Here is a 281538-nt window from a genome sequence, read left to right as displayed (position 1 = left end):
ACCCGATTTGGCAGGTAATTCTATTACGAGATAAGAGTACTAGTGTTGCTTCTATATATACGCACTATACCCTAATATATCTATCTATCTATCTATATATATACTTATTCCCCCTAAGTTTAATTTTAGACCTAAGGGTGCTTATAGGCCTAAGGGTAGCGTATGCGAGGAATAAGTATGGCTACCACTAAAACTACTACCCGATTTAGAAACGAACGCTCGTCTTTATATTTAGGAGACTAGCAAAGTCTAACTTTATATAGGCCCTGCACATGCATTACTAAAACCACCACTTAGTTATATTGCTAGCTTATACACGTATACACTTCGCATATATAAACCCCCATTGTCTTTAACTAACTATAGGTTAACGCGTGCTTATGCTAGGCGTATACTAATAAGAGAGAAATAGCGCATTGGCCCGTCTACTCCCTCCACTGGCTTAAAACGCAGGGTTAGTATTTTACCTATATATATTTAGCATACGCTAACCATATACATAGCGCGGCCCGACCCCGCCAGGCAACCGCAAGGAGTCCCCCTCGCCGTCCACCCGCCGCTAAAGGGGTAAGCTTATCTTACATATACCCTACATATATATAGCTAATGTTTAGCACCAGTAAGCAAAAAGCCAACAGCCCGTTATAGTAGAGGTAAGAGCTCTAGTAAGTTTGGTTCCTTCTATTGCGTATATTATGCTTATACTCTATATAAGCCGTAGGCGGAACCCACTACTTGACTTGCCTTTACCGCGTAAGTCCTAAGCTATAAGTCCTAGCATATATTAGGCCTGCACGCTACGCATATAGTATATAGTATACATTATACATGGTCGGAGTTTTATTGGGGTTTATTCGGTAGGTAGGCTAGGCATATACCCAACATAGGGCATAGGGCGATAGGCCTATATTAATTAATTCTTTATTCGTTATAGAACTCTATATAATACTTTCTATGCATATACTATACATATGCGCCCTATATACTAACATCATGCTCCTATGCCCACTTCTTAAGCTCTGCTAGTTCTTTTGCTTTATTATATACGTCTTTAGCTTATTTTAATTCGTTAATTCGTTACTCTATATTTTCCATACGTAGTGTATATGCCTCCTTTTCTAGCTCCTCCGTAGATAGGTAAGACCTATACCTCTTACCCGTAGTCCGGGGTGTTTGACTTCGCAACGGTAGTAGTAACATCTCCGCTGCATATGCGGTGGATACGCGCGACGTATCCAATACTAATACAATATTATTATTTACTGTACTTATCTATAAGATAATCTGGCCACTAGATATAGTAGGCTTAGGGGTATTAAATAGATTCCAAGGATTCTAAGGAAGATTTAGGCTAGGATTTCTAGCTCGCCGCTTAGCTGATTTCTGCTATTTCTACGCTGCTTAAGCTTAGTATATGCTTTATATATGCTTTATATATACATACATTGTTTCTATAGCTGTACTGCTATCCGCTTTAAGTTACTCTAATTTTTCCATATATTATCTATTCCCGTCTCTTTATATAGCTCTTATAGATCAAACATTTCTTATATACAAAGTTTAAGCCTATACTAAAATATTAGAATATACAGAGCATATGTAGAGCATATACCGTTACCGTAGTACTGCGGCAAGCACGCATAACTTTCGACTGGTAAAGTTATTATCTTAAAAGTGACTACTTTTACCAATTCCAGTATGCTTCCGTGCATACGCCTACTACTCGTAAGAAACCTTTAACTTTTCCTTTATAAGCCTAGCTAGTATCCATAGTTTCTTCTTATTGTTTATCCAAGACGTAAGCTCCGGATGTAGTGTGCATATGCTTTATATACGCGCTATTAGTTTCTACTCTGTCTCCGCTTCCTATATCTGCTCTATAATATATCTTACTTTATAAGTTTAAAAGCGCTTTATAAAGTTTCGTTTAACGTATACTAGGCAAAATACAAGCATATACTAAAGGTGTTCGTCCTATTCACGGGATAGGTTAATTATATATAGGTAATCTCCAAAGCCTATATATTGTAAATATATGCTTAGTATATATAAAGTATATACAGAGCGTATACTCACCGCCAGCTTATTTCTTATATATATTAACTATAGCAGTGCGAAGTCCAGTTCCGTGAATATGTGCAAATTATATAGATAATTAAGCAGTATTACCTAATACCTTAAATACTAGCTGAAATATCTTTATGTACGCAGCACGTGTTTCTAGGTTAAGAAAGGCGTATACCCACACCTTAATTCCTATAAGTGTTTAGCTTATATATAGCATATATATAGTATAGGGTATGCATACGTTTAGAATTCTCATCCTATCCTATAATTGAGAATAGATTCATTTTACCTTAAACTATCTTAAATAATAGGTCCATTTCGATATATATTACGCGTTAAAATGCTTTAGCTTGCGTATACGTATAATATATGATAAGGAAATGCTCGTTATTGAAGTTATAAATTACCCGAATCCATTGCTTGGTGTTCTCTTTATATTAATTAATAGAGAACTCGCGTAGTACACCTGCTACGCTTAGCCTCTGTATATACTTGGCGTGTGTCTAACCTATACTTACCTGCATATGCCGTCCCCTCTGGGAATTATAGCATCCTTTCCTTCCGAATTAGAGCAGTAATTCGATCCTTAATATTAAGACTACTATATACGGCACGTAGTGTCTACGTTCCATACTTCCTACATAAAATATAGTACTGCGGCGATAGGATAAATCGACCTATATAATGGTAAGTAGTTTCATTCGCATATACTATATATATACGGAGCATACGTATAGTAAGGCTTAGGATATCCACCTGCTTTATTGCTTTAACTACATTATTAGTAAGGTCGATTGGTAGCTTTATTGGATATGGTAGATAATATATATAAGAATTTCGTGTAATAAGGCAAATATAAGGATACCGTGCCATATTAATAGGAATATAGCAGTCTAACTATGCACCGTATATTCGGCCCACTACCCTACCTTGGCCTTGCGGGTGGTCGAATCCTACGTCGGCTCAGTATATGTATAGCGCATACACGATATATATATTATATACTATAATATTTTCGCTTTAACGTTGCATGTCCAATATAGGTACATTCTCGTTTAACTTCCTAAACTTTATATTTAACAAGTAACCAAAGGTATTAAATATCTACCCAGGCAGTTATTAATAATAAAGGCTAGGCAGTATACTATAGTTCAGTATTACTGCTGCTAGAACAACCGATAAACTCTACCTATATATAATAAGCATATATTACGCATACGCCGGATATATGCGTACTCTATGCCAAAAAAACATTGTTAGTCTGCTTTTACTATATACACGTTCTTGTGTACTAGGGTAGATATACTGCCGCCATAATTATAGAACACCATAGTAGTAGCTGTATATTATAAGTATATACCTAATATATATAGATAATACTTACTTCTCTATGCTTTGCTTAAGCATTTTATTAATCTCTACTGCCTGGTATAGATAACTACTACGCTTTCAGAGGTCGTTAATTAATTTAAGCTTAACCCTATTATATGCTAAGCATATGCGGAGCATATCCTTATAGGCGTACTTACAATGTCTAATGCCGCTGCATTTAAACGCTTAGTGGAATGCTTTTTTACTCTCCCAATTGTTTTCACCAAGAAGCTATAGTTGTGTAATCCTAGGGCTACTAGTTTAATGGAATAAGAATTAAATCTGCCAGATGTATAAATACAGCATATGCTTTATATGTGTATTGCTTACCTTTAACATATACCAATTAATAACCTCACGTACTGTTTTTTTATCTACATCTATAGATAGCAGAGGTATTGCTTTATAGATAAAGTGTGCAATTCCTTCTTTCCTAGTTACTGGATATTCTAGCATTACAATATAGTCTATTGCCTCTTGGACAATAACTTAATACTTACCATTAGAGCTAATAAGTGCTCTATAGTCTTAGAGTGTTCCCTAGCTATTCTAAGTATATATATAGCTTATGCATAAAGTCGGATATAGTTTACCTTAGAGAGACCCATATAAAATAGAAGCCGCTATTGCATACTATCTTAACCCTCGCCCTCCTTATCCTCCTCCTCACCTTCTTTATCTTTAATACCCTCTCCGCCGATTATATCATCTTAAGAACTATCGTCTTCGTGTTTAATGTTAGGTAAGCTCTGGAATGCCTATATATACTTAGCATATACGTAGTATATGGTTATACATACTAACTAGTAGGCCGTTTAACCATCCTACTATACTCTCGTTTGCTTTAGTATAGTTTTCACTTGTCATTTATATACTGTGATACGCGTAAATATATATATATATATATATATATATATATATGTATATGTGTATGTCCTATATGCCTGCGTATACATAGCATATGCCCTAGATATTTTGGTTTGTGCGGTCGCTTAAGTTAAATGTGGCTACCAATGCGTGTTCTATATGGGTAAAAGTGTGACCCTGCCGACCTTTTTCCGGCGCTCCATCGGTGACCCCGTTCAGCTTTCGCCGACCCCCATCGGTGACCCTGTTTAACTTTTCCGTGACCCTGCTCAGCTGCACCCCGTAAAAGCTAAACGGGGTCACCGATGGAGCGCCGGGAAAAGGTTGGCGGGGCCACACTTTTAGCCATACAGAACGCGCATCAGCAGCCACAATTTACTGTAGTGACTAATACATTAAATATACAATGCATATGCTTAGCATATATATACACCCTATGAAAATATTTAAATGGCTTATTAGTGATATATTGGCGGTATCTACTAAGTATATATTAAGTATATACTTAGTATAAGCTTAGCATATACTAAGTAAATGCTATTAAACAGCCTACCTTATATAGAATATAAAGGTAATACTTTAAAAGGTAGTATATAAGGGAGTAAAATCTTAAAATAAAGATAAATTTAATATAGTGTGTAGACTTAGCATATACTACGCATATATTAAGTCTATATACTGCATTTATAGGGATATTTTAATAACTTAAATTATTAATTTTATTATGGCATATGCCCCACATATACCACGTATAACTTATAATTTTTATTTATTAAATACTTTAAATTCTATAAAATAAATAAAAATGTTTTATATATGCACTGCATATGCATAAAGCTTAGTAGGGTTAGAAGTTAAGCGTAGTCTAAAAGGTTTTAACCCCGTTTAACTTTGTGACCTTGCTAAGGTTTTCCGTAACCTTGCTAAGCTGTAAGCCTAACCTTTCCGACTACGCTTAACTTCTAACTACGCTGAGCTTTATGTATATATAGCGCATATACAAACCAAAATATTTATTTTAATAGAATTTAAAGTATTTAATAAATAAAAATTAAAAGTTGTTGGTTTTATAGGGGGGTGGCCTATTAAGAGTATACTCTTGTTCTGATGGTGTTATAAATAGGTATTGAAAGCAGAGGATCGTAAGGATTATAGTGCTTAAGTAGGGGGCTGATGAGTCACCATAAGGGTGACTAATTAGCGACACGTGACTACGTAACCTCTGTCCAGATATTCTGATATATACATTCCAATACTAGCAGTTCTTTCTTTATACAAAGGCATGTCCAGGCAAAGCTACGACATCTATTTATATGCAAAATCCTTATATAACCTATACTCCCCTATATCTTAGGCACTGCCAAGTATTATCTCCTCCTATCGTGATATTTGGCTCATTTGTAGTCGTTATCGCTATAATTATTGCTATAGTTATCGTCATCCCAATCCTCGCCTTCTGATTGGCTATTATTCTTGTTGTTAACTTTATAGCTAAAATCAGGCTGTTCGCAGCTCTTAGAAGTCTCTTGTTACTCTTATTTATTTAAGGGCCAAGACTAGTTATTATCGTCGTCGTATTAAACTAATTGTTAAGAGGCTTAAGGCTGAACTCGAGGCTAAACTTAAGGCTGAATTTAAGGCTGAACTTAAGGCTAAATAAAGGGAGGTTAAATCGAGTATTAAGATTACGGGGAAACTCAATATTGCGGTTAAAGTTTTGAGTATTAAGGTTGTTGCAAAGGTCGGCCGTATACGTCTATATTTGGAGGTCGCAGAGAAGGTGGGACAGGCAGACCTATACGCATCTAATCTTCTAGCGTTCCTAGAGGATTTGGGGGTTAAGGCCGTGGCTAAACGTATTAAGGTTGTAGGGAAGCTTAATACTGCGATTGGGGTTGCGAGAAAGCTTGATTTGGAGGCTGAGGCTTTAGAGGTAAGGTAAGTTCCTCTGGCAGTTTCTTCTCTAGGTAAGCTTGTAAAGCGTCTGCGCAAGAGAGACCTCTCCTTAGTATATTAACAGGTACTCTATAGCTAACTAGAAGGTTGCGGAGATCTTATAGAGTAACTTAGTAAGCTAACTTAAACGTATTAATAGTATATCCCTTAAATCCTTCTTAAAATCTCTTCTAAATATTATCTTATAAAGCACCCTTAAGCGCTTATATCTGCCGCTTAATATAATTGTCGACTTCGGAGGCTTGTATCTTATGTAAGGTTTATAGATTATAGGGAAGGGGGGGGTATATGTAACGGAACCTTGTAGTAAGAACTACAATAGGTTTATTAATAGGCTAGGTATATAGAAAATGCAAGTACAAAAGTCAACAATGTAATAATAACTGGTGGAGTGGTTGCCTAACAGATTAACTCTAATTATATTCTAAGAATTACTATAAGGAAGGAACTATCTAGGTAGGGACTAAGGGTCCTTAAATACACAACCGTACTCCTATAAAATCCTTCTTATATATAATATACGTCTTATATATAAGGTACGTAAGTTCCTCTTATTCCTCTTGTTTAATATATAGCACATTATATGACCTTAGTTACCATTCCTTGTTATATAGTTCCACGGGTTCCATCCTGGTCCGTGCCTATATTAACTAACTAGCTTCTTTTAACTCCTCTCTAAGTAGTCGTAATATTGTACTTAAAGCGTCCGTAACACTATCTCCCTCCTCTTTATCTTTGTCCTTAAAGATTTAAAATATCTCTAAGTCGTTTACTAAAGGTGTAATGTCTATCTAATTAATTTAGTTAATATTATTGCTTATTATACCTAAAGCAATTTCTTCTTTATACGCCCAACGTCGTGCTTGCACTGTTACTGTAATATTGTCTCTTAGTAAGATTATACCGTCTCCGTATTCTCGTTGTTTAAAAAAGGGGTTAGTTTATGTTGCGTTAGTAAACCCATCTTCGCGATAACCGTCCTCTTGCTCGCACTGTACTAAAGCGAATATTCGTTTATCCTATAACGTTCGCTTTACTTCTAATGCTAAATATACGCGACCTATTACTCTTAATAGTCGTCTAGTTCCCTAATTAATTTGTCTTAGGGTCTTATGTTTAATCTGCTACTGCGCGGCTAGATAGTAAACTGTCGCAAGCCCTTGCTAAGTTAAAACGTTCCTATAACGCGGAACAGAAGGCTCTAAATACTTAAATTACGGCGTTTGCTCGTCTGCTTCGTCTTAAAAAGGTTTATAAGAAGGTTTGTTTAAAGGAGTAGAAACTTATAAAATAAGGTTTGTAGGAACTTAGTAATAAAAGAACGGATTCTCTTCTAATAGAGAAGGAAATAGATCTAAGTAGTTCGGCAACTGCTCTTCTTAGGTCCCCCTTAGGTGACTTATTCTTTAGCGATCCTTCTTTATTAATACTGCCTAACCTAATTTCTTCTAATACTTCTGTACCTTTCCTATAGCGTTCTTTAAATTCTCTAGTAGCTTCTAAGTAGTCTTAGTATAGCCTATCCACTTAACCTTATACCATATTTCGTCGTTAATGTTCTTATAATTAACAATCTTTAAAACTTGCTATTTGTCTTCTTCTTATCCTCTATATATGTCTGCTTTATAAACTAGTAGCTTAACATTCCTATATACTAGCTCTAGCATTACAATGTGCTGTATAGGGTAGATCTTTATTTTAGCTGGTAGGTTTAACTTAAACGTAACCGGTGAAATCCTTTATATAATTTTAAAAGGTCCTAGTCTAACATAGTCTAATTTCTTGCTTAGTCGTTAACTCTTGAAATTTTTATATAGTAGCCACACTTTATCTCCCTCCTTAAGATCTGGTCCCTTAGATCTCTTAGCATTATAGTACTTTTTTATTCTCTCTTATACTTTCTTTACTAATTCTATAAGGTCTACATAAAGATTTATTAACGTCTTTATTCTTTTTTTAGCTGTACTACTCGTTTTCTTTACTTACTGTAGTAATAACGATGTTCTTGGCTTATATCCGTAATTTGCCTTAAATAGTAATATGCCCATTCCTTCTTAAGGTGTTATATTATATATAAACTATATAACTAGTAATAGCAATACCCAATTATTCTGTGCATAATTAATATAATGCCTTAGATACTGCTCTAGCGTCTAATTTAATCTTTCTATTTAACCGTCTGTCTGCGAATAATATACGGTGAAAATTACTGCTTAAACTCCTTACTCCGCTAAGAACACTTCCTAGAATACTACTATAAATCTTAGGTCTCTATCTAATATAATCTTACTTAGTGCTCTATGTCTTATAAACACTTCTTTAACGTAGATTCTAGCGATATCTTCCGCTGAGATTTCTTCTATATATGCTATAAAGTATCCCCACTTTATAAGCTTATCTACTATTACTAAGATCGCGTTATAATCTTGTCCAGTAATAGGATCTTTTAATTTTGGCAACTTAATAATAAAGTCCCATAATATAACCTCCCATAGTCTCTCTAGTATTTTAATAGGTTGTAGCCCTCCATATGGCTTATACCTTATCGGTTTATTTCTTTAGTAATCTAGATATTCCTTTATAACCTTTCTAGCTATCCTCTAGATTCCGTCAATAATATACTCCTCCTAGAGTCTTAACACTAAGCTCGTAGCTCTATTATATTCTTGGGTTAGTCCCTTATAAAAGTCCTCTATAAACTACTTTGCTATACTTCTTAGGATATACTTCGCTTTCTGATTTTCGTATATATCCGTCTATAGATCTTCTAGCTGTGCTTTTAGAATTCTTTATACCTAAAAGCTTTCTAGTATCTCGTAGACTTTCTCTGGTTTATCGTCTTTTTAAGTTGCTGTAATTTTCGGATAATTGTACCTAATTAATCCGTCTATATCTTTTCGCAATAAAGCCCCCGATAGCTTTTCCTTATTTTATAGTTTAGCTTTACGACTTAGAGCATTTGCCTGCGTATTGTCTGTACCTTTAGTATACTAAATCTTAAAATAGTATTCCGTAAGCATCTCTACCTATCTAACCTATCTTTAGTTAAGTTCCTTCGTTATTAGAAATCCTATTAGGTTCTTATAATCCGTCTTAACTATAAATAGTTTCTCTATGCCTTGTAAGAATGCTCTCTATTTCTTTAATGCTATAACTATACCTAATAACTCCTTGTTATAGATGTTATAGTTTAACTCCAGTAGTGTTATCTTCCAACTATAGTATGCTACTGGGTGCCATCTATTTTAATACCTTTATATAAAGTACGCCCCTAGTATATAGTCTAATGCATCTGTTTCTACAACCATCTCTAGTTCTAGTTAATAGATCTTAAGAACTAGCTCCTAGGTAAATAACTCTTTAACTTTCTTAAAGAGTTCCCTTTACTCCTTCCCCTATGCCTATGGTTCTTCTTTCTTTATTAACCGTATAAATGGTTTAATGTCCTTTAACTACTACGCTATAAACCTTCTACAGTAATTACAAACCCCTAAAAACGATTTTAACTATATAACGTTCTCTAGTTTCTGCTAATTCACTATAGCCTCGATCTTCTTTAGATCTATGCTTAGTTGGCCTAGTTTAATAATAAATCTAATAAAATCGGTCTTCCTAGTGAAGAACTCGCATTTCTTAATTGCTACTAGCATCTGTTCTTCTTATAGTCTCTTTAAGACCTATTTAACGTATTCCCCGTATTCTTCCTTAGTTATTAAGTAGATAATAATATTATTAAGATATGCTATAACAAATTTATCTAAGTGTTCTCCTAATATATTATTAATACGCTTTTAGAACGTTGCTAGTGCGTTTATAAGCCTAAATTGCATAACTAATAGTTTATATAGTCCTTCCTTTAACCTAAAGGCTGCCTTCTATTTGTCGCCTTCCTTAATTCTAATCTAATGGTACGCCTATCTTAGATCTATCTTTATAAAGATTTGCGTATTACCTATCCTGTCTTAGATTTCGCTAATTAAGGGTAAAGGATACCTATCCTTTATGGTAATGCTGTTTAACTATCTATAGTTAATATACAGCCTTAGTTTACTATTTTTCTTTAGTATAAATAGTACTAGATAACCCGCTAATAACTATGATAGTCTAATATATCCCTTTTATAGATTTTCCTAGATAAACTCTTTTAATGCTCTACCTTCTTCTTCGGTAAGCTTATAGATTGGAAAGAACTTTAGACTTATTCCTAGTTCTAACTCTATTTTATAGTCCTATGCTATATATTCTAATAGCTTCTTACTTTCCGGTAACTATAGTTTCTTGCCGTACTTATAGTATCTCTTTAGTATATAACTTAGTCCTTTTTCTATTTCTTTATAGGTTGCTCCTACTTAGTACTATACTAACTTAGCTTATTATTGCATTTTATGGTATTAAGTATCTCTAATATTAACCTGACCTATAATCCAATTAATCCTTAGATTGTATTTCTATAACTAAGGCATGCCTAATACTGCCTCGTCCTATCCCAATAGTAGGATATTAAAAGACATCTCGATTTGTCTTCCTTTAATAGTTATCTAAATAGGTCCTATTTTAAGATTAATAATCCCTCCTCTATAGGTTATTAGATCTCCTAAAATTGTAACTAATAGGTAAGGTTGCTCCTTTTGTCTATAAGGTAGTCTTATTCTCTTAACTACTACTAGTAAGATATGGTTTCGCGTTGCTCCACTATCTATTAGCGCTTCGAACTGCTGATTTTACTAATTAACTCGTAAATTTAGGTGTTATCCTTGAATTCCTTTAAGGGTCTAAGGCTCTACTACTGGCTCCCTCTGGTCCCATAGGCCTCTACTTTTCCCAACTATTAGCCGCTTAATCTTAGTATACTTAGCTTACTCTTTAGCTAATGCCTAGTTCGCTTTTTATCTTTAATATACTATAAATACGTGTTTTCTAGGCATTCCCACCACTATTATCCGTCTAAGCATTCTTCCGTAAGGAATCTTCCTAATTAAAGTACTAAACTTCCTTCCTCTTGGACCTCTGCTGGATGCCATCTATGTATATATTTGGCATTCCTATACTATTACTTATCCGTTATCCAGTACATCCTTATAGGGTATTTCCGATTCTTTTCCTTTAGATTCTTATGCATTTCGCATATATTGTCTATATATACAATCTATAATAACGTGTAGTGCACTAGGTGCTTTGGGTTAACTCTTAGCTCGTCTTCGTCCTTAAGTTTAAACCTTTATTATGCTAATCTAAACGTTATAATTTTATTTGTAGGTACTAAGATACGTCTCTTACTTCTCTAGTCCTCTAAACGTTCCTCTAGATCCTTTAACGTTATAATTAAGGCTCCTTTAATATACGTTATAGCCTTCTCTATAATTGGGTGGTTTTGGATAACTTTTTTATCTAACTATATATAGAAATCTTTCCACTTATTATTATGCCTTTGCCTATACCACTTTTAGTATAGCTGCTAGAGTGTATACGGTCTATCCGTAAGAAAATATCTTCTTATTACTATATTATAATAGCCCTTTATATATCATTCTTCAAACCTAGTTAGAATCCCTAGATCCTCTTTATCTTCTAGTTTAGTAAGCCACTTGGCTCTTAGTATGCCTACTCTTAGCCTATTAGTAATTCTTTGTACTAGTGCTCTATCCTTTATACGTCCTAATATGCTAGATCTCTTATCTAGTTTCTGTTCTTGCCATATAATAATTCTTTGCCTAAACTCTTCTATAGTTTCTTTTAGTTTGCGCCTTACGCTCTAATCCTTAAAGTCGTCTTACTTCTTAATCCTGGTATTAACTTTTCAATCTTTAGTCTAAACACTTTGTTTAATTGGTAAATCCTCTAAGTTTATATATTCGTCTCCTAGTCTAATTACTGTTTATGCCGCAGATTCTCTAATCTGTAAAGAAGCTCCTTACCTCTTATCTATGGGTATCCTAATTTATACTCCGAATTCTTAACCCCTTAGGTTCTTTAATCCTAAGCTCGCTTCTAACTTAAGCTTAGCTCCTACCTTAGTCTAACTAGGCTTACTTAATATTCTTATCTCGTCTTAAGAGTCTTAAATCTCACTTATCTCGTCTTAAGAATCTTGTACCTATAGGAACTTCTATCCCAAGCTTATTCGTATATTTTTAAACTAAGCTACTACTCTGCTCCATTGGTTATTATTTATTATAGGTCCTTAAGCTTGCCTTATCTCGTCTTAAGAGTCTTAGTCATCTCTTATCTCGCTATAAGAATCTTAAGCCTTTGGCCTTTTGCCTTTATCGAGTGCCGAAGTAGTTCGCTATCTTACTTCTCTTACGTCTCGTAAAGCGATAGACATCGTATCTAGTGGGGTTTCAATCCCTACTAATATTCCCTATTCTGTAGTGGAATTATCCTCTGCCTTTAATATAATATCTTTAAGGTTTACTCGCTCCTAGTAAGCGGCCCTTATTACCTTATCGTTACGGAATATTTCGCCTAGGTTAAATTTATTGTCCTTAATATCTAATCTGCAAACTGGTTTGTTAGTTCCTTTATATCCTATAGGTGCTGGCTCTTATAGCTAATAGCTTGCGCTATACTTAGCGTCCTTATAAATTTAGTATACGTTATTATAACAAAACGCAAAACTTCTAATTAAACATTCTTTTATTCCTCGCAGTATATTATCGTCCCTCTATACGTGTATATCGTCTATTAGTCTCGTGCCCTTTACTATATAGTAACTCTGCCCACTTCTATAGTCTCTAATATAATAACCCTGTTTTCCGCAATTTATATAAGCTCCTTTTTTAAACTATTTCTCTTATTATGGAGTCCGCCTAAATATCTTCTACTATTAAGATCCCTGATTTAGCCTCTGCTCCTTAGACCTTTAATTACTTAATCCTTATCCTCTAGGTTTCTATAGTTTGCTCTATTTCTTATAGGCTTCTTTAGTACTACTTAGGTCTATTAGCTCTACGCCATACTATATTTTCTAACTTAGCTTTTATCATTGCGTGCTCTACGCCTTATATAACTATAGAACTCTATTCTAGCCTTTCTTAGCCTATTCCCTTTAGTAGATCTAATTATTAATCTTAATTACCTAATCTATTAGTTCCCTTAGGGTGTCCACATCTTCTATTAGGATAATTACGTCCTAGACTTTAGCCTTAAGTCCCTATTTATACTATGCCATAAGCGCCCTATTATTCCACTCTACTTATATTACTAGTATCTGGAACTATATTATATACTTAATTACTAAAGTTTATTGCATGAGGTTCTAGAGTTTTCTTTCCACTATAGTTGTTTCTTCTAGATCTCTAAATATCTGCGTAAGTCGTTCTGCGAATCCTTCCTAACTTAAGAACATAAATCGCACATCTTAGTTAGTGGTCGTTATTCCGTTTACCTATATCTCCATAAGGTAAGGTTTAAACCACTTAAGTGCTTTTCCTAATAAGAATAGTCCTGCGTAGGCTATCCGATCCACAGATATAGGTAACTTTACTCCCTCCTATAAGACCTTAAAGTATATCTGCGTAAGGAATCCTTTAAGCTTTAACCTCTCTTCTATAAATCTCTTAATTGATAGTAGCTTAATCTTTGCTACTTCTATCCCGTTAAGTCTTTCTTCTAACACTATATTATTAGCTGTTAGCTAGTTAACTATTTCCTATAGCTGTCCGACCGTCACAGGTTGCTATAAGTCAGTATCTGCTATACTAGTATTACCTCCTATCCTTAAAGTAGTTGCTGCCATCGATGGCGTTATAGTGGCTGCTTTTAGTAGCATGTTGTTTAACTTCTTATATTAATACTATAACTAGGTAGTAATTGTGTAACGGAACCTTATAGTAAGAACTACGATAGGTTCGTTAATGGGCTAGGTGTATAGGAAATGCAAGTATAAAAGTTAACAACGTAATAACAACTGGTGGAGTGGTTGCCTAACAGATTAACTCTAATTATATTCTAAGAATTACTACAAGGAAGGAACTATCTAGGTAGGGACTAAGGGTCCTTAAATACACAACCGTACTCCTATGAAATCCTTCTTATACGTGATATACGTCTTATACGTAAGGTATGTAAGTTCCTCTTATTCCTCTCGTTTAATACGTAGCACATTATATGACCTTAGTTACTATTCCTTGTCACATAGTTCCACGGGTTCTATCCTAGTCCGTGCCTATATTAACTAACTAGCTTCTTCTGACTCCTCTCTAAGTAGTTATAATATCGTACTTAAAGCGTCCGTAACAGTACGCTGGCGTTTGGGGCGCGCTATTGACGTAGTTTTCGATGTGGCAGAGCCGTTAGGATTGTGGCAGAGTGTTAAGTATATAGGAATAGCGTGCTAACAGAACTTTAAGAGTCTCTAGCAGAGCTAATATTGTCGTAAAATAGGGACGCGCTAGTAACTGCTGTAGATACTGACGGAGGAGTAAGGGGCTAGAGAGCGCGTTATTGACGTGATTTTGATAGGTTTAGTAAAGAAGTCGAAGTTTAACGTTGCGTAAGAGTAGGAGGTAGTTGCGCAGGAAGCTGAGGGGGAGTTAGGGAACGCGTGGTCTTCTTCGTGTTCGTATAAGGAAGAGAAGGTGGTAAGCTTACGGTGAGCGTAATAGACGTAGAATTAAGGGCAGGTAAGGCTGTTAATTCCTTAAATATCTTTTAGATTCTTTGCTCGTATAAGGAGGAAAGAAAATATCTAATATTCCTTAGTATAAGGTAGTTCCGTGAGTTCGTATAAGGAAGTCGTAGAGGCCTTATCTCTTCTAAAAAGACCTTATCAATCTATAGTGTAACCTATAAGGTTAACTATTGATCAATGTCGGTTTTATAGGGGGGTGGCCTATTAAGAGTATACTCTTGTTCTAATGGTGTTGTAAATAGGTATTAAAAGCAGAGGATCGTAAGGATCGTAGTGCTTAAGTAGGGGGCTAATGAGTTACCATAAGGGTGACTAATCAGCGACACGTGACCACGTAACCTCTGTCTAGACATTCTAATATATACATTCCAACAAAAGTTATATGCCAGGTATATACGGGGCATATGCAATAATAAAATTAATAAACCAAGTTATTAAAATATCCTGTATATATAATATATAGTCTTAGCATATATAGAGCATATGCTTACTCTATCCCTTACAACGTCAAAATGGGTCCTTAGGTTATCAATAAGAACCAACCAATTATATTAGCTGAATTCGGTACCCGTGCTCAGAAATATGGTGGTCCCAATTGGAGAGGTTCGAATTTGGGCAACGGTAGGGCTTATAAAGAGCTGTTTCGCAGTCTTATTTAGGGGGGCATCGCATTAAGTCTTCTAAACAAGGTCTATATTAATTCTAGCACAATTGGAAGGCATAGTGGTGGTGTAATTGATGATTGAATTCTACATAGATACACGCGTTGATTTGGAAACGATGTTCCCGTACGGACCACCTACTCTAAGGACCCTGACGTTGCAAGGGATACACTTTACCTATTATATCTTTATATTAAAGAGATCTTACTCCCTATATACTATCCTCTAAAGTATTGCCTTTATGTTCTATATATGCTAGGCATATATATAGAATATGTGATGTATATGCTTAGCATATGCATCACATATTTAGTGTATACGGTAAATTGTGGCTACCGATACGTATTCTGTATGGGCAAAAGTGTAACCACGCCGACCTTTTGCCGGCGGTTCCATCGGTGACCACGCTCAACTTTCGCCGACCCCATCGGTGGCCACGCTTAACTTTCGCCGACCCTATCGGTGACCACGTTTAACTTTTCCGTGACTACGCTCAGCTGCACCCCGGGTTTTGACCGATTTAAAGTTTTACTAGTTATTTGTCGGCGAGTCGGCGTTTTAACGAACTTTAATTTTCAAATCGGTTAAAACCTAGGGATCGGTCAAAACCCCGTTACCTACGTTACCTACGTTACCTACGTTAGATTAAAGTATATTTTTAATAATAATTTATACAAAAAAAAGATATAAAGAAGAGCCCTTTTACTATTTGCTTTTAAAAATACCAACCTTATTATCTTACCTTTTATCTTATATTATTACCTATATTACACTTATTATAAAGGCTTCTATTATTCTTTCTTATCTTGTGGCATCTACTATAGTAATATGGTGTGATTACGGAATCCCAATAAGGGTTACTTGTGATAATCCGGTTTGTCTCTATCCGGATTATAATTTCTAATTTATATCTAATGCTAACTTTTATATATATAGCGATATACCTTTTATATAAGTCTTATTTAGCCCTATTAAAGCTTAGTATTAATATAATCTATAGTGCGATGAACAAACTGGATCACCAGAAGTGTTTCCAATCTGGCGAGGCGATTGCGTTCACCCATCCCTAACGCTAGAGGAAACGCCAACGTCATTAATAGAGGAAATTATACCTTATAAAACCTCAGGGGTACGTCGCTATCTTATTAGAGAGGATAGGATACTAATATTTATCTCGCAATTAGCACGTTTACTGTGTAACTTATCTCTAAGACTTATTTATAGACAAAATAGTTACTAATATATTTAGTGTAAATGAGTTTTGTTATAAAGGCAAGGTCGTATACCAAGACTGCGGTTTTTCTTTAGATTACGACGATACTGGGCGAATTCCACTTAATGACACAGCGCTGGTACCCGCTAAGGCTACACTGGCTTATGGAGAAAGGTTTAGCCGGCTCTATGTATATAATCGCGTCACGTCTCTCCCTTAGGGGTTTCCTTTCTTCTCCTTAGCTTGATATTCTCGTATAGGACCAATACAATTGTACAGGTTACGTGCTTGCGAGCTATTCCGTGCCTTGATTACTGAGTTCGTCACACTTAAAAGGATATCTATTTCAACAATTAGAAGGCTAGATTTATTTAGTGTTCCTAAGGCTTTCGCACGGGCCATATCCTCGTAGGACGCTACTGGGTCAAGGGATATCTAACAGTAATCAAAGTGATTTGGCACTCGATGTCGCAACCACAAGCAGGGAGGGTGGCCGACCCGCACGGGCCAGACCCTTGTTTTCGTGGTGTTTCCCAGACATTAGCGGTTAAAGCTCCGGCACAATCATTACGTGGGGTGTTATCCATTTAACCAAAGCCTCTTTCCTTAGCCAAAGAAAGGTGGCCGCTGTACGGAGGTGCGTTTCAAAAGTCTTTGCCGCCAAGAAATTGACCGCCTTAGCTCACCGCCTTCTAAATCTAGGTATATCCAGAAGGTTATTGAGCTTGAAGGAGGTAACGAGTATAGGGAGGGTGCTACAGAGGCACTAAGACGCTTAAAAGCACCTAAAGCGGGAGATGATGAATGGGAGGATATCTATCACATATCAAAGTGGTTTAGCACTGCATGTCGCCCTCCCTGCTAGCGCAGGCGAGGTGAAAGAATCTTACTCGCGGCGCAAGGCCGCGATGTGCTGCGCCGCAGGTTTAATTTACACGTGACTTAGCGGGGGTGGCAGTGCCAGAAGCCGTGCACTTGACCGCAGACATTACACTGCCCATCAGGGCTATCAAATCTAGACAAGTTCAAGTTTCTGGGTACGATGTCTTGTGCCGTATCTCAGTACTGTTATTCTCCGCTTTCGCAGATGTCTGGTAACATTCGCTTGCTTCGCCTAATACCAAACAAAAATGACACGGCAAATATACAATGCGATCTCTTTGAGTACGCTCTATAAGAATCGGATAAAGCGACTCGCCCGTACGAAGCATTATCTTATATATAGGGCCGTTTGGACAAGCGTTAATATATTTTTATAGACAATTAATACTTGGCCGTTACGCTAAACCTTTACGCTGCGCTATTGCGTCTTCGAGATGGCGGTATTGCACGAATTATCTAGGTAGATGCTGTTTATATTAACCAAGCAGATAAACAAGAAAAAGAACACCAGATCCAGTCTATGGCGAAGACCTATGGTAAAGCAAGCCGTGTAATTGTTTGGCTTAGAGAGACGGCAGATAATAGTGACGAAGCGCTTAAAGCAATACGTGTTGCAGGTAAGAAGTTCACGAATTCTTTAAATAAAGAAAAGATCCAGCAAGCAATTCCCCTACTGCTTTAACGACCGTGGTTTCGGCGTATCTGGGTAAGGCAGCAGATATTTAACAACATCCGTACGAATTACTAAAATGTCGATCCAGGTACTGCAGGAAGTAGCCGCAGCTTAGCATGTCCGGTCTCGTGTGGTTCCGCGGAGATTAATAGATACACATTTTGCTTAGGTTTAGAGTCGTTAAAGAGTTTCCATAGCCTAAACTTGTAAGGCCTAATCCATTCAGTAACCTACCTAATAAGGAAAGCAGTATTCCGGCCTAAATACGCATTAAGTAGGTCTGGGAGGGTTTCTCTAAACATATGCCCTCTAGGCGAGCTGATAGATATATACTATACCTACGAGGCTACGAAGCGCCACGATAAAGTATATACCTTACCCGGCATAAGCTTAGATAATCTTAGGGCAGCTAGCTTATTGCCTAACTACAGAGTTTTATAGAAGGTACTCTTATAATAACTTATTAAGTTCCTTTTCGGCAAATAGGTATCTATTAAGGTTTAGGATAATAGGGAGATAGTAATTAATAGCAGAGGCTGTGTTCTTAGTTAAGTAACCCTAGTAAAGAGTAATTAGGATAATAGATAGAATGTAAATATTAACTTTAAAAATATATTGCAATACCTAAGATATACTAAAGAATATAGGGCTTATTAGAACCTTTAGGCTTTAGCGAAATCCGTCTAAAATAATAATATTGTCTGCCTTTTACAAGGAGCTCTAAAGTCTATAATTACCCGACCGTATAAGGATTATTTTGCCGTTATTGTAATAGTAGCTACATTTTTAGAGGCTATAGGAATGAAGAGTAATAGTAATAAATTGCTAGACTTTTTATATAACTTTCTGCTTATCTAAAAGTAGAAAAAGGCCTTAAGTAAGTTATAAGATTAAAAAGAATATAAAATTTTAATAGAAGTAAATGGACAAGCCCTAGAGCGCTCTCTAAAAAAGTTAAAGGATTATATAAGAAAAGAGATAAAACTATATAGTGTCGCGCTAATATTAGAGGATTTAGAAGAGTATAAAGAGGCTAAAAAGAGGCTTTAAGAAGCAATAGAGGGCTATAAAAAGGTGCTTAAAAAAGAGGATCTACACATATTAGAACTTATAGATAAACTCGCGATAATATATAAGAAAAACCAGTAATAGAAGGAGGTAGAGGAATTGCTTTTATAAGTAATATAGATAAGAAAGTATATATAAGAGACTATAAGGGCTCGTCCCGGAAGGGGTTCGGAGAGATGTTGGAGAGGTGTTAATATGCCGCTGTATATTATCTATCTATCTAACCCCTGCTTTAAACTCCTAAAAAACCTTAATAAGGGAAAAACATGACTAGAGAAAAGACGTAAGGATTGCTAGAAACCTATTAAAAGCCTACTAAAAGCCTACCGGTAACTACCTAGGCTAACTTAAAGATTTTTATATAACTTTATATCTAAGTATTACGGACGCTTTAAGTACGATGTTATAACTACTTGGGGAAGAGACGGAAGAAGCTAGTTGGTTAATTTAGGTATGGTCTAGAATGGAGCCGATAGAACTATGTAACGAGGAATGGTAGCTAAGGTCACGTAGGGTAATCTGTATAATCTATATAATCTATAGGATCTGTAATAGAGTAGACAGAGTATACGTATATCGCGTACAAGAAGGATTTTATAGGAGTACGGTTATGTATTTAAGGACCCTTAGTTCCTACCTAGATAGTTCCTTCCTTGTAGTAATTCTTAGAATATAATTAGAGTTAATCTATTAGGCAACCACTCCACCAGTTATTATTACGTTATTAACTTTTGTACTTGCATTTCCTATACACCTAGCCCAATAATAAGCCTACCGTAGTTCTTACTATAAGGTTCCGTTACACAATTACTACCTAGTTACGGTATTAAATATAGAAAGTTAAATAACATGCCACTAAAAGCAGCCACCATAACGCTATTAATGGCGGTAACTACTTCGAGGTTAGGTAACGACACTAGTATAGCAGATACTAACTTATAGTAACCTATAACAGTTGGACAACTATAAGAGATAGTTAACTAGCTAATAGAAAATAATGCGACGTTAGAAAATAGGATTAATGGGATAGGTGTAGTAAAGGTTAAGTTACCATCAATTAAAAGATACTTAGGAGAGAGATTAAAGCTCAAAGAATTCCTTATATAAATGCACTTTAAGGTAGTATAGGAAGGAGTAAAGCTAGTAATACCTATGGATTAAATAGCCTACGCAGGACTATTCTTAACAGGAAGAGCATTTAAATAGTTTAAGCCTTACCTTATAGAGATATAAGTAAACGGTATAACAACTACTAACTAAGAGGTACGGTTTATATTCTTAAGCTGGAATAGATTTATAGAACAACTTATATAAATGTTTAGAGACCTAAAGGCAACGACTACGGCGGAAAGAAAACTCTAAGACATTATATAATAAACCTTAGTAATTAAGTATATAACGTAGTTCCAGACGTTAATAATATAAGTAGAGTGGAATAATAGGGCGCTTATAGCATAGTATAAATAAGGACTTAAGGCTAAAGTCTAGGACGTAATTATCCTAATAGAAAATGCGGACACCCTAAGGGAACTAATAGATTAGGTAATTAAGATTAATAATTAGATCTACTAAAGGGAGTAGGCTAAGAAAGGTTAGGATAGAGTTCTATAGTTATATAAGGCATAAGGCACGTAATAATAAAAGCTAAGTTAGAAACTATAGTATGGCGCAGAGCTAATAAACCTAAGTGGTACTAAAGAAGCCTATAAGAGATAGAGTAAGAAACCATAAAAACCTAGAGGATAAGGATTAAGTAATTAAAGATCTAAGGAGCAAAGGCTAAATTAAGGATCTTAGTAGCAGAAGACGTTTAGGCGAACTCTATAGTAAGAAAAATGGTTTAAAGAGGGAGCTTGCATAAATTACGGAAAACAGGGTTATTATATTAGAGACTATAGAAGTGGGTAGAGTTACTATATAGTAAGAGGTATAAGACTAGCAGACGATATATATATATAGAGGGACGATAATATGCTATAAGGAATAAAAGAATATTTAATTAAAAGTTTTGCGTTCTGTTATAACAACGTATACCAAATTTATAAGAACGCTAAGTACGGCGTAAGCTATTAGCTATAAGAGCTAGCACCTATAGGATATAGAGGAACTAACGAACTAGTTTATAGATTGGATATTAAGGACAATAACTTTAACGCAGGCGAAATATTTTATAACGATAAGGTAATAAAGGCCGTTTACTAGGAACGAGTAGACCTTAGAGATATTATACTAAAAGTAGAGGATAATTCCACTATAGAATAGGGAACATTAGTAGGGATTAAAACCCCACTAGACACGGTGTCTATCGCTTCGCGAGATATAAGAGAAGTAGGGTAGTAAACCACTTTAGCACTTAATAAAGGCAAAAGGCTAAAGGCTTAAGATTTTTATAATAAGATGCGAGACGACTAAGATTCTTAAAACAAGATAAGGCAAGCTTAAGGACCTATAATAGACGATAACTAATGGAGTAGAGTAATAGCTTAGTTTAGTAATATACAAATAAGCTTAGGACGAAGTTTCCTATAGGTATAAGATTCTCAAGACAAAATAAGTGAGATTTAAGACTCTTAAGATGAGATAAGAACACTAAGTAAGCCTAGTTAGACTAAGGCTAGAGTAAAGCTTAAGATAAAAGTAAGCTTAGGATTAAGAATTTAAAGAGGTTAAGAATTTAGGGTATAAATTAGGGCACCTATAAGCAAGAAGTAAGGAGCTTCCTTATAGATTAGGGAATCTGTAGTATAAATAGCAATTAGACTAGGAGATAAATATATAGACCTAGAAGATTTACTAGTAGAATACAGTATTCGGACTGAAGATTGAAATATTAATACTAAGATTAAGAAGTAAGAGAACTTTAAGGATTAGAGCGTAAGATATAAACTAAAGGAAACTATAGAGAAGTTTAGATAAAGAATTATTATATAGCAAGAATAGAAACTAGATAAAAGATTTAGTATATTAGGACGTATAAAGGACAGAGTACTAGTATAAAGAATTACTAATAGGCCTAGGGTAGGCATACTAAGAGCTAAGTAGCTTACTAAACTAGAAGATAAAGAGGATCTAGGGATCCCTACTAGGTTTAAAGAACGATATATAAAAGGCTGTTATAACGTAGCAATAAAAAGATACTTTCTTATAGACAAGCCGTATACACTCCAGTAGCTATACTAAAGGTAGTATAGGCAAAGGTATAATAATAAGTGGAAAGATTTCTATATATAGTTAGATGAAAAAGTTATTTAAGACTACCTAATTATAGAGAAGGCTATAACGCATATTAAAGGAGCCTTAATTATAATGTTAAAGGATCTAAAGGAATAATTAGAGGACTGGAGAAGCGAGAGACATATCTTAGTACCTGTAAATAAAGTTATAACGTTTAGATTAATATAATAAAGGTTTAAACTTAAGGATAAAGATAAGTTAAGAGTTAACCTAAAGCACCTAGCATACTATACGTTATTATGGATTGCGTGCGTAGACAATATATATAAAATGTATAAGAATCCAAAGGAAAAAAATCGGAAATACTCTATAAGGATATATTGGATAATAGATAAATAATAATATAAGAATGCTAAATATATGTATAGATGGCATCTAGTAGAGGTTTAAGAGGAAGGAAGTTTAGTACTTTAACCAGGAAGATTCCTTATAGAAGAATGCTTAGACGGATAACAGTAGTGGGAATGCCTAGAAAGCACGTGTTTATGGTATATCGAAGATAAGAAATGAACTAGGTATTAGCTAAGGAATAAGCTAAGTATAATAGGATTAAGTAGCTAATAGTTGGGAAAAGTAGAGGCCTATAGGACTAAAGGGAGCTAGTAGTAGAGCCTTAGACCCTTAAAGGAATTTAAGAACAACACCTAAATTTATAAGTTAAATGGTAAGATTAGCAGTTTAAAGCGCTAATAGATAGTGGAGCAATAAGGAACTATATCTTATTAGTAGCGGTTAAAAGAATAGGACTACCTTATAGATAGAAGGAGCAACCTTACCTATTAGTTACGATTTTAGGAGATCTAATAGCCTATAGAGGAGGGATTATTAATCTTAAAACAGGACCTATTTAGATAACTATTAAAGGGAGATAAATTAAGATATCTTTTAATATCCTACTATTAGGACGGGATAAGGTAGTATTAGGCATNCCTTAGTTATAGGAATACAATCTAAAGATTAATTGGATTATAGGTTAAGTCGATATTAGGGATACTTAACGCCGCAAAATGCGATAATAAGCTAAGTTGGTATAGTACTAAGTAGGAGTAACCTATAAAAAAACAGAGAAAGGATTGAATTATATACTAAAGAGATACTATAAGTACGGCAAGAAACTATAGTCACTAGAAAGTAAAAAGCTGTTAAAGTATATAGCATAGGACTATAAGATAGAATTAGAGCTAGAAATAAGTCTAAAGTTTTTTCTAATCTATAAGCTTACCGAAGAAGAAGGTAGAGCATTAAAAGAGTTTGTCTAGGAAAACCTATAAAAGGGATACATTAGACCATCGCAGTTATTAGCGGGATATCTAGTACTATTTGTACTAAAAAAGAATAGTAAACTAAGGCTGTGTATCGACTATAGATAGTTAAACAGCATTATTAGAAAGAATAGGTATTCTTTACCCTTAATTAGCGAAATCTAAGATAGGATAGGCAATGCGCAAATCTTTACGAAGATAGATTTAAGATAGGCGTACTATTAGATTAGAATTAAGGAAGGTAATAAATAGAAAGCAGCCTTTAGGTTAAAGGAAGAACTATATAAGCTATTAGTTATACAGTTTAGGCTTATAAATATACTAACAATGTTTTAGAAGCGTATTAATAATGTATTAAGAGAATATTTAGATAAATTTGTTATAGTATACCTTAACGATATTATTATCTACTTAATAATTAAGGAAGAATATGGGGAATATGTTAAATAGGTCTTAAAAAGACTACAGGAAGAATAGATGCTAGTAGTAATTAAGAAATGCGAGTTCTTTACTAGGAAGACCAATTTCGTTAGATTTATTATTAAACTAGGCTAACTTAGTATAGATCTAAAGAAGATTAAGGCTATAGTGAATTGGTAAGAACTAGAGAATATTACGCAGTTAAAATTGTTTTTAGGGTTTTGCAATTACTATAGAAGGTTTATAGTGCAGTAGTTAAAAGATATCGAACCACTTACGCGATTAATAAAGAAAGAAGAACTATAGGCATAGGGAGAGGAATAGAAGGAACTCTTTAAGAAAGTTAAAGAGTTGTTTACCTAAGAGCTAGTTCTTAAGATCTATCAACTAGGACTAGAAATGGTTGTAGAAATAGATATATTAGACTATATACTAGGGGCGTGCTTTATATAAAAATATTAAAATGGATAGCACCTAGTAGCATATTATAGTCGGAAAATGACACTACTGGAGTTAAACTATAATATCTATAACAAGGAGTTGCTAAGTATAGTTATAGCATTAAAGGAATAGAGAGCATTCTTATAAGGCACGGAAAAACTATTTATAGTTAAGACGGATTATAAGAACCTAATGGGATTCCTAATAATAAAGGAACCTAACTAAAGATAGGTTAGATGGGTAGAGATACTTACGGAATACTATTTTAAGATTTAGTATACTAAGGGTATAGACAATACGCGAGCAGACGCTCTAAGTTAAAAGGCTGAACTATAAAATGACGAAAAGCTATTAGGGGCTTTACTGCAAAAAGATATAGACGGATTAATTAGGTATAATTATCCAAAAATTATAGCAACTTAAGAAGAACTGGATAGGGTTTACGAGATACTAGAAAGCTTTTAGGTATAAAGAATTTTAGAAGTATAACTAGAAGATCTATAAATGGATATATACGAAAATTGAGAAGTAAAGTATATCCTAAGAAGCATAGCAGAGCAATTTATGGAAGAATTCTATAGGAGATTAACTTAAGGATATAATGGAGCTATAAACTTAGTATTAAGACTCTAAGAGGAGTATATCATTAATGGAATCTAGAGAATAGCTAGGAAGGTTATAAAAGAATATTTAGATTGCTAAAGGAATAAACTAATAAGGCATAAGCTATATAGAGGGCTATAACCTATTAAGATACTAGAGAGACTATAGGAGGTTATATTATAGGACTTTATTATTAAGTTGCTAAAGTTAAGAGATCCTATTACCGGATAAGATTATAATACAATCTTAGTAATAGTGGATAAGCTTATAAAGTGGGGATACTTTATAGCATGCATAGAAGAAATCTTAGCAGAAGATGTCGCTAGAATCTATATTAAAGAAGTGTTTATAAGATATAAAGCACTAAGCAAAATTATATTGGATAGAGATTTAAGATTTATAGTAGTATTCTAGGAGGTATTTTTAGCGGAGTAAGGAGTTTAAGCAGCAACTTCTACCGCGTATTATCTATAGATAGACGGTTAAACGGAAAGATTAAACTAGACACTAGAATAGTATCTAAGGCACTATATTAATTACGTATAGAATAATTAGGTATTACTATTACTAGTTATATAATTTGCATATAATGCAACACCTTAAGAGGGAATAGGTATATTACTATTTAAGGCAAATTACGGGTATAAGCTAAGAATATTGTTATTACTATAGTAAGCGAAGAAAATAAGTAGTATAGCTAAAGAAAGAATAAAGATGTTAATGAATCTTTATACGGACCTTATAGAATTAGTAAAGAAAGTATAAGAGAGAATAAAAAGGTACTATAATGCTAGGAGATCTAAGGGACTAGATCTTAAGGAGGGAGATAAAGTGTAGCTACTATACAAAAATTTTAAGAGTTAATAACTAAGTAAGAAGTTAGACTACGTTAGACTAGGACCTTTTAAAATTATATAAAGGATTTTACCGGTTACGTTTAAGTTAAACCTACCAGCTAAGATAAAAATCTACCCTATACAGTATATTGTAATACTAGAGCCAGTATATAGAAATGTTAAGCTATTAACCTATAAAGCAGACACGTATAGAGGGTAGGAAGAAGACAAATAGTAAGTTTTAAGGATTATTAGTTACGAGGACATTAACGATAAAATATAGTATAAAGTTAAGTGGATAGGCTATACTAAGACTACCTAGGAACTACTAGAAAATTTAAAGAACGCTATGGGAAAGGTATAGGAGTATTAGAAGAAATTAGGTTAGGTAGTATTAAAAAAAAAGAATTACTAAAGAATAAGTCACCTAAGGGGGACCTAGGAAGAGTAGTTGCCGAACTACTTAGATCTATTTCTTTCTCTATTAAAAGAGAATCCGTTCTTTTATTACTAAGTTCCTATAAGCCTTATTTTATAAGTTTCTACTCTTTAAAACAAACCTTCTTACGAACCTTCTTAAGACGGATTAACTAAGCGGATACCGCGAGACGAGATTTAAGGGCCCGTTGTTAAGTATTGGCAGCCTCTTGTTTAGTATTATAAGAATAATATAGTTCCGCTAGAGCAATAGATAGTTTATTATTTAGCCGCGTAGTAGTAGATTAAATACGAGACCCTAAGATAAATTAATTAGGGAACTAGACAACTATTAAGAGTAATAGGTCGCGTATATTTAGTATTAGAGACGGAGCGGACGTCACAGAACGAATAAATATTCGCTTTAGTGCACTCTAAATAAGAGGACGGTTATTGCGAAGATAGGTTTACTAACGTAATATAAACTAACCCCTTTTTTAAATAGTAAGAATATAGAGATGGTATAATCTTACTAAGAGATAATATCGCAGTAATAGTGCGAATGCGACGAGCAGTCAAAGACGAAGAAATTGCTTTAGGTATAATAAGCAATAATATTAACTAAATTAATTAGACGGATATTATACCTCTAGTAAACGACTTAGAGATATTTTAAATCTTTAAGGACGAAGATAAAGAGGAGGGAGATGGTGTTACGGACGCTTTAAGTACAATGTTATAACTACTTGGGGAAGAGACGGAAGAAGCTAGTTAGTTAATTTAGGCATGGTTTAGAATGGAGCCGATAGAACTATATAACGAGAAATGGTAGCCAAGGTTATATAGGGTGATTTGTATAATCTGTATAATCTATAAGATCTATAATAAAGTAGATAGAGTATACGTATATCGCGTATAAGAAGGATTTTATAGGAGTACGGTTATATATTTAAGGACCCTTAGTCCCTACCTAGATAGTTCCTTCCTTATAGTGATTCTTAGAATATAATTAGAGTTAATCTATTAGGCAACCACTCCACTAGTTGTTATTACGTTGTTGACTTTTGTACTTATATTTCCTATATACCTAGCCTAATAACGAGCCTACCGTAGTTCTTGCTATAAGGTTCCGTTACACTAAGCCCTTATACTAGTCTATAATTAATTATAAGTATTATAGGTAATTTGGTGTTCCTAATATAGTTCTATAAAGCTATTTAGTATATAGCTTACTATTATCTTTTAACTATTAAAATGTAATCCGTAATCGTTTTATATAATCCTCTACGTTACTTATATATTATTCCCGCATTTGCCCTTAGGCTATTAGATGCGGTTAAGGTATTAATTAGTTAATTAAGAAGACTTATCTCCTAAGATTTAGTATATATACTTTTAAATCTAGTGGTCCTATGCTGTATATTTGGCGTAGCTCTACTGCCTAGTAAATATGGATATTTTATAATAGCAATTATAGCTATTATACGATTGTTAAGAACATCTATAACGTTAATCTTTAATACTATAGTATTATTTTAGGTATAATTTAACCTATATGTATCTTTAATTAACGTCTTAGTTGCCTTTCCCTGGCTATATACTTAGTTTTTATAAGGAAGTAATAGTTAGATAATATATACTTATATTTCCTTCCTTTTAAATAACGCTATTATAACAGAGTTATATTAGCAAGGTTGCGGCTATTTATTAAAAGGGTATTAGACGGTAAAGTATAAGGATACCTTTGCTTATTAAGCTGCTCCTTTTCCTTAATACCTTACTTTCCCATTATTAACCTTTATCTAATTTGGACGTATCTTTAATATATTATTAAGATTTTCTTCTTTTTTATTATTAATTTAATATACCTCTTTATTCTTCTGCTGACTGCTCTTTTAAGTAGATTTTATAGTATATCCTAGCCTTACCTTTATATATAGAACCCTAACCTCCGCTAACTTATAACTAGTACTAGTCCTACCTAAATAATTTAACCTATATGTCTTTAAAAGACTAGAAATCTAATAATAGGATTTTAGAGGCTTATAATAAGACGTACTATATTAGATTTAATACCTTTAGTCCTTATAATTAATGCATATATACTAAGAGCGGCAGTTATATTAAGGTAAGCTTTTCTATTACTAACTTTAATAGCTTAGGCCTAAGTGGCGACGTTCCTTTAATGTCCTTAACTACTATATTGCCCGGGCTCTCTTTTATTTAAGCGCTAATGCTAAATATCTAGGTCGTATTTAAGACTATACTATAGCTATCTACACCGTTTATAATTCTTAGTAAGCTAGCTAGTAACGCCTAATATAAGAGTAAGGTTAGTATATTAAGGATAAGGTACAGAATAGGGGTAATAAGAAGAAGGTTGCTATCTACTATAGAAAGGAGTTTGCGTATATATATTAAGTTTTAAAAGAGTATAATATAATATAGTATTAAGTAGGTTACCCTTTAGGTACCTAGCAGATAGGTAACTAATAGTTACTATAGTAAGGTCTTAGTGGTTCTAGACTATACTAGCCAGCTAACATCTTTATTTATTCTAGGCTTAAGCGTATCTTTATTAACTATAAGCTTACGCTATAAGAGCTTTATTAGTATTGGTTTAGACCTAATATTAATATTAAGTGTTTAAGAGTCTCTACTCTAGCTACACCTTATTATCCTACCCCTATTTTTATACCTACTTATACCCCTACTAAGGGGCCTAGATCCCATTCTTATTAGCTATTACTTAGTAGCCTAATAGATACTAATCCTGCTCCTAAGGGTAAGGCATAGTAGCTTTTTAAATTAGGCATTTAGGATTTAGACTTTTAGGATTTATTCTTATATATAGTAGCAATTAAGGACCTTAATTAAATGCTTAAAAAGGCCTCGCAAGGCTTTTAAAAAGGGCTTAAAAGCCCTAAAAATAATATTCCTAGTATAGATTAATGAATGGGAATGTAATTCTAGCAAAATGCCCTATTAACTTTATGCTATATATATAAAAAGGCTAAGGACCAATTCTACCTTAGACTATAGCCCTAATTTTTATAGTTTCCGGAGCTTATCTATTCTATATCCAATTTAACTTATTTACTTTTTTCGCGAGCTTTCTTTATAGGTCGCGATAACACTATAGTATTAAAGCGCTTTCTGCGATTTATAGATTATAGACCTTAGTCCTAATATTCTTTTAAAATATCTTTATAATAATTAAGGTAATTCTTTAGTTCCTATATAAAGTCCTTAGTAGGCTAGCCTAGCTATTTAACTTTAAATTAAAGCTTATTGTTATGCGATGCGCTACCTATACCTACGGTATGGGCTAGAGAGCTTATAAGGCATTCCAACCGGCAGCCCGTCCAGTCGCGAGACACTGCTGCTACCTTTTTAGTGGTTTGTATGGTCGAGTGGGTTGGGCTTAGGCATAACAATGTGTCTCGCGACTACCCGGAGGTTAGTGTTCGATCCGGTGCAGGGTTAAATATTCACGAGTACGGGACAGCCTAAGCGACTACACTCTCTGCAGTCAGTGCGGGGTATCGCACGTGCTTGCCAGTCTTGCGGTCGATACCCGATACCTCCGTATCCCGATACGGCCTAGTATCCGATACGTATCGCCGATACTCGTACAAAGGCTTGGCATTTACACAAACACCCAAAATTTTACTCGTACGAAGCTGTAATGGCTAATTAGAATTCTATTCTTTTATCTAATGACTCCAAAACTCTTAATTCTCTTAATAGAAATACCGATACTATTCTCTTTAGTAGTGATACTGATACTGTATCAGCCTCAGTATCTCGTACGACACCTAAACTTACTTCCTCAATCCATAAACATGCTCGTCTTGCAGATAACGATGAACGTCGTACAAAGAAGGGTTACTATTTCTGTAAATACTGCGAGCCTTCAGATCCTAAAGGGTATTATCCTTTAACGCGTGGCCTTAAACTACACCTTAAAAGGGAGCACGATATTAACTGGACAACAGCTGAGAATAAGTCTCATACGACATTACGAGATCATGCAAAGGATTTAGTTCAATAATTATATAAAAGCTTTCTAGAAAAGGGGGGAATTAAGGGGCTTAAGGGTGAAGTTCTTCGTCATACGGTGGAGAAAGACTTAATTAAGCAAACGCTAGTTAATCTAATTGTTGTATAACGGCTCCCTTTTTTATGCGTTAAATGGCCAGAATTTTATGCTTTTGTTAAAGCACTTAATTGAGAAGCTAATTAACCTACTATTATCCCAACACATCACTTAACAATTACAGAATGAATTTAACGTCATTATATCGACAATTAGGATATCGTATGACGAGTACTTCAATCTATAAAGACACCTATTTATCTTATAGTTAATATCTAGACGTGTCCTAATCATACTCTTCTTCTTGGCATCTATGCTAGCTTTCTTGATATTAATAATCACTATTGTAATATCTTAATTGGCCTTCGTACGGTACAGAGTCAAAGTAGTAAGGATTAATGGGAAGCACTTTAACCTGTTCTTAAGTCGTATGGTATTTAAATAAAGATTAGAGCACTCGTTGGCGATAATACGGGATTAAATAATGTTCTATGTTGTACGATATCTAAATGGCTTATCCTTAGGCATAAGATTTCCTGGAACGCGTTACACCAAAGGATTTGTTACTAGGGACACGTCATTAATCTAATTGTTTAAGCTTTCCTCTTTCCCTTAAAGAAGGATCAGAAGCTTATGGAGTTGTACAACTAAGAAGATAAAGTAGAGCAGGAAGGAGATAAAGAAGACGATGACAATAAGGAGGAAGAGAATAAAGAAGATAAAGAAGTTGTACGATAGCCAGCTCCTATAAAGACACCACGAGGAAGAGGAAAGGGGAAAAGGAAGACGTAAGAAGTTAAGCTAGAAAGTATTGTACGACAAGCAAATCAATCAACAAAGGCAGCTTAATTAGCTGAACGAGGTCGAAATATATGAGCGATTTTAGGCCTATTAGGAAAGCTTCATAACCTTATTATTTATATTCGTTCCTCTGTAAATCGTACAACATGGTTTATAAGTAAAGCTAAACGTATAATTCCTCTTAATAATCGTACGAGATGGAATAGCTGGTGGAAGATGATATCAGTGGCTCTTAATCCTAAAATTAGGACTGGATTGAGCCTTTATATTAAGGAATATCAAAAAAATATTCCTAAAGAAGATCTCTTATTAATAGAGGATTGGATACAGCTTCGTACGATATATAACTTCCTTAAAGCCTTCTATAATGCAACCCTTTTTATTAAAGGGAGTCGTCTAACACTTGAAAGAGTTCTAGAATCAATTGCTATTCTTAAACGTACTATTTAGAAATTACAGGTATATCGTACAATACCCTATTCTTCTCTTTTACTAATAATCTTAGAATAAATTTAAGGATGAGTTTATTCTTTTAGGGGTCGTATAAGCCTTAGCAAAGCTTAAGAAGTATTAAAAGGAGCTTACTAAGTCTCTATACTATCTAGCTACACGAGTTCTAAACCAGGGCTCCTAACGATAACGTTATTTATAAGCTTATCGCGATAATATTAATAATAATAAGCGATATGAATATAATATTTGCTTGTGAATATTTATAAGCTTATAAATATATATAGATATTTTAAAGCTTTAGTAGCAGTGTAAAAGAGTGGCTTATAGTAAAGGATTCGCTAAGAACTATAGATACTCCGCGCGTTCTAATATATATCTATACATAGGTATATAGGGTGGGTGGTAATTTAGAAGAATTCTAAGTAATTTAATACTTTGCTAAGACTGGTTGTATAGCTTACATAAGATACTAATTATCGCGATATTATCGCGATAATGAATATCTTAGGGCTCTTAATGATATGAATACAATAAGTGGTATGAATATACATTCATTTATCATTGGGAGCCCTGTTCTAAACCCTAAGGCTTATACGACATTTATAAGGAATTAACAAGGTAATCTTACTTTTAAAGGAAAACAGCAACTCTATATCGTACGAAAGCTTTAGGAGAGATTTCTTTATAAGGCACCACCACTAGATCCTAAGCCATCGTATAACGCCTAAAGAGGAAGAGAAGATATTCCTAAAGAAGAGCTCTCTAAGTTTGAAAAGGCTTATCGTGATATACTTTAAGAGGCTATAGAAGCAGATAAAGTTGATAAGTTTAAGGCATATATCCGTAAGAAAGTAATATTACTTCCAAAGAGTCGTATAAAGGCTATTAACTGGTAGTATCTTCTAGCTCAGCGTATCCGCTTTCCACGGCTCTTACGACTAGCAATTGAGGTTCTCTTAATACCTGGAATAAGTAATAAGCCAGAAAGGGTATTTTTAGGTGCTCAACGTCAAGTTTTATAGGATCGTACGAAGACTAGTATAAAAATACTTAAGGCAGTAGAATGCTCAAAGGATTAGGTAGCTAAGGAGATTCTAAGTATTCCGCTTTAGATTCTATATCGTATAAAGTAAAAATCTACTTTTCTACCTCCTTAGCTTACTAGAGAATCCTTAAGAGCCTAGAATTAGCTCCCGTAGTAGCTGTTACGGAGTGAGCATAATAAGTGCACGGGGCAGAAGTCGCGGATATTTCGGATATTATAGATATTGCGAGCGGATATCGTAAATATTGCGAATATTGCGGATATTGCAGTATTATAATTAGTCTTTAATTACTAGGTCGGTAGAAACAGGTAGACGTATATAAGGTATTACGGGGGTGTCCCGTAACAGTGGCGTAAAATACTGTAGTATCGGATACGTATCGGGGTATCGGCGATAGTATCGGCCGATACTCGGGTATCCTAATACCGGGTATCGGAGGTATTGACCGCAAGACTGGTGCTTGCTAGAGGTCACCTTATTGAGCTTAACGCTAGCTAGGGTGCTAGCGGACGCCTTGCGTTACAGCTAGGGTGCTGCGGGCAGCTCGCGCGCTGCGTGGCCAAGGCCACCTGGCGAAAGGCCAGCCATTTGTCGCAATTCAGGCGCCTAAGGACATACGCCCTAGGAGGGGGTGCAGTTGTCATGCGATGCGCTACCCATACCTGCGGTATAGGCTGAAGAGCTTATAAGGCATTCCAACCGGCAGCCCGTCCAGTCGCGAGACACTGCTGCTACCTTTTTGGTGGTTTGTATGGTCGAGTGGGTTAGGCTTAGGTATAACACTTATTCTTAATAGACTTATAGCATAGTATAGCTTTAACCTTATACCGCTCGCTTACTACCTTAGGGTATTTAATTAGGCCTAGATAAAAGTTCTTTTCTGGTAATAGTCTATACTATAGCTCTAGTAGGTTTATATAAAACACTAAATATATATAGGCTATAGATAGGGGTAGCTAGAGATAGTAGGCTAACTTACTATCGGAACGTTAATTATATAACGTGGTTACGGGACTACGTAGCGAGGTTAGCTAACCTAACCTTGGAGCAACCCCTTACCTCTAGTAAAAACAATTAACTACTAACTTTAACACCGCATACGTACCACTATAAGTGATATTCGTGCACGTTAATAAAGCGAGTATACTAACACTAATTAGTAGACGTATAGATTAGGAAATACGCAATAGCAAAGCTTAAAACTATATATTAGCTTAACTGCTAACGCGTTAGATTACAGAGCTATCACCCTATTTTAGTTAAAGGAGAAAGCTACGTTACCCTTAAAGCTCAAGACCATGTATTAGCTTGCTAACGCGTAAAATCGCCTAAAGAATCGTATCTTTACTTAGAGAGAGCTACGTTACCCCTCAAAGCTCGAGACCACGCATTAACTTAACTATTAATGCGTTAAATCGCCTAGAGGACCTTAAAGCTTAAGACTACGTATTAACTTAACTACTAACGCGTAAGATCGCCTAGAGGACCATATATTTGCTAAGAATTATCTTTAGTCTTTAGTCTTTAAAAACTATAGATTTGTTAAGGGGACACGTACACACCCTTACACCCTTACCTTTACACCCCCAACCTTAACCTTAACTTTAACCTTAACCTTAACCTTAACTTCTAAATAATAACTACCCTTATATACAAAGACACGATAATATAGAAATTAACTAGAAGAAAAGAATTGCTAAATACGGCTACGGAATTAACTTAGAGACGGCTATAGATGATAATCTAGCGGAGTATATAAAGACTAAGATGCACCTATATACACAGCACAACCTTATAGACTTTTCACTGTGGATAGTATATTAGGAAGACTTTAAAGACTTTATACTAGAGCTCTTTAAACAAGTATAATTTAAAACTAAAGCGGGAATCCGTAACTACCTAGTTAAAAGAGGAGTATACGTTGTTAAGTAAGATAAGAGGCACACCCTTGGCAAGGTGCTGATGGACATTACCTATAAAGAAGAGTTTTATAAATCGACGGACGAGGAGCTTATTACGGCCCTTATAGAGGTAAAGCTAATAATTATAATAACTCTGTAAGACTAACTTAATTCGACCTTAGACAAGCTTACTATACCTCCAGCCCCACTACTAGGTACTCCACTAACTCCACCAGCTATTCCAGCCGCTATACTACTAGCTACTCCAGTTACTGCACCGCCAGCTACCCTAATTGCAGCACCGCCAGCTACCCCGGTCGCTGCCCCTGCTACCCCTACTACCCCCCCTAGATCTACTCCAATTGCTGCACCGCCAGCTACTCCAATTGCTACCCCTACTAACCTCGCTACCCCTCCTAGTCCTTAATCCTCTAATTATAACCAAATCTACGCTCTTATTAACCAACTGCTATAGCTAAGAGAGCAGCAACTACAGCAGCTATAGTAACCGTAGTAGCTATATATATATATACTACCCAAACTAGCTATGCTTAGCGTAGAGTAAGGACCTAAGTAAGGATCTAGATATAGTAAGGAGGTGGCTATAATTATAAAGATCTATATAGACGACCAAAAGTATAATAGAGTTAACGACAGCTTTAACTTTAAGCTGACTATCTTTTATAATATCTGTAAGAGATCTAGCTTACCACCAAAAGGCTACATAGTGGCATTCCCTAGCATGCTGAAAGGGCTTGCTTAGGACCACTACTATAATAGTAACCTCGAGTTAAGACCTTTTACTAAAGCCTATAACCATATACAACAGTTCTTTAAAGGGCTAGAATACTATTATAAGAATCTTACGAAGTGGAACAGTATAACCCTCTAAGGAGTTATAGATAAGAACCCTAATAAGTTAATCTATTAGAACTTCTAACTACTTATAGATAAGCTGCTAAAGTAACGCTACGGACTATACCTAGACTTCCGTATAAACCGTATTCTTATAAATAAGCTAGTTACTGCTTACTAGGGAGTACTAGTATACCATATTACTGTCTCTAACCCTTTAGAAGACCTCTCTTAATTAATTAGCAAGCTACAATCCTTTATTATTACGTGGGAAAAAGAACACCCCCTATAGGCCTTAATAAGATCGTCTTATTAAGCCTTCTTTACGGATTAACGCTATTACTAAAATAACCAGAATTAAGACCAAAACACCAATCGCTACGGCAGTAATCGCCCCTATAGAACTAACGGTAGACTAAAGGCTAAGTGCTACGTCTATAAGAAAAAGGACTGCTATTTATGGAAACATATAGAGGAGGAGCGTAATTAGTCCAAAGACGACTATAAGAGACGTTTTATTAATATTAAGGGCCGTAATAAGGGCAACTTTAACAACTACTTTAAACAATACGTCGCCGTCTGCGAAAGAGATAAAGAGGATAACTTAGACTTTAAAGCCTATATACACAACGCTAATAACTCTAAAAGTAATGCCGGAGAACCTAATAATAGTTTTACCTATATTACTACCTTTAGAATACTTACTATAGAGGAAGCAACCTCTATAAGCGTAGAACTAGCTAATAAGGCTTATATACACCTGCTTACGGCTTTAAAACTTACTATAGAGTCTACTATAGAACCTTACACGGAGACCAACCCATTTGCCTACAGTACGGCTATAGCCACAGCGTCATAATATACCTTAACGGTCTTTATGGGAATTATAATCGATATGGGTGCTTCACATAAGTCTATAGCTAGCTACGGTTAATTCTAAGCTCTATAGGCCGTAGATAAGTCCGTAAGTCTTAACATATTAACTAAGGGCTAACTAACTATCTAATTCGGGATTAGAGCCTCTACATCTATCGGAACCATAGACGTTAACAGCCCTATAGGTAAGGTACAATTCCATATTGTTAAAGCAGATACTCCCTTCCTACTTTGCTTAGCAGATATAGATAGACTCTATATTAAATACAATAACCTAAAGAACGTCATTATCACTCGTACTAAAAGGGTGCCAGTAGTTAGACGATTTAGCTACCTATTTCTCTTATAAAGCTTCTCCTTATAGTCTTATTTGGTTAAGTCTTTTAATATAAACCCTTACTACTTAACTAATATAGAACTACGACGTCTATACCGTTAATTTGGTTACCCGTTAGTTAATAAACTACAAAAGCTTCTTAACAAGGCTGGCTACGGCTATAACACTAATAGATCCGCTATTGAAGAGCTAACTAGACTCTGCCACTATTACCAGAAGTATAGCAGATCTTTAGGTAGATTTCGCTTCACCCTACAAGATAACGTTAATTTTAATTATAATATCATCGTCGACATTATGTATATTAGCGGCTCCCCCCTACTATACGTAGTTAATAAAGCAACTCGATTTTAAGCTGGTAGATAGCTATAAGATATTAGCGCCAAGCATACTTAGGACATTCTATAGATATACTAGATTAATAGCTACTTAGGACCACTAGACCTAATCACCATAGACGCTAAAAAGAACTTTGTTAGTAAGGAGTTTAAGCACTACGCTGCTACTATAGGAGTAACTATAAAGTTAGTTCTAGTCAAATCACACAATTCCATTAGAATGGTAGAGCGCTACTACGGTCCGCTACGACGAGCCTACCAAATTATTACGACTAAAATCCCTGAAATTAGCAAGGAGATGGCCCTATAAATAGCCTTTAAAGCTATTAATAACACGGCTGGCCTAGAAGGCCTAGTCCCTATACTCCTAGTCTTTAGAGCCTACCCCCAAATGGTTAAATTAGACGCGCTATTACCTTCAATTACATAGCGAGCTACGGCTATTAAGAAAGCAATGGTGGAAATCTAGAAGCTATAAGCTGAACGATAGATTATTAATGCTCTTAATATACAAAACAGACCACAAACTGACGCTATTTACGGCCTCCCACCTAGTTCGCCTGTCTTAGTTTAGAGAGAAGGCAATACTAGCCAGAGTGGTTATTGGGATAGGCTACACACGCTACTTACCGTTAATAGTAAAACCTGTACTGTGAAGCTACTAAATAGGCCTACGACCTTCCGCTCTATGGTTGTAAAACCTTACCTACTGGACCTATAAGACCCAGTTAAACCACGAGAGCCTATTAAATCAGCTAAACTAGTACCTTCACCAGCTAAACCTTAATTGTTACCTAAAGCCGAACTATAGCTACTGCTAAAGTAAGGCAGAGGTCGCCCCCGTAAATACCTATTACTTACGGCTATCGCAGATACGGCTACTATAGACGCTACGATAGATATAGGTGCTTTTATAGGTAATATTATAGATATCGCTAATATCGCTATCTACTTACAGAATGATAATAACACCTAATTTAGCGCTTTACGATAAAAGGAGGTCATAGGCCTACTTAAGAAAGGCGTCTTTAAGATTATTAAGCTACGCGATATGCTAAAGGGGGTNAGACTCTTTAACTTACAGTTTATTNATNAGATTAAGAATAAGGGAACNNATAGAGCCTTTAAGAAATNACGACTTNTTATATAGGCCTATAATAATTTAGAGAAAGAGCTAGTTCTCACTTAGTCACTAACAATTTAACGGGTTAGCCAGCGGCTAATTCTCTATATCGCTGCTATGCTACCATAGACATAACTCTACCTCTAAGATATCTCATAAGCCTATATCTAGTCCACTACGAACCTAAACCGCGAGTTCTATATATAACCACCACACGAGCTAAATAAACAATTAGGAATTAATACGGACTCCGTTCTAAAGGTCGTAAAGCCATTTTACGGAGTACCTAAAGCTGGAAACTACTAGTTTAAGACCTACTATTTACACTACGTTAATTAGCTGCGAATGGACCAGTCCACGTACGACCCTTGCTTGCTCTACAGCGATAAGCCTTTTGGAATTATTAGCCTACAGACTAATGATATACTGTTCCTTATAGATAATACCTTTATAGAGGCTAAACAAAGCGAACTATATAAGGCTAAATTTATGGCTAAGGAGCAAGAGTAATTAACTGCTAATATACCAATTAAGTTTAACGGAGGACTTATTTAATTAATATAAGATAGAAGTATCACGCTAACGTAAAAGCGCTAGTGTGAGAACCTTAGTGTGGTTAACACTACGCTAGTAGACAGCACTAGCTCTAGAGGAGTTACACGTGGCCTGCTTACGCTAAAGGACTAGTATATTACTTAACGCGCCAGAGGAGCTTATATTACCTTAGTCTATTAGCTAAAGGCCTTATTTAACCTATCCTTTACTACCTAGGTAATTAACCCAGTTAAAGATAATATAAAGAGTCTTAATAAGCAATTAAGCTGGTAGATTGAGAACGTAAATAGAGGCCTAAAGTTCATTAAGCTAGACGTCAACACCTTATAACTCCTAGTATTTACGGACGCTTTCTTCGCCAACAATAAGGACTTATCTTCGCAAATTGGCTACGTATTTATACTAGCAGACGCCTTAAATAAGGCAAATATTGTTTACTAGTTCTTAGTTAAGTACAAAAGAGTTACTAGGAGTGTATTAGCCTTAGAGTTATACGGCATAGCGTATAGTTTTAACATAGGCGCTGCAATTAAATCCACGCTAGATAAGGTCTTATAGGTCAACTTACTACTTATTCTCTATACTGATTTAAAGTCTTTATATAACTGTCTTGTCTAACTAGGAACTACGCAAGAGAAACGCTTAATAATTAATGTAATGTACCTTTGCTAAGCTTATAAACAAAGACAGATTACTAAAGTTAAGTAGATTAATGGAGATACTAACCCTACGGACGCTATAATAAAGGGTAAGCCCTATACGGCACTATTATAGCTTATTAACACGAATTAAGTTGAATTATGGGCTGTAGGGTAGGTTAAGCGAACGGATTCGACTTTAGTTTAGTGTTGGCGCTAGTACTAAGCGAGCTAATAGCGATTTTCTATCCCGGGGATGGAAAATCCTAATTAGTTGGCAGAAGTTAGGTTCAGCAGAATTTGGCAGAATTTGGCAGAATTCGGTATTATAGCAGAATTCGGCAGAATTCGGTAACATGTCAGAATTTGGCAGAATTTAGTAATATGGCAGAATTTGGTAAAAAGTTGCTATTGCGTATATACTACGAATAGCCTAAAAGTAGACTTAACTTTAAAGTATAGATTAGTCTTCTTTTTAGAGTTGCTTTAGTGTCAGAACGTTAATTATATAACGTGGTTACGGGACTATATAGCGAGGTTAGCTAACCTAACCTTGGAGCAACCCCTTACCTCTAGTAAAAACAATCAACTACTAACTTCAACACCGCATACGTACCACTACAAGTGATATTCGTGCACGTTGATAAAGCGAGTATACCGACACTTACTAATTTATTTCTTAATTTAGAAGGGACCTAGGTATCTTATATTAAGCTTCTTTAATAGTTAACGGGTTTTAATATTTATTAAACGTAATAGAACCTTATCGCGTACTCTAAAATGCTTATTTTAGCACTTATAGTTATACTAAAGTCTCTACTGCTCTTAGGTATTTTATAGGCTTTACTTTATATACTTCTATTACTTCTTCTATTCCTAAAGGTATCCTTATACTCTTTAGTAGATATCCTTAAACTTCCTAGTAGGATTTTATAACTAATTATACGGCCTTAGCTAGTAATTATTAGGTATACTATTAAACCTAAATAGTTAGACACTATATATAATCTAAATAAGTGCGTACTTATATAATACGTATTACTTTAAATTATAAGCGTACTCTATATACAGAAGTAGCTTATACTAGTTATCTTACTAGTAGTTTAAATATATTTATAGGTAAAACTCTAGTTTTTAGTTCTAGCGTTTTATTTACCCGTCCATTTATAAATAGAAAGCTATACTATAATAGCAGTCTATCTTTAAATAGAAGTATAGGTCTAACTAGTACTAGCTTATAAAGACGCTACCTATAAGGGGATCTTATAGATAGGGGGCTATAAGGACACGATTAAAATAGGATAAATTAGTAAGAGAGACAAATCCTTAAGGAGGTAAGGCCTCTATAATTGTGGAGACTATATACTACGGGCACGTGCCTTTAGTATATAACTAGCAACCATTTAAGGGGCGTCTGGGGGTTGTCCTAAGGGCAACCTAAGGTATCCGCAATAATATCCCTTATATTACCCCCCCCCCTTCTTACGGTTAGCCCCTAATCGCCATTACCTTATAATAGGGAGATTATAAGGGCTCGTCCTAGAAGAGGTTTAAAGAGATATTAGAGAAGTATCGGTATACCACTATATATTATCTATCTATCTAACCCCTACTTTAAACTCCTAAAAAACCTTAATAAGGAAAAAACATAACTAGAGAAAAGATATAAGAATTACTAAAAGACCTATTAAAAGCCTACTAGAAGTATGCTAGTGACTACCTAAGCTAATATAGGGATTTTTATACAACTCTACTTCTAAGCCTTTATGCCAGTCTGTAATTAATTATAAGTATTATAAGCAATTTAGTGTTCCAGTATAGTTCTATAGAACCTTTTAGTATAGGATTTAACGTATAGAGCCTTAGCTTACCATTATCTTTAACTATTAAGATATAATCTATAATCGTTTTATATAATCCTCTATATTACTAACGTATTATTCCCGCATCTGCCCTTAGGCTATTAGATGCGGTTAAGGTATTAATTAGTTAATTAAGAAGACTTATCTCCTAAGATTTAGTGTATATGCTTTTAAATCTAATAGTCCTATACTGTATATTTGGCGTAGCTCTACTACCTAGTAAATAGGAGGGACTCTTCGCAATAGCACCTGTAGCTATTATACGATTATTAAAAACGTCTATAACGTTATTCTTTAATACTATAGTATCGTTTTAGGTATAATTTAACCTATATACGTCTTTAATTGACGTTTTAATTGCCTTCCCCTAGCCGCGTACTTTATTTTTTATAAGGAAGTAATAGTTAGATAATATATACTCGTATTTCCTTCCTTTTAAATAACGCTATTATAACGGAGTTATATTAGCAAGGTTGCGGCTATTTACTAGAAGGGTATTAGAAGGTAAAGTATAAAGATACCTTACTTATTAAGCTGCTCCTTTTCTTAAATACCTTACTTCTCGCCATTAACCGTCGTCTAATTTTAGGCGTATCTTTAATATATCATTAAGGTTTTCTTCTTTTTCATTAATAATTTAATATACCTCTTTATTCTCCTACTAACTACTCTTCTAAGCAGATTCTATAGCGTATTCTAGCCTTACCTTTATATATAGAACCCTAACCTCCGCTAACTCGTAACTAGTGCTAGTCCTACCTAAATAATTTTGCCTATACGTCTTTAAAAAAACTAGAAATCTAATAATAGGATTTTAGAGGCTTGTAATAAGACGTACTGCGTTAGATCTAATACCTTTAGTCCTTATAATTAATATATACGTACTAAGAGCAGTAGTTATATTAAGGTAAGCTTTTCTATTCTTTAATAGATTTCCATTATTAACTTTAAGCTTTAATAGCCTGGGCCTAAGTAGCGACGTTCCTTTAATGTCCTTAACTACTATATTGCCTAGGCTCTCTTTTATTCTAGCGTAAATATTAAACGACTTAACCAAATTTAAGACTATACTACGGCTATCTACACTGCCTATAATTCTTAGTAAGCTAGCTAGTAACGCCTAATATAAAAGTAAGGTTAGTATACTAAGGATAGGGTGTAGGATAGGGGTAATAAGAAGAGGGTTGCCGTCTACTATAGAAAGGAGTTCGCGTATACGCGTTAAGTTTTAAAAGAGTATAATATAATATAGTATTAGGTAGGTTACCCTTCGGGTACTTAGCGGATAGGTAACTAACAGTTACTATAGTAAGGTCTTAGTAGTTCTGGACTATACTAGCTAGCTAACGTCTCTATTTATTCTAGGCTTAAGCGTATCTTTATTAACTATAAGCTTACTCCCTAAGAGCTTTATTAGTATTAGTTTGGACCTAATATTAGTGTTAAGCGTTTAAGAGTCTCTACTCTAGCTATACCTTATCGTCCTACCCCTGTTTTTATACCTACCTATACCCCTACTAAGGGTTCTAAATCTCATTCTTATTAGCCATCCCTTAGAGGGCCAATAGATACTAATCCTACTCCTAAGGATAAGGCATAGTGGCTTTTTAGATTAGGTATTTAGGATTTGTTCTTATATATAGTAGTAATTAAGGACCTTAATTAGGTGCTTAGGAAGGCCTTAAAAGGCTTTTAAGAAGGGCTTAGAAGCCCTAGGAATAATATTCCTAGTATAGATTAATAAATAGAAATACAATTCTAGTAAAATGCCCTATTAACTCTATACTATATACGTAAAAAGGCTAAGGACCCGTCCTGCCTTAGGTTATAGCCCTATCCCTATAGTTTCTGGAGCTTATTTATTCTATATCCAATTTAACCTATTTACTCTTTTTACGAGCTTTCTTTATAGGTCGCAATAATACTATAGTATTAGAGCGCTTTCTACGATTTGTAGATTATAGACCTTAGCCCCAATATTCTTTTAAAATATCTTTATAATAATTAAGGTAATCCTCCAGTTTCTATATAGAGTCCTTAATGGGCTAGCCTAGCTATTTAACTTTATATTAAAGCTTGTTCTTAATAGACTTATAGTATAGTATAGCTTTAACCTTATACCACTCGCCTACTACCTTAGGGTGTTTAATTAGGCCTAGGCGGAAATTCTTTTCTAATAGTAGTCTGCGCTATAGCTCTAGTAGGTTTATATAAAATACTAAATATATATAGGCCATAGATAGGGGTAGCTAGAGATAGTAGGCTAGCTTACTAATTCGTTCCTTAATTTAGAAGGGACCTAGGTATCTTATATTAAGCTTCTTTAATACTTAATAGGTTTTAATATTTGTTAAATATAATAAAACCTTATTATTTACTCTAAAATACTTATCCTAGTACTTACGGTTATACTAAAGTCTCTACTACTCTTAGGCATCTTGTATGCTCTACTTTATATACTTCTATTACTCCTCCTATTTTTAGAGGTATCCTTATACTCTTTAATAGATATTCTTAGACTTCCTAGTAGGATCCTATAACTAATTATACGGCCTTAGCTAGTAATTAATAGGTATACTATTAAACCCTAATAGTTAAACGCTATAGGTAATCTAGATTGGTGCAAACTAATATAATAAATATTGCTTTAAATTGTAAGCGTACTCCGCGTACGGAAGTAGCTTATACTAATTATCTTACTAGTAGTTTAAATACATTTATAGGTAAGACTCTAGTTCCTAGTTCTAGCGTTCTATTTATCTATCCATCTATAAATAAAAAGCCGTACTATAACGGTGGTCTATCTTTAAATAGAAGCATAGGTCCGACCAGTATTAGCTTATAAAAACGCTGCCCCTATTAGTAATAATAGAGTATAGCTAATCTACTTTAAGAAAGCATTTCTCCTTAATTAGGTTGGTAAGCTCTAGTACGTTAATTATCTTATTAACGGGAAGGTATTAAACGTACTTTAAAAACCTATTAATAAGTATAAGGACCAAATCGTATATTTATCCTTAGCTATCTTTAAATAGCGGGAGATCTGTAATAAAGTCTATAGCGTAATATCGCTATAGCTTACTAGTGGGGGGAACTAATTTAAGTAGACCCTATGGCTTATGCCTATAGATCTTATATACTTAACACTTCTCGCAATAGCTAATATACTCCTTTACTTCCTAATTAAGCCTTAACCAATAGTATTTACGCTAAAGTAATTCTACTATCTTTGCTTAACTATAGTAGCCGCCTAGGGGATTATCGTAATTCTTTATAAGAATCTTCTATTATAGATTTACTTCTTATAGCACCTAAACCTTGCTACCTTTATATAGTAGGCCTATCGGGTCTAGTTCCTAATAGTAGCGCCTAGTAGCTTTCTTTCCGTTACGTTTCTGATCTACTTCCGCATTAAGAATAGCATAGAAAGTGCCCCTCTGTTATACCTTATGGATAAAATCTATTAACCCTTTAGATAATTCCTAGGTAAAAGCTGTTTTGTTCTATACTACTCTAAGTATAAAACTAAATAGTACTATAGATCTTATAACTCTTTAATATATATACGTTAAAAAGGCCGCTATAAGGTTAAAGTCCTTTAGTTATTATAGGGCTCTAAGTTCTGATTACTCTATAGCTTTACTATTAGTTTAAGGGGATAGCTTAGTAATTAGGGATAGTATATTACTAGGTTCTAAGAATATATTAGGGACGTCCTATTTAGGTATATTTAGACCCTTATTAGTAACGGACTAGGTACTAGCTAGAATATTAGTAGAAACTAATAGGGCTTATACCGCCTAAGACTTAGTATATAGAGCTATAAATACTTAAGCATCCTATACCTAAAGCTTATTCTATAATATAGGGAGTAAGATATCTATTATCTATTTTCCTTCTCCCGTTTTAAAGCCTTTAGTATAGTCTAGCCGTCATAACGGTCTATTAGCAGGGTTATTTTCCCCTAGCTTATATTTAATCTTAAAATTAAATCGCGTAAGCTCCTCTACTTATCTAGCTTATTAAGGTATAAGCTCCTTTATAGTTATAAAGTAGCGTAAATTATAGTAATCTAAGAGTACATAAGTGGTATAGCTCGCGTGCTTAAGGTAGTGTTACTACTATTTAAAGTAGTCGATTATAGCCAGCAGTTCCTTATTATGAGTATAATACCTAACTTTAGGTCCCTAGAATTTTCTATTATAAAATATTACTGGTCTTTAATAGAGCTGGGTAGCGTTTAGATACCTATTAGGTTATAGTAAAATACTAATAAAGGTAAAATTTAATATATTAGTGATTATTATTAATAGCTAATCTAGGTTAAAATGCCGTAGCAATAAAGCTTTTATAAACTTTACGCGAAGTTCCTAAAAGGCCTCCTAAACCTTTTTAGGCTATAACTATAGCTTATACCATTTAGTTAGTCCCTTTTTAGTTTTCTTCCTTACCGCCTTTAAGCTTTTTACTCCTTAGGTTAGGTCTTAGAAAGCTTTCGCAATATAATTAAATAGGTATTAGGCGACGTCTAAGTAGTTATAGATAAAGCGCCTATAGAAATTGGCAAAGCCTAAAAACACTTAAATATCTTAGTAGCTCTCTAGCTCCGGCCACTCCTAGATCGTCTACACCTATATTAAGTCTATAACTATACCTATAGGCATTATAATATAACCTAGGAACTCGACCTACTTAGTATTAAAGATATACTTTAACGCCTTAGCGTAGAGGCCCTAATTATCTAAACATTCTAGTACTTCGCGGATGTATTACTTGTATTAATCCTCGTCTTCTAAGTAGATTAAGATATTATTTAAATAGACGACGTATATACGGTTAACTAGTCCCCCTAAGGCTCTGTAAATATATAATTAGAATGTCATAGGCGTATTAGCTAGTCTAAAAGGCATTACTAGATACTTAAAGTGGCCGTATTAGGTCTTAAAAGCAGTCTTTTATTTATCCCCTTCTTTAATACAGAGCCTATAATAGGCGTCTTATAAATCTAGCTTTATAAAGATCTTCGCCCTAAATAGTTAATCTAGCATTTCACTAACTAGTAGTAGTAGGTAACGGTTCTTAATTATAATCTTATTAAGACCGCGATAGTCTACGTATAGCCTTATAGTCCTATCTGGTTTTAAGATAAAGAGAATTAGCGCATCTACCGGCGACTTACTAGGCTAGATTTATCCCTTTTCTAGTAAGCTATTAAGGTACTCCTGTAGGATCTTAAGCTCTTTATATAAGAGGTTATAAATAGAAAGGTTTAGTAGTTGTTTACCTTCTTTTAGATTAATTATATAATTGTACTCTAAGTTTTATAGTAGGACTTTAGCTCTCCTACCTAAAAATACCCTTAATAGGTCTCTTAGGCCCGCTAAAATATTTAACAAATTGGGGTCGCGTTTATCCTCTATATTATTATTGGGTAGGTCCTAAAGCTCCCTTAGAATACTTATAGGCAGCGTTGTGCGCTATAGTGGTTACTTATACATAGTTACCACTATACATTAAACCGTTACATATAGTAGCCAGTAGAGGGTAGGAAATTATTTAATATAATGTTTAAGATATTAAAGCATACTCTCTACGTATTACTTAAGCTAGAGTAACCTATAGCGGTTAAAGTATCTTATAAGATCTTTAAAATTACCGCCTCTTTATAATATCTCCGCGATTTATCTAGTAGTTCCCTATAGGGTCTTTATTATAGAGGGGTTATTACCTATACTAGGCTTTATACCCATTTTATTATTAAATAAGGGTTAGATCTAATACTCCTTTAGGTATAAAGCGTATACTATTTCGCCTAGGGCTATATTCTCTAGAATATCCTTTAGGCTTATTAGTAATATACGCCCTTCCAAATCTTTATTATTCTACTATTTAAAGGCTCCTATTTTAAAGCGTATTTTAAGATCTACTTCTATAAGCTAAAGGTATTTAAGGATAAGGTTATAACCTATAAAGTTAGCCGCCTAAAAGGGTTATAGGCTAACCACCTTAATGCGGTTATATATATCGGCCGCTAATACTATAAGCTTATAAGTACTATATAGTTTAATTTAATACTTATCTAGGAAGCCTATAATAGGTTTCCGCCACCTTTACAATAGGATAAGTTTATACTCTTTTATCAAATTATATTGTATAAGATTAATTTCAGCGCCGCTATTGTATAGTACTTAGAACTATTATACCTTACCTATAGAGAGTGTTATTTTTAGCTTAATAGTAATATAGAGAGTCTCTCCTTTTATATCTTGCCCTAGTTATAGCTAGAAAAGATCTATAACTAGGGCTTTCTTTTAGTTATTAGTATAATTATTACCCTATTAATTTTTCTAATAAAATCTACCTCTAGAGTTTTCTCTTAACTTTTTAAAGTATTCCTGTAAAGGTGCCAGATAGGTATTAGGTTGGCCATAGGAGTCTTTTCCGTTATTTAAGGTTCCTAACTTTAACCTTTTTAAAATTCTCTTTAAGAACGGCTTCTTTAAAGGTTAGGTTTGCTCTATATTACTACTAAAGTGCCTACGCTTTTAGTAACCCCCTAGCTTCCTACTAGAAGAGGTCTAGTTCCTTACTATATCTTTAACGTTTAAAACTACTTATTTAAAATCTGTATATATAATAATCTGTAATAGGGCTCCTACGTACTTTATTTTGTTATAAATTACTAACTTAATTTTAGCCCAAATAAACCCAATCTTCTCCTTTTTATAAATGCTACTGTCCTTATTTTTAAAGGGCTTTAGATTTATCTACTAAGCATAAGTTTCTATAAAATTTATAAACTAGCGGAAGTTATGGCGGTCTAGCTATATCCCATTCTAGAATAGCTCTATATTATTATATTATATAATATACGGATCTTAAGTCTATTTCTTTAGAAAGGTTTATAGCTATAGCTATATAGTAATTTACTCTTTATTAAGCTAATTAAGTGCGATCTAGTTTAGTAATTAGTCTTTAATCTTACTAATAATCCAGTATATACGCTCTTTGGTATTATCTTATATTATTAGCATTGTAAAGAAGTTATCTACCTTATAAACCCAATTGTCTAACTGCTAGGCGTTAGGTCTATAGCAGAGTTCTAAACTACTAAAGGCCTTAGCCAGTTAGTCTATATCCTTTTTCTATTTATAGTGTAGATAACTCTCTAAGTCTTCTATACCTTTTTAAGTAGGTACTAGGTAGCTCCTAGAAAGCCCTTAGCCTTAACTAGGTTATAAAAGAATTTACCTAGCTTAGATTAAACCCTACTAGATTTAAATTTACCCTTAAAGGGTTCTAATATATTTATTAGTAGCTTCCTCCTATATAGCTTCTAAGAGCCTTATAACAGCTTCCCAATATCTATCTTAAAGGAGATTAGTATAGGGCTCTTAACCTTCTAAACTTAGGCTTAAGGAGGCTCTTACTATAGAGATAGTATTAGTACTAGTAGCTAATATAGGCTTAGGTCTTAAGTTAGTAATTAGCTTAGATTACCTAAAGGGGTAGGCCTACTTAGCTTATAAGCAGTCTATATACCGCTACTATACTAATTATAGGCCAGTGGTCTTCCGGAAGGGTTCTAGTTAGTTCCCTAGTTAGACGTATTAATATATTTCTCTAGCATTTCTAGCTTAAGGGAAGATCTTTATAACGGAATCCCCTGGGAGATATATATCTAATAAGACGGTAGGAGGTTTTATCTATATCCTATCTATATTCCAGAAGACATAGTTAAATAGGTTAGAGGTAAAAGGTTTTACTAGCGTTTTAAAAGAAATATATAGGAAGCTAGTTCCCCTCTAGAGAAGAACTAGCAATTAGTCTCTAAATAGATATAATGGCGCTGGGGCACCGCCCTATGCGACATCTACATGCAGCCTAGTTAGGGGCTCGCTTGGAGACTTGGCTTGTATATATAGACGTATCCTTTTCTTAACCTTCTTCTGCTCCTTAGCTTAGTATCTTTATAATACAGTATTCTATAAGCTTCGGTTTAGAGGCATTTGTACAAGCCGTAACATTATACTAAGCTTACCCACCTAGGGGGGACTTCATTTATTTAGAGCTCCCTCTTTACCTCGCCTGGAAAGGCCTGGATAATCTCCTACCCCCATTCCACGTGTTCTAAGGGGACACGCGTTAAACACCCCTAGCTACGCATCGTTAACGCGTTAAGTTACTATCATTAATACTAGGAGCCGGTATTTAAGCAGCTAGAAGGTCTCCTATAGATAAGGACAACTACCTAGGAAGGTAAGAATATCTTACCCCCCTAACCTTTTTAACTAATATAGAGTTATACGAGCTATAGAGACGACCTCGGTTAAGACTTAGCCTAGTACTGCGGAGAATAATATAGTAATCCTGTTACTAAGCCTAGTACTAATCCCGCAGTATTGGCTAAGATAAGCTAAGATATAACCCGAGCTGTGCTATTAGGCGGTAGGTATATATTATCCGCGAAGTCCTCTAGTATGCATTAGGTTCAGGCCAACGGCTAAAATAAGCTAACTTATAACCCGCGCCGTGCCATTAGGCGGTAGGTATATATTGTCCGCGAAGTCCTCTAGAACAAATCCTACCTATATCCTCTAGCATAGACTACGCTATAATAACTACCCTAATTAATACTAAGCTGTATAAGGAGAGACAAAATTAATTAGGAAGAACTTGTTAGTACTATACTGCTACCCTAAAACCCTAAACCTAATAACCTATTGCGCTAATATACCTACAACACGACTCTCTAACTTATCTATAAACGCCCTTATAGACACCTATTAAGTTCTTATTAATAACCACCATATGTGATTAACCTAAACCTTACTATTGACCTAAGTAGTCCCTTAATCTTACGGCTAAATATATCTGCATTTTATATATAGGGGTACTAGGAACCTAGGGGAGAATTTAAGTAATTTATAGCACTCTTAATTAGGAGAACAGATTAGGAGAATTATTTTAATTTATGGCACTCTCTAACAGCTCTATAGATGAGCCTATTTATCTCTATAACCTCTTATAAACTATTAACACGTTTCTCTTAATAGCCTTTTATACAACCTTCTATAAACGAGACAGCCTACTATTACAAAAGTATATCTTGCCAATCGTTAATAAGAATTAAAATATTAACACGTACGCCTTAGTACATACGCTCTTAATACCATTTATTAACTACCCTTAAACTACCTACTACTTAACAGTAGTCCTCCTTAAATAATAATATGCGAATCTGCTCTCTAATAGCATCTCATTAAATTAAACGCTATATAATAGCTTACCCTTATATAACTATACTTAAATATTAAAGCGCACTTTTTCTTTAATACCTTTAACCCTCTAATAAGAATCGAAATATTAACACGTACCCTCTTAATACCTCTTTTGATACCTCTAACAACAATTTAATATACTAAGTTATAATAGCATTCCTACAAGTTCTTAATCGATCCTAGATATCTGCTACTTACAGCAATATCCTTAATTAAATCTAAGTATTCGAATACGCCTATTAACTCTATAGCGTACCTTTAAATAACTAATAACATCTCGAACTACCTACCAATTGACAGTAGACCTCGAGAAACCAACAGACGGATTATGCCGTTACGCCTGCGATCTAAATGCGATTTAAATGCGACCCGAACGCGATTCGAATGCGAACCCGACCAACCGTCGTGCCGATATGCCTGCGACACGAACTACGACTTTAACAACGACCGTATAAGTTCGTCAACAATCGACTACCTCCCTAATCGATTTAATCGTCTTCTTCTCCACCTACAGTAATCCTTTTTAACTAATACTAAGCTACGCATACTAAGAAATAACTACGGTTAATACTAAGTTATATAAGCTTTACCTTAAGTATTTATATACTCTAATAATAAGGTTAATACTAAGCTGTATAAGCTTTAATAACAAAATTAATTTAGACGAACTAGATAATAATTGCGCTATTACGCCTATAATCCAAATGTAATTTAAACGCGATTTAAATATAAACCGATTAACTAATTGTGCCGTTATGCCTATAATTAATTAACCAATAATAGCGCTGATACGCCTACTATTTACTATTAGACGCTAGTACTATACTACTACTAAATAGATAAGAGCTCGTGCTAATACGTATATAAGCTATATTTCTTTTTTCTATAGCTTAGGGCGCGCCATATTAAAAGAGGGGGTAGTAGAGCTAAGGAGGTACTAAAGTTTTAAGAGGAATAACGACTATAGAGGGCTCCTAGCGATATACACCCCTCACAGCAGTAGAACGGCTATATGCCCTACGCCAACCTAACAATAACTGTGCCTCTACGCCTACAGTCTAACGACCAAACGATTGCGCTAATACGCCCGTGATCTACGAACGAGACAATTATACCGATATAACTACTATCGTATACTACTACGACAATGATCGCGCCGTTACGCCTATAATCTATTAACCAATAATTATGCTACTACGCCTATAATCTATCAACCAGCTAATAAACTAAGCTCCAAATATTTGACTGATTATTACTACTTAACGCTTATACCATACTGCTATTATAATAGACCACCTACTACTCTACCTATAGTAACCTAATTAACCTTCTGCTGCTCTACCTATAGCATTACTATTAACACCTACTACTCCGCCTATAGCTAACTAACACCTTGCTGCCTTACTCGCAGTACTATAATTAACTCTAGCTGCTCTACCTACAGCTAATACTAATTTAACCTCCGCTGTTCCGCCTATAGCAAACTATCTTCTACTGCCTCGCTTATAGCACTATAATAGACTATTACTGCTCTGCCTATAGTCTATAACCAACTTCTACTACCCTACCTATAGTAATAACTGTATATAAGGGAGAGCTTTGCCCCTTAGAATACGACCCCGCCGCTAGCACCATACTACTACCTAAATTGATAAGCTTCGCGCCAATACGCCTATGGAACTACAACCTATTAATAGACGAGCTCTATGCTTAACCTACTATTACTACCTAACGCTGGCACTGTACTGCCATAAGAACCGACACCTTGCTGCTCTGCCTACAGCTAACTAATTAAATAATTGCGCCGATATGCCTGCGATCCGAATGCGATTTAAATGCGACCTAAATGTAATTTAAATGTATACCTGACCGACTGATCGTGCCGATATGCCTGCAATTCACTGGCTAACTAATAGATTAAGCTCTAAATGTTTAACCTACTATTACTACCTAATGCTGGTACCGTACTACTACCCAACTAGATAATACCTTGCTGCTCTACCTATAGCTAACTAACTAGACAACGATAACGCTAATACGCCTGCTATTACGACCTGATAATGACTGTGCTGCTACGCCTATAGTCTAACCGACAGACCGATCGTGCCGTTATGCCTACGATCCGCCTGCAACCCGAATACGATTCAAATAATACCCAAACGTAATTTAAATACAAACCCGACTAAATAATAGCGCCGATATGCCTGCTATTATAATAGACCCTTGCTACTCTACCTGTAGCTAACTAACCCTTACTACTTTATTAGTAGCTAGCCAACCCTTACTGCTCTACCTATAGCCGACTGACTTTTACTGCTCTGCCTACGGTAATACCTATATATAAGGTAGAGCTTTACTTCCTAAAATACGGCCCGTTACTAGTACTATACTACTACAATCCTAATAAGTTACCGCGCTAATACGCCTGTAAACCACCACTAATAAGACACCGTGCTAATATGCTTACGGAACTATACCCTAATAACCCGTCGTGCTAATACGCCTACAACCCAAATATAACTAGGTAGAGCTTTGCTCCCTAGAATACGACCCCGTTGCTAGCATTATACTACTACCTAAATGACCTGTTATTAGTACCGTACTGCTACCAAACAGATAAGAACTCGTGCTGATATGCATGCAAGTAACTCCCTAACCCTCCCACCCTTATTAAACCTTTACGCCTACTTTTCTAAGAGGGGGACTAGGGGGGCTTTTTTTATGGCTTAGGGCGCGCTATAATAAAAGGGGGGAGAGTATAGCTAGGAGGTACCGGAGTTCTAGGAGGAGGGAGAAGGAATAACAACTAACGGAGGGCTTCTAGCAATAGACCCCTCGCTACAGCAGGAGCTATAGGACGACTACCTGCCCTATGTTAACTAGGTATAGTAATATACCTCGCAGCAGTAGGAGCTGTAGGACTGCTGTAAGTCCTATATTAACTAGCATCGCGATTAAGCGCCAGATATAAGATTTTTTTTCTTTTCTCTTTCTTCTCTACGAGGGGCTAAAGCCTGAGGGCAGGCTTTTTTAGAAGAGGGGGGTAATGTAACGGCGCTGGGGCACCGCCCTATGCGACGTTTACATGCAGCCTAGTTAGGGGCTCGCTTGGAGACTTGGCTCGTGTATATAGACGTATCCTTTCCTCAACCTTCTTCTGCTCCTTAGCTTAGTATCTTCGTAATACAGCATTCTACAAGCTTTGGTTTAGAGGTATTTGTACAAGCCGTAATAATAGAAGTGGTTAGAAGTATTTATCCTTTAATATATAAAACTTATTTTACCTTTTACTTACCTTTAACTTACCTTCTACTTACCGGTAACACTATTAATTAGATAATTATACGTTTTGGTTAAACTAGCCTCTTATAATTCTAATTGCTCTTAATCCTTTATAGAAGGAACATATAGCTATTAATCAACAATAACAGGCTATACCTCCTTACCCCCTAAAACAACGCCCCTACTACAAGAGGCTTAAAGAGTCTCCCTAGAGGAGCGCATTCCCTCTTCCTATAAGAAGCTATAGCTAGTCCGTCTAACCTTATGAGACCCTTAGGAACAATTACCGCTGGGGAGTTATTAGAGCGGTCGCTATATAAGACCCTATAAAAAACAAAGGAGTTAGAGATATAATTAAGATAAGTATATTAAGACTATTAAGAATAATTATAAGGACAATTAGGGGAAGTATAGACACCCTAGATACGAAGCGGACTTAAAGGGGTAACACTATACTACGCTATAACGTTAGAAAAACCTAAATTCCGCATAAAGGAACCTAATAAGTACTATAGTAATAGTCTTCGGAACTATAATTATTTTATCCATTAATATAAAACTAAGTTTCGGCTAGATCTAAAACGTTACTCTAATAAGTATAATTAGATACTAATTACTTTTACCTTTTTATGTAGCACCATTAAGAGTTTATAAACACGCTATAAGAAGAAACTTACTACACCCCTTAAATTTAGCGAACTTAGGACCTAGTTGGTCAATTAGGTCCAAGACCCTACTAATTAAGGGATAGACTATAACCAGCAATACCACAACGCCAGACAGCGGGATAGTTAGACTGTAGTCTAGTTTATAAACTACTTAAAAGAACTAGAAGATAATATACCCTATTTAGATCTATAGGATAACGCTATATAACTTTACTAGCTACTTACTAAGCTATAACCTAAGATTTAACAGGCCATATAAGAGAAGGGTGAAATTCCTACCTCTTAAGAAAAGCTTATCTCTAAAGCTACTTAGATTAAAAATGCTAAAAGAGACTATCTAGGCAAGTAAAAGAAACGAGACGCTAATAATAAAGAGCGTAGGACTAGACTTAGCTTTAATAATAGGGGCAGATTCCGACCTAACCGCTCTACAAAAGGATAACGCGAGTAGGCCTCGCAGCCCTAGAGCAATACTAGTTAACCCTAAAATAATAATAGGTAGAGACCTAATCCGTAGAAGGGGAACTAGGAGATACGCACCTATTATAACTACGGTAAGAAGGGCTATATAAGCCGCTTCTGCTAATAAAAGAAGTAAAAGTCAGCCTAATTAGGAAAAGAGATAGCCTAGTAAATCTTTACTCCCTTATACTAGGCTAGTAAGAGAAGGAGGGAGTAAACTGCCGCATGGTTATTCCTGTCTCTATTTAAGTTAATAATAAATAGGTAACGCGAGACTGCCTTATAGACAGTGGTGCGAGTATAGGGTTTATTTCTTAATTACTAGTAAAAGAATTAGATTTGGACCTTAGCGGCTTATAGGTACGCACTATTTAAAGTATTAGAGGCCACTAAATTCCATACTATAGGGAATAAACGTTTCCTATTACTAGCTAGGACCGTAACGGTTTATAGGATATGTAGGAGATACACTTTTACACCGCAGAAATTAAGGGGTATAACCTTATTTTAGGATACCTATAGCTTTACTAAGTTAACCCAGATATTAATTAGCCTTTAGCCTTATATTAACACCGGAAGTCTTAATTACATATTATAGTTAAGGATTAAGAGACTTTCCTAAGCTATATATAAGAAAAAGGGTGGGTATATACTATATATACTACTTTTAACCCCAAGAATAAAGATATAGGGTATTCATTTTCGGATATCTAGCTATACACAGTTAAAGAACTAGAGATTCCGTAAAAATATATAGACCTAAAAGAGGTTTCTAATAAAGAGGCTGCATAAACCTTACCTAACTTTATATTAGTTAAGTATAAGATAGATATAGGGGACAAGCAACCTCCTTTTAGACTACTATATAACTTATTAGAAAACAAGCTAGCCGTATTATATTAGTATATAGTAGACAATCTTTAAAAAGGATAGATTTAGCCCTCTATAAGCCTAGTAGGGGTACTAATTATATTTATACTAAAGAAGGACAGGACCCTTTACCTCTATATTAACTATTAGGCGCTTAATAGGATTACTATAAAGAATTACTACCTGCTACCCTTAATAGGGGAGCTTATTAATAGGCTATTAGGCGTAAAGATATTTATAAAACTAGATCTAAAAGATATATACTATTAAATCCGGATTAAAGCCGGTAATAAGTGGAAAACGGCGTTTTAAATATAATACGGCCACTTTAAGTACCTAGTAATGCCATTTAGGCTTACCAACGCACCAGTAATATTTTAGGCCTATATTAATAAGGCATTATTGGGCCTATTAGATATAATATATATAGTCTACCTTAATAACATTATAGTTTACTCTAATAACTACAAAGCATATACGCACTACGTGCGAATAATACTAAAAAGACTGCGGGAATATAAGCTCTATATAAACCTAAAAAAATGCTTTTTTTATATTACTAGCATTAATTTTCTAGGCTTTATTATTAGCGTTAATAGAGTGTTAATAGAGAAAAGCCGGGTAAACGCCATTAAGGAATGGCATACCCTATAACATTTAGAGAAGTATAGGTTTTCTTAGGCATAGCGAACTTCTACTAAAGGTTTATTATTTACTATTTATAAATAATACTCCTAATTACTAATTTATTAAAAGGATTTAAGAATAGCAAGAAGTTAGGACCCTTTATATTTAGGGAAGCTGCTAAGTAGGCAATAGACCGGTTAAAGAATTTATTTATATTAGCGCCTATCCTAATATACTTTTACTAGAAGCTATATATATACCTTAAAACGGATACATCTAGCTTTACCCTAGGGGCAATTATATCTTAATTAAAAGACAGAGAATAGCATTCTATAGCGTTTTAGTTAAGGAAAATAACCCCTATAGAGTAGCGTTATATAACGCACAACTAGGAGCTGCTTGTAATAATTATAGCAATAAAGCACTGGCGACATTATTATATAGAAAGCAATTATCCCATTAAAGTCCTTACAGACTATAATAACCTAGAATACTTTATAACTATAAAGGTATTAAGCGGTTAATAAGTAAGATAGGTAAAGGCACTATTATAGTATAACTTTAAAATTACGTACCGCCTAGGAAAGATAAATCCTACTAATAGGTTATTAAGACGTCTAGATTATAAGATAGGGAGGATCTAGGATAGTATAGGGGAAATAATCCCTATATTATAAAATTTACTTAGGAAGAAAAAAGATTCTTTCCCTAGAACTATAGAATTTCGTAGTAAGGTAGAGGTTTTAGTAATATAGCTGCGAAGCGATACAATTATAAAGCTGTAGGATATAGTTATAGACTAGGTTATAGACTAAGTAGATATTATAAAGTTAGCGTACCCTATAATTAGCAAGAATTCTATGGGATATACTAGAGGTATCGCGGCACCTTTAACTTAACGGCGTATTAGCTGCAAGTTTTCGGATCTAAAGGGGATAGGTAAGATGCCTATTTGTAGCGTGGCATACTATATAATAGTAGGAGAATCTACTAGCACTAATAGTTTGAAACGTCTCGTACTACGCCTTAAGTTTATAATAGCGGTAGGTAAAATAGAAGTAAGTAATCTATATAAAACCTTTTTAGATCTTCTTCTTTAAGCTTAATAATAATAATAATAATTCATTGCTTAACGTCCGATTTGGATCCCTATTGGGCCCACGCGGACTACTCCTTATATACATATAGGGAGAAAACTCTATTTAAGAAAACCCCGTAATCTATCTCCCCGCCTTTTAGGACTCGCCTATAGGGCGCCTACAAGGCGCCTGCGAGTCATCTGTGGTACTCCTACTACCTTACTTTTTAACCTTTTTGGGAACTATTGCTGCCGTAACAAGCCTACGGACGCGCTAGTATTGTAAACTTTACTCTACTGCTATAGAGTCATTAGGGGGCACCCGTTGCTCGCCCCCCTACCTTTTATTGCCATTTCCTTTATAACCTAGAACTGGTTTAGTATATTTTAGCTAATAAGCCACTAGGTAACCGCCTTAAGGCCTTTTTATATTAAGAGCAGTGTCTTATAGTTCTCTATGCTAGCTACTAAGAGTATTACTTCTTAGTTGGTACGTAAGGGGCATAGTAGTATTACGTACTTTGGTGTCTGTCTTAGCCAGCTATATTTACATCTTAGGCTACCTACTAGGACACTTACCTAGTAGAGCCAGTCTTTTAGTCCTATTACTCCTATTCTTAAGAGTGTTACCATTATATTTTCTGCCTTTATTAGGCCTTCTTAGAGCCCTAAAGTGTTTACCCCCTATAGCGTTAACCATGCTATAGCTTAGGTTCTTTTTGCCTTAGTTAACCTCTATACCTTTAACTCCCATACGCCTCTCTAGCGTTGGTCCAGCTAGTATTATATTACGGTAGTTAGTTTCCCGGCGTTCTTTTATGCTTTACTTTAGCTCTTTTTTCTCTCTTACTATTGTCCTTACTGGCCTCTTGCGCGTCTCCCTTTCTCCTCTATATAGGCTTAGGCCCTAAAGCAGCACTATTCTTCTTCTACTTTCTTTACCTGTTTCTCTAATATATCTTTCCTACTTTAGGGTTATTAGTTTATTCTCCTATAAGGCGCCCTAGAGTCCCTTCATAGTTTATTTAGGCGTGTCTTAATATACTTTATAATATTAGAGTTACGTTCCTTTTGCGCCCTTTATATTGCAGCGGCTTTAATATATAGTTATAGGGGGGGAATATTAGCTTCCTTCTTAAGCAGTGCTGTAGCCGTTCGCTTATATCCNCCTATTATACTNTANAGGNAGGCTATTTAGACCTTTTNGAGTNGTTTAAGGAGCGANTTAGGGGGGCCTTTNTTAGATTCTCTAATGGCCCAAATACTAGACCTATATGTTATGGTTAGCCGGACAACTGCTATATATAGTAGGCGTGACCTCTAGAAGCATGGGCCCTATATAGAATTAATAATCCTAGATAATGCGATGTATTATACTTGGCCCTTACGGGCCGCTTAGGCCGCATATACGCTCTACCAGAGCTTATTGTCTACCTATACTCCTAATACTCTTAGGCCCTAAACTGGCTGACCCCTAAAGCCTTAGATGCGAATTATATGCTAAAGATCTGCAGATTGGTTGCGTTTTCTTATAAAATAGATTAGCTGGTACTTCTCTAGTAAGAATTGGACTCTATATTGTCTTGCCTATTCTATATAGGTATTATAAGCTTTCTCTAGCGTTCTGCAATTCTCTACGGCTATTAGCCCGTATATAATTAGGTTTATATCGTTAATAAAGCCTATCCCCTAGGTCGCCCCTTCCTTAAAGGAGTTAAGTAGGTTGCTTATAAAGAAAAGGAAAAGTATAGGCGAGAGGGGTAATCTTTATAGTATTCCTATTGCAACTATAATAGGGGGGCTTTGGTATCCGCTAAAGACCAGTAATGTTTCTTTTTGGCCTATAAACCCTTAAACAAATTATATAATCTATTCTAGGAAGCCTTTTACTCTAAGGATGTATAGAAGACGCTTATAGGGTATGTTATTATAGGCGCCACTAATATTTAGGCTGAGCATTAATACTATAAAGTCCCTTCGCATCGCCTATACTGATTTAATGGTGGTAGCGAGTAGCGTAAGTGCTAATAGTGTTAAGCGGTTCTTTCTTGCCCCTATTTAGCTTTATAGTAGTAGGGCGTGTTCCTCTACCATATCTACTATATGGTCCACTATTACCCTTTCTAAGATCTTGCTAAGGGTATTCTCTAAGGCAATAGGGCGGTAGCTCCCTGGAAATAAGTAGTCTGCTTTACCTTCTTTACGTAGGATAAACGTTATTATAGCTCTTTTAAGTCTTGGGTAGTAGCCTATTATAAAGTATACTCTAGCTATATCCGCAAGCTAAAGTGCTATTAGTGGTCCGTAGGTCTTTAGGGCTTTATTTAGGATCCCATCTAGTCCTAGTGCTATATTATTTAAAAGGCGGCTAATAGTTCTGGCCATTTCTTCGGTTGTTATATCACTGTTAACCCTTAGGCGAGTTACCAGTGCTTCGCCCGTAATATTGCTAAGGTCTACTAAAGCTGGTTAGGGGAAAAATCTTTCTATAAGGATTTTTGCCTTCTTATTATTATTGCTTATAGCCAGTGATTTACCTAGTCTTCGTAGGGGCGGAAGGTATAGGTCTTCTACTAGACGTCCTACCTTTCTTTTTACCTATTTTGCTATTCTCTAAAGACCTTTATTATAGGGGAGGCTCGGGTTAGTAGTATACTTATTTATAAACCGTCTCTAGCTATTCCTTACTTCTTTTTTCAGGGTATTCTTTAGCTGGTTTCTTATGTCTTTATAATGTCTCTCGTCTTTAGGATTGTGGCTGCTTATATATTTTCTTCTTGCTTGTTATTAGCTGGCGATAAAAACCGCGCATTATGCGGACTATGCGTGTCGCGCGTAGGGGCCCGCTTTTGAGACTAGGTAGTACTCTTTTAACCTATTTTTAATTGCTGCCTAGATCCTTTCTAGTCTTTAGTTGATTTCCTTAGGGGTAGCCACTAAGCCTCACTTATTTGATATTGGGTGGATTTCTTTTAGGTCTTAAAGTTATTGTTTAACTATATTAAGGAAGCTGTTTATCTTAAGCTTTCTTATTACGTATCTTTTGCTATTTAATTATGCCTTAATATCTAGATCTAGCTATATTTGGATAGGGATATGGTTTAAAGCGAGTGCCTATTCTTCTTTGGGGTTATACCTTTTAAGTCTTTGGTATAGGCCTTCGTCTATAAATATAAGGTTAATTATACTTCTAGTAGTGCCTTATTGCTATATAATTGCTCCTAGGGGGGTAGTTAGCTTAAGGCCCTAGGTGTTTATAGCTTTTAATAGGCACTCTACCTGTCGTTCGGCAGCAATATAGATACCCCCCTACCGCGGGTAGTGGAGGTTTATGTCTCCTAATAGGATAGACTCTATGTCTTCGGTTTCTAGTAAGCTTATTACTAATATAATTGTCGGGAATAAGGCAATTTGCTATCACGTACGGCAAACTGCCGTCACGTGATGGCAAGTTGCCATCACGTGTCGCCGCGGCACTAGCGTGGCGAGGAGCCTTAGGCTCCTCGCCCTTCCTTATTCCAATTAAAAAGCTTTATTAACTAACATTACTATAACCTACTCGAGTAGTTATTATTGGTGAGTTACCCTATGTAACTAATACTAATTAGTGGTTAAATACACAGTTAACCACAAAGCAGCTAGGTTTTTGAATAGAAGAGACAGTCTTATATAGGGGTGCTATATACGCTTATATAGAATGGATCCCGGCGATACTGTGCTACCTTAGACTTGCGAAAAACTAGTAATAGAAGTATTACTAAGTACTAGGAGATACTAAGTTGCGTCTATTACGTAGAACAACCGCATTTACAAAGATTTGGTTAAGTACTTTAGGTTAGAAGTATTACTAAACCTAAGGTCCTAAGTTAACGTCTAAAACGTGTTAAACAACATCTTAAATTGCCTACCTCTTAATAGCAAACCTATGAGATCCTATAAAACTAAAAATCCTACCTACCTTTAACGTACGACACCCTGTCGATTTTATACCTACTATGGCGTTAACCTATCTAAAGAAGTATAAGAAAGATATTAACCTAAAGATATAAAATAAAGCTATAATTAACCTTGCAAACGCTAATAAATAAGACTTAAATGGATTTTTATTATACCGTATAGCATATTATAAGGACAGTAAATATAACGATACCGCGCTATAGGAATATATAAAGGAGGACTTTATTAGATAGATAAAAGAAATATAGGCCCCCGTAAACAAGGATATCGTATAGGACTTCCGTAACTTCCTTTAGGAGAATAGAGTATTTATCCCTAAGGATAGGGGTATTATTAGAGATAACATTTAGGAGTAGGTTCTTAATGTAAAAGAAAAGCACGAATAGACTATATAAGAGATTAAGCACCAACTACGTACTATAAGGAAGCTCAACTTATAATAGAATCTAAGTAATATACTATAAGAGACGCGTTCTAATTCTATTGCTCTAGGTATAAGTTCTTCCGTTCTATATCCATCGCCTCTACCTCTATCTTTAGTTCCCCAGAATCCACTAATTTAACCCGTAACTTTAACTACTGCCTCTTAATATAAGTAAGTACAAGATCCCCTTACTTTGTAATCTACTAACCTTTAGACTCTACCGACTAGACCTATATCCCTACTGTAGCCTATAATATAACTCCTACTTCCTCTATCTTAATCTTAAATTAGAGGTAGTTTAAAATTGCTTATAAAGCTTGCGAAGCTCTATTTGGATTAAGAGAAGAAGTTTAGCAGGGAATTATATGATATTCTTAATTCGAAACTACGTATCTTCTATAACTATTACTAGAAGGTAGGAATAGAGTCTAATTAATACTATAACGCCTATTCTATTATGCTTAAGGGCCGAGCTAATACCTTCTATTATAATCGTTTGGTAGGAAAAGGATATAATTTTAACCACATAATATATAAGTTAAGATACCACTTTAAAATAGAAGAGAATAAGTAGCAGTATATGTTAGAATGGAAAGAGACTACCTTTCTAAGGATTATTGCTACAAACCTAGGTGTCCCTCGGCTTAATTATCTTTAAAAGCTCTTTAATTAACTTTAGACAATTTAGCATAGTTTATCCGAATTATATTAAGAGGACTTCAGCCTATATAATTAAGTTATTAGCGTATATTAAGGTGTTAAAGAATATAACCTTACTCTCTTTAATCCTGTAAATACTTATAAAGGAGTATATACTTAATTAAGATCTTCTATTAGCACCGCTCTACGCTCTTAAAAAGTACAGCAATTTAACGCCTAACTCTAACCTACTTTAATTAACCCGCCTAACTAATATAATTATAACTGGACTAATCAAATATATAGTGGCCGGGGTAGGTAATACGGTAAAGGGTATAATTAATAACTATAAGGTAAAGGTAGAGGTCCTTATAGAGGTTTATTTTAAAGTAATCGCTAGAAAAAGTGCTACGTTTATAAGAAACCGAATTACTAGTTAACTAGGCATTCTCTTAATAAACAAAAGGAGGTATATAATAAGTTCTGCCAGAGTATAAGAAATATCAGAAATTGTAAGGTTACTACGGCCTACTTCTAAAGCTTCCTAGTTTAATATAAAGGCGTAGAAGATCTTAAGGGTAAGGTTAATAAGGCTAAATAGCTCCTTATAGATATAGAAATTAAGGAGTACTTACCTAACTAATACTTTACTAAGTATAGTAAGGTAGATAGTATATAAACTATTACTATTCTTAATAACTAATCTACGCTCTATTTTACTATAAAGTTAGATATCTTTAACAAGCTAAGGGAGAGTTCCGCGTTCTCCTTTAATAACAGATACTCGGCGAATATCTTCTATAGTATTATGCCAGATACTAGAGCCGCAGGAGTATTTATAGCAGGAGAACCTTAAGTTTGAGCCCTTTAGTAGCTTAATAGCTCTGTTTAGATTAACCATTTAACGGCAGGCTAATATATAATTTGTTTTAGCAAGGGTACTATAATCTCTATTAGCACAATTAGGGTCCAAACCCCCTTAGGGTATATTACCTTTTACGTCGTTCCTATAAACACCCCGTTTCTATTTTATATTAGAGATATAGATAAATTAGGCGTTAAGCTTAATAACCTTAAAAATATACTTATTTAGGGAAATAATTAGGTGCCCGTTATACGCAAGTAGGGTTACCCCTAGTTACTCCTTTATTAACTAGAAAAGAGTATTGCTTAGAGCCATTTAACTAAGTTAAAGTTACGTTAACTATACCGTTGTTTTGGCCACCTATCCGTTCACTAATTACTTAGGGTTCTTTAGCGGGTAGGCTATAAAGTTAAGGTTAAGGCAATTAAGCATCTTATAAAGTACTACTATTAATGCTAAATAAACTAGAAGTCCCTTAGCCGATTTAAGTTTACCCTTAAAAATAACTACAACTTTAACTTCTATATTATCGTTAACGTTATATATCTTAGCGGTAAGCCAGTACTCTAAGTTATTAACTTCTTAACCTCCTTTTAAGCCGCACGATTTTTAAAGGATATGTTAGCTAGGAACGCATAAGATACCCTTTAATTATGCTGGATTAATGTCTACCTAGGACCCCCTAATTAAATCGTCTATAACGTAAGAAAGAACTTCTTATTTATAGAGTTTTAATAATAGATAAAGGCAATGGCAATTAAGGTTAAGGAAGTCCCTATTAAGGCATATAATAGTATTAGAAAAGTAGAATAATATTACGCGCTATTACGCCGCGTATATAAGATTATTTCTTTAGAACTAGAGGACGCTAGCGAAGAACTTACCTTATAAATGGCTATTAAAGCTATTAACAATTCCGCTAGCCTAGATAGACTTGTACCTACGTTACTAGTCTTTAGCGCCTACCCTTAAATAACTAACAATTCTCTACTATCTCCCTTCGTTGTATAACGAGCTAAGGCTATTCGCAAGGCAATGAAGGAGGTATAACGTCTCTACGCTATACGCTAGGTCAATAACGCACTAGGAATAAGAAATGGCCTAAATACCTTAACTACACTTGATCTGCCACTTTAGTCTAAGGTACGCATATGGCGTAAAAAGGGAGGATAGTTAGGCCCATATTAACTTATTATAATTAATAGTTAAACTTATACTATTTAGATGCCTTACAAACCCACTTAATTCCGTTTAACTGTTATTAAGCCTTACTATAAAGATAACAGTTCCGAGCCTTTATAGGATACTATAAAAGATACCCTAGAGGAGAGCTATAATTAACGTGCTCTAGAAGGCAACTATAATCCTAATATAATTATAGTAGATACGCCGCAACTATGACGCGGTAGAGGTCGCCTAAAGGGATTACGAAATTGCTAACATCTTATTAATTTTAAAGAGTAATTTATTGCCGCCATTAAGAATAGAGTTAAGCTATTAATGGCCTTTATAACAGCTAAGGAGAAGGCTAACTTTAAACTTGTAAAATAGCTCTAAAAGGAAGGTCGCATTATAACTCTAGGAGCTCCTTTTCAAGCATCCGACAAGTAGGAGATCAATAGTCTCATTATAAGAGGGGTCTTTAAATTTAAAAAGTATAACCCTACTAAGTTCAATAAAGTTCGCATCTTTAAGTTAAGAATAGTTAATGAGATTAAAGGTAAAGCTACTAACGCCCTATTTAAGAAATCAAGGCTTGTTATCTAAGGCTATAATAATAATAGTAAGGAGGTAATTCTTATATAATCTCCCACGATTTAACAAGCTAGTTAGTAAGTTATTATTATACTAGCTCCCTCCCTAATAAAGAATAGAATGGCAGTCTATCTATAAGATATTACTTAGGCCTACACCTAATTAGAGACGCACCTTTAGCGCTTAATATTAGCATACCTTCTAGAGTAAATTCGCCACCAATACTCTGAAGATATAATTATAGTTATACTTAAGCCATTATATAGAATCGCAGAGGCAGAAACTCACTAGTGGGCTACCTATAGTAAGCACTATAAAGAGAAGCTTTTAATAACTACTTCTATATTTAATCTATGCTTCCTTATTATAACTATAGGAACTCTATTTAGAATTGTCGGTATATAAACTAATGATATAATTATCTTAGGAGATAACCAATTCTTAGCTCTTAAAGAAGACGAGCTAGTAAAGGCAAATCTTATAGCAAAGCTAAAGGAAAAGCTTAATTTAATAACACTATTACTCTTTAATGGACGTGTCTTCTCCCTAAATAAGGATTCCATTGCTTTATGCCAGAAGGGTTAAGGTAAGAAGATTAACATTATTAACGTTAATTCTCTAAAACAAGGATATATAGAGTAACGCGCTTATAGAGCTTATATCGCTTCTATCTATTAACCTAAGGCTTTATTTAATCTCTCTATTGCCGCTTAACACCAGGAACTAACTAAGAATGACGTCCTTACCCTAAATAAGCGTCTCTTTTAGTAAATGAACTATTTTAACCGGGGACTACTTTATATGCCTATTAATCTTCCCACCGCTAAGCTCTTTATATTTGTTAATAGATCGTTTATAAACAATAAAGATTTTAGCTCCTAGCTAGGATATAAGATTATTATCGCAAATAAATCTACTAGAGAGAATAACTTTATGATCTATAGTAATCTTATCTATTAGAGCTTAACTAAGAGTAAGTGCGTTACTTAAAGCGTTCTAGCGTTAGAGATATATAGAATGGTTAGCGGAGTTAATATAGCAATTGCAATTGGAACTACCCTAAAGATAATTATAGATCAACTCGAACTTCCTGTTATCCCTATAATCGTATATACTAACTTATACTCCCTCTATAAGTGCTTAGTTAAGCTTAGTACTATAAAGGAGAAGCGCCTTATAATTAATATTATGGCACTTTATTAATCCTATAAACGGTAAAAACTCTTTAAGATTTAATAGATTAATGGTTAAGATAACCTAGTAAATTGTCACGGAACCCTACCACAGGGGCCTCCATAGGAGAGCCCCGTGCTCTCGCGTACACCTCGCGTATAGCTTATATCAGCTACGCGTAGGTATATCACCTCCTTACGCCCTCGACCCTTACGATCGATCGCGTAACGTCTTATAGACTCCTCAAATACATACGTCTTATAGCCACTGCCCCGTCCCGTGACATTACGTTGCGCCTTTTTACTACCAATACCTAGCCTATAACCAATTCTACGTCTTTGCAATACTATAGGCGCTGCCAGAAATAGCGTGCCTATAAGTTACCTTACTTTATACTTCCAAGGAACCCATAATAGTAAGACGATATTTCTTACTAGCTACTATGTTAAACCCAAAGAACAATCTAATACCTACACTTAACCTACGACGCCAATTAATCCCAGGAGAATTTGATTTATTAGCCCTAGCCTTAACCCCTAAGGAGATGGACACTAATAATATCTTATCTTTTATTAACTATATAACTACGGATAAGCAAGCGGAAGGGCTACTACCTATTAAAATCGAAATATGAGACGCTAAGACGTTCGTAAAAATGGTAGCATGAGAACCTGATAAATACTACCGCCTTCTATAGAACTACTACCTAAAGCTTACATAAGCTAAGATGCGTACTGCCTAAGATTGTGATATCATCTAAGACCTATAAGCTTATAAGGCGCTCGCTAATAACACGCGTTAAGAAACCAAAGACGACCTTTATATGTCTAAACACAACGTCCAATAGTTAAAGAAGGCTAAGATTGCACTTATTGCTATAGTTACTAAAAGAGAAGGCATAATTAAATACCTATAATCTTAGCTTAATAAGTATATTCGTAATAACGCTAAATACCTCTCTACTGCATATAACGCCACTTAAGTCTCTATGCCCCCGGCAACTTTACCTACTTAACGCTTAACGGAGGGTTAGTACTAAGCAGCCTTACCTAACGGAAACCCCTACTAAAGTGATAATAAAAGCTATAATAACTAAACCTAAGCTGCTACCATAGGGTCTAATGCATGTTACCTTAATCCCCTAGTTTTTTAGGGAGACCGTAAAGAATACAGCTACTAGAAGATGTAAATCCGTAAGAAACTAACTTAGAGCGCCTGCCTTTTTCCTACGGAAGATACTAAGATTGGCTATATTATTAGGCGAATAAAGGGTATACTATTTAATAGACTCTTCGCTTAATGGGAGACTAATAGCCCCTAGAAGTGGCAGTCCCACTAAAAAGTCCTTAATAATTTTAACTTAATATACCGCGACTATAACCTACTGGCTACTAACTAAGCTAAACTATATACCCTAAAAATAAGCCCTACTGAATTATTCGACGAGTTCTATATTAAATTCTAGGAATACACCGGAGCCCTCGCCTAAGACGATACTAAAGACTAAGAAGATCTCCTTAAAAAAGTTACTTATCGCCTTAGTTACGCAGCCGCCAGCCACAACTACAATAATGTTTATAATATGGTAGCAGCTATACGGAAGATTAAATAACGACTAAATTAGATTGCTATTGTAAACCCCTACCCAAAGACCTCCCTATAGAAGCCCTCCGGACCTACTAAACTACTAACGCCTACTACCCTAAGTAATACTACTAGTCCTAATATCGACCTTTCTATACTAACCTTCCCGCAGAAGCTACTAGATGGAGAATGCGAGCTACTCCGAAAGCTAAAGCGTTGCTATAGATGTTGTTAAGAAGGCTATTATAGCTATAGCCTAAACTGCCTAATAGCTAGGTTTAGTAGCTGCTGCCTAATACCTAACCTAGTACCTCGAATACTAAATATGTTGCTATATATTACTACCGTATAAGACAAAGACGCAGTAATAGCAGTAGAGTTAGATACGGAAACGGAAAACGCCAAGTCCTAGCCCTAAGTCGCAGGTTAGGACGCCCTAACAATAAGGGGATCTATATATCGGCCTACTTAATAGATAACTTAGTAAAGATAAATAGACAGAAATAGATAGTTTTACCTATAATAGGAACTACTGCTAAAAAATAATATAAAAGCCGTTTTATAATTAATTGCGGAGCTACTAATAAATTTATAGATACCTAATTTATGTGCACTTATAACCTACCTACCTTACCCCTTACTAAAGCCCGCGCCCTATAACTCGCCGATGGTAGTTATACCGTATAGAAGATTACCTATATAGTATAACTCTATCTAGACATAAATAGGCACCAGGAAGAACTCTGGGCCTATATTATACTACTTGCTAACTACCCTATTATCCTTAAAATAAACTAGCTCGAATAATATAACCCCGCCATTAACTGGAAAAAGAGAGAAGTAACCTTTAACTCTAAATACTATAGAGAGACCTGCCTAGGATATAGCCTAGCCGCCTCTATCTACTCCCTAGGATACCAACCTAAGGAACCCCTTATTACCCTACCTACGACTAACTACCACTATATAAGTGCCGCGGCCTTTTACCGTATAGCACGTAGGAAAGGCTAAACCGTTACCGTAGCCTCCCGATCACGACTATATAAGCTTAATAAAGAATAGGACTACGTCCTCTATAGTAATAGGATAGATATAGTCGACCTCTTAGAAAACGATGCCCCCGCAAAACTCTATGGACTTTTACCTTTAGACTTTAAGAAGTTTATAAAGCTTAAAAAAGGACTTACTAATAAGGAACTCTATAAGCTCCTCCCTAAGAGGTACTATAACTTTATTAACGTGTGCTTATAAAAGAGCGTAGATATACTCCCCCTATATTAACCTAATGACTATGCTATTAATATTAAACAAGGAAAAACGCTACCCTATAAGAGACCCTACCTAATATTAAAAGATGAACTTCTAGTTGTTAAAAAGTATATTAACGAACACCTTAATAAAGGGTTTATTCGCCCTAGTATGTCCCTAGCAGCCGCCCCTATCCTCCTTGCTAAGAAGCTAGGAGGAGGTATTTAATTCTGCGTTAACTATAGAGGATTTAACGCTATTACGATTAAGAACTAATACCCTATACCACTTATACGTGAGACTCTTAAGCGGCTTAGCTAAGCTAAAATCTATATTAAGCTCAATATTATTGCTGCCTTTAACCGCCTCCGAATACAAGAAGGTGATGAATGGAAAACCGCATTTGTATTGCGCTTTGGCCAATTCGAATATACTATTATACCCTTTAGCGTATGTAACGGCCCAGGCAGCTTCTAAAGCTATATTAATAACGCCTTATGGGACTACCTTAATAACTTCTGCTCTGCGTACCTGGATGATATACTTATTTATAGTAATAACCCTTCTAAGTATACCGAGCACGTTTGAAAGGTCCTATAGCGCCTTAGGGATATAGGACTTTATATTAATTTAAAGAAGTGCGAATTCTTAGTTATAAAAGTAAAATACCTTAGACTAATCGTTACTACTAAGGGTGTCCGTATGGACCCTAAGAAGGTACGTATAATTACCGAATAGTAAACCCTTAACTGCATTAAAGACGTACAAGCTTTCCTTGGTTTTGCTAACTTCTATTAAAAATTTATATATAACTTCTTGGGTATTATAGTACTATTTATAGCAATAATGCGAACGAAGGGCCTTTCCGTGAAAGGAAGAAAAATATATTTACGTTTTATCTGGATGCCTAAATGCGAGAAGGCGTTCTAAGACCTTAAAGATGCTTTTACTAAAGTACCTATCCTAGCTTACTTTATACTAGGACGATAACTCTATCTTAAGACTAACTCCTTAGACTACGTTAACGCAGGCGTTCTCTCCTAGATAGGTGACGACAGTCTCCTCCACTTAGTCGTATTTTATTTATCTAAGCTTATACTATAAGAATATAACTACGAGATCTATAATAAGGAACTTCTCGCGATTGTATAAGCGTTTGAGGAATTCTGACTAGAACTCTCCTTAGTAAAACCTAACTAGCTAACTAAAGTCCTTACGGATTATCGCAATTTTAAGTACTTTATAACTATAAAACAGCTAAACTGACGCTAAGCACGCTAGAACGAGTTCCTCTCTAGTTTTAACTTTAAAATTGTATATAGGCTAGGAGTATAAGGTACTAAGCCTAATAGCCTAACACGCCGCTTATAAGATCTTCCTTAGTCTAAAGATAACCCCTGTAACCAGTTCCAACAATAAACGATCCTAAAAGTACGGAATTTGGCCCTAGGTATGCTACCTATAATAGAGCCAACTATACCTTAGCTCCACACTATAGAACTAGAATTACCTCTCGAAATTAACGAGCTTATTACTACGGTATATAATACCTCTATTGACCTATTACTATATTAACTTATTGCCGTAAAGACCGCTAGCGCCCGTACGCTACCGACTAAACTCTAAAGCTTAGGCTAGATTAATATAGCAGCCTTAAAAGTAAAAGAGAATAGGCTCTATTATAAAGGCCGTCTATTTATCCCTAACTTAAAAAATCTATAACGGCAACTAATCTAAATGGCCCATGACCTCCGATTAAGCGGCTACCCAGGCAGAAAAGGAACCTATAAGCTTCTTAGCTAATACTACTTCTGGCCTAAAATAATAGACTTAGTTAAACGCTTTATAGGCGCCTGTTATAGTTATAAGCGCGCTAAGGCCTTTAATATAAAGTACCAAGGACTACTGCACCCTCTACTAGTACCTATACGACAATGGGTAGATATTGCTATAGATTTTATTGTTAACCTACTACCCTATAAGCAATATGGCCGTACCTATAAGAACATCCTTATAATAATATACCGACTTATAAAAGAGCGCCACTACGTCCTAACCGAAGGCGTAGCCGTTAGTAACGTCACTGACGCCTTCCTTTGCGAAATTTACCAATTACATGGGTTACCTAACTCGATTATGTCCGACTGAGGTATATAGTTCGGCTTTAATATATAGAGATAAATCTGCTAATGCCTTAGTATCTCTGTTAAGATATCTATATCCTTCTACTACGAAACTACTAGGTAACTGGAAAACGCTAATGCTAGTATAAAAGCGTACCTACGATAAATAGTCGCCTATAGTTAAGATGACTGGGTGGATTACCTCCTACTAGGTAAATTTACAGCGAATAACTACGTCTTAACTACTATAGGACTTACCCCGTTCTTCGCGAATAAGGGATATTACCCCTAATCCGGCATAGAACTACTAGAACCTATTAATAAGAAACTGCTATATGGAAAACGCCTTAAGATGCTACTTACTGACTAGTATGTAGACCGTATAAAAAATCTACTTAACTACTGCAAGGGAGAAATGGCCTGGGCTTAAGTAAAGCAGGCCTACTTTGCTGACCGTTATAGAACACCACCACCGGAGATGCGTGTTGGCGACTAGGTATAGCTAGATATACGCAATATCTCTACGCAGAGGCCTATAAAGTCACTCGATTATAAGAACCTCGGCCTCTACCTAATTAAACGAGTTATTAATAGGGGAGCCGTATATAAGCTAGAGCTCCTACCTACCCTAGCCACCCGCGGGATATAGCCTGTATTTTACCTATAGCTACTATACCTTTACTAGCCTAACCCCTTACCAGGGCAGATACAGCCTAAACCCCTACTAGTACTAATCCGAGACGAGAACGAAGACGAGAACCATGAGGAGTGGACCATTAAACGAATTATCGACTCTAAATACTTTAGCAAAGGCAGAGGACAACGGCTCTACTATAGAGCTATATACATAGGATTCGACATAGATTAGCCAGAATGGCAACTATAGGAAGACTTCGAAAATGTAAAGGATTTAATTAGCGACTTTTATTACGCGAACCTACAGAAACTGGGCCTAAGTAGAGATTTTATACCTAATCCTCTATAGGAGCCCTTATAGAGTTAAACCGTTATATATTACCACGTAGGGGCAAATTACTATTAGATTGCCGTTAGATTATAGTAAAGTGCGATCACGTGACCGGAATATCGTTAAGATGTCTAGGAACTTTAACCGGCGGTCAAAGTTGTCTAATTGGTTGGATTCTCAGATGCCAAGCCTTATTACATAACGTTGTTTTAAGCCTTTAGCAATACCCCCCTTTCTTCTTTTTTATACCCTAAGTGTCCCTTTTATATATATATAGTAACCACAGCGTTACCGGAGCTCCGCCTCTATAGGAGGGGGGGTAGTGTTACGGAACCCCACCGCAGGGGCCTCCATAGGAGAGCCCCGTGCTCTCGCGTATACCTCGCGTACAGCTTATGTCAGCTACGCGTAGGTATATCACCTCCTTACGCCCTCGACCCTTACGATTGATCGCGCAACGTCTTGTAGACTCCTCAAATACATACGTCTTGTAGCCACTACCCCGTCCCGTGACATAAATATAATAATAAAGGTAAACCTAAATAAGGCTCTAGAAACGTTTGTTAATATAAATACTTTACGCATATAAGTTAAAGGTTAGGTTAAAAGGAAGTAAGAGCATAATACTTTATAGACCCTAATTTTAACTAGCTAATTAGGATTTTCCATACCCAGTATAGAAAATCGCTATTAGCTCGCTTATAGCTAGCGCCTTAGCGGCCCTAACGGCCCTAATACAATATCTACCCACGACTCCTTAGTAAGAAAGCACTACGTGCTAAAAGGCAAATTTTAGAACAGCGAGACTTATATTATAATGGCAATAGTAAGTAAGGAGGATCTATATTTGTTATAATAGTTAAGCAGTATTTATATATAGAGGGCAACTACAAAAGAAGAGTTGCCAGTGTTGGGAATAAGGCAATTTGCCGTCACGTACGGCAAACTGCCGTCACGTGATGGCAAGTTGCCATTACGTGTTGCCGCGGCACTAGCGTGGCGAGGAGCCTTAGGCTCCTCGCCCTTCCTTATTCTAATTAAAAAGCTTTATTAACCAACATCACTATAACCTACTTGAGTAGTCGTTATTGGTAAGTCACCCTGTGTGACTAATAATAATATTCTCTATTTATAGGACCCCTTTAACCCTAGGGTTATATACATTAATAATCTAAACCGGTCCCCTATATATCTAAATTGTTATAACTATAATATCTAGGTTAACTGCCTGCTATAACTATAAGGATAGGCTAATAGCCTTGCTAATTATAAAGCATACGTATATGGCTGCTTTTGGTTTATATAGGAGCTGGAATCCTTAGGGGTAGTATATTAATTATATATAGGCATTGTAATATAGCTCTTATATAGCAAGGATATAGTATTTCTTTAGGTCTAAGCTGTCTAGCAAGGGCCTTGCAAGACGGTGGTTTGTGTTACCGCAGTTGTACTGTATAATGGATAGGTGGCGGACCCCCGGCGGGGGTCCTTCGCCTCTCCTTTATTTCTTACTTCCTCTATTTCTACTTTCTCTAGGATATTTAGAGCTTTTATCTCTTATATCTACATCCTAGTTACTACTTATTTTATATAGAGCTTTCTATTCCCGTGTTTTGTATTCCTAATAGCGCTTCTATATCTAAATCTATTATTATCTTTAGTTCCTCCCCTATTCTTACTAGTTGGCTATATGCCCTTTAAGAGTCGGCTGTAAATATTATATTTGCCGCGTTAAGTCTAATTCTTAATTATCCTGGTCTTGAGCTTACTATAGCTGTCTATAATGGTCTTCCTATAGGGCGTCCTCTCCCTTATATCCCCTATGACCCTTATATCCCTATATAGTCTAGTAATATTACGCGGCAACGTTTCTAGCCCGTTAAGGCTTAGGATAGCTGGCCTAGCCCCCTAGTATTAAAGGTAGGAAATACTAAAAAGGCACCTACGCCCCCCTAGCTTATTGCCTGTTATTTCTATTTATATAACCTAGCGTGCAGTTATTCCCGTAGCTATTAAGCCCTTACCTTCCATCTCCTATATTTAATGCAGTCTCCTCTCTCCCACGCCTTATATATGCTTTAGTGGCAGTTTACGCATTTTATTTAGTCTTAATTTAAGCAGTTTCTTATATTATAGGGGCCTGCACAGTAGCCGCAGCACACCTGTACTGCGTATGTAGATTAGGTATATCCCCATTATATACAGCGGTAGCATTATTTTAGGTAAAGTTTATAGTTATAAAGCCTTGCGTCGTATATAAGGCTATTTATAATAATACCTTTTTAGATAAAAAGTTTTTGCATTCCTAGTATATGTATGCTAACAATAAGGGAGCTATGCGTTTAACCGGTATCTCCCTAGCGAGTCTCTAGCAACCCTTATATTTTTTTATTGTTCTTATTATATACTTAGTTTATATTTTCCTATTAAAGCCATTAGATTTAGGTGATCTTAAGTCCTAGTATAAGGCGTTCCGTTTATTTTACTATTTTATATATAATTGCCGTATCATCCACCTAGCGTCCCTTTTCTACCCTAAGGCTTAGGGGAACCGCTAGGACTTTAACTGGGTAATCTTTACAGAGCACTTTTATGCCAATACGTTCTCCTAGCCTATCCCCTGCCCTTATAGCTCATTCCTTTACCTATTAGTCCCTTAGGGTGACTCTAATATCTCCGCTCCTAAGGTATTGGACTATAACGGCGTTATAGACCTCTTTATAAATTTCTATAAGGACTTCTGTTTCTAATTGTCCCCTAAGCCCCTCTGCTTTCTCTATATTTGGTTATATTATAATTATATATCCGGATATTATCTTTAGGGGGGTAGGCTCCCTATGCTATAGAGGCGCAGCTACGGCGGCCTAGGTGCGGTTTGCCGGTAGAAAGGGGTTTTATTTATTTTTAATTTTACTTAGCCGTTGGAGGATTTAGTTAAGGGTTTGCTAGAGGGGCGCCTAAGGTACGCTAGATTAGCGGAGCCATTCTACTAGCTATATTAGTTTGTTATAGCTAATAGTTACTTCCCTATAACTACGGATACTAGACGCGTCTAATAGGCTTTATATTTTATTAGATACCTTCTTAATAGAGGTCTTTCCGTTTTGTGGTGTAGTATTTGCCCGTTCTTGTTGTGGAGGGCTATTGCTAGGTGTGGTTCTAGTGGGCGCGCGCGAGTGCGAACCACCGTCGTTTGACGTGTGTCTCCCCTACGATGCATGCATCTCGGGGGGATTCTCTGGGTGTTTTTTAGGGTTCTTTTGGTTGTTTTTGGTCTTTTTGGGCTGGGTGCAGCAAGAGCTCCTAGGTATGTTATTTAGTATTTTAAGCTTAATAAAGGGACGCCTTTACCTTTAGGGAGAGGTAGAAAGATATAGTAGAGACTAACTTAGCCGGAGTTACTAAGAAGCTATAGTAGTAAGACTAAAAGGGTTTATTACGCTTTAAGGGTGCTATATATATCCCAAAGGACTAAGTAATTTAAGATGAAATTCTAAAGGTCTTCTATAATAACCCTTTTAGGGGTTACTATGGTGCTAATAAAACCCTTAAGGCTGTTTAAAGGAAATACTTTTAGGACGGAATATCTAAAGAGGTTAAGGACTATATATTAAGGTGTAATACGTGCTAAAGGATATAGATATCCAGGCATCGCCTATATGGCGAGTTATTAGTACTTCCTATTCCGCAGGGACCTATATTAGAATTAATAATAGATTTTATTATAGGCTTACCCCCTACTAAGATAAGAACTAAAGAGGTTGCTAACGCTATTCTAGTAATCGTTAATAGGTATATAAAGTTTTTAGGATACTTTACTATTATAATAATAATTACGGTAGCAGAACTAGCAGACCTGTTTTTAAAATAGTGGCTCCTATTTAGCACGCTAAGGGAAATCGTGTCTAATAAAGGTACCATATTTAATAGTACATTTTGGTCTTTATTCTATCTCTTATTAAAAATACGGTAAAGAATAAGCACTACCTTTTACCTATAAATAGACGGGCTAACAAAGCGTCTAAATACGTTATTGGAACACTACCTCCGCTACTATATCAATTATTAATAGGATAATTAAACATTGTAGTTAGCTCTAGCGTAGCACGTATATAATATAAGCATCTATAACAGCACAAAAATGACCCCTTATAAAGTATTGTTTAGGGTAAAAGCAAATAACCCCTAAAATGTTAAGAACATCGTTCCTAAAAGAGAGGCACTAATAGCGTCTAAAAGAATTAAGTAAATAAGAATTCGCAAAGAGGAACTTAAAAAGCACTTACTAGACGCCTAGGCCGTGTAAAAAAGGTACTATAATAAAAAAGAATTTGAGATAGAAGACGAAGTCTTACTATTTATAAAAAATATCTAAATAAAACGCATTAAGAAGAAGCTAGATTACCAGTAGCTTAGACCCTTTAAAATAGTTAGGAAAACTAAAGGAAACTAAGCCTATAAATTAGAATTACCGAAATCTTATCTAATATATCCTATATTTTATATTTCCTTACTAGAGCTATATTAGAGAAGAGATAGTACGGAACCGCCCCTACCTAGCAAAATTAATAGGGAACTAGAATAGAATGTAGAAGATATTCTAGATCAAAGATAGCGCTAAAAAAAGCGCAAATTTTTAGTTTATTAGGAAGGATACTTTTAAATATATAATAGTTAGGAACCTAAGGAGTACCTTTAGCTAGGATATAACACTGTAATTAAAACCTTCCTAAGAACTAAAGGTAAAGATTTAGAAATAGCTCTAGATATACTATAGGTAAAGTAATAGGGAAGACCCTATAAATTAAAACTATAGAATTAAGCATAGGCATTAAGAACGGAAACGCTTTACTATTATAATAGAGATCCTAAAATCCTATAAGAGGAAGCTCATAGGGATTTATAGGAGAACTACTAGGGATACTATTTAAAGAAGACGCTGTTTGAGAAGGAGTAGTAGTACTATAAGAAGTGGCCTTAGGGATTTAGAAAGATCCCCTAGGGATAAAAAGAGAGTATCTAGCCTAGCACTAGAGATATATAATAGAGTTAATAGTATAAAGAGGAGCAAAAGGATAGCCTATAAAGAATTAGAAATTTTAAGGAATTATAAGGCACCTATAGAAATACTACCCGTTTATTACATATAGGGATTATAGTAGTGCACTGCGTTTATATAGATTATTACCAAAGCTTAAAATAAAGGCATCCCTAAAGTATAAAGTTAATTCCTAATAATAGGGCATCCTAGAGGCACCTAAGAGGCACTATATAAAGCTATTTTATAAGGAGAAGAAAAGAGCTAGGTAATAACTTAAACACTAGTAGTAGTAACAGGAGCCTCCTCTTCCATCTCAACATTATTATTAATAGTATTATCGGCTCCTCCATCCCCAGAAGCATTAGCACTTCCACTAATATTCTTCTTAAAATAACGGGTACTAAAAGAACTAGCATAGGCGGAAGACTGGCGAGGAGAACGTTTATCTTAACCTTTATTGCTATCCTTAGTATTCCTAGGTTTTAAATCGGCGTCTAAATAGGGATTAAAGAAACGTTAGCTAAAGGAGTTAGTATAGTTCCTAAGTAAGTTACTAGAAAAATTTACCTAGCTAAAATAGCCTATATAAGGGTACGAATGTTATTATTAATAAGGACAAGCTATTCGTATATACGCTCCTAGATACTATATATCTAAGATTATTACGTCTCTATAGTAGTAGAAACCCTTATTAAATTAAAGAGTCTATAAGTAAGGGAAGACACCTTCTATCCCTACCTATTACTATTAGGATATTAGTAGAAATCTTAAATAGCGCGTTAGAGCCTATAAGTCTTATGCGTATAAATAGTAGGGATCTAGTATAATTAGCGAAATCTAAAATAGGATAGAATGGGAAATACTAGGATATAAATCTTTCTCCTACTGCGACAATAGAAGTACTTAGATTTATTTTCGCTAGAGCGAGGCATCTTATAGACGTAGGAAGGATCCTGCATAAGAGCATAAACGTAGCAATAATAGCATTTTAGGGAAACTGCTATAGGAGTAATAGACACTATCTAGGGCGTCACTAGGAGATAAATAATACTACCGCCGGTTTAGGGACGCGTAGAAGAACTATAAGCCATTATAAAAGAATACTTTAAGAAGTTAGTATCGTTATAAGAGATAAGGTGGGAATTCTATTACTTATAAACGCGTTAAAAAAAGATAATAAAGTAGTAATAGAAGTACGGCTAGAGATATAAAAGCTAAAGGGCGAGATATAATAAAAACAGCCTATTTAAAAACAAGATAAATAGTGTTATTAATGGAAGGATAAGTAAGAGACAACAATTATAAACAAAAAGAAATTAAAATAAAAGACGTTATTATTAAAGCCTATTTAGGTAAATAGGGATAGTAGTTAATTAACGCGTTACACCGGATAACCTCTAGATCTATTTATAACAAATTCCTAAAATTAGAGAGGTGAATCCCACTAAATTTTTATTACTATTATTAAAATCCTATTATAAAAGCATTATAAGAAGCTAGGGTAGGAGAAAAGCAGAGAAATAAAAGATAAAGTAAAGTTCCGCGCTAGTAAAGAGCTGGCGATAAGTCGTATTATAGAGTACCTTTCTACTAAGGGTTTCCCTAGTAGTTTTAGCCAGAACTTTATAAAAGCTTAGTAGAGGCGAAGTCTTAGAGGACTAAGACCTTAGAAAGGAAGGCAATTATAATAGAATCCCCTGGGAGGTATATATCCGATAAAACGGTAGAAGGTTTTATCTATATCCTATCTATATTCTAGAAGATATAGTTAAATAGGTTAGGGGTAAAAGGTTTTACTAGTGTTTTAGAAGAAATATATAGGAAGCTAATTCCCCTCTAGAGAAGAACTAGCAATTAGTCTCTAAATAAAAGTAGTTAAAAGCATTTATCCTTTAATACATAAAACTTATTTTACCTTCTACTTACCTTTGACTTACCTTCTACTTATCAGTGACACTGTTAATTAAATAATCATACGTTCCAGTCAGGCTAGCCTCTTATAATCTTAAAGTTACCTCTAGCGCTTAATCTTTTAATTAGCCTAGGTAGGGCTGGAGAGGTTCTAGCTACTTTTTAGCAGTGTTATAACTATTATAGAGGGTATTTATATTTTCCTTAGCGTTGCTAGTAACTATAGGTATATAAGAGTCTTTAAGCTCCTAGAGCATCTAGGTATTAGGGCTTATTTAGCTATCTTACCTAAAGGGTTATATTGTCGCAATCTCTCGCTATTAGAGGGACCTTTCTGCCTTTACGCGACGGCTTTCTATAAGGTATCTGTGGAGTTTCTATTTAGGTTATTATGAGATTTTAAGGGAGAATAGTAGTTATAAATAAAAGATATAAATAAATAATTTAGTCCTTAAAGCTAACTGCCCTTCTAAAAAGAGTAGAAAGGGTTTAAATATAAGGGGATCTTATAGATAGGGGGCTATAAGGACATGATTAGAATAGGATAGATTAGTAAGAGAGACAAATCCTTAAGGAGGTAAGGCCTTTAGGATTATAGAGACTATATACTACGGGTATATACCTCTAGTATATAACCGGCGACTATTTAAGGGGCGTTCGGGGGTTGTCCTAAGGGTAACCTAAGGTATCCGTAATAATATCCCTTATACTACCCCTATTAGTAATAATAGAGTGCGGCTAATCTACTTTAAGAAAGCATTTCTCCTTAATTAGGTTAGTAAACGCTTATATATTAATTATTTTATTAATAGAAAGGTATTAGATGTACTTTAAAAACCTATTAATAAGTATAAGGACCGAATTATATATTTATCCTTAGCCATCTTTAAATAGCGGAAGATCCGTAATAAAGTTTATAGTATAATATTGCTATAGCTTACTAGCAGGGGGAACTAATTTAAGTAGACCCTATAGCTTATACCTATAAATCTTATATACTTAATACTTCTTATAAAAGCTAATATACTCCTTTACTTCTTATTTAAGCCTTAGCTAGTAGTATTTACGCTAAAGTAATTTTACTATCTTAGCTTAACCATAATAGCCACCTAGAGGATTATTATAATTCTTTATAAGAATCTTCTATTATAGATTTACTTCTTATAGTACCTAAACCTTACTACCTTTATATAGTAGGCCTATTGGGTTTAGTTTCTAATAGTAGTACCTAGTAGCTTCTTTTTCGTTACGTTTCTAGTCTACTTTTATATTAAAGATAGTATAGGAAGTATCTCTCTATTATACCTTATAGATAAGATCTATTAACCTTTTAAATAGTTTTTAAGTAAAAGCTATTTTATACTGCTCTAAGTATAAGACTAGATAGTACTATAGATCTTATAACTCTTTAATGCGTATATATTAGGAAGGCCGCTATAATATTAAAGTTCTTTAGTTATTATAGGGCTCTGAGTTCTAATTGCTCTATAGCTTTACTATTAATTTAAGGGGATAGCTTAGTAATTAGGGATAGTGTATTACTAGGTTCTAAGAATATATTAGGGACGTCCTATTTAAGTATATTTAGACCCTTATTAGTAATAGACCAGGTACTAGCTAAAATATTAGTAGAAATTAATAGGGCTTATACTACTTAAGACTTAGTATATAGAGCTATAGGTACTTAAGCGTCTTATACCTAGAGCTTATTCTATAATATAGGGAGTAAAATATCTATTATCTATTTTCCTTCTCTTGTTTTAAAGCCTTTAGTATAATCTAGCTATTATAACGGTCTATTAGTAAGGTTATTTTCCCCTAGCTTATATTTAATCTTAAAATTAAATTACGTAAGCTCCTCTACTTATTTAGCTTATTAAGGTGTAAGCTCCTTTATAGTTATTAAGTAGCGTAAATTATAATAATCTAAGAGTATATAAGTAGTATAGCTTACGTACTTAAGGTAATATCGCTACTATTTAAAGCAGTTAACTATAGCTAGCAGTTCCTTATTATGGGTATAATACCTAATTTTAGGCCCCTAGAATTTTCTACTATAGAATACTACTAGTCTTTAGTAGAGCTAGGTAGCATCTAAATGCCTATTAGGTTAAAGTAGGATACTAATAAGGGCAAAATTTAATATATTAGTAATTATTATTAATAGCTAATCTAGGTTAAAATACCGCAGTAATAAAGCTTCTATAAACTTTATATAAAGTTTTTAAAAGGCCTCCTAAACCTTTCTAGGCTATAACTATAGTTTATACTATTTAGTTAGTCCCTTCTTAGTTTTCTTCCTTACCGCCTTTAAGCTTTTTACTCCTTAGGTTAGGTCTTAAGAAGCTTCCATAATATAGTTAAATAGGTATTAGGTAATATCTAAGTAGTTATAAATAAAGCGCTTATAGAAATTAGTAAAGCCTAGGAACACTTAAATATCTTAGTAGCTCTTTAGCTTTAGCTACTTCTAAATTATCTATACCTATAGGCGTTATAATATAACCCAGGAACTTAACCTGCTTAGTATTAAAGATATACTTTAACGCCTTAGCGTAGAGGCCCTAATTATCTAAGTGTTTTAGCACTTTGTGGATATATTACTTATATTAATCCTTATCTTCTAAGTAGATTAAGATATTATCTAAATAGATAATATATATATGGTTAACTAGTCCTCCTAAGGCTTTATAAATATATAATTAGAATATTATAGGCGCATTAGCTAGCCTAAAAGGTATTACTAAATATTTAAAGTAGCCGTATTAAGTCTTAAAAGCGGGTTTTTACTTATTCCCTTCTCTAATATAGAGCCTATAATAGGCGTCTTATAAATCTAGCTTTGTAAAGATCTTTACCCTAAATAGTTAATCTAGTATTTTACTAACTAGTAGTAGTAGGTAACGGTTCTTAATTATAATCTTATTAAGACCGCGATAGTCTATATATAGCCTTATAATCCTATCTAGTTTTAGAATAAAGAGAATTAGCGCGCTTATTAGCGACTTACTAAGCCAAATCTACCCCTTTTCTAGTAAACTATTAAGGTACTTCTATAGGATCTTAAGCTCTTTATAAGAGAGGTTATAGATAGGAAGATTTAGCGGCTATTTACCTTCTTTTAGATTAATTATATAATCGTACTCTAAGTTCTATAGTAGGACTTTAGCTCTCCTACCTAAAAATACCCTTAGTAAGTCCCTTAGGCCTACTAGAACATTTAATAAATTAGGGTTACGTTCGTCCTCTATATTATTATTAGGTAGGTCCTAAAGCTCCCTTAAAATACTTATAGGTAGCGTTATACGCTATAGTTGTTGCTTATATATATAGTTGCTACTATATATTATACTGTTTTATACAGTAGCTAGTAAATGGTAAGGAAATCCTTAACGCAGCGCTTAAGATACTATAGTATACTCTCCGCATATTACTTAAGCTAGAGTAACCTATAATGGTTAAAGTATCTTATAAGATCCTTAAAATCGCTACCTCCCTATAATATCTCCGCGACCTATTTAGTAGTTCCCTATAGGGTCTTTATTATAGAGGGGTTATTACCTATACTAGGCTCTATATTTATTTTATTATTAAATAGGGGTTAAATCTAATACTCCTTTAGGTATAAAGCGTACACTATTTTACCTAGAGCTATATTCTTTAGAATGTCCTTTAGGCTTATTAGTAATATACGCCCTTTTAAATCTTTATTATTCTACTATTTAAAGGCTCCTATTTTAAAGCGTATTTTAAGATCTACTTCTATAAGCTAAGGGTATCTAAGGATAAGGTTATAACCTATAAAGTTAGCTACCTAAAAGGGTTACGGGCTAACTACCTTAGTGCGGTTATATATATCGGCCACTAATACTATAAGCTTATAGGTACTATATAGTTTAATCTAATACTTATCTAGGAAGCCTATAATAGGTTTCCGCCACCTTTATAATAGGATAAGTTTATACTCTTTTACTAAATTATATTATATAAGATTAATTTTAGTGCTATTATTATATAGTGCTTAGAACCAACGCACCTTACCTATAGGGAGTGTTATTTCCAGCTTAATAGCAATATAGAAAGTCTCTCCTTTTATATCTTACCCTAGTTATAGCTAAGAGAAGTCTATAACTAGGGCTTTTCTTTTTTTAGATTATTAGTGCGGTTATTACCCTATTAATTTTTCTAATAAAATCTACCTCTAGAGTTTTCTCTTAACTTTTTAAAGTATTCCTATAAAGGTGCTAAATAGGTATTAGGTTAGCCCTAAAAGTCTTTCCCGTTATTTAAGGCTTCTAACTTTAACCCTTTTAAAGTTCTCTTTAAGAATAGCTTCTTTAAAGGTTGGGTCTGCCCTATATTACTACTAAAGTACCTACGCTTTTAATAACCCCCTAGCTTTCTATTAAAAGAGGTCTAGTTCCTTACTATATCTTTAGCGTTTAGAACTACTTATTTAAAATCCGTATATATAGTAATCTGCGATAGGGCTCCTACGCGCTTTATTTTATTATAAATCGCTAGCTTAATTCTAGCCTAGATAAACCTAATCTTCTCCTTTTTATAAATACTAACGTCCTTATTTTAAAGGGCTTTAGATTTATTTATTAAATATAAGTTTCTATAAAGTTTATAAACTAGCAGAAGTTATAGCAGTTAAGCTATATCCTATTCTAGAATAGCTCTATATTATTATATTATATAATATACGGATCTTAAGTCTATTTCTTTAGGAAGGTTTATAGCTATAACTATATAGTAATTTACTCNTTATTAAGCTAATTAAGTNNNATCTANTTTAGNNATTANTCTTTAATNTTNCTAATAATCTANTANNTACGCTCTTTAGTATTATCTTATATTATTAGTATCTTAAAGAAGTTATCTACCTTATAAACCTAATTATTTAACTATTAGGCGTTAGGTCTATAACGAAGTTCTAAATTATTAAAGGCCTTGGCTAGTCGGTCTATATCCTTTTTTTATTTATAGCGTAGATAACTCTTTAAGTCTTTTATACCTCCTTAGGTAGATACTAGGTAGCTCCTAGAAAGCCCTTAGCCTTAACTAGGTTATAAAAGATTTTATTTAGCCTAGATTAAGCTCTACTAGATTTAAACCTACCCCTAAAGGTTTCTAATATATTTATTAGTAGCTTCTTCCCATATAGCTTCTAAAAGCCTTATAGTAGCTTCCTAATATCTATTTTAAAGAACATTAGTTTAGGGCTCTTAACTTTCTAACCTTAGCTTTAGGGAAGCTCTGGTTATAGAGGTAGTATTAGTACTAGTAGCTAGTATAGATTTCCCTATAAGGCTTAAGTCTTAAGTTAGTAGTTAGTTTAGATTACCTAAAGGGGTAGGCCCGCTTAGTTTATAAGCAATCTATATACTACTACTATACTAATTATAAGTTGGTAGTCTTTTAAGAGGGTTTTAATTAGTTCCCTAGTTAAATATATTAATATATTTCTTTAGCATTTCTAGCTTAGGGGAAGATCTTAAAGTTACCTCTAGCGCTTAATCTTCTAATTAGCCTAGGTAAGGCTAAAGGGGTTCTAGCTACTTTTTAATAGTGTTATAACTATTATAAAGGGTATTTATATTTTCCTTAGCGTTACTAGTAACTTTAGGTATATAAGAGTTTTTAAGCTTCTAGAGCATCTAGGTATTAGGGCTTATTTAACCATCTTACCTAGAGGGTTATATTATTGCAATCTCTCGCTATTAGAGGGACCTTCCTATCTTAGCGTAACGGCTTTCTATAAGGTATATGTGGAGTTTCCATTTAGGTTATTACGAGATTTTAAGGGAAAATAGTGGTTATAAATAAAAGATATAAATAAATAATCTAGTCCTTAAGCTAACTACCCTTCTAAAAAGAAGTAGGAAGAATTTAAATATAAGGGGATCTTGTAGATAGGGGGCTATAAGGACACAATTATAGAATAGGATAGATTGGTGAGAGAGATAAATCCTTAAGGAGGTAAGGCCTCTAGGATCGTAAAGACTATATACTACGGGCACGTGCCTCCGGCACGTGACCGGCGACTATTTAAGGGGCAACCCAAGGTAACCGCAATAATATCCCTTATAGATTGTTAAAAGTATGTTTAAAAGGCATAGTTAATAAAAATCTATTAATTAAATCTATAAACAATATACGTGTATTTTTAAGTTTGGTGTTCCGCACGGACTACCTACTTTGTAGACGCTGGCGTTACAAGAGATACCTTATAAAACGCTCTCTATTTCTTAAGTACTATAACTATTTCTAATAACTCTTTATTATAAATATCGAAATTTAACTCTAATAGTATTATCCTTTAACTATAGTACGCTGCTAGGTGCTATATATCCTTATACTTCTATATTAGGCATACTCCTATCGCGAAGTCTAATACGTCCGTCTTAACTCGTTCTCGCCATGCTCACGTTCGTCCCAGTGTGGCCAAAAATTATGCGTTTTAAAACGATTACGATATCGTAAAATCCGATAAAATATCCGAATAAAATCCGATATCGGTTTTTTTTTAGTATATAGGTATTTAACTATTCCTAGCCCCTTTTAGAAAGAACTTCTAAGGATATTACTCCTAATCCAATCCTCTATACGAAGCTCTATACGAAGCTCTGTACGAAGCTTTACACGAAGCTCTGCGTAAAGCTCTGCGCGAAGCTCTGCGTAAAGCTCTTGCGAAGCTCTACGCGAAGCTCTACACGAGGCTCTACGCGAAGTTCTGCACGAAGCTTTATATAAAGCTCTGCGCGAAACTTTGTATAAAGCTCTATGGAAGCTCTATATAAAGCTCTACACAAAGCCCTATGCGAAACTCTGCACGAAGCTCTACGCGAAGCTCTGCACGAAGCTTTACACGAGGCTCTGCGCGAAACTCTGCACAAAGCTCTACGGAAGCTCTACGCGAAGCTCTGCACAAAGCTCTATACAAAGCTCTATACAAAGCTCTATACAAAGCTCTATACAAAGCTCTGCGCAAAGCTCTGTACGAAGCTCTACGGAAGCTCTGCACGAAGCTTTACACGAAGCTCTGCGCGAAACTCTGCACGAAGCTCTACGCGAAGCTCTACACAAAGCTCTACACAAACTCTGCACGACGCTCTGCACGAAGCTCTGCGCGAAGCTCTGCGCGAAGCTCTGCGTGAAGCTCTGCACGAAGCTCCGCACAAAGCTCTGCGTACGGAGGCTCTGCACGAAGCTCTGCACGAAGCTCTGCCCGAAGCTCTACCCGAAGCCCGAAGCTCTACCCGAAGCCCGAAGCTCTGCCCGAAGCTCTGCCTGAAGCTCTACCCAAAGCTCTACCCGAAGCTCTACACGAAGCTCTGCGCGAAGCTCTGCACGAAGCTCCGCATAAAGCTCTGCGTACGGAGGCTCTGCGCGAAGCTCTGCATAAGGCTCTACACGAGGCTCTGCACGAAGCTCTGCATAAAGCTCTACGCAAAACTCTGCGCGAAACTTTATAGGAAAGTTTTGCAAGGTATTAATTTTTAGTGTTCTATAGATATACGCACGTATAATATACGTATATTTTATAACTAATAAGAACGTAAGGTTGCGCGCACGATAGACTAACTAAGCTAATAGCAGCTATATAATATCTACTTCCTGCTTTAATATCCTACTAGGGGGTAGAGGGTTAGAAGGGAAGACTTAAGATTAGTCTCTAAAGCTATAGTTACTAGAAGAATCTATTATATAGTAGAGATTTTAAGTTAAAGTGTGCGATCTAATATATATTACGATAAGCGAATTAAAATAAATCGATATCGGATATCGGATTATCGGATATCGATTTATTTCAATTCGCTTATCGTAATTTTTGGCCACACTGGTTCGTCCCGTGACACCTACGCACGTACCACAACACCCCCTATATCTTAATCACGTTTTCCTAAACCTATTCTGTTTCTTTGTCAAACGTCTTGGAATTAATCACGCATTAATATACTTAGCACGGTTAATAGCTAGCAATTAATCTTATTCGCAACTGCTTAGTCGATCCCGTAACACTACGTTTAACCCCTACCTACCGGTATTATAGAGTAGACCGGTCGCGGGCCGCAGTGCTACGGCCGCATTACAATGGCTGCATAGCGGGTAGCTATACTGCCGCTAGCTGCGAGGCTAGAAAGCAATACTGGTACTGTCCGCCGTATACGATTGGAAGGGTACGCGGGCATCTGCCCTCCGGTTTAACCTTATAGCTCGCACCCTACTATATAACGACCCCAACGCTAGCATCGTACTACTATTCTACCGGAGCTTACACCCTACAACCAACAAGACTTCGCGCCGTTACACCTACGAACCGACCCCGCCGCTAGCACCGTACTACTACCCCGAACCGACAAACCTCGTGCCGATATGCCTACGAGCCGACCCTATCGCTGGCACCGTACTACTACACGAACCGATAAGCTCCGTGCCGATACGCCTACGGAATACCAACCCCGCGCTAGCACTGCACTACCACACAACACGACTATAAGTACCGCACTATACTGCACTATACCGCCCTATACTGCCCTAAAAGCCAATAAATACCACCTAAAACACCTATTCTAGACCGGAAATTTAGAATAATATTTTAGGGGACCTGGTATAGATACGATAGGAAGCCGTAGAGCTACTGGAAGCGAGGAAAGGAACATGCGAGCTTTAGCATAAGCGTTTCCTAGCAGCGAGGATAGTAGCGAAGCTGGCGACAGAGGCCAGGCTATACTTAGGGCCCGACGAGTCAGTAGCCCAACGATCAAGCAAGGAGGACCGAACCGCCGGAGCCACGTAGACGGAGGACACAGAGGCGCTAGGGTAAGGCTAATATATCTTTGCCTACCCACCCTCCCCTTTCCTATCTATATGCATCTTACCTCGAGTTTAAGAGGGGGTACTACCATGGGACTCACCCGTTCTCACCGTGCTTACGTTCTTCCCGTGACACCTACGCACGTATGTACCACGACACCCCCCATATCTTAACCACGTTTTCCTAAACCTATTCTGTTTCTTTGTCAAACGTCTTAGAATCAATCACGCATCAATGTACTTAGCACGGTCAATAGCTAGCAATTAAACTTATCCGCAACTGCTCAGTCGATCCCCTGACAATTAGTAACTTTAATTAATAGATCTTCAGAATCGATTGTTAGAAGAAGGCGTAAAACCTAAAATATGGATCTGGGATGACAGACTAGAGGAAGATTTGTTTTCTCCTTCGTACGAAGTGTTAGCATACGAACCATACATTGAGGCATCTAAGTTCCTGGAATAAATTATTCCCAGCCAATCAATGCGCGATAAAACAGCTTTCCCAGAATGTATCGCTATGCTACGCTATGCTAAATGCACATCATCCGCATCCACCGCCACAACAACCACCATATTTCAAACCCAGGTTTACAGAAGTGTTATCGTCAACCGTCCTGATCCTTCTTGGCCGGCCCCCAGTGCCTTCTGCACGATACCCGCCGGGCCGTGGCATCGGCTGCGTAGGGCGCCTGCCGGGAAGAAACTCGCTGTTGCTAACTCTGTAGGGTGATCCTCTGGCAGCTGCATATGAGTCCAGCTATAGAGGGTTAGAGCTAGAGCCAAGAATTTGACGGTTTTGCGATAAGGTGTTACGTACCGAGAAGAGGGTCGTTATATATAGCATCACGAATATGAAAACATATTCGAAGAACTTTCGTATGCTGACCGCAAGAGGTGGGCTGCAACGCGTTTGTCAGTGTGAGTATAGTTAGGGGAGAGGAATGAGTTACCTTGGGAGAACTTCGCCATCAGCAACATAGTTTTCTTGCTCTGCAGACATAGTGGGCAGTAATAGAGGCTAGTAGTTCGAACACGCCTGGGATTGAGGTGATGTGAATAGGTATAGAGTTGATCTGTTCGACCGTGGGTTGTTGTTGCGGGGTCTGCGGCGTCGGCGGCGCAGCTCTTTCGACAGGGATGGTCGTTCACGGGAGGAGCGCTACGGCAGCGTGCTGCATAGTTCACATAGAAGAGACTTCATGTGAACCTCCATTTCGATAAATACTGCTTTATAATGTCCTCCAACTTAAAAGTATGTCTCCAAATAACTAAACTGGATAGTGTGGCTTCATCTAACATGAATCTAGAAAAGGAAACGCAATGTTGTTCTCCACCAAGCTGCTGCTACGCTTGCTTCGGTCGACACATCAAAGCCAACTGCGGTCTTCCAGCCTACAACAGGCCGCTCATACACTTTGAGCATAGCCTTACCTGGCAGTGTCATTGCAAAGTACTACAAATCCCAAAAAATTACTTCCTACCTACAGTCCTTGGCTTTCACAATGTCTCCAAACTGACCTCGTGACCTAGTGCCCAAACCTATGACCTTAAAATCGCACTTGCAGGCCAAATTGCTCGAGCTGCCTCTGTCTTTTGCGTAGATGAAATTGTCATATTTGACGATGGCCAGAGCCGGAAAGCGTTCCACCGCCCAACTCATTCCTACTCTCAAAACTACCTTTCGAAAAATGCAGGCTTCGACCAATCTAACTACGCAGACCAGTCTGAGCCCGACCAATTTCTCTATCACGTTTTATCTTACTTAGAGACTCCGCCACACCTACGGCGGACTCTGTTTCCGATGCACCCAGATCTGAAAGGCGCGGGGATGCTGCCAAGTCTGGACATGCCCCATCACCTCAGGCCAAACGAATGGTGCCAGTATCGCGAAGGAGTGACCGTTGATCCTAGTGTAAATCCGCACACTACCTCTGGAGACCACTCTTCACCGATGAAAAGGCAGAAGAAAAGCCCCAAAAACGCATCAGTCTCAGCTAACGAAAATGCTGCTCCCACATTCGTGGACTGCGGTCTCTCATCCCCGATCCCACTCAGCCTTCCAATTCCCCCAGCCACCCGCGTTACGCTCAAATTCTCAACGCCCACCGCTCCCCCGTCTTTCCCCATGCTATCGGAGGCTGATATTGATTCCCTGGGTGCTGAAGCGGTCGACCCCTCCGCTCCGCGCGAGGAGGCTGGATACTACTGGGGCTACACGACGCGGCGCTGTTCTTCGCTCTCCGCTGTGTTCACCGAATGCCCGTTCGACGGCGGCTACGACTACAGTATCGGCACTTCAGAGCGTGGCATCGCTGTCTCATCTCTTACTGCCATTCCACCCGTAACCGCAAACGGCAACGGCTCAAGCGCACCTGCTGCTGCAGCCCCTCTCTCGAAATTCCAGCACCTGATACTGGTATTTGGCGGGGTTGCAGGTCTTGAAGCGGCTGTTGCTTTCGACACCGAATTCGAAGCTCGAGGAATCACGAAGGATAAAGCGAACGAAGTGTTTGATGCTTGGGTTAATCTGGTTCCTGGGCAGGGCAGCAGAACCATTAGGACTGAGGAAGCGGTTTGGGTGGGTTTGATGGGGCTGAGGGAGCTTGTTGTGCAGAATGGGTCTGATGGGGTGTTGTACGGAAAAACCAGCGGAATTAGGCTTCTGGGGAAGCAAAAGTAGCCGTCGGTATCATGGAAGTTGTTTGAATTCCTTATGTTCACAATGGCATGGTTTGTGTTGATATTTTATTGTTCCGTAAATACAGCCACCACCCGCAAACTCTCAAAGGCACCATTTTCTAAGGATAAATAACCTTCTACTCTTCTAACATCGTCTCATCACTCACGGACCAAAACTAAATTATCAGTTCCAATTTTCCATTTTCACTATCATGAGTTCAATCAGATCCAGTAATCAGCCATCTCTATCCAGGCTATTCGCACCATTGGCATAGACAAGTCCCCCATGCTTTCATCAGTACTTGCTGATTTCTATCTCCCTAACACAATTACGCTCGCACACTAAAAAAAATTAAGCCACGCTACCAATCACTAAAGCCGCGACACCCTCCTCCTCAGCCCGAACTTCAATCTTCATAGTAACACCATTCTTTGCCGAGAACGCCATCCGTACCATCGCAGCCACCTTGCCACCGGTGACTGTCTTGCCGTACAGCTTGAGCGTGTGTGTCGAGGTGGACAGCGCGACCTCAGTACCTTCCAGGGGTTGCAGGGAGAGGGTCTTTGTGAGTTGCTCCGTAGCATCTGCGCAAAATGGAAAGTTAGCCACTGTGATATACTTACAAGTGAAGATCCAAAGTGATAAATTGGGTTATTTCGGAGAGGCAAGTTAATTGAAAGTTTGGAGAGAATGGACGTACCGGCAATGCTCTTTGTGTTGCTCAATTGCAGAGTCTCTGTCGCCTCTTCTCCTGCACCTGCCTGTTCCCACACATTGTCGAAGCTACCCGCATACACTGGGACAACGTAATCCGCGCCGGTCAGCTCCAGGTCTTCGACTTGGTACTCATCGTCATAGCCATCGCCCTCTTCTGGTTCACCAGTTGTTGGGTCGATCTCTTTGCTGGTGAATTTGAGCACATTGGTGAAGGTGGTCGCAACGAACTGTGACTCGGTTTCTAGACGCTTGAAGGAGACGTAGACGGTTCCAGGTTCGTTTGTAATGAGTTTTGGTGCTGGGATAATGAAATCTTCCTCTAGTTGGACGTCACCATCCTCGTCTGCGGGGGTGGATACGACGGACACGTCGGTGAGGACGGTCTCGGGAAGGGTATTCTTGATCTGGAATTCGAGTACCACATGATCCTCGAAAAGATGCTTGACCGCACTAACAACATACTCCGTCTCAGACTCAGTCATTTCAACCACAGAGCTGGACTTGAGTACACCGCCGTAGGAAGCCAGCTCGGGGATTGCCTGTAATTGTGCTGCATACTTCTGGGCAGCAGCAGTAGCGGAAGCGGCAGTCTCTGCTCCACCTCTTGATGCTGGTTTCGGGCCGGTGCTCGGGGCTTTGAGAGTGGGAGTAGCGGTAGTGAGCTTCTTCGTTCGGTCTTCAGCGTCAGCCTGTTCCCTTGTGACGATGGGAACTTTAGAAAGATCGAATGGCCGTTCGAATGTATCACGTCCATCTGCTGTGACGTACATAACAAGCTGGTGCTCAAGCACTGGAAGAGAAAACATAGAATCTAGCCTAGTCAGCGATTTAATTTGATAAAATTGGTCTTCGCCCATGCTCACCATTTCGGATAAATCGAGTCGCCATGTCGTCATCTTGATCCATCAGTCTCAAGTTCAAAGCTGCTCTATCTCTTATTTCGTCGTCGGTATCGTCAAGACACCGAGTAAGCAAGACGTGGACAGATTTCTTGACATCGGGATCTTTTTGCCCGACCCCAAATTTCGCCAATGCGGTGACAGCAGCAGCTCTGACAATAGCATTTTCAAGGACAACCCGGTTGTAAATGTAGCGGATGTATTTCGTCGGATGAGGAGTGCTGGGACCTTCCCTGCCTAGGAGGTGCAATATTCTCACGGCCAGTTTTGTGAACTCGCAGTCTTCAATCTGTTCGATCTGTTAGTTGCAGGCTGCCGCATGGCTGTTACAAACCTGGTACAACGCACAAATTCGCAGAGTGTGGCAAGTGAGTCCTCTTTCGCCTCGGGCACAAAGCGAATAAGATCAAATATAGCCTCTACTACTGCTTTCTTGAAGTCGTATCCACCTTCATCCCGGAGAATGCCACTCAAAAACGAAAGCACACCACCTTGTTTAGCTGGGAACTTCAAAGCTAAAGTTCTTACTGCCTAGAAAAATAGTTAGAAAGAGTTGTGTAGAAAGAAGATGAATGCGAATGAGACGATTATGCATCGCTAATAGAAGTAGCGCGCGGCCCACAACAAGAAAGACGGTAGAAAGAATAGGATCCAGCGCGAAAACTAGGATTTTGATGCATAATGATTGCCTACCTCAACAATGGTAACCTTAAATTCGTCTAATAAGAGAAACTAAATTAGCCTTAGTCTCCAAAATGGGTTCGAAAAAGATAGACTACCAGTGATTTCGGCCATGAAGCCGGTAATTTGCTAATTTCCATATTAGCTTTGTACCACTTTCGATATGACGATTTATAATATACCTTCATTAGCCTGTCTACACTTGACTCGTTTCCAGTCTTTAGCAGAGTGGTAATGGCGAAGGTAGCAATGGATCTATTGCTGTTGGTGATTAAAGTTTCCATGTCAGGATTACACGAGCGAACTGCATCAGGCTTGAATGAAGCGAATTGGGAGAGAATTCGCAATGCTGCGAACTTGGTCACTGCTCTAGGCTGTTGGACAGTCAATTGGTACTGCATGGACAAGGAGAAAGGTGACAGAAACACATACGGAGGTTAAGCTGGAATTTTCAGCTATCAGCAAGTCATTAGCAAATAGTTCTTGAACAGGTACTTACAAAAGCTGTAGGACATGAATCGATTGAACCACTTCGGCATCTGTTACGTCCCTATAATTGGAAAGCCTTCAGCATAATAGTCACCGAAACGGCAAAATCTGGAACGAACCTCATATCGCAGATGGCCTTGGCAGCTTCAAAATTCACCTGCTTGAGCATTAGATTTGTGATTCTTAATATATCTTGAATGGAAATGGGGAGATGTCCAAACCATTTCTGATTTGTGCCTATATTGAATGTCAGTATTGTACAAAATTATATAAAATCAGTCGAATATCATACCTTAACCATCCGTCGAGAAGCTGCATCATAGCTAAACACCAAAACGGTTGTTAGCGTAAATTTAATTAAAATAAACCATAAAGAAATAAGACCATCCTCGGAGGGTGAACGTACGCTTCCGCAAGCCTGGATCTTCTTCTGCAAGCTTAGCGGCAAGCCGAACCTTCATTTGTCAGAGAAATTAATACTAAGGCGGTTCTTCGAGCAAGCCTTACGAGGATAACTGTAGCTGCCGGTGACTTGACAACTCCCGCAGCAGAGTACTGCTGCACCATTTTCACTAACGACATTCTATCTGTCGAGCGCATTTGATAAAGGAGACCTATTGGACATATGAATGAGACCTGGAAATAGATTTGTCTTGCGCGATTCTACTAACCGATTGCGTGGTACTGTGTCATATAATTTGTTGAAGCTTGAAGGGCGCTGTGGCTGCTACCGCCAAAGCCAAGGCTAAACCCTCCTGATGATTTGGAGGTAGATGCGGCCTCCTGCGTTTCGCTTTGCCATCCTTTTAGTAGAATTAGTAGGTGTACCACACTACAGAAAGAAGACTATGCTCACTCCGGACGACATCGCGGGCGACGGGAAGCAGATGATAGGAGGAGACCAAAGCAGCAGAAGATACGGAGGGTGTCTTATCGACAATTGCAGTTTTGATCAGGCGCTCAATTGCTTGGACAGTGCTAGCCTATGGGAAAATTAGTACTGCAGTGCTAGGGCTGTCATACGGACATACATCAATTACGCGACATAACGCCCGGATGGCATTCGGCCTATAGATAGCATCACTTCCAGTTGTATCCTTCATAATACTTGAAGTGACCATTATCACATCATCTGACGAATTTGCGAGCTCTTTGATGATTAGATACATCATTTGGCGCAGGCTAGGGTCTTTCGATTGAAATAGCTTCGAAATGCCGAAAAATAACGTTGTCGATTCATTTTTAGCGAATGTCTCGCCCGTGAAGAGAAGTAGCGCAAGCTTTGTTAAGATAACACGGCATCGTCGAGGCGATATTGGACTCTATAATTTGGGTAAGCAATTGAAGCTTGCTCTGCAATAATCCACGGTACCTGATTGAACACTCGAGCTTCCTGAAAGACCGATGTCTTGTCTACCGACATTATCTGCCCGCTATCCTCATCCTTCTTATTGTAACTCATGTTGGAGGCGAAAAGAGCCCCGGGGAGAGCCCAGGATGGGTATTAAAGGTAGAGTAGAATCGCGGGGGGGTTTCAACGTGGCCTATTCGGAGGAGGTTCTTGGGGCGCGGAGAGGCGTTTCTAGGCAGTACGTATCGTACTAACTAGAGCAAAGAAATTGGGCAGCGTGACCGCTAGAAATTCGGAAGGGAGGTGGTTGTGGTGAATATTTTGTGGTGGGTTGACGATCATGGTATGGCGAATCCGGAGTTGCACTACGAAATCTTGGCGGTGAGCCGCATTCTCAGAAAACACCGTCGTCAGCTCCACCAAGGCAACAATCACCATAAAACCTAGGATTTCTACACTCCGCAGGACATCTTTCACCTATTCAAATTTTCTATCGTTCTATTGACACCGGCTTCCTTTCCCGCAAATCTCGCTGTGCAGACGTCCTCCTGCCTGTCCACAAATTACTTGGAGGGGCAATCCACAAACCGCCCAAGATGGACATGCCAGTCAATGTTCCGGTTGATGATCCAAATGCAGACACTGAATGGTAGTAATTATGGAATATTCTCGATAATAATGATATTTGCTAACCACCCCGCCGCACTGCAGGAATGATATTCTTCGAAAGCATGGAGTGATACCCGAGAAGCCACCGTCTCCGACTCCCATGATACAAGAGGCTCTGGAGGAAGCTAGACGATTAGCGCACGAAGATAGGTTAGAAGGCAAAGACTTAGACGAGCTAGCAGAGCTAGAAGATGAGGAAGATGAAGATTTCTTGGAGCAATACCGGTATGTGGGGTCTATTTCTTGGTCAAACAGGGTTATTAGAGATATGAAGAATGTCTTACAAGAGTCTAGGAAGAAACGCTTCGCAGAATTATCGACAATCACAGCGGCATCCGTATATAACCAAGTATACCACCTTCAAAAGCCAGACTACTCGAAGGAAGTGACTGAAGTGTCCAACAAGTCTTATGTATTCGTGCTCCTCACTTCATCGCAGGGCACAAATGTCGAATCAAGATTGTTGATTGAGATATGGAGAGCATTGGCTCAGCGATTCGGAGATGTAAAGTTCTGCCAAATACGCGCAGACCTCTGTATCGAAGGATACCCTGAGAAGAACACGCCTACGGTCCTAGTCTACAAGAATGGAGATATCCAGCGACAGATCGTAACATTGCGGGAACTGCGAGGCAGCCATACTGTGGCAAAAGGTATGTTAAACTTTTCTATGTCGAATACTTGTTTAGTGTATAAGTCCAGGGGTGAGTAGTCAAAGACGGAGAAAAAGTCCAGCCACGGGATTTCTAGAAGAGGCTTAAGCGACCGAGTCTCATGCTTTGCCAGATCCCAGATCCATCGCTAAGAAATTATCTTTCCACAGATTTGGAGAAAGTTCTCGTGGACATTGGTGCAGTCAGTCACAACGATCCGCGAATGCAAACACGGAATAAACAGACCGATGAAGCGCAGGCGGGTTCGAGCGGGATCAGGCAAGGCAAGACGAGTCGCACGAACAATGGCGACGACGACGATGATAGTGATTGGGATTGAACCTCGGAAATTCGACACGCGCACTTGTCTAGTCATGATGACTGGGTTTGCTATTGCATGAAGCCAAGACGTGGAATGGCAGCGGCATCTAAGGAACCCAAATCACGGGTTGGATTGCAGAAGAGTGGAGGGATTGCAGTAGAGAGATTCCGCTCTCGAGACCGGTGGAGATATGCGGGCTTTTGCGGACTTTTGGTGGCTGCTGCATAGGTAATCCTCATTGGACAGGGAGCTACTGGCGAATAGACCATGGCAAAGACGAGCACGAGGGTGTCACACTATGGAAATTGGACTTTAACATCACAGGTCATCGTTAGGCTCCGATAGGACACGCAAAGATTCAACCTGGTGCATGAGGTCGCTCCAGGCCGTCTAGCTGCAGAAGAGAACTGCCGCTGATTTACCCCGCTTACCTGAAGCCATGACAGATGACTTATCCGCCGCTCAGCCCGAACCCGCTTGGCACCTTGCTTAGATAAACCTATGCATACATATTTCGCAGTGCTGACTTGTCGTAGTCGCCTCCGACGCTATCCCCGTTTCTGATAGCCCTGCGCCCGTGCATTAAGGCTTCGGCCTGCTCAACCGACCTCAAGCGTCCTCGGCCAATGTTGCATATGCGCCCGAATCCAGACACGGGAGGTGCAGTAAACTCTGCCCTCCACCACGAGATGGCGTAGCAACGGTCTAGCAGCCATCGTCTTCCTCCTGGATGCAATGACGATGAAACTGCCGAGTTTGCTACACTCCCTCATGTAAAGCCTTTAGAAACTCGTTGACCGGACGTTTCAATACGATATACGATGATCTTTGCCACATCCAGGCAACAAATATGCCCTCCGCGCGACCTCAATGGTGGTTGCTAATGGGTGCCGTTGGGTGGCCATAATGCTCCCGAAATTATCCATTGACTCTCCAATGACTCTTGACAAGCTACCTAAACCCTCGTCTGTTACGGTCAAGCTAACAAGCACATTATTTCGCCCTTGAAGCGGTATGGTGCAATATTCGTCAACAAGGGATGCGATTTCGATGTCCCACATAAAAGAGGGTGGGGGTTTTGGACCCTGGATGATCAAAGCTTAAAGCCCTCCCTTCAAGCTTCCTTGAACCCTAGTGGCTATAAGCCCTAGTGGCTCTAATCTCATCCAACCCAAAGCCAAGTTTCCGGTTTCTATTGTATCACCCATTCAAACCTTCTATCGTTCGATGTCAATCAATATTAGTTATTTACCTTGTCAATGGTACATCGCATCAAGCAAGCCTCATCACGAAACTCTATCGAAGAATCAGACTGCTCAAATTACTCAAACTACATTGCATTTTGACCTTCTCCAATACTTGGCGTTGACGGATTGAAGACAGCTCGGGCCCGACTGCCCTTGCCGCTCCACGGCCGTGGTGTAAGCCACGATGCGTTTCTTATTGGCGCTATCTAACCACGTCTAATCATAAAAAACGCCCTGCCCAGGCAAGCCATGCGCCACTCAGTGTGTGTTCCACATCATTGCTCTCCGTTCCTTGCTTGCTGTGTGACTTTTGATGCAGATCGACACATTCCAGTTTCTGCATACGCTTAGATGTCTGAATGCCTAAACTCTTATCTCGGATGAATGCTCACCACGGTGACCTCGGGAATAATGTCTCTTGTGAATGTAGTATTTTTTGACTTGATCAATATTTCGCATCTAATCTGATTCGCCAAATCATGACTAGGAACCCCTCTTTTCCCTCAACGGCTTTCTCTGGGCAGTGGTGGCCTAACGACAATTCCCAAAGCCATTCATTCAAAAACCCGGTGAGCTGAGAAGTCTCGAATTCTAACGCCCGACCTTCCCTGCATGATTCCGAAAAAGGGCGGTAAAGCAGTTCATGAAGTCAGCAGTTCCAAAATGCAATTCCCAGCACTACCAGCCCATCCCAGCGTGAGCTGTCGGGTATAACCAAATCTTTCTCTTAATTTTCCGTCTTCCCTTTTCCCATTTTGCCCAGCGGCTAAATCAGCTCGTCGCCACCTCCCCTCCTACTTTCTTCCACGGTCCTCCATACCGCCCGCTCCTCAAACACCGGACCATGTCCATCACACCGCGCCATTCCCCGCAGCCGCTCGCACACATCTGCAATGTCTACCAGCCCCTGCTTCACCAGCGGATGCGACTGTATTAGGTCCCACGTCGCCTGCGCAGGCAGCTCTTTCCCACCGGTGCCCGTCGCCGCACCGCCGTTCGTGATGACGGAGCCGTTCGTCAGGCTCGTGACCGCGTAGCCGTCCAGCGCCTGATCCCCGTCCGCAGCGCGCGCCGACATGTGCGCGCCGGGGGAGGGGTAGCTGACACTGACGGGGCGCGAGGCCGAGGGCGAGGACGGGTGCGTGGTCGAGGTTGCCCGCAGGATCTCGTTTTCGGTCCGCGCGCGCTGCAGAGCTAGCTTTAGCCGCTCGTTGTCTGATTGCAGGCTGTGGGTGCTGGATTCTAGTGCAGAGAGCTTCGCTTCGAGGTCTTTGACGTGGCGTTCTTTGCGTTCACGGAAGGCGCGTTGGCTGTGGAGGGGGAAAAGGGCATTAGCTGAGAAGGATTGGAGTGGTAATATTAGGTGTACTGAGGGTGTGTGGTGGTGGGAGGGGGAAGTTGTGGGCGTGTGGTGATTTGGTGAGGATTTTGTGGACGAAGGATTCGGAACCCCGACGTGGCATGGGAGTATTGGACTCGCTGGAGGAGTAGCTGAAGGACGGTGTACTCACGCAGCCCGATTCTGTGCCTTCCTCCGGCTCTGTGCTGGTGTCAATCCTGACTCTTTCTCTTCGCTGCTGCTCCGTGTCCGGCTCTGCCTCTCGTCCATGTCCACCCCTAGCCCGCTGTCTAAGCTGCCCACTGGCATCGGCGTCTGTGCTACCGGGTCCGGAGAGCCTGATGTAGTTGGGAGATTGTGTGAGAAGGGAAATGCATCGTAGGAGTGAGGGGGGAGAAATGCTGTGTCGAGAGGTTCCTGGTCGCAGGATTAGTAAAGTTCGCAGTAAGATGCGGGGTGCGGGAGGGGATAGGAGCAAAAAGTTGGAAGATGGGAGAAGAGGCAGTAAGGAAATAACTCACGATACTCCGAATAGTGTCATGATCGACTGAGTGGGAATATGTGGGTGTAGGAGGGAGCCCGATGAAATGATAGGGCTGAGGAGGCCCTGTGCTGAAGTAGGCGGCGTAGTCCATACTTCTCTATCGTTCCGGCTCTCGTACACAGCAGCACTACCTCAACGACAGCAGAGTTGAGAGAATAGCAGAGAAAGTTGGCAGTATCAGTAAGGCAGGGGAACAACAGCAGGTTGATTTTCAGGATGTGAAAGGTTAGTTATCAGTCGGCTGGGAATTGCAGAGCCAGTTAAGCTGAGATCTGAGCCCTTATATCCCGCTGGCAGGGTGGGAGACGCTCAGATCGATGCACGAGCGCACCCGCGTCGCAAACCATCCCAAAGCGGAGCAGGGACTCTGCCAGCCGGTAGCTAAAGTTACGGGCCCCCAGTGCAAGTGCCAGGGCTGTTGGGAACAAGGGAGCGAGGGAGGCTTGGACGACGGCTTCAGCGGCGGCTTAGGGCAGAAATGAGCACGCCGAGCACCGCTTTCGCCATGCATGCCACATGGGACCCGGGCAACCCGAGTGCATGCGGTGGCTGCACGGCCGATTACTCTTTGGTGGGAGGGGGAAGGCAATAGAGGGTTTCTGCATCTTCGCCTGGGTTGAAACAGCTTGGGATCAGCCCTGGCAAAGCTTGGGGCGGCAGCGGAAATGGGCTAAAAAGAAAGTGTTGGACTGGCCAACCGCCGTGCGCCATCGAGCTGCCTGTCTACTTTTATGATACCCGCCGGAGGCTGCTGGGATGGGGGAGGGGTGTGTGCACGGGAGATGGTTCGATGCTTGCTGCACAGTCGTTGGAGAGTTGTAAATATACTTCTCACCTCCATACAACTCTAACGTCCCCAATTTCCACCTGTCGGGACAAGACTTGTGCTGACGGCAGATCATCCAAGCATGAAATCGCCCTCCAGGCCCGCACGTTCTCTTCGGTGCGTCTCTTTCGTTCGCATTTCCAGTTGATGCTGTGGGTTACCAAACAGGACCACCACAAGGGACCGAGTACCACTGATCCCCGAAAAGGATATCGGATCCCTACTTTTGTTAGACGAAGCCCCGTCTGTCCAGAGGATTTCCTTGCAATGGTTATCCACTTGAGGAACCAGCCAACCGTCCGGCAACTCAACCCATCACATTGGATTCCGATCAGAGCTCTCGGACTTTGGATATCACGATAGTCTCAATCTCCAACGTCCCGAAAACAACTCCCTTCAGAAGCCACACGCCTCAACCACCCCTTGAAGTACCAGATCGTCAGGCTGGAAATGACAGCGGAGTTGGAAAACCGTCAGCACTAACCCTATTAAGAGCCCCAAATGCAGGATAGACCAATTAGAAACGGAATCTGGGCCCTCTCCATAGCCAGGTACATAAATGCTTTCAAAGTACCAATGCAAGCACACGTGCCGGGGAGAAGGAGAGCTGGGCCGGGTCGCCGACTTAGTTCGTACTTTCGCCGTTCACACGCCGTTCGCACACCGTTCGCCGTTCACACACCGTTCGCCATTCGTCGTCCCGCCGTCAAAGCCATCAACCATATAAACCGAGCCAATGATGAAGAGCGGTGCCAATCCCCAACTCACTTTGTCGTGACTTCAACCCTTGTAATGAGGCAGCATGCATTCTCTATTCCTTGTTGTCCATATAGCTTTGAGACCTTAGCACTCCCCTCAGCCTGGGCATGCATATTCAGTCCAAGCATGCTGTCCATGTCGACGGAAGCCGTTGTCTTAGCCTAAAGGCCGCCGTTGTAGAGTCTCCTATGTTCGACTTTCACCACACCCGCCACAGCGGAGGGGGCTTCTCAAACAGGCAGTTGATAGTTCTATTTCAAGCCTTGCGCAAATTACCCAGGTACGTGAGACTCGTATCTGCTAGCGCCTCGGCTCCGGGACAAGCAAACGCACGGGACCTACCCGACAGTCGGCTGCCGGGAAGGGCACCTCAGCTGTTTCGAGTATTTAGCACTGCCTTGTCCCGAAATTAAGACTATCCTACGCTTTTAATAGGAATAACTATGCACGACTGAGAGCGGTCGAAGCTCCATCGGCTTTAGCACTATAGTCGTTTTAACCCTCCTAGTCCTTACAAATCGCTAGATTTTCATATCAAAAATAGGTATTCAGGTATACCATAGTTTAAGGCCGTGTAACGCCCCAAGACCGCCAATTAAAATCACCTGCACGAATGGCACCATTCTCGCAGCCCTATTCCCATGCAGAATTCTTCTGGAAGGCCCACCGTCTTCCACACCATGTGGCGGCTGACATACTCGTCAGGCTGAACTGAGATCTCAATCTGACATTCGAACTCTTTCAGCCCATGCGGATCCACTGACATGGATAATGGATGATAGATGACATCATTCTCATTGTTGGAAGAAAAGAATATCGATAATATCGGTCCTGTTAAATAAAGCCCTGCGAAGGTTCATCGAGTCAGCTATTTACCCACCACTTGCATTGGCGTAGTCATGGGACCTTCAAGAAAACAAATAGCTAAAATGAGAAAGGATATCATGCAACACGGACTCGAAACAGAATCGTGCCCTGAACAGAAACACTAAAAGATATATCGCACCAGACGCACGTTTAGCAACGTGATATCCTCTCCCTACCACCGAGCAAGACGGATTTTCGGCCAATCACCCAATGCTATCGGTAGGACCCGAAACACACTCCAGGGTTCAAGTTTCCCTGCTTCATATCATTGATGCATTGCAACTCGCCACCAGATCCCCCGAGGTGTTCTGCAAGCTCCCTTGAACATCCTCATGTGCTTCGTCCTCGTCCGCCTTATCTACGCAACACGTATAGTCCTTTTGACAGGATTATACCTTCCCAACATGGAAACACTACGGAGGTTAACGGCGCTTCGAACCGTCCCAATATCCCCGGCGTTTTAGTCGATCAGGGTCTTGTATGAGACCCTTGAGTTTCCAGATGCCAGGTCCAAGTTAGCGTGGAAATAAGCGTTGCCGTAGTCCACAACTTAGCGCTAGTCCGCAGTCCGCCGCTGGATATGTTCGCCTCATGCATGACTAACAAAGCAACTGGTGTAGTAATGAGCAGAAAGATCTCCTTCCTTGCATACCTTAACCAGACGTTGCTCTGCAACCTAACCTTAAAGTGAACACAATCCCAGCAGAAGTACGATCAACGGCGGCACGACGAATCTGCAGGTGTTTACTCATGCCACGGCAGTGGAAAATACAGGAATGAATCAGCCTGTGGCTTTCACCGATCACACCACTTCAACCTTCAGATCCAGGTCTATACTAGATTTGTATCAGAGTCTTCTGCGCTAGCCATCAACTATCCACATGTCATCTTTTTCGTTGCTGATGTACTCATCCTTACTCATCATGCCCCTCTTCCCTACCAACCCTGGCCTCTTCCCACAAACATCTCGGCCTTTTTATCAGTCACAAGAAGATTAGAAAGGTCACCGTTGGCCTTCTAGTGACGGCGAATGCGGGCTGACAACAGTAGACGGAATAAATACGAAAATCAACCACCATTCTCTAGAAACTCCAGTAACCAGCAACTACAATAACCAACCGAGAAGCAAACGCATACCTCCGGAGTTTTACCTAGCGCCGACCCTTTAAACCATGCCTTCGTCCCAGAGTCTTCTCACTCCTTCGACTATGTGCCTTCCACTTGGTTGTTTTATCTTTGGACGAATTGGCAGGAGATGAACCAAAAACTCTATGCACAACCCACCTGTGACGAAACGAATCGGGGAACTGAACCTTGACTTTCCGGACGAGTGGTTGAACATCATCGATACAGATAATTTACGCTGGGGCGGGGTAACTGGAAATGACTGTCGCCCAACTATATTTTACTTCTTTCGGTTCCGGAGAGCGGGGGGTTTAAAAATGGATATGGAACGGTCACACAAATTCCTTGAGGCTAGTTATGGCGATGATGTGGCCTTGGGGTCCTGATGAACATGTGAAAAGGCGATAATCTACTACCTACTTCGTAAGAGCATTCCAATACTCAAATCACTGCAAATCTAGTCCGAGTTTTTTTGGCTTGCCCAGTACATCCCATAAACCACACCTCCGGCCCCCATAATTTGGATGCATGCTCGCCCTCAGAAGCCCGACAGACAGAATCTAACCGACCCAATAGAGACGGGCCCTAACCATACACACTTTAGTGCGTCGGGCTTACACTTCCTCTTACCGGGATGTAGGCAGCACAAAACGCGATATCGAAGCCTTAGGAACTGCATGCTAAAGCCCCGAGAAAAAATGGCTTATTCCCAGGCTTTACGATAAAGAAACTATGCATTGCGTACCCCCAGCCCAGGGTGACAGCTCACTCCCATGTAAGGACCCGGCTAGACGCCTTTCGGACCGGACTCTTCTCACCAGGCAACCTGAGCAACGTGGATGTTTGTCGTGCAGTTTGTGATGAGACAACGTCTTTTCTTTACGTATCCTTCTATTTCATTCTTCCAACGTTTCATTCTAGTTAAATCTTTTCCGCCTGGCTTCGCTTTGCCCCTTCCGCTAAGCTGTCGTCAGCTCAGGCTATCCTTATGTGGGAAATGGTTGATATTCGCACTCACGTGCTCGTTCAGGCTGCCCTTTGACACTTTAGCCTTCAGCTATGTCTCGGCTATATATCCTGGAGAGGAAACTTTCTATTTGAGAATAGCATATCTCGCTCTTTGACAAGAGCCTATTAGGTTGACCTAACGATAATGCTTTTCCTGCTCTCAGAATTTCGAGGCCAGCCATAAAGCCCTAATGTTAAACCAGATCAGTCTCCTGTGGATTAAAGTTTCGGAACAGGAAAGCCAAATGCTTGATTCAAGCACCTATTATACGAAGCGAAAAACTAGCTCCGAGAAACACTCTGCTAACGGCCACGTGAGTTATCGGGTATCTGACGCGCCTTCATAAAACTTTAGATTCAAAAAGTAATATTGGGGCGCAGCAATATTGCCTCGTCTCGAAAGGAGACATCCATCCTACCCTTGCTTCAAAGAGCGAACTACCGCTTCTAGACACCAGCTGAGTGTCGGCCGGCTCAGTGGAAAGGCTCAAAACCCGCTTGAATCCATCCGACCCGCATGCCACACCCATAACCCATGAGCAGAGCTGTAGAAAACAAATGTGCGGGCATTCTAAACCAGACAGCTTTGAAAGTGACCGATCGTCAGGCCACGGCAGAATATGTTACCCTTTTTTTTCGGGCTGAAGGTAAGGATCACCAACGCATGCCCAAAATGCCATAGCGAAGGGCTTCAGAGGCGTTCAAAGGTTATAGTGTTTTCGATCAGACTACCCCAGTAGGACATAATTGAAACCTTCATCCCAGATCTACACCACACTGGAATCGGTGTCTTTCGGGGGCTCCGGAGACCTAGCACAGGCAAGGAGATTTCATAAAGAGACCAGAATGGGTTTTGATGATGTGGTGAATTGAGCTTCAAACATGACAATCACGATTTACATCATAGAATGCATATTCAGGACGAGATGAAAACAGAGCAAATGTCATATCATACACTATAGCTATCTCCAGTAATGAACGACATGTGTCCCAGCTGAGCTCTAAACCTCGTTGACTCCATCCCTCGAGAAGCTTTTTGAATCCCATCCTCTGCCATTCTAAGCCAGTCAATTCCGGTTACCAAGCGCTCATCCCGGGCCATAACAGCGTTCCAGCCATTTCCCATGAAGAAAGCCACAACCCATTTTCCTCCTCCCCTACACCCCATTAGCCAACCGCTCCCCCTCCCCCCTAACAGCCCAATCCCGTACACTCCCCCTCCAATCCGCAATCCTCCCATCCCTAATCCGCACCACCACCACCCTCACCTCCTCCCCCTCAATAAAGCACTTCTTTCCTCCATCCCCCTCGGCATCCTCATCCTCTCCACCAAGCCCACCCCACAGCCCGCCCCCAGCCGTCGTGGGCGACGACGAAAACGCGCTCGCGTCCCCAAACGTATTGTTCTCGACATGCCTCGCTTTGAACCAGGCTTCCTCCTCGGTGCCCGCCGGCACAAGCTCCGCGGTCCCGTTGATCGTCGTCGAGATGCGCGACAGCGACGCCGTGTTCATGCCCAGCAGCAGCTCCGCGAGACTGCCCCTGCCGCCACCGCTGCCGCCACCGCGGTCCGGCGACACGCTGCGCCCCGGCTGCGAGAGCGTGGGCGGGCGGTGCGACACCCAGTCGTGCACGAGCAGCGAGACGAGCGGGTTCGAGGCCAGGTTGTGCGTTTTGCGGGATGAGGGCGGCGTCGTCATTATGATGGTTGGGCTGCTGGTGTAGGGCGAGGAGGGCAGGTAGGTGTAGTTCATTAGGGAAATGTGCGGGGTGTTGTGGCTGGAGGTCGCGAGGTGGAGCTGTGGTGGGTTAGCTGGTGGGTTGGTGGTGAGGGGGGCGCGGAGAGGTGCAGGATTCGTAGAGTGAATTGGTGGATTTGGAGGTTTGTGAGAGGTTATGAGAGATTTGGGGGGTTGAGAAGATATGGGCATAGTGGAAGGGTTTTTCACGTACAAATCGGGCGTTTTGGAGGCACGTTATTACTTCTGGAGGCAGTGTGGTGGATACTTGGGACGAGGTGGGGTTGGTGCTGGGGTTTTGCTGTGCCATGACGGTGAAAGCGCGAGCAAAACAAGTGGTTAAAGGTAGAGTTCAGCAGATGAAGCAATTGGAGAAGCTAAGAGGATTAAAGGGCAGTCAAGACAGAATGGTGATGCACTCGTGGTGTTGCAGTGGGTCCCAGTATCGGGCAAGGTTCATCCGGGGTTTGTTTCAGTGGCGGTCTCCGCTGCGGCGCGCGCAGCGTGGCTTGCGACACGCGACGACGATCACAGCCAGCCAGCAAGCAAGTCACTTCCACCCACTTCATTGGAATTCTCCGACCTCCATCAACCCCCATATCCAACGCAAAACACCAGGAACGCACAATGTCGTCGTTCCCGCCTACGCTCCCGCCAGTGGAGATGGGCTCCGATGGCTTCAACTCTGATACTTTCGCCAGCTCGACGACGACGAATGGCAACGGCCATGTTCTGAACGAAGCTCCGCCTGCGGCTACAGCCTCGACTTCAGACCCAGTTGCGCCGCTAGCTCCTGGCCCCGAGAATGCACCACCACCCGTACACCCCAATATCGCTAAGGCTATAGATGACGTTTTATATTCTGATGTGCGTAGACACTTGCTATCAATCTTCGAGCAAGCCCTGACCATTATAGATCGGTGTCAACACCCTCCTCAACCGGCTAAAACACAGTATAGCCAGCGCACGGGTAAGTTCTCACAACGTCAATCAGTGAAAATTCGTCTTTACAGGTAGCTGAATCGCTGGGTATAGGACTTTGCCAGTTTCCTTAAGAAGCGTGGAGCCCTCGAGGAAGAGCAAGCCACTGGTCTGAAGAAAATGTGTCGCGCCACTTACGAAGCCATCCGTAAGCAAGAAGCCCGCCACGGCAGCTACGCCCGCCAATTCGAGGAAGTCCTGAAAGTCAATGAGCGAATGGCAGACAATAATTCCACATTCGGCATATCCCTCCACCAAATGCAGGAGGACTTGAACGAATTAGCGAACAACATGGAACGTGGGCGTAAACAATGGAAACAGACGGGATTGACGGCTGAAAAGAGAGTACAGGACGCCGAGACACTTATGGAGAAGGCAAAGGCGAAGTACGACTCTCTAGCCGAGGATTATGATAGAGTCAAGACAGGCGATTCCGGCGCAGGGAGGAAGTTTGGGATCAAGGGGCCCAAGTCTGCGGCACAGCACGAGGAAGACTTGCATAGAAAACTCCAGGCCGCGGATGCAGATTATGCGTCCAAGGTCCAGACTGCGCAGACTCAGAGACAGGAGCTTGTCAGTACGCATAGGCCGCAGGCTATCAAGGCCGTGAGAGATCTGATCACAGAGTGCGATTCTGCGTTAACACTACAGATGCAGAAGTTCGGTAGGTCTTGAATGTGGGGAATATCTAGGTCAGCTTTGCTAATTGCTTCGGATAGTTGCATTCAACGAAAGACTTTTGTTGGATAATGGCATGTGCATCAGCCCCGTTAACCTTAACGATGGGAAAGAAATGCTACCCCCAAGCCTTCGGGAGCTGGTGTATCAGATCGATAATGGCAAGGACTTTCAACAATATATAACCAGCTTTACCCCAAAAATACCTACAAGATTGACAGAGATTAAGTATGAGAAGCATCCAGTAAGTCTCTCATCTCCCACTCTAAGTACAATCATAATGATTTGCCAGACACTCGTCCAACTCCAGGCCCAGCCAACCCCTCCTTCTGCACAACGACAATCCTTGCAAATGTCAACATCCCAACCACCACCATCATTCTCTCTCCAGCAACAGGAATCTGTGCCAACGCCGCAACAGCATCAGCCACCGCCGCCGATGCAGCAAAACTACCAACCCTACAATTCTAGCTATCAGCAACCACCTCCTCAGCAACAGCAACATACTCCATACGGTGCTCCTCCTCAACAGCCTTCCTTCCCACCATCCAACCCTTCCCACTACCCAGGTCCGTCGTATGGTCTTAGTCCCGCAGGCCAGAACCATGCACCTCAAACGATTGGTGTCACATACAGCAATCCTCCACCCGTCAAGCCTGTCTTTGGCGTCCCTCTCGACGAACTATTCCGACGAGACGGTTCGCCTGTACCAATGGTAGTGTACCAATGCATCCAAGCAGTTGATTTATTCGGGTTAGAAACAGAAGGGATCTACCGGGTACCGGGAACCTCATCACATATTCAAACTATGAAGGCCTTGTTCGATAATGGTAAGTCAACTGATCCCCAAACAAATCCCTTCGGTTTCTATGAAGGCGGAGTAGAATATTGACAGCAGCGTATAGATTCATCAAAAGTCGACTTCCGCAATCCTGACTCCTTTTATCATGACGTCAACAGCGTAGCTGGTCTTCTAAAGCAATTCTTCCGGGATCTGCCAGATCCGCTGCTTACAAGCGAGCATTATACAGAGTTTATTGATGCAGCACGTACGTATCTCCATGACCTTATCACCTCATTTTTGTTCTTCAACTTCCGAAACTATCCAAGACGAGGATCCATTCGTACAAAGGGAAAACTAACATATTGACCACCATAGGCATCGATGATGATACCGTCCGCCGTGACTCGATGCATGCCACCATCAACGCCTTACCAGACTCGAATTATGCAACGCTGCGAGCGCTGGTTTTGGTAAGCCGCTGCTTCTAACAGCACTCCCTGCCCCAGATATTTATCAAGCCAAATTGCTAACCGCCATGTGCGCAACAGCATCTCAACCGTGTGCAAGAACACTCTCAGGCAAATAGGATGAGTACGAGCAATTTAGGCATCTGCTTTGCGTAAGTCACTGCACCTCTTCCCCCATTCCAGAGCTTCCAAACCTCTCCGTTTAACTCTCCGGCTATTCGATCTGGATAGCCAGTACTAACTCAAGTTGGATACATACAGGCCAACAGTAATGGGCCCGCACCGCGGCCCCATGTCGGACGCCGGGCTACAGGCGCGCGTTGTCATCACGATTTTGGATAACGTGTTCCAGATCTTTGACGAGGACTGAGAAGGATCATCTGCTAACCTGTTTTCATATCTGTGTTTGTGCTAGCTATATTTTTTACTTCTTGGGGGAAAGGGTTAGGTGAAGGACGGTTTGTACGATAGGGATTTACTGTTTGATATCCATAGGAAGGGAGAAGGGATGGAGGGTGTAGGAGTGTTTAATGCGATGTACTAATTAGTGTTGATTACGTGCTAGGTGGATGATGATGCCTAAAGTAACTGTGAACCAGGAATACGGGGCTTTTGTGAGGCGGAGGAAGAGATGATCGTGTCGAGAGGATTAGACTTCACTCGGTGGTTAATATTTGGTTAAGAATAAATTGATCGGTTGCTTGCTAATACAGGTAAAATGAGATGGTACCGCAGCAGCATCACTGGCGTATCAGCAACAATGAAAAAAACATAGCTAGATTAGCGATTGAAAATGCGAGGACCAGAGAGTATTCGTCGATCGGGATATCAAAGAATGAGGACTATGTCTATTGAATGCGGCTCTAGGGCCTCTATATATACATGAGGAAGAGGTAGGCAATAGGAAAGAAAAGGGAGGAGCCCCCCCCCCCCCAAAACCCCAGCCTTGTCGCCCTGATTGTATGTCTGGCTTTCCCACAGAATTAAGCGCCTTTTTGCCCGACTTAGCGCTTGTAATATAGAACCTTTAAATGTAGTGTCTTCTCAGTCTGGCTTTCTTGGTTCCAGTTCCGAATCACTTTTGGACCGGCTGGACCAGCTCTGGAAGAGACGTACTAAGTCAACGAGGGAACCTTTCGCAAACTCGTCACGGTTCGGAGAACATTCACCGCTCGAATTGGCAAACAGTGCTTCGGAGGAAATGTGGATGGCCGCCGTCTGAAAATTCTATGCAGACTTGCTGATAAACAAATAATTCAAACCATAGATCTTCGGTTTGGTTGATTGGATATTTTAAAGCTTCAAGCTTATATATTTCGTTTGGTTGACCAAACTAGCAACCGATTTGGTTAGATTTGACTGTTTAGATGGATTGTTATATTTTTTGCGCGACGATAGGAGGATCTAGGAGCTCTACGCTATAATTTGGTGATAGGCGTTTGGTGTTACTGTCTGTTGCAAAAGATTGGTAACTCGCTAAGAGCCACGACGCGCGCGACAGTTGCGCGCTGATGTAGATGCATACAAGTCAAACACATGTGATGTTTTAACCTGAAGAGGAAGGACCTAAGCCTGTTTAGGGGGTGTGTGTGCGCAGTAATTGGGGGGTGTGCGAGCAGTAATTAGGGGGTATGCGAGCAGTAATTAGGGGTTGTGTAACTAGTAGTGGGCTAAAAATAAGGTTCTTAAGTAACACTCCCTATATAAAGAAGGTTTCAATATTTTCAATCAACTCAATTCAATCGGAGCTTGCATATTGATTGAGCTGCCAAGCCAGCAAACTCTCAGTTGGTTGAATTGATTGAGTCTTGGCAATCAATTCAATTCAATACCAAAGCCTCGTTGATTGATTTACAACCCTGTTTGAGATGCGGGGCTCCGCGAAAGCTTTTCCTGAGGTTCAACAAAATCATCTTAATCAAGCTGAGAGAAGGATGTCAGTTGATTGATTCGGTATTCTAGAGTATATAGAAGCCATTGATAAATGTCAATATAGACCAACGCCATCATTGAACCAGAAATACTGGCCATGAGCCTGTAAGACCACGGAAATATGAACACCACATCCTTACAATGACCTAGGCAAAGCCACCCACTATATCCTTGTCACCTATTCGGCCCCTATGACTTCCGAACAAGCCACAGGGGTGGTAAATGTCATGAGTTATCCTGGGAGATAGAGGGCAAGGTAACTGTAGTCCCACGGGCCGGCCTTGCAACCTGGCTCTAGGCACCCAAGGCGTGCGGCTCCTATAGTGTCACGCCCCGCCGATAGCAATATTTACATTGTATCTTGCCCGCCCGATAGCAAAATTTACAAGGGGCATCGTACGTCTCGCTGTTGTCTGGATCATAACACAGATTGGTAGCGGTCTCAACAGATGCGGAAACTGACTTCTCCTCGATGGAAATACGGCGGGTGATTAGACCTTGTGATTCCGGTGAAGGTTTAGGCACGGCTTTCACACGCTTGCGAGATTTGTACGGCCATGAGCCAGCTGCGCGTCGACGCTTGCGTTTGTGGGCTGCTGTGTTGGGCGGCGTAGTAGACGAAAGGTCGGTCCCAAGGTTGTCTGTTGGCTCGACTACAGTCTGTCCGGGTGGTTGCAAGAGAAGATACGCCCATGCTGCCGGGTTAAGTAGGCTTTGCTCTAGACACCCCACGCACGTAGCAAGAGCCCGGGTACCAGAGGTTGTGAGAGGAAAGTCATCCTCAGGCTTCCAAGAGTGGCAGACTGCGCAACTGTGTCGAGGCGAAAGCATGGTTGTTAAATCCAGTGAGGAAGGAAAGAAGGTCGAATCCAGTGAGGAAGGAAAGAAGGTCAAATCCAGTAAGGAAGGAAAGAAGGTCAAATCCAGTAAGGAAGGAAAGAAAGTCGGAGGCCAAAGGCTAGGTTATATTTATAGCGTTAGCGTGAAGAAGTGAATCAGCGCAGGACGTTGGCGTAAAAGGATGTCGGCGTTGCCTGGATGTTAGTGCCTAATTCATTACTACCATCATCGGCTACTAGCGAAGATCAATTTTCTAATGGATGCACCCATGCCACCGCAAGGCTGCAAGTGGGGGGTCCCACAGGCTGAGACAGATAGTTCAACCAAATATGGCTAAAGTTGACTGAGTTTTAAGCACATGATGCCTACAATTGATTTTAAAAGTTCGACTGCATTTTACGGCCGGTGTCAGTATAAATGCCTCTCCATTAGAAAACAAATTCGTTGAACCTCATCATCGTCCAAACGTCGCAGGCTAAAAGGCAGAAGGTTGCAACCTTACGGAAAATCCAAAAATCCGACACCGCGCTATCTCTTTTCAGGCTTCTGCCTTGGCCTAAGCCTCAACCGGGACCCGCTACCCATTTTCGAAGGCAACAACAAATAAGCTTTCTTGCTCCTACCCCCAGCTGACTCTTTCGACGCGGAGTAAAGTCCTAAAATGGCGCATACTGAGGTTTTGACCGTACGCGGTCATCCTCATTGGGTAATTGATCTTATCCGCCCTCTCCAGCTCATCCACAATGTCACGATAAATTGATTTGCCTGGAGATAATCATCAGAGGAATAAAAGATCTTCCATCGAACATATCTGCCTGATTCGGAGTGCGATATGAGGAGGAAGACTCTGTCGATTGTAAGAGGCTTTAGAGCCTCACTATATACACTAAAAATGTGGCAAAGGCTGACGACAATTGCCACTTTGGACAACACCACTCAGTCAGTAATAGGTAACAGAAATAGGTAATGGAAATAAGTAGTAAACAAGCCTATTCGGTCTATATCTCCATTCACAATAATATAGTCTTTACCCGTCTACCGAAATTTGATTCATCCTTCAACCATATTCGCTTCACAAGAGATTCGGCATCTTAAAAACTCTATTTCTGCTTGAGCAATAATTGCGCGAACCGTGGGACGGTAGAGACATTATGGGTGTTTATGTTACTTAATGAAGGTAACACCTAGCAACCTAATGCTGGCTTTATTTCCTCCTCTTGATAAGATGTATAGATGATGGGGTTTCAAAGTTTGAATAGTAGTGTGAGAGATTATCCACAATAGAACAAATGATGGGCATGTGAAAAACGGCGGTTTAAACGGCAGCGGCAGCGGCAGCGGCACATCCCTCAGGCCTAAGAGAGCGTATTCACTGTAATCGCGTACTCAGGGGCGGTCCGCGCGCAGTATCATGGGGGACCCAAAACAGCCCCCCGATATGTGATGTTATCGTGGGTCATGTGGGATCGTGATTTAACCGCAAGGCACCGTCTAACGTCTTAGCCACCCGGTCGAGCCAGCCACCCAGCCGAGCCACCCCAAAACACACCAAAATCTACCAACTTTAGCCTTTAATAACTCTACCTATATTAAAGATATTTAAATAAAAATTGAAGTATAGCTACGTATATACGAAAGGATTTTATTTATAATATTTTTAAATATATATGTTTAAGCTAATATAATAATTTTATTAATAAATATTAAAAATTAAAAACTTTTTTTAAAAATCATTATATTAGCTTAAATATATATAATATATATTTAACAATATTATAAATAAAATCCTTTTGTATATAAGTAGCCATATTTTTATTTTTATTTAAATATCTTTAATAGGGGTAGAGTTATAAAAGGCTAAAGTTGGTAGATTTTATTGTGTTTTAGGGTGGCTCGGCCGGGTGGCTGGCTCGACCGGGTGGCTAAGACGTTAGCACCTATTTTAGGTTAGCGTAAACACAACAGGATTTTTCTCGCGGTGTGCTGCTCACGCTTAACGCCACCCATAGTCAGCCACCCACTCTGTAGTCCGCCACCAAGTAACTGTAGTAGCGCTGGATAGTGCAAAGCCTAGGGCACGTAGTTTCTACCTTTTCGGCGTAATTGGATGTAAACGTTGCAGCGGTCTCGTTTGGAAATGAGTGGGCTTAGAAAGAGATAGTTACGCGAAGCGAAATGATGATTTGGCTTTATAGAGGTAGAAAGTGCCAGACACTCGTCCATTAGTCTTTTAAAGTCGTGGTATTGTATACAGTCTTTCTCCAACCCCTGCATTCCATTAGAACCCATTGTACGGCCCCGTCCGTCTCGGATCTCTGTACTCCTGGCCGTGAAAATCTCCGAGCTCTATCCCATCTTGCGGCACCAACGTCTCCCCTACCCGCTCTAGAAGCTGAGGTGCCCCATAAGGATGCGGGTTTGGATTGCCAAAACCGTTTGCACCCCGTGATGGTAAGGAGTACGCACTATCGTACGGGTTGTTTGTCGGCGCCACACCAAGCATATCACGGGATTGCCCAGGACGTGTTTGCGGAGGTGGAGTATTGACTGGAGATGGAATGCTGCCCGCTGCTGAAGGTTCGTACGGGTTTGGAAATGGTGCGGTAGTTGGTTGTGAAATGCGTGCTGGCGGTGGGCGACCGTCGTCATTACTGGTATTCAGGGTTGTGTTGTAAGGGTAGGGATTGGGGGGGTTTGTACTAAAAGGCCACTTGCGGTCGCGACGGCGGCCGTGGCACCACCACCAGGTTGCGAAGGAGAGGACCAGAGCAAGGACGCCAAACCCAACTCCCATACCGACCTTGAAGCGAGTTGTGCGGACGAGTGGGGTAGGTGCGGCTGCGGAGGTCTGAGAGGGTGCGCTCCCGGTAGAAGTGGTCGTGACGGAGGCATGGGAGGCCGACGTACTCTGGCTTTTAGAGGACGATGTTGTTGTGACAGTGGCCGTAGACGGAGTAGTGATACTGGTAGATGAGTGCGAGACTGGCGGTATTGTCGTCGCATCAAGACCGCTGACGCCAATGATAGTCTGCGCAACACCATCGGCGAGCGAAAATACGCCTTTGCCAGTGTCGCAGTTGCAGGATCCGTCTTTTACGCCCGATTGACAACAGTACTGCTGGTTTCCGCAAGCCGATATGGAGCCATCATCTCCATTGCCTTAAAGGGATCATTAGCCTGCGAAAAGGGTCGCAATAGGAGCTGCGCACCTAAGCAAAAGCTTCCACAGATCGAATTACTCCACAGCGGATTGGTGCAGCCGCCACGCAAGACGGCTCCAAGGGAAAGCCCATTGCCAACCTCGTCCGGGTCGGTCAAAATGCAGAGTTGATTTGAGAAACATGTCGCTCCTTTGGGGCAGCACGACGAGACTTGCAGGTAGGCATTGCAAGCTTGCTGTCCTGGAATTGGAACACCCTGCGGCGTGTAGCAGGTACCTGGCGTTGGCGTTGGCGTCTGAGACTGAGCGAGCGCGAAAAGCGATAGCAATAGAAATGAAGCCATGGGCAATTATTTTGACGTCGTGGGACAAGCCGGCATGGCGATCTGGGGTTTGTCCGACTTTTCTACATCTTCGGGGACTGACGCGACATGGCGCGGCCAGGCGACTCTTTTCAAGGCTCTCTCGATTTCTGTTCTGGTCCGACGTGCGAAGAGCGAGCCAGTCGCATGATGCGGCCTTCAGCCTTGCATACACGCATTGTCGCGGTGGGGCGTGAGTAGCGCAGCCGACATGGTACGTATGTATGTATGTATATATATTCTATTATGGCCATGCACTATCTAGGGTATGGGCCGTTATAGAGCGCTAACTAAATACTTCCTGCTATTAATATGCATGCTCTAGTTTAGAAGCCAACTATAAGAACTATATATCTATTACCTAACACCATACTTAACTAAGGAAAAAATAAAGAAAAGTAATGTGTTACTATTAGAAGAAGGTTAGAGTTTAGAGGCGAGCCTAGGTAAGTAGTTTTCGACGTCTTGTGTTTGTAGGGCTATTCTAGCGTTATACGCTTCTTAATCGGCAACGTACTAGTAAAGGCACGTATAGAGGAGGCTCGCAGTATATTTAGTTAGATAATTAAAGGAGGGATTCTTAAGAGTCTTCGCTTATTAACTTTAGCTTCTATACTCTTTATATCTTATACGCTTAAGTATAAACGTCCGGTCTCTTTTATAAATTTAATTATAGCTTTAACTACGCTAATGTCTGGCTTCTAGCGCTTAATTAGGCCGTTAATGTTCCTACCTCCTTTTTATCTGTGTAAGTAGCCTCCTAATACATATAATAGATCCCCAAATCAATCTTTATACTACTCTTTTAGTTTAAACCTCTGCTATATCTACCTCCTATAAAAGAAGAGAAAGTGCTATATTAATTTTATAAGCCTATAGTTGTATAACGCCGTCTTTAATATATTAATTTTATAGAGATATTCTTTTAGAAATAACTTACCGGTTTATAGCTGCGTAAGAATAGCAGCTTCTAAGCTAATTAGCTACTAGTATAATCCTACAGCCTTTCTAAGGTAAAGTACTATATTAATCTTCCTTATAAACTTGCCCGTATTAGATCTTCCTAATAAAAGCGGTTTTATTATTATCTTAGCTTTTTTTAAGGCTTACGTTATAAGGTACTATAGGAGGCCGTCTCTCTATAGTGGCTCCTCGCTCTTTAGTCTTATTACTACTTTAGTAAGCTTATTAGCCTTCTTGTTTTCTATAAACCCTAAGTGGCCTAAAATCTAGTATAGCGTAATATTGTTTAGCTAAAGCTTCTTTAAGATCTCTATAACTACTTCCTAGTAGGCTTTAACCCTCTAGCTTTATACTAATAGTAACGTTAATTACAAGTTAGAGAATATTCTTATACTAAAAGTAGGTATTAGAAAACCTACTTAATTAACAGCTATATATATAGGGTTTTATGGCTAGTTAGCTGCTTTACTAATTACTAGAAGCTCTATAAGGTAAGCGTTAGCCTAATTAAAGCTTACCACCGTTTTTAAGAGCGTTGCTTTAGATGGCGTAGTATACATACTAACTCCTACCCTGCTATTGTATACTAATGTATTAATGTATATATTAACCTACCCTAGCTTATAGTCTTTAATAACAGCTTAAGCATACTCTTTGTCCTTATATATTACTATATTAGGCTTAGCTATTTACGGCGGGCATATATACGGTTTAACCTCTAGCACCCCATTTACCTAAACATCCTCGCATATCTCTACTATCCTCTAGAGTAGTAATTAGTGCCGTTTATAAAGCCTCTATTTTTAAATTATCTAATAAGGGTATAATTTGCCTAGTTTATGGATTAATACCTAGAACGCAATAGCCTAGTTATACAACCTTTACTTAAGAGGGAGCAAGCTAGCTTCTACCTCTATTATTAGCAGAGTAATAATGCGGAACCCCCTAATAATAGCTTATACTATAATCCTCTGCGCCTACTAAAGGAGCTATATTAATTCTTATATTGCAAGCGGGTACTATATTGGCGATACGTAGTCTACTACTAGTAGGACTAAGCTCTTAGCTAGCTACTTAACACTCTTAAACTACAGTCCCTTTAATCTGCGCAACGCTAGCGCTACCTTAGTAGCCTTACCTACCTTATCCGCTAGGTGTGCCTTAAACCATAGCTCCTTATTAAGAATTACCCTAAGGATTTTAACTTTCTATATTAGGGGGATTCCTTTTCCTTTAAATTAGAGCGGCGTAGTAGCATCCCTACCCGCTTCTTTATATCTAGTAAGGTAGATAAATAACGTTTTCTTTACTTTAAATTAAGCTCCACTAGTCCTTTCCTATTTCTTAAGTATTGGTATAATCTCGCCCTAGATAATCTGCGTATTTTCCTCCGCCGTAGGGCCTATAACCTATACTAAGTAGTTGTTAACAAAGGCCATAGAGCTGCTATTTTTAGGTACGCTTTATATAAGATCCGCGTTAAAGAATAGAAAGAGTATTAGGGCTAGTGCTAATCCCTACGGAAGACCTGCCTATAGGAGCGCCTATACCTCTAATATATATCTATTAACTAAGATATAGGCTTAATAGTTTATATAGAAGTCCTATACCTATTATATAATTGTTTAAGGTATCTAATACTGCCGTAGTCTTCTAATTTCCAGCTCTATAGCTATATTATTATATATACCCTTAATATTAAATAATACTAGAGATAGTGTCTTCTTTCCTCTCTACGCTCTAAATACGTCCTTATAGAGATATAATAGCATATATATTATTAACCTTTACTTTCTAGCTCTAAAGTATGTCTTAGGTAGTAGGCTATATTCCTCTACTAGGTATACTATCCTCTTTACCACTAGCGATTTAAGTGCTTTTCCTAGCGTTGGGAGGAGGGAGATTGGCCTATAGTTATTTACTACCGTATAGTCCCCCCGCTTTAGCTTTTACAGCGGTATAATCTTTACTACCTTCTATTCCTATAGTACTTTTCCTATCTTAAGTAATTTAGTAAAGAGAGTGGTAATCTCACCGCTTAGTACAGGCTATAACTTTCACTATACCCTAGCTAGTAGGCCGTCCCTTCTAGGAGCCTTATCTAGGCTAGCCCTAAATATAGCTACTTCGACCTTGTGTTTAGCAATAGGCTTCTATAGCAATTAGTTATAGCTAGCTATAGCGTCCTTCTCTTATTTGCACAGCGGTAGGACCGGAAAGAATACCTAGAGTAGTTCTCTTATAATATTATAGTTCTCTATAATAACCTCTTCCTATCCTCTAGCCTTCTTAATTAGTAGTATTTTAGTAAACGCGGATATAGCCTATAGATTAAGGTATTTTAACGCTTTTTATATATTGTTACTATTACCGAGGAATTCGTCCTAGTGGAGCTTTCTATATCGCCAAATAGTTCTATAAAAGAGCTTCTTTACTCTTGCTGCGATATTATATAGTTTAGGGTCATCCCTTTTTTATCTCCGTATTATACTATTTCTATTCCTTTAGTATATATATAACTTCCTTAGTATTATAAGGTCTTTATTCCACTATTTTTTTATATATAATAATAGCTTAGCCTACTAGCAGTGTGCTTTAAGGGCTTTATTAACCTACTTATTAAGGTAGTTAACTATTTTATCTATATCTTTTATAGGGAATCCTATCTCTTTCTATTGCTCTATATCTTCTTAAATCTTATCCTAGTTTATATTTTTAATAAACAGCCTCTCCTAGCTTTTCTACATATCTATATTAACCTAGAAGCTAGTATAAATAGCTCTATAGTCTAACCCGTACTTATATTCCTAGATAGCGTACTTTACTAGTTTACTTACTAGGCCCGGGGTTGTAAGTATAAGGTTAATTATTAATATCCGCCCCGCGTTGCTCTCGAATATAAGTACTCCTACTAAAAATAGGCTCTGGAGTAACCGGTCTGCTATAAAGTTAATAATTAGTGCGCTTTCTTTCTGCGTTAATATAGTACTAATATAACTTCCTCCCTATAGCGGATTATGCTAATTAAAGTCGCCTATAATTACTACCTCAGTATATAAGTCGCGCAATAGTTTACCCTAGATTAGACTATTAATTATCTCCAGCCTACTAAAGAGCTCCTCTAGGTTCTCTTCCTTAGTTCTTCTTAAATATCTATCTGGAATGTATACTAACACAATTATAAGTCTCCTTTAGCCGACATGCGCCACTACTGCTATAATATCTGCTAAATCTACCTATAGCTATATAGCTACTAGCTCTTTAAATGCCTAGATATATAACCTAACTAGGGAATACCGCTGCTGCCTACCTATTAGGATAAACCTTATTTACTGGGGGTTTAAGCCAGCTAGCACCACTTCCCTATTTAAGAGAAAGTAGTAAGGCTCCTAGCCGAGAATAAAGTGGAAGTCCGCTAGCGCTTTGTCGTTGTGTAGCGTATACTGCGCTTCCCTATACTTCTTTATATTCGCCTAAAGGATTTAAAGTTCTCTATTTATAACGCTGTTATATAAGAATCCTATCCATTTCTTTTTTATATGCTAGGTATTTATAGTATAAGGCTTAGTAAGGACCCTAATAGTTTACGTAGTGTAGATTAACCGTCTTATACTAGAGATGGCCTTCCTACCTATATATTTCGCACGTATTAGGTTATATATAGTCTCTAGCCCTATATCTAAACCTTTTATATTTATAGTATACTATAGGGGTACATCGTTCCTTAAATGGCAATATAATAATTATACTTTCCCTAAATAATATGTTATCTGATATAAGCAGCTTCTCTATATCCTCTTTTGTTACTACTTTAATAATTACCAACGCATACTGGCCGCGCGGCCTTAGTTATCCGAGCTATCTTATTATATATACCTCTACCCTATTCTCTACCCTAAAGCGCTTTATAGCTAACTTACTTACTTTTTTACTATTAATATTTATTGCTAAAGGTACTTTAACCTAGTCCGCCTTAACCGTATACTACTTAGGTCCGATAAGCCTTACCCTAGGGATATATAGTTTAAGCCATTGGGCAGTTATTTGCCTAAATGTAGCTTCTTTATCTTTTTCTACTAAGAATCTAATAATGCTTGCGCTATCTCTTATTCGCTATACGCGGAAGTCCTTAAATATAACTCCCGTAAGCCTATCTATATCCTTTATACCTTATATAATAGTTTACTTTACTACTTTAGTAGTAGCTACCTTCTCTATTATCTCCTTACCCGCTTAGCTAATGTCTATTATTAGCTGCCGATTAGGTTCTTTAGAGTTCCTAGCATTTGTTATTTATGGCTAAGTTATCTCTACCCCTATTATACCTCTACTGGCCGCTACTAACGCCTATAATTATATTAGAGCTAAGGGAGTGTTTAGTTGCGCTTATAAGGACCAGATAGCCTTTTAGAGTTTAGCATTTTACTTTTTAAGGCTTCGCTATTCCGATTTAATATTTACTAGGTTATTTCTAATACTCTTAATAATGCTATTCTAGTTTGTAATAATATTGCTCTACTATACTATAGTTTCTTTAAGGCTTTTAATAAGTTAATAAAATTTATTACGATTAATACCTCCTTCTTTATATTTGGGTAAGGTAGAGGCTCTTACTATAGGGAATAGGGGTAGTATATGCTGTGTAGCTTATAGTCTGGTTTATAGTGCGGTTGTCTGCTGTTTAAACTATACTGATTTTTGGGATTATGTCCTTAGCGACTGCTGGGCCTCTTGCACCTTCGCGCTTGGTTTCTTTGCATATTTTGGTGGAGCTGCTGGCGGTTCCAGAGGTGGTGTTGCTAATACGCGTTTAGGGGTTGATGTAGCCATTGGGGCTCCGGGGCTTCGTTCGGTGGGCCGCAGGGGCCGCCTTGCAGCGGGAACTAGCTAAACGAAAGACTAGGATTCGATTAAAAGAATGTCCGAGATGAATATCCTCCTCTTTCAAAAGTTCGTAGACCGAGTAGGGCGTCCTCCGCTCCCAGGCGAGGTAAAGAGGGAGCTCCAAACAAATGAAGTCCCCCCCAGGTGGGTGAGCTTAGTATAATGTTACGGCTTGTATAAATGCCTCTAAACCGAAGCTTGTAGAATGCTGTATTACCGCCGACATGGTACAAGGGGGTACCACGAGCGGGGCAGACGCCCTCCCTGCTAGTGTGTTTTTAAAATAAGCGAGCCCTTGCAAAATGGTTAGGTTGTATTATTCTGCTAGCATACTAGCAGGGAGGGCGTCTGCCCCGCTCGTGTTACTCCCTTGTATGTGACAGCCCGCAGCCCGCTATGCCCCTTGCAGTCCAAGCGCCAGGCCTCGCCCCTCCTCTCATCCGTCAACCATCAACCTCACGTCGACGAGGCTGAACGCCCGCGGCCACCATTCCAGGACACCGGCCACTTCTACGGCTCCAAACCGCTGCTCCATCGTGAACAGAACCCACTCTCTCACCACCTCCAGGGTTGGCACGCGGTGGGCCGGAAAAGGGGCCATTTCGTGCTGGTGAACGGCAAGGCTGAGGCAGGTTAAAAGCATCGTGAAGCTGATATCCGGCCCCTCCCACTTCGATCAAGGCTTCCGCATATCTTGTCTTCCTCTCGCCATCAGGCTGTCTTCTCCGGCTTCGGGTGCTGCGGACTGCACACAGCACGATGGCGGAGTCAAGCCCTTCGAAAGCAACCCTCCGCACCTGTGGCAAGGCTCGCCAGTGACAACCGACCACACTTTCTTGCAGACCCAGCCGGTGGTGCATGATCATGTTTTCCTTCCCCGCGCCCACCAATCGGTGTCGTCAGGCAGAAGTCAGGCAGGCGCCTCTCCCAAGAGCGCCCCACGTCGGCCTTATGAAGGCCCGGTGCCTCCTGTTGCTTCATATCCTGATGTCCACAGTTTCCCCGCTTGCCATTGCATTGAATTCCACACAGGGCAGCATTTCCGTGTTCTCCTGCAGAAGTATGGTAAGTGGTACATCCAGCTCCCTATTTTTCGCTGCTTATAATCTTCAGGAACGTCAACACCCACGATCCTTGCTACCTCCTCAGCCACCACCAGTGCCTCCATCTGGTCAGTCTACGGTTAACTCAAGTCGTCATAACCCTTTCGACGATGGAGACAACATGTCTTCCGATAGCGATCCAGAACCCCGTGGCCCGGCTTCCATAGGTGGGCTTGAGTCGGTCATCGTCAGAAACACACCTATGAGCCCTGACATGGTTGGGAGACCATCAAGGTCGCACCAACATCGAGATCACGATGCTTTGAACGCCAGACTTACCGTGTGGGATGGGATCGCGAATAAGCAGCTGCCACCTGAAGAGACAGACATGATGATACGACTCTTGGAGAAGCGGGCGGATAAACGGATAGTCCAGACCTGGATCGAAGGCCAGCCGTCCCCGGACTTGCACGAAGCTGCAATCACCCTGAAAGTGGGCCTGACCTTCATGCCTGGCGCAGACAAACCACAAGTCAATCGCCTGGAGCAGCAAGATATGACTGGGCAAAAGCCCGACCAGAGGGATTCGTACTGGAGAGTGCATACAGCTGGGCTACTATTGTCTACCCTTGACGTGACACAAGATCTCTCAGTCGTGCAAAAAGACCGGACAGCCGAGATTGCAGAGAAGGCCCGAACCCGAGTTCTGCGAAAGGCAAAGGATGGACATGCACCGCCGGCAAATTCCATGCGAGCTCTCACAGTCCGTGGAAGAGATTACGAAGCCGTGAACATTGATAGCAACGAGGTATACATCGTTAACGACCTCCGAGAAAAACGCGCCGAATGGGACCTTGAGAGTACATTAATCGAGGTTGATGGCAGCTCATTGGTCGGGCTGATGACAAACTACCGCAATCTTATCCATCGAGGTGGACCAGAGATGTCTTTTGACGACACCAAGAAACTTCTTGACACCATGATCGAAGACGCTCGCCGTCTATGCGTTCGGAGCCCAATCCTCTTCCGCATGTCGACAAGATCCAGCATCATACACTCTAAGAACACCAGATATGGAGTCAACAATGGGTCCTACTTCCAGACGATTACGACAAGCAAAGGCATTGTGGAAACGATCTCGCTCAGTGCGGCCTACTTTAACTCGCTGGAGCCAGGAAACTCGTCCGACTCTAATACCACCCAGAAGTATATCAGGCCACGTTTCCTCCAGATGATCGTTCTGCTTCTCTCGCTGCTGAATGACGACGACTTGGCCGAAATCGCCGATTTCTTAGAGTCAACATACCGGTTGAGGGCAAATCGTCAGCATCTAGAGCTTCTCTTCATGAAAGTCATGCCATTGATGTCCATCAACTCCAAGGTCTTCTTGAAGGCAATGGTCCCCGCCTATGAGGGCTTTCCTTTGAATGAGCCCATGCAAGAAAACTTGCATAGTCACTACTGGAACATTTTCATTCAGCGCATCCTCAACCAGGGCTATCTTCTCCCCGGCACGGTCGACGATCTTGGAAGGAACGAGTTCTCGTGGATTGTGAAATGGCCCGAAGAGGGCTTCAGGTCATCCAACGTATTCAACAATCTTCAATATATGGGATCCAATTCGAGGACTTTCAATGAAATTCCACCCGTCGATCTACATCCTGAAGCAAGCCTGAAGGAGGTTACAGTCCAAATGACGAACAGTGATTCATACGCCATCGACAGCAGCGACTTGGAGAGGATCACATGTATGAACACGGGTACCTACAGCGCCCGCCAGGCCCGCTTGAATGGTCGGCTTTTCGACCTTGAAATCGAGGAAGTCGTCCTGAACGACTCAATGAATGAAGCAATTTCGATCCTCAACGGGGTCATTCGGAGGGTTAATTGGTGGTTGACATCCACTAAGAACGGCAGAGGCGCCGCAGGCGCCATAGTCCGTCGCCTGACGAAAACTGCAAGGAAAGAAAAGCCAGTGGAGCTGGTACTGACGGAGGAACAATTTGGCCCTGGACGACTCACGAAGAACCGGGCGCTTCTCAACCAAGACATCGTCGCCATAGCGTACAAGCTCGAAGGCCGAAAAATCACAAAGAAAGATACGATTAGGATCATGGCTACTCACAACCGAAACATCAGAGCCGTGGTCCGGCACTTCGAGCGTGGCATGGGTACTTTGGAATACAAGCTCGACAACAAGGAGAGGAAGACGATAAGAAACGAGTTGGAGAGAGTGACAACCAAGATCAACCATTCGGAAGATATGCGGCACCGAATCGACGAGGACGAAGATTTCTCCGACGAGCCCATCGTCAAGGCCATCTATCCCGGCGCAAACGGCCCCACCGACCCAGCCATCTGGCAGGACTACCACGCGCGGTTCACAAACGGCCGCTTGCACGTCGACGCGAAGCAATCCACCGTCGCTAGTGCCCTATGGACCAGAGACGAGTAAGTTGCCCCATGATTGGAGACTCCGCGTGGCTGACCAGAATATCCAATAGCATGATTGAAGTAATTCTCGACCAACACCAATCGAAATTCTTCGTTGCGCCTCTAAAACCGTAAGAACCATACTCATATCACTCCTATGACCGCTAACAGGCCCAACCAGGGTCAACGAAGTCGGCCGCGAGGACGAAATCCAGGTCGGCGACATCGCAATCCTAGCCGGGCACTACATGATTATCGCAGTAGAAGGCGAGGGCGCTTCCAATTGGGGCTACGTTATGACGAACTACCTCCGCATCAACAGCGTGGATGCTGGAACTAGCCAGAGCAGGCGCGGGCAGAATCGGAGGGCGCAGAGGGAGCCTACTTCGACAGCTGTGTTTGTGTAGGTTGTCTTATATCCCTTCAAATAAATCAGATTAAATGCGCGAACTCGTGCCTAGCCATGTTCCTAGCCGATCAGTGGTTAATACTCTGATATCAAGTGATGCCGCGTATTCTTTCAAGCCCGCACCACAGGTATTGGTAGTGAAAGACAAACTAAATACGCCAAAGGAGAAGATAGGAAAGACCGCAAAGTATATTGTCCTATACCACGAACAAAACAAGATTGAATTATATTGCGCTTACACAAACCTAGGAAATCGGCAGTGAAGGCTTCACCACTCATTAAGTTGTCTACCTCCAACTACGATATTGCCGCCATACCTAGCTTGAGATACAGGCCCACACCATGGGTCTTGGCATCGCAAGACAAACCAGTTGGATTCGAGCAGCAGGTTGAACAGACCGAGGAGTAGCTTACCCTGGTCCTTGAAATATATCGAATAACCTCGCCCTAACTCAAAAACATAGCCAATCAGCAGCTAATGCTCTCCTCCCAAGTGGTTCTACGTCTTTCCTAAGCCCGTATTGCAAGCCCTGGTAGAGCAGCAGGCAGAAAATATCGACATGTAGGTTGCCACACAACTTTAGGTCCGTTACATTCCGTTGTGCTGAAACGAGCCTGGCTAATCTGTAACTAATGCTCTATCATTGAGCAGTTCCACCTCTTCCTCCAAGTCCGCGGTACAGGTCCAGGCGGAGCAGCAGACTCAGAAGACCGAGACGTAGGTTGCGCTATCGTTTCGTGTTAATTAATTACATCGCGCTAACACGAGCCTAGCCAATCACTGGCAACTACTCCATCACCGAGCAGTCCCGTGTCTTCCTCTAAGTCCCCACCACAGGTCTTACTAGTAAGGAATCAACCAGAGGAATCCGGACAGGAGACAGAAGAGCACGAAGCTATCTCCATACCAGAGGTTTGGGTAGCACAAGATGAACCGTATGAATCCGAACAGCAAACAGAAGAGAACGAAGTTATCTCTAAGCCGGAGGTCTAGGCAGCACAACATAAACCAAATAAATCCGGAGAGCAGACGGAAGAGAGCGAAGATATCTCCATACCACAAATCTTGGTATCAAATTATATTCCAGATGAATCCGAACACCAGCCGGAAGAGAGCGAAGGTATCTCCATATCACAGGTGTTGGTAACACGAGATGAACCGAATAAATGCGGACAGCAGACGGAAGAAAACGAAAGCGCCTACATACCACAGGCCTTAGTAGCGCAAGACAGCCCACATGCACCAGGACAACAAACGGAAGGGAACGAAGGAATGTCTATACCACAGGTTTTGGTCGCGCAAGATACTCCAAATGCGTTGGGACCGCAGACTGAAGAGTACGAAGTCATCTCCATATCGAATACGGACAGGACCCCGGGGATTACGTTCGACTTGGGCAGTTCTGGGAGACCGTGTCCCCCTTTTCTGTCACGTCTGAACCTCTTTGTCCACCCGGCAAATATCAAATTCGATGGCAGTGTGTGCATCCTATCCTCCCTATCCAACATAATTGTCCAGAGCACTAATATTGGACATAGAAATGTGGCGTCAGAGGCATTGGAGATGCGACAGAACTCACGCCAGGCCCTAAAATCCCACATGTCGCAAGCGTCCGGAGTCGAATTCGTCTCGGCCGCCAACGCTCAAGGATGGTCTCATCCACAGCGTCTGAGACCCCAACTAGAAAGGAAATAGACCCCCTAACCTAAAAATTAGCCCCACTATCTATAATAAAGTAGGGAATACACTCTTATCTAGAAATGGACCCCCTCGCTAGAAACAACCCCCATTATCCACTCTCTATTAACAGAAGAAAGCAGCTCCCTCAATCCTCTAAGTTCTTAATTAAACACATTACTTCCGCGTCAACTCCCGCCTCTTCGATACGATCTTTCTCCTCCTAATCAATCCCCTCCCCCGATTTCTCACGTGTTCTTTTTCGCCCAACCCACGTCGGGGACCGTGGCGAAGTGGGCCGCGAAAATAACGTCATCGAAATTGGCCCGCGCCCATCTCTCCACGTTTGACGTCCAGCCAGAGTCAACGATTTCGCCCGCGAAGTTATAAGGCGCGACGCGGTACTCGGCGAAGCCCACATTTATATTGACGTCGCCCAACTGCCGCCGCTGCCGCCCTACTACGACCCTAAGCTCGTCCCAGCTGACGCCCATAGGCAGCGCGTGCCTAGACGGTGCAGATGTGCCGTCAGGGAGGTCTTTCTTGGGGCCGTCTACCCGGACCACCTTCTACTCTTGCTCGGCGCCGAGAAAAACGCCGTTGTTGCCATCTATCGCTGGGAGATCATAGACAGTAGGGCGAATGCCGTCGTCGCCGTCGCCCTCAGACTTCCGAGCGTCAGTCTACAATCCATAACTAAATGTCGGAGCTTAGCTCTACACTCACGTCGCTCTCAGAGTCCTTATGAGGAGTATCTTCCTCCTCCGCCAGTTCCTCCATTGCACTCTCGTTTCGGACGCAGAGTCGTCTGCATTGTTGGCGCCGCCCTCGCGCTTATGCTTAGTGATCTTTGTGGTGACGACGATGGGCGAGTTTGCGCGGTAAGGGTTAGGGTCTGCGTAGGCGCTGCTGAAACTATGTAGACAATTCAGTTAGCGGCTACGCTTTAAATAGAGTGTCTGCGCAGCTCGACATGGTAGACAATTCAGTTAGCGGCTACGCTTTAAATAGAGTGTCTGCGCAGCTCGACATGGTAGACAATTCAGTTAGCGGCTACGCTTTAAATAGAGTGTCTGCGCAGCTCGACATGAAGCGCAGTACTGATCTCACCTTAAAATGTCGGTACTTGAAGTCATGATTGCGGAGCATGTTAGAGTAGGTACGAAAATTTGGTGAGAAGGGATAAAGATCGATAGGAGTTGGCGAGAAAGGTTGGTAAGCGCGACGGTGAGAGATCCCCAAGAGCGTTGCCGAGGGATCGTTGAGCGTGTTGCTGAAAGAGATCGTCGAGCGTGTTTGCGAGAACGATTGACGAGCGAGCTTGTGAGGAGGATTGGTGGAGAAAGATTAATAGATGAAGACTAACGGGGGAAGGCCGATAGAGAAAGGTTGATAATGCCAGGAAGACGTAAGGAAGATTAATGAGGGGAGTAGGTGTTGGAGATACGGAAGACTGGTTTAGAAATAAACTCCGCCTTTAACAGTCCTGTTGTGTTAACTTCTTTACGTACCCGGAGTACTTCCCCTACCGGATAGGGAAGATCACTAGCCCTCTTAGCTTCGACACATTAAATTAACTCTGCTTTTAATTTTAACTTTATATACTAGCACCCCTGCACTAACCCGGGGGTTCTCTCCAGAAATTATCGAATAATCCACTTCCATGGCTTGCCCACTTTCTTCTACCCAAATAGATGGTTATTATCCTTCGATAACTAGGGCATATTTTTTAAAGAGCTTAAACGCTTATTATTATTATTAATCAGATTATCGTCGCTGAGATTACTATTGCCTAAGCAGTTATTATTGCTTAAGCTCTTATCGTCTTACGGGGTAACGACTTCGTCCCTTGCCGTTAGCTGGCCCTATAGAGCTAGTATAGGCTTCTCTATACTACGGTAGGTATCGTTTAGTCGCGTAGTTAGTTTACCGGCCGAAAGGGTGGCTATATTATAAGGCTCTCAAATAACAGCTATTAGGAGCTACATATTTAACAGAAGCGGTTTAATAGTAATATTGCTAAGCTTCTCTGCATCGCTAAGAATACTCCCTAGAGGCGTAATTAATTACTAGTATAATTAAATTAGGGTTAGTTAACAATGCTATCTTAGTTGCCGTCTAAGGACCTTTAGGTAGAAAAACGTTGAGTACCGTTTTTAGGTCGACTCGTCGACTCGTCGCCTCGCCCGGAGTCGCCTAGAGCCTTACCCGGGCGCAATTTTATTACAAAATCCACCTAAATCTTACCTAGCTAATAGCTTTATATTTTAATAAAAATCCAATCGATTATAGAAGAGATTTTAAAAAAAAAAACCTTTATTAATTTATTAGATTAAATTTAATATTATTAAGTAGTCAAATATACCTAAGAAAGGGTCTCTTATACAAAATTACGAAATTTCGAGTTAAGCCTCACTAAAACTCGCACCATTGGCCCTCAGACGGCAGGGCAGACTTAAGGCTAGATAGCTAATTAGTTAAAAGTGAGCGGCGTTGAAACTAGTGACACTTTAGTAGTATTAGTAAGTGCGCCTTAAGTTCTGCCCTTGCCATCTGAGTCGCTTACTGGGATAACTTCACTGTTAAAATGGAACGCCCTAGTTAGCAAGTGTTTCACAACTATTCAGCCTTGCTAGCCGTGCTTGATGGCTGGCTTATGCTGGCCTATCTTCACCGTTTTATTTGTTTTCCATCGAGACGGTAGTAGCTTAGGCAGGCACTTTCTCATCAAACAAGGCTACCAAGCTACTGACATCGCAAGGCAAACCCGGCTGCCAGGCGGCACATTTGAGCTGTTTCAGCCCAAGAAACGACGTATATAGCCAACATAACCGCCTGACAATCCCAGAGTCGCCTTTCGACAGTGTCCGTCACCATGAAGAAGACATATCAAAGCCATGTGAAGAGGCAAAGTGTGCGAAATCCATGCTTATTGAACCTTGACGGATTCCTTTCCAACCCATGTCCGAGACCAATCGCCTGTCGTATGGCGTCTCTAGATTTCTTTGCAGATACTGTTAAGCCTAAGTATCGGCGAATCGAGAGCGTAGACCTCTACAAAGAGCTTTATGGATATACCGCTGGTCGTAAAGAGGAGGATGGTTTCAACGCCAAAAATCACCCTCAAGACATTCCCAACAAAAGAAATCATCTACTGGGCCAGATACTACTTATTGAAGATCTCAATAAAGAAGCGATCGAAATAACCGGCTCTTGTCTAAATATAGACCCATTATTTTTCGCCTCACACATTCATACCCCGTGGAGAGACCTAGAAGCACAAGCTCCCGATCTGGCGACCTTGCCATCTAGACTAAAGCCAGGCACCTATATGAATATTTACTATCACCGCACAGTAGTGTTCAAAAAATTCTTGCCACCTGGCATGAAGCTGATGCGCTATGCGAACGTGAATCGCAAAGTAGCTGTTCTACCTTTAACAAATGGTAGGCAAATTGGCTTAGCACAGCACTGTGCTTCAGTACTTCGAGCTAATTGGAACGGCCGTTGGATATGTACGTACGCGCTTCAACCACTAGGGGAGGGGGTTAAATTCTAATAATGTTTTAGGTCTTGTCCTTATCGACCCGCCAATTGTAACTCGACATCTCTTCGACGCTCGCGACGGAAAGGGACTTGTTGAAGTCAATCTGCCTTCAGATTTCTTTCTCGGCGGTTATGAGGATTTCATGGACTCGCACCCCCTGGACACTGACCACGATGATGACAGGGCCAATGAGTTTGAATCTTTCCGCCATGGCCTTATGGAAGATCTGACGTACTATTGGTCAACAAAATTACCTGAATGCTTTGATTCTAAAGAACCAAGCCTCATGTCCTTTTCGTATTACCCTCTGAAGATTGTTGCTGCGGAGTGGGTTAAATACCTGGCGCTGATGCATCGGAGCATTAAACAATATGAATACTCAAATAGAAACGATGCACAGAATTTCCTCGGCGATCTGGAAAAGCTAAACTCTGATATGCGTGCCCTTCAAATCTGGCGTCGGAGAAGCATGTCCTCGCAACAGAAGCTCCAAGCGGTAAATCGTCTTCTGCGATACAGCGCAACATCATACTCGCATAGCGAGGAGTATAGATTGCTTGTAGAAGATTATGATTACCTTTCTCTTAATATGGACGAGTTTGGTCGCCGACTAGAAAGAATGCTACCAGTTGTTACATCGTTGGTCCAAATCGTCGACAGCCGGCGATCATTTGCAGAAACAGCTAACATTAGCCGCTTGACGATTCTCGCTCTGGTCTTTGTCCCGTTGACATTTGTCGCTAGTTTGTTCAGTATGAGTCCCGACAAAGGTCCCGGCGGCCACTATTTCTGGGTTTATTTTGTCGTGGCCCTTCCAGTTACTCTGGTGGTGTATTTCATAGCCCGACCTCCAATGAAGATTCTTTCTCTCACAAACCGGTCTAGAAGGCGAAGAAAGCCGAGTAGCTCCATTGAAACCGTTGATCCATTCATTATGCAGTCCGAAAAACGAGAAGTTTGAACCAAATTGTACCGGCGGATTGGAGAACCGTGTTTGTCGTACCTCAATATATATTCCAACCCACCTGAGATGACCAGCAGCCTCGACCCTTCGAATGGCATCAACCCTGGTGGTACGATCGTGGGTGGAATAGCTCGGCTGTTGTCTTGTCGGCCATGGGATATTTTGGGATTGGAGGAGCATTTGGTAACGGAAAAAGTAGGGTATTCAATAGGCTTGTGGATCAAACGTGTGGGAGACTAGTGAACTTGATTGAGTTTGACTTTCTTAGAGCTTGGGGAGTTAGCCGAGGGCCTGCAAATACTTTTGTCACTCCAATAATAAAGGAGGTCCGTCTGGCATAGCCATTTAATCGAGTGAATTTTGATTATTTGCCTCTTCTATTTGATTCAAACAGGTCAAGTAAAGATGTTTCATTGTCTCTGAAAGGGAGATAGTTTACTAGAAGAGTAAGATGCAGGAACGGAGTGCAATTAATAAAGCTCAAACTGCGTGAGACCTTGTAACGCCAAATGCACTCAACTCACTTTTCACCCCCTACCTGTTAAAGTCGCGATTCATCATCTCTCACTAGGAAAAAACGTCTTCATGAAAACTACATGCGGGCTGCCGTGAAAGGTTGTTTGTCAACCATTCCACTGAGCGGGGGAAAGATAGGTTATCTCCCTCAGGAACCCAGACGGGTGTTATACATTGAAAGTCTATATGGTCTACTACACAACGAAAGCGTTTCGGCTTGGTAAAATTGCTGTGCACCTCTCGGTAGCTCATTCCCTCCGGTCATCTTCCAACCACCGCTTGTAAACCGGCGACCGGTTCGATGTCGTTGTTCTTGGCGCATTCGGCTGTTGTGACCGTAAAATGACGTACCTTGATACCGAGGGGTGGGGCCGAGTTTGATGGAAGGATCGCCATTTTCCAACACCAACCCGCACATGTGCACCTATACGACAACGAATTCACACCTGTTCCCTATCATCCTATTACTTTTTAGATCAGAAAGGTCGTTTACCCTAACTATGTCGGAAAAAGTTAAAGAAATTGCAACAGAAGATTTCCAGCGCACGAAGGTCCTCGCACAGAATGCAGTTCGCTCAGGTGCATACTTATATCCTATTAAGGTCGGTTGGAATATGATGTATGTGGGAACATATTAAATTTCGAATAGGGCATCGCCTACTTTTTCACCCACCGCAGCTTATGGAAGCCCTTAATCTCCATACTCGCCCCTACCGTAACCCTCGGACTGGGCGTTACCGCCTTCATGTTTGCTTTTACATATCCACCTCAAGCCGCAGTCCTTACCGTACTCAATGGCCCGCTAGCCGCTCTCACTACCATCCTTCTCGTACTCAGTGAAAGCTCAATAATTTTCTCTGTCCTGAGCAAATCCTTTCTCATTGATGGTGCTCTCATTGACACGTTTGATGGTGTAAGAAATCCTATATATACATACTCTAGATGTTTTCCACCACACCCCTCTGTAATCGAACTAACCGGCGTTTTTAGACCCTTGTATCTAGAAATATGACTGGAATCGTCTCAGAAGGTCGTCAAATCCGACCCGGAAGTGATCCCATTTCGAAACTTGGCAAAATCATAAAGAGACCTTTCGCAAAGTTTACACTAAAGGCAATAATCCGCTATTTCATGTATCTCCCGCTCAGTTTCATTCCAGTTATCGGCACTGTTCTGTTCATTATCCTGCAAGGCAGGAAGTTCGGTCCGAGCGCTCATGAACGGTACTTTCAGCTCAAACAAATGTCAAGCAGGCAAAAGGAGGAGTTCGTTGAGAAGAGGAAGGCGGCATATACAAGGTGAGTTTTGAAAATGCTAACTTGGAATTTTTCAAAGTCATTGAGAGTACTTACATTTACTTCTCAATAGTTTCGGTGTTCCCGCAGTCCTTCTCGAGCTCGTCCCAGTCGCGGGTGTTTTCTTCGCCTTCACCAACACAGTTGGTGCCGCTCTCTGGGCTGCGGATCTCGAACAACACAACACGACCGCACCGGGGCTGAGGGATCAAGCTAAGAAGGCGGAGTGAGATGCGAGATTCCTGCACTACCTCGGAGCTTATTCCACATTATCTTATTGGGATTGACTGTTTGCAGACACCCCTGCTGACAATGAAGTAAGCCAGGCCCTTGGACATGCTCACTACGCATGCGAATGCACCTACAGATACCCTTAGAAACCTCCCGGAGCAAGGGGTGATTTGCTGGGGTGGACTTGAATTAGAGGGCTGGGATGATGTGGTAAATCTGCTGGAAGAAGCTTGGGTACGAAAACTACTTGCTTACCGTATTCGCTTTTACCCCTACCTCTCCGTAACCACAAGAGGACTCGGAGACAGCATGCACTCCGACATCAACATAGGCCAAAGGCGTAGCGTAGTTTGCCTGTTGCGGACTTAGAAGTCCTTGGTTACGGTTTTCTCTTTTCTCTGTATGCTAAGCAGTCTTGTAAACTAATAATTTTTAAGCCTTTACTGTTCTCTTAGCCCATGAGTACCTTTATTATTTTATTATTTTGATGTTTTCGATCAACAGCTTGTTCTCCAAGTGTCATGAACTAGTCCATTAGAAGGCGGTTTATTTGCGAACCTCGCATCCTAGTGCTGATAAACCGCACACGGAAATGTAAGAAAAGAACCTCCACACCATACATCTCAATTCTCTCGGTTTTGTGCTTCATTCACGACGGGTCAAGTCTAAGGCTTGGAATCTGGGGTATGCTTACTACTGAAATAGCGATAGCTGATCAAGGAACGTACCTAGGGTGCCTGGGAATGTCCGCAAGGGGAAGATAGATGGCCATTAACGTTTTAGCCACCCGATCGAGCCACCTACTTAAATCCACTAACTTCAATCATTTATAACTTTACTTCTATTATATATATTTAGCTAAAAATTTAAATATAAGCTTTTTAAAATATAAACAATTAAATTATAATAATTATAATAATAAATACTAAAAATCAAACTATTATTTTAAAAACTATTATATTATATTAGATATATATAATAATTTATATAAAATACTATAAATAAAATACTTTTATATATAAGTAGTTATATATAGATTTTTATTTAAATGTCTTTAATAGGGGTAGAGTAGTTGGTAGATTTTGGTGTTTTGGGGCAACTTAAGCGGGTGGCTGGCTCGATCGGGTTAGTCTTTACTATCACGCGGCGATTGGGCATTCCCTACGCCAAGGAACTCTGCCATACTTGTACTATGGTGGGGCGGGTACATAGGTGCATACAGGGGCTTTATAATTAATGATTGTTAAGTCAAAAAACTAAGGAGCTCTTGCTGCACCCGGCCTAAAAAGACTAAAACCAACCAAAAGAACCCTAAAAAACACCTAGAGAATCCCCCTGAGATGCATGCATCGCAGGGGAGGCACACGTTGAACGACGGTGGCTCGCACTCGCGCACGACCGCTAAAACTACGCCCAGCAATAGCCCTCTATAATAAAGATAGGCGAATACTATACCATAAAGCGGAAATACCTCTATTAAGAAGGCATCTAATAAAATATAAAGCCTATTAGACGCATCTAGTATCTAAAATTATAGGGAAGTAACCGTTAGCTATAACGAACTAATGTAGCTAGTAGAATAGCTCCGCTAGTCTAGTAAACCTTAGGCGCCCCTCTAGCAAACCCTTAATTAAATCCTCTAACAGCTAAGTAAAATTAAAAATAAGTATAACCCCCCCTTACTGGCGAACCGCACCTAGGCCGCCATAGCTACGCTTTTACAGCATAGGGAACCTACCCCCCTTAAGTTAATAACTGGGTATATAATTATAATATAACCAAATATAGAATAAGTAAAGGGGCTTAGGGGATAATTAGAAATAGAAGTCCTTATAAAGATACGTAAAGAGGTTTATAACGCTATTATAGTCTAATACTTTAAGAGCGGAGATATTAGAGTTACCCTAAAGGACTAATAGGCAAAGGAATAAGCCGTAAGGGTAGGGGATAGGCTAGGAGAACGTATTGGCATAAAAGTACTCCGTAAGGATTACCTAGTTAAAGTCCTAGCGGTTCCTATAAGCCTTAGGGTAAAAAAGGGACGCTAGGTAGATAACATAGCAATTATATAGGAGATAGTAAGATAAACAGAACGCCTTATACTAAAACTTAAAATTACCTAAATTTAATAGCTTTAATAGGAAAATATAAACTAAGTATATAATAAGAATAATAAGAGGATATAAGGGTCGCCGGAGACTTATTAGGGAGACGCTAGATAAACATATAGCTCCCTTATTATTAGCATATATATACTAGGAATGCAAAAACTTCTTATCTAAAAAGGAATAATTATAAATGGCCTTATATACAATATAAGGCTCTATAACCATAGACTACGCCTAAAATAATACTATCGCTATATATAATAGGGACACACCTAATCTATATGCGCAGCATAGGTGTGCTACGGCCACTGTATAGGCCCCTATAATACGAGATATTACTTAAATTAAGACTAAATAAAATACGTAAACTGCTACTAAAGCATATATAAGGCGTGGGAGAGAGAAGACTGTATTAAATATAGGAGATAAAAGGTAAGGGCTTAACAGCTACGGGAATAACTGTACACTAGATTATTAAATAGAAACAATAGGCAATAATCTAGGGGGACGTAGGCGCTTTCTTAGCGTTTCCTACCTTTAATACTAAAGGGCTAGGCCAGCTATCCCAAGCCTTAATGGGCTAGAAGTAACGCCGCGCGATATTACTAGACCGATTAGGGATATAAGGGTTATAGGGGACATAAGGAAGAGAACGCCCTATAGGAAGACCCCTATAGATAGTAACAGTAGGCTTAAGACCAGGACAATTAAGAATTAGACTTAATACAGCAAATATAATATTCGCAGCCAACCTATAAAGGGTATATAGCCAACCAGTAAGAACAGGGGAAGAACTAGTAATAATAATAGATTTAGATATAAAAGCGCTAATAGGAATATAAAACATAGGAATAGAAAGCTTTATATAAAATAAGTAGTAACTAGGGTATAGATATAAGAGATAAAAGCTCTAAATATCCTAGAGAAAGTAAAAATAGAAGAAGTGAGGAATAAAGGAGAGTTAAAGGACCCTTACTGGGGGTCCGCTACCTATCCATTATATAGTATAACTGCGGCAACATAAACTACCGCCTTGTAAGGCCCAGTGTTGTATAGAAACATTGAAACTAAAACTGATACGCGGTTTCAGTTTTATGGCGTTTCGTATCAGTTTTATGCGAAACGTTTTAATATGTTTCAGGTTTCGCAGGTATACTAATAAGCTTAGGCGAAGCCATTGTTTACTCGATCTGGGGTTTTTATAGCAATAGAGGCTAAGCATAACGCCTTATAGAGGCACTTGCGCAGAGCTTAGGCGTCGTACTATATAAATAGGAGGAGTAATTTATAGTGTTAAGCCTATAGTCAACTATCTTATTTAAGAGGTAGTTTAACTACCTTATTGCCGTCGCCTTCCTCTTCTAATACCTTTAATGCCTTATTTATAAAGCGGCTTTTTGCAAATACGCCACTTAACGGTGCCCTACCTATTATTTTTGAAATATGGACCTAGCTCTTTAGTGACTTTGCTATCTCTAACATCTTTGCTCTAAGCCTTACTCTCTCTAGCGCAATTATATATTTAGCTTCTAAGAAGACTCATTCTGGGCCAGCCGACATTAGGGGGATACTAAAAACGGTAATAGCCATTTGGGAAAGGTTAGGATAGGTAAATTACCGTGCAGGTTTTAGCCACCAGTTAAAAGGTAATTAATCGCCGATAGAGGTTTGTGCGCCCTATAGATATTAGCTAGAGTAATAAGCAATTATTAGAGTTATACCTTAATAAAGTTATTAAATTTATTAACGGTTGCTGTTAAAATAGTTATTTCAGCAATAAAGCGTGCAATTGGATCTTTAATTGAGTTAAGATCTACTAGTTGTACGCTCTCCGGCTTAAAATAGTCCCTCTATAGGTTTCGAACCTTAGTAATAGTAGGCTTAATCTACTTCTGCTGCTCCTTGCCTAACTATACCTTCCTAAGGTATACTTCGTGTAGTTAGGGGTAAAGAAGAGCTGCTACCGCGTGAACGGGTGTATTATTAGTAAACTTATAGTACTTATTAAACTTATACCAAGCTGCCATTAACCTTACAGTCATTTAAGCATTACCCTTAAACCTCTTCTATATTTAGGTAAAGTAGCGGATAAGAAATTCTATATTATTAAAGGTCGTATAAAGCGTAGCGGTATACCCTTCTGTGTTCTTTATATAGGTCTTAAGAGGTTAGAGGATTTCTCTAATGTCTTTAAGCTCTTGCTAGTCGTCTCTTGTAAAAATATTATTACTAAGCTCCTGCCAGTGATCTTCCGTCTAGGATATAAATTCCTTACGCTTCTGTAAAGCGACAGTAACCTTATCTAGCTAGGAGTTCCACTACGTATTATTGTCTATAGGAATTGCTCGGCTAACTGCCGTAAGGAAGGCTTAAAATCGACTAGGAGAAGAGCGAGAGAAGACGTTATAGTTGTGGAGTTTACCGAGACTGCCATGCTTGCGAAACTCTTTAGCAATATCTTCTTTACTTTGTAATCCTCGACCTTAAAGCTCGTCTTAGAGTTTAGCAATATCCTAAATAGCTATCTTAATTACCTTATCCTCGTCCTGTTGTCCCTCTCCTTGCTTTATTATAGATCTAAAAAGGAATGCTTGGGTAATACGATTAAGATTATAGCCAAAGTAACGCACTTGACGAAGGACTGGGTTAAAGTTCTTAATCTCCTCTATAATATAGCGTAGTATAACGTCGTTTAAACCATAATTATCTAACGTAAAGAAGCCGAGTTTATCTTCTAGACTAGCCTCTCTTATAACTTAAAGAAAGACCTCTGCCTGCTCCTTACTACTATAAGCTCCCTTAAATTCTTTAAGTAATAATAAGGCAGTCTCCGCACAGCGAGTCTCTGCATCTACCTAATGTACTATAATTGCCTAGAACCCTGTGTTTACTAGCGATGTCCATATATTAATTAAAAAGTGGACTAAGGAAAGGGAGTTCTTAAGCTTTTTAATAAGCTCTTCGCGGTGGAGGATATAGGTTAATTTGATGAGGTTTGGAACGTCTTTTCGCGCGAGTTTAAGAGTCTCTTTAGCTATGTAGTTGACTAACAGAATAATAGCCTAAAATTCAGGCCAATTAAGTAGTAAGAAAGGTAGGTTTTGGATGGTAATAAGTTGTGCGCAGGCTTCCTTGAATTTAGGTACTTTAATAGCTGCTTAAAGGGTCTTTTCTTTATCTAGGTCTTGCTGCTCTTGTAAAGTCATTTTCCTGCTAAAGACGTCCACTATTATGTTGTTAAAAGCTCTCTTTATTGGACCTGGGGGCGTAGAGCTAACACTTATACCGTGGCTTTTAAGGTATATACGGAATCTTTCAGCATTTGGAGTGCCCTTATAGCTACTGCAATGCTTATAATAGTATATCTAATAGTAAAACCTATCCCTTACCTTCTTAGAACTATTTGCTTTACGAGTATAAGACCATAGCTCCTTATTTACCTTTACCCTCTTTTAGCATAAGATTTCGTCGCTATTAGTAGTGCTAGCTTGGGATGCTAGGCAGGAGTTATTATCTTCGTCTTGTGTATACTCCGTAAAATCTAAAACAGTAGAGACATTGTCTTAAGAAGCCATAGTAGAGGTGGAAGGGTATTAGGATAGAAGGTTTAGAGGAGGGAAACTAGGAGTGTAGGTATTATAGGGGTATACACCTAGGTGTAAGGGGAAGGTTGTTATATTAATTAATCTATCTTTTCTATCTGTCATTAGGGGTAGCACGTAGATATATCGCGAGGGCCGCTAAGGCGCTAGTAGTAAGCGAGCTAATGGCGATTTTCTATCCCGGGGATGGAAAATCCTAATTAGCTAAATTTAGGGTCGGCAGAATATGGCAGAATTTGGCAGCGTAAGCATGGGTAGTAAATATATAATTCCCTTATTCCGATAAGGAGGGAAACTATAAGGGAAACCTTATTTTGTTAGCTAAACCTATAAAACACTAAAATAGTTGAAATGTACTAGGTTTGTTTTATATAAAACGCGTATAGTTAAAACGTTTTAGTACCGTATAAAACGTATTGAAACCAGTACGTTTCTATATAACCCTGGTAAGGCCCCTACTAGATAGTTTAGACCTAAAGAAACACTATATCCTTGCTATACAAGAACCATATTATAATACCTTTATATAATTAACATACTGCCCCTAAGGATTTTAGCTCCTATATAAACTAAAAGCAGCTATACGCGTATACTTTATAATTAGTAAGGCTATTAGCCTGTCCTTATAGTTATAGTAAGTAGTTAACCTAGATATTATAGTTATAATAATCTAAACATATAGGGGACCGGTATAAATTATTAATATATATAACCCTAGGGTTAAAGGGGTCCTATAAATAGAGAATATTATATTAGTAATAAGCTTACTAGAAACTAAAGGTATAAAGTCTATCCTACTAGAAGATATAAACCTCCACCACCCGCGGTAATAGGGTATCCATATTACTGTAGATTAATAGTTAGAGTGCCTACTAAGAGCTATAGATATCTAGGGCCTTAAGCTAGCTACCCCCCTAGGAGCAATTATATAGCAATAAGACACTACTAGAAGTATAATTAACCTTATATTTATAGATAAAGGCCTATACCAGAGACTTAAAAGGTATAACCCTAAAGAAGAATAGGCACTTACCCTAAACCATATCCCTATTTAGATATAGCTAAACCTAGATACTAAAGTGCAACTAAATAGAAAAAGATACGCAATAAGGAAGCTTAAGACAGATAGTTTTCTTAATGCAGTTAAACAACAACTCTAAGACCTAGAAGAAATCCACCCAATACTAAATAAGCGAGGCTTATTAGCCACCCCTAAGGAAATTAACCGAAGACTAGAAAGGATCTAGGCAGCGATTAAAAATAGGCTAAAAGAGCACTACCCGATCTTAAAACTAGGCCCCTATGCGTAACATATATAGTCTATATAATACGCAGTTCTAGTTACCAGCTAATAATAAGTAAAAAGGAAATATATAAGTAGCTATAACCTTAAAGATAAGAGATGATATAAAGATACAAAAAACTAGCTAAAAAATACCCTAAAAAAAGAAGCAAGGAATAACTGGAGACGGTTTATAAACGAGTATACTTCTAACCTAAGCCTCCCCCATAATAAGGGCCTTTGGGCTATAGCAAAATAAGTATAAAAAAAAAGGTAGGGCAACTAGTAAAAGACCTATACCTACTACCCCTATAAAGAGTAGGAGAATTATAGGCTATAAACGACAATAATAAGAAGGTAAAGATCCTTATAGAAAGGTTCTTCCCCTAACTAGCTCTAGCAGACCTTAGTAATATTACAGGCAAAACATTGGTAACTCGCCTATAGGTTAACAGCGACATAATAATAGAGGAAATGGCTAGAACTATTAGCCGCCTTTTAAATAATATAGTACTAGGACTAGATAGGATTCTAAATAAAGCCCTAAAAACCTATAGGCCACTTATAGCACCTTAGCTTGCAGATATAGCTAGAGCATACTTTACTATAGGCTACTACCCATAACTCGGAAGATCTATAACGACGGTTATTCTATAAAAAGAAGGTAAAGCAGATTACTTAATCCCAGGAAGCTACCGCCCTATTGCCTTAGAAAGGGTAATAGTAAAATATATAGTAGATATAGCAGAGAAATATGCCCTACTACTACAAAGCTAAATAAGGGCAAAAAAGAACCGCTTAACACTATTAGCACTTACGCTACTCACTACCACTATTAAATCTGCATAGGCGATGCGAAAGGACTTTATAGTATTAATGCTTAGTCTAGATATTAGTGGTGCCTACAACAATATACCCTACAAGCGTCTTCTATATATCCTTAGGGCAAAGGGTGTTAGCGACTCAGTTAATCGAGGCATGGGCACGGCAAAGGGGACGCGCAAGCCTGTACGATTGGATTGTCTATAAACGAGAATATTAAGACGAGGACTAGAAGAAGGTTGAGGAAAGGACACGTCTATATACATGGCGCCAAGGCTCCAGACGAGCCCCTGACGAGGGTCTGTAACAGTGCCGTAATATTACCCCCCCCTCCGCAAAAGCCTGCCCTCAGGCTTTATAGTTGTCCCCCTAGTTAAGAAAGCTATATTATTTTCCTTTCTAGCACCAAATCTATTCCAAATTGTAGCTGTAGGCGGAGCAGTAAGGGTTAGTTGTTTGGGTAGTAGTACGGTACTAGCGTCGGGATTGGTGTCATAGGCGTATCGGCGCGACGTCTTGTCGGTCGTAATAGTAGGCGCATTACGCTATCATTGTCTTGTCCTTGGCAGTACGGTGCCAGTATTAGGGTTGGTCATTCAAGTCGGGGTCGATCGTCCGTTCGTTTAGTAGATAAAGAAGCTAAAGTCCCTTGCGAGTGGCTAATCCAAAAGGTACCGTACTAGGGGCTAATTAAGTAAGCTCTCCCCTAGGGCTGCGGTCCCAATATCATCTAATAAGTTTAGAGGTATAGACCGATTAACCGTCCTAATAACGCATCCGATTCCTCCGTTATTTAGTAGAAGGAGTAGATCTAATCCTCTATTAAAGCTCGGGAGAATTACTAGGCTCCCAATATATAGACCTATGGCTACGTCTTCCTAGATCCTCTCTTTTAAGGGCCATTAGCCGTTCTACAAGGTCTCTTCTCTCTGCATTAGAAGATACCCGTATATGTACTAATATCACCCTGCTTGGCTGAGACCCTTAGTCATCGACGTCTCGTAGAGACCCTTGGTCGTCAACATCTTATAACGAAGTTAATTCAACTTCTTGTGAAGAGGTTAATTACGCAGAATCGCTGTCCTGGTCTTCTCGTGCCCTAACTCATCTTAACCCATTGTCTGTCTCTGCCTTGCGTTTTCCTAGGCCTTGGCGTTATAGTCTCGGGGGTTTAAGGACGCTGTACTATAGGCCCCACATTATGGCTAGGGCCCTTAGACACTTATATGGATGCGCGGTAACTGCATCCTCTAGTTCCATATAACAGCTAACGTTGGTGTCCCTTAAGGTAGCCCTCTTCCATCGTTCCCAGTCTTGTACTAAGTAATGTCTTGCGAGATCTATTAGGGTCTTAGGGTCTAAAACAAGCCTCCAGAAGTCTTTGACTCTATTAGGAAAACATTTGGCCACGATATACCTATAGCAGTCTCCATCCTGAATATAAGCTGTGATAGGTTTAATCTGGTCGTTGAGCCATTTTTATATAGAATTCAGTTGAATATATGTGTGGTTATTAAGGCTTTGCGTCTGGTTAAAAAGGCTGTTCTTAACGTCGTCCATTTGCATTTCTAACGACATTACTTATAACTTGACGTCGTTGACTTGTGTCGTGTGACGTTCATCCATCGACTTCATTTGCGTCTTAATTTCCGCAATTTCCGTCTTGACCTCATCGACCTTCTTGTCAACCTCATCGACCTTCTTGTCAACCTCATCGACCTTCTTGTCAACCTCATCGACCTTCTTGTCAACCTCATCGACCTTCTTGTCAACCTCATCGACCTTCTTGTCAACCTCATCGACCTTCTTGTCAACCTCATCGACCTTCTTGTCAACCTCATCGACCTTCTTGTCAACCTCATCGACCTGAGCTTTGACTTCCGCAACCTCGGCCTTGACTTCTTCGACCTTTGTATTAACTCTTTCTACCCCCTCTTTTACCTCTACTACCCTTATAGCCCAGGGAGCATTATTATCGTATAGATAGGCCGTTGAAGTGCTTAAGGTCACGATAGCGTTGTCAAGGTAGGGGTGGAGATCCGTAGAGAGGTTCTCAGGTCGATAAGGTAGGGTGATGGAGGTGGTGGTGTAATTAGAGACCTTTTGACGGAGGCTCTTCAACGCAGTATAGGAAGGTTCGAACGGAAGAGCTGATGGAGCCATACTATCGGTGATATTGCTGCTGGTTCTGTCGCGTATATTTGATGTCTAGGTAATGGATACTCGTATATTTTGATGAGAATGATGATAGAGTCCTGCGGGGTAGGCAGTTGTCAAAGGTCAGATTTAACTTTGATCACGTGCACCTAAGCGAACCAATGGCAGAGGCTTGCTCAGAAGTTAAGACACGTAGGTTCTTTAAGTGGTCCAAATTGATTCTTTTTGATTTTAATTCGATTTGGCGACGGGCCGATATTAAGGCTCTGGTTTGGTTTGATTCAATTAATTAATTAATTGAATCGTTCTGGTGTTCGTTTCCTCAATCGAATGTTATTCGGTGACTATCCGTCTAGTATCTAGCTAAGTGTAGTACTACTTAGATCATTCTATACTGTTTTAGTAATCGCCCATCTAGCATTAGCCTCGTGTCTAGCCCCAGGACCTGCCGTGTGTCTGGCCTATCTACAAGCTTATAGTACTGTAGGAGTCGTCTGTTGTAGCTGGTCGAAGGAATCGATTTGAAAGGGTCAAGAAGGGTCCAGGTTAGCGTCTTGGCGAAACCTTATTTTGACATTCCGAACTTTTGATTTGATTGGTGGGTTCGGTCGGTTGGGTTCGTACGGTCAAGTTCGGTTTGATTGATGTTCGATATGCGATTCGAATCGTTCTCTGTTCGCTGGCTGTTCGTTCAAATAATTGACGACTAGGGTCTATCGACGTTTCTCTGTAGGCTCGTTCTGGTTCTGGTATTGGTGCTTTCCTAGAAGGCCTTGATCTGGGGGAGACGTCGGCCTAATTAAAGGCCTCTGTTGATCTGGTTCGAATAAGGAGACGGCGTTTGATTGATTAAATTGTTCTGGTGTTCAATGGCTCACCACTAGATGTAGGTATTAGGTAATTTCTGGTAGGTTCTTTCAGGGGTCTGGTCCGTGCGTGTTCCGTTTTTAGTCCGTTCTTGTTCCGTTCTTATTCCGTTCTTATTCCATTCTTATTCTGGTCCTTGGGGTTTGTGGTTCCGTTCATGGTTCTTATTCTGGTTCTATATCTGTCCTTATGGTCCTAGTGGTATCCTTAGGGTTCTGTTCTGTTTGGTGATGTCCTTTGGGTCCGTTCCTATGTCCTTGTCCTGTCCTTGGTCTGTAGATATATTTAAGTTCCTTCTCAGGAAGAAAGGGTGGTTGGTCTTAATATAATGTTAGCGACTTAGTCAATCGAGGCATGGGCACGGCAAAGGGGACGCGCAAGCCTGTACGATTGGATTGTCTATAAACGAGAATATCAAGACGAGGACTAGAAGAAGGTCGAGGAAAGGACACGTCTATATACATGGCGCCAAGGCTCCAGACGAGCCCCTGACGAGGGTCTGTAACAGTGCCGTAACAAAGGGCTTCCTAGAATGGATTATATAATTTATTTAAGGGTTTATAGGCCAGAAAGAAACATTACTAGTCTTTAGCGGATACTAGAGCCCCCCTATTATAGTTATAACAGGAATACTATAAAGATCACCCCTCTTGCCTATACTCTTTCTTTTCTTTATAAGTAACCTGCTTAACTCCTTTAAGAAAGGGGCGACCTAGGGAATAGGCTTTATTAATAACACAAACCTAATTATATACGGGCTAATAGCCGTAAAGAATTGCAGAACACTAAAGAAAGCCTATAATACTTATATAGAATAGGCAAAACGTTATAGAGTCTAATTCTCACTAGAGAAATACCAGCTAATCCATTTTATAAGAAAACGCAACCAATCTACAGATCTCTAGCATATAATTTATATCTAAGGCTTTAGGGGTTAACTAGTTTAGGGCCTAAGGGTATTAGGAGTATAGGTAGATAGTAAGCTCCGGTAGAGCGCATATATAGCGTAAGCGGCCTATAAAGGCTAAGTACAGTTTATTGCCTTATCTAGGATTGTCAATTCTATATAGGGTTTATACTTCTAAAGGTCACGCCTATTATATACAGCAGTCATCCGGCTAACCATAACATATAGATCCAGTATTTAGGCCATTAGAGAAACTAAAAAGGGCCCCCCTAAATCACTCCTTAAACCACTTTAAAAGGTTTAAACAGCCTACCTTTAGAGTATTATAGGCGGGTATAAGCAAATGGCCACAGTACTACTTAAGAAGGAATCTAATATTCCCCCCCTATAGTTATATATTAAAGCCGCTGTAATATAAAGGACGTAAAATAAACGCAACTCTAATATTATAAAGTATATTAAGACACGCCTAAGTAAACTATAGAGGAACCCTAGGGTGCCCTATAGGAGAACAAACTAATAACCCTAAAGTAGGGAAGAGATATTAGAAAAATAGGTAAAGAAAGTAAAAGAAGAATAGTGCCGCTTTAGGACCTAGGCCTATATAGAGGAGGAAGGGAGACGTATAAGAGGTTAGTAAAGATAATAGTAAGATAGAAAAAGGAGCTAAAGTAGAACACGTAAGAACGCTAGGAAACTATCTACTATAATATAATACTAGTTAGACTAACGCTAGAAAGGTAAATAAAAGTTAAAGGTATAGAGGCTAACTTAGGCAAGACGAACCTAAGCTATAGTATAGTTAACGCTATAGGGGGTAAATACCTAAGGGCTCTAAGAAGGCCTAATAAAGGCAGAAAATATAATAGTAATACTCTTAAGAATAGGAATAATAGGACTAAAAGATTAGCTTTACTAGATGGGTATCCTAGTAGATAGCCTAAGATGCGAATATAGCTAGCTAAGACAGACACTAAAACACGTAATACTGCTATGCCCCCTATATACCAATTAAGAAATAATGCTCTTAGTAGCTAGCATAGAGAACTATAATACACTACTCTTAATATAAAAAGGCCTTAAGGCGGTTACCTAGTGGCTTATTAGTTATGTTGGTATCACCAGGGATACCTATTGTAATAGGCCGGAATCGTAGTCAAACAGTCTTTGCTGGTTGATACGATGATAGTTGATTAATTAATCGAAGCTATACGAGGGAAAGGGGCCTAAGGCCCCTTTGCTTCGCTTCGCTTCGCTTATCGTAGCCTAGTACCACACGTAAATATTCCAACATAGGCAGTTCTTTCTTTTATGGCCTAAAACCAGAATATATATAAATTGTACTAGACAGTACTAGGCAGTATTAGGCAGATTGCTATAGACTGCCGTATATTGCCGCATATTGCTATATATTGCCGCAAATTGCCTAGGACTAGGTAGGCTTTCCTCCTCTCTTTACCTATCCTTCTATTTATACCTTAAGGCAGTTAGTATCTAAGAACTTTTCTAATGCCTTATTAGGGTTAGACTTAGTTATAGCATTTACCGGGTTATTTTGGCCGTTAATCTAGCGGATCTCTAGTAGTTTTCTTCGCTTATACAATTGGTAAAGGGCCATAATATTAATTATTAGACGCTTTTCCTTAGTGGTTCTGAGCTTAATAAGGCATTTCTAGAGTAAGTAAGAGTCGGTACAGATAATAGTTGGAATTTAGGAAAGACTGAGTTAATCTATAATTATCTTAAGAGTAGTATTAATAACAATCGCTATATCTACTTCTCCTACTATACCGTAGATCTCTAATACTAGGACGCTCCTAGTTACTTGCTTACTCTTAGTTAAGCTGTAATAAATTAAGTTTCCCTTAATCTGGAATTCCTCCTCTATTATCTTAGTCTTATTTATAATAATAATTTTATATCTAATCTAGGAACTAAAATCTTTATTATTTATAAATAATCCATTAATAAAGATAAAGAGCTTTGCTGTAGATAAGTTAAGGGTAATATAGTTAATGCCTTAATCTATATGCTTTATCTGCTATATAAGTCTCTTGTTTAAAGCGGTAATATCGGCTTTAGTTAGATTCTAGTGTTGGGCAGCGACTAAGAGGTTAAATACGGCCTCTGGTTAATAAATAGTTGCAATATAAGCTCTATAAGCCCGTTGCTCTCTATAGTTATTCTAAAAGTTAGGAGACTTAGCATTTATAGGCTTAAGCTTCTTTGCCTATTCCTTTTAACGTAACTAGATAGTATCCTTGTATTATATTAGTACACATCCATTAAAGATTAATGGGGTTTCCGGTGCTAGGGCTTCCTTAGGCTTTATAAGGAATTTAGCTTTACTAAGCTTATTATCCTTTAAGACCGAGAATTCTTCTAATGCTAAAATAAGTGTGTTATTAGTTTATATTCCTACAAAACTAAATACCTCCTTAGTTGTGATAAGGAAGTAGGGGTCGTAGGTAGATATAGTTATAGATAGCTTCTCCTTATAATGCTTATAGTATATAGCCCACTAATAGGTTCTAGCTTTAGGAATCCCATACAATGGCTTTAGAACAACTATAATGGTATTTAGTGGATACATATAGATAATTTCCTTTGGAAGATTTATAAGAATCAGTTGTTAAATAAAGGTTGTTAATTGGGTATAGGCTTAGGTGATATTACGTAGCTATATCTAGATCTTCTTATCTAGAAGTTAAAATAAAGATGGCGCTAGTGCCATAATAACTCGTTGGCTTACTCTTTAGATAGTTGGGAATTACGTAAGAATTACTTCCTTTCCATTATCGTTATACGCTTAGATAACGAGTCTGGATTTTTTGTATGGGGTATTCGTAGCTTTACCCTTAACTTTATAAACGATTCTTAAGTTAAAAATCCTAACACTAGTATGCTTAATAGGATCCCATTAAATAAAATTAAAGACTCCTTGTCTAGTTAAGCCATTAACTTCCTATTTTATTAAAGCTTCAAATAGTGCTCCAGGAGTAGTAATTTTACCCTCTTTTTGTAGCTTTAATATAAGTGCTATATTAGCTTGCTCCTTACTCGTTATAAAAGCCATTAGGGTTATTTGGGTATTAATCTCCTTAATAGTAGTAAGGAAGGCTTAGTTGAAGTTATCTTTATTAGCAAAATGGTGGCGGGTGCTTTAATAGGTAATAATTTCTTTATTAGATACGTCTTTGTTACGTAATCCCTTTAGTTATCCTTAACCACATTATATAATTGGTTCTGGGTTAACTAGTTCAGTTTCCTTATTTAGTTCTTTTTCCTTATTAGATTGGTTAACTTAGTCCTCCTATTTTAGAACATCTAGTATCTCCTCTTTTATGTAGTATAGTTTGATAATAATTGATCGGAAGTTAGTTGGTCCATACAGCATATTAATTGTATATATTTTGCCGTTAATTGCTAATAGTTTATACGGTCCGTTCTAATTATCCTTTTTACGCTATATACGTACTTCTAAAAGAATTGGTAAACTTAGCGTAGATATAGTATTTGGGCCGTTTCTTATAGCAAGCGCATTTTTGACCTGGCGCTCTGCTTAGAAATAACGAACTTTCTTAATAGCTGCACGGATTGCTTTAGCTCTTTTAGTAACGGATAGCGATAGAGCATCTATTTTAGTTATTTGTGGATATACCCTAAAGACTAAAAGAGTGGGAATAATTCCATCTGGTCCAGCTAAATCGTTAATAGCCTTTATAGCTATCTGCAAACTTATTTCTTTATTAACCTATTTATCTATAAGCTCTTCTCAGATAATTTCGTAAGCTTATTGTAATGGAGTATAATATCTCTTAACCTTTCCTATACTGTTATAGGCTTCTATAGGAACTTCCTTAATCTTAATTGCTATTGACTTGGCGTATTATCTAAATTTAGTTAATAAGAAGTTCCTTTCTATGTCGTAAACCAAGTAATCCGGTGGTCCTTAGTAAGTGTTAATCTAGTATATTTATAGTATATCCTAAGCATTCTTTATAGACATGTCCCTTAAGAACTTAGCAGCTTGGAATAATGTTAAAGAATCTACTACTTATAGAACTGGCTTGCCATCCAAGTATATAACATTAATAATAACTTTATAATTGAATTCGTAGTTATCCCTTAAGGTAAACTTAAATCTGCTAGGCGATTTCGCATATATCTGGCAATAGTGATAGTATTTTATAAGGTATTTAATAGCCTTAGAATTTACTTTATATCCAGCTTATTAAAGAACTTTAGTTAGTCATTAAACTGATAGATAACTAAAGCGTTTATGCAATTAACGTAATTTAGCTTTAGTTAGGTGACTCTAGGTAATACTATATTTTGGTTAGTGGAGCAATATCTATAGATGGCCCCATTTTTGTATAACTAGGACGATCTTATTACCTTAGATTAGAATATTTTAAAGATTATCTAGCTTAATACCTATTTTATCTATATCTTGGATATAAAACAAGAACGGTATATTTACTAGGACAACGTAGAAGGTAATAATGCCTAGCGGGGTAGGAACTTAGATAGTGCCTTAGGATAATGTAGTGCCTTTACCAAATCTAATCTTGTAAGCTCTAGCTGTGGTAATATTAAGTTAGATACTAGTATTAAGCTTTTACAATGCCTGGAATTAAGGTTGGCCAGCAGTTAATATACCTATAGCTCCGCTGTCTAGTATAATGCCCTAAAAGACCTCTAATAAATATCGGTCCTTAAACGTAAATACTAAGGTCTCTAGCAACTGTAGTAGTGGTGCCTTAAAGATATCTTCGCTAGTAACCGCGTGCTAGGTAGACTGGTTGTTTAAGGTAGCTATAGTCTAGGTACCGTTAACTTCTCCAAACTCCGTAAAATACGTATTATATTCCTCCTTAATCTCTATACTTATCATTATATGGTCTACTTCTCCTACGTTATTATCTAGAAGATCTTCTACTTCTTCCTATGTGGTAAGGAAGCTGTAATACTGGGCTAATATAACTTCCTGCTCTCCTGCGTATTAGGTATATTATTAATACTTAGTATATACTTATTGTCTATCTTCTGCTATATACTTGCTTAACCAGTATCTAGGTTTATTATAGATATAGTATCGCTTATAACGGGGTAGGTAGTGGTTGCGATATCCGCTATAGTAGTTTCCTCTACTTTGGTATCCTCTGCGTAGGCGTAATCTATGTCAGAAGCCTCTTCGGGGTCCTTTATACGTACAGTCGGTCCAATTCTAGTTATACTGCTCGGTGTTGTTTTAATTGTCTTGCTTCTAAGGAATAGTCTGCGTATAGTATTATCGTGTCTCTCGGGCATATACTACTGTGCCTACTGCTGATTATAACTGAGTATATACGCCCTTAAATATAGTGGCCGGGTTGTATAATATAAGACTGTATTCGTTAATACCTCTATAGGCACTAATAACTTAATCCTAAAGACTGTATTCTCTTTGGTATTCTTCTAATAATCTATATTGGATCTTTTAAAGTTTGTTAAAGAGCATTTATAGATACTTAAGTCGTGATTTTTCTAAGTTAGCGTTAATGATTCGCTAATATGTAGTCTCTCTCTATTCTAATATATACAGTTAACGGTTTTCCTTAGTCTCGAAATATGTCTTCACTATTTATACTATTGTAATAAAGTTATATAATCTTCCCGTGATTTTATTATAGTAAAAATCGCTTACCTAATCCTTAAGCATAATTGGAAATGCTATATAATATTATTCCTCTAGTACTCTAACTATAATACAGCGATTATAGAATACTTGTAACTTGGCATTAAGAATATTATATACTTCTCCTCTATACTTCTTAGCATTATTAGTATAAAACTTCATTAAGTCTATAAGCAGTTTAGTTAAGGTAGTCTAGGGTTGTTATCGGCTCTATATATTCCATTCAGGGTAGTACTAGTAAGGTAGTTAAGCTTGTTTATTACGTAGTAGTGCTAGGAGATTTCGTAATGCTTAATCATTTAGTAGTATAAGTGGGGTTAGTAGTGTAGACATAGTAGGCAATGTCTATGTCACAATTGTGGGCAGTTATAGTGGTGGTGGTAATCTAGATAAGTTCGTTAATATAGGTAGGTTCTCTAACGGAGGTAGGTTCTATAGCATAGGTATATTTAGCTGTAATAGCGGTAGAGGAGGGTAGGTATGTTAATCTTGTAGGGTATCTCATTAATGCTGCTCTTCTACTACTGCCGGTGTAGGAGAAGTAGCTTAAGGTGTTGCTGGGGTGGTCTGGGGTGTTAATGCTGCCACTAATTTTAGTGCTTGCGATTTATAATTTATAAGATTCCACTATAAATAAAATTTACCGCCTTCTCTAAGTTGCTAATTAATTTCTTCTTTAGTCTATTTATAATACTCTTCTTTCTTAATAGCAATTTGTAAGTTTATAGGAAGGGTTCTCCTATCTCTGCCTATATAGCATTTATATAATCGTAAATAATCTCGTAGTATTCGGACTAAATTCTTGTAACCAAGATTGAAGATATCCTTTATCCATCCTTTAAAATCTTCTTAAAAGTATTCCCATAGGATTTGGTCCTTAAACTTCTTATCTTAGTAGTACTGGATATAGTATATAATATATCCATTTACTATTTCTATATTAAGGTCGTTTTCGTTTATAAGATTAAATAAGTTTCCCTATTTCTCCTCGTTGTAGGTATATTTATCTCGTAACGATATATTAATTTAGGAATTAACTGGTTTAAAAGGGGTTGACGTAGTTAAAAGTCGGGTTTATAGAGGTTGGGTTTATAGGTGGGTTGAAGGTAAAGTTAAGGTTATTATAATAACGTTCTTAACAGAGACTTAGAGCGTTAGTAGAGGGAGAGGTTCTTAGCTCACTAATTCTACTTAAGTCCTTATAAACGTTGTTGTTCTGCGTAATAGACGCGACTCGGAGGGTTAAATAGAGGGAGAGGTTCTTAGCTCGCTAATTCTGTATAAGTCCTTAGAAATCTTGCGTAGCTTCTTTAACACTTACTAAAGGTATATACTAGCTTCCTCTAGGAGCCTTTAAAGTTACTTTACCGGTTTCCTCTAGCGCATTCCTGTAAAGGGGTAGGGATGTAATCCCAATATTTATAGTTTAGCCTCTTCTAGACAGATTCCTTGCTGTTCTATAGTTAATAATTAATAACTACTAATTAGTGTTGGTATTACTAGGGATACCTATTGTAATAGGCCGGAATCGTAGTTAAATAGTCTTTGCTGGTTGATACGATGATAGTTAATTAATTAATCAAAGCTGTGCGAGGGAAAGGGGCCTAAGGCCCCTTCGCTTCGCTTCGCTTCGCTTGTCGTGGCCTAGTACTACACGTAAATATTCCGACAAGTTAAAATATACTAAATTAGTTCTGGGTTATAAGGGAAATGGTAATAGAAGGCAAGGGGGCGAGCAGTAGGTGCCCCCTAGTAACTCTACAGTAGTAGAGTAATAGTTTATAATACTAGCGCATCTGTAGGCTTGTTACGGCAGCAGTGGTTCCTAAGGAGGTCAAATAGTAAGGTAGTAGAGCACTATAGGCGACTCGTAGGTGCTAAGCAGGCGAGTCCCAAAAGGCGGGGAGATAGATTACGGGGTTTTCTCATTTTTCTTAAATAGAGTTTTCTCCCCACATGTAAATAAGGAGTAGTCCGCGTGGGCCCAATAGGGATCTAAATCGGACGTTAAGCAATGAATTATTATTAATTAATGATTGTTAGTAAATATTAAAGAGATTTAGCTAAAGATGTGTGGATAAAGGTGTATTAATTACATAGAGACCAGGTAGTTTATTGGTGTAATGAATTATGGGGCTTTGACAGGGCTTGCGACCACCCACAAAATATAACCCTGATACCATAGTACAGTGATATACACGACCAGCTTCACCCCCCCCTTTGGCGAGCGCTCCAAAATTTTAAATTCGGTACGCGTATCCAATCTCGCCTGGTTGCCACCAACCGTATATAGTAATTGTAGCGAAGCCGTATGCTTGGCTGCAAGAACTTTACTTCTGGCGGACTTGCGACCGGCCTTCCCCCGTAGTGTCGTGATCTTTGTTAAATATCGTAAGGTTTCCACCCGTACGATATTACCAAATTTCATCGGCAATTGAAGAGATAGCGTTATATTCGCGTTTTGGCGGCCACAACGGAGGCGTAGTTAAGGGGGAGAAGAGGAAGCGTACATCTTCAATTTGGTTCTCCTGGCCAACTACGAGTCTCCAGGGCAACCGGGGCGATTCTCCAGGGCAACCAAAAAGGTCCTTGCGCGTAGCCTCAACCGTTCGCTTCAATTACAAGCGAGACTGGATGCGCGTACCGAATTTAATATTTCGCAGCGCTCGCTAAAGGGGGGGGTGAAGCTCGTGCACATCACTGTATGCATCTCGCCAGTAAGATCGATCGATCTCTGGCCCTTGAACAAATCATGTTAATCGGCTCGGGGCCTCCGCCTCGCTAACTCTAACAGGAATGCTCTTAGACAAGATGAGCAGAATACCAGACGCCATGGCACGGCGATCTTGGTGCGTGCGATCATGTTCCACAACTCCATTTTGATCAAGAGCTTACTGCAAATTCTTCGTTGAGGAAGCAACTCAACTAATGCAACCTCTTGGCTAGAAGGTCAGCCATCAGACAGACATAGGAATGGCCATCATTACTGCCTGTGCAACGCGTAAAAGTGGAGATCCGGCGAATATTGCCAATCGTACCCTGATCTTCGCGCCCATACCTAACTTATGCAGAAGCTAGGTCCACCAATGCAGCCAGCGCGGACCTTCTGCTTGCGTTAATAACACGCTGATTTGCATAGTGGTGGATAATGCGACGGCTATAGAAAGATGGTACAGCCGAAGAGATCTCGTGGCCATTTGCACTTTAAATTCGTATATAGATCCGGCAGAGTCCACCCATTTGCAAGCCTCCCACAGCGTTGAGCTGCACACTCTCACCAGAGCCCACATTAGAATGTGGAACCCGATATTCCTCCCCGCCGTCCTTCTGGCGTCTCTAGCCGCAGCAGCACCACTGCACAAACGAGACGTAAGCCCCAATCCCAATCCCCCTTCAAATCCCCCTCCTAACAAAAGAAAAAACCACCAGACCGACACCGACCCCTCCCGCTGCCCGAACTTCTGCGCCGGCACCAACAGCACCAACGACCCCAACCTCTACATCTGCGGCGACCCACGTCTCGGCCCCGTCAGCCTCCCCACCGCGCTCCCGCTAGCCTCGCTGGTCGGCGACTCATCATCCTACCACCGCTTCGGCGGCCTGTGCCCGGGCGCCTTCCTCGCCACCTACACCTCCTCCTCCGGCTCCTTCGTGTATCCGACGCAAAACGGCTTCGCGCTCTCGACGGCGGGGGCCCCGATCGCGGCCAACACGACGCTCGAGCGCGGCACGCTGCTCGACCGCTTCGGGTCCGAGTACGGGACTTTCATGAGCCCGGCCGGCGCGCCGTACGCGCAGCGCGCGCTGCCGCCGACGAACTTGGATGCGGCGCCGGGGTCTGCCTATCCGTTTAATTACCATGTCTATGAGGTCCTGAGGCCGTTTATTGTCCTCGCTGGCCCGATTGCGCCGTGGTTTGGGCAGATGGGAATGGGGGTGCAGTTTCAGTTGACGGTGAGCGTCGGGACGTTGGTTGATCAGGGGATTTTGGGGAGGTTGAACTTGACGGGGGATCCGAATTATTAGGGATTGAATAGAGCTGTGAAGCGGAAAATGGAGGATGGAGAAGTGGTTGAGCGGCTAATGTATGTATAGAAGAATGGATAATGAAAACTGGTTGATGACTGCTCTCATGCGAGGCTATAGGTAGAGCTAAATTTTCTTGCAACTATAATCTTTTTTTCGGTATCCGATACCGATCTCTCGATCTCTCTCCGTCAAAATCGTCGATCGTCTCATGCCACATGCTGGACTGGGCCAGTATGTGTTTCGAGGCTTCTGAATCTGAGCAGTCTTGTATGCCGGATGGAGCATAGGGATGAAGATTAGGAACGTTCTAGCTGGCGGCACTCCCAAGCAATCTAATCTTTGCAGAAATGTAGTACTCTCGGTGACATTAATCGTTCCTGGAGCGCCCATCCTCGTCTGTTGACAGGAGCATTGTTGGCCTCGCGGTCCTAAAACGAAAGATCTTGGACACTGTACTGTTGCAGATGTGGTTTAATACCTAAGTGTTGTTTCGGCTCTCCTTTCAAGCGTGTTCTCGGAATACCTTCTGTATTGACATTAATTGTGTCTTCCCACAGGTGATATCCCTTGCAACGGTAAGGTCCTGCTCCCTAACGCCTTCCGCCTCTTCGCCTCTCTTTCCCTTTCTCTCTTCCTTCCTATCTCTCCCTATCTTCTTTTCTACCTCCCTCCTTACCTCCTTATCTCTTTTTAAGTTAGTTATCTCTTACTTTTATATATAGATGTTAATATAAAGCTTAGGGAAATAAAATATTTAAATAGGGAATAAAAAGAGAGAAGTGCAGAGGCATAGAGGTAAAGGCAAAGACATAACTAGAAACATGGCCAGAGTTAAAGAAAACGGTAGAGGCAGAAATAATATTGAAGGTAAAAAGAACGTATATCCCTTAACCCGTTGGAGTCCTACGCTAAGGTCGCTTAAGTTCACGACTAGATTTCATTGGGTGTCTTTCGCTAATCCAGATACTTTAATTGGCTGATAATCATTGGACAAATTTCAACGGGTTAAGGGATAAGGTAGAGCTTATATAGTATAGTAGCTTTTATATAAGATAAATACTAGCTTTAATATTAATATTACTTTTATTACCTTTTCTACCTGCCTGACAGAGCCGTCGCTTCATTGGTGCTTCTGAATAAAACTCTAAATATACAGAATGAAAGCACTGTTATAGTAATTGCAGAGCAATGAGCTAAGTAATTATCCAGACGAGATATATGCCGCAACTGACTAAAATTATGAGTCATAACTTTAGCGTGGCTATTTTGCTTGGGTATGAAGTATTTCAGCAACCAGTACTCGCGCCGTGAGCCCACCGTAAGATTCCTTGGTCAATATCAGCTTGCCCTGAAGTGGTTCTCTATCTGTAGCCTTGCCGGCCTCCGCATGTATTTCAATGCCTGTAAGGGAAGCAAGCTGCAACTTCGATATAGGTGTTGTCCTTGGGAATATCATGAAGGCAAAAAGAGGTTGTGAAGAGAAGCATTTGGAGAAACGTGATTGGATGGCCTGCAGTTTCTAAAGATCGTAACCAAGATGAAAATAACGACACAACATGCGGGAAGGTCGCAGAATATGCCGGTGGTATTTTGCCAAGGTTCCGTTTCAGCTGGCCCGAGTTTATTTCCAGAGGCTTGCTCTTTATTAAGAGCTACGTCACTCGACTGCACGCTCAGAACGAGAGCTCCTCATATTATAAATGACCATGCATAAGAGACTCCAACATGCGTGTTTGAAGTTCATAGACCCAATGATTCGCGACGCACATGGCAGTCCCTTGAACATCCCTAAGCTCAACCCAACGAGGCCATTTCGAGCGGCATCATTTTCCAAAGCACTTCTGGTGGTCCCCTTCTCTTTCTCCTAATAATCGGGCATTGCTGTCCGATTCTAATCCGAGCCAGTTCCTACGCCCGAAAGAACCAATAGCCTACATGTGTCAGGCAAGGCCCGTAGAGCGACATGACTAGTGATTGCCTCTTGTAGTTGCCTGTCCCAAGGCTAGCTGTTCCGATATCCCTCGGCCGCGTACCATATGCGAAGCTGCGAACGCATCTTGGGTTACTGCCAGATAGATCTATAGCTGTCAGCGCGTTCGAAATGCGTTCGAAGAAATCCTCCATACCAGCATATACAGATTTCTTGTTAAAGATATTCTTGGCTTCCTCCAAATCGGAGGATGAGGTAAGTTCGGAGCCTAACTCTCAAAGGAAAGCACAAGCATCAAAAATGATCCTCGAGGTCACGCAATGGCCCACATCATGGGAAATCCTGTCCACTCTAATGACGGTGATCACGGAGTCTATCACTGGCTTGCCGGCGAGTGTTCGGGTGGCTGCGAAGTGGGTGGGCTGGTGGTGTATTGCGCCGGCGCGGTTGAAACTCGCACGCATAACGGGAATTGAGGGAGTCGGTGACTTGGCTCCAATTATTATGATGGCCTGTGCCCCACATGCTCGTTGCACTTCTGGAGTTACTTTTGCTTGAGCTGCTTGTGGAAGTGTTAACGTGTTCATGCGGCCTTGTCCCATGATTCCTATCTTCCCATCTCCGCGCCGTATGCGAGGATACCGAACTTTCCCTGCTATGATATGTTTTGAGGCTATCTGGATAGGTAGAAGTGGTCGAGGGAGTTGGCGCTAGCTGGGGTTCCTTCGTTGGGCTGCTGGGTCGGCTTGAGACCTGCCCTTGGATGCTGGGGCGACTCCGACCCTGCGATGGCCGTCTGCTAATCAGACTCCCCGAAGAAGGACCCTCTCCCGGCCGATCGATGCTTAAACTTCCTATTACGAGGCAACTTTTAGCCCTTACACTCATCACCCATGAGCTGAATCTTCCTGCCATTCCCAGGAGCTTGTATTATTTCAGCAAAGACCCCCAACGCGCGCGCAGTACCTGATATGTCGAAATTCGTGTGTCTTCAGACATATAGGCGTATGGTTTCGTAGAAGAAGAGGAGCGTGTGTAAGGCGTTTTGCAGGTGTTCTGAGAATTATTAGGATGGCGTCGGTGGGGGGGGGGGGAACGGGGAAGCTAGTGGTTGGAGCTTTGCTGTTGTGGTAGAAACCGTAAACTGCTTATGAACAAACTTGATACATGAATGCGTGCGCGTCTGTGATGCTACACATGGTCTTGTTAATCAGGAGAGTGCGAACAGAGAGGTTTTGAGAAGCCGCAGGCAGCTGAGGTCTTCTACCGAGCGCCTCAGCCTTGCGAGAAGCCAAGAAAGATTGCAATGGGGGTACCGTTTTGGCATTTCTAGCTCTGCTTGGCATCTCAAGAGCCAGTCATTGCCATTTGTTGGTAGGGTTACATGGACATCCACAGGAGCTTCCTGCGATCACGTGATAGCCTCGCTTGTTGTATATATTCTCATTCCTTCGTGACTACTCCACCTTATGGAGTCCTCACACACCATACACCTGCGTCCCCGCGTGACACCATTTAATTCCTACAAATGCCATTTTACCCCTTTGAGGGAGCGAAGTGAAGTGAAGTCTGGGAGGAGAACGCGCAGAGCAGCGTGACCAAAAATTGCTGCTGTGCTGAAAGCTTCTTAGCAACATCTCGCACTACATCTCCATGAACCTCTACAACTACATCCACAGTCTGTTCTAATACTAATTGGATCACGCCTATATCCCACCTCATTTGCAAGAAGGCTCCCCAACCAATCAAGCAAAAGCAGTTTCAACGTCTTCTGGGGTTGTCGCGGAACGACTAGCACCTAATCGTCAACTAAGAGAGGCCATATTTCCATGATATCTGCTGATACCTTTCATACGGACTACTCTACACTATTACAGAAAATGCACTGTGATAGATTCTATCGAACTACTCTGTATCCACCCTCGATGGTAAATCTACGGGAAATGTGGTGGCCTAAAGGCAGAAGGCGGACAAGAAAGCGAACGACATGGCCCGTTCTGCCAAAGCTTTTTACTTGAGACTGGATTAAGTTGTCGCAATGATGATGATACCCCTAGGTAAGATATCCGTCTATAATCTACGGATATGCATTTGCGGAGTGCGCGGAATGCGATGTGAAGCTATGCAAAACCTATCATAGTGCAGGAAATTCCGATCGTCGTGGTGGCAAAGGCCGAAATCGCCGTGATAGATACGGCACGGCAACGGCGACATCTTTTGTCACTTGACTTCTTCGACGACGACATACGCGCCATAATTAATGCTCACAGACACATCACAGCGTACTTCAGCTTATGTTCCCGAAGACATCCTAATGCACGCTGTGGTAGTGTGTGCTTCTACTTCTCTGCCTGTTGCCGGTGTGCATTCTGCCACAAGCACTTTATGGACTTGCACTGTCCGAAAGTTATTTGGCCGGTGATGCAACAAGTTAGTAAACCAACGCAAATAATAGAAAACCAGCGAATATGTATGCATAAATTAACTCTAGAATCATATAGAGATTGGGGATCGTTAGAGGGTTCTTAGTGGTAGTCTAAATCTTCACCATCTTCCTTGCTGCTTCTGTGCAGGCAGCGGTGAGTGCATTACACATGGAACGTGTGACAGCTTCTACTTTATTACTGATAGTATCATGAAGAGAGCTCTGCAGTGGCCGAGAATCAACGCGACTATGTGCAGGTAGTATACAAAACAATGGCATTATCTCATCCAGTCTTAACTCCGAGCTTTATTGCTCCCGTGCTCAGACTGCAAAAGAATGTTATCGTTCCGAATTCCCAAACCCAATCGCGGCACATTCAAGCTTCCTTTTTATATCTAGTCTAGACGCCACATCTTCTCCTCATTCCCAGCTCCTTAACCTTCTCGATCTTCTTCTCCCGCTCGGCCTCCAATGACTGCGCAAACTTACTCCTCGCTCTGATCTGCGGCCCCCTGTGGTAGAAAATATAGATCTGAATCGTAACAGCTACGGCTAGACATGTTAGGGGGTGTTCGGTTGCAAATCGCCTCCATTTCATAACTATTCAATCCGTGCGCCTTTTAGTGTCGCCTATTCTGTAATTAGTGGCGGCTACTAACGTTGCTCATTTGAATCTGTAATTAAGTCGATTGTTCGGTTACAGCTCCAGAATAAAGCTTTAGATTTGACTTCGCATAATACAAATAACCCTCTCTGCCACCAGGCCTCTATCGCGACTCCCTACTTTAGTGTAACAATGGAGCCTCCTCCTTAACCAACGCCCTTTCTGCGATTAACGTTTCCTATATCTTTACCTACCTCCTGTATAAGCCGTAGTAGAGTTACAGCGACGCCCGCGGGGCACAGGAATGCGCGTTTAAGATGGACAGATAAGATAGAGGAGGCGATGTTAGAAGGCCTTGTTAAGGCCGTTTGGAAAGAATATCGCGCGGATAGCTCCTATAAAGCTAACGGCTAGAAGATTACCCTTAATCGTACGCTTACTATTACCTAGTAGCCTATTACTATTAAGCAAATTAAGAGTAAGTATAATAACCATAAGAGGGATTAAAAGCTGTGGAAGGAGCTCTATAGCCTCTTTGGCTAGGGGTAGAACGAAAATAAAGGCGTACCTATTGCTAGTAAGGAAGTTATAGAGGCCTACTTTAAAGCTAATCCTACCGCTAAGAAGTTTCGTAATACGCCACCTACCTTCCTAAATTTACTACAGGAGCTATTTAACGGAATTTTAGCAACAGGTAATTATTTAAGGTTAATTAATAAAGTAATTAAGAGCTATATAGACCCCGAACTTCTCTTAGCGGTAGCCTTGTAGGTATTAGGTCTAGCAAATAAAGAAGATAAGGAGGAGAATAAGGAGAAAGAGGAGGAAGTAGATAAGGCCTTTAAGTTAGAGTCAGCTCTTAGCTCTATTAAACGCAGTTAATTAAGCTTACCTTTAGCTAAGCGCCCTAGTCCTTCTAGATCTTCCTTAACGCTAAGTTAACCTTCTTTACTAGCTATATGGAAGCGGGCTATTAAGTAAGCTGCTAAAGCCACTAAATCTAATGCGAAGCGCCAGTAAGGAAAACGGCAAGTTGTAAAGGCACTAGAGGAGACGGTAGAGAAGGTAATGAGAGAGATAAAGGCTATGAGAGAGCTAATAGCCTAGAAGTCTCCTTAAGAGAAGGCCTCCGCAGAGTTTATTTACGAGTTTAGTTACCTAGATTCTATAGAGCAACTAGCTATTTTACGAGCTTTTAAGACGGAGTTTACTACTAGATTATTTCTTATAACGGCTAAAGTTATAGAGCTTCGGCGAAGCTTAAATATAGGTGGGATTTTAGGTGAGATCTAAGTCGCTTTTTAAAGCCTTACTATATAGACAATTAGAGAGTAATATATAAAGGGAAACTATATAGATTTCTATAGTAAATACACCCAAATCTACTATATATTCTCAATTAATTGGCCTGCCGATTACCTCGTAGTAACCCTACTATATAAGCTCCGCGATCTTATCGCGTCTTTAGTTTATAACTATATTGTTTTCTACCTCTATAAGCCTTACATCTTCCTTATCTATAACCTTATCCTATATCTCTAGAAAGTAACCTAGATTATCTGGATTATTTATATTTATAAAGTTATACACTATAGTTAAAGCGTACACCACATCTACCTGCGTACTTAAAGGGAGACTGCACCTACTAGCCTTAAAGTACCAGAAACAATTCTTAAAAATGCCTATAGTACGCTCCACTACATTCCTTAGAGCCACATGTTAAAGATTAAAGAGCTCCTTTACGTTCTGTGGCCTTATATTTGCCTATACTTACTTATAAAGATAATATCGTACACTATGGTAGGGAGTTAAAGTTATAGGCGTGTTAGAGTACCTAGTATCTGCGATATAGTATCTACCAGGTAAGGCTTTAAATCCTTTAGCCTTTACTAAATTAAGAACTCTAGAGTCGTAAGTAGAGCCCTCCTAACTAGCCAGAATGTATTAAAAGTTTATCTAGAAATTAACAACTACAAGAACGTTCTGCGATAATCCTCCCTTTCTTCCACGCTATAGAGCTTACCTTATACACCCGCCTCTTATAAAGACTAATAAATAAGTACTATTAAGAGCTCCAATACAATTAGCAAAGAAAGGATATTGTTTGGGGTTATTAGCAATCTCTTCTAGAGTAAAGTTCTGAGGAAGCTGAATGACTTCCTTATATAGTTTTAGAAGGCCAGGAAGGACTTTATATACGGCTCTACAAGGTAGTATATTAGTACTAGAAGTTTTACTAGCAGGTAAATACTTACTAGTAGATCGTTACAGATAAGTGTTAAGTTACCTTACTTAGCAATCTATATAACGAATTATTAGTAAATATTATTAGGAATATTATTAGCTTTTCGGCCGCTAATAGAAGCTTCGTGTCCTTTAAATCGCCGTATAGTTATAACTAATTAAAAAGCTTCCTAAATACCTTAGGCCTTATATAAGTTACATTTACAAGTCGTTACTTATAGCCGTAAAGCAATTACGTTATCTACCTTATTCCTTACTATATATTAGTATACTAAGTATAAGCGCCCTCCGGAAATAAGCTTATCGCGATTATAAAGGTTAAGATAATAACATTATATAAGGCTTGCAAATGCAACTGCAGTATCGCGATTAAGGTGCGTGGAGTTGCTATATTACAAGAAGTCGTCACTTTAGCGCGTATGTAAGAGCTCTAGATTAAAACGGAATATAGAACAGGAGCTTAAAGCTACATATTAAAACGGTGCTACAGATATACTTAACATACCTAATAGGAGCTCTTGCTGCACCCGGCCTAAAAAGACCAAAACCAACCAAAAGAACCCTGAAAAACACCCAGAGAATCCCCCTAAGATACATGCATCGCAGGGGAGGCATACGTCGAACGACGGTAGCTCGCACTCGCGCGCGACCGCTAGAACTACGCCCAGCAATGGCCCTCCACAACAAAGACGGGCGAATACTACACCATAAAGCGGAAATACCTCTATTAAGAAGGCATCTAATAAAATATAAAGCCTATTAAACGCGTTTAGTATCTAGAATTACGGGGGAGTAACCGTTAGCTATAATAAACTAATGTAGCTAGTAGAATAGCTCTGCTAGTCTAGTGAACCTTAGGCGCCCCTCTAGCAAACCCTTAATTAAATCCTCTAATAGCTAAGCAAAATTAAAAATAAGTATAACCCCCCCTTACCGGCGAACCGCACCTAGGCCGCCGTAGCTACGCTTTTACAGTATAAGGAACCTACCCCCCTTAAGTTAATAACCGGGTATATAATTATAATATAACTAAACATAGAATAAGTAGAGGGGCTTAGGGGATAATTAGAAATAGAAGTCCTTATAAAGATATATAAAGAGGTCTATAACGCTATTATAGTCTAATACCTTAAGAGCGGAGATATTAGAGTCACCCTAAAGGACTAATAGGTAAAGGAACGAGCCGTAAGGGTAGGGGATAGGCTAGGAGAACGTATTAGCATAAAAGTACTTTATAAGGATTACCCAGTTAAAGTTCTAGCGGTTTCTATAAGCCTTAGGGTAAAAAAGGGACGCTAGGCAGATAACATAGTAATTATATAGGAGATAGTAAGACAAACGGAACGCCTTATACTAGGACTTAAAATCACCCAAATCTAATAGCTTTAATAGGAAAATGTAAACTAAGTATATAATAAAAACAACAAGAGGATATAAGGGTTGCTAAAGACTTGCTAAAGAGACGCCGGATGAACGCATGGCTCCCTTATTATTAGTATACATATATTAGGAATGCAAAAACTCCTTATCCAAAAAGGAATAATTATAAATAGCCTTATATATAATATAAGGCTCTATAATTACAGACTACACCTAGAACGATGCTATCGCTATATATAATAGGGACACACCTAATCTATATACGCAGTATAGGTATGCTACGGCCACTATACAGGCCCCTATAATACGAGATATTGCTTAAATTAAGACTAAACAAAATGCGCGAACTGTTACTAAAGCACATATAAGGTATAGAAGAGAGAAGACTGCATTAAATACAGAAGACGGAAGGTAAGGGCTTAACAGCTACGGGAATAACTATACGCTAGGTTATACGAATAGAAACAATAGGCGATAAGCTAGGGGGACATAGGTGCTTTCCTAGCGTTTCCTACCTTTAATACTGGAGGGCTAGGCCAGCTATCCCAAGCCTTAACGGGCTAGAAGTAACGCCGCGTAATATCACTAGACTAATTAGGGATATAAGGGTCACAGGGGACATAAGGGAGAGGACGCCCCGTAGGAAGACCCCTATAGACAGCAATAGCAGGCTTAAGACCAGGACAATTAAGAATTAGACTTAATGCGGCAAATATAACATTCGCAGCCAACCTATAAAGGGTATATAGCCGACTAGTAAGAACAGGGGAAGAACCGGTAATAATAACAGATTTAGACATAAAAGCGCTAATAGGAACACAAAATACGGGAATGGAAAGCTCTATATAAAATAAGTAGTAACTAGGGTATAGATACAAGAGACAGAAGCTCTAAATATCCTAGAAAAAGTAGAAATAGAAAAAGCGAGGAATAAAGAAGAGTTAAAGGACCCTCGCCGGGGGTCCGCTACCTATCCATTATATAATATAACTGCGGCAATATAAACTACCGCCTTGCAAGGCCCCTACTAGACAGTCTAAACCCAGAGAAATACTATATCCTTGCTATACAAGAGCCGTATTACAATACCTTTATATAATTAACATACTGCCCCTAAGGATTCCAGCTCCTATATAAACCAAAAGCAGCCATACGTATATACTTTATAATTAGCAAGGCTATTAGCCTATCCTTATAGTCATAACAGGCAGTTAACCCAGATATTATAGTTATAATAATCCAAATATATAGGGGACTGGTACAAATTATTAATATATATAACCCTAGGGTTAAAGGGGTCCCACAAACAGAGAATATTATATCAGTAATAAGCTTACTAGAAACCAAAGGTATAGAGTCTATCCTATTAGGAGATATAAACCTCCACTACCTGCGGTAGGGGGGTATCCATATTACTGCAGACTAACAGTTAGAGTGCCTACTAAGAGCTATAGATATTTAGGGCCTTAAGCTAGCTACCCCCCTAGGAGCAATTATATAGTAATAAGGCACCGCTAGAAGTATAATTAACCTTATATTTATAGATAAAGGCCTATACCAGAGACTTGAAAGGTACAACCCCAAAGAAAAATGGGCACTTACCCTAGACCATATCCCTATCTAGATATAGCTAGATCTAGATACTAAAGCGCAACTAAATAGAAAAAGATACGCAATAAGGAAGCTTAAGATAGATAGTTTCCTTAATACAGTTAAACAACAACTCTAAGACCTAGAAGAAATCCACCTAATACTAAACGAGCGAGGCCTATTAACTACCCCTAAGAAAATCGACCGAAGACTAGAAAGGATCCAGGCAGCGATTAAAAATAGGCTAGAAGAGCACTACCCAATCTTAAAACCGGGCCCCTACACGCGACACGTATAGTCTACATAATGCGCAGTTTTGATTGCCAGCTAATAATAAGTAAGAAGGAAATATATAAGTAGCTATAACCCTAAAGACGAGAGACGATATAAAGATATAAGAAACCAGCTAAAGAATACCCTAAAAAAAGAAGCAAGGAATAACTGGAGACGGTTTATAAATAAGTATACTTCTAACCCGAGCCTCCCCTATAATAAGGGCCTTTAGAATATAGCAAAATAGGTAAAGAAAAAGGCAGGGCGCCTAGCAGAAGACCTACACCTACTACCCCTATGAAGAGTAGGAGAATTATAGGCCATAAATAACAACGATAAGAAGGTAAAGATCCTTATAAAAAGGTTCTTCCCCTAACCGGCTTTAGCAGACCTTAGTAATATCACAGGCGAAACACCGGTAACTCGCCTATAGGTTAACAGCGACATAATAATAGAGGAAATGGCTAGAACTATTAGCCGCCTTTTAAATAATATAGCACTAGGACCAGATAGGATTCTAAATAAGGCCCTAAAAACCTATAGGCCACTTATAGCACCTTAGCTTATAGATATAGCCAAAGCATACTTTACTATAGGCTACTACCTATAACTCGGAAGATCTATAATAACGGTTATCCTATAAAAAGAAGGCAAAGCAGATTACTTAATCCCAGAAAGCTACCGCCCTATTACCTTAAAAAACACCCTTAGCAAAATCTTAGAAAGGGTAATAGCGGAATATATAGCAAACACGGCAGAGGAACACGCCCTACTACCACAAAGCTAAATAGGGGCAAGAAAGAACCGCTTAACACTATTAGCACTTACGCTACTCGCTACCACTATTAAATCTATATAGGCAATGCGAAAGGACTTTATAGTATTAATGCTTAGCCTAGACATTAGTAGTGCCTACAATAATATACCCCACGAGCGTCTCCTATATATCCTTAGGGCAAAGGGCTTCCTAGAATAGATTATATAATTTATCTAAGGGTTTACAGGCTAGAAAGAAATATCACTAGTCTTTAGCGGATACCAGAGCCCCCCTATCGCAGTTATAACAGGAATACCATAAGGATTACCCCTCTCGCCTATACTCTTCCTTTTCTTTATAAGTAACCTGCTTAACTCCTTTAAAGAAGGGGCAACCTAGGGGATAGGCTTCGTTAACAACACAAACCTAATTATATACGGGCCAATAGCCGCAGAGAACTGCAGAATACTAGAGAAAGCCTATAATACTTATATAGAGTAGGCAAAACGTTATAGAGTCCAATTCTTACTAGAGAAATACTAGCTAATCTATTTTATAAGAAAACGTAACCAATCTGCAGATCTCCAATATATAATTCGTATTTAAGGCTTTAGGGGTTAACCAGTTTAGGGCCTAAGGGTATTAGGAGTATGGGTAGATAGTAAGCTCCAGTGGAGCGCATATACGGTATAAGCGGCCCATAAAGGCTAAGCACAGTTTATCGCTTTATCTAGGATTGTTAATTCTATATAGGGTCTATGCTTCTAGAGGTCACGCCTACTATATACAGCAGTTGTCCGGCTAACTATAATATATAAATCCAGTATTTGGGCCATTAGAGAAACTAAAAAGAGCCCCCTAAAATTACTCCTTAAACCACTTTAAAAGGTCTAAATAGCCTACCTTTAAAGTATTATAGGCGGGTACAAGCGAACGGCCATAGTACTGCTTAAGAAGGAATCCAATATTCCCCCCCTATAGTTATATATTAAAGCCGCTATAATATAAAGAACGCAAAATAAACGTAACTTTAATATCATAAAGTACATTAAGACACGCCTAAGTAAACTATAGAGGGACCTTAGGGTGCCTTGTAGGAGAACAAACTAATAACCCTAAAGTAGGAAAAAGATATTAGAGAAACAGGTGAAGAAAGCAGAAGAAGAATAGTACCGCTTTAGGGCCCAGGCCTATATAAAGGAGGAAGGGAGACGCGCAAAAGGTTAGTAAAGACAATAGCAAGACAAAGAAAAAAGCTAAAGTAGAACACGTAAGAACGCCAGGAAACTATCTACCGCAATATAATACTAGTTAGACTAACGCTAAAGAGGTAAATAGGAGTTAAAGGTATAGAGGCTAACTTAGGTAAGATAAACCTAAGCTATAGTATAGTTAACGCTATAGGGGGTAAATACCTAAGGGCTCCGAGAAGGCCTAATAAAGGCAGAAAATATAATAGCAACACTCTTAAGAATAGGAATAATAGGACTAAAAGATTGGCTTTACTAGGTGGGTGTTCTAGTAGGTAGCCCGAGATGCGAATATGGCTAGCTAAAATAGACACCAAAACATGTAATACTGCTATACCCCTTACATACTAATTAAGAAACAATACTCTTAGCAGCTAGCACAGAGAACTATAATATACTACTCTTAATATAAAAAGGCCTTAAGGCGGTTACCTAGTGGCTTATTAGTTAAAATATGCTAAATTAGTTCTAGGTTATAAGGGAAATGGTAATAGAAGGCAAGGGGGCGAGCAGCAGGTGCCCCCTAGTAACTCTACAGTAGTAGAGTAAAAGTTTATAATACTAGCGCGTCCGTAGGCTTATTACGGCAGCAGTGGTTCCCAAGGAGGTTAAATAGTAAGGTAGTAGAGCACCACAGGCGACTCGCAGGCGCTAAAAACAGGCGAGTCCCAAAAGGCGGGGAGATGGATCACAGGGTTTTCTCATTTTTCTTAAATAGAGTTTTCTCCCCATATGTAAATAAGGAGTAGTCCGCATAGGCCCAGTAGGGATCCAAATCGGACGTTAAGCAATGAATTATTATTATTATTAAAACGGTGCTAAGAACCTTATTTTAACTACTGTATATAGTATAGCTTACAAATTTGACGCGCTTGCCGATATGGAGGTGCTCTATATTTAAAAGTTGTCAGATTTACCGAACACCAGCCTCATATTTAGATTTGAGCTCCATTTCCGTTACAATATGGAGCCTCCGTTTTGAATATGGAGGTGCAACCGAACGGCCCCTTAGTAATGTACTCACATACAAGAGGTGATGTTTTCCGCCAATGTTCTTGTAGAGTGAGCTAGAATAGAGCCGCAATAGCAGCGAGGAAGTCTCTCGCAAAGCCATTTCCACCGGTGGCAGATGCAGCATACGCCATAAGCCGCGACTATGTAATCGATTATTGCCATATAGATGGCATAATTTGCGATACCGACGAGGCCGGAGAATATGAGCGGGGCAATCCAGTGGACAGGCGGACCAACACTAGTCCATGCAAAGTCGAGATGGCCTGGGGGGGTGCGATGAATAAGAGCCACCAAAGACGAGCTTCCGGCTTGAGACCATTGGTGCCGCGGTCGCGCATGATAGCACGGTGTTTGTGCAAGACTGGGAAAAAAGAGAAATACGCGATGAAATAGCCCACAAGGAGAGGGATGAATGTAAGGTCAAGGGCAATGATTTTAAAATTCCACTGCGCGAAAACCAAGCTCTAGATCATCTCTATCGTTGGACCCATAGGAATTCTGCCCTCCACTTCCATGACAGTCTTTGTTTTCATATTGGTGAGAAATATCCAAGTGAAGCTCATAATCGCCGACGTATTCGTTATCTTCGATGGGTGTTAGCGCGCCTTGCCGAAACTACTCCGCATCCCAAGGCTAATCTGGCCAAACATCTCCTGGGTGCTGGTCTGGATGTTGCAACTCATCCCCAGGCTCGCCTACTTTCGCTTGTTCTCCCTGGGTCTGGTGTGAAGCTGACGGCGAGGGAGAGGAATTTATAACGCTTTCGATTTCGTGTCCGTTTTGGTGGCTGGTGTCGTCCTTCCCACCATTGCTTTCCTCAGGTTTTGAGAGATATCTTTCAATGCCGTTGGGAAAGTACTCCTTGCGAGATTGTTCGTTGCTCATGTTCTGGTAGATTATCCGTTGAACCTGGATAGAGGTAAGTGTAGGGAGTAATGGGATGAAAGTATACGACAGTCATCCCATGCAACTTAATAAAAACAATCTGACGGCTTTTGAGTTTGACGTTGCGGAACTAGCCGGACAAACGTGGAAGCGGTTTTTTCAGGGTAGCAGTATTCTCATGCCTTTTCGATCATACACATACCCCCAAATCAGGCTTAGTGCTTGCCTAAATAGGAAGTTTAGCATGTTTGCAAGCTGATATAAGACAATCGCGAACTTCAAAAATCTATCGTGTCAAATACAGCCTGTACAGGCTCCAGTGTCCCCCCCCTGTGTGCGCGCAGCACACCTAATTTCGCTACATCTGCAGGGTGTAGTATGTGGCCAGGGCTTGAGCCACGGCCCACCTCAAATTCGGAGCTCGGATTTGAAGCTGTTCTGAACTCCTCTCTCTCACCAAAAGTCGTGATGTTGCCTCCAGATCTTGGTGTTTTGCCTTATTGCCTTCCTTAATATGGCTCCGCATATGGGCAACTAGTAGCACGCCTTTATTAAATCCTTCTTATAGCTGGCGCTAGTAAGCGTGTATGCGCCCGTTATGCTAATTGCTCTCCTAAGTTAATTCAACGTATTTGGAGCTTATATTAATGAGAGAAAAAAGCTTTATAACACCACAATCCGGAATAGATACCACGACTTTTGGTGAGAGGAGTTCGGGATAGCTTCAAAATCAAGCTCGGAGCTCCGAATTCGAGGTGGGCCGTGGCTCAAGCCCTGGCCACATACTACACCCTGCAGACGTAGCGAAATTAGGTGTGTATGCTGCGCGCACACAGGGGGGACACTGGAGCCTGTACAGGCTGTACCACCCGCGCGCAACCTCAAACACCGCGAGCACGGCTCCCAGTAATGAATGAATGTATATTCATACCACTTATCGTATTCATATCATTAAGGCCTCCAGATATTCATTATCACGATAATATCGCGATATTGACTTAGTAAGCAATATCACTAGGCTTGACAAGGCGTTAAGGGAGGCGATCGTCCTCAGTCCTCCCAAATCGTCACCCCTCTTCTGCCCCTCGAACCAATAAGCTCATCAACAGCTCCTTCCTCTATCCTGATATAAATTAATAAAATTTTACTTGTGCGTATATTTCAGAACGATAGGCGCATTTACAATCCTTTGCGAACACCATACTACCCCTTTACAACACCACCGACCATCGCCAACGCTCCAAATTATATATATATTCATAAGATTCAATATCGTATCCATATCACTTCATAACGATAAGCATATCGTGATAAATGAATGAATAAGGTTATCGTTGGGAGCCCTGACCGCGAGGATTCATCAACTTGGCGTGATCCTTTACACTAGGAGCCTCCTCGAAGGCGTGGGCGAGAAAGAGGACGTGTGGAAGGACGCGGAGGATCATAATCAACTACTGTAACTGTAGCTTCTCAATCGACTATATCTACTGCTCTACCGCAAGCCTTTGCCCCTGCGCCGTCTCAGTAGTTTAAACCGACTCAAATTCTCCGCGATCCTTCCTTCCTTGCCTCGTAAATCTCCTATAGGCAAGCACTAAGCTTAATTTGGGGGTATGTGTATGCACCGAAAACCGGCATTTATATGCACCGAAAAGGCATGTGAGAATACCGCTGCTTGTGATTTGAGACAGACAAGTTTGAGACCACTGACAGGCCCGTTGAAGTTCGAAATGTAGAATTCCGCAGAATGTGGAATGTTCTATTATCGTATTAACAAGGGTCTTCAGTGGATAATCCGCACTTGCGCGTAGCGAATTTGAATGTCGCCAAAGGGGGCGAGGGAAGCTGGTCATGCACAAAGCTGTATCAAGAGCTGTCATATTATAGATACTGGCGCTAGCAGTTGTAGGACTCGCAATGTTATGACATCTCTATTTTTGCTTAAGGTGAAAGTTAAGGTTAAGGGTGGAAGATTAAGGTGTCGAAGATCCGGCACGCTCCCCCACGTGGCGCGTGCGAGAAGATCAACGTCTCACGCAGAACATGTGTTGATTCCGTGGATCAAACGGTAAAGCTACGTCCAAGCAGGCAACGATATGTTAAATTGGCTGTGCATGATCAACATGCGCTTTCTTTGGGGTGCGAGGTGGGGTGTAGTTCCGGCTCTTTCGAAACTAGATTCACGGGAAAGCCGTCTTGATGAGAAAAATCAAACGCTGCAAATTTGTCATGGCAACCAATCATACGAGCTTGGTCACTGCCTATATTAGGCAGATATAGCCCCTGCTCCATTTGTATACGAAAGTTAAAGAAAGCAATCGCAGTACAGTCATGCAGGACCGAGTACTAGAGTGCGTGAGAAAGACTCTGGATTGAATTGAAGAAGGATTGCATTGTCAACGCAATAGCGGGGCCGTGCTGCTGTTTCGCGTTTGATTGCTGCCTCTTCCGAAATGACTCCGTGGCTGTCAACTACGGTCGGGGCGATTGGATGGACCGGATGCGATGTGCTGTTGGCGGAATACATTGCAAAGCGTCTTGGACAGATAACTGCGGCGGACGCGTGCAGAGACGATAATACAGCCATCTACTAGTATAATAGCTGCGGTTCAAGTGCAGCGGCGAGATGCGAGATGCGAGATGCGAGATATCGAGAATTTGTGTAAGCGCAATGAAAGTGGTCCGAAGGATTCGTGGGATTGGGAAGGTGGCTAGATTTGATGACACCTCCCCTGCCAAGATAAATAGCGCTTGGGCAGGAGTCCTTGAGGTTGAAGTACCCTTCGTACTATACCTTGCCCAGAAGAGACCCATGCTCGTGAGCCCCGAGCTAGCCCCAGGAGCTCTTCCTAATCCCGCGACGCTCGTACCGAAGGGGCGCTGACCCGTCCTCAACATCTCAGCTGGCAACGAGAAGTCCGTGTGGGATGTGGTGATGAGAAAGAAACACGCCCCACGGCTCGAGTTCCCGCCAAGTCGTCCAAAAATGGATTATACGCAACCGAGATTTGACCGTATCGATAACCGTGTCTTTTACCATCCGCCCACCAGTCAGGGCAAGGCTTTGGGAATGTGGTGTGAAAGCCTAGATCCACCCCTACCTCTAAGAGGCAGTCCAACATGCAGTCCAGCACTGGCCCGTTGGCGCTGGCCGGGGTTTGTGCACCTCTTCGCTTGTATTGGTGAGCTTGATGCACTCGTTAGCCAACTGCAGACCGCCTCGGAGACCAGGAACAGGTAACCACTTTGCCATTTCTGGGATCCTTCTGTTTTTCAAAGTACTTTTGTCTGTTCCATCCTTGGCCCCATAGCCTTGTAGCTTGATTGCTTTCCAAGCGCATGGCTTCATGCTACGTAACTGGAAGCCAGTGTGTAATAAGCCCGAAACGCCATGATGCTTTTCATCTCTCCTCCCCTTCCCTTCCTCTCTTCTCCCACTCTCTCTTTTAAGCTCTGCTTCAGTCATTCTTTCAGAGGTGCATCGCCGGGTTTTGCAAACGATTGTTTGCGTTCTTTCGTTCGACAGTATTGTCACCACGATCTTTACAGGCTTCGGCCACCTAGTCCATTCCTTTTTCAGTTTTTTAGTCCAATAATTTGAGCTATTTAATTTCATAATGCGTTCAACGACATTTCTCCACGCTGTAACAACAGCAGCAGGAATCTTTGCCTCCTTTGTTTCTGCTACATTTGATGCCAGTGCAAAGACAAACGTTGCTATTTACTGGGTATGTTGGTCTGCACGTAACTTTTAACAATCGTGGCGCTGATGCCGGTATTTTCCAGGGCCAAGGCAGCTATCAGATCTCACTTCTCGAGGCTTGCCAGAACCCAAGCGTCGATATTGTCAACTTGGCATTCATCAATGAATTTCCTTCCAAGATAGGCGACTATCCTGGCGATAACTTTGGTATGTATTGACAACGATTTTCATAAAACATGAACTGAGTAAATTGCTAGCCAATGCGTGCGGTGACACCATGTACACCAAACCCGACGGCACTGCGTCCAAGCTCCGAAACAACTGCCCAGATATGGAGAGTCATATTAAGCTGTGCCAGCAGACATATGGCAAAAAAGTTCTTCTTTCCATTGGTGGTGCTTATCCAACCAACTACACCCTTGCAACTACAGCGCTTGCGGAATATTTCGCCGAATTTCTTTGGGGGGCTTTTGGACCGGAGGGCTCATCAGCACCGCAGTCATGGATAGATGCTGGCAGCCCTAGGCCGTTCGGTAGTGCCGTAGTCGATGGATTTGATTTTGACATCGAGACTGATATGTCTTCTCCTCCTTTCTCGGATTACATGTCCAGGGGTTATGCTGACATGATCAACCACTTCAAGAGCGATCTGTTCCCCACTGCTTCAGGAACCTACTATATCTCTGGAGCGCCCCAATGCGTTGTCCCAGATGCTCACCTTGACGATGCCATCCAGCACTCTCCTTTTGATTTCTTGTTTGTGCAATTTTACAACACACCTCAGTGCTCTGCCCGGGCTGGGTACAACGGTCTGACCACTAGCACCACCACCTTTACCTTTGACGATTGGGTTAATCGTGTGCTCAACTACGGCAAAAATAAGGGCACTAAGATTTACCTGGGGCTTGTAAGTTCTGATTCCTTTCGCATAAGTTGCGTATGATTGACCCAAGTGCTTAGCCCGCTGGTCCTGATGGGGCGCCTTCCGACACTGCATATTACCTGAACACTACTGAAGCAAATGCTGTAATCAGCAAGTACATGACCAAATACCCATCGACCTTTGGTGGTGTTATGTTGTGGGAGGCCACAGTATCGGCGAACAACCAAATTTGCTGCGAGGATTACGCCTATTGGATGAAACAGATTTTGGTTGATGCGAAAGCCGGCACCACTTTCCACCCAGAGTGCTCCTACTATTCGTCTACTTGCAGCGTTTCGTCATCGTCCAGTATTGCCCCGTCGTCCACTTCTTCGTCCGCTTCTTCGTCTCCTACACCGTCGGCACCTCTTTCTCCCAACGGCCTCTGTGGACCAAGCAACAATGGATATTCTTGCTTAGGATCAGGCTTCGGAGACTGTTGCAGCGAATGGGGTTATTGCGGTACTGGCGCTGATTATTGTGGAACAGGATGTCTGTCTTCGTATGGGAGCTGCAGCTCCTCGAACTCGAGCTCGAGCACCCCAGCTATTACGTCGACGTCGTCCACGGCTTCCTTAAAATCTGCCACGTCAACCTCGAGCTCTTCTGTTCCGTCGAGCACCCCTACGCCCCCTCCCAGCAGCAGCGTCCCCGTGAGCAGCTCCACGACTGAAGCGCCAGTTAGCTCTTTGGCTCCAGTTAGCTCCTCAACTGAGACTCCATACAGCAGTTCCTCCTCAAGCGAAGTTCCATATGGTAACTCCAGCATTACGATTCCTTCGACTTCGGAATCCCCTGTTAGTTCCTCAACCGAGACGCCATATAGCAGCTCAGCGCCAGTCGTTTCCTCTTCGACATCTGAATCTCCGGTGAGTTCGTCGGTAACTAGCACACCAGTGAGGCGTTCGAGTCAGGCTCCATATGGTAACTCCAGCAATGTGATTTCTTCTTCGACTTGGGAATCTCCTGTTAGCTCCTCAACCGAGACGCCATATAGCAGCTCAACGCCAGTCGTTTCTTCTTCGGCATCTGAATCTCCAGTGAGTTCGTCGGTAACCGGCACACCAGTGAGCAGTTCGAGTCAAGCTCCATATGGTAACTCCAGCATTGTGATTTCTTCTTTGACTTCGGAATCTCCTGTTAGCTCCTCAACCGAGACGCCATACAGCAGCTCAACGCCAGTCGTTTCTTCTTCGGCATCTGAATCTCCAGTGAGTTCGTCGGTAATCAGCACACCAGTGAGCAGTTCAAGTCAAGCTCCGTATAGTAACTCCAGCATTGTGGTTTCTTCTTCGACTTCGGAATCTCATGTTAGCTCCTCAACCGGGACGCCATACAGCAGCTCAACGCCAGTCGTTTCCCCCTCGACATCTGAATCTCCAGTGAGTTCGTCGGTAACCGGCACACCAGTGAGCAGTTCAAGTCAGGCTCCATATGGTAACTCCAGCATTGTGATTTCTTCTTCGACTTCGGAATCTCCTGTTAGCTCCTCAACCGAGACGCCATATAGCAGCTCAACGCCAGTCGTTTCTTCTTCGACATCTGAATCTCCAGTGAGTTCGTCGGTAACTAGCACACCAGTGAGCAGTTCAAGTCAAGCTCCATATGGTGGTTCACCTTCGTCATCAGTTTCTGGCGGTGTTTCGTCTTCGTCTTATGCGCCATATGGAAATGGCTCTTCGACTTCTAGCGTCATTCCTTCGTCTACTGTTGTTTACCCGACGGCAAGCACTGTGACAAGTTCTTCAATCGCCGTTTACCCAACTGGAAGCACTATTACGTCTGCGCTTGTGTATCCTTCCTCGTCTCCGTCCCCATCTGAGGTCGTAACTACGGTGATAACCAGTAAGTACCTTAAGCATCGTTTTGACGATTATTAATTTATCATATAGCTTCCTACGTCGACATCTGCTCCACCGGTTTCACCACTGTTGTCACCACGATCACTACAACAGTCTGCCCTGAGACCACCGCTAGCTCCTCGTTACTTCCCGGCTGGACGACAACAGTGACAGTTTGCAATCATTGCGGACCCAAGCCCACAACAGTGACACTTACTAAGCCAATTGAGTATGCGCCAACATCTGCACCTGCGATGACGACCTCAACTGTCTATACCACCAAGTTGACCACAGTCACCGCCTGCCCATATGGCGTGCCAAATTGCCCGGCAGAGTCTGCGACAACTTCTACTGTTACGTCGGTGGTCGCTCTCTACACGACTGTCTGCCCTGTCACGGAGGTTGCAACTCCCACGAGCACAACAACGCTTCACTCCACGCATACGGTCACGCAGGTTATCACAAAGCATGTGTACTCGAATACTGCTGCCTCAGTCGTGTCTTCAGCCTCGGCTTACCCAGTTGTGTCTTACCCAGTTATGTCTTATCCAGTCGTGTCTTCGGCTTCCGTATATCCGGTTAGCTCGGCGAACTACACAAGCGCAGTGACGAAGGTTTTGACAATGAGTGTTGTCCCGATCCCATACAAGGAGGTTAACGGAACGAGCTCTGCTCCCTATGGATACGTCGCAGCTACAGGCGTAACTGTCAGCGCAAGTGGAACTCCGGCGTACACCACTCCCGCACCAGCGCAGTTTACAGGTGCGGCGAGTAGGGCGAGTGTGGGAATGAGCGTGGTGGCGGTATTGGTGGTGGGATTCTTGGCTTTGTAGAGATTTTATTCTTCAATTGGTGATTATAGAGAGGGCGGTGGTGATGCTATCGAATCTTGTATGCATAGTTACTAACAGGATTGAACACGATTTATTCGTATAAAATAAATTTAATAACAGTGTATGCTTTTCTTGTGAGTACGAACAGCAGACCTGTGCAAATGATGAAACAGTTTCACATTGTCAGTCGTTGAATGTGCTCCTAACTTAACTTTTGGAGAGGAATCACGATGCAGGGCTGTATCGAAGGTCGATTAGCAGATCGGAATATCCATGGCGGGTTATCCGGCGATCCTTGTGGGTGCTAATTATTCTGATGTATGCATCTGATATAGCAGACAAGGGAGAAACGTGAGAGTGGTCGGTATCCGGGATGGAGCCAGTGGTGGGTTTGGGGTTGTTCAGCTCGGGCCAGAACACCACAAGGCAGAAGTTGGTATGCAGCGTGATTGGCTGGCTGCAGGCGAGCAGGGTCGAGTTGTGGTGACGCCGCATTCCCCAGAGTGCTGCCCAGGTGTCTCAAGACGTAAACGGGAGAGCCGCTGCCGGTCTTTGTAACCGCGTCCCAACTGGCATCCTCGCACTTCCGGTTATATACTGCTGCGCTGCTGGAGATACCACCGTCCCTATGGCGCCTGGCATCCGTCTCATCCTGCTCATCATCCTTCCCTTCCCCTCCCCCCAACCTCCTGGGTAGGGCTATCCTGCTCTGGCTCGCCGTCGGCTAAATGACGACAAGGATGCAGCTATGCGTTGGCACTGCGAAGGAGAGCGCTCCCAGTTGCGCGCTCCCCAATTGTACGCTGCCCTTGACCTGCGCTTTGCCATCTCCAGAAGACTCAACCGCGCCGGTGCCATTACTTGCTTGATGCATATCTCCGCACATTGGAATTTTGCACAAGCTCCATCCGCTCCACCTTCTCTGCTTCCCGGCGCTCTTGGGGGGGGAGGAGACGCCTAGAAGACGCCTACTCCTCTGCGCGTGTTAGCATGTTCTTCCCATGCAGTCAATTGTATTCACCGACCCCTCCTGCTGCTCGCCAGCGTAGTTTAACCACTACACAGCCTGCTGTGGCTTGTACGGACAGGAGGCAAAGGTGACGTTAGCTCTCGTCCACTTCATCATCATCACCTCTGGACGCGTTGCGACAGCCTCGACAACACGGCGACAACAACACTCTTCCCGCTCCCAACAACCTCATCTTGCAGCAAATTGCGCAAAACCACGGGCGCCTGCAAACAAGGAGAGAGAATTGCTGTCACAGCTGTTGAGGCATGACTGGTCCGCGTCGTGCGGATTTCCCTGTTGGCGTGAGTGTGATGTTCTTCATCCCAGCCACCCGGTCCAACCTCTTCAATATTCACAAAGCCACCCAACCCCCCCCGTCCCTCGTCCCTCACTACCCCTTTCTATCTCACTAACAATGCTCGCTATTTCCTTGCAATTCACACCTTCTGACTCTGGAAATACCAGGCATTGCAGCCTTCCGTGACCGAATTCACTAGTTTTCGTCCGCGTACCCTCCCAGCCATCACAACCTCAGCACCATCACACGAACCTCGCCCTCGGCGGGTTCGACTGCGCCATCTAACAATCTTCTGGGCCTGAGAACGGAGTCGCATTGACATCCTCGGGCCCACTTGCACCAAGCAACGTGTTGCTACCAGGCCAACAACCTTCTGACGATCCCCACGACCGCAACGTTCGCGAAACATACACGACCTCATTGCAGCAACGCCAGCAGCAGGCTCAGGCAGTCTATAGAGAACAAAACAACTTTTCACGAGTATCTAGTTCATCTGGAAGCGTCCCCTACACTCTTCGCCGAACGCCTAATTTTGAAGATCCACGCCCGAGGCCGCGATCTTCTTCGTTTGAATCCGCACGGGAACGACCTCAGCCAACAGTACGCTTTGCGGACGACCAACGAGGGCCAGGCGAATCATCCGCTAGACCTCGTGCTGCCTCGCAATCCCAATCGCAAAACTCCTTCGCCCCACATCCTGCCCTTCGCATCTCCCGTCGGACCGCGTCTGCCATCCTCTACACCCTTGAGGAAGCGCTCCGAGCCCCATATCCCTTCACACCAGATCTAGCTGAGGAGAGCGCTTCGATGTCAGATCTGGTCGGGGGCCCCGGTGGGAATGGCCGCGCTGCGAATGGAGGTGCGCGCACCGCGCCAGGGCCAGTCCCTGTTTCGCAAGCTCCTCCTTCGGGCATTCGAACACCACAAATGATAATGAATCAGAGGCGGGAACGCGAATCACGACGTGCTGCAGAGGCAGATGCTGCAAGGGCTGCGGAGGACCAACGACGGGCTCAGGAAGAGGAACGCAGGAAAAGCGCGGAGCGAAGAGCACAAGCTGCTGGCGTTGCTGGACAGTCGAGAGATCCGGGGTATCAAAGGCCGACACAGGCCGTGCCTGCTAGGGCGCCGGGTGATGGTGGGTATGGACTCGTAGGGGGTGGTGGACCATCACGGGAGCCGGAGAGAGTTGCTGCTACAAGACCATTACGGGAGCCAGAGAGAGTTGCCGCCACGACGGGAGGACCCGTCAATCCTCCCACGGTAGCTCAGCCGCAAGATGCTTCGACGGGCACGCCCTACTCTCGACCTCGAGCGACCTCACAATCACAACAGCAACCGCGTCCGGTCCCACTAACGCAGCCCACGTCTACTAGGACCGCTGATACTCAACGCGCTCAGCCTTCACAATCGCACGCGAGGCAACCATCAACTACTGCCGGTCCATCGCAAGCTCGTCCAGGGCCTTCTGCAGCTCCTCAGCCTTCGCAATCGATGCCCGGTCCATCCTCATCCGCGGGAGGTCATTCACGAAATCCGACAACATCATCATTTCCTCATGCCTTTGAGCGCTGGGAAACTCTCTCATCACATTGGGAAGGCCTCACATCATACTGGATTCGCCGCCTAGAGCAGAATACTGAGGAAGTACGACGAGAGCCTTTAGCACAGCAGATGTCACGGCAGATCACAGATCTTTCCGCGGCTGGAGCGAATCTTTTCCATGCCGTTGTGGAACTGCAACGACTCCGAGCATCTTCAGAGCGAAAATTCCAGCGATGGTTTTATGAACATCGCCAGGAGCAGGAGCGCGCACAGGAGATTCAGGCGGAATTAGAGCATACATTACAAGTTGAACGACAAGCTCGGGCAGACGCTGTAGCGAATGCGGAGAGACTTGCTACCGAGAAGAAAAATGCTGATAGGATGGTGGCCGAGATGAGACGTGAGCTACAGATTTCGAAAGAGGAGGCACGAAGAGCATGGGAAGAGCTAGGGCGTCGAGAACAAGAAGAGCGAGATCGTACATTCTCTCTTCGTGAAGGCCAACCAACGCTGGTAGGGGGAGTCCAGGTGGTGCCCATGGCTGGAATGGCTAGTAGGCACGGTAGCGTTTCTCAGCGACCCCCGACGAGAGACGAAGGATATCAGACTGGCCCACAAGGCTCCCAAGCCATCGGCGGCCAGTCACTCGAGCAAGGGTATTCTTATGAAGGAGGCCAATCTCCAACAGACACCGATCCGTTCACCGAAGGCGCACATCACGCACATCAAACGCTTCGACATGAACCAGATGTCCCCTCTCTCCCCCATGGCACGTACGCGTCCTTCCAACCAGGAAGCGATCCTGGGGCCTCATCCTCCACCGCTCGAACCGTTGTCCCCTCCCAATCGTCACAGCAATCGTCCCAAATCCCGGCGCCATTACAACCCCATCGAGTTGCTCCTCAGCAAGCTCCAACCCAACCCACCACCTCTCAGCCTGAGGCTTTCTACCAGCAACCAGGCTCATACCTGCACAACGAGCCCACTCCTGGCGTTCCCGAAGATGAGCAGTCCTACGTAGCCTCCCAAGGCGATACCTCCGAAGGCGACGAAGAGTACGAAATCGATCGGTACGGCAACTTCGTGCTGGACAACCAAGGCCGTCGCGTGCCCTACCGCTCTTCCCACCTGCATCAATCCGAATCCGACGAGTTCGACGTGCGCGAGGACCAGGAGCGCGAGCGGCAACACGCACAGCGCTACGGTACGACGGCTGGCTACGGGGGCAGCGCGACCACTAGCACTGCGGGTCCTAGCAACTACCCCGTGCCGTCCGTGCCGTCTGGAGGCGGTTATCAGACGGTTGGCCCGGCCGACTATAGCGGTGCGGGCTATGGAACCGAGTGGGCGGGGATGCGCCACCATCACCCGACACGCCTCAGCGACGTGTTGGAGGAGGATGAGAGGAGCAGAACGTCGCCGAGCCGCGCCAGCCAGACGAGCCGCGGGATGTACTGATCGCGCGCGCCGCGTCGGCTGGCACACGCTACTGAATCGAGTAGCCATAAATCCCCCCTTTTGGTCATTTCAGGCGCTATCTGGATCCATCCCCCCCTCGGCATGGCGGTCGCGGGCGAGGCGGGAAAAAATCGGACGCACTGTGTCTTCCTCTCTTTTTTCCCTTTTTTTATTTTAAATTCCTGCAAAAATCAGCGACGGGCGTGGGTCCTGTGGGTCCTATTTCCTAAATCCAGACACTCCACATTTTCCTGGCTTATTGTGTGTTTTTTTCTTCTCCTGTTTTTTTGCGTTCTGAAAACATGGCGTGGCTTTGAGCGTCCTTGGGCCCTATTTGCTTTCTCGATCCATCCATCCATACATTCGGCTATCTATATTCCCGGCCTTGGTTCCATCCTCACCCTGGTTTTTTCCTTTTAGGGCTTTGATGTAGCATACCTTTTTTGGCTCTCGCATCTGCGCGTTGCTTCGCTGGGTGGTTTTGTGCGCCCTGCTGGTGTTGGTGGGCGAGGAGGAGCGAGAGAGGGAGGAGGTGGGGAGGGGGTGGACATACCCGAACAGTTCTTTTAATTTTGAAGGCGAAAATGGAGCGAGCGAGTGAATTTGGGGAATGGGGTGTTGGGTCTCTGTATATTAGTACCCTAGAGCGAGGGTAGGCGGTGGGGTAATAGATGTGGCTTTTCAAGTTTTGAGTGCGTCTTGCTATGGTGATGCTGCTGAGGCTGTTTGAGAGATGGTTTTGATGACGTTATGGGTGGTGAGTGGTAAGGTAAGTCCTGCTGAGTCGAAGTGGAGTTGTAGCGGCAACTTGCTAATGCCCTGCAGGAGTTTTCAGAACGGGAATCCGCAACTGGGTAGGATCGCCTTATTACCACCGGGCACGCTAAAAGCTTTAAGCGCCAGTCTTTAGATTTTACTGCGTTATTACCCAGGGTTGGAGTATGCAGTATCTCATTAACTATCTAGTAGGAAATTTCTTGCTGGGATCAAGACGAATATCGCTTGACCCTGTCCATTATATTAGAATCCTCAATACCTAAATCAATGAAAACGCGAGCCCCTCTCATAAAGTAAACCTATTATTAGGAGACGAAGGATGGTAGTCGACTCTGGTTTGGAAGCACGGATGCGTTGATGCTTAAAGAGTAATGGTGGCTGTGCGACTGCTCGATATATTTCCTGGGCGCTCGACCAGCAGCAATATTAGTGGCTTGGCAAGATAAGCATATCTGTATTGATTTGCCCCAAGCATGGATAGCTGATTGGTGCTGATGTTATTAGGAATGTTTCACGGTTCCGGATAAATGAAGGCGTCCGTGCCAAAAGCGGTTCTCAACTACTCCCTAAGTACTCTTCACTGCTGAACAAACTTTGCGAGAAGTCTGCAAAGCTAAAGTATAATAATTAAGGAGTCTCGCATGCGTTGAGAATGGAGATTATGTAGAAGAAATATCTTCCGAATCAGGCCAGTAAGCAGTGTACGACATATCTAACTTACCTCAGCAAGCTTAGACATGATTTCAGTTCAGAGGAGCATAGTTTTATGTCTAAGCTAACTAAACTCTATTCAAATTACCCTCTTTATTAACTTTTAGAGGCTTGTATAAGTATAGCTGGTTAATATATTATGTCAGGCTACTGAGTAGGCTGGTGGAAATGATACATATAATGCTCTGAGGAAGAATCTAAGGGGCTCGGTGGCCCGAGAAGATATCTATAAGATGGCCCGCGCGCCGTCACGTGACCTATCACGTGCACGTCGCTGAGCTCAAAGAGACCGCCCAAGTACCTCCCCTACCAACATATTATAAACTTATAACAGGATACTAGCGCGTCCGCAGGCTCACTACGGTAGCAGTGGTTACTAAGGAGACCGAAAGTAAGGATATAGAGGACCACAGGCGGCCCTCAGGCGACTCGCAGGCAGGCGGGGCCTAAAGACGGAAAGACAGGATACGGGGTTTTCTCTCAGAGTTTTCTTCCCACATGTATATAAGCTGTAGTTCGCGTGGGCCCGAATCGGACGTTAAGCAATGAATATAGTAAATATAAGTTCTAATATATTATACTCTTTAATTACCAATATTTAGCTTTTATAAAAGATAATCTTCTGATTTTAAAGCACCTTTTGTTAAGGGTATAGCTAGAGGTAAAGCCCGCTTGCAAGGAGGTAGATAGAGGTCAAAAAGTTAGGTCATATCTATCTCAATAAAAGTGAGAAGGCCTGATGAATGCCCTAATACGAGAAGTCTCTCCCAACCGGCTACCGCTGTTGCTCTAAAACCTGGGGGAAGCCAAAGAATTTTCTCCATAGTATCGCTATATATCCACTCCTTTTTAACAAAGAGGCCGCGTAAAGAGATAGGCTGAAGAGAAACTTGGGAGCCTGGAATAATATAACCAAGGTTAACCTGCCCTCGATTCGAGTTTAGGTATAACCCATCAGCTGAGAAACGTAGGTCCGTAATATACGAATCAACGTTAATAGAGGTGCAAGCCGCCCCTGTCACCGAGTCCCAGAGCCTGACCGTCTTGTCCCCCGACGCCGACGCGACCAGCTTCCCGTCCGGCGAGAAGGCCACGGCCCTGACCCACGAAGCGTGGCCCTCAAGCGTGCTGCGGGTCGCTCCCGTCGCCGAGTCCCAGAGCTTGACCGTCTTGTCCCCCGACGCCGATGCGACCAGCTTACTGTCCGGTGAGAAGGCCACGGCGATGACCCACGAAGTGTGGTCCTCGAGCGTGCTACGGGCCGCTCCCGTCGCCGAGTCCCAGAGCCTGACCGTTGTATCGTACGACGCCGACGCGACCAGCTTACCGTCCGGCGAGAAGGCCACGGCGCTGACCCACGAAGTGTGGCCCTTGAGCGTGCTACAGGCCGCTCCCGTGCTCCCGTCGCCGAGTCCCAGAGCCTGACCGTCTTGTCCCACGACGCCGACGCGACCAGCTTACCGTCCGGCGAGAAGGCCACAGCGCTAACCAACGAAGTGTGGCCCTTGAGCGTGCTACGGGCCGCTCCCGTCGCCGAGTCCCAGAGCCTGACCGTTGTATCGTCCGACGTCGACGCGACCAGCTTACCGTCCGGCGAGAAGGCCACGGCGCTAACCGACGAAGTGTGGCCCTCGAGCGTGCTGCGGGCTGCTCCCGTCGCCGAGTCCCAGAGCCTGACCGTCTTGTCCCACGACGCCGACGCGACCAGCTTATCGTCCGGCGAGAAGGCCACGGCCCTGACCGACGAAGTGTGGCCCTTGAGCGTGCTACGGGCCGCTCCCGTCACCAAGTCCCAGAGCCTGACCGTTGCATCGTCCGACGCCGACGCGGCTAGCTTCCCGTCCGGCGAGAAGGCCACGGCCCAGACATACGAAGTGTGGCCCTCGACCGTCTGCAATAGAGCGGTCCAGTCTTCTTGCACTTTCGGCAGCCTTGTAATCCATCCAGGAACATGGTCCTCGAATGTCTTCCGTATTATGCTCTTCTCTGGCGCGAAGATAATCGCCGAGGAATATAGTTGTAGTGGCGCAACTTCAAGGATTGATCGGTTCTGTAGGGAGAAGCGCTTTGCATCGTGAAGAAAACTCGACAGCTCCATACCTTTATCCGGCTACCATAAACAATGTAAGAATAACAATTACAGAATGCTTGAATAACTTACCTTTGTAAGTGATTGTAGGCTATCAATCATGCGGATGCTTTCAGCTGCGTCCCCAGCAAGACTCATAGCCTCAAGCCAATAAAGGAAGTATTTCTGTAGAAACCCATGGACTGAATCCCCATCCTGGATACGGCTCTGGCTCTGCTCTAAATGGTACACCCAATATCGGCAGGCATATCGGACTTCGGCTGACAGACAGTCGTTGATTATCCGGCTGTCTATCTCGGTCCTCAGAGTTCCGGGCTCGCACAGATTGCACACATCTTGCTTTAGACCCCTAGGACTAGACATTAGCCGAAGGCACTTGCTGGCTAGTCTCTCGTGCGTTTCCCTCTCATCCACCCAAAACAGGTTCCCGCGCTTCTGGGGGTCTAGGAGGAAGTCGCGGAAAGATAGGTGTAGAGTCCTTATAGGGATGTGAGGATCAGTAGAAATGCTGAGCACGGAGTGTAGTGAGTCTAGCCTGCAACTAATATCCTCCCTTGGGATATCAAGGATACTTGCAATAGAAATAACAGAGAGCGGGGCTGCAAGAACGACGATAGCTCCAACTATTTCTCGAAACTCTCTAGACAGCTTCTCTTTCTCCCTTTCACCTTGATCGGCGAATAGCTGATTTAAAATGGGGAGATACGTCATATCAAGCGTAGACACGTCTCCTGTTTCGTATTCAAGTATATCCTTTAGACGCCTTCGGGGATTTCCGTTAGTTTCTCCAAGGAAACGACACACCGTTGCAGCGAAGATAAAGAGAGGAATTGCCATTTTAGCTAGTGTCTGGATGCTCCTTTCCTCCGGCCAGGTTAGAGGAAGAGAGCGCTGTTCTCTTATCCTCGCAAGTTCATGCTCTAAGAATAGAGCTATGTCTCGTTCAATTGTTTCCTTTGGTACCTCATGAAGAATTAGGTTTTGGTACGTCCCGTCCGACATTTGCTTAAAGCCGAGACGAATGGGCAGCTCTGGTCTGCTCGTCACAAAAACCCGTAACGAGACCGGGCTAATATCCTTAGTCCGTGCGAGAAGCTGAAGGATTGCTCGGATATCTTCTTCTCGCTCACACTCATCTAACGCGTCTACTACGACAACTAACTCGGAAACCTGTGGAGAAGCGTGCTTTGTTTCTAACAGCGGCTGCAGGATTAATCTCTCGAACTGGTCTTTCAGAGCCTTTCCGGAAATGGCCGGGTCAGCCTCGATTGCTTTCCTTATGCCTGACACCAGCCCTGGTATATGGGCCATCAAATCTTTCGCGATAGTGGTGAAGAATCTACTTGCATTGCCGCGGTCTCTCTCGCCTTTCTTGAAGAAAAAGCTGGCCCCTAGTTGACCTTTGTTGTTAAAAGACTGAGCAACAGTCCGCGCAATCGTAGACTTTCCTGTACCAGCCATGCCATTTAGCCAGAAGATGCACTTGCCGTTCGCGTTTTCTGCCCATTCTGTAATCTGACGCCGTAGCTCAACCCTAGTGTCTGTAAGACATTTTGCATTATGCTCCTCCATGTGCGAGTCAAACGACGCTCCTTCGGCCGCAGGTAGTTTAGTCAAATCGATCTTCTGATCAATGCCAAGTACAATGGTACTAAGCCGTAGAGTTGTGAGCTGCTATGGTCTGTAATAAAAAGATGGGTGCATAGGACTCACGTTTGGTCGACTTGGAGCGCTGAAGAGAAAGCCTGCTTGTGTCTCTCAAGACCATGAATGATCCTTTCCATTTCCTTGCTCCTAAAGGGCCACTTCAGAGCTCGTACTCCAAACCGGCTCATAGCCTTACGGGCCCCTCCGGGCTCAAGCTGCTTTTGTACTGCTTCTAACTGCAAGAAGCAATCCTCCAGCGAGTTGGACAATTTCTGAGTGACCAAAAGTCGCATTTTATTGTCTAGCCCATCTAATAACTGCTTCACTCCTCCGAGTACATCTTTGATGCTGTTAACCTCCCCTTGGAGGCGTTTAATGTCTTCCTTAGCATCCTTAACAGCGACTAAGTACTGGAAGCAAAGCGAGGCGACCTTAGCAGACAGATCGACTACAGCGATGACGCTTGCTGCTCCCGAAAGGCCTTCCATAATACGACGTAGTGACAAGGCGAGGGCGAGGCTAGACGACTGAGGACAGCGTCACGACAGTTGTTACCTCACCTATTCATATGAGTCATGTTAATCAGAGTATCAAGGTAATATTTAAATGCGTTGCCAATTACAATAATACAGAGTATTCTGATGCCATACGTTGCAAGTGCTGAAATGGCTTATTAGAAAAGAGGGTGAAAGTGCTTCATGAACTGAAGGCTGCTGGCCAGTTGTGGCAGTGCACAGCTTGCGCGTTCACGTGACTTAGGCCAAGGGGTACTAAGCGTCTTTTTTGTTACTGTTAGGGCTCTTTATGTTACTGTTAGGACTCTTCCTAATATAAATATTAATAAGAAAAGAAAGATTTCGGCTGTGGGGGTGTACTAAAGAATAATTTCGGATCATGTGGTCGACGCTTTCTGCTGTCCCGCAGGGTCAACGCACCGAATCCTGCCAAGCTCCCTGGTCGTTCTTCCGTCCGTTGGCGCACGGACGCACACGATCTGACGCATTCCAGGGTTACAGAATGAGGGGAAGTTGCCCAAGTCACTCCAGGCAAATGAATTGGTGAAAAGTACATAGACGCAGACTGCTCTACTCCCCTCGCCTTCTGTAATTCACGCAACCAACCTGTAACCTGTTTCCTCATCTTCCCTGTGTTCTGTAACGGCGAGCAGCGTTCTCGCCGAGTTCCTCGCACCTTTGTTTTTGTTCAGCTCCCCTACGTCAATTGCACAGCTCAACACCTTCCCACCACTACCACCATGCTTACACGACGCTTTGCTCCCCGTGTTCGCAGTCTCGCTCCCGCATCACAAGCTTCACCAGTCACTTCTCGCCCCTTCACTGTCCTTCCAGCTGCTCAGAGCCCAGCCCGAGCTCCGGCACTTGCCGACATTACTCCAGATGCTGCGCCGAAGTTCGATGCACGGCAGCGCGAGTTCCGCGAAGGCCTGATAGCTGCTCAGAAGCGGAAGGAGCAGCAAGAAAGTCAGTCATATTCTTCCCCCAATGCACATGGTAGCCTGTCTGCGTCTGGCACTTCGTCCACCAACGGTAATTCCTCTCTCTTTGATAAGGCACTTGGCTCACTTTCATCACATCATGCAGAGGAGGCACGCGCACGAGAATCGCAAGATGGCGGGAGGAAGAAGGGCGGCGCATTGTCGTCACTGATATATGGCACTCCGGAGGGAAGGGAGCTCGACAAGGATATTGAGAGGAGCTTCTCGCAGGTGCTGGCGAGAGGGAAATATGTCCACTCCATCGTATTCCACGAAGTTAAGCCGGATAAAGTGGATGAATATGTGGAGCTGGTTGGAAGCTGGTACCCAAGAATGGCAGGAACTCCAGAGAACAAGGTTCACCTCGTTGGCAGCTGGAGGACTGAAGTTGGAGATTGTGATACGTTTGGTACGTCTTTTACTTCTCTTCATATCTCCTTACCAACTGCATGCCTAGAATTACGAAAATCGGATACTGACAGCCTTCTTTTCTCGATAGTACACATCTGGGAATACCAGCGCTACCAAGGCTATCATGCTTCGTTACACGCTATCCAGCATCACCCTGATTTCCCCGCGTTCGATGCGAAACTCAAGACCCTGATAAACTCAAAGCGAACCTCTCTCATGCAGGAATTCTCGTTCTGGCCTACGACACCACCTCGCCAGTTGGGTGGTCTATTCGAGCTTCGTTCATACACATTACATCCCGGTAACTTACTCGAGTGGGAAACACACTGGCGTCGTGGACTCAAAGCTCGTAGAGAGGTCATGGAAGGCGTCGGCGCGTGGTTTGTCCAGATTGGCGAGCTCAACACAGTTCATCATTTGTGGCAGTTTGCGGACTTGGAGGAGAGGAAGATCAGGCGCGAGCAGAGTTGGAGCGTGGAGGGATGGGGTGAGACGGTCCACAAAACCGTGCCTCTCATCCAGACAATGAAGAGCAGGATCTTGATTCCATGCCCATGGAGCGCCGTTGCCTAGAGCATGCCAACAAGGACAGGCTTAGGCTCGAATTATTTTGATACAACCATATGCAGCAGTCAAAGTGCCGAAGATGATACCTAGGAGTTACTTGAGGGAAAGAAGAAGTACGGGACGACGATTTTGTAATAGCATTTCTGCGATATCTGGGCAAGGACTCAGTATTATCGGGCACAGACACTCAAACAATGGGATATCTATAGTAATCAAATGTTTCATCACTGGACATTCTGAATCGCCTAATTCCATGGTTGAGAAAAGCCACAGCTTTACCATTATGGCAATTAGCTTGGTTAGGGCCAAGACCCCTCATGCGTCATCGCTTCCGACGCGAAACCTGGAAATTGAAAAATAGCAATATCGCAATAACTCTCAATTTCTTTGCAACAACATCATCGTTCTGCATAACCTTTCGCGAGTCACCCATCACATTCTCTTCGCCGGCACTTCTCCCTGGTTTAGGGGGTCGAACAAAATGGTCTACATACGGCAGGATAAGCTACCCAAGCTTAAAGAGTACAAGTACTCCGGCGTTGACCACAGTCTTGTGTCGCGGTATATCCTGAAGCCGTTTTACACAAATTTTGTCATCCATTGCTTTCCGATGAGCATGGCGTGAGTAAATTTTATTACTGGATTGATGTGGCCTCATTCTTTATGGAATGTTTTGAGATGTGTATACTGACATTTTACAGACCTAACGCAGTAAGCCTCCTCCCCACCATTCTCGACGCGTCGCAAGGATGCGAAGGAATATAGGGGGGAAAATCCTGGGAATGGAAGTAGAGAGCTTGCTGAGAATATTTACTGCTTATAGATTACACTCTCCGGCTTTGCATTTGTAGTCGCGAATTTCATCACGCTCTTGTGGTATACACCTACACTTGACCAGGACTGTCCTCCTTGGGTATATGCAAGCTGGGCAATAGGGTTGTTCTTATATCAAACTTTTGACGCTGTGGATGGCACGCAAGCAAGGAGAACACGTCAAAGCGGACCCCTGGGAGAGTTGTTCGATCATGGTGCGCTAGATTCATCCAGTCTTGCAAGGATTACGGAAGTCTAACAGAGAACAGGCGTTGATGCTATTAACACTACACTTGAGGTGCTACTATTTTCTGCGGCAATGAACCTAGGACAAGGCTGGAAGACGGTGCTAACACTTTTTGCTTGTACGTGTGACTGCTCTTTAATCATCTTTATTTTTCTTGCTTGTGTTAGGCTAATATATCGTAGCACTCCTTACATTCTACGTCCAAACTTGGGACGAGTACCACACTCACACGCTGACCCTTGGTATCATTTCCGGTCCCGTTGAAGGCATTCTCACACTCTGCATCGTTTATGCTTTGACGGCTTACCTTGGGGGAGGGAGCTTCTGGCAACAATCCATGCTGCAAACCATTGGGATCGAAAACTATAGCTTCATTCCTGACTATGTCTATAGTCTAGCTTGGAATGAATGGTACATGGTTTATGGAGGAATTGTGCTAGTCTTCAATACCGTTTCAAGGTTTGTATTTTTATTCTGCGGCCTGTATTGTCTGCAGCGAGGTTTCTAATCTTTTCTTAGTGCTCTGAATGTCATGAAAGCTCGTCGTTCCCGTGGTCAACGCACTCGCGTCGCTCTGCTTGGCCTTCTACCTTTCGTCGTTACCTGGACCTTGATCCCTATCTACCTAGCTCTTCAGCCGAACATTTTGCATAATCACCTAGTCCCCTTCACCTTCTACGTCGGTATCATAAACGCCTATTCAGTCGGTCGCATTATTATTTCACATCTTACAAAATCCCGTTTCCCACGTGGCAATGTTCTCGTGTTCCCTCTAGCCTACGGAGTCATTGATTCTCTTGGACCTTGGCTGCAGCAACATGTTGGTAAAGCTTTCGGCAGCGAATATGGCAACCTTTTTGGATGGCCTAGCGCGTTGGGTGGTGATGTCTACCAAGTTGCATTTGTGTTTATGTGTCTAGGGCTAGCCATTGGCGTCCATGGCAGTTTTATTATAGATGTCATCTTTGCCATTTGCGATTACTTGGACATCTGGTGTTTGACAATCAAGCATCCATATATGGAAGGACAGGAAGACAAGAAAGCGCAGTGAATTATGGCGGAAAGCCTTTGCTTTTGAAAAGAGGAAGTTGTTTCTTTGACTTGGGATTATTGGTTTAATTATTCTGGCATAAGATTTAAGCGGGAGTTGGGTATCAATTTGGGTGTTTCGATAAGTGGCATTTCATTGATGCAGTCAGAGTCACGGCGTAATTATGAGGGTTTGGATAAGCTTGCACAGTAAATCAATATAGGGATTGTCGGAAAGAGTAATGAGAAACACGTTAATTGTTCCATTAGACAATGGGCATCACTGACAGGTGAACGCCGTATCGTCTTACGAAACCTCTCCCTCAACTTCTTGTGACCTCACCAACTTAAGTGCCACTTCTTCAAATTCTATCCTGAACTGCAACTTCTCCTTCCACTCCTCTGGCAGGGCCTCCACCCCATCCCTTACCCCTAACAGCCCGCCTGCAATGGCAGCATTGGTATCCGTGTCACTTCCAACCCTCACAACATCCACTAGCACATCTACTAACGACCTTGAATCAAGCATCGCAGCCACCGCCAGCATGAGACTCTCCAACACATACCCCGCAGCTCTCCCAGGTAACTCGGCGCTAGGGCCCTTCCCCGCAATTTCTTGAAGCCGTAATTCCTTCCCATGGCTAATGGCCTCCTCAACAGGCTTACAACTCATCGCCCTCACTAACCCCAACCCCGCTTCCACCGCCTCCTCCGGCGTCTGGCCACAAAGCAGTGCAAACACCATCTCATTATACGCCACGCAGCTGAGAGTGCATCTGCGGTCATCATGCGTGACCGCCGAAATCTCCATCGACTCCTTAACCCGCTTCTCCCTATCCGCCTGGAACAGCCCCGTCGCAATACACCGCATCAAGCTGCCATTCCCCGCCTGCCCGGCCCCGGCACCCCCGCGCCGCGGGTCCCGCGACATCCTGTACCGATTCAGCCCGATCGCAGTCGCGTTGCCGATGTCCACCGGCGGCGTCCCCAGCGTGCGGCCCGGCCACGCGCCCTGATGCCACTGGAGCATGTAGTCCGCTGCTGCGCGCACGACGTCGAAGTCGCTGGCGGAGCCAGAGGCGGGGCTGCCGTCGCGGTAGGCGAGCAGCACGGCGCGCGTCAGGTCTGTGTCGTCGGTTGCGTGGCCGGCGGGCCAGTTGAAGGGGCCGCCGCCGATGATGATGCGCAGGCCGGTTGGGTAGCGGCTGTGGATCGTGGCCCAGGGGGTGAATTCGAGGGTGGCGCCGAGGGAGTCGCCGGCGTGGAGGCCGAGGAGGGCGCCGGTTGTGCGGGAGAGGCGGGTAGGTGTTGAGATGGGGGTGGTGGCCATTTTGGGAGAAGGTGTGAGGGCAGGAGGTGAAGGTAGAGGTTGAGGTGGTACTTTGCTTGAAACAGGAAGACTGTTTGATAGATTGAGATGCTTCGTCAACTTCGTAGAAAGAGGGAGAAAAGCTTTAAGGCGTAGATGAAAGTATGAAGAATATTATGCAGCTCGCTTTAGAGTGGAAAGAGTTTTCACTATATGCTACTAGATCCAAAATTGGAGTGCAGAGGTAGCTATCCCTTCGCACGGTGATTTGCGTCCATCTATTATCATAAGAACTGGCCAATTAAATCAACCAAGTCAAATCGGTCGTGTTCCCGCACGGACCGACCTAGGGATTGACGTCAGCGTTCGATAGCCAGTGAACAGTTGACGAGAGCTGAAAGTCCAGCTGAACCACTTAAACCAGTGAACTGAGGGAGCAACGATAATTTATACCTGAAGGTCAGTTTACACTGCTTTGTTTAATAGCTTTAAAAGAGGTGGCACAGCCTCCAATAGAGAGTTGACTATGGGGTTGCTTCCAATTAGTGATGACAACTACTAGTGTAATGATAGGAATAACGTATTAACGGGTCTTATCGATTGTCCGGTTCGTTGAGCGAAACGCGCGAGCCAAATCGAACGTCAAACTGTTTATCATTGCTTCTTCGCAAACACGTGATGCTTCTAAATAGCCTGCAAATTCTGCGCTGTGTGATTTGCCAGCCTCCCATGCCTCAGAAGCCTTACTTCAACCTTCTCTTCAACTTACTTCTCCTCAACAACCACCCTAGAAACTACAGAGTTATTAACTTTACGCATTGTGTCAGGCTCTACTTTACCGAGACCCGGCGCATGCATGCATCAGCAGTTCCTCTATATTCAGATTTCTTCCACAGCCTCGCTGAGGTTGCATTTGTTCCATATCCACGTCACCAACTTTAAACGCGTAACTCACTATTATTGATGTCTAGGAAAGCCCATAAGACCCAAAACGTGTCTACACCTCCTACAGTCTTCTTCAATTCTTCCAACACACTTTCCTTCTTCCTAACTCCCACCCTTGACCCCTCAGTTTCCAACCCCACCCAGGATCCTACAAGGCTTACTCAGCCTTCCTGAGTCCTCCGATTGCCTGCGGTACTGATCAGTATATATTTAACAGATAGCCGGCTTTACTCTTCGTCTAACATGGATCGAGAAGAACTTCGTCAGAAACGCTTACTAGCACTGGGTTCCCAGCCATATGCAGGTGCCGCGGGATTTCCCGGCGGTAAGCCGAGTACTGCATCATCTCATGCATACTCTCCTTACACGGCTCCATCCTCTCGCGAAGTCATAGATTTGACAGGTTCATCTCCGGATTATTCAGGCGGCGATGATGATGAAGCAAGTTTGCGGCTCGCAATGGAGTTGGATGCTCAATTTAAAGCTGAAGCTGGGATCGCTGATCCTGGACCGCTGCCTTATAGTCCGCCACGCCGAGCCTATTCTCAGCCTGGGCCCGCTTCGTTAGTATCTCCTATTGATGATGACGAGCGGTTTGCCCTTCAACTTCAGGCAGAGTTCAATAGAGAGAATGAAGAAGTATTGCTATTTGAAGAGCCTCGACTTTTATATGCCGAACCACCCAATTTTACATCATCGGAAGCAGAAGCATCAATGGATTCGGTCTCTTTCCAGGATTTTACGGGGGAGGTCAAAGGAAGGAGTTGTGCCCACTGCAGAAACAAGTTTCTCCAGGCCGAGACAGACCTTGGAAACTATTTCAAGCAATGGACGAATGGGCAATGTAAGATAGCCTTCCAGTGATAGAATTTTATATTGGTCTTTCTACTAACTAATAAGCAGCGAGGACATCCTCCTCTCTACAGTGCGTGCGATGTTCCACCTTGACCTGTCTTGGCTGTGGTTCTCAGTCTTCCAGCAAGAATCCTGTCAGCCAGGCAACGGTCAAGGGAATCAATGTGGCCTGGTGCTGTGATCGTGGGAGGTTATTCATAATTTGGGTACTTCTTTGTGGTCTTGACCAGCAGTATTCGTACGATAAACAGCGTAGTGCAACCGCTACTAACAAAAACTCCCAACGAAGTAGCCGCCAGTCTGGCGTTGGTTATGGGGGTGACCGTGATCAAGGCTGTGATTATAACTATAACGATTCTTATGGGAATGATCCTTGGTCTCCGGGCACAGTGCCTTACGGTGGTGGAGGAGATCTAAAATCAAGATTCAGTCGGCGCAGTTCAGGCCGCACCACGACTGACAACAAATCAAAAGCCAAAGAGGCTCAAGCCCGCACAGATAGCCTGACAGAGTTGGTAATGGCTCTGCTCAGTGAGCTATTACCCTCAGTCGAACGCCTATCACATTTTGATGCGAATCCACCTCCGGCCCTGGTAACAATGCTCTCACAGAGCAATATATTGAATAAGGCAGCCGAGTTGCTCCGAAATGATTCTCTTGAAGATGCTACTCAGAGGAGCGGCCTTTACCAGAGTATGCTCGATTTTGTACGAGCGCTCGGCAGCCATTTCTCAACGGCCAACGAGACAGTCTTCAGCGAGCGGAACGTGAACAATGACAACATTGATCTCCTCACATTTTCCTTCCACAAAGAAAACAAGAAGACGAAAGGCAAGAATAAAGATGAGAAAACCTCGTCTATTGCTGACTGCCTTCGGAACCTCAACATTCAGAGCAATATGGTGTTGCAAAGCGCAAAAGCGAACCAGAGAGACTTCAACACCGACGACTCTCAAAAGATGCTTTGGCTGTGTCGCCAAATATCTGATCTGGCAGAGTTCCTACTAGCCAACGCCAGCACGGCCGAGAAAACTGGAACAAAAGCAACAGCCGTGCTGGAAACGGAGAGTTGCTTAGTAGATGTCCCAGACCATCAGATTCTTAATGGCCACCATTACGCACGAGAAGCTAACCAAATGACGAGTGTATCCCCGGGTCGAATGAAGAAGCTAATCATGGATGTCACTACTTTGAAGACAGGTCTTGCTCCCGGTATCTTTGTCCGCTACGGATCATCTAGGCTTGATGTCATGAAGATCCTTATTATTGGTCCTGAGGGTTCACCTTACGAGGACGGACTCTTTGAGTTCGACCTTCTCTGCCCAAATAACTATCCAATGGCTCCGCCTATGATGAATTTCCGCACCACTGGCTGGGGAACGGCAAGTTTCAACCCGAATCTATACCCGAATGGCAAAGGTAAGTTATGAAATGTACCCCATCTCCCTCTTTTCAACCCTACAGACACACTAACACCTCTCCGAGTCTGCCTCTCCCTCCTCGGCACCTGGTCCGGCGAGAAATGGAACCCAACCCAATCCACCCTCCTCCAAGTCTTCATCTCAATCCAAGCCATGATCTTCTGCGCGGAGCCCTGGTGCAACGAGCCCGGCCGCGAAAATGCGCGCGGCACTGGGCCATCACGCAACTACAACAAGACCATCCAAGCGCTAACGGTCCGACACGCAATGCTCGGCTGGCTCGACGCCAAGGTCGACCCCATCTGGACCGACGTCGTAACCACGCATTTCACCAAGAACGCCGACGCCATCAGCAAGCTCGTGAACGGCTGGGCCAGCACCGCGCCGCCGGCTCCCCCGCCCGCGCACCCGCAACGCGCCGCCTCAGTCCCCAACGCGTACGGTTTCTACGACCCGCAGGTGTTCCCGCCCGTTGCTGCTGGCCAGCCCGTCGGCGATCTGCGCACGCTGGCCACACAGCTCGATAAGGCGCTCGAGAAGTATCGGCAGAAGAGGCCGCTAGCGCAAGCGCAGACGCAAGTGCCGCCGCTAGCCCAGCCGCCGTATCCGCAGGTTGCTGCGCAGTATCCGTCTGCGCCCACGCCCGTGCCGGCGCCGGCGCCGTATCCGCATGCATCGGGACTGTTTCCGCAGCAGCCGCCGCCGCCGCCGTATTCTCAAGTGCCTGGGCAGTATCCGCCGCAGCCTAGCCAGCCGCCTCAGGGACTGGGGGGTGGGAGGGGAGCGGCGCCTCCACCGAGTGCGTTTGCGAGGAAGTCGTTTGGGAGGTTTTCGAGTTTTATGTGAGAGGCGGCGGTGTAGGATGAAGATGAGGGAATGAGAGAGTGAGATGTATTGAGGAGATTGATTCGGCAGGGGTGCTCACTGCGGGATGGAGTGAGAAGGAGAGGCGGGTGTGAGGTGGAGCTTTTGCTTGAATCTGAGCTATTGCGTGATATCAAATTGAATTGAGTGAGCTTTGGCTGGTTTGTTGTTGTTGCCGGGCGAGATGCGGGCGGCTGGCGTCTTTGCGCAGCATTCTCTCTATCAAGGAACATTTCAAACTCTAATGGTGAGTGTCAAAGTGACCTGCTGTTATGATGTCTCCATGAATAGATCATACATATGCTCTCTTATTTTCTCATCATGTCTTATATGCTTAGAGTTTTAATAAAAGCGCGCTTAACTGCATCTACTCCATCTAGATGGAGGTCTCTAGATCCGCCAGCTCCTCGAAGCGTTTACCGCGATCTACAGTATTCCCTATATAAACGGCCATTGAAATTTCTCCAAACTAACCTGAGAACTCTCTAATTCTGAATCTATTATAGACCTGTGCCCATTCCCTCCGGAGCCATAGGTAATATCAAACTTCTGTTCTGCCCCGAGAAATTGCTGATGGTGCTGTAAGACACAGGGCTGTGCAAGACGTATGAACGGCGGTGTGGACACAGATATGTCATAGACTCGACTCCGTGATCCATACAAAGCCACAATACAGTGAGCCTAGCTTGGGATCTGATAGAGTCCGTGATACGACCGACTCGGGTAGAACCTCTCGATCAAGCATCGATGCACGCCAACGGGCTCGATTCCGGAATACTCTCTTGTTGTTCATTCCAATCCGCTCTCGTCCCCGCCGGAGCTCCTGTCCAAGTTCCCATAGTCGTCGTCATCGCTACTATCCACCTCTTCACTCTCCTCTCTATCGTCCATCTGCTCGTCTTCACCGTGCGTAGCATCACCCTCCTTCCCATTCCCGCCCTCCACCAACCCCGCGCCTCCCCTCCTCCTCGCCTTCCTCCTCAGTCTTCTTCTCTCCCTCCTCTCCTCCTTCTCAACCCACCACCCCCTCTCCTCCCTCAGCTCGGCCAGCTGCTTGAACGTGACTTTCTGCACCCGCTGCAGAGACGCCACCTGGGCGCGCAGTTCCCGGAGCTGTGCCTCATTGTTTGATTCCGAGATACTACCATCTGTCTGATCCTGTACCAGTACACCATTCTGTGGCGCGGGAGTAAGAGAAAGGTAGTCAGCGGACACAGATGCAGAAGCGCCGTTGGTGGGTTGCGAGGACCACGACGCTAGCTCAGCGAGGCCTTCATCGAGGAGAGAGGAGGGGAAGGAAGGGTGGGTTAGCGCGACTTCGAATTCCGATGGATCTGCAGTCAAGGCGGAAGAGGCGGAGATGGAAGGGAGGCGGATTTGGCTCGTGAGCTGAACATTAAGGGTGTAGTTCCCTGGGGCAGTTCCGGTACTTTCGGCTGCTCCTATTGAAGTGGACGAAGCGTCGTGTCTCGGTTTTACGATGGTCGGGATCTTGAATTTCGGAGTGGGTGCGCCTAGAAATCCCGTCGGTGGGAGAAAGATAAGGTTTGTGACTGGCCCGGGCAGATTAACCAACGTGGAGGCATAGGCGCCTTTGGCGACATCCCAGGAGGCTACTTTTCCGCTTGAGTGGCCAGAGAGAAGGGTGGTGCCATCCCAACTTAGTGATAGGCTTGCTGCGCTGCCTAGGTTCTGTGAAGAAGCATTAAAACGGGTTCGGGATGGCGGCTGGATGGGTCGATGTGATAGAGAAGGATCATGGAGATTACTTGTGGCAGACTCTCGCTGTGCCGTATCAAAGAAATCGATGGTTTGAATACTGCCGTCTTCATAAGAAGCGTAGAATGCTCGGTCTGCAGGATCGAGGGCCAGAGCAAGTGGTGCTGCTTCCAGTAAGTACGTTCTTAAAGCCCTCCCATTACGATAATCCCATACTATGGCCGAGTTGTCTTGGGAGGCTGAAACAGCGATGCTTGCTGAGCTGACACTGTGACTAGTTGCCAGGGCAGTTATGGGACCCCGGTGCGTAGAAAGCGTATGTATTGGTGTGTGTGAGGCATCAGGAGAGAAAGATAAGAGGCTTGGGAGGGGCCAGACGTGGATGATGGAGTCTGTGGAACCAGAAAGGAAGAAATTGGAACTCGGATCAACCGCGAGAGCTGTGACCTGTTGGAGATGCGACGTAGGTGTAGATACAAGTCGCCCAGTACATATCTATACAACCTATTAAAAATAATGTACACAAATATGTAGTAGTAATAAACACAATTACCTCCCAGACCAATATCCTGCCGCTTTCCGTCCCCAAGAGCAATACCATATCTCCAGAAGCTAATGCAACGCTATGTATCCTCTCAGGAAAGGGTACAAGAGCTTCTTGATTGCCCTTTTCCCTATTATAAACATTTATAACAGCCTTTTCTGCCTGAGCTGCGAAAAAATGTGATGCGCTCACCGCGAGGCAATTCGGCGAGGTCGCACTTTTCTTGAAAACGCTGCGCTGCGCTGCCAATGGCTGGAACTCGTGGAAGAAGATGCCCGCATCCTTGGTAACTCCAGTATTTGGCTTAGATGGCGCAGATATTGAGGCTATGAAGTGTTCCGTAAGCATGGCTGCGGGGAAGATTGCTGTTCTCTTGTAGCTCCAGATATTTTTTAGTGTTGAAGAATTTTGCCTATATTCTCCGCCTTCAGCCCTACACGGTGGGTTGACTCGGCGGACAAGAATCATCCGGAAGTCCGTGCCCAGACGGACATGTAGATATAAGTTCAACAACCATTCATGCCCCGTAATGCTCATTCAATAAGCCCTCGCCACGTTCTTCCCAGTCCTAAATCGAGCCTTCCACATCTCTACCCACTACGCTCACGTATCATGGCTTCACAAGCTCCCGTTCCTACAAGACCTATCAAGGTTCTCATGCTACATGGCTTCACGCAATCCGGTACTCTCTTCCATGCCAAAACTCGCGCCCTAGAAAAGAACCTGCAAAAAGCCTTCCCAGCTGGTATAACGCTCCACTATCCTACTGCTCCAATCCGCCTTTCATTAGCCGATGTGCCTTTTGTCGCTTCCAATGAGGACCCAGCATCCTACGGCGTCGACAAGGACAAGGACAAGGAGCTAGACGTATGGGGATGGTGGCGGCGGAAAGGTGACGGCGAGCCGTATACATACGAAGGTATTGAAAGAGGAATGGATCATATTGCGGAAGTTCTAAAGACCGAAGGACCCTTTGACGGTGTAATTGGTTTCTCGCAAGGCGGTGCTTGCGCCGGCATGCTAGCTTCCTTGCTCGAGCCTGGGCGGCGAGAAGCCTTCGAATCCTTTTATCCAGATGGTGGGATGCGCTATCCGGAGTCCTTCGAAGATTCGACGGGCTATATAACCACCGCTATTCACCCACCTCTTAAGTTTGCTGTGAGTTACTCAGGCTTCGCGGCCCGCGGGGGTAAACTATATAGGGGTTTCTATGAGCCGAAGATCAAAACCCCAATACTGCATTTTCTGGGAACGCTGGATACGGTGGTTGAAGAGGAGCGGAGTCTAGCACTCGTGGAAGCATGTGAGCGAAGTGAGGGAAGGGTGGTGTATCATCCGGGCGGCCACTTCCTGCCTAGTAGCCAGAAGGCGTATGTTAGTGCGCTGATTGGTTTTATAAGAGAGGTAACTGCAGATGTTGATGGGACGAAAAAAGAAGAAAACGCAGATGAATCGCACCAAGTTCCACCGACAAAGAATTTAGTAGAACATAATCATGTCATGAAAGGAGTTCGACTAGATTAAGAGGTAGATAAGACTGGCGTTCTGGCAGGTTTACGTTTATGGTTTAGACGTCTATATTACAGCGCGCTTTGGAGGGCGCAGAGCCAAAAAATATAGCTGGCTCGTCATGATCTAGACATAGTGCAAAGCACGACTCCATATTCCAATGTTCCTATACTTAGTGCTTAATGCGCCTTACCAGTCTTGCCTTTCTCCACCTTCGTAGGCTGGATACGTGCCATCATCTCCTCCTTAGTGATGAGATGATCGATTCGCTCCAGTAGGCCAAGTAAGCTCTTCATGCTCCCACTCCACTCATTCAATACGTCATCAGCGTCTCTCGGTTTCGCGAAATTGACAATCCTTGCGGGTCTGTCAATCTTCGCGTAGATAGTCTTCGCTGTAACTAGTTCGCTGATGTACTTTTCCGTCTCGTCTTCGGTAAGATCCAAAAGCTGCGTCAAACGTGGTATCTGAATTCTAGTGTAGTACTTGGCTACAACACGCACGTTATGCTCGATGACACGCTTACGCAGATCCTCCCACCGCTGGAATGCCTTTGGATCACCAGATTGTCCCTTTTCTGAATCAAACACATCTGTGCTGCAGAGGTGAGGCCCGAATTGCTTAGCAACCATCGGCCATCTCATTAGCTCAGGGACAGTGAAGAGTTTCACCAGCTGGGCATCCTGAGGTATCTGAGAATTCCTTGTATCCCGGTATACGCGGTGGAGTAGATCGGATTGCTCATTGTCATAGGGTGCGAGGATAACGAAGTAAATAACACGCTGGAGCGCCTGGATTTGGGTTAGCTGATGTAAAAACTTCCCTTTAAATAACTTACAGCTCTCAACTGCTCCGGATTCTCTTCCACGGCCTCAGTATCCAGAACTTGTCGATAATGCTTGCAGACCTCCAAATACTTGTTCTCGTGCTTCGCCAGCGTAATCTGTTGTTCGTAATACTGCAGCTTCAAGTCTGTGACATCATCTTCCGGTTCCGGAGGCGGCTCATCCACACTCCTCTTCTTTTCTTTCTCTTCGCGCTCCTTCTTTTCCTTCTCTAGCTGCTCCGGACTCTTTTTCGGTTTCCTTGTGAAATATCGCGTGCTGATCTTCCTGCTTAGGATACCGGCCTGCGTCCAGTCGCCCTTCTCTATACAGAGCGCCACTTGCTGAAGGATAAACTCGGTCTTTTCTCTACGTGACATCGAACCAAATGTTTCCACCTGAAGCTCGCACAAAATATCCGTAGCTGCATTGATGTCGCCTTGTTCCTTCTTGATGTCGGAGAGAATACGGGTAATTCGAGCCCTCTCGACTTCCACAAAAATCTATAGCTGCCCATTAGCGACATGGACCAGGTTATGAGGCTATAGTTGTGTATACCTTGCCCTCGGTGACCGTCCTTAGCGTTTCAATGACGAACATCTTGGTGTCCAAGCTCGGCGCATCATCCAAGAACCCCATAACCACCTGCACCATCTTTGTTGTTGCTTGCTTGAGCTGTCCATGCTTCTTCGACAACAGCAGAACTTGTTCATTCAACAAACTCCAATCTCCGGATTCCTTCGATATTGTGACTATTGCGACGAGGATCCTAGATGTAGATGCTAGATCGGATGCCTACGAGACTTTAGCAAATGACTAAAAGCGCTTGGATGGTAGTGGTTACGTACTTGCCGGGTTTGCTTCTCTAGTAAGAGGAGCTTCTCGATAGCAGCTTGGACATCGCTCTGGTGCCATCGTTGTTAGCCCGTAGAACCATTCGAAAGCTTTAGATACATACTTTAGCAAGTTGTTGAGCTTCTGGCAGTTGTTTATCAACCTCCTTCGTAAAGTCCTTGTCCGCTTTAAGCACCTGTCCACTGAACATCGCGGCGACGGCACGGGGGTGAGATCAGTAGAGTCTAGGATGTCAGTATCTACAAGCTTGGGTATGATAGGATTGTGTGAATCAGATGAGGATAAAGCCGGAAGTTGTAAATGGTGTAGATGAGGCTCTGGCGATCAACTGCCACTTGCATTTCGGAGGTTCACAGCTTGACCCGCTGTTTCAATCACGTGATATTACGACACGTGATATTATGCTCTCGCCAAGCACAGCCGTCATTTTGTCAAAGGCATCAACGCCAAAATTTTACCCACCTACAAATATATCCACAACACCATCAAACAAAGTGCATAAAGCAAGTAAATACTTTAAGAATATAATACAGTATTTATACATTAATAATTAAAAGTTTTAGTTTAATATTTAATTAAGGTGGCAAATTCTAATACGTTCATGCCTCAGATATGTAGAATAATCAATCAGCCTGGTACCACAAATAGCTCCTACCCTAACCCAACCGCCTCGCTCAATATTGTAGAGTAGCATTATAACGTCCACGCAGCTAGATCCGACGGCGATGGGAGGACGAGAGTGGAAAGAGTTTGCTCAACACATCTCCGCTCTTAAAAAGACTTGAAGACTAGGCAATTGCTCGAATTTAACAGCACCGAGGACGGGTTGACCGGTTTTCATTAATCCGCCGCGCCAGAGCCTAGCCCTCAGTTCCTAGCATAACACAGATAGCAATACAAGCGCATTAATGAAGAAGCATCCGGGTTACCATTCCCCGTCCTATCCATGCATCCTGACAGCAAAGCATTTAGAAGACCCTAATTCCACTTCAAAAATTCTCCGGAAACGCTTTTAGTTCTTCTTCACAGTACGGGCAGTTCCCCTTGTGCAACCGCCCAGAGCCAAATTAGCAAAGTATGAGAAGCAAGGTAGATCATGGTAGGTAGAAGTTGCTAAACATTATTAGCGTTCCAATCTACCTCTTCCTCTTCCGTCCTTTGTCCTCCTCGTCATCGAGACCAGACTCCCGATCTTTCCGCCTCGCCTTCTTCTCCAACTCATCCCACTCCTCGCCCTCAGACTCGCCTTCGTCGCTGCCGTCTTCACTTGCCTCAGCTGATGCGTTTTCGTCGAAGTCGCTGTCATCCTCGGAGCTTTCGTCGGAAACGGCGAGTTCAGACTCGCTCATCTCGAACGCACTTTCTTCTTCGCTCTCCTCTGCGTCTTCGTCGTCCGACTCGGCCGCCAGGAAGGACCATCCGCCGTCTACGAAGAATTGATGAGGATCTGAGGTGACGGTCTTCATGATAGTGGCCCAGTTCAAGTTGAGTGGGCCTTCAGAGAAGGGGATTTCGACGCTGTCCAGCCAGTCCTTGACCGCATCAAGTGATTCAACAGGTATGGTGTTTATGTGAGCGGGCGGACGATTGAAGTCCTTGAACACAAGTACCATATCGAAGTTCCGAAGACCGAATTGCACACGCTCGAGATGCACAACTTCAATCTCGTTGAGAGTAAGGACCAGGAAAGGCGGCTCAGTAAGCTGGACCAAGCAATCCGTGGTGGGCTGAATAAGAACCGAGGAGCGGGATGGTACACCAGTAAAGCCAAGCTCGCGGAAGGGGATATCGACCGCGACGTTCTCACTGCGCGCTGCATCCGCTATTTTTTCAGCAAAGTTCTTGAACTCCTTGTCAAGCTGAGCGCGACGCCTTCGTTCTTCCTGTTCCTGTTCGAATTCTTCTTCGTCACCGAACTTGTGTCGGCGCTTCCGGTTGCCCGTCTCATCAAACTGCATCTCAGTAGCTTCGCGGAAGAACTCGACATCGCGCGTCTTCTTCTTGCCGAGCATAATTGGGTTCTTTAGATGCACGTGAATGATGACGATCAGTTCATGCTGGCAAGGTTGGAAGAAAAGGTGCTTAATGTTGGCAAACAGGATGTCGATGCGCTGGCCACCATGACCGTGAGTATAGCGCAGACCATTCTGATGCACTTCAACACTTCCAGGGACACGTTTGCCATCGAGAGCTGGGCGCATGAAAATCATGTCGAGAATGTACGGTTTGCGGTCTTTCAAATGTTAGTGGATAGAAAAGAATGAACATAATCATAGTAACTTACTCTTGAGGGTGACGAGCTTGTCCTGCTCGACGACATCCTCCATTTGCTTCTTTTCTTGTTCTCGTCGCACCACATCCTTCTTTAGGTCTGTAATCTGCTTGGTAATCTCCTCAATGCGGTCGATATCACGAGAGCGGAATGTCAGACTCCGGATAAAGTGCGCGGTAGGATCCTCGAAAGGTTGATCATCTTTTCGGCCTACACCTTGTCCAGGAGATAGGAAATTGATACGCAGAGATGTAAACTCGCCCTCTGGTGTATGTGAAGCATTCTTGATTGTGTTGATGTGAAATGGGACCGGACGGCCCATTATGGGGAGAATGACCGTATGAGCTTTTCTATCAACATGGATAGCCAGATCCTTCACCTGATGTGGGAATTGGTTGTCACGTTTGTATGACTCGAAGCGTTTGAATTTCTTCTCCTCCGTTCCATTTAAGGCTCCGGCTCCCTTTCCGTATGCTTCAAGACCCTGCTGTTGCTTCTTTTGGTGGAGTTCCTTTTGATGCTCTCGTCGAGCGGCTTCTTTTTCAGCGTCCTGATTCGTTGACCGCTCTGCGCGTAGACGCGTCTTAGTGACATTCTTCTGAGCCACCGCACCAATGCGGGAATCGCGCTTAGGCTTCGGCTTTGGCTCCGGTTCTTCATCATCCTTGAAAAAGAAGGAAACTGATTCAAGGTCTGAAGGAGCATCTTTGGTAAATACAGCAGTGTCGGTTGCCGTCACACGGATTGTGTCAGTCAGAACCAACGAATAGACGACGCTCTTCTTATCTTGAGGGTTGGGGTTCTGGAGGTCCGTGAAGCCCGTCGTAACACAGAAGGTCATGCCATCCTTCAAGGTGCGGCTATTCTTGCCACTCAACAAAAGCGTACCATCTCGGTTTTCAATGCCGATTCCATATCCAACGTTCTTCAAAAAGTTTTTCTCCAAATCTGGCTTCTTCGACTTAAGAAGATTCAAAGCCTTGTTATACACGTCCTTCGCCACAACACCATCCCGAATGCTCTTCAAGACCAATTCGTGAATGGATAGGAGAAGTTTGTAATTGCTCTCTTGCGATTTATTCGGGTCGACCATGTACGTTCGGGCGATCATAGATGAGTATGTCTGATATCGTAGGCCAAGTGCGGAAATTATAACTCCCGCATGTAGATTGTTGTTGTCAGGCTCCGCATTGAACTTTAAGTCATAATGACCTCCACTTTGTACGGTTGGCGGTAGGCCCCAGTCTAAGTTTAGAGGATCAAAGTTACTTGAAACCTTGAGTTTCTGGAAGAACTTTGAATCTTCGATTTTGGCGGAGATTTTATTCGAAAGAGCTTGGTGGGATATCTTCTTCTCAGAGTCGAGGATTTCTGACATCTCATCGACAAAGTAGTTTGCCATCACACCGCTTGACGCTCGTGATGCATCACGAATAATCCGCTAGTAACCACGTTAGCCACGGGCCTTGCAAGCTCCTCTGATCTGTGTGACGTACCAGCTCCTTTTCATCTTTCACAGCCAAAGCAGCATTTGACAAAATAAATGCCAAATCCACTTGCTCGATGTCTTTGGAGATGCCCTCCATAGTTGCCTTCCACTCTTCTGCGAAAGGTCCAGTTGCTGTATCCTTTGTGATCACTCCCACTTTCTTCTACTCAAGCTGTCAGAGTTGGGCGAAATAGCTAGAATCAAGGCAAGTACGTACTCCCGCAGTCTTTATCGTCTCTAGGCAAGTTTGGAACTGCTTAGCATTTGCCTCAGCATCTTTGCCACGCACAAATATTTCAACCGGAATCTTTCCCCCCTTAAGAGGCTCCAGATATGAAGCTATACACCAGCGAATTAGCACTCTAATCTCCTTCTGACCTCTGTTTGATGCTCACCCTTCTTCTTGGTTGTGACGATCTGGACGACGTCCTGTGTGATGATGAAAAGGGTCGCGGGGAACTCGTAGCCTAGCAGCCATAACTAGATAGTACCAATAATCAGCACAACTCTAAAGCTCCAGCACCGATTTTAAAGCTTACTTGGAACGCAGCAGGCTTCTGATAAACTCCTGGTTCACTGGCTTTGCCTACGACGACAGCGATTGATCCAATGCCGCCAAACGTCGCGTCGCCGGACCGCTTGTCCGCCTTCCACTTCGTGACGAACGAGTTGAGGCGGTCGTGGAAATTCTGCTTGTCGATGACGATTTCGTCAGCCATGATGAAGGCGGGAGCGCGCGAAAGCCTTCAAAAATATGGCGGGGGCAGGCTGGGGAGATGGAGGAGAGCGGGTTGAGCGCGGAGAATTAAGAAAAGTTGATGGGAGGCAGCAGGTCATTGATGATCTTGGACGACGCGATTTTTGGCGCGGCGAACGCAGCCTTGGCGCGGGACCTTTAGCTAAGGCAGCTTCGCTCAACAATAAAAGCCTATCCGAGGTTTTCTTCACCCGCCCTCTTTCTTACCTGTGTGCCGCTTTGCTTAGGATGCCCTCCATATTGGGCCAGCATCTTCTCTAGCTTTCCCAGATGTCGCTTTACTTTCTTAAGCTCGTTTTGCATGGTGTACGATGACCACCCTCCCCGGTGGTCGTTCTTCCGAGGACCGCTCTCAAGCTAGTCGCCAGGATGAAGCCGACGCAGTGAAGAAACCGCAGAGCAATGCGGCGACGGGAGCTTCTGCAGCCGGTATACGTGCCGTGAGTGCTCGGATGGTCGCATTCTACTTCAGAGCTCCGGTGAAAGCGTTCTTCAGAAGCCGGATTGATTATATGGGATATGCACGAGCCATAAATCCACGGGTTCAAGCAAATCTTGGCTGGTCATGGAGAGTGACTACGCCTGTACTTCTAGCTCATGCAGTCAAGACTCACGGCTGGGGGTTTATTCCTAACCAAGTGCTACCGCCGCTACTGGCGAACACTCTGTAGGGCGCCTATGTAGAAAGCTCCCTAGAAAACCACTGACATATCTCAGTATTGGCGGGGTCCTCTATACCGCCTACCTCCAAACCCTCGGCGTCTTCCATACGCCCTCCTCCCGCTCCACAAAACGTACATACCCACCTCCTCCCATCAGCTCAACCTTCCTCGCCGGCCTCGCCGCCGGGACGATCCAGTCCCTCATCGCCGCCCCGCTCGACGCGCTCCAAGCGCGCTTCCGCACCAGCGACATGCTCGAAGGCAAGTACAAGCACATGTGGCACTACGGATCGCACAAACTACGCTCGATCGGGCTGCGCGGCATCTTCGGCGGGTGGACGCTATCATTACTGAAAGACTCGCTCGGTTCCGCCATTTTCTTCTCTGTCTTCGAGGCCACCAAGTCGCACGCCTACTACGCCTTCGTGACGCGCTTCTACGGCACCTACTCCCCGACCCTGCCGCACGACCACGGCCGCCCGCTCATAAAACCCCATTATGCCCTCGAGCCTGCCTTCCTGCTGCTGGCCGGCATCGCAGCCTCTGTCGCGCAGCAGGTCGTCCAGCACCCGCTTGCTGAGTTGCAGGCTGTGCACTATCGGCGGCTGGAGACGCTAGATTACGCCGCACGGGCGGAGACGACGCCGGCGGGGGTCATGCGCCGGTACTACCATGCGTACGAGGAGACATTCCATCAATGCGAGCGGTTGGCGCGGCGGGCTGGGGGATGGCGGAGTTATCTGTATCGTGGATTTGTCATGAATACAGTGCGTCAGGTGCCGAGTACGAGTGCAGGCTTGATTGTGTTTGAGCTGATGCGCAGGAAGTACGCGTTTGAGAGCGAGGAGATCAGGATTGAGAAGGACGGGTTTGATATTCTTCTCACTTGAGCTTAGAGTTGTATTATGATGTAAAATACTATTATGAATAAAGGATAGAGGGATAGAATTGGTAGAGGCGCCGCTCAGACATGGTATGTTAGATCTCTGCTATTAGGATTAGAGGCTTTAGATAAAGCCTCAGGAATTACTCCCAGACACTTAAATTATTTCTTTCACGCTTCTTATCCAACTTCAAGATATTCCTTATGGCATTATGACACCTTCACCAGCACCGTCCATGAATATTTGTATGTTCTTAATCTACACGTATTTGAGCCTATAGTCCTTGCCATAGGGAGATCTGAAACCAAAAAGGTAAAAAAAATATCCTAACCTCCGCGGGCGGATATGAATCTAATCACAACATGATAACAGCCTTCTCCCTCCACGACTCAGATCGCTCTTCTAATAGACCCTTATCCTTTCCTCCAGTCATGGACCCAAACGCCGACCCCTTAATTGTTAGCAGTATATCTCACCCCACCTCACATAGCCAACAGATCCCTAACCCCCATCACACCCATCAGAGCCACCAAGCTCCAGCCCATTGTCGTGGTATCACTATATCGCACCACGGGCGTCACACTACTGCTCGTCGACGCAGCAGGAGCGGTGCTAGTATGCTGCAATCCACTCCCTCTCCCGCTCCCACTCCCAGTCACAGCCACAGCCACAGCCCCACCGCCCATGCCCGTAGACGTCGCCGACGGCATCGACGTCGTAAGCGGCGTAAGCGCAGGCGATGTAAGTTCAGGTACCGCAGACGCCGCCTCGTCGCTCGCCGCATCAGTCCAGCACCCCATCGCGACTGTCACCGCAGCCGCGAAGTCGTCCGACGCCCCGCCGCAGCCCCGGCCCGTCACTGTCGACTTGATCACACAGGACGCATCCCAGCTATCATGCACGGACTCCAACGACGACGCCTGCGAGCTGGCGTGCGGGAGGGTGTTGGAGGAGACGGTTGGAGAGGAAAAGGGCGATCTGGTCGGCAGGCCTGTGGGGGAAGGCGTGGCCGGGAACGGGCCCCGGGAGAGCGTCTCGTTGCGCTTCTGGGCAGGCAATGTCGGCTGCGTCTGCGCCTCTGCTGCGGCGGACAGGGAGACTTGGCGGATCTCGGCGCGTTGGATGATGCGTGTCATTGAGGGCGTGCGCGTGTGTATCCCGTTTCCCGCACCAACGGAAGAGAGTATGGACGTCTCAAATCGGAAGTTGGATTTTGTGCTTGCGGCCTGCGAAGGGCTGAGCGTGTGACTGGAGCCGGAGAAGTCGGAGGGAACGGTGCTTGTTGAAGAGACGCGAGACGTAGTTGCTGCAGGGCTGGACCACTCGGCCACGGACTCAGAGAGAGGTAGCGAGAGGTAGGACAGGGTCTGAGAGAAGTATCCGTTGTAGGATATGAGAGTCGTAATAACAGGTTTCTTTGAAGATGTCGACATATAAGCCGAGTTGTAGGGAAACAGTACTTCAAATTGCATTTCCACTAGTTGCAGACACTATTGAAGCTGGACCACTGGCCGAACCCAAAATCTCGGTCAGAATAGAACTCAAAAACGACATTACCATCGCCGACCAAGGCGTTGAAGGAGCTTCCCCTGCCACACTCAAGATCGTATGTTCCCCATGCGCCGGCGCAGCCAGCTGGGAGTTTCCACTTTCCGCAGTCATGGTCACTGTCACGGCTGAATATATAATTGGTGCAGTTACTGTAATAGTAATATATGTAGTCGTCGCATCACGAGCCTCGATCCGAGGTCGGTCGAGGAAATTCATTGGGCGCCATAAGCCATTCGCTGCCATGATTCAGATGATGGCTTCTGATTGATGGGTTGGAACTCGCTTGTGCGAGGGCTTCTGTAGGCTACCGTATTTTTTTCGGGGAAAGTGATGAGAGATCGGAAAGAGTGAATGGAATGGAATGAGATTTGGATAGTGTTGGCGGTAGGAAGTAGGATGTACGGATTTGTAATTGGAAATGAGATCGATTCCAAACTCATTCGGCATTTGCTGAACTGGGGAAATAAGTAGCCAAAGTGTTTGGTTGAAATTAGAGCCATCAACGCTGTGGAATCTGTACTGGAAAAGAAGAGTATGCTAAGTAGTCTGTATTCTCTAAGACCCGCTATCTCGCCAGACGGATCGTTGATTCTCAAAGCCAACAGGCCACTCCGTGAGCCCAAGGAGTTTCGCCATGGGCTCCTTCCACTCTGAGTCTTGTGATAGAAACCCAACCTGATTAGTCCGCCGCTTGGAGACATTATCTTTATTCCACCATGATGGCTCAGGACACCCTCTAGCTTTCAACAAAAGTCCAATGCACATGATATCAGGACGGCTGAGCAAGTTTCTCTGTTTCGGCGGCGGCGTTTTCATTCTTGGATTCATACCGTTGAGAGAAATGATCATTGAGACGTAACTTGACTCATAGTGGGCCTTCAGCATTGCTTGTCTCTCCTCATTGTCTGCGATGGGGAGACGTCGAAGAAAGCGGTTAGTTTCCATCGATTGGTGCTCGAAGCCCCCAATGAGCCATTCTGCAATTGCCCAATATGGCATATCCATCATTAAGAGGGACAATTCTAGAGCCACATCCACAAAGGCAGATGATATTCCGCCGTATTGCTCTTGCAAAGGCTTTCGAAAATAGCTTCGGTTGACCTTTGCTGGACGGGGACGCCAAGTTGAAGTATTCTCCATCAGAGTGGAAAGCTCTCGAGTCATTTGAAACTTAAGATTTCTTGGATTCAGTCCTTTGTTCCGCCCAAGAATTCCCAACGCCAGTGTCAGGCCTATCGCGCCATAACCATCTATTGTAAAGGGCTTCGAATCGAGTAGTCCTCGTGGAACGGCAGAGACAGCCCGCGAAACCCTGCGTCGAAAGCCTTGGCCTTCTCCCCAGAGGAGGGACTTTGTTGATGCATCAGGATCGCCGTCCTCGTATATCCACTCATCTGAAGCCCTTAACCTCGAAACTTCGGAATTCGCAACGTTCAAGATGTCTGTTGGATCTTGAGACATACCCCGAGCGGGCCATAGACGCCACCCATATAGGTCGGAAGGCGTCTTATTGATTTCGGTTGCCAAAGCTGTGGCATTTTCTCTGATGAGCTGACGCCACATGGCTTCGTCCCCGCAGAAGATTGTCTTTTCTTCTTTTATAGTAGTTCGACTGCTGTTCGTCCAAGCAAGCCAACGGTTCGAATTAAATGGCGAAATTGCCATGCTGGGACCGTGTATCGGACAGTGGCGAGAAATGTGGCAGAGGCAAGGACTAGGACTGAGAGTGGCTCAGAATTGTTGCTAGATGTAAAGGATAGAACGTTCATAACCAGTGATATTACAAGGAGGACGGAGACAAATGTCCACCACCAGTGCTCGACAAGGGCGAGACGGAAGCGGAAGGTCCAGTGATTTAAAGACTCAGCCATAGATGCCAGGGCGGTGACGAGGCCTTGAAGGAACGCCGTAAGAACAGCCAGCGCAATAGAGCCCCAAGAAAACCCTCCGCTAACTTTGCTGTTGACATGAATTAGGACATTTCCTACCGGGGTGGCCTTCGCCGAGAGTATAAGTAGCAATACTGCGACGGCAAAGCGGAAGAACTGGAATCGTAGCATCTCTTTCAGTTTGAAATGTAAAACTCGGTATTGTCTGGGTTTAGGGATAAGTCATTTCTGGAATATCGTCGTCTCAGAATCGGGATGAACTGAGACTTATAGCCAAACAAGACGAAGTTGGCTTAATTATAGGAATGGATGACTCTCTCTCTCAAATCCGAAGATGGCGTGTTACGCCAAGGAAACGTGTCGACGTGTCGAGGATTGTAACACCATGTTGCCTACCACGCTGTTCTAGTTGCCTACTCCCCCCTTCCTATTGCCTGCATCTTCCTCATATATATATAAGGCTCCTTGGAGCCATTTCGAATAGAGTCCTCATTCTTCATCTCCCAACCTACTCAGATCGACAAAAGGAAAGCCATTTTGCGTAGACGATGCGCCAAACTACCACATAGAATGCTGGGCGCAGAGGTCTGAAACATTCCAAAACTTGCGAAACATTAAGCACGAGCCGCTAGGTTTCCAACGTGCTCAAATGATTGCTGAAATCAATCTCTGCCCAGTCTTCCCCAACTGAGCCAGCTCCTGTCCTCTTCGGTCAATTATAGCTGTGGCTGAAACCCATCGGGATTTATTCCCAACATCTTCCAATTGACAGAGCGCATCATAAACCAGGAGTTCGGGCCGAAGGCGAATGCCCCTTTTGTGTGTACTGAGGCTGACAAGCATGATTGCATACTGACCCTTGTACAGGCGGGCGAGATCTTCCCCTGAAGCTCCCAAGGCAGCAATGTGATGATTGAGGCTCAAGTCTTGATGCTCCATCATACCATCTAGCCAGTCTTCCACCAAGTCATCGCTTGTGTCGGCCAGAAGAAGTGCCAGCTCTGTGGCTGCCGTGACATAGGCGTTTCCTAATAGAGAGAAGGTACGTTCAAACTCTGCACGATAGACACCTCGTAAGGTTTTTGCGGGACGAGGCCATTGAACACTATTTTCCTCGAAGTCTCTGAAAGAGCTCTTTAGGTTCAAATTGCAGACTAGATTCCAGGGCTCCAGGCCTTTATTTCGAGCTAGAATACCATAGGCAAGGCAGATTGCCCTCCCGTCTCGGCCGGAATCAAAAGTTGGTCGGTATTCCAGTAGGTTTCCTGGAACGGAAATGATTCCACGGCTGCATCGTCTTCGAAAACCAAGATGCTCCCCCCAAAGCAGGGAAATTGATTCATCATCAGACGAGGGCTGGTAGACACCAGCTTTAAATTTAGATCTTGGCGTTACGAGGCTCCCGTTCCCGACGGCAGCCACAGACGCCCTTAACAGGTCCGTAGGGTCAGCCACGATACCGCTAAAAGATCCTGGAAGCGACGGAACAACCCGCGTGAATTTTTCGATTGGGTGGAGCCCAATAGCGCAATTCAAATCAATCCAGTCGTCTTCGTCTCCAATGAGTTTCGAGAACGACGGTCCAATTCCTGTTCTGCTGGGTCCAGTCCAAGCTTTCCATCGCAGGCGCAGATATCGCCCACTTTCCATGAGTGGAAGTGTGACTCGGAAAAGGAAGATCAGGAATGCGATGATACAAAGTCCTATCACAAGGCGTGATGCGTTCCGGAGTGAGTCCACGATGAAGGTTCTGGTTCCCCTGAACAAAAGATATGATTCGACATCTCCACCAAAGTCCTCGGATTCAACTTTCAATCCTGCAGACAGTAGAAGCAGACAGAGCGCCGAGGTTGGGAGGAGGATCAGGTAAGGCGTCCACAGAGACAGTCGAAAGCGGAGGGTCCAGCACTGCTTTCGTTCTAGATATCCCAGGAAATTCCAAAAGACGATAGAGCAAGCCAGGACAGCCGCAATGATTGCCTCCATTGTGTTAGTAGACGAGATTGTGAACTCTTGAGATGTAGTTGATTTTGGGTTGTTACAAAGGAGCGACGCTGCGACGTGTCAGCATTTGTATGCAGGCTTGCGGCGGGGGCATCTCAGAGTATCGAGAGGTTTCAAGCCATAACAAATTTCAAATATCAATTCTTTTGAATGATAAAAGACAGTTACTCATACTTCATATCCTTTGAAGAGCACCCCTCTGTTGTGAGATGGGAGATAGTACAATAAACTCACGTGATATTCTTTTGCTCCACTTTAGACCTTATATTTCATACTGTAAGGGAATCCGATGCGTATTCACACCACACTTTTTTCAAATTTTTTTTTAAGAAACGAGTAAAGCCGACCAGGTTCAAATCTAGAGCTTCAGTTCCGGGAGAACCTAAGAAAACACGCAACTCGTAATTTAAATTTTTATGGAACCAAGCGTTAATTTTATCTCATAAATCACGTGCACTACGCGCACGGGCGGGCATACTGCTCCTTATCACCAAACCAAATCTCCCCGAGAGTCTGAGAGCTTACTATGGTATCAGGCCGATATTTTGTGGGTGGAGCTGGTGCACCAAGCGTCTGCAGGGGTGGAAGTGGCTTATATTTTATTTCAGAACTTTATAAACCCCCCTTCAGCGTTAATTACAGCTAAACAGCGCTCCCTCATACTATCTATTAGTGAATTAAGCTATTCCTTAGTAATCTGCTCCTAAGCCTCCTTTACATAGATCCGAAGATTATTATAAGAATACTCCTTATCGCCATACACCTGCTTAATATAGTCCTTTATCTAGTTCTAAATAGTCTTAATTGGGTTTAAATCTGGTGAGTAGGCTAGCCAAAAGATAATCCTAATCCCTCTTTTACTTAGTTCCTCTTTAGTAGAGGCAGCTAAGTAGCTAGGGGCCCTATCCTGCATAAAATAAAGATAAGGATTTATTTGGATCCACCTATAAATAAGAAGAATTATCCTTTTATAGTATAAGGTCTTATTAATTAAACCCCATTCTTTCTCCCAAAAGAGATAGGGCCCTTTTACTCCTCCAGTAAAGTAGCCCCAGAATATCCACCCCTTCCTTTTCCTTATCTTCTCTACTATACAGGTATCTAATAGCTCCTCTCCAGCCTTCCTTATAACCTACTATTTCCAATATCTTCCTCTAGTTACCTAAGTCTTATTACTCTAAAGGATAAAACACTATTATTCCTTAGTCCAATTAATATATTTATGGGCAAAGGTAAGGTGTTTTTATCAGTTCTTAGGGGAGAGAGGAGGTTTGGCTCTTACTACGTATTAGAAGTAGCCTCTCTTCCTTAACGCGTTCCAAATAGCGTATTCACCAACTTCCTAATTAGAGAAGGGACTAATAGAGAAACTAAGGTAGCTTATAAGTTTTCCAGTCTTGGATAAGCATATAAAGACCTTAAGTTAATCCACTTGCTCCTTAGTAAGTTTGCTACGGCGCCCAGTCCTCTTCTTAGGAGTAACACGTTTAGAAAAGAGTAAATATTTAACTTAACGCGTCGTAATTCCAAGATAAAGAGTAATAGCCTTATATTTCCACCCAATACTCCTTAGTGTTTAAACTTAGATGCGTTTATTATAAGTAAGGTGCTTTAAAGAAGAACGAGATGAATATAGAGGCGTAAAAGGCTCTATTATAGATAATTATTAATAAAATTTAAAAGGATTAAGCTAAGGAAATAACAAAGAGTTAGCTTTTTAATACATATAGACAGGGTATATAATTGGAGTATTAAATTATAGGTACACTCACAGGGGCCCCTTGCTGCTTACGCCCCACCCACAAAATATCGGCCTGATACCATAGTATGTCTTAGCCCTAAGCTCTAAGAGTTCTAGTTTTAATTTAGTTCTATCTTATTCTAGCTCTACTACCCGGATTAGGTTATCTTATTGCCTACTGCAGGGTGAATACTTCTATAGGGTGAATGTTCGCAGTGAGGCGAATCTTCACTGAGGGTGCACCTGAAATAAATTGGGTTCGAAGTAAATGGGCTTTAATGCGACGATTCTAGCTAGCTCCTACAGACATGATGATGCAACCTAAACCTCGTAATCCAAGCCAGATCAAAGATCTCCGCCTCCCGAGGAACCAATTTCCTAATCATATTTTCGAAATCCTTCATTGTGGACTCAACACCATTATACCTCTCCTGCGGTCTCGAAGCAATGAATCGAAAAAGCGTATATTTCGTAAGAAAGACCCCCATGAATCCATCCCCGAGAAATATGGAGAGATAGTCTTTTTGCGACCATTTCATGTGCACGTCTGCGAGGATGAAATCTTGTGGGTACACACCACCTTCGTATTTCATCCCGGCGGATTTCCGCACAATGCTGTGCGCACGGTCACACTCGACGATATACTTACACCTCACCTCCCGCTCTTTCCCCCCACTACCTGAGCTTTTCAACAAGCAGTCACACCATCCTCATTTTGCTCCACCCTTTCCGCCTTCACCCCGCTTTCTACAACAAAACTATACTTCTCCAACGCCTCACAGAGAACAGGTTCCGTTTCTGCCTAGCTAATTATCAACGGATTAGGGAACATGGTATCCCTGAACGGCGGTTTCTTCAAATCGATCTCGAAGACGAATTTCCGGTTGGCGAAGATGCGGACTGAATCGTTGAAGGTACCGCGGGAGAGGAAGTTTTGGACGATGCCATGGCGGGCGAGAAATTCGAGAGTGCGGGGATGAAGAACCAAGGCTCGAGATTTATCTGAGCGAACTAGACTGGCTTCAGTGATACGGAAAGGGATGGGCTGGGAGGCGAGTTCTGGGGCGAGCATGAGGCCCGCAGGACCAGCACCCACTATGAGCACTTCAGTTTCAGCCATTATATTGGTTTTGTAATGCTTTTAGCTTTCAAGAAAATTCATCATGAGAGATGAACTAGAGAAAAATATGAGGACATATTTATGTTGACTGCCTATTCTGATATCACAAAGTCGCGGGGAATCGGGCGTCGAATATCCCATGATGACCCGACAATGAACGTCAGATCAGTATTTCCCCTCACAAAGCCAGAGGAAGCTTGTACCGGAGAAGAGAGGGTGGGTAGTGAATCCGTCGTATTCGGCCATGAGTATAAATTCAAAGGCACCTCCGCAATCGGCCGGCAGATGCCAGTGATCTCCGCAGTGATTCCCGTCATCGGAAATATGGCGGCCGTCGTGCTGGACGAGTTGGACATTCCGGACATTGTAGGATAATTGAACGGCGAAGAAGATGTGGGAGAGTTGCCAACATTCATGGCATCGTGATTCACACCGGTCGTCGTTACCTCACTTAGGGACATTTTCGTCATCGAGGTTGAGCCGCTGGATTCACCTATTGTAGTAATATACCAGGTCCCCGTCGAGACTGTCATGGTCTCATATACTGTCTTTATCACTGTCGGTCGTGCAGGCTCACCTGCTGTGAGTTCTTCACCTTTTATAACAGAGGCCGGGAGCAGCCAGGTTACGTATTGGGTAGCTGTACCGTACACTGTAACAGTTACGGTTGGAAGGTCCGTGCCGCCGTCTAAGAAGCCTTTGCGGCTTGTGGGAACTAGCGAGGATAAAGCTGGAGTTGTTGGTGAGAATGTGTAAGCTTTGCAGTGCGAAGAATTGAATGAACGACTTGATTGTGAATGTAGCTCTAAAGTCTCTATATATACACGAAGAAGGTAGAGGTAATAAGACATAATGGGGTAATAGGTAACTAAAATGGGAACGGTGATCTGCAAGCAATATTGATCTGCAATCAATATATAGGGTGGCGTTGATGCTGTCTTGGAGCCTTCCAAGACGGTGATCTTGTGTCTCAGCACAGTGTCGGTAGTCGGTTACAGAATGTCCCAGCGAGGTGCCCGCGGATATCTGCCCTGACGGATGCGCAAAGGAATAGAGCAAGGTGAAAGATTAGATACTTCATTGCCAGGAACCTGAAATATTAACTGGGATGATGGATAGAAGTTCAATATAGGCGTGAGCGAGCTACAATAACGAGGATGGAATTTGCAACAGAAGCAGAAGAAAGAAGAGATTGCCTGAGCCAGGTATGTATCTGCCCATTATTATGATTGAGGTTGTGGTCATATGGCCATCATGACGACTGCTGGCCTGATCTGCAGAGATAAGTGAAGGTGGACGCATACTATCGGTCTATTATATCAGTGTAAACACATGTATAGAAATAACGGTATTAAGGGCTATTCTCGATGATATAATAGTTACATGAATAGAAATGATTAAAATTCCAATTACCAATGCCTGAAATGGAAAAGATATTCAAATGCTTGTAGCGACGCAAAATTCACCGAACGTCCCAATCCATGTCTCCTTATGTCCGTAAGCTTAGGGCTTAGGATTGACGGTAGGTTCACAATAGCAAACTCACTAAACGGATGTTGATGGCAAACGAGGTGGCGTCACAGTCGCTATTCCTACACGTGCCGTTGGCGGTACGATTGCATAAAGAGTATTTGTCACAGGGTTTCTATAGTCTCAATAAGCGATGCTCAATAGCTGTTAAATGCCATAGACTTACGTTTTTGAAGCATATTCCACTGTCCTAGTCATATAAACTGTTGGTTGCGTGAATTCAGCCAAAGACGGCCTTGTACTCTTGCTCGTGGTTTCTACCTCGATCTCGGTTTCCAGCAGCATCGATGTTGATAAGCTTATTGAAGACATTGTCGTCGTGATATCCATATGAATGGTCTCGACCATGAATGTGTCCGGTCCGGACACCGTAGTTGTAAGATTTACATGGCTCGTAGTGGTGCTGGTGACCGTAATAATCTGGATATACCACACCTCATGATAATATGCGCAATCTAACCGGCCATCTGACTGTACAGTACAAATCTTGCTATCGACGTTAGATGGTGTTCCGCCGCCGGTAAGAGCCTGCCACGGAGCCATGTAGTATGTGATCATTGTTTTAATTGCCAGTGCGGGGGTAATCAGAGCGCTGTTGTTCATAGCAGGCGACGGTGTTTCTAAGCTATAACCGAAATCGCTTGAGAAGGTGACTTCCTGACTGCATTGCGAGACCCTAATTCGAGTAGCTAAGCCTGTGAGAGTAGTCGCGCAAACTGTCGTCACCGTTCGAGTATAATAGGTCGAACATGATCCGTTTCCCGCGACACTCATTGAATAATTGAGATAGGGAGGGCCCACGGTTGTAATTGGCATGAATGCTACTGGAGGTCCGACACACATTGTCATTAGGGGCACGAAGGTTGCCACTACTTGGCTCTGCTTAGTGACTTTGACCGGCGCTGCGCCTGGGGACGGAGTGATGATGGTATAGAAGGAATTAGGAATCGTGGGCTTTGCTTGAACCGCAATGGGCTTGATTTGGCGCTTCCCTTTTTCATGCCGCTTTCTTAGAGTCTCGACTGCTTCGTGCCTAAAACGACTTTTATGGACTTTGTCAGCGGACGTTCCAAAGACTGAGAAGATGGCGTAAATGGCAAATTGGATAAATGAAGCAGAGATATACATCTTGCTGGATGTTTATAAGTAGTGCAACTAGGAGGGGAAGGCATGGAAACTCACTCAGATTATCGAATTGCGGAAGGAGAGCTGTAGGATGTTTTCCACGACGCATCCCTAGATAAATCCGGACAATGCTCTGGAGGAATGTTGATGACCAGGAATTTGAACGTCATTGTATATATCTGCCAATGTAGAAATAATGGGAATGAGGGTTGTGTAAACCCGGCTGGTGAAGCGCTAGGTTTTCAAAACAAAGCGTCTAGGCGCATGTTAAGCCCATCGCTAATAGATACTGGGCAGCGTAGGATGGATGTACCGTTGCAGTGTCTACCTAATGTTTGGTGTCATAGTTGTGTTCTTGGTGGAACTGTCGGCTTACCTGTTTACTTTGGAAGGTCGTCAGAAGCCTGCTAGAAGTATGAAACGAATCACCTCTCACGCATTGCCTACCTTTACAGAAGTGTAAGCTTGCTTCACGAAGACTTTTTCCTTTTTTTCCTTTTTAATATTCTCCGGATTTGAAATTGGTTCGACTTTTCGGGAAGACTCTCACGGTTCATGCCGCGCCACAAGCGCCAACAGCATTACTAATTGCGGTAGTTTCCCCGCGTCTTTAAAACGATCGGGCCAGACCTTCCATTTATGCATCCACCGCCATAGCCAAATAAACGCCCGAAATGTCGTCAGAAAACCAAGCTCCAAGCCCAAATATTGCCAAGTCTCCTGGCTTCTATACAACCTCGATGTCACCACTATGCAAACGCCAAGGCTGTGTGTTGTGTGTTTGTGCGCCTAGTCCCCACCATCCCCACCATTATACAGGGGCCGCAGTCAGGTATCTACATAGTACAAAAGGAAACCGCTAAATGCAGGAAAATTGTAAGTATGCGTGTGAGGATTGTACAGCTCGTAGAAATTTCGTTATAAACAGTGCTCTTTTCTCGTCTTCTATATTGCTAGCGCCGAGGTCCTTGGCAAAAGCCCCGTTGGGTTCTGACTAGGCGCGTAAATCCTTCTCTCCGCCAGGTAGCCATACGGGTTTTCTGCGCTCGTAGACAAGATTTATCCTGGAGCTTTATCAGTATCTATGCCATGCTGTGTACTAGGTGAGGGGCTGGTCTTACCAGCTGATGAACACATTGATGCACTCCGCGACACAAGCAATGACAATAGCCACGATGATAAGGGCCATATAGAACAGGCTGGAGCGGCTAGAAGCCGGCTCCGCAGCCTCCTCCTCCTTCGCCTCGCGACAGATGATCCTGTCGCGTGGCCCTCCCGTGGTTGCGCTGCGAGGCGGGTCGTGCGGGTCGACGATAGTCCGCGCAGCCAGCTCCATCAGCACTCCCGTGGGCAGCGGCTTCAGCTCATCGTACAGTGACGTCGCCAAGACGTCTTTCTCGACTAGATCAGCGAAATAGTTCACGTACCCCACGGGGTCAACTAGCCGCCAGCGCTCCAGCTCGGGGCCGAGCCGTGAGCAGCGGTCGTTGCGTTTCGAGGCGTTCAGAAGAGCGGATGATAACGTCCATGGGATTGACTCGTCGATGGACACGCAACGGCAGTTTGTTCGTGTGGGTGCGGCGGTTGCGGGAATGGAGGAGATTGATCCAAGGGTGAGATAGGCTACCCAGTAAGTGAGGGTGACCATCTTGGCGTCGCCGTGGTGAAGTGTTCTAGGCAGTACATTAGAAGCGAGTCTCGCCGGATATAGTGCTGAAGAGAAAAGAATGAACAAGAAGGACCAGAGGTGTACGCGTACAAAAAGCTTGACTATTTGGAGCCTTTGATGGACAGATTTGATTGACGAGATAATGGAAATCGCATCAATCTATATGATAAAGTGGTACCGCAGGAAAGACGCTCATATGTGGGTTAAAGACGGGCCCGGAAGCAAGACGGGGTCCGGAAGCAGTACCGGCGACAATAATATATAGAGGATAGAAAGGCAACTGCCACTCGAATCCTAGGCAGGGAAATGAAGCGAAGTAAAGTTCTATTCAGGCTGGACCACAGTTTGCCAAGAGAATAAGTTCGCAGTTCGCGAACCAGGCTGGGATCGGATGTCACTTTGGTGACATGTACGAGGCCGCAAGCGGTCATTATGTATGAACGACACCGAAAGCAGCAGAGGCCGAGTGACGTTGAAGCCTCAGCTGCGCCCATTCATATCGCTCGACAACGGCACGGTCTGTCACCATTGCACGTGCCGGAGGAACCAAACAAAAGCCAGCAAAGGTCAAAAACATCAGCATGGCCCAGCCCGCACACGACCAAGCCTCTGAGCACCCTTAGCCGGCACGCAAGCGTCCCACGACTTGTTCTAGGATAGCTGCGGTCCGATCCAATCTCCTGCCAGGCCTGCGCGTAGCTTCTCGCGCTCCTCAGCCCCTCCCCATTTCAACCACTACGCCGGGACTTCAAATCGTAGGAGTCGGGTTTTGCGGTCGGGGTTCGGCTCTTTTCTTCGCAGGCTTGCGCTATCTCTCAGCAACAGTTTTAGTACAGCGTAAATATTTATCATTTACTAACTTAGAAGATTTTTTTTTAATAACTAAATGACTCTTTCTGGTAATTCATAGAATATTCAATTAATCTCATTAACATTTTAGTTGCTTGCGAAATATTGTTCCTTGCATGCGCCATTTATCAAGGATGACTGCAGCTGTCAGCATCACCCTGTGCAAATCAGATGCGAAGAGAGGGGTGGTGAGCTCCGTGCACACCAGCCGAGGGGCTTCGTTCCAGAACAAGAGAGAGGGCACACGATAGGGGGAACGAGGCTGAGCGCCTCTAGATCTTGTCTGAGCTGCTTGGGTCGACTGCTTGAGTTGTTTCAGGACTTTACCCATTTGGAGATAGTCGCATCAGCTGTCAGCCCAAAGTGCGAGAATTGAGAATAATCCATGGCCAGTCATGGCTTCGGATGGGCCCGCAATTCCCATACTATCGTACCACTCCGTATATCAGCCCTTTTTCTCTCCCACCCCTCTCTCCTACCTTCTACTTCTATCTGTGTGTTCATGCACCGAGGCAGAGCTCCGCCCTGCTGTAAGGCAGAACTATTAAGTAACGCAACTGCAGATCCACTCGCCCATCGCTTTGCTCGTATACTGTCACACTTCATGACGTGAAAACATCGCTTTCCCTCACGAGACCGGCTCTGTATCCTTGTATTTCTTCCACTCCGCCTCGCGGAAACCTCCCAGTCTCCTGAGACCTCTTCCGCGCTTTCCGAAACCCATCTAAAAGAGGGAGGAGGTAAGCCCAAAGCGCTCTTCGCATTATACGTTGCTTTGCCTCCCAGCAGGAAAGATGGTGGATTTCGGATAAGCTACCCTCCGTAAGCCCTAACACTGCCGTCCACTCGCCCTAAGCATTAGAAATTCCTGCACAGAGCAGTAACTCATCACGCTATTTATGCACGGCTTGGAAGACGATAGCCCGTAGCGCCCACCTCAACATCTGCACATCCCGATCTTGGCCGTCATCACAATCGACTGCGCCGGCAGGCAAAGGCCAGTGAGACGGAATTTGCAGTAAGATCTGCTTATTACGATATGGGGTATATAACGATATTCTCTATATTACGATCGACACCCCTTGATCAAGGCTTTTTTGGTGTAATATTAAGATAATCTGGATGTTGACGATATCGGTATAACTAGTGGAGAATTTGTATGGGAGAGCCCTTCTAGGTACTAAGACCTCTTTTTCCCTGCTTATTCACCCGCTCGACTGCAAAAACCGTATCGTAATAGAGAGATACAAGGGGGTAGCGGGTCCGGGCAGACGCCTTCCCCGCTAGTATGCTAGCAGAATAATACAGGCCAACCATTTTGCAAGGGCTCGCTTATTTTGAAAACATACTAGCAGGGAGAGTGTCTGCCTTGCTGGTACCCCCTTGTATCTAAGCATCTAAAAAAGCTTGCTCTCGGACTCTCCTTACGCCAAGAAGCTAGACCCACCCAATAAGCTCAACGACAGGGGGTTGTAAGCTTTGCAGTCAGTCTTATGGAAGCTTAGCTTGCGCACTCTTCACGCCTTGCATTCGGACCACTTCGAGAGGAAATTGCCAAGGTTATTACAAAGCCGTTAGCTTCTATGGCCGGCTGTATTTGCGTTGGAAAATTATTGATGGGTCATACTTCATGCCCACATTGTCACTAAGGCTGTAGATCCTCATTTCTTTATGTTAAAAGATCTGCCTTGCACTGCCGCGCACTTGTGACGCACTCACCCACGCGGGCCAAAGTATCACATCACATTATTAACTGGGTAGAGGGCTGTTTACTCTAGGTTTGCCGACTAGTTCACTAGGCATCCGAATCATGTCGGCCGGAAATGAAGCTCACAACGGGCCGAGTTTCAAAACATCTCACCAAAACCTCCGCTAAGCAGCCACTTCATCGTCGTATAGAAAATATCTACTTCAGCCGCATCTCGGTATCATAGACCTCATAAGCCGGAAGAACCTCGCCGCCGAGTCAACTCGGTCTCCACCGATCCCAAGCTGACAAACAACAGCTGCTGAACGAACAATCGGGAGAAAACGAGGGAACTAGCTGCAAGTAGACCGAAATAAAAAACGCCAGTTCATGCCGTCATATCATGAAACATAGTGTACAATGCACAGTGCCAGCCTTCGCAATGCAATCCATGCCCAGGGGTAATAGAAAGGATAATACGGGGAAAACCCAGTCCGATGCCACGCTCGTCCAGCAGGTATCCCTCCGTTTTGAGCTGGAAGGTCTCCTCGTTATGCTATGCCATGTTTCGCAGAACACCTCTACCTTCCTCTATCCTTCTTGGGGTAAAATGCCACTCATCTCATGAACAAAAGGAAGCCTGTGAACTCTATCATAGGGCATTGAAATATGTACTCTGAAGGAGCTAAAACCGCTCCATCAAGTTCTTCCTGACCGTCCACATCCTCGCCCGCTTGCCGTAAATATACATCGGGATAGTGAACAAGAGACACGCCATCTGGATGCCTCCGACGACAAGGAAGACCTTCCTAGGCCCGTCGGACTCGAGCCAATTCGTGAAGAAGAGCGAGAAGACGAGGCCGTGGAAGATGTCTGTTCAGATAATTAGCATGGTTTCGTTATTCAAAGATACCCTTCTTTCCCCAATCATGTTTCGTGGTGAACTTCTTCTTTTCCCAGCAACACAAGGGACTTACTCTTGCTAAAATTCAGCGTCACAAGCGCCTCGCCCGCATACTGCCGATAGCTATCCACGCAAAACGTAATCGCCGTCGTACTCCCCAAACTGCAGCCAAAGCTAATCACGCCAAAGAACACCGTCGGCACGATCCAGCGATCCCGCTCCTGCGCGCTCCACCCGAACCCCATGAGCCCGATCGTCGTGCACACGGTCACGGGGATCGCCATGACGAGGCGGAACTCGGGCTCGTAGATGCCGTCGTTCTTGCGGCTCATGTAGCGCACGATAAGATCCGAGACCTTGCCCGCGACGGCCGTGCCAAAAACGCCGCCGATGAAGGGGGACAGGTAGACGAGGCCGGTTTGTAGAGCGGTGAAGTTGTAGCTCTCCTTGTTGCGGTACACGGCCGCGACGGATTCGGACAGCACGATCAGCCAGCCAATCGAGAGTGAGTAGACCAGCGTGCTCCACAAGACAGAGGGGTATGCGAATAGGATGAAGGGCCGAATCATGACGTGGAGCCACTTCTCCTTGGTCAGGCGGCCGTTCCATGGCTTTAGAGTACTGATGAATGACTTTGGCGGTAAAGAACGGTAGTACTCGGTGTAGACAAACGAACGTTGGTCTTCGGATATAATAGAAGTCTCAGGTCCGAGCTGCGGGAAGCCGGGTGAAAGGGCAACATGCTTTCGAGTAGGATGCTCGTCTTTTGGTGATTTTAGAGCGGACCGGGGTTGAACTTCTGCCGCAACGTGCTCTTGAGGATATTCAGTGGGTTTGGCAGCGCTGAGACTAAAGTAGTCTTGCTCTTCTACCTTTTCGGAATAGTAGGGCGAGTTCAGATTATGCAGGTCAGGAGTATTCGGTGCGCCGTCATGTGGTTCAACTTTCCATGCTTCTGAATGATGGGGATTGGGAGATTTGCGTGCCGGAATCGCATTCAAGCTTGGCTCTTCACTGCCGCCATCTCTACTCTGAGAATTATGGGCTGCGGCGGGTTCGGTAGACGGAGAAGAACCTTGCGTATCTTCTTTCTCATTTGTGGTGCCTTCTGGGGCAAATCCTACGTGAGCGTTCTTATTAGCGCGCTTTTGAGCGATGCTTCCAATCGGAGATAGAATGGCAGCTGTAGGGTCACAGATATCGACCGCACTAGCTCCAGGAGTAGCGGTTTGCTGGTGGTGGAAATGGCCGAATGATGGTAATCTGAATGGACGATGTCTTGCGGGACTCAAGCTCCTATTGTGGTGCTGCTTGCGTGGGCGAGGGGCTCGATCCCAAAAAGTCTCTGGCACGAACAGGAATAGCAGACAGAAACATAATCCGACAACCATAGCGACGATCCTGCAAAAGTTTAGAAATTGAAAGTTTAAGGTATTGCGCGTATTTACTTACCAAAAAACCCATCTCCAGCTTAATGACTGAATAATGACTGCACTCACGAGCGGAATGAGGTTCTTACCACCTAGCAAAAGCAGTGTGTAGATGCCAAGGCGATATGCTCGCTCGTGAAGAAAGAAAATTTCTGCTACGGTGGCAGAGGGAAGACATTCTACGGGACTAACAGCCATCCCTTGAACAATTCTGGCAATGACCAAGGAAGGGTAGTTCGGTGATAAAGCACACCAAATAGACGTGAGTAGGAATATAACAATCGCTACCAGATAGACTGGTCTCTTGCCAAATAATATAGCGGTCGGAGAAGCAATGACGCTTCCAAGCCCGAGCCCCATCATATATAGCCCAGTGGTGAGGGCGACGCGGGGAACGGATACATTATATGTTGAAGCAACGTTATTGAATCCAGCTGCTAGAACCGGGGTCATGCCTCCTCCTACCATACAGTAGAAGCCAAGAGAGAGGAGAGCTGCATCTCGTCGCAATGTAGGCCAATTTAGAGGGTCATTCATGGAGTCATCAGGCTGTGGTTCAAGGATGATTTTGCCATCCTTTGTCCGCTTCTTCTCAGGAACCACGGGCCTTATGGAATGTCTAGATACGCTTCTGAGCGAGGGAGGATACGGAGAGGGTAAGGAAGAAGCGGAAGTGCGCGCTCTGGCGTGCTGGAGACCGAGAGGTTCATTGTGCTTGTGGACATTGGATAGAAGCAAAATAGAGCCTAGAAAAATTGAAGGTTAGCGTGTGCTCTATGGATATTAACCACGAGCTTCATTTCCGCGTTGCTAAAGATTGTATATATAGAATGAAGGCTTCCAGCCCGAGCACATCTCCAAATCAAGCATAAACATACCGGGAACCTCATCAGTCTCAGTATCGTTCAACACTCCCAGACTCCACTTTGCTGGCTTCAAAGCTGCTTTTTCTTCATCGTCAGAGTTGGTCGTCGAACTGCCGTTCTTCTCGACAGACTTCTGATTCCGCCATTTCGAGAACATGGCAATGTTTCAGATGGATTGGAGTCTTGTCTGGGGGTATTGGACAGGGGCAGAGACGGGGTATTTGAGGAGGGTGAAGACGGGAAGTGAGGGTGAAGACGGGGGAGTGAGGGTAAAGACGGGGAGTCGGGGTGAGGATATAACTGTTCAAGGTTCTAGTGAGATCAACTGACTGAGGGTATGCGCCCTGGAATAGGGTAGCGAGGATCGCTAACAGCGGATCGGAGGGGAGGAAACAGGTGACAGAGAGAGTGGGGGGTTTAGAGTTAGCCATAGCCAAGATATATACAAGACATGTGGTGGTTTAGGTACCTGACAGGGTCTAATTGAACCCACCTGTCAACAAGGCGAGGCTCAGGGCGCGCTCGGGCCTTTATGACGTTTTGCATGCATGCGATCTGCGCCGCACTCTCTCCCTTATCTTATTATTCGATTAATGGGACATGCAACTGCTGCAACAAAGACTGAAAAGCACACACGATCGTCTACATCATTCAAATCCTCCCCGTACCGGTCCGAGACAACCACGCGAGTACATTCCCACCCAAACGCGCCATCCGCTCACGCCGATGTCCCACACCGCCTCGCCAGGGCCCTTGCCTGTCAAGCTCAACAGCTGCCCGCGTGAGCAGCACATGGCCAGTGTTCATCTGACTTGTGCCGCATCGACCTCAGCCTATTTTCTCATTTTCTGGGGACAGATAAGGCTGATTTGCCACGTACTCCCATCGCTAATGATAGCTAATACCCTTTTGAAGAGAAAGAGCATAAAGGAGCCTTCTTTGTGTTCTTTTGATTGGCGCACTTTATAAGAGGTCTAGCTTCTAGAAGCCTCGGAAGCCCTCAAAAGAGCCGCTTCGTGGTAGTTGGAATGCGGGGGCCTCTCGGGCGCAAACGTTTTAGGGCTCGTTCGATAACTTTTTTTGACCTGTTCGCGCCCACCTGTTCGACCCCCTGTTTTGTGCCCACCTGCGCCCGTCTGTAGGATTATAAGCGCAACTAGTGGGCGCCACAGTAGGGGTGTATATCGAACAGGTAAGAGCCATTTATTTGGTAGAATAATCGGCAGGTTAAGGACGGGCAGTAAGTCGTGATTATATAAGCCGCGTTTAAGCTTATAGACGCTAAAAAAACACTTAGATAGAGCCTGTAGTTAGACCCTTATTAATATACTTAATTTCTTTGTGAAATACTTGCTCCTTCTAATGGCCGAGCTTGGTACGTCTACCAAGGGCAGCTCTGCTAACCCTGCTGCCTTACCTATAGCTTAATCCTTACCTATATTAGACCCACCTAATATATATAATTTAACTACTCCCACCACCGCTACTACCACCACCCCTATTAAGCTAGTATTAGTGCCTGTGATAAGATAGATAAGGAAGTAAGGGAGGGCGAAGATAATAAGGGACAAAGATGGGTAGGAGCCTATTGCTGCCAAGCTACCAGCTAAACGGGTCCAGAAGAAGAAGGCGACGATAGGTACGGATAGTCCTAATAGGCCTTAATTAGTATGGCTTCCAGCCTCAAATAAGGCCTTTTTAACCTACCTATAGGTACTAGTGGATTAAGGCAAGGAGACTAATAGTGCTACTTTTAAGGCTACCGACTATGTGGACGCTATTACCTTTATTAAGATTAAATTGGGTTAGGAGCTTATAATTAACCAGTTAACTAATAAGTACAATTATTGGAAGGCTGCTTTCTGTAAGTTTTTAGCCTATAAGAGGGCGTATTTAGGCTAGGGTAAGTATAAGGTTACTCTATTGCTATAGATAGATAAGGAGGGGGTTATAAATAACTACTTTCACCAACACGTTAGAAGAAAACCTTTTAAGAATAATTAGCCGGCTTATTATAAGCAATTAACGTATCTACTTGCTAGTAAAATGGCTAAAGGTAACTACGCTGTATTAATTAATAATGCGCTTAATAAGAATTTATTATAGAATATAGGTATAAGCAGAGCTAACAACGACTCTAATATTAAGGTTAATAATTGTAATATAATTAATAGTGGTAGGAACCTAAATTTAGCACTTGGATTAATTAAACAAAGTCCTTTTAGTACGCTATTTAAAAACTAGAGTATAACTCCCTTACCTACTTTATTATCTGCTTCCTTATCTATATTAACGCCTTTAACTCTATTACGTTCTCTATTAGTAGCCGTCTCTTCCTTAATATAATTGCTATCGTTTATACCTAGTGCGGTAGGTGCTATAGGAAAGAAGGCTTAAGTTACTAAGAAAGGAAAGGGACTTAACTTAGTAAGGCGATTAACGAAGAACGCTGCTATAGCTGCTAATAGAAGCCGTCCGTTAAAGTCGTTAAAGGTAACAGATATATTAAATAAGACTATCTTTAAGGCGACTGTAATATTTAATTCTTTAAATATAACGCTGTTAGCAATATAAAGCTCACTAATTAAGCGAGCTGTAGGTAACTTTATTAAGGATTTTAGGTATCTTCCTACTAGTAATTAGTAACTTATTTTAAAAGGATTTAAGGTTAAAAGCAGGTCTTTTATTTTTAATTTACTTACTAGTAAGGTTTAGAAGGGGTATATTAACCAGCTAGTAGCTAATATAAAGCGGTAATATGTGCTTCTTAATTAATTTAAGCTAGATAAGGAAAAATTAGAGTTTAGTAAAGAGCTTAAAGGTTAACCCAAGGTTAATTTTAAAAGAATTTAAGTAGAAAGGCTAGTAATATAATTAATCTATAGATAAATTACCTATTATAACTTTTTTATTAGTAGTATTATACGTTAAATTAATGCTTTAAATACTACGCTTATAGCTTAGTTATACCTATAGCTTCTTACTCTAACATAACTACTAAATATTAACTTCCTTAATATTAACCTCTACTTCCTTAACGTCTACCTTTACTTTCTTAACGTTTACCTCTGCTTCCTTATTAATACTTACCTCTTATAGCTAGAACGTCGCAATACTGCACCTATATTGCCTTTGCTATATCCTCCTACCGCTAGCTTATTAATTACTTATCTACCTAATACGGAATTAGATATTAGTTGGTATCCTTATCCTTAGCGCTTTTATACCTAAAGTCCTCCTTATATAGGTTCTACCCGTTCTAGTTTATAAAGTTATAAACTACCGTTAGCGCCTAAACAATTTTAATCTATGTCTTTTTATTAAACCCCTAACGGCCTTTATTAAATATAAGGAAGCGTACTTTTAGGACTCTAAATATACATTTAATTACATTCCTTAGAGACGTATGGCGGAGGTTAAAGAGCTTATACTTATCCTTTAGCCTTATATTTACTTTAGCTTATTCTTTTAGATAATATCGAATTTTCTAATATAGTACTAGTAGTATAGGATCGTCTATTATATACCTAGTATTAGCTAAATAATAACGTCCTAGTAGAGTATAAAAGCCTTAATCCTTTATAAAAGCGAATACTTAGCTGTTATAGGTAGAGCCTTTCTATCCGGGTAATATATATATAAAGTTTATATCAAAATCGCACGCCGCTAATATATTCTGTAATATCTATATCTTCCTATTTTACTATACTAACTGCTCTAGTTTAGGAACTAATATTAGTATATACAAGCCGTTAAGCGCGCTAATATAGTCTATAAAAAAGGGCCATATTTTATTGTCGGATTCTACCTATTTAGGTATTTAATTAGGCGGTAGCTTAATAATATCCTTATGCAGCTTATATAGCGTAGTAAGGACCTTATAAAAGGCACTAATAGAGGTTAAATATAGTATCTTATTTACTAAATATTAACTACTAATAGGCTTACCGTAGATATTAAGTGCTAGAACTCCTACGCTATAAACCCTCTACTTAAACTACCCCTATATCTAGCTATAAATATTATTAGCTTCTACTCTACCAATATACCTTCCTGTATATATAGCCCGTAGTTATTAATAAGCTAATTAAGGAGTAATTTAAACATTCGTTAATTAAGGTGTGTTACTATTTTAAGCGCCTATAGAGGACCGTATAATAGCTTTACTATCTTTCCCTTACCGCGCAAAGGATTAATAAGCTGCTAGCGCTTGCCACTAGCTATAGGAAGGTTATTTATAGCTTCTATAAGTATATAGAGGAGCCCCAGTAGCGCCTATAGGCCTATAGTTACTGTAGCTGGTATATAAGGCCTTATTATTAAAGTTAGGTAGAATTATATAATAGAAGAATTGTTTAAAAAATACCAAAATAAAATTAATCTGGACGCTGGCGTAGGTGGACGAAATACTGCCCCTTTGTTTAACGGAGGGTGTAGGTAAGATTTCGCCTATTTAGCGGCGCAGGTGGGCAAAAGGGGCCCGTCTATACTATATTAAGCGATAGAATCGCGGTAGACGCGAGAATCCACCTACGCCCTATATGACGCTCGATTTCAGTTGCCAAGACCGCCCAACAGGTAAGAATCCACCTGCGGTGACGAACGGACACCTTCTACCTGTTGGCAATTTGATCCTCCGGTCGATATTGCNCATGTGGGCCCTGTTCGCCATTTTCGGGTGACGAACAGGTGGGCGCCAACAGGTCAAAAAAAGTTATCGAACGAGCCCTTAGCCACCCGAGCCACCCACCCACCCCAAAACACACCGGCCTTTTATAACTCTATCCCTATTAAATAAAATTTTATATATAGCCACCTATATATTAAAGTATTTTATTTATAATATTTTATAAAAATTACTATATATATTTGAGCTAATATAATTGTCAGTTGCGAGACGTATCGAGACTGTCAGGTAAAACCTGAGTAGATAGTTATATAGCCGCAAGGTATGGGCGACCCAGGGTAATCCGGAGTAGCAATTGGAATGTGTGTAAAATGCATAGACATTATGCATATCGCTTCTAGGAGAGAGTAAGGGTGGACATGCTTGATTGAGCATAAGATAATCAGTCATTTAAGATAGAACAGCAGTGAACAAGACACCAAGTTTGGGCGCCATATCTCATAGATTCTCGCCCTAATTTTGTACCAATTCTTTTATCAGGGCAATACAACCCCTCCACCCTGAGCAATTTCCTCGGATAATGGCCTTCTTAGGCCTATGAGAGGGATAGAGTAGGGAATCATCTGAACGATAATAGGTTCAAAATATCAGAGAAACACTCCACTGTGACTACGTTTCTGCTGCTTCGCATGGAATTTAGCTGACAAAGTCACTAGTTCTATATTTAATTGAGGTCTGGATGTTTGATATATAGGGGGTGCGGCTTTGATATTCCGCAACTTTACATAGCCTACCTTACTACAATGACTTATTCTGCCAACGAACCATCTTGATCTATAAGGCAGGTAGTAAAAATTTCGATAGAAGCTCCCTCAACGAAGTTCACCCATCCAGGGTATCTTGCTTTTGCTGATATGGAGATCTGGTCGCCAGCCTCAAGATTCTTCAGCCATTTACGATGGACTGTTGTACAAGGAGAGCATTCGTATATGATTCGATGCCGGGAACTTTTCGTAATTGCATGCAAATTTGGAGTCAACATTTGGCCCTCATCTCTAAAATCGAATATTCTATCTCCTTGTTTTTGAACTGCGACCTCAAACCATGTCCAGGAGTGCGCGAATGTTCCGTGAAATTCTGGGAAACTGCTCCAACCTTGATCATGACTTTCAATAGTAAATCTGACCTCTCGAACTGGGGCGCGAAGTCGACCTCTAATGGGCTCAGAAGTCAAGTATTTTCCAATACGTTTAGCTGCTTCTTCGTCAAAGGCAATGTGTTCTTTGCGCGATGTCGTTGATTTCAACCAATATTTTGACGAATCAAGAATACGGATCACCACGTTTGGGGGCAGACCTTCGGAGTTAGCATGATAACGAAGGAGCCAGAAGACTTCAAAAACATTGCGTGGTTGCTGTGGCCAATACTGGTCCATATTTTTCTTGAGTCTCAATTGGATGTCTTTCTGGTTCAACCTTTCTACGACCCAATTATCGCTCTCAAGATGCGCTCCAGCATTAACAAGCATTTTGGTAGCATTGATGCCGATCGAGGTATTCATCTCAACGGCGATCATCAGGGGAGTGCGGCCAGCTCCATCTTTGAAATCTAGAGCAGAGCCTCGAGCTATTAGCATTTCCATGAGTACAAGGTTTTCGTTTGAAACAGCATCGTGCAACGCAAGTGAACCGTCCGCTGAGATAGCATTGACATCTACGTCGGTGTCGAGTAGTATCTTCGCTATTCCACGGCTCTGACGAGAGGAAAGATGGAGGGCCGTACGGCCGTCATGCCGCCTTGCCTTCACAGACGCTCCTGCATCGAGGAGTGTGCGTATAATCTGCTCTAGTTGCCCTAAAACCGAACAAGCCTGAATGAGAGGTGTGTCGATTTTACTCTCATTGACTATGTCGCCAGATGCACGAATGTCGACAGCGGCGTGATTAGCAAGAAGTAGTCCCACAACTGCCGGAGATCGACGTCTTACAGCCCAGTGGATGGGTGGAACATCAAGTTGAGCTGCAGGAAAGATCCCAGCATTTATAAACTTGGCAGCGCCATGCTTAAGGAGCGAGGACACTAAATCAACACAATGAGGGTCGTTTGGGAAAGCACATCGACATGCAAGGGAGAGATATTCTCCATCGTTGTAGCATGGATTAGCGCCAGATTCGAGCAAAAACTCTGCGACCGTGTATGGGACTGGATTTGTGTTCCACCATCCACCCAATCTTATAGCTACGCCCAGGGGCGTACCGCCTTGCCAGCCGATTGCGTTGACATTCGCCCCGAATTTTACCAGCGCTCTTGCGGTATTGATAGAATCCCCATCAGCGGCTAGGAAGAGTGCTGTCTGTGCTACGTGGTTCCGCTGGTCAGGATTGGCACCATTACTCAGACACTGTTCGAGATATTCACCGTAATCGAAGAACGCTGCGATTTGGAGTTTCGGTAAAAAATCGTGAGCAGCTCCGCAGTAGAGAAAGTGCTGCCAGCGTGTAAGGATGCTCCTACTATTCTCTGGTCTCATAAAAGGCTCCAGCCATCTCTGAAAGCCCGGCTGGTGTTCCGTTGAAAGTATTTCTCCTAAATCTAACAGGCCCCGAAGATCCTCCGCCCCGGGGCTGGAACCCCATCTGCCACGGTCACCACGATACCGGAGAACTATTTGGAGCCAACTGATCGTTTTGGCTTCGGATTTGCAAAAACATTCCAGGGAATTGTAGCTATTTGGGTTTTTTGAACCGGCTGTAAAATGCAGCCACCAATTCAGAGCTGCATATTCAAGGAAGGGGTACTGGTCCATATAAGAGTCAAATCTCTTTTCCATTTCAGATCGTCCTACCTCAAACCCTCGTCCCCCCTCTTGCCCATTCATGAAACACGGATCGGAGTTAATATTCTCATAGCAAAGATAGGTCAGACATGCTTGTGCAATCATCATATGAGATTCCCCAGCGTCAACGGTCAGATTCCTGTAAGTTGCATTCCCCTGGCCATTCAGTAGAAAATCTTTAAGCGATGCGTGTACTAGGGTAACGGCAGAACTCCCAGTGGGTGAATCATGGATGGCCACAAGGGAGCCGCAATACCGCAATACAGTTTCTTTCAGCCTCTCATCGGGCATTCTGTTTCCAGTATGCAGCTTTTTTTCATCAATTTTAATGCGTAATGCACTGCCAATTTCATGTAGAGTGAGAGGCCTTCGAGCGCACACCAACCATTTCAGAAGCTGCCATGTTGTGGGCTTTGTCTTGATATTGCTGTTGAGAGTAAGTAGTAGCTGTTCGTACAGCGCATCTAAACTCTCGGGAAGATCCTGCAGCGCTTCCAGGTATTCTTCTGCAAAGAACCTGGGTCTGGAAATCTCTTCAATCATAAGCGCAGCCCAGAGGAACATCCCATGGGCTCCGCTTCGTAGCGCCGAGATCACCTTCTGCTCGACTTCGTCGTCACCGATATCCACCTCTTTCACCTTTCTCTCGAGGAACTGACAGATGTCTGATTCGTTATCGTTCTCGATAATGCGGTAGTGTAATATGCCATCTTTTGGAATCATGCCTCTCAACGTCTTGGTGAGTTCAGACATCTCTCTGCTGACAACCATAATTTTCGCTCTGGTTGCGAGCTGCGCCAAAATAGGATATAATTTCTTTCGAATTACTTCCTCACACTCGTCAATGCCGTCTAGAATAAAAACAGGTTCATTTCGATCTTCGATGACACAGTGTAAAGCCTTTTCCATGTTTGTCTCGTTCGGAATTGGTTCTTTTGCACGAAGATCAATTATCTTAGATAATTGACTGCTATCGCTGCGCAGCATCTGCCCAGCCCAAGTCCGAAGGATACTGAGAACGGTTCGCCGTTCATCATGTTTTGTATCACAATAGAAGTAACCGACCTCGTGGTCTTCTTGCAATCTTTGTATGACTCTTGTAGCCAATCTCGTTTTTCCTGCTCCAGCAATTCCAGTAATCCATAGAATAGGGTAACATTTGTCTAACTTGACAGAATCCTTCCAGCTCGAAAACTCTGCCTTGTTGAAAAACCATAGACACGAGCCGTCTTCCATCCCGCCAAGTATAGCTCTGTACGTGTCAACCACTGGAATAGGCTTGAGCCACTCGACCGCATCGCGATATTTCTTAACAACTTCGTCGGAAGAATGTTGCGCACTATCATTCCTTAAGATGTCTTTAAAGCCTGTAAGAATTTCCGCTGACAGGCCCGGTAAAGAATCCTTCAGATGAAGCACGAGCTTTTGTGTTTCAAGTCCCATTTGATGAGCCATGCGACTTTCTTTATGAACTTCCAGACCCAGTGCAAGGCTGATAGATTTCAGGGGTGTGTCGATACGATTGCGTAGCTCGGCCACCTGCCTTTCCATCGTGAATGCATATTGGACTTTGCGTGGGCTTTTGCGTAGCGAGCTCACCCAGTCTTTTGGCCCGATATTTGACAGTGATCTTTCAAACCTAGAATGGACCTTGAGGAAGTCCCCCACTGCCACACTCACAGCTTGCACATCTTTTTGGATCGTGGTCAGATCCCCGGCAAACCCTTTCAACTGTTCGAGGATGGTAGCTAGGGAAACTAAGTAGCTGCTGGTCTCCTGATATTTTGCTACAGAGCCTCTAGAATTATTTAAGGCAACCGCTACCTTAATCAAAAGCTCAACTGCCGTTGCAATATCGCCAGCAGACCATCCAAACGACATTTTTATTCGAATAAAAGTTACCGTCAGTTGACAACCACTGATGGCGAAAAAGCGTTGGCACTTTGCTAGCGTGCCACTTTTCTCCTGATTATGCGGGATGGCGCACAGGAGGTTTAAGTCTAGTATCGTCTAGAGAAGGTCATGGTGGTGGTTGATGGCGGAACGTTAGGCTGTAAGGGTGGATCAAAGGTGTCTCTCAGACCTTATCTCATAAAACAGGCCCCTGGTGGACCGTTGGTACGTGCACTACGTATACGTAAGCATACTGCTCCTTATCCAACGAATTCTCCACCGAGGCTTATCCCTTCCTGCGGTGGTTTGGGCCCAATGTTATCGATAAGAATTGAACCAATCAAACCAGCTAAATCTTCCCTCAGTCCTAATGATTTTTGGTGTTCGCGCACAGGCCACTTTTGCATTGGACCTCGTTTTGGTACGAAGTGAATATTTTAAGAATCGAATTTTATATATTTCTGCGAGCTACGTCCTAACTATGAGAGTTATTATATATATTATTAATATATTAGGTTCTTTGGGTAATTATATCTTTATAAAAATATACCAAAGGGCGGGATATATCGTCGCAAAACGCGAGTTAGATTTTAAAACGTATCTTTGTAGATTTGGACCAAAACTAACCGACTGCCTATGTCCAACTTCTTATACAATAAAGCTACGATATCGCCACAACGTGGAGGCGTTGAGACGATAATTAACTGGATTTCCCAATCATTCCTTAATGGTAATGATATGGAGATTATTATGAATAAGGGGGATGAGATGTACTATATAGTTATGGCTGCGGAGGAGAGGACTGATAATAAGGGAAATGCTGGCCAAGACTAAGTTTTCCTGCCAGGAGCCGGGAAGTCCTACCGTTGTCGTCAACGGGTTGAAACGAGAGATTTTGCGAGCGCGTATTGCTTCGCTTTCATTGTGCATCGACACCCCAGGATACCGAAAATAGGAATTCACCTTGAGTGGCCGATGAAGTAGATATTAAAAATCATTACTTATCATTTCCATACTTCTTGATCAAGCCATTCATGATGCTGATAGCGCCGGACCTATATCCTCCGCCAAAAAGAGCAAAGTGGTTGAGATGGTGGTATCTACGGAGCCGCGATCAGCTTAGTCAACTTCGAAAAATTGGTTTGGTCTAAATACGTGAGGATTTCGGGCACTTGGTGGAAGTGGAGTAGTTGGTAGCGCTCACAATTCATACAGCTTTACCCGATCCTCATACTCCTCTACTGGCTCCGCCTTCGGACAAAGCTGGTGATATTCTTTCAGAAAATTCCCTCCAAAACCTCCAAACATTTTCATGATACCTAGTTCAAATTCACTATGCGCATAACACGCGCTCGGGTCGTAGATGACGTCTTCCGCCTCTCCACTTTCCGTGCCAATGGTACCGCAGCCCGCATTTCCACTCCACAAGTCTCCATGTACGACCACGGGTAGCGCACCATTTCCATTGTTAAGGTGTTCATCGCCAATCAAACGTGGGACAACCTTTGAGGCAGTGGTCTCAACAAGGTTGTGCAGTTCGCGATCGGTGCCATTAGAAGATTCGGCGCGGCGGAGGATAAACCTTAGCCTGTTGTTTGCATAGAAGTCGGCCCACGAGGACTTGTATGTGTTATCTTGTGGTGTATCACCACAGCACGTTGTGACAGGAAAGCCAAACTGTGGGGCATCGTAGCCGTCTGGGATGGGAGCCGGTGTGGTGTGTAGCTTGGCGAGTTTGGCGGCCAGCGAAGGAGCAGAGGATTTCGGCGCATAGCGGGATGATAAATTGAGAAAATCTGTTACTAGGAAGGAGGTTGAAGGGTTAGATGCAAACTGGCCCCAGCCAAACGATTGCGGGCAAAGTGAAGGTACAGCAACGTGCAGAGCATTGAGCGACGAATGTTCACCTGTTTTTGGATCAGTGTCATATTCGGCCGTTGGCAAGCAAATGGGCACGAAAAACCTTCGAACATAATCTCGGCATCTTTGCCTCTGCCTGTCTTCATGAAAAAGTACTTCTCTGCGCCATCATTCAGTTTGGACGTTATTTTCGATGTTGACGCAGAGGAACACCCTCCACCTCCGTGTGATGAAACATTGGTATTAAGAGGATCCAGCGAGAGTAATTCTCTAACTGCGGGATCAAGCTTCATGGCGGATCGAAATGTTTGTCGACTGAGGTCTGGTGAGGTAGGAAATGGTGCCATTCTAGCCATGCAGGTATGACGTCAGTGGACATCTCTCAGACCCTAGGGCTACGCTCGGGCCAGGTCTAAGGCCTAGATCCGTTACAAGCGAACACCCACGCGGTTCATCTCTTACGGTTGGTTTCGCAACAGCTCGCCCTATTGCCGGATAGGTTCTTAAAGAAGTAGTTAGTACCTTGCGCCTCAGCTTGGCGCCTCGCCACCCAAGACCATGCGCACACATTCGAAGCCTACAAGGGGTTTAAATATCTAGCACAGGTTCTTCTTAACCTAACTACGACTACGACTGAAAGGGTGCTCTTCCGAACATAGCGATTAGAGTTAATACCGGACCAGACGGCTATTAAATTCATACGACTCTCTAGGCCTCCGATAGCAAAGCTCAAAGGCTAGACATAAACCATGACCACCTACGACAACCGCCAGACAATGTGCGGACAATTGAAGTAAAGGAGGTAAAAGAAGGGCATCAGCAACAGCGCGTACCAGTAGAGGGTATTAAAGGGCAGGCTGGCCACCACTAGCAGGTCCCTTATATTAAAGTCTTGCTGCCGGCCGAGTCAGCGAACGTGGCGGAACGTCTAGCTAAGGACCGCACAGCGAGTTTCCAGACAGCACTCTCCGTGCTGCTAGCACCCACCGTCTTAGAAAACTTATATCCTCTACCGCACCTGCACTGTCTATCACTGTAGCCTGTACAAGGAAAACATGGCGATTCTCTGACGCTTCAGCGAAAGTTCCACCTACGCGAGTTGGGGAGTTTTGAAACCCATATAAATACTCTCGACCCCGAATCGCGGCTAGAAGAGAGTTTACAGCATGTGAGTTTGCCTAGAGACCAGCGACGGCGGTCACCTGTTGGAGAAGCGGAAAAGTCACCATACTCCACGAGCATGCCCGAGCCGCAGCAGCGGCAACAGCGGCAACCAAACCCACCCGTCTTGGTGCGGATCGATTCTACGTCATTAAAATCTTTACAGAATATCGTGTCTCCACCCCCCTTCTCGCAAACAAGCCTCCTCACAGGCTAACACTCGGCTATAGCGTCTTCGCCGTCGCTTGGACCCGATTCTGAAGCTAGAAAAGATCTCGTCCTCAATCACGCATACTCCATTCTCAGAGCCGTGGAAGAGGAGGATGAACAGGGCAACAAGGTTAGATTGGTGCTGATCAGGTAAGCATCCCAGCATCCCAGCATCCCACGACAACCCGATCCCAAATTTCCAGCACATCTTAGCTCACACAACACCACTCCAGAAACCCCAGGGGTAGGCGAGCCGGGACCGGCATCGGCGAATGGAACGAGCCCAAGAGCGACGGCTCGAAGAAATGGACGCCATCTGGATGAAAAAACTCAACCACCGGTTCGGCGACGACGGCGAGTTCTGGATGTTGTACGACGGCCTGCGCAGCAAGTTCGACATCCTGGACCGCACGCGCCTCTTCGACCACGAGTGGACCGTCGTGCAGCAGTGGACCGGCGTCAACGTGTCCTGGGTCACCGGCTACCTGAACACCAAGTTCCAGGCGAGATCAAGAAGGTCGGCCCGACCATGTTCGTGTTTCGCAGATTCGTCCCTTCCCCTCCTCCCCTTAACCCCTACCCACCCAACCAACCCCGGGAGTATTCGAATTGCTAATGCCGCCCCGCAGATCGACGAACGCTACTTCAAAGGCTTCGAGGGCCAGTATACTTTCGACGTGTACTTCCTGCTCCAAGAAGCGGGGGCCAAAGCCGGCGACCACATCGTGCGGGCGTGCGGCGCCTGGTTCGGCAACCGCTTCATCAGCGCCGAGGTCGATCTCAAGCCGGGCTGCTACGGGGTGCTGCCAAAGATTGCGGCGGCCAAGAATCCCGCTAAGCCGCAGGTCCGGGATATGGTTAAGGAGTGAACAGAAAGGAATCTGCAGAAGCTAAGGTAGATTAGAATGAACCACAATATCGCGAATGCGAAGGTGGTGGTGGGGTTAACTAATGAGGTGTCGGACGGACCAGTCAAGAAGAGAACTCTGTCGATTGATCTATGAAAGAAAAGAGACTATATATACATGAGGTAGGTGGGGGGTAGTAGGCAACTGAAACAGGGTAAGCGAATACGATCTTGGTCGACAGGAGGAGAAGAGGGCGAAGGAGGAGGGGAAGAAGGTGAAGAAGGGGAAGCATAAGGGGAAGAAGAAGGCTGAGAAGAAAGAAGACGAGAAAAAGGTGTCTAAAGAGGTAAAAAAAGGAAGAGGAGTCGTCAGAGGAAGAAGAGGAGGAAGGGAACTGAGTAGAAAAAGCGAAGAAGAGGATGACAGTGAAGAAAGCAAGGAAGAAGAAGAGGATGACAATGAAGAAAGCAAGGAGGAAGAGGAAGAAGAAGAGGGTACGGCCAAGACCAAAACCGGAAAACACAAGAGGGGGATTACGCTGGCTGCTTCTAAACCCAGCGCCGCTGCGAGCTATCCGTCCCCATTTAAGGTCGGCACGGACCTAGATGGCGGGCCTTCTCTTAAGGAAGCCGACGCTGCGCCTTATCCTGCTACTAACCCTCCTCTAACCAAGGAAAATATTAATCCTTGGAATGCTGTTTATGTTATTGGTCTTCACGTATACGCGAAGGATGCGGATGTTACGATTAAGCTAATAAAACCTAAGGATGATGAGGAAGCGGCAGCGTTAGATGTTAATAGGGCTACGCCTGCTGGAGCGACCATGTAGGTCGGAACGACGGTTTTGCGTCTTGGGTCAATAGCTGGAGCAATTTTCATTAGTTGATTTAGGCCCCCTGGATTTAATAGTGGTTTCAAGAGAACCGATAGTTCTCTAAAGGATCCCTTTATAGTAATGTGACTACCTCGAATAAAAGAAGGCTGTGCAGGGGGTTTTAGTTCTTGTCTTGAATAAGAGTTTATATTCCAAAACAGACTTGAGGTCTATTAGCGCCTTTTCCCTTGATGCTAGCACCTGTATGCCAATATTCCGTGCACTACTAGGAGCAGCGAACCCATCTCCAGTTCAATGACCACCATTAATACCTAAACCCCTATCCATGCAGTCGCACCACTTCGAAACAAATCACATCAATCTCCCCGCCCCCAGCTCTCGTGCAAATCATTCATAACTTGCTCTCCTCCAGCGGCTCGCTCTCATCCTTATCGTCCACATTCTCATCCCCTACTTTCTTGTCTTCCACTTTCTTATTCTCCATCTTCGTACCCTCAATCGCCTTATTTTTCATTTCCTCATTCTCCACCCTCTCACCCTCCACCTTCCCACCCTCTACCTTCACCTGCTCTACCTTCTCACCCTCCGCCTTCTCACCCCCCTCATCCCCATCTTCCGCCCTCTCATCCCCCGCCTCCCCATCCCCCGCCCTCTCACCCTCCTTCCGCTTCCTCCCCAAAAGCCACGACGCCACCGTCCCGACCCTCACGCCCGTCGCCACAGCCGTGACGCCGTACCCGCCCATGGCGGCGCTCTGCAGCGTTGCAAAAACGCCGCCGGCTGCGCCCGTGCCGAAGGTTGCTTGGATGAAGGATGCGAAGGAGGCTGCGGAAATTAGTTGGAGAGTCCGCAAGGTAAGCGGGATATAATGTATTAGGCAAGCAACGTGAGGGGGAAGTGGCTAGGCCGCAGGTACGGATGACGAGGAGTAGTGCCACTAGGGGTATGGGTGGGTTTTGGGATGGGGATGGGGGATTGGGGGGAGGAACAGGGGCGGTGGTGCTGCGCGCAGAACGGAATTGAGAAAAGATAGGGCGAGGCGAAGCAAGACGAGATGAGACGGAACGAAACGAAGCATATACACATGACCAGAGATGCACGAACGCCTCAGACATATAAGAGAGAATCGCCCACCAGCACGCGGCCCAACACTCGTCCACCCCAGCAGCCCCAGCACCGGCCCAGCCACCAACCCCGGCGCGAAAAACACCACCCCGCCAACAATATGGAACGCCGTCTGGTACGGGTGCGCCTTGATCCAGTCCACCACGTCCGCAGGGAGGCTCTTGTAGTCGACTGCCAGGATGCGGTCCTGTGCCTCATGGAACTTGGCCTGCGCCTCGGCGGGGAGCTTGCTGTACTCCACTGCGCGGATCTTCTCTTGCGCTTCTTGGAATTTGGATTGCGCTGAGGCGGGGAGGCTCTTGAGGTCGACTGCGCGGATGCGATCTTGTGCCGAATGGAGCTTGGCTTGGGCTTCTGCGGGGAGCTTGCTGTACTCCACTGCGCGGATCTTCTCTTGCGCTTCTTGGAATTTGGATTGCGCTGAGGCGGGGAGGCTCTTGAGGTCGACTGCGCGGATGCGATCTTGTGCCGAATGGAGCTTGGCTTGGGCTTCTGCGGGGAGCTTGCTGTACTCTACTGCGCGGATCTTGTCCTGCGCTTCATGGAACTTTGATTGCGCTGAGGCGGAGAGCTTGTTGTAGCCGGCGGAGGATTTCTGTGCCAGGGACGAGAGCTGGTGGAGGGCGGTTTGAGGTAAGGCTGAGAAGTCGGGCGTGGGAGCTGTTTGGGTAGTTGAGTTGCCGGATATGGCTGGAGCCGGGGTTTCTCCTGGTGAAGACATGGCAATTGGATGGGAGAGCAATTATTGAGGAGAAATTTTCCGGGTTTTTGGGGGAAGCTGAGGGTGGGAAGATTGGTGGTTACGTCGGGAGGGAACTTTAGCGCTTTGACGCATTCTAATCGATAAGGCTGTTTCCTTGTGGCGCCGAACGCTAAAGCTGGAAATTAAAAAGACGGTGGTGAATTAGGTTAATTGTGAAGTTGTTATCTTGTTGGGAGTAGTTATCTTTAAAGGTGTTTTGAAATAGAAAAGTACCCCCTAAATTTAATAACAAAAGCCTGTAAACAGCTCGTGCTCCTCTACTAAACTACGTTCTTTTATTACCTGGTTCGGCTAGACCCTATTAAACTAATTTCTACTCTTTTAAGCGGATCTTCTCGCGAACCTTAAGAGCTCGCTATTAGGTAGCAGCGGCCTCCTATTCCTCCCTTAATTAACGAAGCTTATTAAAGTTTTGACCCAGCTAGCGTACCGCCTGCTATTTGAGTAAGGTTTTGTTGTTCTGCCAAAATTAAAGTACATATATTTAAAAGGCGGTGTGTCGTGCTAAGACTTACCTAGGCGGGGTAGATACAACTTAGGTAAAGTTTTGATGTTCCTTTCGGTCAAAACTAGGATGTCGGTCAAAACCCCATAACATACGTTAGCCCCACCCGCCAGACTCAGCCCGTGAGGCTGAATCTGTCGCGCAGCTCATTCCATTCTCATATTCGGTTGCGTTTCAACGGGTTTCCTTTAGAGGTATCCGATTCTCCCTTTCCTTGAGACATGCTGAGCACTTGACTTTGTTTATGCAAATTAGGCCATCGAACCGAGTCTGAATTCACCCTCCTGAGGACACCCCGTTTTTGACTTGCTCCCATACAGCCATCAAACCCATTAGGCGATGCCGAAGAGAGGATCTGAGCTTGAGAATAATCAAGAAGCCATATCGGGCCCAGAGAAGAGGAGGAAGCTAGGCTATGATGATACTCGAGCACCAGCCAACGCTACTAAGCGGAAGAAGTTGGCCCATAAGGACTACACCGTGGGCTGGATCTGCGCCATAAGCACGGAGTATGTTGCTGCGCAGGCATTTCTCGACGAAAAGCACGAAGGACTGGAAGATGTGTCCCCTAATGATAACAACGATTATATATTAGGCAAAATTTGGAAACACAATGTCGTCATCGCTCTCTTGCCAGACGGGGAGTATGGCATATCCTCTGCAGCATGCGTCGCAAGAGACATGCTGTACAGCTTTCCCAATGTCAGAATTGGTTTGATGGTCGGCGTCGGCGGTGGTGCGCCGAGTCGAAAGCACGACATCCGTCTTGGCGATATCGTGGTTAGTGCTCCTCGCGATGGGAAGGGTGGTGTGTCCCAGTATGACTTTGGCAAAACGATACAAGGCCAGGACTTCCGAGAGACAGGGTTCTTAAACCAGCCACCAAGGGTCCTGCGGACGGCGATGAATGGACTCAAGGCCCAGTACGAGAGTGAAGGTCATCAGCTTGAAGAGGCCATCAACAGCATCCTTGAGAAGAAACCAAAACTACGGAAGAAATACAAGCGACCGGACCCAAGTAGCGACAGGCTGTATCAAAGCGCTGTCACCCATCCTCCAAACGACGAAGCAAGCTGCGCGGCAGTCTGTGGTGATAATCCATTAAGCTTGATATCGCGACCAGAACGGGCCGAAGACGAGGATAATCCGGCCATTCATTACGGCCTAATTGCTTCGGCGAACCAGTTAATGAAGGACGCTTTGCTCCGGGATAAAATTGCAAAGGAAAAGGATGTTCGGTGTTTTGAAATGGAAGCGGCAGGGCTGATGAACCAATTTCCCTGCTTAGTCATTCGCGGTATATGCGACTACTCGGACACCCATAAGAACAAGGAGTGGCAAGGGTATGCAGCGATGGCGGCGGCTGCATATTCGAAAGATCTTCTACGTAGAATCCCCCCAAATAAGGTTGAGGCTGAGAAGAGGATCAGTGATATTCTCTCTGGTTAGTCTAAGGAAGTCTGAGAATCGTGCTATTAACAAATACTAATTCTGTGTAATTATGGCAGGCGTCCAAGACAGCGTTGACAAACTTCTCCGGAGGGAACATGATCAAGAGCATAAGACCATCCTTGAGTGGCTCACGCCCATTGACTACGCTCCCCAGCAAAGCGACATTTTAAGCAGACGACAGGAAGGAACGGGACAATGGCTGCTAGATTCAAAGGAATTCAACCTTTGGCTGAACCAAAGCCAGCTAACTCTCTTCTGTCCGGGGATGCCAGGAGCGGGCAAGACAATAATCACGTCTATTATTGTGGAGTATCTCTGGACGAGATTTGAAAATGACGCCACAGTCGGCATCGCGTACCTGTACTGCAACTTCGGACGGCAATACGAGCAGAAGCCTGCCGATCTACTTGCGAGTCTACTAAAGCAGTTGGTTCAGGGACGATCTTCTGTGCCTGAAAGCGTGGAGAACCTTTACGAGCGCCACAGGAAGAAACGAACTCGCCCCTCATTTGATGAAGTCTCGAAAGTACTTGACTCCGTCATCCGTGAATATTCTCGGACATTTATCCTCACTGACGCTCTCGACGAGTATCAAATTTCTTATGAATATCGCAGAAAGTTTTTATCAGAGACATTTGATCTCCAGGCAAAGACAGGGGCAAATCTCTTTGCCACTTCTCGGTTCAATGACGAGATCGCGAACCAGTTTAACGGGGCTTTATCTTTGGAGATCCGTGCCCTTGACGAAGACGTGCAGAGATATCTGCATGCCCATATATTACGCTTACCGTCATTCGTCTTACGCAATGTAGACCTGCAAGAGGAAATTAAAACTGAAATCATAAAAGCCGTTGGCGGAATGTACATTCATTCTCATGCAATTAGAGTAGACTATGCCGGCTAATATCGTCTTAGGTTTCTCCTTGCACAGCTTTATCTTGATTCACTAATCGGAAAGACATCATCCAAGGCTATCAAAACTACGTTAAAAAAGCTCCCGACGGGATCGGAAGCATATGACTACGCATACAAAGAAGCCATGGAGAGAATTGAAGACCAAATTGCCGACTCTCGAGAGCTTGCGAAGCAGGTTCTATCATGGATTACCTGCGCTAAGAGACCCCTAACCACCTTAGAACTTCAACACGCCATTGCCGTAGAAATTGGTGTATCTGAACTTGACGAAGATAATCTCCCGGAAATTGAAGACATGGTTTCTGTGTGCGCTGGTTTGGTCACAATTAATGAAGAGAGCGGCATTATACGCTTGGTCCACTACACAACACAGGAGTACTTAGAGCGGACTTTGACTTCTTGGTTTCCTAATGCGCAGAGTGATATCGCGACCACTTGCGTTACCTACCTCTCATTTAACTCGTTTGCAACCGGTTTCTGTCTGTCAGGTAGGGAGTTTAAGGCGCGATTACGGTTGAACCCTCTTTATGACTATGGAGCGCGAAACTGGGGACATCATGCTCGCGCTACTTTGATAAAAGAGGAACAGTTGATTCTGGAATTTCTCGGGAGTGAAGCTAAAGTGTCTGCCTCCAGCCAAGCAATGTTAGCTTCTAGATACTATACTCGGGGTGTGCCAAGGCAAATAACAGGAGTACATCTTGCAGCGTACTTCGGGTTAGGGGGAATAACGACTACCTTACTTAATAGTAGGCATGATGCAGATGTTGGGGATAGCTACGGACAGACGCCGCTGTCGTATGCGGCGGAGAACGGGCACAAGGCGGTGGTGCGGCTGCTGCTCGCCAAGGACGGAGTTAACGTGAACTCTAAGGACAAGTACGGACAGACGCCGCTGTCATATGCGGCGAAGAACGGGCACGAGGCGGTGGTGCAGCTGCTGCTCGGCATGGATGGAGTCGACGCGAAACTCTAAGAACGAGTTCGGACAGACGCCGCTGTTGCTGGCGGCGAAGAACGGGCACAAGGCGGTGGTGAAGCTGCTGCTCGCCAAGGACGGAGTTGAAGTGAACTCTAAGGACAAGTACGGACAGACGCCGCTGTCATATGCGGCGAAGAACGGGCACGAGGCGGTGGTGCAGCTGCTGCTCGGCATGGATGGAGTCGACGTGAACTCTAAGAACGAGTTCGGACAGACGCCGCTGTTACTGGCGGCGAAGAACGGGCACAAGGCGGTGGTACGGCTGCTGCTTGCCAAGGATGGAGTTAACGTGAACTCTAAGAGCAAGTATGGATGGACGCCGCTGTCGCTGGCGGCGGAGAGCGGGCACGAGGCGGTGGTGCAGCTGCTGCTCGCCAAGGACGGAGTCGACGTGAACTCTAAGAAGTACGGACGGACGCCGCTGTCGTATGCGGCGGCGAATGGGCACAAGGCGGTGGTACGGCTGCTACTTGCCAAGGATGGAGTTAACGTGAATTCTAAGAGCAAGTATGGATGGACGCCGCTGTCGCTGGCGGCGGAGAGCGGGCACGAGGCGGTGGTGCAGCTGCTGCTCGCCAAGGACGGAGTCGATGTGAACTCAAAGGGATACGAAGAACGGACACCGCTGTTGTGGGCGGCGGCGAAAGGGCACGAAGTAGTGGTGCAGCTACTGCTAACCCAGGTCGGAGTCGACGTAGACTGCAAGGATTCAGAGTTCGGGCAGACGCCACTGTCGCGGGCGGCGGAGAATGGGCACGAGGCGATGGTACAACTGCTACTCGCCCAGGACGGAGTTGACGTGAACTCTAAGGACGAGTACGGACGGACGCCGCTGTCGTATGCGGCGAAGAACAGGCACAGGGCGGTGGTGCAGCTGCTACGATCGCGGAACGCTTCTTCTTAATCACTTCCCACTCACTACCTCTACCAAGGAGAGGTGAGCCCAAACCCCTCAGTCAATCGCGTCTCGGTCAATCGCGTGAGGCCGAATAGCTACAAGCGAATCGCGCCTCAACGCTGGTGGAAATCCCGCTGGAGACCCCACCAGGGAGCTACCACCAGCTCTCTCCACGAGAGGCGTAGCGAGCAAGAGACTAGTCCTTCCAACGGGGAACAAAAGATAGCAGCGGCACGCATATTGACGAAGTAGGGTGGCTTATTGCCGATCTGAAAACAACGATCGAGTCCCTCGGAATTGAACAACGTTAAGAACAAAGTCAATACGCTCAAGGAAGAGACTTGATCGCTGAGAAATGAAGTTGGAACCTTGAAAAGAGAAGTTAGGGCTCTAAGGGAGGAAGTGGGAACCTAGAAGGAAGAAGCTGGAGATGATAAATTAAACCTTGCGTCCGATAACCCTGTATTACCACGTTGCATCTTGCACCCTGCATCCATCGCACCTTATTCCCCCATATGATTATAATCTGCCTTGAACAGGATATCGGAACCAGCATTTATCGTGCGCGAATTTAGGGATGTGGCTGAACGCGGAGAGATGTGACGAAAGATTGTTTTTCCTTTTTGATTGCGAACGATTGCAGCAGAACTGATGGCAGCGCATTGAGGGAGCCTATCCGTGCGGGACGCTCACCCGCTCCAGTTCCCAAAATAATACTGCACCGCTTCTCCGTGCTGACAACACGGCTAACTTATGACAACATTAGCAAGTCGTATGTCTTCCTCCGGCTTGGTACCCCACCGCCGATGCCGACCATCAGGCCGAATCGAGCGGGAGGGAATGTTAACTGCGTCCGAGTGGCAACGACGGCAACAAATGCAGGGCCCATCTGGCCTGCTGGTAGACAGGCAATAACGACATTATGTTCAGCGATACGGCCGAGGGTATAAGGAGGCCAATGTTGCTGCTCGGCGGCGGCACATTCGATTGGAACTGGGATGCAAGCGGTGGCAAGTGCCTACAGACACTCGGTATTAGCAAGGCACTTTTCAATATATCGATCGACACCACTAGCTTATATCTTCACACTAAAATTAGTACCATTACTATTAATGCATTAACGGCTTTATATATAACACTAAGTATTATAGATCCCCCAAATCCTTGATATTAAGGCTAGGCTCTAGGTTTAGATAGAGCATAGGTAATATATACTTCCGAGAACTTAGTGTAGCCGCCCTTAGAGTATCGGTCGTTATATTCCGGCGTGTCTAGGAACGTAATCGGCGTTGGCGTTGGATCTAAAAAGGTATAGATATAAGGGATATTATTGCGGTCACCTCAGGTTGCCCTTAGGACAACCCCCAGACTTATCTTAGTTAACTTAGACCCTCGGAGAGAAAATCCACCTTACCTCCTGCAAACTCCTGAGCTAATTAGCGGCTGGCACTGCCACACCTTTGTAACCCTGTAAACTCCTAAGTTAATTACGGTGATGTAATTGGTCCGGTTGGTTACAAATTTGACCTCCAAACCCAACCGGTCCAACTAGTTCGCGAACCGGTTAACCAGTTAAACCAGTTACTTGCCTAATTAAGCCTATTTTCTATTACCAAGTAGTTATTACCAAGTTTTATAAATCCTTAATGATATTTTATTATATAAAAGACTTTAGTCTTTCTATTTTATAAGTTTATAAGTTCATTTACTATATATAAGTCTTAATATCCCTTTAAAACTAGTAAACCACTTAATATGCTAAGTACGCCAAGTAGTTAAAAATAAGCGAACCCGTTTACAAGGGGGTGACAGAAAAAACATCAATCTTTGCGAAAACGAAAATTTTAAAATAACTCTATAACTATAACGCCTAGCGTCCTAAATTAAGCTGCATACTTCTCGCAAGCCCTCTAGCTATCATAAGATACCCAGAAATGGCTAAAAAAAAAGGGTTGTTGGCCTAAAGTAGGACGCGTTAACCTAAACGACAACGCGCATGATTAAAATATCACGGTTAAAATCGCTAAAATCCTTAAATTTGGTGCTCCGCTGTATAAAAAATTGGACGGGAAGGCCCTCCCGTATAGGGCATATAAGCCCTTCTTCGATTTAGTGTTAAAATATATTAAAACTGCCCTTAAATAGCCCTTAGGAAAGAAACTAGAAGAGACCCTTATGCGTCTTAAACGCCAAACAGAAGCTATAAAGAATGTAGTAGATTATATTAAATATAACTAAGAGATAGCTATACACGGCGTAGCGAACGCGCTATAGGTGTGTGGTGTTAATGCTAAGCCTAGACTTAGTAGGGGCATTTAATAATATCTCCTATAAAAGGCTCCTCTATATTCTAAAAAGAAAAGGCTTTCTAAAGTAGCTTATAGACTTTATATAAAGCTTCCTAATAGTATATAAAACCCGTATTAAGTTTATAGGATATAAGAGCAACTGGATTTATATATAGATAGGCATCCCCTAGGGGTTACCCTTATTACCAATCTTATTCCTCTTTTTTATATTAGAGCTGTTAGAGGAATTTTAGCGCCCTAATAGCGGCACGCTAGGGTTTGGCTTTATAAATAATATAAACCTTATTACCTAGGGGGACTCTATAGTAGAGAACTGTTAATAATTAGAGGCTGCCTATAACTACTATACTATATAGGCAAATTAACACGGGGCGGCGTTCGCCCCTAAAAAGTACCAGTTTATGCACTTTATAAGGTAATAGCGCTATACTACCGTAGACCTTGCGTCTACTGTGTATATCGCCAGCTGCGAGATAGCCCCCTAGAAAACTAGTATGCGAGTTTTAGGGATCTAGGTAGACCCTAAGCTCTAATAAAAAGAATAGGTTAAAAAGGCCGTAAGTAAGGGCTTAGTAGCCTTTAAAGCGATGTTAAGGATCACCGCATCTATATAGGGCCCATTAATGCGCCGCTTACGCCTCCTATATACAGCCACCGTCTGACTAGTAATGCTATATAGCGCCTAAGTATAGGGAGTATAGGATAACGGCGGAACGCTAGCGAAAAGCTTACTTAAACTATTATAGAAAGTCTAGAACTAGTGTCTCCGTAGGGTTATAGGGGCATATTAGCGAACACTAATAGCTATAATAGAGAAGGAAGCGGCTATTCCCCTAATCTAACTCTATATTAAAACGACAGCCCTTTAAAGAGCTGCTAAGACGGCTTCTAATAGAGTAGAAAAGGAATTAGTAGAGGTACTTAACGGTATCTAGAATATATTAGTAAAGTGCTAGTAAAAAATAAAATGGCTACTAATACTATTAGAAGCGCTTAGGGAACGCGTAAAAAACTATAAAAATAAAATATAAGGCTTCCTTACGTACTAGAAGGACTATATAGAGTAAAAAGCTATAATAAACCCCCGTAAGCGTAGCTAGTAGAACGCTAATAGAGTGTAGGTAGAGCGCCGCTACCGTATAGGAGGTTACTAGTACTAAAGGTAGGCAACTACCTTTATCGCAAAATGGGTAGATTTAGAATGGTAATAATAATAGTAGGTAAAGGCTAAAGACCGTATAGAAACTATATAGAAGACCCTATAGGGGAAACCTATAATCCTATTATATAAAGGCCTAATAAAAGTAGAGGCTATAGTACTATTTCTCCTTTATATAGAGGTAATAGGGCTTAATATATAGCTTGTATCCGTTAATATACTAACGGTTCTCCTATCCCTTGCATTGTTAATGTGATATAAAATGTGGCCCGTGCGCGAGATCAAGAACATCAAAGTGCGAGCCCATAATGCTGAGGGCTCTCTACGAGTAGATCTGTTGACGCGATTGGCAATTATAGAGCTAGTTGTAGAGTTAATTGACTGACCGCCGCGACGCTCTATAATTGCAGGCTATTGGATGCGAAGTAGAGGTTTTAATTTAGGTCTTACCGGGCGCGGGCGCGGGCGCGGAGGCAGCTCAAAACTTTGGTGATGCGGCAGAACGATTGACCGCCTGGGAATGCAGCTTATTGATTGGCACGCACGGGCCACAATTTATAGGACGTAAACAACAATGTAAGGGATAGTGCAAATATGGCTAAATAAGGTAGATAGTCTACTATATACTATTCTAGTGTCCATACTACTAAAGGGCGGACTTTATAGCAAAATGCGCCTCTAAACGCCTTAAGGATATTTTAAATAATAAAGAAAGCGCCTAAGTAGCAGTAAAATGGCTAGTATAGTTAGGTATTTTACCCTAGTTTTAAGTAGTAAAGGTAATAGATATAGAGGATATAAGTGGATATCAGCCCTTTTAAAGCCTAGAGGACTGGTAAAAGAATAAGGGTAAAAGGATAAGGAAAGAAGGGGGTAGAGTGAGATTGTCTGCGAAGCGCGGCTAGTTGGCTTAATATGCAGACTTAAAGGCAGGTAGAAGGCGAGCCGCCGGCGCTTCGATGTTGGAACGCTGCCATCTCTCTAACGCGGCCCAAGGTGGGGTTTTCTCTAAGTTAGAGTTTTTCCTATAGAAGGTATTAGCCTGCGTGGACCCACTAGGGGGACTAGGACGGGCGGTAAATTGAATTTATTATTATTAGTACTAGGGTGCTTAATCTTGTTAATAAAGCGTAAGTTAAATATACGGACGCCTTACGGGATGTCTTTCTCTATTATAACCGCAAAGACGCCCTTTTTAAGTAGTCCGTTAATCTCTTTACGTCTTAAGTTCGTAAAAGGGTTTTCCTATACTAGAACTAATATATCTATAGGCAGAGGTTGCCTTGCGGATATACCTACGGAAGTTAGGTAATTCTCTATTATAGGGTTCTTACGGGGGCGTCCTTAGCCACACTTTACGGCAGGTTTAGTAGGTTTAGTAGGTTTCTAAGGAACTTCTATAGTAGGTAGAGGTGCTTTTAGTTTATCTAGTTTAGCGGGTACTTCTAGTTCGTCTAGTTTAACGGTATAGGTATTTTTAGACTAAAAGTAGGGTTTTACGGACGTGCTTTTAAAGTTAGTTAGTTCGCTAGGGAGTTATATATAGTACGTTTCGTCTTCTACAGCTAGTAGAAGATAAGGTCTAGTCTAATTGCCGCTCTTACGCTATATAAGGACTTTAGAATTAAGCGGGAGGTTATATACTAAGGTTGTATTAGGTCCGTTACGGTAGTATAAAACATTATTAATAGTTTATTTAGCCCGTAATTTGACTATTTTGGCCATTACCTTCCGTATTATAGCTGCTCGTTCCATAATAGATGGGGTAGAAGGGCCTAGGTTACTTATCCTTAGGTAAACTTCGTAAACTAAAAGGGTAGGTACTAATCCGTTAGGGCTAGCGGTATTATTAACAGCTTTTACAGCCATCTATAAAGCTAGTTCTTTTTAAATATCCTTATACTCGTCTATAATGATCTAATAAGCTCTCTATAGGGCTAGGTAAGCTCGCTTAATAAGCCTAATAGACTAATACGCCTTAACTAGAATAGCTTTTATTAAAATAGCTATAGCCATAGCGTATTATTGGAATTCCTTACTAATAAAGTTCCTTCTAGCGTTATAGGTAATATACTTAGGAGGTCTAAGGTATATATTAATCTAGTAGGTCCGTAAAGTGTCCTAAGTATATTTTGCAGATATATTTTACAACTAACGGGTGGCTTAGTAGTGGGTTACCTTATTAATTATATATAATACTAGGCTGCCGTTAATGTATATAATATTTACGTACACTAAGTAATTAAAATTAAGATCCTTATAAAGGGTGAACTTAAATCAGCCTAGGAAATGTCCGTATTTCTAGCAAAAGGAGCAGTATTTAGTTAGGTGGTTAATTACCTTCCTATTAATATCGTCGTGTCTAGAGCGTTTAAGGACTCTATATAGCTTTTCGGCTAACAGATAGCTAAAACGGCGGTATAGGCGGTGGATTTTAGTACTAGTAAGGTAGCACGGGCTATAGTTAAAAGATTTCTAAATATAGGTCTGTAACGTCTCTCCCTATATAAGGAACGGATGTCTAAATCGTCGTATAATTAGTAGGGTAATATACTTACTTCCTAGGGTAGTTACGGGGCTAATTACGGTGTTTATAACATTATTATAGTAAACCTATAACCTATCTATATCCGCAAGACAGAGTAGAAAAGGGGTGTCTGCTTTTACTATATAGAAGTTAACTAGGCTAATTAGGGTCTTAACTACTACTAATCTAATTAATGTAGTTAAGCTGATGCCAAATTAGACGTTTACGGCCCTAGTTTACATAGTATTAATATCCGTATTATTATTTACAGTGGTCTTATATATAAGGTACTGTCCGTAACCTATAGTAGACTTCTTAAAGGTACCTATATCGATTATAACGCCATAGAATTCTTTAGGGGTGTAGCGTTTTATGGTAATATATGCAAATAGGTCCTATTTACGGTCCGTAACATCCGTAATAGGTTTAACGGGTATACTTATAGGCTAGTTTTTGGGTGTAATTAAGTGTGTAAAGGAGCGGTCGGCTAATACGGTTGTAATATTAAAGGCTTAGCTGTCCGTAAAAGGTCTAAAAGTAGTTAAAAACGTCTCTAAAGTCTCCTATTCCTAAGTATCTAAGTTAAAATTAATTATAAGGGCTTCTATTAACTTATTAAGAGACTCTTCTACTTCCTCTCCTTCGTAGTCTAAGATAAACTAGTTAATTTATCTATTAAATCTCCTTTTAGACTTATCGCGTTTTTCCTAGGTATGCCTTATAGACTAATATCCTTCCTTACTACATATAAAGCACCTCTAATTGGTTTGTCTGCGGGGGTATACTTTTATATAGGAGTTATTATAGGGGTTACGGGTAGGACCTGGTCGATACGGGTGCTACTAGCGGTAGTGGCGGTCCGTAAAGTAGGCATCTAAGTCAGTTTATGGATTTTGTAGGTCTATAATAAAGGCTTAAGTACTACCTAGTGGGTTTAAGGCTTTATATATTGCAATAGAGGACCGTAAATCGTTAATAAGGCCAGCTATAGTGTTTACGGGCTTATAATAGGCGTATTTATAGGGTTCTATTTCCTAGTAAGCCGTAATAAGTTTATTGTGTAGGAAGTCGTCTGTTTAAAGCTTAATATTAAGACCGTGCTATAGGTAGCGGAGGTCTTTAATAAGGATTTGTAGGCACTCTATAGTCAATTTTTTAGTGTTTTTGTCCATTATGGTCTATAACTTAGTCGCATTCTATTAGGTAAGGATATTACGCTTATATTCCGGTCCTTTAAAGTAGTTATATATAGCTTTATATAGCTTATTAAAGGGGACACTAAGGGGGTTACTCTTAAGGTTGGTGTAGTAGTGGTTAAGTGCTAGGCCGCGCAGTATAGTAGAGTAGGCTTAGCTAAACTCCTATTTAGGAATATTGGCCTTCTAATAGAGGTCCGTAAAGATAGTTAGTTTAAAGTTAAAGTTATTGTTTTCACCGCTGTACTTAGATTTATTAGTATAGAGCTTAGCTAAGTTAGCTAGCTCCTTATCGTAAGTCTTTACTTAGGTAGTTTGCGGATTTATAACTTAAATAACGGAAGGGGTTTAGTCCGTAATTTAATTTATAGGGGTATTACGGTCTGTAATTTAGGTACTAGGTATACTTTAGCCTATAAGATTAATTCTAAAACCACTTAGGTTTATAGAACGAATTTAGTTAAGTAGGTTAGGTATAAGGCTAGTAATACTATTAAGTTTGGGAGAAGCAAAGGGTTTATTAGTGGCTTTAACCTAGTCTAGGATTTCCTCTTTAGTCTATTCCGTTTAGTCCTCCTCCTATATTATGTTGTATAAGGACTATATAACAGTAACTCGTTTATTCTTTTTAACCTATACACCTTAGTAATGTAAAAGGGTTCGTAGATTATAGATAGTAGTAGGGTTGCAAGCCTTAAAAATAGCTTCCGTAAAGTCTATAAAGTCTTCCTTATATTACTCCTATAGGTCGTTATTTAGAAGCTTATAGTATCCGTATTTAAGGATTTTAAAATTAATATAGTTGTTAACGCCGTCCGTAGACGTAAGGTCGACTCCCTAACTCTACTTCTTTTAACCTTTACTAATTTGCTTAGTTATATCTGCTATATTATATAGCGTAGTATATCTATATAAGCTATAGTGGGTAGTAATAGCTTGTAGCGGGTGGAGGAGGTCTTATAACGGTCCGTAAAATCGATTAGCGGGTCCGTAATAGTTTGAGAGGTCTTATAGTGGTCCGTAAAGGCGATTAACGGGTCCGTAACGGTTTATAGAAGGGTAAGAGGTTTCCGTAAGGTCTAAAGAGGTTTAAGGATTAAGGGGGTTAAGGATAGGGGGTTCCGTAAAGGTCTGTATTCGCGTTTATAAACTTTTAGTAAACCGTACTAAGACTTAAATAAGTATATAGAGTTAGTAATAGGTCCGTAATCCCCGACTTCTAACCTTCTAGTAGGTTATACTAGGAGTCTAAATAGGTAGTTGCTATCGTATATATTGCTTAATAGGAGGTATTAAGTAATTGCTAATCTGTGCGCGCTTACTAATTAGTATTCGTACTAATTTAATAGCACGAGTGAGTTAGATCTAGGGGTACGAAATACGTATAGTATTGTATACTCTTTTAGATAATAGTAACTGTCGATTATATAAAGCAGACTATGTAGTCTATATACTAATACGCCTCCCCCCTAATTAGTTAGTGCTTTAGAAGTGCACTAGACGCGTAAGCGGGTGGTTAGTGCACCGAACGCGTAAACGCGTACTTGGCGTACCGAACGCGTAAGTACGCGGTTGGTACGACAGGTGCTGTAATTATACAATAACGTTAGTAATAAATACTATAAGCTATACGCTTAATCTAAAGCTAAAAAGAGGTATAATATAACACCCTAGGAATAAGCTATATAACTATTTTTATTTATTTATATAGATCTAGTGGGACCTATTACCCCCGTTGGCTTTAAAGGCGAAAGATATACTATATCTTTTACCAATAACTATATAAGGTTTACTATAGTTTATACCATCTATATAAAGAACGAGTGGTTTAGTATCCTATAAAGGTACTATAATTAAATCTATACTAAATTTGACCTTAAAATTACTAGAATTTGTACTAACTATAGAGTAAAGCTTTACAGTAAAAGGATAACCACCTAAATGGATAATCTAGGATTAGATAAACGTTATCTAGAGCAATAAAACCTTAGTTATTCTTAGTTATCGCCTTAGAGGCTATCGCGTATAGAGGCAGCTAGAAGAACGCTTTCTTAGATCTACAATAAGACCTTAGTGGAAAGGATATTTAGAGTTTATATTTTAGGGCAGCTTCTTATATTACAGGAAGGGCCCCTGCTATATTTGGACCCCTAAGATAATGCAATAACAAGCTACTACAACAGCTGATCTTATTAGAATTAACGCTAAACTTAAACCTATTGTAAGAGCAGAATGGGAGCTTACTACTGCCATAAGAAGAATAGGAATTTGAAATCTTGCAGGTAAGAAACCTATATAGAAATAGGATAAAAGTCACGGCAAGCTTATAAGAGGTAGTGGCAAAAAAGTTAATTAGTATCGCTATATAACGTTTATCCTCACACTAAAGCTAATTCTGTTAGCTTAAGCTTACCAAAAGAATCTTTTAAATACGCTAATTTAAGAAGATAAGGCTCCCTCTTACGTTGCTAAGTATTATAACCTTTTAATAAGCGCTGCAGAAGTTTAACGCCTTACCTAGTGTAGTAATTCGCCCAATATAAATATAATAGAGCCAGTATGGCCACACCTTAAGAGAGTTACTACTAAGAAGGGCGCCTTTATAGCTTAAAAGCCTATTAAGAAAGCCTGGTATAAAGCATAGAGGGAGCTAGAGTAATAGCGAATCCAGCATTAGATTAAGAGGATTCCTTGCCATATACAGGAGATAATAAGGCTTAAAGGAGGCAACGAGTATCGCGAAGGCTTATTAGATAAGCTATGTCGACCAGGGCTACTAGAACACTAAGTCCCGTAGCATAATTAAAAGGATATATCTAATATTAAGGAGGAAGAGCCGCAGCTAAAGCCACAACAGCGTGCTCTAAAAAAGGCACCAGTAGCTAAGAGCGCTACTAGCGCTGCTTTTACTGCTATCTTCGCGATATAAGAAGCTTATAAGCTACCTTAAGAACTACCCCAAGAGCCACCCCAAGAGCCTCTAGAGCCACCTCCCAAATCACCTCCCAAACCACCTCAAGCTCTACCTCCGGAGCCACGACGAAACCCACGACGCCGCCTACCAATTGAGCTACTCAATAAGACGTTTATTGAGCCCGAATAAGAGCCACAATAGCAGCAGGAGCTACAGCAGCAGCAGGCTAAGTCATCAAAAGGAAAGAAGCTACGGCGAGGTAGTAGGCGAGGTGGTGGACAAGGTGGTGGACGAGGTAGTGGACGAGGTGGTGGACGAGGTGGTGGACAAGGTGGTGGACGGGGTAGTGGACGAGGTAGTGGGCTAGCTAGTGGGCAAAAGCAGTAATCCTATATATCACCACCATAATATCATATATCTACACTTTCGTCGTAGAGAGCCAAAATCCATCTTCCATACTAGCCTCCTTCCTAATTCGGAACGCTAAGAAAGAAATTAGTGGCTTATTAGTGGCGCATTGGTGGCGTAGGGGGGCTAGGAACTTTTGACCGCTACCTCCGTACTACCGTATCTAATAACGCGGTATAGTATTCTGCCGCATCTAATAATATAGTGTAGTATACTGCCGTATCTAATAACGCGGTATAAGCATACTGCTATATCTAATAACGCGGTGTAGCTAATTGCGCATTTACAGCTACCTAGGTAAGTAGTGCCTTTATTCTATTAAGCTCTCTCTATACTTAATATATAATTAATATATAATGCCCCCCTTACGCATTTTATATATCTTACTTACTTTAAGTAATAGATAAGCGTTGCTCTTTCCGCGCACTTAATAGTATTTACTTAGTCTGCGCGGTTAGTAGTATTTACCTATTCCGCGTAATTAGTATACTTTACTTAGTCTACACAGTTAGTACCCTTTACTTATTCTACGTAGTTAATACCCTTTACTTATTCTACATAGTTAGTATTTTCTACTTATTCTACGCGCCTAGTATATATTATATAAAGAACACATTTTAACCTAATAGTGTGGTGGTGTGATTTGGCCCCTAGATTTAATATCTAGATTAGGTATAGCTTTAGGAGAGCCTAGGCCTTCTACAAGTTATATAGATCAGTCTAGAGCCTTTAGAGTCTTTAATAACTTAGATAGGCACAAGGGACACAAAATATACTCTTTTCTTCTCTTCTTACTAACTGCTTTCCTACTAATTTCCACTAACTAACTACGACCGACCGACAGACCTAATAGCACTATAACTTACTATCTGAGAGGGACCGCGTATACCACTACATATAGCATTCTACGTAGGGACGACGGCAAGCTCTTTAGATTAGAAGTCTAGCGCTATATATATAGGAGACGCATAGGAACATACTGCAGCCATAAAAGAACTAAAAACTATTAAATCACTATTACCGGAAGCCGTTAAGTTACTAATAGGTGCGGAAATTAAGCACGGAACTACTAGCGACGTACGTGCAGACACTACTATTATTAAGATAAGTTAACAACACTTTTAGAGATTATTATTTAAGACCTATAGTAGACGGAATAGATAACTAGGAGTAGGAATGCGAGCACGGGGTATAGCAGGACGGAGGATAAAAGAGAGGGTTATAATACATTAGGACCAGCAGAAAAAAGTCTTAAATTTTTTATTTACTATATTTACAACAGTCTATACAATTCTTCTAGCATTTATATAAGCCTCCCTTAAATTTATAAGAGCAATAGTAATAGGACCGATAAAGGGAATACTAGGGATGCTAGGCCTATTTTATAATAACGGCGGAGAAGGAAGCAGGCAGCCTATTAACCTACAAAGTTTTCCTAACCTAGAGGATGCGGTACTAGACCTAACTCCTATAACGTCTAGAACTGATAACCTTTAGTAAAGAGAGGATAAGAACCAGGAGGTTAACTTACTTATCCTAGGAGAAACTGCTAGTCTATTACCTTGTAATAAACTACTAATAGAATAAGATAAGGTATATATTATAGCCCAGCCTATACTAGCTTTAGGGACTCCTTACTTTACGGGACAAAATATATCGCAATTTATTAAATAGTATAAGCGACTATATATTTAGCACCGTATTATAAACAATAAGAAGCATTAAGGACTTCTAAAATATTGCGACTATTAGATAGGGACCTAGATCTAAAGTTTACCTAAGTTTATTATTAGCAAATAGACGGAACTTATAGAAAAGCTTTAGACAGACTACTAAGGAAGTAACTACTTTTAATAAGTTAAGACGGTAGAATTCTTAGAAGCGTATATACTATAGTATAGAAATAACCTACCTAGTAGTATACGCGAGTACTATAGATAATTTACACTGATTTCCTAGAAGATTACTAAAGCTAGCAATTTAGAAAACCGTAAATAAGAATACTGGTTTACAAAAGGACTCCTATTTAAATATTAAAAATATACTATAACTAAGATAGGAGCTAACCTAGATAGATAAAAGTCTTTTAACTTCCACCTGCTAAGGAGGGCTGTAAAAGACAGGCTTAATTCGTATAAGGGCGTAGACTGCTTATTAATAATAAACCCTAAGGAGTAAGGTCTCCGTTAGCTAGTTAGACAATTCTATAAGCAGCAGCCGGCTATATTAAACTAGAAAGATGCTACTCTTTGGCCGCCCGTAGTCTCTTAGCTAAATAAGTCGGTAAGTACCTATTAAATAACCCAAGAGACGGATCCTAAGCTAGAGAACCTTACTAGTTAACTCCAAAAGCTTAATCTTAGGACGGTTGAATTGGCAAGCGTTATATCTTTAATAATATTCCTTAATAGGATTTGCTAAGACCCGATACGGTATATACAGCTCCTAAATAAGGCGTTAATGTGTTAAGAATAAGCAGGTCCGTAACTGGTAACAAATAATAACAGACTGCTACTATCTTATAAGGGGGCGCTATAAAAGCAATATAAGCTAGGCCTAGGAAGGTATAGAGAACTAGGAAACTTTAGTGCATACTAGGTATAAGCTAAGACATATTATAGATATAGAGGCCCTTATCATTTTATTAACTAATGCCTAAAGCTTTAAGAACTAGTTAGCCGGGGGTTCCTATATATAAACAAAAACAACCAAATCTGCACTAAAATACATTAGCGCCCAGGAAATTTACTCCCATATTTACCGAGCAACCATTAAATTTAGTTTATTAAAGACTAGCTAAGGTAGAATATAAATATTAATCCTAATGCGACGGCAACAGGCATCTAACTAAACGCGTCCTTAGTAGAGCTTATAGAAAGCAATAGCGCTAAAAGCGAAGAAGAGCTTGGCGAGTCCTAGGAAGATATATATTAAGTAGAGTCGGTATATATTAATCCAGTAGGAGTAGTAACCTAGTTATAGCCTATAACACGGTTATACAATCTTAGGAAGCCGAGAGGAGACGTAAGGGTAATAAAACCACCTCTAAAACTAACTGGTTTGTAACTGGTAACAGTTTAAAATATATAACTAGGAGGATATATCTAAATCGCACTATAATTATAGCGGCAGGCCCCCTAATTACTAGTAAGTAATAAGGAGACTAACGAAATGGACTATACTAAATAGCTAAGAAGAGAAGTAGAATAAGGAACGGAAGTAACCGCGACCGCTAAAGCACTACAACTAAAGCCGGTTAGGATAATAGATATACTAAAAGGGAACGTCCTAAGCCCAACCGTAATAGCGGACAAGATCTTGTTAAAAATTATTAAAGTTATTATTAGTAACTGCCTTGTGTACATACCTAAAGTCGCAAGGTTATTCTTTAAGCCTCTTTCGCTACCTCTTATAGAGTCTTACTAATAAAAGTAAGAGGGTATTAAGGCATTTATATTGTCGGCGTACCTAATGTTTTATGCTAATTAAGCTAGCCTAATAACTGCGGAGGTAGACCAGATTAAACGGGAAGTAGGATTTACCTAGTTTTAATAACAATATCTAAAGGTAGAAGCATAGATAGGAGACAAAAGGGTTAAGTATTTGATTAACTCTAGAGCGGAGCTTAACCTTATTAAGGAAAGTGTGGCTCTATAATACGGCTTACTGATATTAAGTCTACCCCTATAGTTATAGGGTATATATCTAATGTCTATAAATAGGACTTAGTTTAAGTTTATTAGATTAGTATATACAGCCCCTATAGTTATAGGGGACGTCTTAATATCTACAACTTTTATTACTATAGGAGAAATATTATATAAGGTAATACTTAGTAAGCCGTAGTCGGTAAGGGCTAGACTAGTAACGTAGCAAACTATAATAGGCCAGGTATTTTACATTATTTAATTAAAAGATAGCGGAGTTAAAATAAGGTTCTTAATATCCTATAAAAACGCAATATTCCTTAGACTAGATAAAGGAATTAGTATAAGCAATAGTTTAGGAAACGTATAACTAGTATAACCGCTAGGATTATATCCGGGGTTACTTATAACCTAGTATATTAGAATAAGGAGGACGCTAAGGACAAAGAAGAGGGAAATAAGGTGTGACTTTAATAAGGGCGTCTACTATTTTAGATATCCGCTAAATAGGGCAATTAATAAAAAGAAGAGTATAACGCTAGATAGAGAGAGCTTGACAGTAAAATATCAAAGGAAGTCCTAAAGAAGCACTTGGGAGGAAGGTAGAAGCTAGTATTTAAAGCGAAGGCTAGATCCCTTATATATTAAATATTAAAGACAACGGATTTATTTATAATATAAATAGAAGGCTATAGGAGTAAGGCCTAATAGAACGCTATAAGTGTAGCAACTGTGTATAAATAAAAGGCAGAGAAAGTCCGCCTGGTTAATTCGTTAGCACCAGATAGAACGGTTATAGGAGGAATAATAGAGTGGCGAGAAGTAGCCTTACGTTGGCAAAAGGCGTCCATTTAAGGGTTACCCCTTAGTCTATATAATTATTTCCTTAAGCTATAGTATACCAAGCTAGCCTATAGTGTACGGCTAAAGCCAGAACAATTAGAGCGCGTAATTATAGGGGACCTCTAGCTAAGAGAACGAGAAATCTTTAAGGCCATATTATTTAACTAAGAAAAAGCTCTAGTATAGGAGTTCTCTAAAATAGGTCGTGTTAGTAGAGACGTAACTCCACTATTAAAGATTAAGACTATACCGTATAAAGTATAGTAAGTGCCGAACTTCCCTATACTAAGGGCCCTATAAGGGGAAGTAATAAATATATTATAAGAACGACTAGCTTAAGGGACTCTAGAATATTATAAAAGCCCATATAGGAATCTATGGTTTCTTATAAGCAAAAAGGAACATAAAAAGTACCGGCTAATTAACGCGGCGATAAATATTAACTAAGTAACTATTAGGGACGCAAATCTGCCGCTATATACTAATGAGTTTTCTAAGGAGTTTGTGGGGTATAAGGTTATATCTCTAGTTAACTTCTTCTCTAAATATAACTAATTAGAGCTAGATATAGAAAGCAGGAACCTAATAGCCTTTATAACACCTCTGGGACTTTTATAACAAACGACGGTACCTATAAAAAAAAATTTAGTAGCCTAGTTTATAAGGACAATTACTAAGATTCTAAAGCAATATATCCTATACTATACCTTGCCGTTTCTAGATAATATTATAGTAAAAGGACCACAGACAGTATATAATGGAGAAGAGAGCCTTCTAAGCGTGCGTAGATATATTCTGGAATATATTATATAGCTAGATAAAGTACTTGCAGATTTAGAACGAGCTAGGTGTACAATCTTAGGCGTAAAGTCTTATTTCTATAAGGACAAGATTATAGTAGTTAATTACCGCTATAATGGAAAGGGGCGATATCTAAAAGAGTCAAAAGTCGCAAAGATTATTTACTAAAGAGACTGCGAAGACGTTACGTCTGCCCGAGTATTTATAGGAGTTATTATATATTACCGAATATAGGTAGAAGACTTCGTAATAAAGGCAGAGCCAATCTTCTAACTGTTACGAGTAAACGTTTTGTTTATATAGGGTATAGAGCAGATAGCCGCTATAAAGACTCTAAAGTATACAATTACTATAGTACCCGCGTAGGTTTAACTAGATTATAGTAAGGGGGCTAGGCTAATTATTCTCGCCGTTAACGGATACAAAAATAGGTAGAGATGCGGTCTTATATAACTAGACGTGTAAGGTTATCGCCACCTATATTAATATAAAAGCGGCATCTGGTCTTAAGTAAAGCAGAAATACGATTTAGGAAAGCTTAAATATTAAGTATTGCTATATGTATTAAAGAAGTATTAAGTATACCTATACGGCGTCCGCTTTACGGTTAAGACGGATATAAATACCTTAGTTGTATAACTAAATTATACTGCTACCAATTTACTAGGAGCCTTAATAACACGATGGCTAGCATAGATTTAGTTATAGGACTTTAATATTAGGTATATTCTAGGGAAGAAGAATAGCCTAGCTAATGGACTATTATAACAACTATTAGATAGCAAATGACCTAATAAGCCGACTAAGGATATTAAAGAGTTTATTAACTATAAACTAAGTGCTTTAGAATATATAGCTAGCCTAGTTAAAATAGAGGTAGATCTACTACTAAAAGACTTATATTTAGGGGAGTCTTAAAAGATTACAAAATAGCTAGTAACCTTATAACGTCCAGAAGAAATAAATACTAAAGAATTTAAAAAGTTTAAACGATATACACTAAAATTCCTAGTACGCAATTAACAGCTCTTCCGCTAATAGTTAAAAAATATACTAATACAAAGGGTAATTAATAACAAAAATACTTAGTAAGAGATTATTAAGAACCTTTATAATCGGAGTAGATATTATAGACAAAAAGGAACATATTAAAGAGTCTTAAATTAATATTGGTGGCCAGGACTATGGGATTAAATATTATAGCATATTAAGTCGTGCCCGTAATGCTAGGAATAACAGCTAAAATAAAAAGAAGAAGCAATACACCCTATATAGGAGTCTATTTTATAGCACTAAGTAACTATAAATATTACGTTTATGCTAATAACTCGTCTTAGTTTTTAATACCTGGCTACTGCTTAAGAATATATATCTAGATAGGTGGAAGCTTAAGCCCTTCAGAAAAAGGATATAAAAAGCATGGCGAAGTTTCTCTATAAAGACGTTATCTATAGATAGGGAGTATTCGGACAGCTTTCTATAGATAGTAGTAGAGAAAATGCTAATATAACCACTGCGCTTGCGGAGCTCTATAATATTAAAAGGGTTATAGCTTCCGTATATTACCTATAAGGATAAGGCTTAATAAAGCGAGGATATAAGCCTATAGTAGACGCTTTAGTAAAGATAGATGGCTTATAGCTAGACAATCTCTATACTATTTTATAGGTAGATAGAATAACTATTAAGCGACCTATGGGAATAACGCTAGTAAGAGTTATATACGGATATAAGCATATTCTTTTTATTAAACTCTGTATACCTACTTAGTAAATGCTACCCTAGTAAATAGTCCGGACTACTATAGAGCTGCTAGCACTTTGTATAAAGTAGTTTAACTAAAGAGACGCAGATATGCAAGAGGCTATCGCGCGTATAAGACGACTAAGGGAGGCAAATAAAGAATATTTTAATAATATCCGCTGTATTCGCTAGGACGTATTTAAGGTTAGGGATATAGTTATGCTTTATAACGCGTAACTTAAGCAAGACTATTCTAGTAGTTATAAGTTGGATCTAAAGTAGCTGGGCCCGTTCTATATACGTGAGAGTCACCCTTATAAAGGATGGTACTTAATTAAAGATCTTAATAGTACACTGTTTTGTAATTAAACTCCAGGAAATAGATTAAAGAGGTTCTATTAATAATAGATATCTAAAGTTTACTAGGAAGACCGGCTCGACTAGTTAAGCGGAACTATACTATAAGAAATAATAGCAGAGCCAGAGCCTGAGAAAAATATACAAAATCTACTAGTATCGTAACGCCGCGTAGTTTAAGAAGTGCGCGTTCTAGAAAGATTATTTAATAGAACTAAGTATAAAAAATTTAACTAGGGGATAGTTAAGTTCTGCGGCGGGGGAGGGGATATAGATAACAGCCGTGTAATCCTTTTATTTGCTGTATTTCCTAAAGCTCTTTCTATTACGCGTTCTTATTTACTTTTTTAGTTAGAAATTTAATGCGTATTAACAGTAAGGAAAGGGTAGAAGAATATTTACAAATAACTATATAGTATTATTTACTATAAAGATATTAGTTCCGCTTACCGCCTTCACTAAGCTAATAGCGATTTTCCATACTAGGTATAGAAAATTATAATTAGTCTATTTAACGATTAGAGCCGGCAGAACTCTATACCGCCACCTAGATTTAGTAAACCATTTAGATTAGAAAACCCTATTTAGAACTTTACCTTTTTGCCCTTAATAAACCTTAGAGATAGTTATAATTAGCTAAAGCAGAAACTAAGCAGAATTAAAAATAATAGTATACTTATTATATCTTTATCTAGTAGACCACTAGTCCTCTATAAAGGAGCTAAGTAATAGATTAATAACGTCCTAACGGAAGTTAGAGGCTTCGCGGTTAATTGGCGTTAAGTAGTGCTCATCCAAATCTATAACAAGATTTTGCTCTTATAAGAAAACTACATAGATGCAGCTAGTGTAGTAGTTAATTTCATTAACTAAGATAACGGACTGCAAGCATCTCTAGGAAAGGACGCATTTATATTAATCTTTAAGGATATCTCTAATATTAGTAAAATGGCTAAATATTAAAGAAACCAATATAACGAAGCTAGAGAAACTATTTAAAAGGCCTAGGGATAAGATATTCTTAACGGACCGCTAAAATACACAGTCTCCTATAACTTCCTCTCCGCCGTCTAAAAGCTTATAATACACCCACTTTCTAAAGTTATAGTAAGAGTTAATAAAGCTCTAATTAATAGGCTCAAATATCTAGGACGTGGTATCTAGAACATTACTTAACTACAGCCAACCGATTTTGCGCTCGCATCTAAGATGTTAAAAAGGGCAATATTAGACTAGGTGGTAAATAAGTATGGTTTAGGAAGATACTTAACTGGCTTTTTTATTCCAAATAAGGACCTACTGCTAAAAAGTAAAAGACTAACTACTATAGGACTAGAGGTCACCAATATTAGAATTAGATAAGCAGGAGAGAGCTTAGCTCTTATACTGTAAATATATTTATAGCATGCTTCTAATATAATAAATCCCTTAGCCTTTTAGCTATTAACACCTATTTAAGAAGGAGGCGTTAGTATTATACTAAGTCCGTCCTAATAAGGATCGCCTATATTAGTTAACTCACCTTTATTATCTATAAACGAGAGCATTCTTATAGCTAGAACGCCTGTTAGCTCACCCCTATAGCTGCTAGTATCTTTATTAAAAAGGAATCTAAAAAGGGGGCTAATAATTACTTACCTAGAAGTAGGAGGGCTAAGAGTAGAATTAATATTTAATAAGAACATTATTAAGCCAGGAGATGATATGGAGTATATTAAGGAGGCTGTAGATACTGTGGCGGTACTTTATATAAAATAAGGATACGACTACAAGGATAACGTGCTAGCGTATCTTAAGGTATCCCTAAATTAAACTACTAAAATCGAACTAATAGAGGTTATAAAGCTCTTGCGTAGCTAGTATAGGGCGGCTAGTTTTAATTTAGAGATATATAAGGTTTACTAGATGCATACTTAAGCAATAAGAGGACGTATAGGTTTAGTAATAAAAGGTCTAAACTATACCGTACTATATTACAGACTCCGTTTAATATATTACGCCTATAACTACCTTAGTACTATAAAGACCGATCCTACTATATACTCCTAGTTTAAAAAGGCTTATAGACCTCCAGTTCCGTCCAATTCCTTAGGACTATATAAGTTTATTTACAACTTAGCGCTAAGGTTTTCCTGTAATAGAAAGGCTTTACTTAATTAGATAATATTACTAAAAGACCAAGAAGTATAATAGTAAGAAAGATCCGTAATTTTAAACGTATTTAGATAGTGGTGGGATTTTAGCATCTTAATAATAATTAATAAGGAAATGCGTATATACCGCTATTATTAGCGTCTAATTAATAGGCGGCTAAATTATAGCTAGTTAAGAACGATGGTCTACGGTCTTTACTAGCAGCTAATAAGACAAGATCCTTAGTATTATCGTCTCTATTACGCTCTTAGGCCTAATAGTTAGTGGCGACTTATTTCCTACCCTTATTATACAAAATTCGCAGTTAAAGGAGACTCTACAGCGTTCCGCCATATTAACGTTAATATTCCCTCGCTCCTTAAAAGTAGATATAGTGCTAATATAATCTAAAGAAGCGTTTCTCTAGATAATAAGACTAAGGATAACTGCACGATTATCCTACCCGGTATACATTATCACTTAAAATTATAGTAGGCAGATCTTAAAGCGCGAGGATCAACTAAGGGCGACGGATTCGTGTATAAAATCTCGGACTATAACTAGACTATTAAGGATATAGAGAAATATATAACCGACTGGGTAGCTTAGCCTTATAAGAAAGGAGATATACGTATAATTATGCCTTACCTTTCTTATGGAGTAAAAGGACCTTTAACTGGGACCCGGCGAACAATACTGCTATAATTCGTTGGCATTTAGGATAATTATAACAACCTTAAGGTTACGGAAGGGGGAACCTAGGTAGAGCTAGCAGATGCATACCAAGACTTAAAAGCGCCGCCCCGTACGCCATCTAGACATACTAATCTTTACGGCGCAATCCTATACCGCTTCCCTACTGTAGTTAAACTTATAGCTGCCAGCGCCTTATCTAACGCTCTTCTAGGTAGACAATAATGGGATTCTCTGGCGGTAATTTAAGATTATAACCTTTTTCTTAATAGTAATAGGAACGAAGTTAGGAAATAGATATATTCCTACCGTCTTAGGGCTGTTAAAAACTACAAGGATGCGTTTTAGCTTATGCGTATAACTAAAATAGAGCGCTTTAATAGCCGCTTATACTTCTACTGTATTAATAATAGAATCAATCCTTTAACTATTTCAGTAGACCTAAGTAAAGTGCCTCCGATTATTATAGAAGGACAAAGTTATATAAAGTTACCTAAAGAATTATAGGACAGAACTAAGCAAATAGAAGGGCGCGAAAGAGCTATATTATCTAAAAGCCGCTAGTCTGAAGTCTCTTGTGCTGCTTAGCTAAATAGATAAGAATAGTCTTATTTAACCAGAACGGAGTCTCCTTGTTTATTATCTTGGGTTTATAGTAAGGGCAAGGAACGCATGCAATTACCTACCACGCCTTCATTTTAAAGATAAGGAGTTTTAGAGTTTTAGAAGTTGTTAGGGGACAATGACTTAAGTAGGGGAGGTATATAGTGGTGTAATTTGGCCCCTAGATTTAATATTTAGATTAGGCATAGCTTCGGGAGAGCCTAGGCCTTCTATAAGTTATATAGATTAGTCTAGAGCCTTTAAAGTCTTTAATAACTTGGATAGGTATAAGGGACATAAAATATACTCTTTTCTTCTCTTCTTACTAACTGCTTTCCTACTAATTTCTACTGACTAACTACGACCGACCGATAGACCTGATAGCACTATGACTTACTATCTAAGAGGGACCGCGTACACCACTATAATAGTAGTATAGTATAACCTTAATACGCCTAATAACGCCCTTTAGTTAACCTGCTATTTTAAGTTTAATATTTATATAAGTCCTACCGCGATAGTAGCACCGTACTATTAAACCCCTAATTATCTTTATTCTTGCTATTATTTTCCCTATTTATTTTACTGCCTTTTCTACTCTTATCCTCTTTATCGCCGTTATTTCCCCCGTCTATTTTACTACCTCCTTTACTCTTATCCTCTTTATTAGCAAATTCTAGTATTACCAGTCTATCTCTACTCTGTAGGCGGGTCTTTATATCCTCTAGTATAGCATTATTTATAATATCTATAACCTTAAACTTGCTAGCGAAAGTATACTATAAGATGCGGTAATTAATTCCTATTTCCTGTTTATTATTACCTTAAATTTATTTAAGGCGCGCTTAGATAGCGTTAATATTATAGTTATATAGCATTAAAATTGTCTTATTAATATACTGCGAGAAGGAGACCTTATATATGGTTTTAGGGTTTATTCTTTATAATAAATACGCTAAGCTACCGTTGTCCTATTATATTATCTTTATTAGCCCGCATATAATAATTAAAATGGTATAATATTGTAATATAGGAAACGGCGGTAAAGTGCTATAGTATATAGCGAGTATCGCGATATAACGTTATAATGCGATTAATGTAATATTATGTGTTTATACTTATAGTATATAGTCGTTAAGTAAACCTATTATTATACTTGGGATCTAATTCCTTTAAATCTTTTATAGTATTCTTAAATGGATTGCTAATTGCCTGCTAAGTCTATAGCATCTTATCTCTAGTTATATTTTATATCTTATTAACTTATTATAAAAGTAGCCTGCGTAGCCTTTTATTACGCTTAGGTTAGTAGCTCTTCTAGGTATTTTATAGTTGCTCCTAATTATCTATAATACGCTTTAGTAAGTATAGTAAGAGGCTTCCTATAAATTTACCTATAATTGTGGTGTTAGCTTTAAACTTATAAATAACTTATATTCCGCTTCTATAGTCCTTAAGAGTATATTAAATTGCTATATATATAAGCTATATTATATTAGCTGTAATAGGTAAGAAGAGGTTAGTACTATTCTTATTAAGGGCAAGTAACCTTAGCCTAGAATTAAAGAATACGCGCTTAATATAATATGCGATAATTAACGCCCTAAATCTTGTCTCTCTATCCTAGCCTTAGTTAGTTAGGTATAGTAAAAGGTAAAGTACTAACTAGGCCACTAAGCGTAAAGCGGTTATCTTTAAGTAGTTCCGCTACTTTTTTTACTATAGCCTTAGTATTTAGTTTAAGGCAGTAATAGCTCCCGGTAACGATATTGCGCACTATATTTATTATATAATATTAAAACACGCTAAGCTAGTTGTATAGCTGGAAAATTAGTTAGTATAGTGCTACTAAATCTAAAGACCGCGAACCTTGTGTGCCGCTGGCCCTAGTAGTATACTTAATACTTTATTTATTAGGTTTCCGTAACAGTCTATAATAGCAATTACCTTTTTCTACGTCTACTTTATTAGTGTATTTAAACCGCTTATATTTATTTCTGGCTAGGGAAAGAGATAAAGCTCTTTAGGTATAGAGCCTATTATTACTTATGCGATAAGATATATTTAAGTAATACTGTATATCTTTATATTAACTAGGCTAAGTAGCTGCTTTATACGTCGTCTAAAGTTATCCTATAGCGGTTGCTTGTTTAAGTAATATATACGTTTCTTTTAAGTGTGGGTTTTAGATGTCTTGGGGTTACTTAGGGTTTATAGGCTTTTATCCAATAAGAACAGGACTATCCATTAGGATAACGTTATTAAAATTAACAATAATAGGTTATACTATGGCACATTAATAACAGCCTTGCCTTTTAATAGAGATAGTTACGGTATAGAGCCTAATATTATCCCCTTTAAGATCTAGATTATCTTAGGAGCTACTACTTAACTTATAGTGTCTTCGTTTACTTTTTTATAGGATAGGTAGAGGATAAGTATATTAGTTTAGTAGAACTATTTAACTTTTATACATACCTTACTTCCCTAGAAAATACTAGACGGTTTAGAGTCTTATACCTAATATACTTTAAACAATAACTTAGTTAACTTTTATAATATAAATTAGGTATTTCTTGCTAAGTATATAGAAAGGAGTTTTAATAAACTTATAATAATAAGTTAGGAGGGCGGCCTAACTGTCTATTAGGCTTTGTAATAGGGCAATTAGATTACCTTACTATAGCATAGGGTTCTATTTTATATAATATTTTTTCTATACCGTATAGAAGCCTAGTTCCTCACGATATTTGCCTACTCTTAAGGTAGATAGTACGGTGTATAGGATATAAAGGGTAGCTAGCGCGTAGAGGGTAATGCGTGGTAGTATTATGTTCTAGTTTATTGTAGTCGCGGTAATTTACCCCTTTATTATAATCCGGCGCCGCTAGTTATAACTTACCGCTATTTTAGCTAAGTTATATTTATTTACTGCCTAGTATAAGCCTATTTCCTTATATATGCATTAACCTGTGCCCTATTTATTCGCTTAAAGTCTTTATTATATATAGTATTATATATATCCTAATCGCTATAGTTATTTATAAAGAAACAGTTTATAACGTTAATGTCCGTTAGTATAAGTAAAATGGGCCTTATAATATAGTTAATATTATATATTTAGAGGGCATTTAGCGTACATTTTGTCCTACTATTGGATAGCTTTATACTCTATACTCTAAGTATTCCGGTTCTTATATTAATCTTACCACTATTATAAACTTAAAGGGTCTCTACTAACGCACCGGTGTATTTTAGGTATTTACCCTCACTATCTAATCGCCTAGTATCCTAGATTGTAAATAGTAAATAAAGCTTCCCTACTTTATTACTATAGAGGCTGTTATTTGCCCGCTTATACTATTATACTATTATAGCATTATAGTAGAGGGCTTTAGTGTTAGCTTATAATAGGGTATATTGAGTAAACACCTTATTAAGCTTATTGGTGTTAGTAGTATCCTTCCTAAAGTAAATATAGTATATAATGCTGTAATAGATGCTTAAGGGCATCTTTAATACCCAATTATTATCGGCCTTTAGTTAACGTCCTAGTCTATTTACTAGATTCCGTTAATTTACTTACGGTATTCCCTTATAAAGGGGGCTAGTTTAGATATAAGGTTGGTAATCTCTATTTGGCGCTGTACCTTCTTAACTATACACTAAATAAATATATTAATTCTTTAGTCTTAAAGTGTCTAAGTTATATAGTTGTTAAAGTTCTATATATATAAGCGATGTGCGTATATATTAACTATAGAACCTAGTTATATTGTCTATATTACGCTTATTGGGTCTACTATATTAATTATATTAGTTAACGCCTATAGCTTAAGTTTATTTTAAAGTATAGTGTTAAGATATATAGTGTTATATCGTAGTATCTGCTCTTTATAGTTGTTCCATTTATTAGTTCTATAGTAGAATGCCTTCTATAGCTTATATACTTACTCTAAATACTTTATATCTATGCCTCTAATTACTCCTAGTTGCTAAATACTCTCTAGATAGTAGGTAATAGTATATAGCTTAGGAATATTAAAGTGTGGTAGTTCTATTTTGCTTAGTTAAAACGGAAGGAATATATCCTTTATCTTATCTATTCTATAAATAGCTGCTACTAGGTACTGGATAGTTGATTTATTATATAATATATATTAAGATAGTATAGTAAAGTCTATAAACGCCTAGATAAATAGTATAGCGCCTTTATTCTGTTTTAGTAAGGGTGCTATAGTAGGGACTAATTATCGTAATAGAGATTTATATATCTTTCCTATCTATTAGCCGATATTTGCCTAGCTATCCCATACCATTATATTAGTAAATCGTTCCACCTATATAAAGCGGGTGGTAATAAGTGCATTAATATTTAATATCTTCTGGCCGCAACTATCTGTGCGCGGGATGTTAAGGCCCTAATATTTTCTAGCCTGTATTTCGCTTTATATAAGCCCCTTAATTTAGTGTATAAAATGTTTACTAGTAAGGCCTTTAAGTACCTAGTGTAGGAAATTAGGCGCCATTATCTTGTAGATATTAGATAGATTATAGCCCTATATAAAGTTGCAGAACGGCCGAATATAATTTAAGTTATCTTTTTTATTAGTATTGTAACCTTCCTACTGCATTTATATTTAGTCTTTTATTAATTGGTATATATAAAACGGCTACGGTCGCTAGATGGCAGTTATTAGATTATGCCGTTTATTTATATATATATAATAAGTTAAATATTTGCGGCTACTTTTAATACCTATAAGCGTGACCTATTTTTTATAATTAGCTATAAATATAGCTAGAAGTAAAAAGTAGTGTTAATTCTAGCTATCTATATATAGGAGATATACTTCTTCTTTACTAGCTTTTTCTAACGCTATAGGCATTATTAGTATAACTATACTAGTAGTAGGGTTATTACTAAAGCATATGTTTAAGGATGGCCGTAAGGGTTTTATGTTACACCGTTAGTTATATTATTTAATTACTAGGTATATAGACCGGGAGGTATATAAGTAGTAATAGGGCTAGTTAATTTACGGATTATTAAATACGCAGTTTAATATTTTTAATTGAAATATAGAGCGGCTATGCTTTCTTGCTGCTGGTATATTGTATTAGTTAAGTCTTGTCGCTGGCTAATATAATCGGCACTATAGTTACGCTAAGCGGTAGCTGCTTTTGCGTCTCCTACTACTAGTTTACTATGTTAAGCTTATTGTATATTCTTGTTCCTGCTAATAAGTACTACCTTACTAGCGAGAAAGTTATATCTCCTTAGAAAGGGCTGTGACTAATAAGAAAGAATACGATCTTTAGAGTATTTTGGTAACGTACTAGCAGCTACTGGTCCCCTATGGTTATAATTGTTTTAATTTACTATAGTTAATTACTCTTAGATTGCATTTGTTTTAAAAGTAGTTTTGCTTTAATATTATTAACACTCTAGTAAGAAAAATGGTTGGTAAATACTTCCTAAAGCCTAATATTGTTAAACTACTTGTTAATAGCGCGGTTAGAAGTCCTATGGCTTACCTACTATAAGACCTATATATATTTTGCCTTACTACCAAATAGATAAAATAGAGGAGGTATTTTATTTGGTGTACTGCTAGTACGCTTAATACGCGGTATAATATTATATACTACCGTAGTATTGTTTATAGTTTGCGGATTTCCTTAGTTCCGTCCTAAAGGCTTTCCTATAGTATAGCTAGTGGCCTCTTTAAATGTTTTAGTCTAAAAGACGTTTATAAATATTCTAGTTAAAGTTTACTAATTGGTCTTAACTATCGCTAGGTTATATACCCTATTAAATATTACGGAATTATTATTATAGTGTATATCCGCAGCCCTATTATTTAGCTTATTAATAATATTATTGCCTAAAGCTTATACGGGTGGCCACTTATTACCTTACTCTAATTTGGCCTTATAATTAGTTATATAATGCCCTTCTAAGGTTTAATGGTATAATAATATATTGTTATTTATATATTGTGTAAGTGGCTATTTATTATATTGCTTTAGCTTAGCCCTATAATAGGCTGTTTAATACTCCTCTAAGCTTTAATAGCGTAAGGGTGTATTATTATTTATCTCTTTAATATTAACGCCCTTATATCTACCCTTCTTCCGTTTCTATTATCTTAGATAATATTATTTATAACGGGTTAGACCGCCTATGCTTTTTACTTCAGTCCCGTACTTTCTATATTACCGCTAAATAGAGCTTATTTATAAATTACCGTATTAAGCTGTAATTTGCTATAGTTTGGTTAGAAGGGAGCTAAAAATAACATCCGTATGGAACTGTATATTTAAAGTAGTGTTTATGGCTTATGCTATGTTATAAGCTAGTTAAGATAGGAGGAGTATAGTAAGAGTATGGCGATATCTGTAGACACTAACACGCTAAATAGCGTAACCCGTTGCGTTTTACGCTAATTTACGCTAAATCGCGTTACGTTAGGCTAGAAGACTCTACTTATTACTAATATTATACCGCCTCTCTATTATACTAAGTATAGGATTCTAAATACTACTATTCCCTACTTAGGATACTAGACTGTTTTTTATAATGGGACGCGATATATAATAGCGGTATGCTATAAATATAGTATGGTATAACTTTATAAGCGCTATAGACCCGCGAAAAGATATATAGCTTATTACTAGCTTAGGTATTACTATGGAGAGACTTAATACTATTGAGTGGACTTTTAAGTAGGTTATTATTAAGGACGGTATCTTATATGTTTTATTTTGCGGATAACTAAACAATTTACTACGCAAGCAGGCGATCTAGAAAGTTATCTATTAGGTAGTAGAATATAAGAAAGTATTAGCGCTATAGGTATATAAGGCTATATAGAATATACTAGCCCGCGTATAGTTAAATATATATAAGAAGATAAAGGTGCTAGGACGGCCTAGTATTAACTATATAGTAGATACAGAAAGGGGGTATACGGCTACCTTAAACTTATAGAGTTTATCTTAGCTTAACTATATATAGAACTATGGCTATAATCTTAAATAACTTGTTATACTACTTTATAGGCGGAAACTAGATAGTATAAACTTAGTCCTAAGTATGGATATAGCCTTAAGTCTAGTATCGCTGTCTAATGCGCCTTAAGACCTACGTATAGTTAAATATTAGCTACTAGTTAAGATGTTTTTAGAGGCCGGAGTGAATTATAATAAGGAGTGGATATAGGCCGCCTATATAGAGACTATACCTATCTAAAACGATAGGGCCTTAAGGGCTGCTTTATTAAGGGTAGTTTATTATAGGGTGGGCTAGGTTATATTTATAGCTATCCGTAAAGATAGTATACAGATATCCGTTATAATTATAATATATTGCTAACGTTTATCTAGCCCTATCTCTAACGCGACACGTTTTACTAGGTAGGCTAGAAGGTATTAATTAATTATAGTTAATTTAATCTACGTGGAGATAGTAACTTTAGTTAAGTTTGCCTTATAGCGAGACCTCCTATTATACTAGAAAGCCCTAAGATTATTACCTGTATATATAATTTTAGGTTATCCAGATATAGTATAGCGAATTGCCTTTACTATAGGCTTTTTTATTAGGGGTAATTATATAGACATTATATTTATCCTATGTTTTACTAGCTAGTAGCTAGTATAGTGGGATAGGTATTATTCTAAGGGCCTATAGTATTAGCGATAAGTTTCTTAAGATATGGTAATAGTATACTAATGCTAGGAATAGCATACCTAATATAAGTAGGAGAGGGCGTTAGGTTACGTTGCCTTAGCGGTAGCTATAATAAGAAAAGGATTAGATCCTATTTAAGGTTGTTATAGTTTAGTAAAAATAGAGGCGGCCTATACTATATAGAGAGTAATTAATAATAGTTATAGTTGCTAGCGAGATATCTAGACTATAATCTGACTAGTTAAGTACTTAGGGAATATTTAGTTATAAGTTTAGATTAGAATAAGGGCTTTAAAATAGAGTTAATTAGGAGCTTTAATCTAATTCTAAGGCAACCGTTTAGTTAAATTCTAGTTTAACTTAACTTTAGCTATAAATTTTTGATGTTCTAAAAAACACGCTAAAAGTTACTAAAAAGTTAGCAACTTTACTATATACAGAATCTAAACCAAGGTCTTGGCGTTAGTTTAAATTAGGAGCTTAAAGCTCCTTATTTAAACTCTAAATTAAATTTAAAGGCTTTAGATTGTATATGTTTATATAACCTATAGAGCTATAAACGTGTGTTAAATTGGGAAGGAACGCGTTCTTTCTACTAGACTTTTAGTTTAGATTTAAAAGTAATAGATTACAACTAAACAACCCCTTAAAATCTAGATTATAGATTAGTATTAATTAACTACTAGCCTATAAGGGATAGAAACTAAAATTACTAGGCTTTATAAATTAGGCTGTCTTTACTATAATACGCTTGTTTATTTTAGAGGTTATAATTATTAAGAGTTTATCTTATTTAGCTATAATATATAATGTTATAATATACTATATTTTACCTAGTACTATAGCAAAATTATAAATACTAAAGGCCTATAGCTACTACCGCTCTTAACTTCTATCTAGTGTCCCTATTTAAGGGTCTCGCTACTAATAAAGTCTATAATATCTATCCTTACTATCCTTCTTATATTCTAACGCCACTAATATCCTCTCTATTGTTATTATCCTTACTATTATTACCGGCACCGTCCCAGCCGTTATTATTAGCGCCCTCTTTATTGGCCTCGTTCTACGCTTTAGTATAATTACTAGCGCTGCTAATATTTGCTTTACCCGCGAAGTTAGGGATAGCAATATTAAAGTTAATGTCTATACTATACGAAATGGGCGTATAATTAGCTATATGCTAGTGGTAGATACGCTATATAGTTTTGTTAATATTAAATAGGGCGATAAGTTGCTAGAAGTGCTCTTTCCGCTTAGGATTCTTAAGGTTAATAAATACCTTATTATCTTTACACTACTTTTTAATTTTATAGTACGCGGTGTTTATAAAGGTCTTATTACTAATATAATAATTATAGACTACCTAGGGACTACTAATAATAATAAGGCCCGCTCGTAGTCTAGTAATTATAAAAAAGTTCCTTACTATATCCTAGATAAATTTTAGCGGACTAGCAACTGTTATATTATATACTAATAACTCTACCTAGCCGCCTTAGATGCCGTTAACGGTAAAGACCTTAATCTCGCTAACTACTAGCGTAAATTCCCGCCACTTGCTGCCATCTTACTGGGTATAGCACTATTCTTTAAGCGTATATAGCGCTGTGGAGTAGATAGTAAGTTAGGCTGTATATAGAACGGTAAGGCTAACCTCTAATGGCTTAAATCTAAAGTTTATTAGCGCTATAGCTACCTAGAATGCGCGTTAAGCGTAGACTAGGTTATACGTTAATTGGCTAAGCTTGTTTACCTATATAGTACTATTAACGGCGAAAAAGGCGATAGGGTGGTTATAGCGTAGCATATCCTTAAAAAAGCTTGCCGCTAGCTTTAACTACTTTTAGTTCTTAACTATTAGGCTTGTTTAAAGCTAGCTATACGGTAGAATGGTATTTATAAAATATATAATGTCTTTAACAAATTAATATTATAGTAAAAACTATACTATATCCGTATTAGCCGCGAGGAGACGCGTATAGAGGGAGATGGATTTCTAATAGTAGAACGGATTATCGAAATTAGGACTAAGGATTGGTTTTAGTTAGTATATATTACTAAGGAGAACCTAAGGCATAGGGTCGCCAGCCTAGATCTATAGACCTCCCTAAATTAAATATGGTTTACTTTAGGTGAACCTAGCGAGACTACCTAGCTTAAACGCCTTCCTGGCCTTATTGTGGAAAACTACGCGTATAGTGCTGATGGAATATATACGAGTTTATAAGACTATATCAGGTATTATAAGAATAATATTAGCCTTTTTAGCTAGGTTTATAATAACTATATTAGCCGCAAGTATTAATCCTATTTTATTGTTTTGCGTTATATTATTATTAAGCGTAAATTGGTACAAGTATTGGCGGAATTTAGCGTATTTAGTTATATTAGGGTCTATAATAGAATATAGGTTTTCGTCGCTGTTTGGGACACCCATAAGGCGTAATAACTATTAATCTTTAGATAAATCTATAACCTATAACCGCTTATTAAAGCTAGTGGTATTACTAGCCTTAAATATATGGTAAAGTAGGAATGCTATATTTAGCATAGACGCGTCCTTATTAATTATAGTATAGTTATCCTGTTCCTTAAAATACTTAGGATAAGTATTAATACCTGCTGCTGTTTGCTGTATAACGGTATCCCGCTTATAATCTTTAGTTTCCGTTAAACGTATATAGCGGCGAAGGATAATAGGAAATTTGGTGGGATGGCCTTACGTAATTAGTACCTTATAGTCCTCTATAAGCGCATTATTAATTATTTTAGCTAGTATATCTAGTTAGTAATTAAGCGGCGATAGGACCTAGATTCTAGTAGGATCCTACTAAGGCGACCTAAGTTAATACTAGTATTATACTAAGATAGTTAGGAAGGTTAATTTCCTAACACTACTAGGGCCTTATATTAGCAAAATACCGCCTGTTATATGTTTAAGCGTAGTATAGGCACCTATTTACTCTTTATTAAGTAGCGGCAAGACGGCCTTAAGGGTATTATTAACTAAGTTCTTCCTATACTTAGCGATATTATAGTTAAAGTAATTAATACGCGGGAGATCTATAAAGTTGTTAGATAGCGTAATTTGGCGCTTAATATAGAAACTGTTACCTTCTTACTATAGGTGGTGTAGAGTGTTAATCTTTTAGGAGATTCCAACCTTAGGGACACGCTTAGTTATAAGATATTTAATGCCTTATGCCGTAATTAGGGCCTTACTTAGGTTACTAACTATTATAAAGTCGTCGCTATTTAGGATATACTTTGGAGCGAATGCGGGGTTTAGTATAAACTTATAACCTACCTATAGTTAAAAAATGAAAGTATAGTAGTTATAGCCGGAGCTAAAGGGAGTGGTATTAACAATAACTTCTTTTTAGCTGGCCTAGCTATTTGCGTTTTTACCTAGGAATGAGATATTAATAATAGAGTTAGTGTAAAGGGTAAGACCATTAACTATCTAGATAGTAGCGTAGTAGATTTAGTCCGCGCTACCTAGGAAGGTAATAAGATAAATAATAGTGGGTATCTAGGGGTTCTAATTAACGGCCTTAAGGCTTACGACTATAGTATAGAACTAGACCGTAAAATACTTAAGAACGCTATTAAACTAATACCTTATAGGGATTTTGTATAATAGTTAGTCCTTTACTAAGAGCTGTATACTAAGCTGAATATTTATATTATAGTTCTTTTACTAGCGACCTAAAGGATTATTAACGTTCTGCTGTTATAGGCTTATATTTAGGCTTGCGATATAACCATTAAGCTATTTAGTGCTTAGTATAAAGAAGTGGACAACGACCATAGGACTATTTAATAGCATATTCTAAGCTTTATAGATTTGCGGTATAAATGGGCCAAAGTCCCTATTAATAAAGAAGTACTTATTAAGTAACGTATGCGTACCTAGTGCGAGTTTATTAAAGGTAATAACGAACCTAATATAGTAAAGTTATAGGGTTATAGTATCTTGCGGGAGAATATAAGTAAGATGCTTAAGCGTAGTTAGATATAACAGTTATTAAGTAACTAGAGAAGTAGTATTAGCAGTGTTAACCTTAATATCGCCAGTGATATTAGCATCTATAAATTGGATAAACGCCGTTTTATATAAACAATAAGTAGGCATTTTATTAATCTTATAAGACACCTAGAATGTAATACTATATGCTATAATATACTCTTTAATAATTTGCATAATAAACTAAACTATAAGGTAGTTATTATTTGGAAGCTAGAGTGTATTTAAAGGTTTAGCTATTATAGAATCGCTATCCTCTATATAGGTGTCTGGATTATCTACTAGGCTATCCGCTACTAGATGGAAGCCGGCTATATTAAAAGGTTTAGGTAATAAAGAGGTGGTAGCTATACTTAAAGCGGTAGTACTTAGTGCATCTACCTTGCCTAGAGCGGTTACGGCGTTTGTTGCCTAAATTAAAGTAGGTCTACTTATATAATTATTAATATTATACCCTATAACTTTATAGTTCTTATATACCTAACTATAGAAGACAGTTTAATAGTCTAGGGAGTTATAGTTTAGGTAAGTCCGCTTCTTCTTACCTAATAGCTAGAAACAGTCTCGCTTTCTATAGCTTATAGCACTATATTAGTTGCACGTTATACTAAAATAATTACTTTTAAGATAACCGGCTTTCCCACAATTATTGCATATAGGGTTAGGGTAGTTAGCTTTAAGATAACTGGCCTTACTATAGCTATAATAAAGTTAAAAAGCTTTCTTAAGAGGATAATTGGCGCGTATATAGTCGGTAAATAGATAGAGATAGTATTTTAGAGCGTTGTTAGCTAAGAGGTATAGACTGCTAAGCTTTAGAAGAAGAGGCTTATTATGTATAGGGCCCTTACTATTACCTTATAAGATACTAGAGCCTATAAATACTACAGTTAAGGTAATCTTAAAAACTATAACGCCCTTAATAAACTTTTTGTGGTTATAGATATAGTTAACGTCGCGAATTATAAAATAATTAGTGGGTAGGTCTATTTTGGTAGTAGGCTATATTAAGCGGTGGTCTATATAAACGTATTAGTAAATATAGATTCTCCATTATATAGCTAAGGCCGAAGATAAGGTAGCTAACTTACTACGTTATAAGGCTTTATAGCTTAGATAGATTTATAAAGGTACTAGTTATAGAGGTGGATACTAGTAGGGTAGGAGTAAGGGTAGGTGGTTAGTAGAGTTAGGTTAATTAGTAAAGGTAAGAAAATAAGGCGCGCCCTAATAAAATTATATAAGTAAGGCCTTGGCGGTAAAATATATAGTTATATACTCTATAGGTTAAATGCATATAAGGGTAAATCTATAGTAATAAGACTAACCTATAGAGGAAGATGCGGTATAGTGTAAGTTATGGGGACTACTCTACCTAGCCTATCTTTTAATATAGGCTAGGCGATGGTCTAGTATTATTAAGCTTTTATAGTTTATAATATAAGTATATAGACGTATAGAAGGGTAAGGAAAAAGAGAAGTAAGTAGTAAAGTAAAAGCACTTTACTATGGGTAGGCTAATTATATTATAGGTAAACGGAAACTTAAATACCGTAATCTATTAAAAATGTCACTAATAAGCACAGCCTACTACTACTAAAAAGTATAAGTCTTTTCCTCCCTTAATTAGTAAGAGAAAAGGTATTATTAACTAAATAATCTCTTGCTAGAGTATAGGGTGGGAGGCGGGATATTATAAGACTGTATATAGTTTTAGACAAATCTAAAATAAAGATATTAAAT

General features: G+C 41.6%; 45 protein-coding genes across 45 annotated transcripts; 17 read left to right on the top strand and 28 right to left on the bottom strand.

The window, feature by feature from the left end:
- The first annotated feature begins 17798 nt into the window (after positions 1-17798).
- K441DRAFT_658407 (uncharacterized protein) lies at positions 17799-18733 on the top strand. Its single transcript, XM_067648346.1, has 3 exons — positions 17799-17968; positions 18028-18356; positions 18412-18733. The coding sequence occupies exon 2, from the start codon at positions 18171-18173 to the stop codon at positions 18330-18332; it is 162 nt and encodes a 53-aa protein (XP_067505188.1). The 5' UTR covers positions 17799-17968; positions 18028-18170; the 3' UTR covers positions 18333-18356; positions 18412-18733.
- A 69778-nt stretch (positions 18734-88511) lies between these two features.
- Positions 88512-89294, bottom strand: K441DRAFT_658406 (uncharacterized protein). The gene is made up of 3 exons (XM_067648345.1): positions 89220-89294; positions 89087-89168; positions 88512-89026 (listed from the first exon to the last, which is right to left on the bottom strand). Exons 1-3 carry the CDS (start codon positions 89267-89269, stop codon positions 88811-88813), a joined length of 348 nt encoding a protein of 115 aa, XP_067505187.1. The 5' UTR covers positions 89270-89294; the 3' UTR covers positions 88512-88810.
- A 209-nt stretch (positions 89295-89503) lies between these two features.
- K441DRAFT_676591 (DUF171-domain-containing protein) lies at positions 89504-90949 on the top strand (the record flags this gene model as incomplete). Its single annotated transcript, XM_067650973.1, has 3 exons — positions 89504-89521; positions 89577-89719; positions 89800-90949. The coding sequence occupies 3 exons, from the start codon at positions 89504-89506 to the stop codon at positions 90947-90949; spliced, it is 1311 nt and encodes a 436-aa protein (XP_067505186.1).
- A 351-nt stretch (positions 90950-91300) lies between these two features.
- On the bottom strand, positions 91301-95197 carry K441DRAFT_556031 (Coatomer, gamma subunit; the record flags this gene model as incomplete). Its single annotated transcript, XM_067643311.1, has 18 exons — positions 91301-91533; positions 91650-92477; positions 92530-92854; positions 92914-93096; positions 93259-93284; positions 93345-93375; positions 93429-93620; positions 93679-93688; positions 93746-93796; positions 93855-93892; positions 93957-93972; positions 94028-94058; positions 94142-94190; positions 94243-94349; positions 94407-94538; positions 94592-94718; positions 94767-95057; positions 95108-95197. The coding sequence occupies 18 exons, from the start codon at positions 95195-95197 to the stop codon at positions 91301-91303; spliced, it is 2760 nt and encodes a 919-aa protein (XP_067505185.1).
- A 485-nt stretch (positions 95198-95682) lies between these two features.
- K441DRAFT_686522 (thioredoxin-like protein) lies at positions 95683-96748 on the top strand (the record flags this gene model as incomplete). The annotated part of the gene is made up of 4 exons (XM_067651998.1): positions 95683-95735; positions 95798-95980; positions 96050-96408; positions 96579-96748. 4 exons carry the CDS (start codon positions 95683-95685, stop codon positions 96746-96748), a joined length of 765 nt encoding a protein of 254 aa, XP_067505184.1.
- A 1621-nt stretch (positions 96749-98369) lies between these two features.
- On the bottom strand, positions 98370-100201 carry K441DRAFT_658402 (uncharacterized protein). Its single transcript, XM_067648344.1, has 3 exons — positions 99838-100201; positions 99489-99733; positions 98370-99287 (listed from the first exon to the last, which is right to left on the bottom strand). Exons 1-3 carry the CDS (start codon positions 99949-99951, stop codon positions 98744-98746), a joined length of 903 nt encoding a protein of 300 aa, XP_067505183.1. The 5' UTR covers positions 99952-100201; the 3' UTR covers positions 98370-98743.
- A 5401-nt stretch (positions 100202-105602) lies between these two features.
- On the bottom strand, positions 105603-106452 carry K441DRAFT_466251 (uncharacterized protein; the record flags this gene model as incomplete). The annotated part of the gene is made up of 2 exons (XM_067641816.1): positions 105603-106244; positions 106399-106452. Coding segments are annotated over 2 exons (696 nt in total), but the record flags the coding sequence as incomplete, so codon positions are not given.
- Positions 106453-106811: 359 nt separating this feature from the next.
- Positions 106812-109913, top strand: K441DRAFT_609180 (RhoGAP-domain-containing protein; the record flags this gene model as incomplete). The annotated part of the gene is made up of 9 exons (XM_067645503.1): positions 106812-107051; positions 107101-107154; positions 107220-107829; positions 107885-108087; positions 108136-108673; positions 108749-108892; positions 109003-109097; positions 109176-109246; positions 109356-109913. 9 exons carry the CDS (start codon positions 106812-106814, stop codon positions 109462-109464), a joined length of 2064 nt encoding a protein of 687 aa, XP_067505181.1. The 3' UTR covers positions 109465-109913.
- A 1019-nt stretch (positions 109914-110932) lies between these two features.
- On the bottom strand, positions 110933-112069 carry K441DRAFT_658398 (uncharacterized protein). Its single transcript, XM_067648343.1, has one exon. It carries the CDS (start codon positions 111855-111857, stop codon positions 111345-111347), a length of 513 nt encoding a protein of 170 aa, XP_067505180.1. The 5' UTR covers positions 111858-112069; the 3' UTR covers positions 110933-111344.
- A 1785-nt stretch (positions 112070-113854) lies between these two features.
- K441DRAFT_695634 (uncharacterized protein) lies at positions 113855-115523 on the bottom strand. The gene is made up of 2 exons (XM_067652826.1): positions 115076-115523; positions 113855-115025 (listed from the first exon to the last, which is right to left on the bottom strand). Exons 1-2 carry the CDS (start codon positions 115368-115370, stop codon positions 114145-114147), a joined length of 1176 nt encoding a protein of 391 aa, XP_067505179.1. The 5' UTR covers positions 115371-115523; the 3' UTR covers positions 113855-114144.
- Positions 115524-127046: 11523 nt separating this feature from the next.
- K441DRAFT_676582 (uncharacterized protein) lies at positions 127047-127934 on the bottom strand (the record flags this gene model as incomplete). Its single annotated transcript, XM_067650972.1, has 3 exons — positions 127047-127305; positions 127525-127713; positions 127909-127934. 3 exons carry the CDS (start codon positions 127932-127934, stop codon positions 127047-127049), a joined length of 474 nt encoding a protein of 157 aa, XP_067505178.1.
- Positions 127935-129784: 1850 nt separating this feature from the next.
- On the top strand, positions 129785-131306 carry K441DRAFT_555147 (uncharacterized protein; the record flags this gene model as incomplete). The annotated part of the gene is made up of 2 exons (XM_067643265.1): positions 129785-130313; positions 130369-131306. 2 exons carry the CDS (start codon positions 129785-129787, stop codon positions 131304-131306), a joined length of 1467 nt encoding a protein of 488 aa, XP_067505177.1.
- A 1019-nt stretch (positions 131307-132325) lies between these two features.
- Positions 132326-133350, top strand: K441DRAFT_686515 (uncharacterized protein; the record flags this gene model as incomplete). Its single annotated transcript, XM_067651997.1, has 4 exons — positions 132326-132427; positions 132475-132738; positions 132816-133123; positions 133194-133350. 4 exons carry the CDS (start codon positions 132326-132328, stop codon positions 133348-133350), a joined length of 831 nt encoding a protein of 276 aa, XP_067505176.1.
- Positions 133351-142669: 9319 nt separating this feature from the next.
- On the bottom strand, positions 142670-143390 carry K441DRAFT_658391 (uncharacterized protein). Its single transcript, XM_067648342.1, has 2 exons — positions 142939-143390; positions 142670-142833 (listed from the first exon to the last, which is right to left on the bottom strand). The coding sequence occupies exons 1-2, from the start codon at positions 143326-143328 to the stop codon at positions 142747-142749; spliced, it is 477 nt and encodes a 158-aa protein (XP_067505175.1). The 5' UTR covers positions 143329-143390; the 3' UTR covers positions 142670-142746.
- Positions 143391-153973: 10583 nt separating this feature from the next.
- On the top strand, positions 153974-155062 carry K441DRAFT_634429 (uncharacterized protein). Its single transcript, XM_067646405.1, has 2 exons — positions 153974-154145; positions 154206-155062. The coding sequence occupies exons 1-2, from the start codon at positions 154071-154073 to the stop codon at positions 154800-154802; spliced, it is 672 nt and encodes a 223-aa protein (XP_067505174.1). The 5' UTR covers positions 153974-154070; the 3' UTR covers positions 154803-155062.
- Positions 155063-156855: 1793 nt separating this feature from the next.
- On the bottom strand, positions 156856-157766 carry K441DRAFT_71359 (uncharacterized protein). Its single transcript, XM_067653946.1, has 2 exons — positions 156932-157766; positions 156856-156883 (listed from the first exon to the last, which is right to left on the bottom strand). The coding sequence occupies exon 1, from the start codon at positions 157648-157650 to the stop codon at positions 157087-157089; it is 564 nt and encodes a 187-aa protein (XP_067505173.1). The 5' UTR covers positions 157651-157766; the 3' UTR covers positions 156856-156883; positions 156932-157086.
- Positions 157767-157818: 52 nt separating this feature from the next.
- On the bottom strand, positions 157819-158091 carry K441DRAFT_658387 (uncharacterized protein). The gene has a single exon (XM_067648341.1). The coding sequence runs from the start codon at positions 158079-158081 to the stop codon at positions 157884-157886; it is 198 nt and encodes a 65-aa protein (XP_067505172.1). The 5' UTR covers positions 158082-158091; the 3' UTR covers positions 157819-157883.
- A 13374-nt stretch (positions 158092-171465) lies between these two features.
- K441DRAFT_658382 (uncharacterized protein) lies at positions 171466-171977 on the bottom strand. The gene has a single exon (XM_067648340.1). It carries the CDS (start codon positions 171969-171971, stop codon positions 171630-171632), a length of 342 nt encoding a protein of 113 aa, XP_067505171.1. The 5' UTR covers positions 171972-171977; the 3' UTR covers positions 171466-171629.
- Positions 171978-172691: 714 nt separating this feature from the next.
- On the top strand, positions 172692-175455 carry K441DRAFT_71199 (carbohydrate-binding module family 18 protein). The gene is made up of 5 exons (XM_067653910.1): positions 172692-172885; positions 172944-173067; positions 173118-173767; positions 173821-174849; positions 175022-175455. The coding sequence occupies exons 1-5, from the start codon at positions 172775-172777 to the stop codon at positions 175022-175024; spliced, it is 1917 nt and encodes a 638-aa protein (XP_067505170.1). The 5' UTR covers positions 172692-172774; the 3' UTR covers positions 175025-175455.
- A 2276-nt stretch (positions 175456-177731) lies between these two features.
- K441DRAFT_686513 (uncharacterized protein) lies at positions 177732-180766 on the top strand (the record flags this gene model as incomplete). Its single annotated transcript, XM_067651996.1, has 2 exons — positions 177732-177771; positions 178074-180766. 2 exons carry the CDS (start codon positions 177732-177734, stop codon positions 180764-180766), a joined length of 2733 nt encoding a protein of 910 aa, XP_067505169.1.
- Positions 180767-182885: 2119 nt separating this feature from the next.
- On the bottom strand, positions 182886-186703 carry K441DRAFT_658380 (vegetative incompatibility protein HET-E-1). The gene is made up of 4 exons (XM_067648339.1): positions 186057-186703; positions 184416-185994; positions 183681-184364; positions 182886-183420 (listed from the first exon to the last, which is right to left on the bottom strand). The coding sequence occupies exons 1-4, from the start codon at positions 186476-186478 to the stop codon at positions 182956-182958; spliced, it is 3150 nt and encodes a 1049-aa protein (XP_067505168.1). The 5' UTR covers positions 186479-186703; the 3' UTR covers positions 182886-182955.
- Positions 186704-187245: 542 nt separating this feature from the next.
- On the top strand, positions 187246-188469 carry K441DRAFT_676573 (NIPSNAP family protein; the record flags this gene model as incomplete). Its single annotated transcript, XM_067650971.1, has 2 exons — positions 187246-187894; positions 187943-188469. The coding sequence occupies 2 exons, from the start codon at positions 187246-187248 to the stop codon at positions 188467-188469; spliced, it is 1176 nt and encodes a 391-aa protein (XP_067505167.1).
- A 376-nt stretch (positions 188470-188845) lies between these two features.
- Positions 188846-190717, top strand: K441DRAFT_71104 (Choline/ethanolaminephosphotransferase). Its single transcript, XM_067653897.1, has 6 exons — positions 188846-189084; positions 189165-189174; positions 189287-189491; positions 189546-189641; positions 189706-189982; positions 190043-190717. Exons 1-6 carry the CDS (start codon positions 188945-188947, stop codon positions 190572-190574), a joined length of 1260 nt encoding a protein of 419 aa, XP_067505166.1. The 5' UTR covers positions 188846-188944; the 3' UTR covers positions 190575-190717.
- A 142-nt stretch (positions 190718-190859) lies between these two features.
- K441DRAFT_676571 (ADP-ribosylglycohydrolase) lies at positions 190860-191882 on the bottom strand (the record flags this gene model as incomplete). The annotated part of the gene is made up of 1 exon (XM_067650970.1): positions 190860-191882. One exon carries the CDS (start codon positions 191880-191882, stop codon positions 190860-190862), a length of 1023 nt encoding a protein of 340 aa, XP_067505165.1.
- A 1638-nt stretch (positions 191883-193520) lies between these two features.
- On the top strand, positions 193521-195928 carry K441DRAFT_555646 (uncharacterized protein; the record flags this gene model as incomplete). The annotated part of the gene is made up of 3 exons (XM_067643291.1): positions 193521-193650; positions 193707-195080; positions 195147-195928. The coding sequence occupies 3 exons, from the start codon at positions 193521-193523 to the stop codon at positions 195926-195928; spliced, it is 2286 nt and encodes a 761-aa protein (XP_067505164.1).
- Positions 195929-196735: 807 nt separating this feature from the next.
- K441DRAFT_686506 (WD domain-containing protein) lies at positions 196736-198557 on the bottom strand (the record flags this gene model as incomplete). Its single annotated transcript, XM_067651995.1, has 2 exons — positions 196736-198160; positions 198219-198557. 2 exons carry the CDS (start codon positions 198555-198557, stop codon positions 196736-196738), a joined length of 1764 nt encoding a protein of 587 aa, XP_067505163.1.
- Positions 198558-198821: 264 nt separating this feature from the next.
- Positions 198822-199733, top strand: K441DRAFT_704957 (FSH1-domain-containing protein; the record flags this gene model as incomplete). Its single annotated transcript, XM_067653560.1, has 1 exon — positions 198822-199733. One exon carries the CDS (start codon positions 198822-198824, stop codon positions 199731-199733), a length of 912 nt encoding a protein of 303 aa, XP_067505162.1.
- K441DRAFT_609139 (uncharacterized protein) lies at positions 199450-201717 on the bottom strand. Its single transcript, XM_067645502.1, has 5 exons — positions 201501-201717; positions 201391-201447; positions 201101-201337; positions 200557-201045; positions 199450-200509 (listed from the first exon to the last, which is right to left on the bottom strand). Exons 1-5 carry the CDS (start codon positions 201585-201587, stop codon positions 199898-199900), a joined length of 1482 nt encoding a protein of 493 aa, XP_067505161.1. The 5' UTR covers positions 201588-201717; the 3' UTR covers positions 199450-199897.
- Positions 201718-202533: 816 nt separating this feature from the next.
- On the bottom strand, positions 202534-205877 carry K441DRAFT_676566 (SPT16-domain-containing protein; the record flags this gene model as incomplete). Its single annotated transcript, XM_067650969.1, has 6 exons — positions 202534-203630; positions 203682-205110; positions 205166-205321; positions 205376-205497; positions 205554-205638; positions 205698-205877. 6 exons carry the CDS (start codon positions 205875-205877, stop codon positions 202534-202536), a joined length of 3069 nt encoding a protein of 1022 aa, XP_067505160.1.
- Positions 205878-206226: 349 nt separating this feature from the next.
- On the top strand, positions 206227-207467 carry K441DRAFT_676565 (putative mitochondrial carrier protein; the record flags this gene model as incomplete). The annotated part of the gene is made up of 2 exons (XM_067650968.1): positions 206227-206582; positions 206633-207467. The coding sequence occupies 2 exons, from the start codon at positions 206227-206229 to the stop codon at positions 207465-207467; spliced, it is 1191 nt and encodes a 396-aa protein (XP_067505159.1).
- A 238-nt stretch (positions 207468-207705) lies between these two features.
- On the bottom strand, positions 207706-209250 carry K441DRAFT_71026 (uncharacterized protein). The gene has a single exon (XM_067653886.1). It carries the CDS (start codon positions 208931-208933, stop codon positions 207944-207946), a length of 990 nt encoding a protein of 329 aa, XP_067505158.1. The 5' UTR covers positions 208934-209250; the 3' UTR covers positions 207706-207943.
- On the bottom strand, positions 209251-210942 carry K441DRAFT_71027 (uncharacterized protein). The gene has a single exon (XM_067653887.1). The coding sequence runs from the start codon at positions 210675-210677 to the stop codon at positions 209568-209570; it is 1110 nt and encodes a 369-aa protein (XP_067505157.1). The 5' UTR covers positions 210678-210942; the 3' UTR covers positions 209251-209567.
- Positions 210943-211496: 554 nt separating this feature from the next.
- On the bottom strand, positions 211497-213333 carry K441DRAFT_71037 (uncharacterized protein). Its single transcript, XM_067653888.1, has 2 exons — positions 213140-213333; positions 211497-212955 (listed from the first exon to the last, which is right to left on the bottom strand). Exon 2 carries the CDS (start codon positions 212885-212887, stop codon positions 211547-211549), a length of 1341 nt encoding a protein of 446 aa, XP_067505156.1. The 5' UTR covers positions 212888-212955; positions 213140-213333; the 3' UTR covers positions 211497-211546.
- Positions 213334-214981: 1648 nt separating this feature from the next.
- K441DRAFT_658371 (uncharacterized protein) lies at positions 214982-215861 on the bottom strand. Its single transcript, XM_067648338.1, has one exon. It carries the CDS (start codon positions 215764-215766, stop codon positions 215449-215451), a length of 318 nt encoding a protein of 105 aa, XP_067505155.1. The 5' UTR covers positions 215767-215861; the 3' UTR covers positions 214982-215448.
- On the bottom strand, positions 215705-216943 carry K441DRAFT_71021 (uncharacterized protein). Its single transcript, XM_067653883.1, has one exon. It carries the CDS (start codon positions 216615-216617, stop codon positions 215859-215861), a length of 759 nt encoding a protein of 252 aa, XP_067505154.1. The 5' UTR covers positions 216618-216943; the 3' UTR covers positions 215705-215858.
- A 246-nt stretch (positions 216944-217189) lies between these two features.
- On the bottom strand, positions 217190-218641 carry K441DRAFT_70984 (uncharacterized protein). The gene is made up of 2 exons (XM_067653876.1): positions 217463-218641; positions 217190-217411 (listed from the first exon to the last, which is right to left on the bottom strand). Exons 1-2 carry the CDS (start codon positions 218422-218424, stop codon positions 217312-217314), a joined length of 1062 nt encoding a protein of 353 aa, XP_067505153.1. The 5' UTR covers positions 218425-218641; the 3' UTR covers positions 217190-217311.
- A 774-nt stretch (positions 218642-219415) lies between these two features.
- K441DRAFT_676559 (uncharacterized protein) lies at positions 219416-220069 on the bottom strand (the record flags this gene model as incomplete). The annotated part of the gene is made up of 2 exons (XM_067650967.1): positions 219416-219485; positions 219543-220069. The coding sequence occupies 2 exons, from the start codon at positions 220067-220069 to the stop codon at positions 219416-219418; spliced, it is 597 nt and encodes a 198-aa protein (XP_067505152.1).
- Positions 220070-223311: 3242 nt separating this feature from the next.
- Positions 223312-225983, bottom strand: K441DRAFT_676558 (MFS general substrate transporter; the record flags this gene model as incomplete). Its single annotated transcript, XM_067650966.1, has 4 exons — positions 223312-223499; positions 223604-224931; positions 224983-225706; positions 225839-225983. 4 exons carry the CDS (start codon positions 225981-225983, stop codon positions 223312-223314), a joined length of 2385 nt encoding a protein of 794 aa, XP_067505151.1.
- A 5278-nt stretch (positions 225984-231261) lies between these two features.
- Positions 231262-235170, bottom strand: K441DRAFT_695608 (uncharacterized protein; the record flags this gene model as incomplete). The annotated part of the gene is made up of 1 exon (XM_067652825.1): positions 231262-235170. One exon carries the CDS (start codon positions 235168-235170, stop codon positions 231262-231264), a length of 3909 nt encoding a protein of 1302 aa, XP_067505150.1.
- Positions 235171-236179: 1009 nt separating this feature from the next.
- K441DRAFT_686499 (Ketosamine-3-kinase) lies at positions 236180-237335 on the bottom strand (the record flags this gene model as incomplete). The annotated part of the gene is made up of 3 exons (XM_067651994.1): positions 236180-236282; positions 236387-237089; positions 237146-237335. The coding sequence occupies 3 exons, from the start codon at positions 237333-237335 to the stop codon at positions 236180-236182; spliced, it is 996 nt and encodes a 331-aa protein (XP_067505149.1).
- Positions 237336-238443: 1108 nt separating this feature from the next.
- K441DRAFT_70697 (uncharacterized protein) lies at positions 238444-239467 on the top strand. Its single transcript, XM_067653696.1, has 3 exons — positions 238444-238563; positions 238647-238930; positions 239043-239467. Exons 2-3 carry the CDS (start codon positions 238686-238688, stop codon positions 239305-239307), a joined length of 510 nt encoding a protein of 169 aa, XP_067505148.1. The 5' UTR covers positions 238444-238563; positions 238647-238685; the 3' UTR covers positions 239308-239467.
- Positions 239468-240204: 737 nt separating this feature from the next.
- On the bottom strand, positions 240205-242141 carry K441DRAFT_658366 (uncharacterized protein). The gene is made up of 3 exons (XM_067648337.1): positions 241537-242141; positions 241231-241398; positions 240205-240921 (listed from the first exon to the last, which is right to left on the bottom strand). Exons 1-3 carry the CDS (start codon positions 241940-241942, stop codon positions 240488-240490), a joined length of 1008 nt encoding a protein of 335 aa, XP_067505147.1. The 5' UTR covers positions 241943-242141; the 3' UTR covers positions 240205-240487.
- A 449-nt stretch (positions 242142-242590) lies between these two features.
- Positions 242591-245832, top strand: K441DRAFT_695604 (purine and uridine phosphorylase; the record flags this gene model as incomplete). Its single annotated transcript, XM_067652824.1, has 4 exons — positions 242591-243933; positions 243998-244802; positions 244857-245501; positions 245610-245832. The coding sequence occupies exons 1-4, from the start codon at positions 242829-242831 to the stop codon at positions 245830-245832; spliced, it is 2778 nt and encodes a 925-aa protein (XP_067505146.1). The 5' UTR covers positions 242591-242828.
- A 133-nt stretch (positions 245833-245965) lies between these two features.
- Positions 245966-246409, top strand: K441DRAFT_484791 (ankyrin; the record flags this gene model as incomplete). Its single annotated transcript, XM_067641917.1, has 1 exon — positions 245966-246409. A coding segment is annotated over one exon (444 nt), but the record flags the coding sequence as incomplete, so codon positions are not given.
- A 1078-nt stretch (positions 246410-247487) lies between these two features.
- On the bottom strand, positions 247488-247685 carry K441DRAFT_555880 (uncharacterized protein; the record flags this gene model as incomplete). The annotated part of the gene is made up of 1 exon (XM_067643302.1): positions 247488-247685. A coding segment is annotated over one exon (198 nt), but the record flags the coding sequence as incomplete, so codon positions are not given.
- Between the last annotated feature and the right edge of the window lie 33853 nt (positions 247686-281538).

Source organism: Cenococcum geophilum (genome assembly GCF_001692895.1).
Source record: "Cenococcum geophilum 1.58 unplaced genomic scaffold K441scaffold_16, whole genome shotgun sequence".
In the NCBI taxonomy this organism is placed as follows: domain Eukaryota; kingdom Fungi; phylum Ascomycota; class Dothideomycetes; order Gloniales; family Gloniaceae; genus Cenococcum; species Cenococcum geophilum.
The sequence above is the reverse complement of the archived record's forward strand: the minus strand, read 5'-3'. Positions and strand labels throughout refer to the sequence as shown.

What these genes read in the sequence shown, in the direction of transcription:
- K441DRAFT_658407 (XM_067648346.1), top strand. Translation starts at nt 18,171, where the DNA reads ATGGCGAAGACCTATGGTAAAGCAAGCCGTGTAATTGTTTGGCTTAGA.
- K441DRAFT_658406 (XM_067648345.1), bottom strand. Translation starts at nt 89,269, where the DNA reads ATGTCTGCAGAGCAAGAAAACTATGTTGCTGATGGCGAAGTTCTCCCA. An exon ending in GATGGCGAAGTTCTCCCAAG is followed by an intron (nt 89,169 to 89,219) that starts GTAACTCATTCC and finishes AACGCGTTGCAG; the next exon opens with CCCACCTCTTGCGGTCAGCA. An exon ending in ATATAACGACCCTCTTCTCG is followed by an intron (nt 89,027 to 89,086) that starts GTACGTAACACC and finishes AACCCTCTATAG; the next exon opens with CTGGACTCATATGCAGCTGC.
- K441DRAFT_658402 (XM_067648344.1), bottom strand. Translation starts at nt 99,951, where the DNA reads ATGGACTACGCCGCCTACTTCAGCACAGGGCCTCCTCAGCCCTATCAT. An exon ending in ATGACACTATTCGGAGTATC is followed by an intron (nt 99,734 to 99,837) that starts GTGAGTTATTTC and finishes TCCTGCGACCAG; the next exon opens with GAACCTCTCGACACAGCATT. An exon ending in AAGGCACAGAATCGGGCTGC is followed by an intron (nt 99,288 to 99,488) that starts GTGAGTACACCG and finishes CCCCCTCCACAG; the next exon opens with CCAACGCGCCTTCCGTGAAC.
- K441DRAFT_658398 (XM_067648343.1), bottom strand. Translation starts at nt 111,857, where the DNA reads ATGCTTTCGCCTCGACACAGTTGCGCAGTCTGCCACTCTTGGAAGCCT.
- K441DRAFT_695634 (XM_067652826.1), bottom strand. Translation starts at nt 115,370, where the DNA reads ATGGCTTCATTTCTATTGCTATCGCTTTTCGCGCTCGCTCAGTCTCAG. An exon ending in CTGTGGAAGCTTTTGCTTAG is followed by an intron (nt 115,026 to 115,075) that starts GTGCGCAGCTCC and finishes GATCCCTTTAAG; the next exon opens with GCAATGGAGATGATGGCTCC.
- K441DRAFT_658391 (XM_067648342.1), bottom strand. Translation starts at nt 143,328, where the DNA reads ATGGCTCCATCAGCTCTTCCGTTCGAACCTTCCTATACTGCGTTGAAG. An exon ending in TTGACAAGAAGGTCGATGAG is followed by an intron (nt 142,834 to 142,938) that starts GTTGACAAGAAG and finishes AAGGTCGATGAG; the next exon opens with GTCAAGACGGAAATTGCGGA.
- K441DRAFT_634429 (XM_067646405.1), top strand. Translation starts at nt 154,071, where the DNA reads ATGTGGAACCCGATATTCCTCCCCGCCGTCCTTCTGGCGTCTCTAGCC. An exon ending in CACCACTGCACAAACGAGAC is followed by an intron (nt 154,146 to 154,205) that starts GTAAGCCCCAAT and finishes AAAAACCACCAG; the next exon opens with ACCGACACCGACCCCTCCCG.
- K441DRAFT_71359 (XM_067653946.1), bottom strand. Translation starts at nt 157,650, where the DNA reads ATGGCAGGAAGATTCAGCTCATGGGTGATGAGTGTAAGGGCTAAAAGT.
- K441DRAFT_658387 (XM_067648341.1), bottom strand. Translation starts at nt 158,081, where the DNA reads ATGCCAAGCAGAGCTAGAAATGCCAAAACGGTACCCCCATTGCAATCT.
- K441DRAFT_658382 (XM_067648340.1), bottom strand. Translation starts at nt 171,971, where the DNA reads ATGGGTCTCTTCTGGGCAAGGTATAGTACGAAGGGTACTTCAACCTCA.
- K441DRAFT_71199 (XM_067653910.1), top strand. Translation starts at nt 172,775, where the DNA reads ATGCGTTCAACGACATTTCTCCACGCTGTAACAACAGCAGCAGGAATC. An exon ending in CTATCCTGGCGATAACTTTG is followed by an intron (nt 173,068 to 173,117) that starts GTATGTATTGAC and finishes GTAAATTGCTAG; the next exon opens with CCAATGCGTGCGGTGACACC. An exon ending in CTAAGATTTACCTGGGGCTT is followed by an intron (nt 173,768 to 173,820) that starts GTAAGTTCTGAT and finishes CCAAGTGCTTAG; the next exon opens with CCCGCTGGTCCTGATGGGGC.
- K441DRAFT_658380 (XM_067648339.1), bottom strand. Translation starts at nt 186,478, where the DNA reads ATGGAAGGCCTTTCGGGAGCAGCAAGCGTCATCGCTGTAGTCGATCTG. An exon ending in GCGCTCCAAGTCGACCAAAC is followed by an intron (nt 185,995 to 186,056) that starts GTGAGTCCTATG and finishes TCTACGGCTTAG; the next exon opens with TACCATTGTACTTGGCATTG. An exon ending in GCCTACAATCACTTACAAAG is followed by an intron (nt 184,365 to 184,415) that starts GTAAGTTATTCA and finishes TGTTTATGGTAG; the next exon opens with CCGGATAAAGGTATGGAGCT.
- K441DRAFT_71104 (XM_067653897.1), top strand. Translation starts at nt 188,945, where the DNA reads ATGGTCTACATACGGCAGGATAAGCTACCCAAGCTTAAAGAGTACAAG. An exon ending in GGGAGAGTTGTTCGATCATG is followed by an intron (nt 189,492 to 189,545) that starts GTGCGCTAGATT and finishes AACAGAGAACAG; the next exon opens with GCGTTGATGCTATTAACACT. An exon ending in GTCTTCAATACCGTTTCAAG is followed by an intron (nt 189,983 to 190,042) that starts GTTTGTATTTTT and finishes ATCTTTTCTTAG; the next exon opens with TGCTCTGAATGTCATGAAAG.
- K441DRAFT_609139 (XM_067645502.1), bottom strand. Translation starts at nt 201,587, where the DNA reads ATGTTCAGTGGACAGGTGCTTAAAGCGGACAAGGACTTTACGAAGGAG. An exon ending in AAGCTCAACAACTTGCTAAA is followed by an intron (nt 201,448 to 201,500) that starts GTATGTATCTAA and finishes CGATGGCACCAG; the next exon opens with AGCGATGTCCAAGCTGCTAT. An exon ending in TAGAGAAGCAAACCCGGCAA is followed by an intron (nt 201,338 to 201,390) that starts GTACGTAACCAC and finishes AAAGTCTCGTAG; the next exon opens with GCATCCGATCTAGCATCTAC.
- K441DRAFT_71026 (XM_067653886.1), bottom strand. Translation starts at nt 208,933, where the DNA reads ATGCAATTTGAAGTACTGTTTCCCTACAACTCGGCTTATATGTCGACA.
- K441DRAFT_71027 (XM_067653887.1), bottom strand. Translation starts at nt 210,677, where the DNA reads ATGGCAATTTCGCCATTTAATTCGAACCGTTGGCTTGCTTGGACGAAC.
- K441DRAFT_71037 (XM_067653888.1), bottom strand. Translation starts at nt 212,887, where the DNA reads ATGGAGGCAATCATTGCGGCTGTCCTGGCTTGCTCTATCGTCTTTTGG.
- K441DRAFT_658371 (XM_067648338.1), bottom strand. Translation starts at nt 215,766, where the DNA reads ATGGCTGAAACTGAAGTGCTCATAGTGGGTGCTGGTCCTGCGGGCCTC.
- K441DRAFT_71021 (XM_067653883.1), bottom strand. Translation starts at nt 216,617, where the DNA reads ATGTCTTATTACCTCTACCTTCTTCGTGTATATATAGAGACTTTAGAG.
- K441DRAFT_70984 (XM_067653876.1), bottom strand. Translation starts at nt 218,424, where the DNA reads ATGTATATCTCTGCTTCATTTATCCAATTTGCCATTTACGCCATCTTC. An exon ending in GTGGAATATGCTTCAAAAAC is followed by an intron (nt 217,412 to 217,462) that starts GTAAGTCTATGG and finishes TTGAGACTATAG; the next exon opens with AAACCCTGTGACAAATACTC.
- K441DRAFT_70697 (XM_067653696.1), top strand. Translation starts at nt 238,686, where the DNA reads ATGGAACGAGCCCAAGAGCGACGGCTCGAAGAAATGGACGCCATCTGG. An exon ending in TTCCAGGCGAGATCAAGAAG is followed by an intron (nt 238,931 to 239,042) that starts GTCGGCCCGACC and finishes GCCGCCCCGCAG; the next exon opens with ATCGACGAACGCTACTTCAA.
- K441DRAFT_658366 (XM_067648337.1), bottom strand. Translation starts at nt 241,942, where the DNA reads ATGTCTTCACCAGGAGAAACCCCGGCTCCAGCCATATCCGGCAACTCA. An exon ending in TTCGGCACAAGATCGCATCC is followed by an intron (nt 241,399 to 241,536) that starts GCGCAGTCGACC and finishes AGGACCGCATCC; the next exon opens with TGGCAGTCGACTACAAGAGC. An exon ending in GAGTGTTGGGCCGCGTGCTG is followed by an intron (nt 240,922 to 241,230) that starts GTGGGCGATTCT and finishes TAATTTCCGCAG; the next exon opens with CCTCCTTCGCATCCTTCATC.